Here is a 288,358-nt window from a genome sequence, read left to right on the forward strand (position 1 = left end):
TATGTTGCGAAAAGACCTTTCCAGTTAGCTCGCCAATTCCTTCTAGCTGTACCGTTTCTGTTATTTGTGTTACCTCTTCGGGGCCATCAAGTAAGCCTAGGGTTTCATCTGGGGATCATGCCCTTGTTCAATCAACGCGCTTGAGAAAACTATAACTTGAATGATTTTTGGCTAGAATCTTTCCAAGTCTTGTTGAGTTATTCGTGGACTCGATGAGTACGCAATGTTCTAGACAGAATTAAGGTTTTGAACTGCGTGTTCCCTGATGAAGGTTTCACACTCTTGAAAGTCACCTATTGCATATTATTTGTTGAATACCTTCATGAGATCCGGTCATAGATCGCAAAGGAAGAAATTCTTGCTCCTTTAAATTTGACAATCAGCTTTACTTGCTTCCCAAAAACTTCTTTCCAAAGCTCTTGCTCGGTCGTCCAGATTATTTGCAGATTGAATGGGTATCTGGTTTGTACCGAGCTTGTCACTGACTTTCCTGTTCAATAGACTCCAAGACGTTCGTTTTGGACTTCTATCTCGTAGTTTTGTTTCACTATCAAAGTCTTTAATAAATATAATAATGCGATGATCAAATATAGAGATCTTTTTCGAAACCTGGCAATTTCTTACTGAGAGATTCTTTGAATTAGTTGAGAATGAAGGATAATAAGTGTGTATAAATAAGTGACAATGTTCGTTATATAGCGAAATTATATATATTTATTTATTTTTACATAGGCTTGTGAGCGCTAAAATTATACATTAGGCCGGGTCGATTTGTGGGGAGGCAAAAAATCGCCCATTGCTCTGTGAAAATCATATTCTAGGGATCAAAATAAGAAACTTTGCCGAAGGAACCATAACCTCTAAAACGAATTCTGATGTCCCCCCCCCCCCCCCCCTTGGGTCGTAGGGGCAAATTTTGAAAAATCCCACTTTGAAAAGCCTATGTTTTTTCTTTTTGGAATTTATTTAGTCAGAACATATGTAAATGAAAAAATGAATTTAACTTAGTAAGAGAAAAGAAATTAAAAAAATTATTAGAAATTAGCGTTTTTACAACCACCTTTTAAAACCAAGGCATCACTGTGATGCATTTGCATGTCGTAAACATAGTTGTGTGGGTTTTTTATTCAACCGTTTTAAAAAATGAAGGTATCACTGTGACACAATTGCAGATCGTAAAATTGCTTGTGTTGTTTTTTTTTAAGCCACCACAAGACACAGCAGGTAGAATTGAAATTACCCCTAGCCGAAAGTTCGACCCAAAGGGGGGGACATCAGAATTCGTTTTAGAGGTATGGTTCCCTCGGCAAAGTTTCTTATTTTGATCCCTAGAATACGATTTTCACAGAGCAATGAGCGATTTTTAAATCGACCCGCCCTATTATACATGCATATATAAATACCAAAAAAATGTATTAATATTACTTTCATAGCACTGTAAGTGGTATTTCAAATCATTATACACCCTCTTGGCAAGAGAGGAGCGGAAGCATGTACATATGTAAGTACGTAGGCACTTCCGCAACATACAACTTTGGCACGTGTCATCCGACTCATGTGGAATGTTGACTTTCATTCATGCAGTGCGCATCCCCCCCCCCCCTGCTACAGCATTTGGCTTAATCTGTGTATTGAAAACAAGTCAACAGCGCAAAAACACGTTCACAATTTGCTGTTGACACAAAATTGCACGTTGTGAGTCTGCCATCTTAATTTTTAGTTAAATCATGGAGTTCAAATAGGAAAGGTCGAGATTACAAGCATTTGCATATGGGGTATTCCATCCCATTTCGACCAATTTTGAACCCGACCCCTTTAGAATTGGCTGAAAGTTTTTCTTCTTTTTCTAGCTTACGAAAGACGTTTTCCGGAATTTTTTCAAATTTTTTCATCCAACTCAAAAAAAGTTATGAATTTTAAAAAAAACACCGTTTTTGTTTTCAAAATGCTATAACTTTTTCAAAAATTGACCGTTTGGGATCTTTTTTTTCCAAAAAATTTGTTTTTAAATGTACTTTTCGGAAAAAATACAAAAAAATTTTTAAAGTTTTTTTTTAAATTTTTCAGTTTTTCGAGATTTTTCGAATTTCGCCATTTTTTTTTTTCTCATAAAAAACTTCAATCAATTCTGCAATCATCCCCACTAATCCCGGAGTGGACCGATTTTTTTATATTTTTTTTATTTAATTGAAAAAAAAATTTTCAAAAATAAAAATTTTTTTTTATCAATTTTATTTATATAACAAAAAAATGTAAGAAAATGATTTTTAAGTATTCTTTTCTTTATATATTATGGTAATCCACGGAAAAAAAAATGGCGAAATTCGAAAAATCTCGAAAAACTGAAAAATTAAAAAAAAAAAAACTTTAAACATTTTTTTGTATTTTTTCCGAAAAGTACATATAAAAACAAATTAAAAAAAAAGATCCCAAACGGTCAATTTTTGAAAAAGTTATAGCATTTTGAAAACAAAAACGGTGTTTTTTTAAAAATTCATAATTTTTTTTGAGTTGGATGAAAAAATTTGAAAAAAAATCTGGAAAACGTCTTTCGTAAGCTAGAAAAAGAAGAAAAACTTTCAGCCAATTCTAAAGGGGTCGGGTTCAAAATTGGTCGAAATGGGAAGGAATACCCCATATAGAAAATGTAATTTGAGACTTACATGTGTTCTCTATATGCACGTATGTATTGATGTGAATATGTGTTTCGCTTCAGTTGATTTTCTTAAAAGTTAATGATTGACTGCTTTGTAATTGATTGATGCATAATATGAGCTGAATACGAAAAGTTTTATAAAATTTATATATAAATGGCGGCCGTCGTATTGTGGTGTTAGCATGTGCCGCCGAAGATCCTGGGTTCAACTCTCGGGCAAAGTAACATCAAAAATTTAGAAACAAATTGTTTCACTTAAAAAAAGGGTTTCCAAAGCGGGGTCTCCCCTCGGCAGTTATTTAACAAAGTATGCGTGTATTTCTGCCATGAAAAGTTTCTATGTGAAAACCCATTCGCCTTTTAGGTGCCGTTCGGAGTTGGCTCAAAACAGGCAGGCCCCTTCCGGCCAATTTGTAGGAAAAATTAGGGGAGCACCATGCAAATAGGAAGGGAAGCTCGGTCTTAACTCTTTTGGAGGATATCGCGCGTTGTCTTTTTCTTATATGTATGTATAAATATACGCACATTAATAACATTGTTGGAAAATTTAGCAACATATCAAGAGGTTATGAAAAAAAAAAAACATTTAGGGGAAAAGTAGAAGAAAAAAACGACAAATTATAAAAAATGTAAGAAAAACACTTCTCTAACATACTCCAACAGCCATGTCACAATCTCTATACATGATTCATGCTTTCGAGCAATTCGAAATTCGTTTGCGAGATACGGTTTAATTTTTCAACTACCTACTTACTCCTGAGAGGTATTCATTCACAAGAGTGCTTCACGGCTTGATTTCTAGGCTTACAATGTTTACGCTGTCAGTCGTGACTCACGAAAAATAATTAAAAACAAAAAAATGTTAAATGGTTTTATTGAAAACAATACTTACATTAAGTAATAATAATACTAAAAGCTAGAAAATAATTTCACACTCCTTATCAATCTAGGGCGTTGATCATTGGGCGCGTGAAACTTCTAAAAACTTGAGGCGTAGCATAACCTGATTAAGGTTCAGTTGGTCTTACTTATACATATATGAAAATGTGATTTGCAAAGATATGAGCGGTTGGCTATCAATAATCATAGCTTTAAGTATTGTTATCACTTAATATAAGTATTGTTTTCAATAAAACCGTTTAACTAAATATTATTTTATTTTCAAGTTTTTAGTCTTTATTTAATTGCCTATTATTTCTCATTCTATTTAGTCCACGTAGTGACTCATTATCACAAGGACTTTTTTCTGACAATTTGCTACAATCTAAGTCTTCAATATATAATCCTTCCAAAGATTTTACTCGACTCAGCGCCACGTATCCTTGTCCCTTCTCTAACTCCAAAGTATTTTGATATCACTTCTACCGGACTGTATGTAATATTTGTTTCAAATGTGAGCCACATCGGATCACAAATAGGTTTTTTTTTTTTGAATAACTCGATCCTTGCACCACCTAAAAATAAAATTAAATGTAAGGCGCGATAACCTCCGAAGATATCTAAGGCCGAGCTTCTCTTTCAATTTGCGTCGTGCTCCTCTTGATTTTCCCTACAAATTGGCCGGACGGGACCTATATGTTTTTTACCGACTCCGAACGGTATCTGCAAGCTATATGAGTTTTCACTGAGAGCTCTTCATGGTAGAAATATACTTGGAGCGCTTGCCAAATACTGCCCAGGGGCGAATCCGCTTAGAAAAATTTTATTCTAATTGCAAAACCTTATTTCTAAAATTTTGATGTTGCTTTGCCTGTGGTATGAACCCAGGGCATACGGTGTCGTAGGCGCAGCACGCTACCATCACACCACGCCAACTTGTGCCACCTAGCGGGAGTATTTTTCACAAAGCGATTTCTATTTCGGTATGTAATATGTGTTCCGAATATGAACCAAATCGGACTACAAATAAGTTTTTTTTTTTAATATCTTGATCCTTGCGCCACCTGGCGACGATTTTTTTCATGTGTCGCTTTCTATTCATGTTTTCAATATGTGTTCCAAATATGACCCAAATCGGACCACAAATAAGTTTTTTTTTAATATCTCGATCCTTACACCACCCGGCGGCGATTTTTGTCATATGTCGCTTTGTTTTCATGTATTCAATATGCTTACCAAATATGAGCCTAATCGGAGCACAAATACGATTTTTTTGAATATCTCGATCCTTGTGCCACCTATCGGATTTTTTTTTTCGTATTATTGCATTGTCATCGGGTTTTGAACTATATTCCAAATTTCATGCTTGTAGCTTATTGGGAAGTTACTTTATTTTCCATTACAAAATTCTGTTCGCTACACGAGTCAATCTAAAGAAAACCATTTAAAAAAATGAGGTTCATCCCTGCAAAAATCGTTGGATCATGTGATCCACTGGAGTAATTACCATTATACTCCACTGTAATGCAGCGATGGACCAACTCATGTTCCTACACGAACACATTGTAAGTCGATCATTGCTCGTTTTTAACGATTTTAATCACTACACGATGTTTATTGGACTGTGGGTACTCCATGGATTACTCTGATGTAATGCGGAGCTGGAGTATATGGTCCCGTCCTAGGACATCGCAATGTTAATTGGACCATATTTTTTGTATGAATTGTGGTTAATTTTGGAGCACTCGGTTGGTCCATAGCGAGTACTCCATACACGCATGCATGGAGTACTCGCGATTTTTTTAGGGCACGCCCACTTTTTATATATATAACATTTTGAAAAACACAAAAAAACCTTATTATTTAGTAAATAATACACCTAGAATGTTGAAATTTGACGTGTGGACTGATATTGAGACTCTTGATAAAAATTTGAAAAAAAAATGTTAAAATGGGCGCGGCACCGCCCACTTGTGATAAAATCAATTTTACAAATATTATTAATCATAAATCAAAAATCGTTATTCGGCAGAGAGGTTGCCTTTACTATACGGAATGATTTGAAGAAAAATTAACGAAATCGGTTAAGGACCACGCCCACTTTTATACAAACGATTTTTAAAATGGTCGTGGACGAATAAAATAAGATATATCTTTGCAAAAAAAAGTTTTATATCAATGGAATTTCATTTCCCAAGTGGATTTATAACAATAAATAGCAAAAACTTCAAATTTAAAAAAATGGGCGTGGCACCGCCCCTTTTATGACTAAGCAATTTTCTATGTTTCGGGAGGCATAACTCGAAAAAAGTTAACGGATCGTAATGAAATTGGGTACACAAAATTTCCCTATAGTAGAAAATATTTCCAGAAAAAATGGACGGGATTGCTTAAAGACAACGCCAGCTTTTATATCAAAGATTTTTAAAAGGATCGTAGACGAAAATAATAAGCTATATCTTAGCGAAAAGAGCTTTGTATCAACAGTTACTGGCGTATGCTGACGATATTGACATCATTGGCCTAAACACCCGCGTCGTAAGTTTTACTTACTCGAAACTGGAAAAAGAAGCGGAAAAATTGGTTTGATGGTGAATGAAGAAAAAACTAAGTACCTGCTGTCATCAAGAAAAGCGTCCGCACATTTGCGCATTGGCAATAACATCATTGTTGGTAGCCATAATTTCAAAATTGCCAAAGACTTCATTCATTTTGAATTTAACACCAATAACAACGTCTGTCTAGAAATCTAGCGAAGAAACACTGTTGCTGCCAAATGCTTGTTTGGACTGAGTAGGCAATGGTAGAATAAAACCTTTCTCGACAAACGAAGATCATGCTATGCAAGTCACTTATATTTATCAGAAATGGCGGTTCTAGGAGTATTCGGGAGAAAAGTTCTTCGAAAGATTTATGGGCATCTACGCGTTGGCGATGGCGATTACCCAAGAAGATTTAATAATGAGCTGTACGGTCTTTATGCAGACACCAACACAGTCCACCTGCTACGCCGACAAGGTCATGTTATGCGATGATGCTCCGACGAAGAAAGTATTTTTTCGGAGCCAGCTGACGGAAGCAAAGATAGTGGACAGCCGCCACTCCACGCTTCCCAAGGCAGTCGGTTCTATGTTCCAGAGCGACTTGGGATTTTTCCCGGCAAAGGACTGTCATTTCAGTGTAACTCCATTTAATTTGTTGTGTCCCTCCATCAAATTGTCATCCTCCCACCAGCTCCTCGCAGCGGGACTGCGCCATACTCTCCTACTCCGGGAAGGTATGGAACCCAATCCGGGCCCGTCTTCGCACACCGGTCCTGAGAAATGGTTTTGCCCAGTCTACCGGAAAAGAATCTCTATAGGGCGGTCATACTCTTCTCAGTGTGTCACGTGCAAGGGATGGTTGCATCGAATAGGTTGTTCGGGGCTAGACCCCAAAACCAGACATCCTCGGAAACAGACTCTTAGTCCCTACCACCTTTTGCACCATTTGCCAGCACAGAATATATATGTTTTCGACATCCGCCCAATGCAGCTCCTGCCTTAGACGGTGCCCCTTTCTGCAGTTAAAGTGGAATGGATTAACTAGTAAGATTACGAAGATATTCGATTTCATGAAGCAGCGCAACTTCCGCATTGCTGCTATTCAAGAGACTAAACTAACAGCACGATCTGATCTTCAGACCTGTTCTGGGTAAAATGTCCACAGAAAAGATCGCGGGAGCGGAAATGGAGGCGGTCTCACTTTTATTATACACCACTCAGTGCAATATCATATATTTGATCCCGACATTGGCCGCAGGGACAATGTCCTGGAACGTCACGTCTGTCCGGTCAGGCGATGCAAATCTAGAAATAATCAACATCTACATCCCTCCTGCCACCTGCTGCCCCAGTGGATACCGCCCTATTATTAGCGCCTTACTCACTGGCGATAATCGCATTATCTCAGGGGATTTCAATGCCAAACAATACATATGGCATTTAAAATTGCGGGCGGACAGCAGGGGTGAGATGTTGGCGGATCAAATAGAAGAAACGACGTTCTGCACAACAAACGGAGACGCCACCACTCGTATGGCAGGAAGCTGTCACAGCTATCCAGATATATCAATCGTGAGCGTGGGGCTCGTAAACTGCGTCAACTGGCTGCCGATGGTAACATTGGCATCAGACCACCTGCCAATACTTATTTCGCTCGAGCGTACCGCCGACTTCATCGTCACGCACTTTCATAAATTTTAAAAAGGAATGCTCGCCAAGGGGAGGGCGTTTTCCGCAAGGTCATTGAATCTGTCTCGGCTCCCGTTATTCCCGCCTGAAGAATTCACCCTCATTTTCCGGCGGAGGCCGCAAATTTAGCGAGAGAACGTGACCTTATAAGATAGCTCAATCCTGGCGACCGCCAAATAAGGGATATAAACCAACGCATCATATTGCTTGTGGATGAACACAAGCGGGCAAAATTGGAGAAGCATCTAAGCCGTTGTAACCTCTCTGTCGGTGTGGGTAAGCTTTTGTCCACCGTAAAGTCCCTATCGAATCCATCCAAGCACAACGACAAAATTCCTATCGCCTTTGGCGATAAATTGCTGTCGGATGCGAAAAAATGCGCGAGCGCGTTTTGCCGACAATATATAATGCATCCTACGGTTGACAAAGTTAGACGGAGGGCCAACAGACACGCACATAAACATAAATTCAGCGCATCCCCAATTACCATCACCGCTAGAGAGGTTGAGGATGCCATCGGTCAAGCCATCTAAAGTAGTGAGCCCAGACGGCATCGCCATGCTGATGCTTAAAAGTCTAAAAAAAAAGGTTTTCAAATATTTAGCACATGTTTTCAACCTGTCTCTGTCCACCTTTGTCATCGCCGAAAAATGGAAATTGGCCAAGGTGGGCCCGCTACTAGATCCCGGGAAACCAGCACATAGGAGAGTCACATCTCTCCTATCGTCAGTCGCCAAGATGCTTGAAGCCACTTTGGTCCCCTATTTTAAAGCAAATTTGCAACTAGCCTGTCACATCTTTAGAAAACTTCACATCACAACCACCGCGCTAAATGCCATTAGCACCCAGATAAATTGCGGTTTAAATCAAAACCCACACCACAGAACAGTATTCGTTGTGCTAGACCTATCAAAAGCTTTTGATACGGTCAATCATGGCACATTACTGCAAGACCTGGAAGGATTTATCCTTCCCCCATGTCTTAAAAGGTGGTCCGCAAATTATCTGGGTGGCCGGCAGGCATCGATGCAATTTAGAAATGCAACATCAAACCCAAAAAAGAATTTAACAAGGGGTGCCACAGAAGACACCACCCCACTTTTGTTTAACTTCTACATATCAAAGCTACCTTCGCCACCAGAAGGAATTACTATCGTTTCCTATGCCGAAGACTGCACAATAATGGCCACAAGCCCAGGCCCACTGAGCGATGAGCTTTGCAACAAAATAAACGGCTACCTCACTGATCTCTCCAGTTCTTTCACGTCGCCAAACCTGACGTTTTCACTGACTAAATCATCGGCGACCTTATTTACAACATGGACGTCACAAATTTCGAACATTTTGAACATCCGCGTCAATGGTACTACGCTACCGACTGTCTTACAACCCAAGATCTTGGGTATGATGTTCGATCAGGATCTACATTTTGGTAAGCATTCAGCCGCAGTTATACCGAAAATCCAGAGTCGTAATAAAATCTTCAAATCTCTTGCTGGCAGTACTTGGGGAAAAGATAAAGAAACGCTCATTACCACTTACAAAGCATTTGGCCAGCTGATTACATGCTACGCGTCCCCGATATGGTCGCCAAGCCTAAAGACTACTCACTGGAAGAAGCTACAGGCCTGCCAAAATACTTCCCTCAGAACCGCCAGGGGTTGCCTTCTTATGTTCCCAGAACACCATCTACATAATGAGGCGAGAATACTCGCCATCAGAGAGAGAAATGAAATGCTAACCAAACAATTCCTGTTGAATACCCAGAAACATGGGCATCCCAACAGACATCTGATTGATGAGCCAACACCGCCAAGGGGCTTAAGGAGTTATTTCCGTAAGCATTATGAGGAAATACGACACCTGAGGACACAGCCGTATGAAGCCAAAAAACACAAGCAAGTCCTCAGTGAACTCCAAAAACAGATGTCGCTTAGGTTTTGAAGCATTCCCTTCAGCTTTGAAGCTATCTCTTTAGCTTCAAAGCTTTAATTATAGCTTATATTTAACTTTTAAATCTTTCCCTTCAGCTTTAAAGCTTTCACCTGAGCTTTTAAACAAAAAAGCACAGCGTCACTGCTTGCACACTTTTCAGTCATAACAGAAACTCTAAAAACTAATTATTAAATAAGAAAAGTCTTAATTGCTACAAGTTATGCTGAAACCTTTGTATACAGGCTGTTTTTTGAACCACTAAAACTCTCCGCTTATTCATCCTTCTTTTTTCTTCGTTTCGGTTACCGCATCAAAACAATCCGCAATCGTTGGTTCTGAACCATCTGCGCTATAATCATGACCAGCCATGCAACTCAGCGTTAGTATGTAGGAACAAGTGGTACGTAGCACTGAGAGCTTTGAAAGCTTTTGTGCATGGGATATGAGGGCACTGCAAGACGCAACGTCTCATAAGCCGCTGAGATTGTATGCACACGTCAGGCATTATCCGGTGAATCCTGTACTCAAAGAACAATACCATAAACTTGCAGAAGTGGAAGGCACACTCCCTAAGGAAACGCGAGTCACTCTAGCTCAACTTCGATCTAGATACTGTAACAGGTTAAACTCTTACCTATCCAGAATCAACCCCGACTTACAAAATGTATGCCCTGCTTGCAATGTGTCCCCACATGACACCAACCATCTCTTCAACTGTAATGTGGAACCAACGCCTCTAACAGTCCTCTCATTATGGTCCACCCCTGTTGAACCATCAAGTTACCTTAGAGGATATTGATGACAATTTGTGATCGGTCACACCTATTGGATGGGGCGAAGCACTGCTACAACAACAACAACAACATCCGCCACTCCACAGAAATAATTAAGTGAAAAACGAGTTATCTTCACTTTTTGTTACCAATTGAAGTCAGTTAGCGTAGCGAAGAAGCAACTGGCGCGCCCTCATGAACGACCATAACTGTTTAAACAGTTAAGCGTCAATTAAGTAAGTGACCATAATGTTGAAATATAAAAATACACTTTTGGTGCGCCCCATTTCCGCTTGGGTATTTACTTATGACTATCTTTTTTCGTTAATTTTCGGCTTTTATTTTCACGATTCCTGTGATGTTACATTTATGTAGGAGTGTGTGACGTAAATTCGGAAGTTAAGTGTTATTACTTATACTCACCGCTCCGTATTAAACAAGAACAAAAATAAAGAAAGCTGCAAATAAGGCTTAATAGCCTTGATCCTTTTTTTGCTGGGTTGAAAAAGATCACCTGCAGGATGTTACTAAACTATCAATACCCGCCTAGGAAAGTTTGTCCTTTGGCAGCAAGGTACGTCAGTCCTTTGGGATTGCCAAGAAGGGTCAAGTCATTCAACATCTGGGTATTCCAACTCGGCAAAGTTTGTCTCCCTCATTTAAGGACGTCCCTACTTCTTTCGACTCTATCCGTGATTCCGAGCCATTAGCTAGCAACAGGATGATTAATAGCTACAGAGTAAGGTCTTTGTCGTTCAAAGATAATCTTTCTTATTAATTGTTTACTAAACACAAAGAAGAAATTTATTCTTCGCTTACTTTGTGTGTGGTTCCCAAAGGTATCAAGTCCATACAATTTCCGAATCTATATAAATTCCAATTCTCATAAAGCGGTTGCTCTAGGCCAAAATCTTGATTCTTGTTCGTCGAGAGTGGATTATACTTTTCAATTGCCTTCTCAGCTCTAATTTGAGCTTACAGATATTGCCTGGTTACTTGCCAAGGAGTTGCATGACAAAGCTCCATTAGACTCCTGACGAGCTACCCATACAGCAATAATGCTCGCAGAGGACTGTGCCTGTGAAAATGTTATCAAAGTGATCACTGCGATACTGAAATGATCCTATTCACCAGTCGCTACATAATATAAGCTCATATACCACTGCTACTAAAAAGCTTTGGGCTCGAAGTTTGCTCACCTAAATGGTTCCCTGTAAGCTTCACGTTTGAAATTAGAACCGAACTAGGTTCTTTATAAATCTTAATCATCACTCACGGTAATTGATTGGGATATTAAAGAAACACTGTATGTGCGGAGTACGCTGCGAATTACTGCAAAGGTCCAGCGAATGACTTTTATTGGAGCTATAAGGATGAGGAATAGTTAGAAAGTTTTGAACATTCCTTCTGAAGATACCCTGCTCTAGCCAGAAATTGTATGGAAGAAACGTACTTTTGATGAGTAAGCAAGAACCGCCCTGATTTGAATTACCAAGGCTAAACGATCAGCAATTAATTTTATCAAGTAGTACCAAATATCTGGGACTGACAAAAGTCGACATAAAAACGCTATGGCTGTATGAGAAATTGGTGCAACAAGTACTGACGTATGGCTCGTAGTGTGGTGGGAAGCTCTTCGTAAGAATTATAATCTCACCAGTGTATAGAAGCTCACTGATTGTATCTGAGCCACCGCAGCCTGCCTCACGGCGACTTAAACTCTCTTCCGATAGACATACACATAATATATACGTTGACACTAACCGCACTGAGACTTGGGGAATTTGGGTGTTTGAAGGATACTCAGAAAAGGAATAGCGGTAATCTTAATTTACTTCCGCGGGAATGAGTTCTGAAATAGATTATTAGTATTAATTATCAGTAGAAGTAGAACAGATGGAAAGAAAGGCAGGGTTCTAGCTAATAACCGTGTACTAACACACACATATATATAGCTCCAAAATGGCCTCAGGTGTGGGGGTTGGGGTCTATTCTCATTTCTTTGAGATTTTTATGGTATTTAATTTGCAGTTATACCTTAGTGTGTTACAAGCAAGAGTCTCCGTGATGTAGCAAGCCTGCTCACCACTCGAGGTTCGGAACGTAACTGGCAAAGTATCTTTCTTTTCTGACACCCAAGTAGAAATAAAGGCGCTAGCTGCACCGTACACTAGCTCAAAGCTAGTAGAGGTATATAAGCAACTTTAGCTGCCTTAACCTACACATCCTTTACCTGGTTTCCGGAACATAGTGAATCGAAGAAAATGACTTGGCTGATGATATCCTACGCAAATCTCAGCACAAGGGGGTAAGCGAATAACCAGTGTTAAAGTAGATACACCCCTGGCGGTATCCAAGGCGGAAATTTTTTAACACCGCTCTGAAAAACTGCAAAATCAATACGGCCTGTGCAATTTCAAGAACTTAATAGCCAGACTATAATGAAAGAAGGACCAGAAGTATACTGCGTAGGGCTAGCGCAGACACTCATATAGTTTTAGCGGTTTGCATCAGTAGGCGTGCATGCGGAATATATGAATAACGCGCATAATGACCACCGTAGAAGTTATAAAGAGGAAACTGAAAAAAAAATACTATGAAGCATTTTCTGTGTAAACCCTCAGTTCTAGCTAGAACACGCTTATGATCCTTCGGAAGCCCCTTTTCGGAAATTCTGGGTAGATTATGGCAAGTAGGGATTCCAAATATTCTTGATTTTTTAAACAACTCGGGCTGGTTGAAGCACATATCCAATGTGGTACTCAGTAGGCTTAAACGAGTTTTATTGTCATCAAAGCGACTCTTAAAGAGCAAATCACACCACCAGCAGTCGGTTAGTTCAATACTGATGCAACAACAACAACAGTTTTTATAACTCGCCTTAAAAAAAAAATATTTTATACCTGAATTCATAAATACATTACAACCACGAAAGCAGCCACATAAAGCTATGAGTTCGAGTATTTAAACAATAATCCGAAAAAGGTTAACAAAAGCGGCTATGTTGCCGTTATAGAAAATATATTGTGGGCGTTACCAAAGCAATAGAAAATATGTGGACAATAGAAGAGCTGAGTGTTTCTGTTAAATTCGCGTACGCTTAGCGCATGCAAAAAGCAGAAGCGATCTACAAAACGACAGGATGGTGGTATATAAAGAAACAAGCGGCTTAACTTTAGCACCAGTTCAAAAGAAATGTTTTAATAGAACACACATAGCTGTTTAAATATTTAAGAAAACAAAATATATTAAAATGACAACATATGATTACTGCATTTTCAATCATGAAAGTCCCGAATACTCCGAATGTGATGATGTTGATGTAGAACCCTGTCGTCTATCGTGGTTTATAATTAAAAACAACAACGACACGGCAGCACAAAATAATACAACAAACGAATTCAAAATTGTACACGCAATGGATATAACAAAACCCGCTTATGCGAATATATTTTTAAATAACAATACCGTATTATATAATACAAAAAAAGAAAAATTAATTGGTAAAGTAGTTGCAGCAGCTGATAATATAGAAATTATAAGAGAAAATTTAAAAGCATTGGAGAGCGCCGTCGAAACACCGTCAACAGTCAATCGATATTGCTTAGTACAATATTGTCAAACGCCACAGCGTTTGGTACATAGAATTTTGCAACAAAATGAATTGATCGAATTTCAAACATCGTATAACAATTATAAGGAAATATTCATTAGGGATGGTCGTAAATTATATCGCGGTTATATGCTGTTGTGTGATGAGAACAAAGACAATTTGCAATATGAATTGGCTAAATTGAAAGAGAAATGCAGTAATGTTATACGTAGCAGTTTGAAAGAGAATGTAAGTTGTGTAGTTAACAGTAAAAATATGTGTGTGATGTAATAAAAAGTTTTTTCTTACAGCTGAATGTGGAAGAAGATGCCAGATTGGAGCCTGAAGCAAATACTTGGTTGCTACTACAACACAGTGAAAATATTTTTGATGCTATTTATAGCATCATGCGCTATGACAACACATATATGTTGAAAGGAAATATGTATCCTGGCTTACAAGCATATTTTGGTAATGGCAATATTACATATCAAGCGGTTATACTGCACAAATCGCATGATGAAGCACAATTAGTGAGTGCGTTGCAAACTATAATTAACTCATGTTGTATGCCAATAGCGCACACATGAGAAATTTTTATATATGTATTTTCGTTGAAAAGGTTTATTGAATTTGCGTTACGTTATTTGTAGATGTGAGCTGTAGAAGATTTATGTAGATGCATCAATACCCTGCAAAAAATGAGATTAGTCTAGGATGAATCCGGGATGGGTCGCAAAGGAGCATGCGACTATAGCCAGTTCTGTCCCTTTTGTTTGAGCATGGCCTATGGAGATACCAATTGTGTCGGACAGATCCTTTTTGTAATGTTCTACACTTTCTCTTTGTACCCCTTTGGATACTGTTCGTCAGGCATTTTTGTATACATGCGGGTAGTGTCCGACATATTCTCTTCGTATCTCTACAGCCAAAGTCACAAAAGCCGCTTTTGTTCGGCTATGCGTACTGTCGGACAAGTCGTCTTGCTAACTATACGGAATTTCTTACGGAGTTTATATTTTTTTAAACTCGAATACAATATTCTTAATTTTTTTCGTATGGGTGTTGCAGAATAATAAAAACAAAACGAATATGACGATAATGGAACATATAGTCCTAGTATTTTAGGTTAGGTATAGAGCTCCGCATTTTTCTTAAATAATGCTATTCAATCACATTTAATCCTTTTATTTTATTCATTTCGTTTCTGTCATTTTTTGTTGTTTTTTTTTTCAATTACCTACATAAATTTAACACTGAATGATGCCAAATATACCCAAAACGGACTAGAGGGGACCAATTATACCCCATAAATCGCACGATTTTTTGCAGGGTATGTATAGTCACATCCATCTCTCTATTTGTCAATTACAACGCAAACCCCTGGGAGGTGAAGATATCTGAATAATATTTGATACCGACTCGCTCTCTACAATATATAGATAATTATTACTATAATTTGTAAAAAAGTGAAAGATTGTAACACTTTCTAACCCAATAGTATAGCTCATATATAAGTAATATCAAATTTAAAAAAAAATATGTATGCAATTTCGCATACTTGCTTGACTATCAGGATTTATTGACATAGGTCAAGTTGATACACAAAAAAAAAATAAATAAAATGCAGTGAGAACACTTTTCGGAGTAGTATTCAAACAAATTTTGGCGTCTGTTGCTCGTTATATTGTGTAGTAGCAGAAGTAAACAGCAAACCACAGTAGTGTAGAGGCAGCGTGATCCGCCTTTCACACCGAATTCAAACATTTTTTGTAGTATTATTACAGCTTACGTTCTATTCCATCCGATCGTTATAGTGGTTAAGCAAAAACAAAATTCTCCACGTGCGTAGGCAAAAAAAAGAAACTAAAAAAAATTTACAATCTCTTTGTTCCTGCCCATGGCTGTTCAAAATTTTTAAATTGGAGTGCAAATACCAATACATATAAAAACCTTAATGTACACTGAAAATTTTTTAAATTGAAAAAAAAAAAAAAACAAATTTATTTTAAATATATAAAGAATGGTTAACGAATCAATTTTAAAGCAAATTTTTCTCAGTGCACCTCTAATTTTAAAAAAATTTTTGTTTTTAATTTGTTCGTGTAAATTTGAGTAGCATACCGAAGTGACTTGCCTTCATATGGAAATGCTTTTTTTTGCACGATTTCTGTTCGTCGAGAGAGGACTTCACTTTTTAGTTGCCACCTCAGTTCCAAGTAGCATTTGTTGGCAAGGGTTATTCTCCGTTTTATTTCTGAGCAAACATATGTTTTCGGTGTTAAATAATCTTACAATCTTGTATTAATATCCGGCAAGAGTGGCGTAGCTGCGCCATTTCATTTTGGATGACAGCAAGTCTTTCGTTTTGTTTTCACTTACCACTTCATTTGCCTTTTTATCTAATCCAAAAAAGCAGAACTCACGGCGAGCTTATTAAGGCGAATAATATCAATATCATAAGCCAACAGTTGTACGCTCTTTTTAAGGCTTTTAACATCAAGGCTTAGTTCTACTGCAGGAAGTATCGTCTTCAGCGTAATGTTAGTGGAATCGCATGAATGTGAGTCGCCCTCTTCTGAAGCCTCCTTGGCTCTTTGGGCTTCGAATGGGTTGGAGACGTCGTTCCCAATCCTTACGGATTTGTCAGTGTCTTATAAACTTTGCAGGGAACTTAAATTCAGATATAGCAGCATACAAACTATCTTTTCTGCTCTGTCAAAAGCTGCTTTGAAATTGAAAAAAACAGAAGATTGTTAGCAGATTTACCAGGTTTGAAGCCGCAGTGCTAAGGTTAAAACTTATTGGCGCATAGTCATAGTCAAAATAAAATAGGTTTTAAATTTAGTTGCAGCTTTTTGACGTAATTTTCTATGAGCTATCTGCCAAAAAAGCTGTACCTTAGTTTAAAACCTATTTTATTTTGACTATGACTATGAGCCATTTTGTTTTCATTTCAAGCATTAGGCAACATAATTTACTCCCCGCTTAGCAACAGCAACTAACAATATGTTGGGCCTAGAAGTTCGAACAATGTTGTGCATCACTGCTCTTAGTACATGCGTGATTTTTTATAATTATATATATATCGGCCTGAGTGAGTTTCCGGCTAATATTTTATGTCATCGTGTTAATGGCGAAGCAATGTATGTAATTACTACCGATGTATGTATGTAACTAAAGCAAATGCTTACCTGGAAGTGAGTTTGTATGTATTTAAATGTACATACCACCAAGCTACCAATTAACAGCCACAAGTGAATTACTTACATGCTCTTTGCGCCCTTAGTGACCTACAACGTTCAACTTTGCTGCATAAATATGTAGCAAAGATATTCACAAGTTTGAGAAAGTTTGCCTTTTTCATACCTCACAATTCATTTCAATTTACTTGCGTCTTAACTCTGCACGCGTATATACTCGTAAATGTAATAAAGAAACTTCATTTGTGATTCGTTTTTATTTCTACTCTTTCATACATGTGTATGTATGTATGTATGTATTTATATTTATTGCTCTTTTGCATTTTGCGTTGATCATTAATTTAGATTTTTAGTTACTCTTTTGGTTTTCAAATACACATCACATCTACTATATCCCCGAAATTATATGAATATCATATAAATTTGTGTTTGAATTTATTTACAAGGTGTATACATTCATTAACCTATTAGCTATGTAATAATAATTATTAATAAAATAGTTTTAAATATACATACTCAGTAATTTTTTGATTTTTGAATGTATGTGCAGTAGCGAAAATAAACAAAGCAGTGAACATTTTTATTATATTTTGTCAATCAAATTATTTTTGTTTATTTTCGACGTTTTGAAAAAGAAACACTGTAAATGTTGTAACTTAAACTATGCGAGCCAAACTCACAGACGCTTCTAAAAAGATTCGAAAACTCGAAAAAGTTTTACGAAAATTTCGATCTTTTTATTTGGATTTCTTTGCATTTTTTTTAATATGTAGTTTTGTATTTTCAAGATTTTAGTATAAACCTCTCAAAAAATGTTTAACTGAAATTATGTAAACCAAACTTAAAAAGTGTTCGAAAAAAATCGAAAGTTTTCGAAAATTCGGACCTTTTTTTTTGGAGTTCGAGAAATTTTTACTGAAACTATGCGCGACAACCCCAAAAAAAAATTCAAAAATGTGAGAAAATTTCTCCGAAAATTTCGAAATCCTTACTTGGCATTTGAAACTGTGCAAGTCAACCGCAACAAAATTTCTAAAATTCGATAAAATTTCGATCTTTTTGTAGTTTGAGGAACTTTTACGAAAATTCCGAAATTTTTATTTGTAGTTATCTTAATTTTTTTCAGTAAGCAGATTCGTGGCCAAATCAATTTTAGTCTAACAAAGTATAAGTTATAGGTCTCCCTGATTTTCCTCCATAGAAAGTGTGAAAAATTTTTTTATATAAAAAAAAGTATTTGAAACACCTTCGGAAAGAAAAGTTGTCAAAAATTAATGCGAATTTCGAGAATTTCCCAACTTTTACTTTGTAAGTCTAAAATTTTTTGGGCAGCAAATCGGCATACTGAAAAAATTCAGAGAGCTCCATATCAAAGTTTCAAGTTTTCGAATATATACGATTTTTTTTTGCGGTTGGTTTCGATGGTTTTATTAAATTTTTTCGAATTTCAAATAAAATTTTTGTCAGACTTTCGAATTTTTGTTTAGGTTTGTTTGCATAGTTTCAATAAAATTTTCCGAAACTACAAATAAAAAGTTGTGGCAAACTTTTCTCGAATTGCAAATAAAAATTACTAAACTTTAAAGAAAAGATTTCGAAAAAACTCGACATTTTTTTTAAGGTTGAATTGCATAGTTTCAGTAAAATTTTCCCGAACTGCAAATAAAAATTTGTCAAATTTGCGTAAACTTTTATGAGATTGGTTGGCACAGTTTCAATAAAATTTTCTCAAACTACAAATAAAAATTTTGGAAAACTTTTCTCGAACTGCAAATAAAACTTTCCAAACTTTTAACAAAAATGTTGTGAAAAGTTCGTTTTTTTTTTGAGGTTAAATTTCGAAATTATCTAAAAACTGTCTCAAATTTTCGAAAACTTTTATTAGGTTTATTTACATACTTTTAGTTAAATTTTCTTAAATTCCAATTAAAAAATCGACATTTTCAAATTTTATAATTTCAGTAAAGCTTTCTCGAACCCCAAATAAAAAGTTTAAGTAAACTTTTGTCGATTTGCCAATAAAAATCTTGAAAGTTTTAAGAAAAAGTTTTTCCAAATTTTCTTAATTTTTCTTTTGAGCTTAGTTTGCATTGTTTGAGTGAACTTTACTCGAACTTCAAATAAAAAGGTCGCAATTTTCTTAAGTCTTTGAACATTTTTAAAAACTTTTTTGGTATGATTTGCATAGTTTTAGTAAAATTTTCTCGAACTACAAATAAAAACTTTGAAATCTTCGAATTTGTTCCAAAATCTTTCTAAATTTCTCAAATTTTCGAAACTTTTTTTGAGCATAGGTTCAGTGAACATTTCTTGAAATTAAAAAAAAAATTTGTAAATTTTTCGAAATTTCTTTGAGGTTTTTTGCATGGTTTTAGTAAATTTTTCTTGAATTGCAATTACACATTTTTTCAAGTTTTAAATAAGGCTATTTTGCATAGTTTAAGTAAAGTTTTCTCGAATTACAATTAAAAGTTTTTGCTAACTTTTCGCGAACCGCAAATAAAAATTGCAAAACTTTAAGCGAAAATTCTTCTTATATTTTAAAATTTTTTTAAGGTTGGTTGGCATAGTTTTAGAAAACTTTTTTCGAACTCCTAATAGAAAATTCGAAATTTGCTCAAATCTTCGAATTTTTCGAAAATTTTTTTGGGGTGGTTTACATAGTTTCTGTTTTCTTGAACTCCAAATAAAAAATTTAGTTTTAAATTTTCTTTGATAACTTTTTTGAGGGTGTTTGAATTGTTTCAGGTAAATTTTTTTCAAACTCTAAATAAAAAGTACGAAATTTTGGAAAACTTCTTAAATTTTTTCAACCTTTTTTTTTATTAAAATCTTGAAAATGAAATAAAAGATCCTGAAAAACGAAATTGTATAAAATTTTCCACTGTTATTATTCTTTTTGCTTATGTATATCTGTATATACGCTTTCATTCATTATTTACTATAATTTTTTGCTTAGTTTTGAACAAAGTAATTGAATAATTTTTTTTTGTGAATTTGGTGTTGAAAATTTTAATTGCAGGCTTAGTTTACTTAAAATATGTTTAATATTAATAACTTGCTGAATTTTTTTATGTTTCTTTTAATGTCATTGGTTCATATCTAAATTACGATATAAACTTAATAAACTAGTTGCATGATAAAATTGTGTTTGTGTTTCACTTTAGTTTTGGTTTAAATACATAAATAATTTCATATTTCAATGCTTGTTTTAGTGATTTTTCTTACAATGCTTATGCAATGATAAAAATAAAATAATTAGAAAAGAAATTTAAGTTAAACGGTTTTATTGAAAACAATACTTATTTCCTGGTGATCCACTTCTGACTCAATGATACTAGTTTCCTTCCTTTCATGGTTATCAATTTCAGATTCAAAGTCACTAATTTGAAAATCAGGATGGATTCGCGATCATCATTATCAAACGCAAACACTTCGAATTCGGCGAATCCATTTTTTATTGATTTGCGTATTGAATAAAATAATTAAAAACAATTTTTAGTTAAGCGGTTTTATTGAAAAAAATACTTACATGAAGTAATAATAATACTAGTCATCACACTCCTTATCAATCTAGGGCGTCGATCAGACAATTAAAAAAAAGCGTTGGGCGCGTGAAATTTCTGAAAATGTGAGGCGTAGCATGACCTTATTAGGTTCAGTTGGTTTTATATATGACTATCAATGGAAACTTGACGCGTCCAACGATTTTATTTAATTGTCTGATCAACGCCCTAGATTTATGAGTAGTGCTATGACTAGTATCTAGGACCTACCTAAATATTTTCCAGGTTTAGCATTACTAATATTACTTCATGTAAGTATTATGTTCAATAAAACCGCTTAACTTAAAAGTTTTTTTTATAAATTTTTTTTATTTTCAAGTTTTTAGTCTTTATTTAATTGCCTATTATTTCTCATTCTATTTAGTTCATTTAGTGACTCATTATTACAAGGACTCTTTCCTGACAATTTGTTATAATCTAAGTCCTCAATACATAATCCTTCCAAAGACTTTACTCGACTCTGCGCCACGTATGCTTGCCCTCCTCCAACTCCGAAATATTTGGATCTCACTCCTACCGGACTGTATGTAATATTTGTTCCAAATATGAGCCAAATCGGACATCATAGGCCGCTTTCTATTCATATGTGTATTATGTGTTCCAAATATGGACCAAATCGGACCAGAAATACGATTTTTTTTAATATGTCGAATCTTGCGCCACCTAGCGGAGATTTTTTTCATAGGTCGCTTTCTATTCTTGTATGTATATGTGTTCCAAATATGAGGCAATTCGGACCACAAATACGATTTTTTGAATATCTCGATCCCTGCGCCATCTAGCGGCGATTTTTTTCATAGGCCGCTTTCTATTCTTGTATGTATATGTGTTCCAAATATGAGCCAAATCGGACCCCAAATACGATTTTTGTGAATATCTCGATCCTTGCGCCACCTAGTGGCGATTTTTTGTCTTATTATTGCATTGTCATCGGGTTCTGAACTATATTCCAAGCTTCAAGCTTGTAGCTTATCGGGAAGTTACTTAAATTTCAATTACAAAATTCCTTCACAACGGCCTTGCATGCGGCCGTGCGGCCTGCCTGTCAAGTCAAGCTAAATAAAACCAGAGAAATAAAACCGTTTAAAAACACAGTCATTGTACAGATATCAATTTGATAATACAGTTCACCTGTGCAAATAAACGTATATATAAACAAACAATTACTAGGAAATTTTCTTTTGAAAAAGTATAGCGAAATATTTTGTCAAAGCCACGTTCATTTCATTTCGCTGCTATATGCCTCAATTAATTTTGTTTGTTTACCTAATTAAAAAATTTCATTATATTTTGATAAGAATTAATAGCCTTTATATTAAATAATATATTGTTAAATTTTCGAACATATTTATATGATCCCGAAGATGGCTTTAGAATAAAGCCGAAATATCGACAAGAATAAATTATATAACTATAATACAAAAAGTGTTTTTATTTAAATTGGCTTTCAGCTCAAAAATTTAACAATAAATTTCATTATAGTTATTAATTAAATATGCTTATTAGGCTCCTATAACAGAAAATTTAAATGGAAATATGATTATAAACACTTAATAACCGTTTTGTATTTGCCGAGCGGCCGCCGTGGTGTGATGGTAGCGTGCTCCGCCTACCACACCGAAGTTCCTGGGTTCGCGCCCCGGGCAAAGCAACATCAATAATTTTAGAAACTAGGTTTTTCAGTTAGAAGAAAATCTTTCTAAGCGGAGTCGTTCCTCCGCAGTTTTTGGCAAGCACTCCTAGTGTATTTCTGCTATGTAAAGCTCCTCAGTGAAAACTCATCTGCCTTGCAGATGCCGTTCTGAGTCGGCGGGAAGACATGTAGGTGTTATCCCGCCAAATTGTAGGAAAAATTAAAAGAAGCATGTGAAAATTGGAAGTTAAGCTTGGCCTAAAATTTCTTCGGAGATTATCGCGTCTTACATTTATTTATTTACTTAATTTATAATGGAACGAGTGAAACAAACAAAATTTTTTATTGTGTACCCTTGACTTTAATTGGGATGTATTGTTGTTATTTAAAATTCCGGAAATTTTGACTGCAAGGTGTTTGTTTATTTTTTATTCACAGTGCTCAATTAGATATAAATAGCGCCCACAGAATTAATCTCGGTATACTTTATAGTTAAAAAGTGTTGCAAAAGTTCTTAAATAAAATGGATTCACTCAATATTTTCTCGATCCTTTTCGTCGTTCTACGCTGGCTTTTATATACGAATGCACAATTTCGCATTGAAAATGGATTAGATATACCATTACCGCCGCCCACAGCTTATTTGGTATCAATCTTTTACTGTTCCTCGTATCGCTGCGCCGGTTCTCTAATCTCTATGAATTCGGTGGTTACAGATGCGGCTTGCGTACCCGAGGCAGAAAAGGGACATCTCCGCGTTTATGCTGGTGTAGCCTCTATAAAAAATTTAAATACAATAAAAATCCAAGATCGCGGAGTGAAGAGAATAATTATTGATACTGAATGTGAACGAGTACCACTCTTTATGAAAATAGCTGTGGTTAAAGTGGATAAAGCTTTTAGATGGGAGCCTAATGTGGTAATGTCTGCAAGCCTTTGCAACGTATTAGCAGCGCACATGGATTTGGAAGTTATTGGATGGGGTTCGGGTTATCGTACAACTGCTATAATGGGTATAGTACAAAAGGATCACTGTCAGAACGCCTTTACAAATATACGGTCATCTTTTATTCTACCAGACACAATCATTTGTGCTAGAAGTAGTGTAAGTACACTAGAATATGGAGATTCTGGGGCAGGGGCACTTGTGAATGACCAACTTTGTGCGGTGGCACACTGTACTAATAAAATGTCAGGTATTCCGGATTTATTTACAAACTTAGCAAATGAAGGAGTTAGAGACTTTTTAAGACGCCATGCATCTTAAATGGTGTTGCTATAAATTCAATGTTGAGCGGAATATCACCCTTACTCGACAGAACACCGAAATTCGAAACAAATTTTAAATAGGGCGTTTCGAAACAGTAGTTGAGATATGGTGACATTCCACTCAACAGTCGAACTGGCGATGTTTGTTTTATATATCATATATAAATAAAATATTATGATTGGGAGTAAATAAATATATGTGATTTTATGCAATGAAAGTGGTAAGTATGTAAATGCCTTATGAGACGAAGGTTGATCAATACCGTAAAGCTCCCTCGTGAAAGGAAAAGGAAATTGCGGAACAGCTACTTTGAGTCCCGCGTAAAACGGCTGATCAAACCAACTCAATGGAAGTCGACTTAATGGGTTATTGAAATCATAAAATAATGCCTTAGTCATAACGTTACCATAGCCAACCAACTAGTTTTTGGTTTTCACCCATACCCATAATCTATAAATTTTTGCGCTGCGAATTTAATACATGTTGGAGATTATGTTTTCGTTTAGAAATTTTTTACATTTTCTATTTGATGAAGTCAACACATATTTTAGGTTAAGGCACCAATTACCGATGCCAGTATACATATATTTAAGGTTAAGTCAAAATAGCTACAAGTGTTTTTCTAAACTTTTCTCATGCAATTAAATAAAAAGTTATATCATTGTGCATTTGCCATTTCTTACGTTACTCTATGTGCGATCGGCTGTTTATTTCAATTTCATATCGAGTGCTAACAGTTTGTTATCGGCGTGCAATCCGTCCATTACAAGTCAGTAGGAAACTAATATGAAGCTGATGAATTGGTCATACGAAGCCTATAATAAGCCGATGACTCGATGTAAATAATTGGCTATCGATAATAAGCCCAAAAATAAAAAATTAACTTGCCGGACTGAAGCTCTTTAAAACGACGGAGATTGTTTGCGGAAAATCTGGAGGACAGGGTTATTCAGCGAATTGGCGAGATAGCCGGCGAATTAGCGAATGCAAAGGAACGTACTGGGAAAATTGAAGAAAGAGTGGAAGTCGTGGAAAACGTATAAATGGAATTGGATTTTTTAAAACGCAAAACATATGATATGGGTGAAGAGATTCAAAAGCTTGAAAAAAATGTGGCCTCCAGTGATATTATCTTGATAGGAATACCGCCTACTAGGGATGAAAATATCAGCGATATATTTTCAAAGCTGTGTCGTGTCATAAATATTGTGCCTCCTATGTTGCGGCAATTCTTTCGTATGCGCGCAAACAACAATAACAACAGATCCAGTCCCGCTTCCATTCTAATTAAACCAAATACTGATCGAAGAATAAAGATGTTGCAGGGACGAAAAATAGTGTGAAGCAAGCTTCACAAAACATCTAGTAGGTCACATTCTCCACTTACCACAGCAGAATTTGTTAAACTACCACTGTCTGTATTTGTTATTTAAAAATTATTTGTACTCTTTTTATTCAGCTAATGTGTTCAGAATTTTAACTTTTACTCTCTAAAACTCCAATCACTGTATTTGTGTGCTTAAATTATGTTAAAAATTGTGTTAAAACTTTTGGTGTGGTGGAAGTGACCTAATAGAATTTTGTGAAGCTCCGCTGCTTTCCACTGAAGTTCGCTCATGCAACATCTTCATTTTGGATTATCTTTGATAAAATTAGATAGAGATCATAGATATTAATACATACATACATCTGTGAGAGAGGAAGATAGGTACATTGAATTAGAATTAAAAAGAAATTAAAAATTGTAAACATGTTATTGTTGATATTGCTGTATGAGTGATCAAGGTTGCCACTTTGGGTCCATTTGGACCAAATTTGGTCCGCTCTAACCCCGTTTGGTCCGCTGGTTCGTTTTTTTTTAATTGTGGTCCTTTTTGGGCAAGCCGTCACGATTTCGGTACTTTGATTAGAATTTTTAAATTTTTTTACTTTCATAACAATACGCAACACTGATTAAAATTTGCTTGTTTGAACCAGGCATGCTTAACGAACGAAACAATATCATTTCGTTACGATAATCAACGCTAATAAACGAAACGAAGTCACTTCGTTTCGTTTATTAACGTTAAGATCGTCAAATTAACGTTAATTTGACGTTCTTAACGTTAATAAACGAAACGAAGTGATATTGTTTCGTTCGTTAAGCATGCCTGGTTTGAACACACTGTGAACGGCAATCGATTTTTAGTAACTATCACCAGCAGAGCCGATAACTATTGGCCTGTTTTACATAGAACGCTTTGCAGTGCAACATTGTGCGTGTCTCGAAGTAAGTGGCGTTAGTGCAATACAGTCATTTATTGTCAGATCCCGAAATAAAAGCGTATATGCTGTTTCTCGCTTATATTCTCGTTATATTCTTAAAGTTATAAATACCTTAAATAAAGAGTTCCAATCAGAAATGATTCGTCTGCCATTCCTATACCATCAAATTGAAACACACTTCAAGCTTATCTCGAACAACTTCATACATAATGAGTACATAAAAAATATTTCGTTATTTTATAGCTCTTAAACGTAAGTAAGTAAGTAGTAGTGAACAGCGGAGGCACTGTTAAATAAAGCGCTTCTAAAAATCCAATGTAACTAGGCTCTGTTGATGCGCTCTTGTAAATATACCACACAATTTGGATCAAAAAACATGCTTTGTGGAATGCATTCAAAAGCAATAGATATTTAGCACTGCATTCTCCAAAAAATTATATACGGCTTTGCATTTGCTACGTCATGGCAAATACGCAACCTCAAAAACCGTAGTTTATTTTTATTGATGCGTTGAAAGTGATATAGATTATATATATGACCGATCTCTACGATTTTTTTAGACAACATTTTTTGTAATATATGTAAGCATTGTTTGAAATTAGAAGCTTCTGTCTGTTAAAATGGAGCAGAAATTACGAAAAGTACCAAAAAGTACCCTTATACTCCCTACTTTGGGGAGTTCAGAATTTCGTGTGTTTGGTGTTGGAAAGGTTGATACAGCAAATGAAGGCTACGGATACTGAACAACTTTTTTTCATTTTAAATGTTTTTTGCATATTTTGTTTTGTTTTGACAGTTTATAATTTGCTATTCAAAATTGAAAAAATAAACTAAGGGTTTTCATGTTGCATATTTGCCATGACGTAGCAAATGAAAAGCCGTATAATTTTTTGGCGTTTTGTGTAAAACTATTACACTCCCCTATTGCATGCTTGAAAAATTTTGATTTAAGTGATAAAACTTGCTACCTTGAATTATAAAATATTTTTGTTTAAAGTAAAGCTGAAGTATTCCTTGAAATCGATAACTTCACAGATGTACAACGACTTGCGGTAAAAGAAAAAATCATATTTTAGATTTTTATATTGAACTCTTAAAGCAAATGAAAACGCTTTGTTTTCTCTATATGTGATATACAAGTTTTATGTACAATTACTCCCGACAAGGTATTACCAGAAACTGAAACTTCTATAATACTGTTAATAAATAACTTTTCGTCCTTGATAAAGTGCGATCAAGATACCATTGTTCCTCTATTGAAGCTTTTAAGACTGTTAAATTGTGAGTTTAAGCCTGATGTAGACGTTTTAGCTTTTTGGGAAAAAGTAAGCTTTTATAGAAATGGTATGAATGAAAAGTGATTTGAAGAATTACTTGATTTTAAACAGGATTTACTGAGTCTGCCACATAGTTCGGCGGCAGCAGAGCGAAAATTTTTTGAATTGTCTGTTATTAAAACCAAATTACGCAACAAATTTGAGTTTATTTCTATCAACTGCATAATGTTAGCCAAAGAACTTTGTACGCAAAACCCAGGTCCTCATTACGTTTGGTCGGTGAAAGACAGAGGCTGGTCCTACAAAAGTTATACAATGAACGATATAAAACTGTTTTTATTATACGTTTTTTCTATGTAGCCCAGAAAATATTATAAGCATATATGCTTTAAGTTTTTAAATTTATACACATTAGGCCGGGTCGATTTATGGGGAGGTAAAAAAATCGCCATTGCTCTGTGAAAATCATATTCTAGGGATCAAAATAAGAAACTTTGCCGAAGGAACCATACCTCTAAAACGAATTCTGATGTCCTCCCTTTGGGTCGTAGGGGCAAATTTTGAAATACCCACTTTGAAATGCCTATGCTTTTTTCTTTTAGGGGTTTATTTTTCTCTTTAGAAATTTATTTAGTGAGAATATGTGTAAATGAAAAAATGAATTTAACTTAGTAATAGAAAAGAAATAAAAAAAAATTATTCGAAATTAGCGTTTTTGCAACCCCCTTTTTAAACCAAAGCATCACTGTGATGCATTTGCATGTCCTAAACATAGTTGTGTGGGTGTTTTATTGAACCGTTGAACTGTGACAAAATTGCGGATCGTAAAATTGCTTGTGTTGTTTTTTTTAAGCCACCACAAGACACAGCAATTAGAATTGAAATTGCCCCTACCCAAAAGTTCGACCCAAAGGAGGGGGGCATCAGAATTCGTTTTAGAGGTATGGTTCCTTCGGCAAAGTTTCTTATTTTATATCCCCAAAATACGATTTTCATAGAGCAATGAGCGATTTTTAAATCGACCCGCCCTAATACACATACATATATGTATAAGACTGAAAAATATGCCCATATGTAATAAAATGTATTATCATCAATTTTAATTGAAGCACTTTTTGTTTGATTGTAACGTCGTGTTGTTTTGTACTTTTTAAGTTGTTGATTATTAAATTGTTTTTATACCAATAAATGAAATCATATTTCGGTCCTTTTTTTAAATTTGGTCCTTTTTTTACACAAATTTTGGTCCCAAATGAAAACAGGCTGTGGTTTCTAAGTACTATCTTTTTGGTGCTTCTCTTTTGTGCACAATCAAGTACGTAGGTATACTAAATATTTTTCCAGCACAAAATGTATGGAATATTTTAAGGCGCGTTAAACACAGAACATTGACTAGTAGCATTGGATTTTCATTAGTGCGTTATTTGCAATGCTTCCACTATTCAACATTATATCAATATTATTTATATATATTTAATTGGAGGTTAAAGGCTCACATTGCTTTATACAAACTTTTTGTTATTGATATTAGAGAAAAGCTAAAAAATTTGCTCACGGCGATGGTTACTAAGACATGTATCTGAATATCACTTCTGAAGCAGTTAGCTGAATGTCAGGTCACTTCTTCATCAGCCCTTCTAAAATTTCAATTTTGCCAATATAATTCCGTTGAACGCGCCTCAAAATAAAACATCCATTCCATCCACATATTCTCAGAACTTTTTCCGTTTTTGAGACAAAGAGAATGGAACTTTCAATTGCGGTATTTCCCGATTTTTTTTAAATGCCGTTCAAATTTGTTTGCATAGTTTCAATTGCAAAATTCATTGTAGTTTTTTCGAAAACAATAAACTGACGTAATTTCATAGAAACTGGTGTCCGCTATTTTTCTGTTTTCTCTTTTTTTGTTTTAGCGATAAAAAACACTTCCCGATGGGGAGTGCTACCGACGTTGATGGTCTTTTCAAGGATATAGAACCGGTACGCTCGGGTAACAAGCACCAGTAAGGTACAAGCCTGACCCTTTCGGGAGCGTATTCATATGACCACATTGAACGTTCGACCTCATTTCACCTCCCACCCCCCAATTACAAGACAAACTTGGAATCGCCGGGGCCTCGCCTGCTAAAGAACCAGAATTTTCCGCTGGTAGGTGAGGTTAACAATTGGGTTGAATAATCTATAAGTTGCGCCGGAAAACCCTTAGAAAGGGCGCTACACAACCCCTTGAATCATGTGGATATATCAGGGGAGTGCCTCTAAATCCAAAAAAAAAAAAAAAATCCCCAAAAACAGAATCCTCAGCTAAAAAAAAAATCCCAAATACATAATCCCAAAATTTAAAATCCCATAACCAAAATCCCCAACACAAAATCGTCGCACTTTTTTTGGGGCTAAATGCCCAAACCTTTTTTGAGGAAATATCAAAAAACTTCGAACGCAAAATCACAAAAATTTTAATTAAATCATAAAGTAAAGTTCTGACGCGTATAAACATAATTACGCATTATATATATTAAGTATGATAAAATATATAAGCATAAAGTAAATTGATGGGGAATAACCTAATGTTACACGTTCTATTTGCATTCTGTTTTCATATCTTCTTTCTGTTCTAACCATGTCAATGTTATATTGCGAATTTGACAACAACTGACTTAAATTTTATTTTCTATTTATTTAATTTTGGTTTATAAATTTATTATTAAAAATACTGTGAAAAAATATTAAAAATTTAAATGAAAAACCTAGATCTGGTATTCAAGCTATGATGAGAAAATATCGCAAAAATAGCATAATATCATTAGTATAGATATTGAATAGAAGGAAACTACGAAATATTGAAAAAAGGAAAATTCAAAACGTTACAGATCTCCATCGCCTAAATATCTTCTTGGAGAAAAAATTCCGTTAAAGTATAAGTTTTGTTTGTCAAATGAATTTCTATCGCCTTATTAACCGCAAAATGTATCGAATTAGTTACTTCTTGGCGATAGACGATAAAATTATCAGAAAACTGCTGGCAGGGTTTTGTAATGTAATTTATACATAAAAATATATGTATGTGAATAAGTATTTATAATTTGTAAAAACAAAAGAAAATGTTCCGGTGTTTATTTGCAATGCAATGAATTTTGAATTTTTTTGTTATGTAAATACTATATTAATTGTATTTATAAGTTATTGCGTTGCACTGTATTTTCTTCAATGTGCCCATTAAATATTTGTGAAATCATCAATATTGAAGTGTTAATTTGGAAATAGAATAAACATAACTATTCTTTTTCTGTGTAAAAAAACATTCAAATTAGGTTTGAAATCGCGGCGATTTTAATGTTTTTCACACAGAAAATAGGGATTTCGTGTTGGAGATTTTGATTTTGGGGATTTTCATTGTGGGATTTTGATTTTGGGGATTTTGATTTGGGGATTTTAATTTGAGGATTTAGATTTTGGGGATAAAGGGGGTAACCCTATTTAAGTAGCCTCTCACTGACGAGAGTATATATTCTAAATCCCTTAACCCGATGTAGAAGATATTTTTGTACTCGCTGATGTATGTAGATTATTTTCCATGAAACCATTTAAATTAAACCATTTTCTTAACAAACGACACATTACGTAAAAAAGAGAATAGAAGAAACCAACGAGTAAATTCGATTTTCTTTTCCAGTGCATAAAATTTAACATCCTGGCTCACTCATACAAACAGAGTCTTGAATACGTAGTAAGTACATACTTCAACGCTAATTGTAAATGTCAATAGGGAATAATGATTAAAGACTTCCAATTACTTGATGCTCATTTAGTGATTCTTAAATACTTGTACTAGTTTTTATATTATGATGTAGTTGAGACAAAAGGAAGAAATGCCCACACAAAACCAAGCAAAATGGTAATGGTCAGATGGCCACGAAAATGCTTCAAATACTTAATTTCCTTTTGACACCTTCCGCTTTCTACAAGAGTAATTATGCTGTCACAAGTACGATTTAATTACTCAACAAACACTAAGCACTTTTAGTTTAGTGAAGAGTAAATAACAGTAATTAAGTGATTAATAAGTGAATGTGAATACAGTTTTGAGGAAAATGTCATTTGGCGATGATGTAGGCATGATGGGAACTTATAATGAAGTAGAATTGCTTTTAAAGCTTTCGATATGACTGCTATTCTAGAATCAAGCTGGTAAAGAGGATTATAGACAGTTCTGGAAACAATATGTCTATCCCTGAAACTGTTTTATATATCAACGGTAGTTTTGTAATCGGCGGCCGCCGTGGTGTCATGGTAGTGTGCTCCGCCTACCACACCGAAGATCCTGGGTTCACCCCCGGGCAAAGCAACATCAAAATTTTAGAAACAAGTTTTTTCAATTTGAAGAAAATTTTTCTAACGGGGTCGCCCCTCGGCAGTGTTTGGCAAGCACTCCAAATGTACTTCTGCCATGAAAAGCTCTCAGTGAAAGCTTATCTGCCTTGCAGATGCCGTTATGAGTCGGCATATAACAAGTAGGTGTCCCGACTATTTGTAAGACAAATTTAAAGGAGCACGACGCAAATTGGAAGAGAAGCTCGGCCTAAAATCTCTATGGAGGTTATCACGCTTTATTTATTTTATTTATTTTTATTGTTTTGTAATCCGAATGCTTTGAGAGACAGTGAATTAATACACAAAACTTAATACATAGATCTTAATTAAAATTGCTTGATGGTAAAATTTTAGTACCAATCCATGCGCCGAACTTCAGGATATCAAACCAAGTTTGATTTAAGGATGCGTTTAAGAAGATTAGTCAGATCGCATTATGATCTGTAAGACATTAGACCACCATCCTGAAGATGCCAACAAAAGCGTGAGTTCGCAAAGAATAGTAAGGTGGCCAGACCGGTGAGAAAATGGCCCTTAAAGTTATCATGCGACTGATCCACGTTGGAATGGAGTGCAGAGAAATGCGCATGCGAAGAAGTGGCAATGAAATCGCTTTTCCTCTCCGTGAAGTTATGCCTAACGGCGATTCCCTGGCGGTGTGGGCACATGAACTGGATTTGTCTGGTCTCACTTGGCCACTTGAGGGCAATCCGCTGCCCCGACGCACGGTGGGGTATTTGAACAATCTAGCTGGCCAAAACTACAACAGCAGTTATTTCTGTTAAAAAAGTGGTCGTCTCACTTCATTGTTATGAAAGGAAATATTTGTAAGTAAATTCATGGTGTTCCGCGAAGAATTACTATGGATCAAGCCCCCGGTTTGGGAGGGACCCAGGGTATTTTTTTGGCATTACATGAGATATGTATGTCAATATGGGTATCAAACAAAAGCTATTTTACTCCGTATTTCAACTGACTCCTTTAGGTAGGGTTGCCACCTCACCTCCTTTTTTATATTTCTTTGTATATCCCCTACCATCTCGGAAACGGCTTAACCGATGTGAATCAAATTTGGTACATCGATATAGTATTACATTTTAGGACTTTTCACCTAGGTGTTGACACTGCGGATGTTTTCACAAGGTTGCCGTCTTTTGCGAATAAGGGTATCAGTCTCTTACAAAACTGATCACCCCTCAAAAAATCGCGGGTATGCGCAGCCGTTCTTGTTATTAAACTTTGATACAAACACAAGCTTATGTATTGCCAAAAAATTACTGACATGATACGCCATGAAAAAAAGATATATCTTTTTGTTTGCGCCATAGTTCTATAGGTGGACGCCTTTTCGAGAAATCGTCATAAAGGTGGGCCAGGGGTGACTCTAGAATGTGTGTGTACGATACGGGTATCAAATGAAAGGTATTAATTAGCATTTTAAAAGCGAGTGAACCTTAGTTGTATATGTGAAGGCGTTTTCGAGATTTCGGCCCAGGGTGACCCAGAACATCATCTGTCGGGTACCGCTAATTTATTTATATATGTAATAACACCAACAGTATTCCTGTCATGATTCCAAGGGCTTTGGATTTCGCCCTGCAGGAATTTTTAATTTTCTTCTACTTAATATGACAGGTGTCACAACCATTTTACAAAGTTTTTTCTAAAGTTATATTTTGCGTCAAAAAACCAATCCAGTCACCGTATTTGGTATAGAATTATTTCATTTTTCGAAACTTTCGAAATTTTCGATATCGAAAAAGTGGGCGTGGTCATAGTCGGATTTCGCCCACTTTTAATACCAAGATAAAGTGAGTTCAGATAAGTACGTGAACTAAGTTTAGTAAAGATATATCGATTTTTGGTCAAGTTATCGTGCTAGGGGCCGAGCGGAAGGACAGACGGTCGACTGTGTGTAAAAACTGGGCGTGGCTTCAACCGATTTCGCCCATTTTCACAGAAAACAGTTATCGCCATAGAAGCTATGCCCTTACCAAATTTCACAAGGATTGGTAGATTTTTGTTCGACTTATGGCGTTAAAAGTATTCTAGACAAATTAAATAAAAAAGGGTGGAGCCACGCATATTTTGAAACTTTCCTTTATTTTTGTATTTTGTTGCACTATATCATTTCTGGAGTTGAATGTTGGCATAATTTACTTATATACTGTAAAGATATTAACCTTTTTTTTAAATTTGACTTAAAAAAAAAAACTTTTTTTTTAAGTGGGCGTGGTCGTTCTCCGATTTTGCTAATTTGTGTTAAGCATACATATAAAAATAGGAAAGACGTTCCTGCCAAATTTCATCATGATATCTTCAACGACTGCCAAATTACAGTTTGCAAAACTTTTAAATTACCTTCTTTTAAAAGTGGGCGGTGCCACGCCCATTGTCCAAAATTTTGGTAATGAATTATCGCAGTTTTTCGGGTTTTCAAAATATTCGATATCGAAAAAGTGGGCGTGGTTATAGTCCGATTTCGTTCATTTTAAATAGCGATCTGAAATGAGTGCCCAGGAACGTACGTACCAAATTTCATCGAAATATCTCAAAATTTATTTTTTTATTAATGTTAGTTTTTTAATAAGCTGATGCGGTCTGATGTGCGCTAGTGCAAGAAAAAAAGATATACTTTTTCTCCACTTAACTCCCTACGTTTCGCCAATCTCCTTGGCATCCGCAGGGGCAGGATCTTTATTTTATAAGACACAAACAAAGATAATACATAAGAGACAATATCATAAAAAACATGTATAAGTGTCGCTTACATTGAAAAGTTGGAAAAAATATATAATATAAAAACATTAAACAATACAACATTTTTTTTAAATTTGAGTCACATAACATAATTTATCTGTACCATCAATGTCAGGTACATTTATCAGACTGATTTGTTATCATAAACATAACAAATATGCTGCCGCGATTTCGTCGCTATCTTCCCTTTTGTTCATTGTTTTTTCTCTGTTTTTCAAAATATGTAGGCTCTCCAGTGTATATCTTGTTCTCTCTCTTTTCTCTGTGTCTAAAATTTTGCCGTTTTGATCAGCTGTATGCGAATGTGTCAGTATATGTTGCTTTAAAGCTGTACCGCTTTTGTTTCTTCTTATAACCGATTCGTGTTCTTGTAATGGCACTCCTAGTGGTCTTTTTGTCGTTCCAATGTATATTTTGTTGCATTCGTTGTTCTCTCCTCCGTTGCATTTAATTTCGTATATGACATTGTTTCTATGTTGTGATTCTATTTTGCTTTTGGTTTTGGTGTATACAGTTGAGAGTGTGCAATTTGATTTGTACGCCAGAGATATGTCTTGTTTGTGTTCTTTTAAGTTTTTGTTTAGCTCTTCTGAGAATTTTGGAATGTATGTGATGCTGTGGTATGGTTTTGTCTCATTTGTTGTTTGTGAAAGGGTTATTTGTTTGGACTTATTATTAATTTCTTTGGTTTTTTGTTCAATGAGGGTATTTACTAAATGACGCGGGTAGTTGTTATTTATAAGCACTTTGCAAGTTTTTTCCTTGTTCGATTCCGTAAATTGTTCAGGGCTAAGGGTTAAAACTTTACTTATCATATTTTTAGCTGTATTGATTTTGTATTTTTTCGGCTGGGCTGAGAGAAAATTGATTATTCTGCCTGACGCTATAGGTTTCGTGTACCAATTGAGAAAAATTTCATTGTCGTTTCTGTGTATAAGGACATCCAAAAACGGGATCTTTTGGTTTTCTTCTTTTTCCATAGTAAACTGTAATTTGTTATGATGCTGGTTGAAAGTGTTCAGAATAACCTCAACGTCGTTTTGTTTTACAATAGCAAAAATGTCGTCTACATATTTTACTATAAACTTTATATTTATGTTGTGAAGTTTCTTTAATTGTAAAATGGTGGCATCGAGTAAATCGTCCATGATTACGTCCGCTATTGTCGTAGATAGGGGGTTGCCCATGGGCATTCCAAAGCTTTGCGTATAAATTTTGTTATCGTACATGAAATAGTTATTGTCCTTCAGACAGAAGTTCAGTATTTCCAGAAACTTATTTCTCGGTATGTTTGTTTGGATCTGATGAAACTTACTCATTATGATTTTGATAGCAAGATATGTGGGTATGCTAGTGAATAATGACACCACAACGAAGGATACCAATAAGTCGTCTTCGCATATTTCAACCTTCTCCAACCTACATTTGAGTCTAAAAGAGTTTTTTATATTGTACTCGTCCGAAAATAAGTCTTTCAGCAATTTTCCAACAAATTTGGACAAACCATAGCGGGGAACATTGACCGAGGATGCTATTTGACGTAGAGGTAGATCCGGCTTATGAGTTTTCGGTAAGCCGTACAGTCGTGGCGCATTAGGTGCTGTGCATGTGAGTTGCTGTTTGTCTTTAAAGTTAATTAGTTTGATTTTGTTGAGTTCGTCGACGATGTTGTTGTTCTGTTTCTGTAGCTTGTTAGTTGGCTCACTTCGGGCTACTCTATAAGTGCTTTTGTCTCCAACTTATTCATTTTCTCCCTGTAATCAGCTTTGTACATGACCAATGTCTCTCTTCTTTCTTGCACTAGCGCACATCAGACCGCATCAGCTTATTAAAAAACTAACATTAATAAAAAAATTTATAAAGCGGTCATCAAATAAATATCATCTCAAAATTTACTCAAGTTATCGGGTTTACGGACGGACGGACATGGCTAAATGAATTTCTTTCTACGCCCAGATCATTTTGATATACAGAAGTCTATTTAATTTATGCCGTTACAGGGTACCGTTATGCGAACAAAATTAATATACTCTGTGAGCTCTGCTCAGCTGTAAAGTAGCAAACTCTGTAAGCAAGCTTACCTTCCTACAGTTCGATCCATGGAGACGTCGAGATATCTGCAACTAAGATGTGTTGTTCAAACCAAAACGCAATATTTCACTAATGCAGCCATAACTTATAAAACAAATTAACTTAAATAATAATATTCTTTTATATAATTCTCAGAATTAGTTCGAAATGTAAACGGTAAACTAATTGACTACTTAGTATGTTCTTCATAAAGGATACTAGTCACTAAAACGTTTTAAAATATTCATGCCTATAACCCAATAAACCGTAAATAAAGCTCTCGCACTAATAGCGTTTTCTTTTCTGGAAAAAGTGTTACGCTTTTTGTACGCCGCGCAAGAGTTGTAAATATTGTAACGAATTTAGGGAATTTCCGCTTATTCAAACCTTTTGCTAACGTTCGAATCGCTAAACTGTTGAATAAATCACTCCAATATTCAGTATTGCAATATGGTCTTTATTTAGTCTATTTGGGGTTGGACGATTATATTTCAATATCACGTACTTCACAACAGCGTGTTTAAATCAAACTGATTACTGAATACTCAGCTTGCGCTACTCTTATATTCTCTGTTGCTTGGTCTGTATATTTCTGCAAAGGTCTGGACCTTCTAGAATTGTCTGCTTAGTTACCAGCTAAAAACGTGTATATTTGTAGTTTATAGCCATATGCGTGTGTATGTGTTATTACATGTCTGTGTGTGTGTGAGATATCTCTTCGTCGCTTTCTACAAAAGTGTTGCTAGCTTTAATGTGGACATGTATAAAGGAGTGGCTGCTTTCTTTTTTTTTGTTGTTACGTGATTATTTACTGACAGCCTAGTGATGTCAACATTCGCAACAATATATTTTGTTCTATTCTAAAAAGCAGGTAACGCCTTTACGGGGTATTTCGTTCTTTTGTGAAAATGGTTGCCTCCTCGCAACCCAAAAGCGTTACACTTTTACCCTGCATAAAATGGCGATGTGGCAGTGCTACTCTGCCAAACCAGCTGAACGTGACCATTTATTTTCGTAACTTCACAAATTTTAGCGAAGAAAATTGAAATTAAGGAAGTAATTCCTAATGAATATTTACTATCTTTGACTGCGCATTTGTGAAAATCAGCTAATACATGGGGTAGCCGTTCATGTTCTTTGCATGCACTATAAATGTTCAAAATTTTCTGGGGTAGGGGTAACTCTATTAAGGCTTTATCATTTACTAAGGCAACAATTTATTTCAGAAAAAAAACGCTATGAGGATTTCAAAAGCGTTCAGTAACCTGTACCTTAAAAGTAACATGCACATAAAAAGTGAAATGTACTGAAGAAGTAGTCTGTATCGAAAAATGGCCAGTACCGAAAGACAACCTCTGCCAAAAATGTGACCTGCAGCGAAAAAGTAGCCGATAACGAAATTCTAAGGCGATTTAGAAAAACTAACCTGTGCTGAAAAAGTATCTAGCTTCTACCGAAAAAAGGATTTGTACTGAAAAATGGGCCTGTGATAGAAAATTTACGTATATCAAAAAAGTTAAAACTTGGTTTCCTCGTGGTGCCGTTATATAGTGGTAGAGAAGGTTGTCAAAGAGGTAGCAATGTAAAAGTAATTATGTGGAAACTAAGAAGACGGTGAGAGGGCAATAAATATTGTGGCCGCCATGGCGGTACGAACTCGTTCATCAATGTTTTTTCCCACCGCTATACTCAAATCGGCTAATATTTTTTTCCAAATATTTCAAAAGTAAAAAAATTCCGACTTCAAATATATTTTTGAAAATCTTTTAACAGCAAACATATCGAACAACATGAAGAATAAATTAAGAAGTCTGGCCTTCTCGCGAGATTGTCGAATCTCGAATTACTCGTAAGGCTCGCGAGATTCTCGACTCTTGAATTACTCGCAAGGCTCGCGAGCTTCTCGACATTCAACTTAATTGATTCAATGGCTGTTTTATATAGAGCTTACGATTTCTTCTGGAGCACAAACCAAAATGTCCAGAAAACCACAAGTAAAAAACCCTGAAATGTATAGAATATTGCCAATGCAGCGACTGAATTGAAAGTCGAGAATTTCGCGAGCCTTACGAGTAATTCGAGATTCGAGAATCTCGCGAGCCTTACGAGTAATTCGAGATTCAAGAATCTCGCGAGAAGCCGTGTTCTTGATGTCTCGTTGAAAAATAAAATATTGCGAACAAAATTATATGTATAATAAATATGTTTTGAGGTAAATGTCATTAAAGCAATATAATCAATAAAAAAGTCACTTGTAAAAAAAACAAGTGAATAAATACTGTCCATACAGCGAATGTCGAGAAGCTGGCTAGATTTACGAGTATTTCGAGGCACGAGAATCACGCGAGAATTCGAGTTCTCGATTTCTCGTGTCTCGAAAATCTCGCTTGTGTTCGAGAAGAAATCGTAGTCTTTAATAAAAAGAAATCTGTACCGAAAAAAGGCTGTATACAGAAAAAGCGCCTTTACGGAAAAAAAATCTGTACCGAAAAGTTAATATTTACCGAAAAAGTGACCTGTACTACCAAAAAATTGGAAGATACCGAAAAATTTTGAAAATGTGCAATTTACCGATAAAATATCTTCTACCGAACATGTGACCGATACCGAAAAAGCAACCGTTGTCGATGTCCTTAACTCATACTCTTTCCAGAATTAACGTTTGAATGGGGGCATTCTTCAAATGCCTCTTAAATTGAAATTGCGCAAAAATGTTAATTGCGGAATGTTACAAATTTATCAAACCCATAATGCACACAAACACATACATACAGTTATATGGGAAATGGGCATATATGTATGTAAATTACTACAAAATAACATAAATACATATTTGTGTAGTGGTGCACGTTTGACTAATCGATTTATCAGTTCAATAATTACTGACTTTTGTTTGCTATATTTGTTTGTATAATTGTAATGTTATTTAATGACTAATTGTTTGTCTGTTTGTTTATTTGTTTACTCTTTTTTGTGTTTGTTTAGTTTCGGTGCAAACTTAGTCACATACATACATATTTGGGAATACTTAATGCGATTTAATTGGTATGCTAGTCAAATACTAATATAAATAATACTCATCCATACTCTCTGCCACGCATACATACATAATTATATTGTTTACCTACTATGTATTGTAATTATTTGCATTTTTAGTTCGGCACAATTGACATAGTGAATCCACCCATTTGCTTAATGTAGTGTTTCCGTTATTTGTTGTTGTTGTTGTTGTTCTTGTTTCTACTGTTGATGTTATTGTTGTTGCTGTTATTGTTATTGCTGGTACTGATGTTGCTGTTAATTTTGTTGTTGCAGTTGTTGTTATTGTAGATTTAGGGCGCTGCCCACACGTCAGGCCCTATGTTTCCTCTCAAAGATAATTTGGACGTGACATGCAACATAATAAACGAATATTCTTGCAAAGATGGCTGCTCTTCCAAGGACTCGTACTTTCGAGAGCTGCACTGCGTTCTGTGCATAAATAAAAGGAATAAATGTAAAATTAATATATAAGTTGCAGGCAATGCAATAAAATCGTCTATATGTCCTCAAATTCGAAATCAATTGCTTTCCCAGTGCGGAATATTTTTCGAAGACAAAATAGGCATCTTCACTAAAACCGGAGCAAACTCGAAAACGGAATCCAGTTCGAAACCGAAACCGGAGTCATAATATAGATAGAAATTGGAATATTCAACTCGTAACCTGGGACGGAATAGGAACTGATAAAAAATTAAAACAGGTGGAGTCAAAATCGGAATTGAAATCAGTCTCGGTACAGGTACAAAAACCGAAACTTAAATCAAGCATTTGATGAAGTCGTCAACGAAATTTTATTGAAAATCAAAAATCGAAATGAAATCGGATTGTGTATTGAAATCGAACATATACTAGACTCCTAAATCGGACCGTGCCCGGATTGAAGATAGGAATAATCGAAATAGGATTAAAATTGGCCCAAGCAACCGGTGGTTAATGGAATCAATACCCAGTGAGGGTGATGGTAGCGTGCTCCGCCTACCACACCGTATGCCCTGGGTTCGCACCCCGGGCAAAGCAACATCAAAATTTTAGAAATAAGGTTTTTAAATTAGAAGAAAATTTTTCTAAGCGGGGTCGCCCCTCGGCAGTGTTTGGCAAGCGCTCCGGGTGTATTTCTGCCATGAAAAGCTCTCAGTGAAAGCTCATCTGCATTGCAAATGCCGTTCGGAGTCGGCATAAAACATGTAGGTCCCGTCCGACCAATTTGTAGGGAAAATCAAGAGGAGCACGACGCACATTGGAAGAGAAGCTCGGCCTTAGATCTCTTCGGAGGTTATCGCGCCTTACATTTATTTTTTTATTTACCCAGTGAGTCGTAATTGACAAATCGTTGGATGTTTACCCATGTTTTCTATATGGTGGCCTGACCTCGTAGGTACGGGGGTGATGAATGTAACTTTGTCTGGGGGAAGGAGATGGTAGGATCTGGGTTCATTCACGCCCAATATTCGTACACATCAAGTTATAGTGGGCGACCGAGGTCACCTCTTGATCAAAAGTGGCGGGCACGTGCAAGATAATGCAATTACATCTATTCATTCAAAGTGCTTGCGGTATAGACTACCCTTAAATTAAGTTGCGCTTTCAATGGCCTATCAATTGCCAAAGGCCTCTGCTCATTAATAAGTTGTTGGTGTTGTTGTAGCGATCAGGACACTCCTCGAAGGCCTTGGGGAATGTTGTCGAGTTGATGGTCCTTTGCCGGATGCAGATCCGGTACGTTCCGGTACCAAGCCCGACCATCTCGTTATTGACAGTTGAAAAAATAGGTGAATAATATCGATTGCATTTTATGGAACTCAATTGCCGGTAAATCCGAAAAAATTTGTATGAGGCAAAAACAAAAAAACACGTGTTTCATTATTTTGACCCAAGAGCAACATATTAAAATTTCATCAAAATCAAAAATCATGCCCTACGCTTACCGGGTGTCTTGAAATGTAATGAGCCTTTTATAAAATTTCGTCACTAAACTCTTCTTTCTTATACCGCTTTATTTTGGGAAAAAACTTCTATGAGTTTTGAAACTAAAACTGTGGAAAATAATCTCAAACATTTTTTCGAAGAAATTTTTTTCGACGGATGTCTTAGATATTCCTCCATACAAAGTATGTATTTTTGTTTTTTTATATGGAGGAAAATCTAAAACACCCTTTGGAAAAAGCATTTTCAAAAATAAATGCGAAATTTGAGGGAGCTATAACTTTTACCCTACCCGAATAAAATTGAATGGCTGCAAAACTGGATTCTCCAAAATACTCAGAGAGCTCTATGTTTATGTCCAAATTTTTTTCATACTTTTGATCTTCGAAATTTTTTTAAATTTTCGAAATTATTCGAAAGAGTACTTTGTTGGAATAAAACTGATTTAGCAACAAAAATATTTAGAGAGCTCAAAAAAAGTTCGAAATTTTTCGGATTTTCGAAAATGTTTTTGATTTTCATAGTTTTACTTCCAGAAATTCATAGAAAATTTTAGCTCAAAATATCGAAATCCAAATATAAAAATAAATGCAAAACTCACTGACGAAATTTTAAAAGAAATCCAATTGCTCTTTTTCTGTTCGCAGCTGTAAGTAATTACATACTAATGCACAATGGTGATTATAGTCGCACACCCCTTTCGATTTTGGTCTAAGAGCTCGCCACATGCAGAGCATACTACGTATTGACCCACTACAAACATTCATATCTATGCAAAGATTAGCTTTCCTCATTGCCCATCCTGCTGGAAGAGCTTCCACTTACTGTGGTACATTTAAGTATCCCTACGTTTATAATATCTAAATGCTTTCGACAACCGCTGTGCCAAATGATGTCCCCTACTTAATTATTCCAGCAATTTTCACAATTAACCGCATCCATCATTGTCAAAAAGTACGTCCGGTAAGCGTTTGAGCACGTTCTAAGTTAAATACATTTTGAGTAATGTTTATGGTGAAGAGTGCTGAGATACGTCTCGCTTTCTAACAATATGAATCTTTATTGAATCACTTCGCAGGACCAGAAAAATATTAGAGTATGCAAAGGAACAGAAACTCTGGGTGTTCAGTATTGTTTTGGCTACAAATATTTCTTTAATACAACAAATTCATTAGGAGTCAGTTTGTAAAAATTTGAATGTTATTTTCATTATGACTCAACGTTTAAATAGAGGCCATCTGCAGAGCACTTACGCGACTCTATATTTGCATGCCTTTCTTTGAAAACTGGAAAAGGAACCTTGAGGTAAGCCTAGACAGTGGCAAGGGCATTACAATCTACACAGAAAGTGCCAAAATGTAAGAGGTAGCTAGAGCTGGAATGTACTCAAAACATTTGTAGGTAAGTTAATCATACCGACTCTCTGACTTTGACAATATCTTCCAGGCGGAGGTCTTTTCCATAGAGATACCGAGCGCAGTAAGACTGCTCCAGGATAATACGGTCGCAGACATCAATGTAGCAATATTTGTCAAACATTCAGGCTGCCTTAAAGACAGCCGAATCCAATGGGATGAAGTCGAATGTAGTGCAAAGGTTTCCAACCTCGCTGCATTCATGAGACACCTTAATGTCTTCCCTCGCTATGTCCCAGGGAACAGTGATACTCAGGGGAATAAATTTGAAGATGAAATGGTCACAAAAGTACCGAAGCGGACATAAGCGCAGCGAGCAGCTTTATACGGCCACCGCTAGGTAATCTCCTGAGAAAAATCGAGCAAGATGAGATTAGTAAAACAGATACCCTGTGGATAAGCCGGAATGATTGCGAGGTCTCAAGGTTCGAATGGTCACGTTTGTATAGCAAGGCAACTAGCTTCCTTCTCAAGCTAAATAATTCAGCAGTGCGAATACTTACGGGTGTTATCACAGGTCATTGCGCTTATGCATCAATGCATGTCAACAAGCTCCCTCTGTAGAAACTGTTAGAACGAGGAGTCAATTCATTACTTTCTCTGGCTTACTCCAGGACTGCAAGCAAGATTACTCAGATTTCTGGGCACACGGTTTTCTCGATAGTTTTGCAGAGGTTGGGACGATAGTTCTTTCACGCACGCTTAAGTTCATCCGAAAAAGCAAATGGTTCTTTAAGAACCACACGGAAGTAATTTGGTTGGACGAATGTGCCGCCAGCTGGCGGTTTCTAAGCGCGCTCAAAGTGGAAAAAATAAGTCTAGTGGAAACGTGGGAAATTCCCACGCACGTCCTCTTAGCATAACCTAACCCAACCTTAGGAGTTGCTTCTATTGAATAAAAAAAATATTAGAGCTTGTGTTTCTTTGCAAACTCTGGAGATATTTATATGTATATGAAAACATTTACATCAGCAAGTAGTAAAATTGCTTACATATCAAAAATTTGTGCACAATACTGACTTTGGACCAATATTTCTGCTCTATCAAGTTTGAGTAATTTCTCTAAAATTGTACCATTGATAACTTGAACTATGAACAATCCAATTATAAAGCAAAATGCTTCACCGTCATTTACACACATATGCACATAACCGCAAAAACAATTGCAACAATAGTTCTGCTCTGTCAGCTAAGTATTTTGTACGTACATGGTCGTTATACACGAATAAGTTTTTCTTCTTCTTCAACTTGATCTTATGAAATCTACATCCTTTTACAGTCACAGCAAAGTTATTGTGCCATACAAAATACTCACCGAGATATGTGTCATGTTGTGGGATATATTCTTGCATTTCGGATAATAGTACCGCTATTTCTTGTGAGTCTTTTGTTATGCTGCATAATTCTTCTTGATTGAAATCGGGCGTTATTTGTTTACAAAGCAATATTTGACTGATGACATTGCCAAGATTTGAAGGCCCAGCACGATTTTCTGTTAAAAGGATATTGTATGTATGTATATTAATTGGGAATTTGATTTTATATTTAAATCTGTTGTTATGTCTACTTATATTTTCGCTTAAACTCATATGAAATGAAGTTAGAAATATATGTTAGATTAGGCTGAACTGGCTGGTCAATATTTCATATTTCATATATATTTATTAAGTCAAATGGTAACAATCTTACTGACTAGATTACATGTTAACTTAGTACTAGTTTAACAATTTTAAAGTAAGATTTACCGAGATAAGTACTAAGACTCCTTGCCTGCCTTCAGACCTTGACATAGCAAAGTCCAAGTCAAGGCTTCTGGATAGGCCATTAAATTCTACAAGGCCTCTTAGAAGATATATGCGAAACCGAAGTAATTCGAACGCAGCACTTCAACCCGGAATGTGCTGTGAGACCTCACATAGACTGAATTTTTCCATAATGTTATCAGAATTTGTTCAGGTAACAATCGTAGACGCCGCAATCAAGTGCCTTAACTGATGTTGCAGAATAACTTCGTCCTCTTGGCGAATAATAGCTGAAGCCTTGACCAGGCGATCGCAAGACATGAACATAAAACGTGCACAACCGTTTCTTCCTACAACTAGAACTTCTTACATCTGCTGTTACTGACGAGGCCTAAGTTACATGCATGTGACGCCAGAAGGAAACGTCCAAACAGTGTGCCCATCGTGAACCTTAAGTCTTCTCCCTTCAGAGATATAAGCCCCTTTATGAATCCAATATTGTAGTATTAACAGATGATCTTAGACAATTTACAGCACCGCGCTTCAGTTCACGCCTATCCTGCTTGATGAATAATATGCAATTGATGGCTCCTTTTGATTTCTCCCAAACGGATTGTGACATTTACTGTCGATTCAGCGAGTGCTGCTCTCTCCTTTTCAAACTCATCGGCTTTCTCGTTTCCTTTATGACCGGGATTCCAGTACAGATGTATTGCGCGATATAAGCGAAGTTTTTCCATTGCTTCTTTGAATTCCATGACCGCGGGCCCGACCTCTTCCTTTAAATTGGAATTATCGGTATAAATGTGAATAGTATGTTCTGCCATATTTGCACCCTCGCCGTCAACCCTCTATCCCAATTGTGACCCCCAGATCTCATTCGAATATCGGAAACCGGATCACATGTTCCGTTTTCCCAATATAAGTTGGCGCTATACTGCTATGGCTATTCGGTATGCACTCAAGTTGCGGCGAGACTTAAAGCCTAGTTGCAGTGGCTGACGCTATATCTTTGGCCATTCGGTTTGCAAGCGTGATGTGATTGGCATGCAATGCTGCTATGTGGATAGTTTTCAGGTCTCCTGCTATGCTAATTATTGATAATGTGCATATCCCCCTTTTTTTGGTATACACACTTTTATGTGTGGCTTTCCAAAAAACTAGGACCCCTTAGAAAATAATGGGCTTGACAATTTCCGTAAAAGCAGAATTAGTGAGTTGGGCGACAGGTTCTACGTTCTTTATCTACCGTTTCCATGAAAACTGACTATCTGATATAATTCCTTAATATTTTTTGCTGCATTTTTTTTCTTTTTGGATAAGTAAATCACTAGATTGATTTTGCCACGTTAATGGTTAACCCAACTTCAGATGCCCAGTCATGAACATGCCGAAGCGAATCAATTATCAGAGACCTGACTTTTGGTAGACATCTGCCGCTTATAATAACGGAAACGTCGTTTGCACACGCCGTGAGTTTGAAGCCGCCTAAGCCTATTGGTTAATAACCAACATCCACATCATTGGTTGTAATACCCCACGCTGCGGCGTTCTTCTGTTTACAAATTTTGTAACCTTGCATAGACCCCCTTGAGACTCAATTATTCTGCAGCTTAACATGCAGCCAATCCAATTTGTACTTCAATCGATTTGAGACTACCCATGATTGCTCCATTAGAGACATTGTTGAAAGCCCCTGTAATATCCGGAAAAGCACCAAGGGCATATTCCTGATGCTACGGACCTATGTAATGTAAGATCGTCTGACTTGCCTCAAGCATGTTGTGAGAGAGTAATGCTTCATTCATATTCGATTTTATATATACATCTATTGGCGTCTCTTGAGTTTTGTGCATAAAATATGGCAAACTATTTTATGAGTGCAAACTGGATGTAGTGATGGTTGCACACGTCGTATGTGTATGACGTTCAGGCACTATTGCATGATTACACCTCATGATGGGTATTCCAACTAGCTAGGGAGAGGAAAGGAAAGAAGGGAAAGGAAAAGAAAGGAAAGTGGAAGAAATAAAAGGAAATGAAATGAAACGAAAAGAATGAAAAGAAAAGAATTGAAAGAAAAGAAAAGAAAGGAAAAGAAAAGAAAATGACGGTAAAGGGAAGAAAAGGAAAGGAAATGAAAGGAAAGGAAAGGAAATGAAAGGAAAGGAAACGAAAGGAAATGAAAGTAAAGGAAAGGAAATGAAATGAAATGAAAAGAATGGAAAGAAAAGAAAATAAAAGTAAAGACGAGAAAAGAAAAGAAAAGAAAAGAAAAAAAGAAAGGGAAAGAAAAGAAAAGAAAATGAAGGGTTCTTCCCTAAAGGAAAGAAAAGAAAAGGAAAAGAAAGGAAAGGAAATGAAAAGAATGGAAAGAAAAGAAATGAAATGAAACGAAAAGAAAAGAAAAGAAAAGGAAAGAAAAGAAAAGAAAAGAAAAGTAAAGAAAAGAAAAGAAAAGAAAAGAAAAGAAAAGAAAAGAAAAGAAAAGAAAAGACCCGAAAAGAAAAGGAAAGGAAAGGACATGCAAGCAAAGGAAAAGAAAGCAAAAGAAAGGAAAGGACGGCAAAGCAAAGGAAAAGAAAGGAAAGTAAGGAGAGGAGAGGAAATCAAGGGAGGGAAAGAGTAAAAGGATAAAGAGGGGAGAGGAAAAAAGAGAAAAAAGTCAAAACCAAAGCGAGAAATTAAACCAGACTGCGTGTTATCAATTTGTCGAAGTATTATAAACTTAAATCGATAACAAACGATTGAATTTCAGTGCTTGATATATTATAGATGCGTTATCAGCTTGTTTCCGAAAAAATAAAAAAAAAAATAAAATTAGTAAATTTGTTAACGAAATAGTATCGATGTTTTATCAAAAATTTATCGAAAAGGTTTCAATTTGTTATAAAATTTTTATCGATATGTTATCAGAAACTTATCGATTAATTATCGAAGAGTTATCGATTCGTTATCCAACCAATTTGTTCTTTAAACCAAAGGCATTTCTTGAATATACAAAGTTAAAATCTGCTGAAGGATATCTTTGATCAAACATGTGTTTTCATATACGAAAGTTTCATAACATTTACCATTAATTCATACACATACATATGTTGATATGTGTAATTACCAGACCTGTAAAGTACTGAGTATATACTTGTACTAGTAACAAATAAGTACAAGTACTCAAGTACTTCACATCTAAGTACGAAGTATTAGTACTACAGTACTTGTACTTCGAATCCGAAAGTACAAGTAGATATACTTTCGAAATACTTGCAAGTACACGAAAGTACTTTTTCTGATAAAATATGTCAGTTTGATTCAAAAATGGAAAATTAAAATATGAGTAAAATTTATATTAGAAAGCAACAAGAAGTAAAACAAAATATCAAATAAGTATAAATTGTACAACAGCTAACATTATTTAAGTAGTTTTATGTTTTCCTTCATTAGTACTAGCTTTTCAAATGAAAAGTCCGTGATTGATTGCCTTCTAGGACTATAAATAATGCCTGCTAAGGAAAATAAACGCTCTACTGGGTCGGAGGAAGCTGAGGGCGTATTCATTTTGAGTGATAGGTCCTTCACAAGAGGATAACTCTGAAGCATATTGAAATCTGTTGATGTATCATTAAAATACCTGTAAAACTCTTCTTTAACCATTTTGTCAAAGTTAGGTCATCGTAAGGGTGCTGGTTGATACGCTTCAAAACCGCTCAATACTTATCAAAGTACTTCGAAAGTACTTACAAGTATTTTACTTGTACTTCAACAATTCAAGTACAAGTACCTCGATACTTATACTTCTACTCATTTTTCGAAGTACCGAGGTACTGATACTTGTACTTGTAATGGTACTTTTTCTTTACAGGTCTGGTAATTACATACATAAACATGCAGCTACTTGGAATATATATATATGGCATAGCTTCCCTCATTGCAGCAAAGCATCATTTAAAACTTCTTCAAGTTCATTGCGTATTTCGTACGCTTTTCTTTTGTCGTTGATTTTTACAGCAAAATTTAGTAAACAACTCCCAACAATTTCACTACAACAATGCATTTACTTTAAATGCTTTTCACGCATTCTGATTGCATTCGCTCAAATTTATTCTGCTACATTAATGTGGAAACACTAGCAAAATTACTACACGTATTGTTATGGTGCGTGCAAGGAAAGCTTACTTTTATACAGTTTCTTACATGACGATTATGCGGCAGTAACTCACGAACGTACGTACCAAAAACGTGTCAGCTGACACGACCTATCTTATGAGTGTGCAATGTAAACGAAAACTCACCGACGTGCAACGCCCGTACGTACGTAGCCCGGAACGAAGAAATCAAAACAATTTTGATTTTTTCCGTAAGAACGTGTCAGCTGATCGCTCTCTCACTAGACAGAGTTGCCTAGTAAACTTGTATGCGCTAATTTTTGACCGTTTGAAGTTTTATGCAAAAATACCATAGTCGGATTTCGTTAATTTTTTATACCAAGATAAAGTGCGTTCAGATAAGTACGTGAGCTAAGTTCAGAAAGATATGTCGATTTTTGCTGTAGTTATCGTGTTAACGGCCATGCGGAAGGACAGACGGACGACCGTGTATAAAAACTGGCGTGGCTTCAACCGATTTCGCCCATTTTCACAGAAAACAGTTATCGTCATAAAATCTATGCCCCTACCAAATTTCAAAAGTATTGGTAAATTCTTGTTCGACTTATGGCATTAAAAGTATCCTAGACAAATTAAATTAAAAAGGGCTGAGCCACGCCCATTTTGAAATTTTCTTTTATTTTTGTATTTTGTTGCACCATATCATTACTGGAGTTGAATGTTGATATAATTTACTTATATACTTTAAAGATATTAAATTTTTTGTTAAAATTTTAGTTAAAAAAATTTTTTTTAAAAGTGGGCGTGGTCCCTCTCCAATTTTTCTAATTTTTATTCAGCGTACATATAGCAATAGGAGTAACGTTCCTGCCAAATTTCATCGTGAGACCTTCAACGACTGCCAAATTACATCTTGCAAAATTTTAAATTACCTTCCTTTAAAAGTGGGCGCTGCCACGCCCATTGTCCAACATTTTACTGACTTTCAATTCTGCGTCATAAGATAAACTCACCTACCAAATTTCATCGCTTTATCTGTCTTTGGTAATGAATTATTGCACTTTTTCGGTTTTTCGAAATTTTCGATTTCGAAAAAGTGGGCGTGGTTATAGTCCGATATCGTTCATTTTAAATAGCGATCTGAGATGAGTGCTCAAGAATCTACATACCAAACTTCATCAAGATACCTCAAAAGCTACTTAAGTTATCGTGTTAACGGACGGAAGGACGGACGGACGGACGGACGGACATGGCTCAATCAAATTTTTTTTGGATCCTGATGATTTTGATATATGGAAGTCTATATCTATCTCGATTCCTTTATACCTGTACAACCAACCGTTATGCAATCAAAGTTAATATACTCTGTGGGCTCTGCTCAACTGAGTATAAACAAGTAAGGAAGGCTAAGTTCGGGTGTAACCGAACATTACATACTCAGTTGACAGCTGTGGAGACAACGTAAGGGAAAATCACCATGTTGTAAAAAGAACCTAGGGTAACCCTGGAATGTGTTTGTATGGCATGTGTATCAAATGGAAGGTATTAAAGAGTATTTTAAGAAGAAGTGGGCCATAGTTCTATAGATGGACGCCATTTAGGGATATCGCCATAAAGGTGGACCAGGCCTGACTCTAGAATTTGTTTGTACGATATGGGTATCAAATGAAATGTGTTAATGATAATTTTAAAAGGGAGTGGTCCTAAGTTCTACAGGTGGACGCCTTTTCGAGATATCGCCATAAAGATGGACCGGGGGTGACTCTAGAATTTATTTTGTACGATATGGGTATCAAATGAAAGGTATTAATGAGTATTTTAAAAGGGCGTGGGCCTAAGTTCTATAGATGGACGCCTTTTCGAGATATCGCCATAATGATGGACTAGGGGTGACTCTAGAATTTGTTTGTACGATATGAGTATAAAACAAGTAAGGAAGGCTAAGTTCGGGTGTAACCGAACATAACATACTCAGTTGAGAGCTATGGAGACAAAATAAGGAAAATCAATCTGGGGTAACCCTGGAATGTGGTTGTATAACATGTGTATCAAATGAAAGGTATTAAAGAGTATTTTAAGAGAGAGTAGGCCATAGTTCTATGGATGAACGCCATTTAGGGATATCGCCATAAAGGTAGACCAGGGCTGACTCTAGAATTTGTTTGTACGATATGGGTATCAAATGAAAGGTGTTACTGAGCATTTTAAGAGGGAGTGGGCCTTAGGTCTATCGGTGGACGCCTTTTCGAGATGTCCCCATTAAGGTGGACCAGGGGTGATTCTATAATGTGTTTGTACGATATGGGTATCAAATGAAAGCTGTTAATGAGTATTTTGAAAAGGAGTGATCCTTAGTTCCATAGGTGGACGCCGTTTCGAGATATCGCCATAAAGGTGGACCAGGGGTGTCTCTAGAATGTGTTTGTACGATATGGGAATCAAATGAAAGGTGTTACTGAGCATTTTAAGAGGGAGTGGGCATTAGGTCTATAGGTGGACGCCTTTTCGAGATATCGCCATTAGAGTGGGCCAGGGGTGACTCTAGAATGTTTGTACGGTATGGGTATCAAACGAAAGGTGTTACTGAGCATTTTAAGAGGGAGTGGGCATGAGGTCTATAGGTGGACGCCTTTTCGAGATATCGTCATTAGGGTGGGCCAGGGGTGACTCTAGAATGTGTTTGTACGATATGTGCATCAAACGAAAGGTGTTACTGAGCATTTTAAGAGGGAGTGGGCATTAGGTCTATAGGTGGACGCCCTTTCGAGATATCGCCATTAGGGTGGGCCAGGGGTGACTCTAGAATGTTTGTACGATATGGGTATCAAACGAAAGGTGTTACTGAGCATTTTAAGAGGGAGTGGGCATTAGGTCTATAGGTGGACGCCTTTTCGAGATATCGCCATTAGGGTGGGCCAGGGGTGACTCTAGAATGTGTTTGTACGATATGGGTATCAAATGAAAGGTGGTAAGGAGTATTTTAAAAGGGAGTAATCCTTAGTTCTATAGGTGGACGCCTTTTTGAGATATCGCCATAAAGGTGGACCAAGGGTGACTCTAGAATGTTTGTACGATATGGGTATCAAACGAAAGGTGTTACTGAGCATTTTAAGAGGGAGTGGGCATTAGGTCTATAGGTGGACGCCTTTTCGAGATATCGCCATTAGGGTGGGCCAGGGTGACTCTAGAATGTGTTTGTACGATATGGGTATCAAATGAAAGGTGGTAATGAGTATTTTAAAAGGGAGTAATCCTTAGTTCTATAGGTGGACGCCTTTTCGAGATATCGCCATAAAGCTGGACCAAGGGTGACTCTAGAATGTTTGTACGGTATGGGTATCAAACGAAAGGTGTTACTGAGCATTTTAAGAGGGAGTGGGCATTAGGTCTATATGTGGACGCCTTTTCGAGATATCGCCATTAGGGTGGGCCAGGGTGACTCTAGAATGTGTTTGTACGATACGGGTATCAAATGAAAGGTGGTAATGAGTATTTTAAAAGGGAGTAATCCTTAGTTCTATAGGTGGACGCCTTTTCGAGATATCGCCATTAGGGTGGGCCAGGTGTGACTCTAGAATGTTTGTACGATATGGGTATCAAACGAAAGGTGTTACTGAGCATTTTAAGAGGGAGTGGGCATTAGGTCTATAGGTGGACGCCTTTTCGAGATATCGCCATTAGGGTGGGACAGGGGTGACTCTAGAATGTTTGTACGATATGGGTATCAAACGAAAGGTGTTACTGAGCATTTTAAGAAGGAGTGGACATTAGGTCTATAGGTGGACGCCTTTTCGAGATATCGCCATTAGGGTGGGCCAGGGGTGACTCTAGAATGTTTGTACGATATGGGTATCAAACGAAAGGTGTTACTGAGCATTTTAAGAGGGAGTGGACATTAGGTCTATAGGTGGACGCCTTTTCGAGATATCGCCATTAGGGTGGGCCAGGGTGACTCTAGAATGTGTTTGTACGATATGGGTATCAAATGAAAGGTGGTAATGAGTATTTTAAAAGGGAGTAATCCTTAGTTCTATAGGTGGACGCCTTTTCGAAATATCGCCATTAGGGTGGGCCAGGTATGACTCTAGAATGTTTGTACGATATGGGTATCAAACGAAAGCTGTTACTGAGCATTTTAAGAAGGAGTGGGCGTTAGGTCTATAGGTGGACGCCTTTTCGAGATATCGCCATTAGGGTGGGCCAGGGGTGACTCTAGAATGTTTGTACGATATGGGTATCAAACGAAAGGTGTTACTGAGCATTTTAAGAGGGAGTGGACACTAGGTCTATAGGTGGACGCCTTTTCGAGATATCGCCATTAGGGTGGGCCAGGGGTGACTCTAGAATGTTTGTACGATATGGGTATCAAACGAAAGGTGTTACTGAGCATTTTAAGAGGGAGGGGGCATTAGGTCTATAGGTGGACGCCTTTTCGAGATATCGCCATTAGGGTGGGACAGGGGTGACTCTGGTATGTTTTTGTACGATATGGATATCAAATTAAAGGTATTAATGAGTGTTTTAAAAGCGAGTGGCCCTTAGATGTATATGTGAAGGCGTTCTCGCGATATCGACCAAAATGTGGACCAGGTGATCCAGAAAATCATCTGTCGGGTACTGCTAATTTATTTATATATGCAATACCACTAACAGTATTCCTGCCAAGATTCCAAGGGCTGTTGATTTCGCCTTGTAGAACTTTTTCATTTTCTTCTACTTAATATGGTAGGTGTCACACCCATTTTACAAAGTTTTTTCTAAAGTTATATTTTGCGTCAATAAACTAATCCAGTTACCATGTTTCATCACTTTTTTCGTATTTGGTATAGAATTATGGCATTTTTTTCATTTGTCGTAATTTTCGATATCGATAAAGTGGGCGTGGTTATGGTCAGATTTCGCCCATTTTTTATACCAAGAAAAAGTGAGCTCAGGTAAGTACGTGGGCTAAGTTTAGTAAAGATATATAGGATTTTGCTCAAGTTATTGTGTTAATGGCCGAGCGGAAGGACAGACGGTGGAGTGTGTATAAAAACTGGGCGTGGCTTCCACCGATTTCGCCCATTTTCACAGAGAACAGTAACCGTCATAGAATCTATGCTCTTACCAAATTTGAGAAGGATTGGTAAATTTTTGTTCGACTTATGGCAATAAAAGTATTCTAGACAAACTAAATGAAAATGGGCGGAGCCACGCCCATTTTGAAATTTTCTTTTATTTTTGTATTTTGTTGCATCATATCATTACTGGAGTTGAATTTTGACTTAATTTACTTATATACAGTAAAGATATTAAATTTTTTGTTAAAATTTGAATTTAAAAAAATTTTTTTTAAAAAGTGGGCGTGTTCTTCATCCAATTTTGCTAATTTTTATTTAGCGCATATAGAGTAATAGTAGCAACGTTCCTGCCAAATTTCATCATGATATCTTCAACGACTGCCAAATTACAGCTTGCAAAACTTTTAAATTACCTTCTTGTAAAAGTGGGCGGTGCCACGCCCATTGTCCAAAATCTTACTAATTTTCTATTCTGCGTCATAACGTCAACCCATCTACCAAGTTTCGTCGCTTTATCTGTCTTTTGTAATGAGTTATCGCACTTTTTCGGTTTTTCGAAATTTTCGATATCGAAAAAGTGGGCGTGGTTATAGTCCGATATCGTTCATTTTAAATAGCGATCTGAGATGAGTGCTCAGAAACCTACGTACCAAATTTCATCAAGATACCTCAAAATTTACTCAAGTTATCGTGTTAACGGACGGACGGACGGACGGACGGACGGACGGACGGACGGACGGACGGACGGACGGACGGACATGGCTCAATCAAATTTTTTTCGATCCTGATTATTTTGATATATGGAAGTCTATATCTATCTCGATTCCTTTATATATGTACAACCAACCGTTATCCAATCAAACTTAATATACTCTGTGAGCTCTGCTCAACTGAGTATAATGAAAGGTGTTAATAAGTGTTTTAAAAGGGCGTTGGCCTTAGTTCTATATGTGGACGCCTTTTCGATATATCGCCATAAAGGTGGACCAGGGGTGACTCTAGAATGCGTTTATACAATATGAGTATCAAATGAAAGGTGTTAATGAGTATTTTAAAAGGGCGTGGGCCTTAGTTCTATAGGTGGACGCCTTTTCGAGATATCGCCATAAACGTGGACCAGGGGTGACTCTATAATGTGTTTGTACGATATGGGTATCAAATGAAAGGTGTTAATGAGTATTTTAAAAGGGAGTGGGCCTTAGTTATATAGGTGATAGATATCGCCATAAAGGTGGACGAGGGGTGACTCTATAATTTGTTTGTACGATATGGGTATCAAAAGAAAGGTGTTAATGAGTATTTTAAAAGGGCCTGGGCCTTAGTTATATAGGTGATAGATATCGCCATAAAGGTGGACTAGGGGTGACTCTATAATATGTTTGTACGATATGGGTATCAAAAGAAAGGTGTTAATGAGTATTTTAAAAAGGAGTGGGCCTTAGTTCTATATGTGGACGCCTTTTCGAGATATCACCATAAACGTGGACCAGGGGTGACTCTAGAATTTGTTTGTACGATATGGGTATCAAACGAAAGGTGTTAATGAGTATTTTAAAAGGCCCTGGGCCTTAGTTATATAGGTGATAGATATCGCCATAAAGGTGGACCAGGGGTGACTCCATAATTTGTTTGTACGAAATGGGTATCAAAACAAAGGTGTTAATGAGTATTTTAAAAAGGAGTGGGCGTTAGTTCTATATGCCGCCTTTTCGAGATATCGACATAAAGGTGGACCAGGGGTGACTCTAGAATTTGTTTGTACGATAAGGGTATCAAACGAAAGGTGTTAATGAGTATTTTAAAAGGGCCTGGGCCTTAGTTATATAGGTGATAGATATCGCCACAAAGGTGGGCCAGGGGTGACTCTATAATTTTTTGTACGACATGGGTATCAAAAGAAAGGTGTTAATGAGTATTTTAAAAGCAGTGGGCCTTAGTTCTATATGTGGACGCCTTTTCGGGATATCGCCGTAAACGTGGACCAGAGGTGACTCTAGAATGCGTTTGTACAATATGGGTATCAAATGAAAGGTGTTAATGAGTATTTTAAAAGGGCGTGGGTCTTAGTTCTATAGGTGGACGCCTTTTCGAGATATCGCCATAAAGGTGGACCAGGGGTGACTCTAGAATTTGTTTGTACGATATGGGTATCAAATGAAAGGTGTTAATGAGTATTTTAAAAAGGAGTGGGCCTTAGTTCTATATGTGGACGCTTTTTCGAGATATCGCCATAAACGTGGACCAGGGGTGACTCTAGAATGTGTTTGTACGATATGGGTATCAAATTAAAGGTATTAATGAGGGTTTTAAAAGGGAGTGGCCCATAGTTGTATATGTGAAGACGTTTTCCAGATATCGACCAAAATGGGGACCAGGGTGATCCAGAACATCATCTGTCGGATACCGTTAATTTATTTATATATGTAATACCACGAACAGTATTCCTTCCAAGATTCCAAGGGCTTTTGATTTCGCCCTGCAAAACTTTTTCATTTTCTTCTACTTAATATGGTAGGTTTCACACCCATTTTACCAAGTTTTTTTCTAAAGTTATATTTTGCATCAATAGACCAATACAATTACCATGTTTCATCCCTTTTTTCGTATTTGGTATATAATTATGGCATTTTTTTCATTTTTCGTAATTTTCGATATCGAAAAAGTGGGCGTGGTCTTAGTCGGATTCCGGCCATTTTTTACACTAATACAAAGTGAGTTCAGATAAGTACGTGAACTGAGTTTAGTAAAGATATATCGATTTTTGCTCAAGTTATCGTGTTAACGGCCGAGCCCTTTTTCCCAGAAAACAGTTATCATCCTAGAATCTAAGCCTCTACCAAATTTCACAAGGATTGGTAGTTTTTTGTTCGACTTATGGCATTAAAAGTATCCTATACAAATTAAATGAAAAAGGGCGGAGCCATGCCCATTTTGAAATTTTCTTTTATTTTTGTATTTTGTTGCACAATATCATTACTATAGTTGTATGTTGACGTAATTTACTTATATACTGTAAAGATATTAACTTTTCTTTTAAAATTTGAATTAAAAAATTTTTTTTTTAAAAAGTGGGCGTGGTCGTTCTCCGATTTTGCTAATTTTTATTAAGCAGACGTATAGTGATACAAGTAACGTTCCTGCCAAATTTCATCATGATATCTTCAACGACTGCCAAATTACAGCTTGCAAAACTTCTAAATTACCTTCTTTTAAAAGTGGGCGGTACCACGTCCATTGTCCAAAATTTTCCTAGTATTCAGTTCTGCGTCATAAGTTCAACTCACCTACAAATTTTCATCGCTTAATCCGTATTTGGTAATGAATTATCGCACTTTTTAAATTTTTCGAAATTTTCGATATCGAAAAAGTAGGTGTGGTTATTGTCCGATATCGTTCATTTTAAATAGCGATCTGAGATGAGTGCCCAGGCACCTACATCCCAAATTTCATCAAGATACCTCAAAAGTTACTCAAGTTATCGTCTTAACGGACAGACGGACGGACGGACGGACATGGCTCAATCGAATTTTTTTCGATACTGACGATTTTGATATATGGAAGTCTACATCTATCTCGATTCCTTTATACCTGTGCAACCAACCGTTATCCAATTAAACTTAATATACTCTGTGAGCTCTGCTCAACTGAGTATAAAAAGTATGCATTAAAATGGAGATTGAACATAATGATCCAAATAATTTTTACCACAGCTTCTTCCTCAGTTTTGGCAATATTAATCGCCTGTTGCATTTCCGCTACTGAATAATTTGGCAAAACATCAAGAGAAAACCTCGACGGGGGGGCTCAACTTTTTTAAAATTTCCTCCAATATTTTTTTGTAATTTCTATGTTTATATTTCACTTGTTTACCTTTATAGAAACATTTAAATTAGACCACGTAACTCTTTCTCTGACTACATAAGAATGACAAATTCTATTATTTTGAGAAAATCAATCAGTTATTTTAAAAAACAGTTATTTTCGATGGATTTATTATATTTGACGCAAATATCCCACTTTGCTCCAAAAAAAACAGAAAGGGAACACATATAACGGTTTAAAAGGCAAGGATCGCATTCTGCTCCCAGAAATATGATAGGAGATCACACACTAATGTGCTGCTCTATAGTTGATCCCCTGTTGTTAAAAAGATCGCTTTATTCCTGTTCATCAAGGGAGCGCTCTAGATATTTTCTACTGGGAATATGCGCTGATTATTGCTGTGAACACATAAGTATATGCGCTTCGCTCACAACTCCCATCTATAAACATTTATTTGTTTTCTTTGCTGTTTTTATTGTTATTACTGGCGTCCGCCGTGATGGTATCGTGCTCCGTCATCCTCACCGAAGTTCCAGGGTTCACGCCCCGGACAAAAAAACATCAAAATTTTGGAAAACAAGTTTTTTAAATTATACTTAAGAAACTTTTCCTAAGCGGAGTCGCCCCTCGGCAGTGTTTGGCAAGCACTCCGGGTATATTTCTGCCATGAAACGCTCTCAGTGCTTTGCAGATGCCGTTCGGAGTAGGCATGAAGCAGATAGGTTTCGTCCCGCCAATTTGTAGGAAAAATTAAAACAAGCACGTTGCAAATTGCAAGAGAAGCTCGACCCAAAATCTCTTCGTAGGTTATCGCATCTTACATTTTTTTTTTATTTCCTAGCGGCATTTAATTCAAGAGGGTTAAAATAGCCTATAGAACGGTTTCACAATTTCAAAAAAAAAAATAATTCATAAGTACTGCAAATAACTACGAGGCTGGAAATCCGGACGAGGTATCGCATAATGAGTTATAAAGAACTTCTTCAACACTTAACGTATTTTGCGCAGATCCGGAAGTTAACAAATACTAAAAACTGCCAGGTCAATGTAATATTTTTCAGATGGAAGTAGTGGCTGATTTAAACGGCCGTTGTAGTGTGGTGGTAGCTTGCTACGCTTATACCGAAGGGCTTCACCTCCCGAGCAAAGCCAAATCGAAAATTTAAAAAAAGTCGTCCCACCTTCTTCGTTGATTTGGCAAACATTCATGTTGTAAGAAATGTCAGATACCATACGGTTTTGTATTGCACACATGTTTTTAAATGATAAAATAATACTCTCTCTTCATTGTCACTATCGTGCGACATGATCGTCATTTTCCTAATAAATATATGCATCAGAAATAAAAAATAACCTGGCGATAAATGACGCCAATTGGGTCCACCAAGGGGATCAAATCTTTCTCCACCTGGCTCTCCCAAACAGTGGAGCCCTTTTCATTCTCTGCTTTCGAATACGACTGTCAATAGAACCCCAAGCGGGTAAGGGGGTTAGAATATACCCGCAGTAGGTATGCCTGTGGTAAGAGGTGATTAAAATACAAAATATATTCAAGTGGTTGTGTAGCGCAATAATTTCAGGTTGCCATAGGTTCTCCAAACCCAATTGTCAACCTCGCCTATGATTAACAGCCGAGGCTTTGGCGAACCCGAACTCCTCATGGATGTAGGGGTGGGAGGGCGGTATGGCTTAGAAGGTCGCATGTGGTCATACCAAATCGTTTCTGAGATGGTTGGGCTTTGTACCATAACATACCGGATCTGCAAAGGACCATCAACATCCATAATTGTCACCAAAGCCTTCGGGGAGTGTCCTTATCGCTACAACAACAACTGTCAATAGAAACGTATGCATGTTTTTTTGTAAAAACTCCAGAAATGGCAAGCCGTAAGGAAAGTGAAAATACCACATTGCACTTAACCTATTTTCGCTACGAAACTAAGGTAATAACAATTCTACGAAGCAATTGCACTTTAGTGTTCATCTAATATTTATGTGCATACAAGCATATGACAGCTTTTACAAAAGCAAACTTCAAATACTAAGATTAAACTTAACTTGATGACTCAACTTTTATACTTCTTACTGCAATAAAACTAATCATACTCAATGAACTCTTATTATTTTGTCTCCTCTAAATCTTTCTTTATTGGGACCAGATTTCACTCAAATATTTCGTTATGTGTCAACTTCAACTCTGCATATGCGTATATACATACATCAGCGAGCGCTAACATCGTAGTGACAATTTTTATCGAATTTCGTAAAATAAATTCTTATTTTTTGATTTTCCATAATTTAAGAAAAAACCTCTACTAAGCTTATAACTGAAACTATGCAAACAAAACTCAAAAATTGAGTACTCAGCTCCCGAGAAGCTAGCTGATGAAGATGTGAAATTCAGAAACAAGTCCTAGTAACCATCGCCATTCGCAAGCTTTGTAATTTTTCTCTAATATCAATAACAAACAATTGTATGAGGCAATATGAAAATGTCTCGCTAATTAAATACAGATAATAATATTGATATAATAGTGAACAGCGGACGTAATGCTTATAAAAGCAATGATATTAACCCAAGCTAAGCTACGAAGCTCTTGGAGCACGCCTATTTGAGGCCAATGGACTCCTAAACTGCTTAACCGATTTTTAATTTCTTTTGCATCCCCGGGTGGAGTGATCTAACTTGAAATATAGGATAGGTTATATCTCAGTTTATAGCCGCAATATTATTTTATTGCAATTTTTTTAAATGTTTATATGTATTAATAAAATCTTACGTATACGCACCGGCACTCACATTTTCACGTGGTGTGGATATACTTCCGTGTAATTGGTTGGTGTTTAATTAAACAACGTGCTTATCAATAAAAAATATTATAGCGAATGATATCAAGTATAGCACATCACCAGGACCGGCGAGAGGGGGCCGGGGTTTTTGAGGGGGCCCGCGTATTAAGGTACTAAGACATTTTTTTTTAATTCAGGAGAGTCTTAATTGTTCCATGTGCAATTTTTAAGCCGAATTTCAAAAGCGACGAAAATCTGCATTTTGTTTTAATATTATAGTAAAGTGTGAAAAATAAAAATCTATATACATATATAGAAAGAAAGGCTAAATGTGTGTTAGTTGGTCGCCGGTGTTTGAAAAGATGCGTTGGTCGATTTTGTTCAAACTTTCACCCAAGTTGCGTAAACCTCACGCGGTGGTTACTACATAGGTTTGGTTGCGATCGACGTACAGGGTCTCGATATATAGGCCGAAACGTGGACCCGAGTACCCCTAGAATCTGTTTATAGAATATGGATAACAAATGAAAGCTGTTGATGAGTGCTTTAGTAGAGGGTAAGTTCATACTCCTGGGTGACTAGGGTCTCGAGATATAGGCCAAAACGTGGGCCAGTGAATGCCTGGACAGTGTTTATACAATATGGATATCAAATGAGAGCTGTTGATGAGTGCTTTAGTACAGAGTAATATATTATCCAGAGACGGACTGGGACTGGGATTAGGGCTAGGACTGGGACTGAGACTCGGAGTGGGACTGGGACTGGGACTGGAATAAAATACTTACCACCCTCTGGGACAGGCAATAAGGGATGCAGAAGAATGAGAAGGAATTGAGAGAATAGAAAAGAGAGAAAGAGATTGAGAAAGAGATAGAATGAGGCGAAAATGGAGATAGATGAAGCGAAAAATACGGAGGGAGGAGTGAATAAAAGGATTAGGAAAAAGTGAAGAGGGGGGAAGGGCAGAGTCAGACGGATGCAGATAGGCCATTTTTAGGGCAGGACAACGTCTGCTGGGTCTTCTAGTACTATTATAAAGTATGAATGTTTTATACTTCGAGTTCTATATTCAGCTCCCGAGAGGTTAGCTGATGACAAAGTAATATTCAGTCCTAGTAACCATCGCCGTTTGTAAATTTTATAAATTTGTCTAATATCAATAAATATCAAAAAGGTTTCGAAAATTAAAGAATTTTTAATTTATTTAATAATTTTGGAAAACCGTAAACAATATCACATCAGCATGCACAAGATGAGAGCTGTTTCGATTATATACCTAGTAAATCTTTTCAAAACTTCTTATCGAGCGAGTGTGATTTAGAGCGCGCACTTCCACGATTGTTGTTCTGCCACGTCATGCCTTTAAGAGTTCGAATCCCATTTCCATGAAAAAAGGCTTTGAAAAGATTAACTAGTTGTAATCAAAACAGCTGTCGCCTTGTCCGTCCTGATAACATGTTGTTTAAAGTTTTCCCATATTCTTAAATAGATTAAAATTTGCTTCAAACAAGTGCTTTCATACATTTAAATTATACAAATAAAATATGCTTCCTAAGGGTTTTTTGAGTAAATTGTTTTATCAACCAATGAATTTTAGTCTTACAATATACAAGTTACTAGCAGACCCGGCAGATGTTGTTCTGCTCTAAATTTGGCCTATCTGCATACATTTTAATAAGCTTTTTCCGTTTACCTCTGCTCTACCCCTCTACACTTTTTCTTAATCTTTTTATTCACTCCTCCCTCCGTCTTTTTCGCTTCATCTCCATCTTCGTCTCATTCTATCTCTTTCTCAGTCTCCTTCTCTATTTTCTCTCCTCTCAAGTTTTTCTCCTTCTTCTTCATCTCTTATTGCCAGTCCCAGAGGGTGGTATGTATTTTGCTCCAGTCCCATTCCGAGTCTCAGTCCAAGTCCCACTCCGAGTCTCAGTCTCAGTCCCAGTCCTAGTCCTAATCCCAGTCCAAGTCCGTCTCTGGTATACTTCCCGGAAAAAAGCATCATAAATAGTAATATAGGCAAATTTATATACGAAATGTCAGGCATATCGAAAAGGACGTATGTAAATAGGTATGTGGGTATTATTAATTCTTGTCTTTATTTCGGCTTCGCATGCATATTTATCAGTTTTGCCAGGTTGTTGCGACTAAATCGGATATCAGAATGAACTTTAGAGCTCTCAGCTTTCATTTGATATACATAATACACACACATTTTAGGGGTATCCGGGTCCATGTTTTGGCCTATATCTCGAGGCCGTAGTCACTCAGCGGTGTAAAACTTACTCTGTATTATAGCACACATCAACAGCTTCAATTTGATACCCATAATGTAAAAACACATTCTACGTGTATACGGGTCCACGTTTTGGGCTATATCTCGAGACCCTAGCCTCTCAGTTGTATGAAAATTATCCTGTACTATAGCACTCATCAACAGTTTTCATTTGATATCCATATTGTATAAACACATTCTAGGGGTACCCGGGTCCACGTTTTGGGCTATATCTCGAGACCCTAGCCTCCCAGTTGTATGGAAATTATCCTGTACTATAGCACTCATCAACAGCTTTCATTTGATATCCATATTGTATAAACACATTCTAGGGGTAACCGGTCCCACGTTTTGGGCTATATCTCGAGACCCTAGCCTCCCAGTTTTATGAAAATTATCCTGTACTATAGCACTCATCAACAGTTTTCATTTGATATCCATATTGTATAAACACATTCTAGGGGTGCCCGGGTCCACGTTTTGGGCTATATCTCGAGACCCTAGCCTCCCAGTTGTATGAAAATTATCCTGTACTATAGCACTCATCAGCAGTTTTCATTTGAAATCCATATTGTATAAACACATTCTAGGGGTAACCGGGTCCACGTTTTGGGCTATATCTCGAGACCCTAGCCTCCCAGTTGTATGAAAATTATCCTGTACTATAGCACTCATCAAGAGTTTTCATTTGATATCCATATTGTATAAACACATTCTAGGGGTAACCGGGTCCACGTTTTGGGCTATATCTCGAGACCCTAGCCTCCCAGTTGTATGAAAATTATCCTGTACTATAGCACTCATCAACAGTTTTCATTTGATATCCATATTGTATAAACACATTCTAGGGGTAACCGGGTCCACGTTTTGGGCTATATCTCGAGACCCTAGCCTCCCAGTTGTATGAAAATTATCCTGTACTATAGCACTCATCAACAGTTTTCATTTGATATCCATATTGTATAAACACATTCTAGGGGTACCCGGGTCCACGTTTTGGGCTACATCTCGAAACCCTAGCCTCCCAGTTGTATGAAAATTATCCTGTACTATAGCACTCATCAACAGTTTTCATTTGATATCCATATTGTATAAACACATTCTAGGGGTACCCGGGTCCACGTTTTGGGCTATATCTCGAGACCCTATCCTCCCAGTTGTATGAAAATTATCCTGTACTATAGCACTCATCAACTGTTTTCATTTGATATCCATATTGTATAAACATATTCTAGGGGTACCCGGGTCCACGTTTTGGGCTATATCTCGAGACCCTATCCTCCCAGTTGTATGAAAATTATCCTGTACTATAGCACTCATCAACTGTTTTCATTTGATATCCATATTGTATAAACATATTCTAGGGGTAACCGGGTCCACGTTTTGGGCTATATCTCGAGACCCTAGCCTCCCAGTTGTATGAAAATTATCCTGTACTATAGCACTCATCAACAGTTTTCATTTGATATCCGGGTCCATGTTTTGATCTCAAGACCCTAGACACATAGCGAAAAAAAGGTAGACGTTGGCCGATTTTCAGACTTACCCAATATGCTCACAAAATTTCATGAGAATCGGTTTAGCTGTTTCGGAGGAGTTCAGCCTCTAAAACCGTGACAGAAGGATTTTATATATTAGATCAGTCTATCAAAATTCTCATACCTTTTTAACAATTTTTTTTTCAGAAGCGTTTTTCAGATTGCCTTCCATACAAATAAAATAAAATATGCAAAGCCCATAAGAAACAAAAATTCAAAAGTCAATACGAATTTTGGGGGACTTATACGTAAGGCCAAAATTTATCGTGCTACCAAAATGCATTATCGAAAAGATTTAGAAAACCATTAATAAAAAATCGGAATTTTCGCAAATTTTCTCGAATTTTCAAATATTTTAGAACTTTTTTTTATTTAATAATTTGGGAAAAATTTAAACAACGTGACATCGGGACGTACAAGGCGACAGCTGTTTCGATTATACCTTGTAAAACTCTTCATATTTTCTCCCGTGAGTGGGATTTGAACCTGAACTCCTACGATGGTTGAAGTGTTACAAACGCATTCAGCCACGTTATGCATTAGTTGTTGTTTTGTTTGAAACGTTTCAGTTACTGTCTTAACATATTTTTTCTAAATCGTCATAGATATATAAAATACCCGAACTTTGAATTATCTTGCCACTGATATTTTCGTGACCGCTGCTGTAAATGTGCTTTACTTACATAGTTTGTATCAAAATTTTACTTCAATGGTCGTCAACGGTAATAAAAGTAAGCACCAAAGATGTTTACTACTTTTTGCTGACAACCACAGAATAGTGAAAAGGAAATCATTGAAAAAGTATGTGTACAACGACAAAGTTGAAATGCACTTTGAGACAATAACAGTTACTGTATGAGGTGTGAAATAAGTTTTAGTGCTTGCTAAGTGTAAATGATTGGAGATACGTACATATGTATGTGTGCACGTAACAACTTACCATAATAACCGGACATGTCCATTGGCACCACCTGTATGAGACGATAACTTTTTATTAGTTCGTGTAGGAAACGTTGGGCCAAATAGAAGAGCAGGACAAGATGCGGATTATCGGTGAGTACACCTTCACTGACAGCACTGAAATGAGAAAAGGGATTGTTAAATGTATGTGAGAGATTTTGCGGGAAAACAGAATTTTATGCGCATTTCTATGTGAAGTACGATCGAACGAGCTTAAAAATACAGAAAAAAGTTTACAAATCGATCGGAACCCAATATATATAAAAAAAAAAATAAATATTTTAATTAATAAGGAATTTTTATTGGTGGTATGAGATGTCTTACATAAAACTTCGCCTCATAGCTTCTATAGGTTAGGTTCGGTTAGGTTAGGGTGGCTGCCCGAGGGCACACTTAGGCCCGTTGCGGTACCACGAAAAACACCGTTACCTTTCCTCTTCGAACCATTTTGAGGACCTGATGAAAGCTACCAGGTCCTTGACGTCATGCTCCAAAACTTTGCATAGATTATCAAGAAATGGAGCTCCCAGAAAGCGCTGCCGTGCTCCGCTTAGTGCTGGGCAGTTGCAAATGAGGTGAACCACCGTTTCCTCCTCCTCATCCTCTTTACAGCTCCTACAGCAACTACGATAAGGAACACCTAACCTTTCTGCATGCCTACCTATGAGGTTAGTGCCCCCACAAGTATGGAAATTGTATCCATTCTTACGTTGTACACGTGACGGGATCTTTTAGGATCCCATTTAGGCCAGGTTTCTTTCGATGTTCGACACCCCGGTGTTTGTAGCCATCTTTTGTCGGCTTGACGGTAGATGTGCTCTTTTAGCATTAGCTTGCATGTGGACAGGGGCATACCTAAGCGCTCTTGTCCAGGAAGAACCTGCCTGGTTGTATCCTGCCTAGCGAGTTCATCTGCAATGCAGTTTCCCTAGATATCCCTATGTCCAGGGACCCATGTGAGGTGTACACGGTTCTGTTGAGCCATCTCTTGAAGAGATCGGCGCCAGTTTAGTGCTAGTTCAGAACTGAACGAGTGGGAGCCAAGAGACTTTATGGCAGCTTGGCTGTCGCTGAAGATAAAAATTTCTTTGCCGACATTGTATGTCCCTATCCGAAGCCTCAGCTAGCCATTATGGCTACAACCTCTGCCTGGAATACACTGCTGTGGTCGGGTAGTCTGAATGAGAGCTGGAGGTCAAGTTCCCTTGAGTATACTCTACCTCCAACTCTACCGTTTAGCTTGGAGCCGTCCGTTTATATGGAAATGCTGCTATCCATAGCAAGGCACTTATCTGACTCCGTCCAGGCATCCCTGCTGGGGATGTTTATCTTAAAGTTGGTTTCCGCAACTGTTGTGGTCGCACAGCGATCCGTGCTAGGAGGAAGAAAACTGTATTTGTTTAGTATACTTGAGTGTCCTGTGGTCTTGTTGTTCCAACACGACAACTCCCTTAGACGCGGGGCTGACGTTGCCGCTGCTCGATGACCAACTAGATCCAATGGAAGGATGTCAAGAATGACCTGAAGGGCTTCACTAGAAGTTGTTTTTAGAGCCCCGCTTATGCTTATGATGCTGGATCTGCGGACTTTACCTAACATGTTTAGGTTTGACGCCTTGCTCAAGGCTGGCCACCATACGATTAGCCCATACAGCAGTATGGGTCGGATAATCGCGGTATAAATCCATCTGCATATGTTGGGGGTGAGTCCCCATTTTTTGCCAATGGCTTTTTTACACGAATATAATGCAGTGTACGCTTTCTTTTGTCGCTGAATAACATTGTCCTTCCAGTTCAGCTTTTTGTCTAAAACTACGCCTAGAAATGTGGCCTTATCTGCCAGGCTTAGGCGCACCCCATTTAGTTCTGGTAGGTTTAACGATGGTATTTTGTATCGTTTGCTATATAAGACAAGCTCAACTTTATCGGAATTGACACTGAGTCCACATCGGGAAGCCCACAGGGAAACCTCTCACAATGCCACCTGCATCAAGTCGCATAAAGTTTGAGGGAACTTGGCTCTGTAGACAATCGCTAGGTCAGCTAAGTCAACTAGTATCTCTTAATAGCGAGTTTACCGTTAGGTTCCATAGTAGAGGGGAAATGACACCACCTTGGGGCGTGCCCCTTGCAACAAATCGTGTTATATCAACCTTGCCCAGTTAGGAAAGCACTTTCCTTCCCCCGAGCAGTAGCTATAAATTTATTAATACTTAGAAAATTTTTTCTTATTACTAAGCCCGTAAACCGATTTAAATCGAAAATCTATGGAGTATAACCAAAATAAAGTGTTTTTAGGATAAGTTGTCTGCATTAAATATTTTGCTAAATACCGATGAAGATAGTAAATGCTTAGCACAAAGCAATCTATGGAGTATCCTTTTAAATAACCTTTGGCAAAATTTATTGCAATGTTTTCAAATTAAAAACGCTGCGTAGAACAAGAAAAAAAGTTGAAGAAAGCGTAAGTAGCCAAATTGATTGCTTCATCAAAGCAAAGTGAGGAAATAATTAAGCATAAATAAATAAGAAGCACCTAAAGGAAAAAGCCAATTAGAAGACATAACGGAAAAGGGAGTAAAAATTGAAAAATGAATATAATTAGTGAACAACCATTCAAGCAACGCAATTGCCCTTCGGCCACAAGTAGAGCAGCGTAAAGGATCTAGTACAGCGGGAAAAGGAAATTAAACGCGTAAAGGAAATAATAATAACAAAAATCGACTAAGAAGTCTAAAATTAATGAATTTTAATATGTTCATGTTAAAGTATAAAAATCGATAACTTTTCTATAACAAATTGATCACTTTTTATAAACGATTCAATACTTTTGAAAAATTAATCGATAACTTTTTGATAACAATTCTGTTAAATCGGGGATGAACAAAAAAGTGCAAGGGTCAAAGCCCCTCTTGGATTCCGTAAACGTGGAACGAGGTGAGCTGGTCCTTAAAATCATCTATTTCACACATATCTACTCGTCCAACAACAATTAATTACACTGGAATCTTATGCAGGGATATGGACAGGACCGTATGAGTATGTTCATTCTTTTAAAAAAAAAATGTACATGGATATGAAAACACTCACCTGGATTGTCGGTGATAAAAAAAGTCCGATTGCACGGCGTACTATGGCGCCTTTTGAGTTTTTTATTTGCAAAAATCATAACTTTTGAACTAATGAGGATATTTTAAAGATGTATACTGCACCTAAAAGCTAATTATATAAACTTTGGACAATTTAAAATACAGGGTGCCAGAGTAACAGGGTGCTCCAAAATAATTCGTCAAAATTGAAAAATTGTAGAGAAACCAAAAAAAATTTTTTTTTGTTAAAAGCTGAAGGACTAACTTTGAAATGTTTTTATGAGGATGTATTTGAACATGAAATCAGATAAACTTGTGATTTGTATGAAGGAGTGTGGGTCTACCTACTTATGATTAAAAGTTTTGTCTTAGTGGCAAAGTTATCAATCTCCACCAAACTTGATGGACGCACTACTTCTTTTAAGATGTTATCTATATATATAAAATTCAAACTATGTATGTATGTATGTAGGTATAGATCGAGATGCGTCCTAAACGGATCGACCGATCTTGTACAACCCACTAGAAATCTTCCAGAGATGGTCATAGGCTAAAAATTATTTCGATATATAAAAGGGGCGTGGCACCTGCCACACAAATGGAATTTTTGATAATGGATAACTCTGGAGGTATTCATGCTAGAAGATTGAAATTCAGTAAGGAGTTATATGAGACCAATCCCTCACACCACCAAGAAAATGTGGAGTGAGGGAGAAGGGGGCGTTGCACCTCCCATACAAATGGAATATATCATACTGATTACCTCTGGATGTAATAATGGTATGATAGTGAAAATTGGTAAGGAGCTATATGAGGTTAAGTCCTAATACCTCCAGTAAAATGTGGAATTAGGGACAAGGGGACGTGGCACCTTCCCTACAAATGGGGTTTTTCAGAACTATGGCTGCCGTCCAAACTTAGGTTATTATAACAGCTAAAGTTTGACTACAGAGTTGTTTGGCTGTTATTCCTTTTCGATGTTTAGTAATCTTCCGCCGTTAAATTTTTTTGTTCATTTCAGTCTATCCGCATCTCCTATCTATATATATATAAAGTTAAAATTATGAATGTTTGTATGTAGGTATAAATCGGGTTGCGTCCTAAACGGATTGGCCGATCACAACTAAATTTGAATCACCCACTAGAAATCTTCCAAAGATGGGCATAGGCTAAACATATCTTCAATATAAAAAAAGGAGGTGGCACCTGTTTACTCTCTTTAGAAATGAGAGAGGGCATTTTGGCGGAAATACTTCAGCAGCAGCTTTTGCTAAACAACTTCTTGAAATTAATTATGGCAAAATTCCTATTTCTATACTAACAGATTTGATTTCTTTTCCTGCAAGTTTTTGAGAATTTATAACATCACGTGGAGCTTTAATATCTAATGTTTCTTCCAACTATTGAATCTATCTTTACAAACTATAAATTGCTTTGAGAAAAGGCATTTTAGGCACATTAAAATGAGGATGTTAATATCACTAGAATCAAGACAACTTATCACGCTATTAACAGAGTCGTGGAAGAGTCCCAAGCTGTGCATATCCGATTGAGTTTATTAGCTCTTTTGAACCATCAGAAATTGCTCCTCATTAAAAAAGGGCCCATAATATCATAATATTTATGCTTCGTTATTTCGATTCTCCACGCTTAAGTAGTGGGACAAGGCTTTTCATCACAAATCTTTTACGGATGTCATTGAAGCAATTCATTTTATCAGAGAATTTCGAAAACAACAAAGTTTAAAACCAAGTATTCCATTGATACAGATAGATTTGTCTTTTCAATTTTAAATGCCTCAAATTTCCTATCCCTATCAATGAAGCTCAACGACGATCATTAGATGCGAATCAAGAGATTGATGAGCGCAATACAAACCTTTATAGCTCCAAAACTTCTGCAACTCAATTGTCAACCTCACCTACGCGAGGGGAATCCTGTTACAAATCTAATTATATCATACTACAACAGTCATTATCTGAAGCAGAAATCAATCTTACTAACTCATGTTTTAGCCATGGCCGGTTACGCGTAGCTTGCAGAAACGTGTGGTTAAACCCACGGGCATAAGCTAGTACTCTTATAAAAGTGAAATATATACACTAGGGGATAAGTATGTAAACATTGCTTGAAAATTTATTGTATAAATGTACTTACATATTTTTGAAAAATTCAAAAACCAAATATTTTATTAATACTTAACTAAAAAAAAAATTATTAAAAGTTGCTCAATATTATTGTATTTGAGCCACAGATGAACAATAATAAATTTTTGAGCACTGCCCACTTATTATAAACAGTTTTATCTTAATAACCGCTTTACCAATTTTATTGATTTCTGTAAAAATTTTTTACTTTTCTGATAGCCAAAGCTTTACATAAAGGATGCTTCAAAACTCATATTAAAATTTAATAAATTTTTAAAAGACGTAAAAACGAAAATAACGAAATAACTGTATTATTTATAATAAATAATAAGATTGATTGCTATAATTGACTCCTTTTTTTTCAATAAAATAACAAAACTAAGTACTAAATAATTTTTTTTGTTGTGATAGAAAAAGGTGGATAATTTATTTAATCCTAACGTAGTCTTCGTCACTTGAAAATATGTCTAACAAGGAAACCATTTCTGAGCTATATGTGTCTGTAAGATCTTTTTGTGATCTTAAATCCCTCATTTATGATATGACTGGATCAGAAGAGAGGTCTTCTTTTTGTTAAACTCGTGAGATTTTGCAAGCATTAGTACTTCTATATCTTTTGTAGTCCTTGTTTTTAGATTTTTGAGCTTCTTCAGACAATTCTCCTAATGGTAAACACTGGTATTATATTAAATTTTTCCATAGGATAAAATTTTATGTACCGTTGGTGTGAGCTTTTTCTGAGGATACTTTTGAAGCAGCAGCTCTGCATTTTTCGATGCATATTCTCCAAATTTAGGTCCATTAGCTTTTTCATGGCAATTTCAAATATTTAGAATTACTCCCAGTTACTCGACTCCAGTAATCATTTTCAAAAAATCTTCTTGAGGAGTTACCATCATTTGTATTTCCGTATCCATACTTTGGACAGTCAAATCTAAGGCCAATCTCTTTATAGAATGCAATTTTTTGGATCCTGTTTTGTTTCTCCTTACATGTTGTATTGTCGTCGAAAACTTCTCCCTGTTGTGGTAGTGTATAAGCCAGTTTCAAAACGAATTCCATGTACCTTATCCTCGCATGCAAAGGAGATATTCCACACTCATAATTTAGTTCGTAAATAATTGAATCATCAAGATTTTCAAAGTCTTTTTGACTCTTCTTACAGATTGGACATTTCAATGTAGATGATGTGTGTGTTAGTAAGTTCAAAACTTTTCCATCGACCATTGTTAGAAGAAAATCATGCTTTATGGTAATAACATTCACGTCTTCATTTCAATTATTGTTGGTGCTAATTTTGCGATTTGCTTTTCTATATCACTCACTATAGCTTTTCTGAGCTCCGAAGACTCCTTCTCAGATTTAAATAATATCAGCCCGCACAATTTAACTGATGACGGCCGTGGATTATTCTGAAGCTTTACTTTTACTTTACTGCTGTCCACCCGGTCATGAAAAGCTTTAGCGACTTTTTAAGTTTAGAGGTGGTCTTTATAATAATTCCGAAATCGATATTTTTTTCTTTGTATTTTATCTGTAAGATATCCTATAGATCTCGTAGTTCGTAATCATTTCAAAATTTATCAACAAAAATTCAAACTTATTTCTGGGTAGTAGTGTGTGACGAGTTTCTTCAAAATTTTAGTAAAAATTCAAATATTTGTGGATTTTGTTTTATGTTTTTTTTTGTACCAAATTTGATTAGGTCACTTTTTAGCGTTGTCTTCTGGCTAGATGAACATATTTTTAAGCCTATAAAACTTCATAGATCGAATTCATTTCAAAATTTATCAATACAAATTCAAACTTATCACAGTGTGCGACGAGTTTTCTTCAAAATTTAAATAAAAATTCCAATATTTGTGGATAAAGCTTAAAGTGTAAAATTTCGTCTGGCCAGACGACAACGTTAAGATGTGTTGAATTTATACACCGCTAATCGGAGGGTTAAACGGAGGGGAACAATCGAAGCCATAAACATATTACCATCTGTAATTTTCCATCGTCTACATTTATTTTTTGTTTATATGCGCTTTGTCCTGATGATCCGCCACAGCCCCATTTATTTATCAATGTTAGGCTTTTTGGCAGTGATTTCAACTTTTCTTCAGAAACACTTTTGAAGAGTCGTATAGACGTATGATCCCTTAAGTTTTGGAGCTCAACTTCAGCTGATACTTCGGTCAATTTGGCTCTTGGAGGAATTGCTTCTTTCTTGGATTGAGATATTTGTTTGTATCCAGGGAAAAGATCGGCATTATGTTGCAATAATGACTCACGCAATATATTATATTTATCCTTCTATAACCCGAGATCTATAAACAGCGCCAAAGACTCTGCAGGAGTTTATCTCCTAGGTAGCGCATTTGGGGGTGTGGGAATGCTGTTTTTGATCCTTCTCAGTCGCACTGGACTTGCTAAACCAACTGCTCCTATGATATTAGACTTGGTGTTTTCTTCGCCCTTTTTATATTTAATAGCCAATGTTTCTGAAAGATGAGTCGTGGCGATAGTTCTGTATAATCTGACAGCTTCCATTTCCTTGTGTATGTCGAACATTCTTCTATGGGTTTTGTTTGTCTTCCTCTAATTCAATTGGTTGATGTGCTAGGCATTTCTTCGTACAAAAAACAGCTAGCCAGCTAACCAGCTTTCATGCTTACATAGAAACCTTGAAGTAGAATGACCGACTGCTTCCCATTTTCTTTGTATTGAAATGTAGAGGAAGCCAATTCTTTATTTCAAGTCTTCGTCTTCTTTGTTGCATGCTTCGTTTGGTATCTCTGTCATAATAGCCTCAACGAACTCCGCCTTTATCTTTGAAGCTTTGAACACCTCAAATAGAATGGAGTTTTCTAGAGACATATTAAAATTTGCCATCGAGTATATCTTACTAAAAAAATATGTGATCTATATTTATGTTTATTTAAATAAAAAGAATACTTTATTCTTCTAATGGAAATTGGTCGATAAAGAACCGATAACTCAACAATGTTGTTGTTGCTGTATGTCCTTTTGATGATGTTGATGGTCCTTTGCCGGATATATAACCGGTATGTCCCGGTAACAAATAACTCAACAATAAATCTATAATTCGTATAGATATCGTCGATAACACACCTATAGCAACTCAGCGACAACTCGTCGATATGAAATTAAAATCCGTAACTCGTCTTCAACAATCCTATTACTCATCAATAACAAATTAATAACATGCCGTCCGGTTTCGTTTCCGGCTTCAGTTTTTCTTCTTATTTATCCTTTACTTTTACTACAATGTTTTAATCATAAAAGCTTTATAAACCTAATATCTTATTTTTAAGAATATGGGAATAAACCTCCCTCTCCCCATTCTCAGAAAAATATAAATTTCTGAATTTTTTACACCAAACATTGCACTAATTAAGGTGAGGCACTGCGTGAATTTATGTAAATACTGATCTTATTAATAGTGCCTTAATATAAGGGGCGGATTGAAAGAATCCAAAATGTAAGCCTAAACGTAGCCTCTGCAAGTTGCATGCTAAAATGGGAAATATAGAATGTAAGCGTAAGAATTGATATGCGCGAAATCAGACGGCACATTAAGTTTAAAGCAAGGTATGTTATCAAAAAGTTATCGATTTTTTTAAACAATTTATAGAGTTGTTATGTATTCATTTATCATCAAAAAATCATCAAAAAATTGTCAATATGTTATCGAAAAAATTCGGATTATTTAGAATATTTTGATCGAAAATTTATCGATATATTGGTAAAAAGTTATATATTGGTAAAAAGTTGCCGGTTTTGGTATTGGAGTGCTATCAATTTGTGCTAGCGGTGTGTTACAGAATTGTTATTTATCGATATAATATTGAAAAATTATCAGATATTAAAGTATATCGATTTGTTGTCGATGACTCGATAGTTTGTTATGAAACAGACACTCATAAAACATTAAAAAATCAATGACACTTCGATAACACGTATATAGCAAGCCGATAAGAAACCAAAACCACCCTGTGACTGGGCGATAACAAGCCGTAAACAAGTCTATAACCCGGCTATAATAATTGAATAAGACGTATATAGGACTAACTTTTCGGCATCGGTTTCAACCAATTCGAAGCTGACGAAGCTCTTCTCAAAGAGCGCAAGATTATTTGATTCTGGTAAAGTTACCTCTGCTGCAAGGTAAACAATTTTAGTTTATTTTTTAAACCTAGCAAAATTTACTGCAAATTTAAAGTTTTTTTTTACATCGTTTAAAAACACTAAATAGTCTTAAGTAATTTTTTAGATATCTTGGTTTTAGTTTTAGTTTAAAATTAAAAACAAAAAGTTTTACCCCGTACGACTTTTTCTAACTTTTTTTTCTATATTATTTACTAAGCCAAAATTTTTAATAATTTGGGTTTAAATTTTAGTGCAGAAGTTTGAAAAATGGAAATTTTCTGGACTAAAACTTAAACCAAAATTTCAGTCTGCATTTAAAACCAAAAAAACGTTGGTCATATATGTAGGCGTTTTATATAGCTGTCTCCATTTAAGACAGCAGAGAAGTTTTCCCCTCTATATTCATAAGAGAGCTCAATAAACATATTATAAAGTATTTATTTCATCATTGAGCTTATTTTTTTTAGTCACATTTTGTTTCCGTATACATTTTTAAGTGTCCTTGCAACTTACTTTTCTTACATTTTCATGCAGCCTTTTTCAAGCATACAAATTACAAATTAATTTCTTATACTCCGCAGTGCAACACAATCTTTGTGGGATTCTGAAATCGCCATCAACATTGAACAACTGGAAACAGATTAAACTTTAAATGTTATACCGTCTTTTTCACTTACTACTTATCCGGCTTCCTTTTTAGTTTTTTTTCTGCATGGGCCATAGTGCATGCGAAACGCTAAAAGCACAGGGATTCCACTGTAGCATATACCATAAAATCAGATGAAATCGTACAATTTTTATCAAGGTCATTTATATTTTGTATGTGCTTTACTGCTGGGAGTTAAGACACAATATCGTACAAACTGAAGTGCTTCGTAACGGATATGTCTTAAAAACGGATATGTTTTAATTTTTTGTTTGTTTGTTAGTGTACGTTAAATGTAAAGTAGAAATGGGATATACATAAGACTGTTGTCAAGTAATGGTTTAGTTAACCCATCACCAATGAGAGTACAGTATATAATTATTATTATTACTAGGCCTGGAAGCACTGCGATCGTTGTGCATATCTATTGTGAGAGTACAGTGTAAAAGTGACTCGAATTTAAAACTACATAAATTTAGATTTCGCCAACATGTTACACACCATATTCCATTATTGTGTTCATGTGTTTCTCATTCTCGTCCATCGGTTGTAACTGGAACTTCTAGATGATGCACGAGAGGACTAAAGTCATGTAATATCAAAAGACTCGCACGGGCACTCTCCCGCTGCTTGACTGTCTCTTATATAACATTTACCTAAACAAATATTATAATAACAAGTAAGGAAGGCTAAGTTCGGGTGTAACCGAACAGTACATTCTCAGCTGAGAGCTTTGGAGACAAATGTTGGAGTTGAATGTTGACACAATTTACTTATATACTGTAAAGATATTAAATTTTTTGTTAAAATTTGACTTAAAAAATTTTTTTTTAAAGTGGGCGTGCTCGTCATCCGAATTTGCTAATTTTTATTTAGATCACATATAGTAGTAGGAAAACCGTTCCTGCCAAATTCCATCATGATATCTTCAACGACTGCCAAATTATAGCTTAAAAAATAAATAAATGTAATGCGCGATAACCTTCGAAGAGACCTAAGGCCGAGCTTTTCTTCCAATTTGCGTCGTGCTCCTCTTGATTTTCCCTACAAATTGGCCGGACGGGACCTACATGTTTTATGCCGACTCCGAACGCCATCTGCAAGGCAGATGAGTTTTCACTGAGAGCTTTTCATGGCAGATATACACCCGGAGCGCTTGCCAAACACCGCCGAGGGGCGACCCCGCTTAGAAAAATTTTCTTCTAATTGAAAAATCTTATTTCTAAAATTTTGATGTTGCTTTGTCCGGGGGTTGAACCCGGGGCATACGGTGTGGTTGGCGGAGCACGCTACCATCACACCACGGTGGTCGCTTTATCCCTCTTTGGTAATGAATTTTTCAGTTTCTCGAAATTTTCGATATCGAAAAAGTGGGCGTGGTTATAGTCCGATTTCGTTCATTTTAAAAAAATATCTGAGATGAGTGCCCAGAAACTTACATAACAAATTTCATTAAGATATCTCAAAATTTACTCAAGTTATCGTGCTTACGGACGTACGAACGAACGGACATGGCTAAATGGATTTCTTTTTTCGCCCAGATCATTTTGATGTATAGAAGTCTATATCTATCTCGATTAGTTTATGCCGTTACGGGGTACCGTTATGCGAACGAAATTAATATAGTATGTGAGCTCTGCTCAGCTGAGTTTAAAAACTAGAGTTGCCCGCATACTTTGTTGTGCACGAAAATTGGTTTTCCTAATCTAAATATTTAACCTCGCTTCCTGTCTTTACTATTCCCATTATCTTCTATTCCATTTTCCATTTTTCTTATAATTCTTTTCCATCCCTTATTCCATCTGTCTACCTCTCATTTTCCAAACCACACCTCAAATCCAATTTCTACTTCCCCACTCACTCCTAATTTCGCTTAACTTCACTTCACCCACTACAACTCTCACTCCCATTCCCTCTCTCACCTGAGTTTAATCATATATGGACTTTTTTTTACTAAATATCGAATACCTCTCCGTAATATACCTCCCTGCGATGTTTTTACTCTATCCTCTAGCCTCTCTCTCCTTCTATTCATATTTCATCCCTGTCTCTCCTCCATATCTCCTCGATTTATCTCTCGCCTACTTCTACTTTCTTTCCTCTCCCTCAACCTTATTATATTTTTTTTCTTCTCCTTACTTTGCTACACGTGCAGAAAGTTTTCGATGTATAAAGCTTCGTACAGAGTAAACTTGCTCGAATAGGGCTAAGGAATTTTATGATCCATATATTACCAAAACACTTTGGATCTCGTGGGTTAGACCAATTTTGGGACATGCCTTAGTAGCATGCAGTCAGCGCTATCAAGTTCACCACGATGAATTTTAATTGGCGCAATATTTACATTTCGCCCTGAGAGGCTTACCATGGCATCCACAACGAAATCGTTCTGCCTATGGCAGCCGGTAAAAGCTTACTCAGCCGTTCACACTGCAAAGTACGCAGAAATAAAAGTTTCATTATGAGAATTAAAACTATTTAAGAAACTCAACTTCTTTAAAAACTACTTCATACTAATATAATAATGAGCGCGAAGCAATTCGATCCCGTGACATTGGAATCCCGCTCAGTGTATGGGCATCAATTCACATAACTCCAATTTCCAAAATAAATCAGATTACATTATTTGTGGTGTCATATTTATATTTCGCATTTAAATAAAGTGGAGTCATGTTTCTTAACTCAGTGAGTTGCTTGGTGTCTTATTTGTAGTAAAACTGAGGGGAGTGGTGATAAATAGCATATTTTTGTTTAGCGAGACTTTGTGCGTCCTGCCTTTTAGGCCTTGGGTGTACTTTCAGCCGTAAACACTTTAAAATCTAGTTTTGAACTGCATGAGTCTTTTTGTTGTCTACGTCAGAGTTTCAAAAAGCATTGTAATAATTTTGATACCTCTGACTAGATCTTCTAGCTGAAAAAAATAGTATTGTTATCTTAAATAATGAACAAATATTCGGACAGGGAGCTTGGGCCACATCCGTTCCAACTCCCAAGCATTTGCTGCTCTTAGTCGCGTCCGATCTGACAGCATTATAAACATAGAAAACTTTAAAAGCATCATAAGGTCATCACTTTTACTGCCTACTCATCACTCAAGTCGTATGAAACTTGCAGTCAAAAAAAAAGTAATTAGCAAACATTCTAGTTCATTGACTACAATTTTGTGGTGTTATTCATACTAGTTAGGATTTAACCCTCCGATAGATTGTGTCGCCTGGCCAGACGAGAAGGCTTTATTTTCGTGAATATCTTCACTGCTACCCACCGGATCATGAAAAGCTTTAGTGACTTTTTAAGTTTAGAGGCAGTCTTTATAATAATTCCGAAATCGATATTTTTATACTCAGTTGAGCAGAGCTCACAGAGTATATTAAGTTTGATTGGATAACGGTTGGTTGTACATATATAAAGGAATCGAGATAGATATAGACTTCCATATATCAAAATAATCAGGATCGAAAAAAAATTTGATTGATCCATGTCCGTCCGTCCGTCCGTCCGTCCGTCCGTCCGTTAACACGATAACTTGAGTAAATTTCGAGGTATCTTGATAAAATTTGGTATGTAGATTCCTGAGCACTCATCTCAGATCGCTATTTAAAATGAACGATATCGGACTATAACCACGCCCACTTTTTCGATATCGAAAATTTCGAAAAACCGAAAAAGTGCGATAATTCATTACAAAAGACAGATAAAGCGACGAAACTTGATAGGTGAGTTGCACATATGACGCAGAATAGAAAACTAGTAAAAGTTTCGACAATGGGCGTGGCACCGCCCACTTTTAAAAGAAGGTAATTTAGAAGTTTTGCAAGCTGTAATTTGGCAGTCGTTGAAGATATCATGATGAACTTTGGCAGGAACGTTACTGCTATTACTATATGTACGCTTAATAAAAATTAGCAAAATCGTAGAAGGACCACGCCTACTTTTAAAAAAAAACTTTTTTTAAAGTAAAATTTTAACAAAAAATTTAATATCTTTACAGTATATAAGTAAATTATGTCAACATTCAACTCCAGTAATGATGTGGTGCAACAAAACACAAAAATAAAAGAAAATTTTAAAATGAGCGTGGCTCCGCCCTTTTTCATTTAATTTGTCTAGGATACTTTAACGCCATAATTCGAACAAAAATTAACCAATCCTTTTGAAATTTGGTAGGGGCATAGATTTTATGACGTTAACTGTTTTCTGTGAAAATGGGCGAAATTCGTTGATGCCACGCCCAGTTTTTATACACAGTCGTCCGTCTGTCCTTCCGCATGGCCGTTAACACGATAACTTGAGCAAAAATCGGCATATTTTTAATGAACTTAGTTCACATGCTTACTTGAACTCACTTTATCTTGGTATGAAAAATGAACGAAATCCGACTATGACCACGCCCACTTTTTCGATATCGAAAATTACGAGAAATGAAAAAAATACCATAATTCTATACCAAATACGAAAAAAGGGATGAAACATGGTAAGGTAATTGGATTGTTTTATTGACGCGAAATATAACTTTAGAAAAAACTTTATAAAATGGTTGTGACACCTACCATATTAAGTAGAAGAAAATGAAAAAGTTCTGCAGGGCGAAATAAAAAACCCTTAAAATCTTGGCAGGTACTACATATATAAATAAATTAGCGGTATCCAACAGATGATGTTCTGGGTCACCCTGGTCCACATTTTGGTTGATATCTGGAAAATGCCTTCACATATACAACTACCACCACTCCCTTTTTAAACTCTCATTAATACCTTTAATTTTATATCCATATCGTACAAACTTATTCTAGAGTCACCCCTGGTCCACCTTTATGGCGATATCTCGAAAAGGCGTCCCCCTATAGAACTAAGTCCCACTCCCTTTTAAAATACTCGTTAACACCTTTCTTTTGATACCCATATTGTACAAACAAATTCTCGGGTCACCCCTGGTCCACCTTTATGGCGATATCTCGAAACGGCGTCCACCTATGGAACTAAGGATTACTCCCTTTTAAAATAATCATTAACACCTTTCATTTGATACCCATATCGTACAAACGCATTCTAGAGTCAACCCTGATCCACCTTTATGGCTATATCCCTAAATGGCGTCCACCTATAAAACTATGGCCCACTCCCTCATAAAATACTCTTTAATGCCTTTCATTTGATACACATGTCATACAAACATATTCCAGGGGTTCCCTCGGTTCATTTTCCTACATGGTTATTTTCCCTTATGTTGTCACCATAGCTCTCAACTGAGTATGTAATGTTCGGTTACACCCGAACTTAACCTTCCTTACTTGTTTTCTTTTTATTTAATCTGTTTTTTTGTACCAAAGTTGATTATGTCACATTTTAGCGTTGTCGTCTGGCTAGACGAACATAGCCTATAAGACCTCATAGTTCGTATTCATTTCAAAATTTATCAATAAAAATAACAATTTTTGTTGTTATATCGGCCTACTGATTTCAAGATCGCGGGTTCGAATCGAGCTCAAGGCCTAACAATAATTTTTTATCATTATTATTGCTATGACAAATTTTTTTTTAATTGAAAGAATTTTTAAATTAGAATAGAAGAAAGAAAAAATTTGGATCTATACAACGAGCTTTGGCAGTTGTCTAAATTTTATCTTTCTTCTATTCTAATTTAAAAATTTTTTCAATTAAGAAAAAATTTATCATAACAATAATAATGAAAAAATATTATTGTTAGGCCTTGAGCTCGATTCGAACCAGCGATCAATAAAAATACAAACTTATTTCTGGTTAGTCACAGCGTGCGACGAGTTTCTTCAAAATTTTAGTAAAAATTCAAATATTTGTGGATTTTGGTTTATCTTTTTTTGTACCAAATTCGATTATGTCACTTTTTAGTGTTATCGTCTGGCTAGACGAACATATTTTTAAGCCTATAAAACCTCATAGGTCGAACTCATTTCAAAATTTATCAATAAAAATTAAAAATTTTCACAGTGTGCGACGAGTTTTCTTCAAAATTTAAATAAAAATATTTGTGGATAAAGTTCGAAGTGTAAAATTTCGTCTTGCCAGACAACAACGCTAAAATATGTTCAATTTATTCACCGCTAATCGTATGGCCACCGTGGTGTGATGGTAGCGTGCTCCGCCTATCACACCGTATGCCCTGGGTTCAACTCCCGGGCAAAGCAACATCAAAATTTTAGAAATAAGATTTTTCAATTAGAAGAAAATTTTTCTAAGCAGGGTCGCCCCTCGGCAGTGTCTGGCAAGCGCTCCGATTGTATTTCTGCCATGAAAAGCTCTCAGTGAAAACTCATCTGCCTTGCAGATGCCGTTCGGAGTCGGCATAAAACATGTAGGTCCCGTCCGGCCAATTTGTAGGGAAAAATCAAGAGGAGCATGACGCAAATTGGAAGAGAAGCTCGGCCTTAGATCTCTTCGGAGGTTATCGCGCCTTACATTTATTTATTTTTATTTATTAATCGTATGGTTAAATAATTTATTCGACTAGAATTTCATTCGTTGGACTCAAGAAAACACGCGAGTGCTTTCTGTAGCTTATTTGCAATGCATCTTCCAAATAAATGGGCATATAAAGACAAGCATGACGAGTCGACCCTCACCGTTACCTCAGCAGAGGTTAAAGAAGCCATTGAAAAGGTCAAACCTTCCATATCAATAGTCCCATATGGAAAACCTATACCGATGCCAAAACACCTTGGCCATGAGAGCATCAGCAGCCTAGCACATTTTTTCTACTTGTCATTAAAAGCCTTTGCCATTCCAGAACAACAAAAAGACCGGAAACCCAGCCAGTATCTATCCAAGCCATTATGATTGCCTCAATTAAATGAAATTCTTTGGTTATCCAGCCATCAGCATGACTTCCGTAAAGTGCATATAACTACCACCGTTCTGAACTCCATTAACAGTCATCATAGGACAGTGCTAGTGCAGCTTGACCTGTTTTGACCCAGTCAACCACTACAGGTTCGTTCCTTCTCCGTTAGATATATAGATAATTTAGTGAGGATTTCACTGCAAGCATTGGTCAGCACCTCATCCCAGTCGACTTCCATGATGAACCCTAGCAGTTCTCTTGGATTGAGGGATTTAATTTTTATTTAATTTAATTTAATTTAAATTTAGCCCTGCCTCTTGAGATTGCATCACGTAACAGGAGGATATGGTCCGCCGTCTCCGCAGATCGATCACTAAATCGGCATGTGTTATTCCGTTACTCTTTAGCTTTTATATATATTTACGTTTTTTTATTAAAATTTATTCCATAGTATAATGTATTGAAGCGATAAATTTTAAAGTTGTATATGTAAAATAAATACTTTTTGTGTATATGAAATATAATTAATAAAATGAATTTGAGCTAATTTATCAATTTTCAAGTAATTTTTCAACCCGACTGGGATGTATGTTACTATGGATGTAGGTTGCTGATGCAAATATCGACTACTATGTCAACTGGTGTTACAATGATGCATAGACTGAGTAGTATGCCAACTGGTATGTTGATATTGAATACACTAACTAGTTTGTGAATTGGTACGATATTGATGGGTATGCTGAATATTATAGCATTTGGTACGATGTTGGTGTATATAATGACTAGTTTGTCAATTGGTATGATGCTAATGCATACACTGGCAATTGATATTTCGTAGAAAATCGCCATGTTAAAAATACCAGTTGCTAATATGGAAAAATTACAGAACACATACTAGTTGGAATTTTTGGCAAACTAGTATTCTTCTAGTATACAACTAGATGATTTGACTGCAGGGAAACTAGTATTCTTCTAGTATACAACTATAGTATACAACTATAGTATACAACTGTACTAATTTCTATTCGCTGCGGCCTGCACTTCAATAAAAAACCCAACACTATGATATTCTGGATCTCGTCCTTTCTGACATCATCAATGAAGTAGTTCCATTCTGATTGAAATTTATAGTATGTTAGATAAATAATGTTCATGAATATCCGTATAAAGAGTATCTTGAAACATACTTTAATACGTATATAGTATGTAAGATTTACCAATCTGTAGATTAAATACTTAAGTAAAAAAGCAAATGATGTAAATAGTTTTACGTGGAAAAACTAACAGGAATGCTATGCTATATAAATTGCAAAAGATATTGTCCTTTATTTTATCTCTCTCTTTTTCTCTATCTCCTTTATCTCTCTCTCTCTATCTTTAATATCGAATAACAACATCTTGCACGCTTTTACAATTGATTTCGTAATATCATCTAAACCAGCATTAAAATTAAATGAAAAATAAATGTTTAAACATTTAATAAATGACAACCCAAAGCGAAATAAAAACTTTTTAAGAGCGAAAAAATTATTGTCAGCTGGTGCCAAAATCTTAATACAAGGGTCAGTCAAGCATGTGGTGGTAGTAAAACATTTGACAAAACACTTTATCACTATTTGCACAATTTTTGTTTTTATTATTGCTCAATATTGCTTCGTATTTATTTTATGACGTTGCGTCATAACTCAGAAACAAAAAAAGAATACTTAGATAAAGTAGATATTAGGGCAAATAGAAAGCTGTTGAGACGTTGCGACTTGGCTTTTAAATTTCGTCATTGACTTTGGCATTGACATTTTGCAGACAAAAAAATTTACGCTAACATAGAAAGACGTAGCTAAGATTTCAGAGATTAAGCGAAGGTCGAATAACTAAGGGGTGAATATACATTTAAATTGTAAAAGAAAACAGTTCTTGAAAAAGGTTAATGGGTCAAATAAAAGAAGGATACCAACGGCAAGTTAGAATAAAAAAATATTATTGCTAAAGGTTGTCCAATATTTTAAAATAATAAAATTCTCTTCATCTACACATTACAGTGTCCGTTATTTAAGTTGCTTTCTTTTTAACACGCTTATATTAGCTCCACTTGTATGTGCGCTTGTTTGTAACTCTTTAGGCTCGCGGCAGTGGTTAAATAACTAGCTACAAAACGAGTTGTGCTTAATAGCGGAGATAAAAATCTCTGCGTTACGTTGCTATCAGCATTAAATATATAAGTGAATTCTAGGTACTAAAACGGCACCATATTTTCGCTTTTTTTATTTTTTTAAACTTTATTTATATTATCTTAAATTATATATATTACTATTTAGCGGTATGCTCCATCAAAGTCAATATGCAACAATGAGTCATAATAAAAGCTATCTTAAGTTAAAGATTCACTATTTACACGAGCGCGCTCAAGCAAAATAGGTACAAAAGCGAACATAAAAAACTCCATTTTTTTTAAACTTCGTCCTCATTTTCATTTTTTTTTTTCTTTTTTGATTTTCAATATTTTAAGAAAAAAACTCAATGCATTTTGTAAATAAAACTATGCCAAACAGGCACAAAAACTTATTCGAAAACATTTAAATAGAAAATTAAACGAAAATTTAAATACTTTTATTTGGAATTCTCTGATATTTTTTGGGTATGCAGTATTGTTGCCCACTCACATTCTAGTCCAATACATTACAAGTTATTCGTCTTTCAAAACACGTATTCAATTTTGACAATTTTTTACTGAAGGGTATTTTACTTCATGGTATAAAAAAAGAGGGTAGTTCCACTCAAAATTTTTTGACGTATTTGGGGACTTTTGAAGTTTCGTAATGTTGGTTATTTTGCTAAAAGCGTTGCCATACCGTTACTGTTCAAGGCGAAATTGTGGTTTTTCGGGATGGAAATTTCCTTCAGGATGAAAACGCAATGATCTTCTGAGACAATAATAATATGCTTTAGCACAATTTATGTGCATACATATCTATTGAGAATTCAGTAAACATGCAAATTTATTGAAAAATAGTGGATAAAGACTTATACCTTTATGGCAGCTTGACCCCTAGATAGATAAAAAAAACACGAAAATTCATTTTGTTCAAACATGTCCCTATTATCATGCCTCTACAGTGGATATTTCTCAAGGCATGCTGAGAAAAAGTGTACCTCCAAAGTCTGCAGTGAGTGGTAGGTATTTAATTTGTTACTTTTGTGGGACGCCACATCCATGTCAATGCTGAAAGGGCCCAGAATATGTATAGGCGGGGCTTGCCCCAAGATGACCCCTCGTACAATGGACAAAAGAACTCTCATAACTAGTGGTAATCTGCAAAGCTACAGGGCATGTTGACTTGTAGCCAATTTATCACCATGCAATTTCATAAAAATAGCGTTTGAGTATGCTTAACTCATTAGAAATTGCGGATTCGGTTTATAAGGACCTCCTTAGGGCAATCAATTGACAAATGTGTATGTTTTGTCAACAAGTTCTGAGCAAACGTACGGACACTTAAGAAGGCTTATTCCCTTGCTTTGTATATTTCGACCAATGTTCCTTCCACCAAAGCAATTTTCGGGAGCACGAAAAACTTATTAAAACCTTTCTTTTCTAGGCTAATATTTCGTATTAAAATATTTCCAACGCATACTCTTCATTTTTTCTTTTTTATTTAAAATAACTATGAAAGTAATTTAGTCATATCCGTTAATATGAAGTCCATCAAAATTAAAAAAATTCCTAACATCTTTCACTCTGGTATAATGTTTTTGGTGAAATTGTCATTGTCCAGAGACGCCCAAAAGTTGACACGAATCTATTGGATAAATGTTTTTAATGGTGCTTTACTATTTTTTTCAACTTTAAAAATATTAAAATATTCCCTTCGGTCACTAAATCCGAAAAATTTGAACGTTTTCGGGATAATATTTGAATGATTTAGGAATAAGTATGGTATTATTTTCAGGATCACATCGGAAGCTATCTCTGTATTATTTTGTACGGTTTTAAGGTATGATTCCGGGATCAGTTTGTGATTACTAGGATACCGTACCGTAGCAATTAGGGACCGATTTGAAATAATTTCTTCACTGTGACTATTATTTTGGGACTATAAAGGAATATTACGGAATTGTTTTCGAACACCAGTTTAAGGTTGTTTCTTATCAATTCAGGACAGTTTCGCAATCATTTGGGGTGTATCACTAAATCGCTTCAAGACTGTTTTCAGGATAATTTCGAGATTTATTTTTGGATCAATTTGGAGACTTTTCGCGACGAATGAAAAACACTTTGAGCATCACTTCGCTATGATTTTCATATTGTGCTCGTCATAATTTTCGAATAAATTACTGTCCATATCAAACTAATTGTGGAATCCTTTACAGGATCAGTTTGAAATATTTTAATTAATTTCCGAATATTTCGGCAAACTGTAGTGAAAATTACAGGGAGCACGACGAAAATTGGAAGAGAAAATTTCTTCGGCGTCATCGCGCTCTCCATTTATTTATTTGTTTTCTCTAAAATAATCGGAACTATTGTCAGTATCGTTTTACGATTAACCTGTGAACCGTTTGGAACTGCTTTCTGCAAAATTTCGGGGCTATTTCGAAACTGTTTTTGGGGTCATGTGGGGAATATCCCCGAATGAGTTTTTCTAAAGGAACCAATGCACATCCCAAATATAAAGTTTGGAATTTTAATCAAACCAAATCTTTGGCATTACTATCAACGTACAAACGGAGAAACGAATAAAAGCCAGTTTCTAATAAAATATAAGAGCGTAGCTAATAAAAATTTAGAAAAACTAAGTTTTAAATTTTTATTGAAATATTTTGGATGGACATTGTTTTAACTAAACATAAAATTTATTGCTGGACATTAGAAAATCTTACTGAATTTGGCTGCAGCCAATTAATTTTAATGCGATGTCATTTGCGCACGATAATATTACTCATACGTAATATAGGCCGGATACTGTCCATGTCAGGGATGCCACAATAAATATCAAATGCTGGGACAAAAATGTTTACCAAAACTACCAAAATATTCAATGCAGAGTACTAAAGTAATGAAGCATTTAAAGAAATTAAAAAACCTACGGCTTCACATACAGCTGCTTTCTTAATGTTCTAACAGAATTTTACCTTTTTGGAATTTAACACTAACATAGGAAATCGGAATTCGCTTTCCACTGTGCGACGAGGGCATTTGTAGGGAGTATGCTTTTATCTTCGAAATTCGCGTGTTTTCTTGTTGACAGTTTACATTTATTGAGAAAAGTATACAATCCTAAAATTTTTCCAATGCACTAAATTTGCGCCAAAATTAAACGACTTGGAAACCGTGTATGAAATTTAAATCCGGGTGAAACATTTTGCGGTTTAATTTTGTGCTCAATTGCAAAGTTGCGTTTAAAATTTACTACACCAGCTCAAATTTTCTTTTGTTGTTAATTTATCATTTTCTTGATACTTATGAAATTTTTGGAATTGAATTTCCGCTTTTTAAAGAGATATGTATGTATTTAAATTACTAGTATTATATTTAGCCGGCAGAAGAAACTAAAGAAAACAATTTTTAAAGTTAGAGTGTGTATACATAAAGAGGACTGTGCTGTCCGACTTGACTGATTAACGCTAGCGCAATAGTCGCAAAATTACCCTCACGGAAATCGTATTGGCACAAGGATTTTGTGCAGGTTTTATCTAGTTTTTCTTTAGCAAAATAGTTTTCACAAATACATTTAAAATTCGATACCGACTTAAGCTCAAAATTTTACGCGAAATTCGTTAAAATTCGAACTGGAATCATGATATCTGTTAAGCGATGATATTAGCCCAAATACAAATACTTAGAACCCAAGTGAGAAACTTGGAACAATGCAACTCTGGAATATGTCACGGTAGGATCTTTAAACGATTTGCAAACCAAGTGAAAAAATATTTCTAATTAATTCGAAGTGATTCCAAAAATATTTCTAGCTACTTGCATATAAAACCTTTACTAATGACGATAGACAAACATTCTAAAAACTTCAACGAGCACGAATGTATTGTTGCTGTTGTTGTTGTCGTATTAACGTTAAAGACACTCCCCGTGGGCTTTGGGAAGTTTTATCGATGTCGATGGTCCTTTGCCGGATATAGATCCGGTACGTTCCGGTAACAAAACACCATTAAGGTACTAGCCCGACCATCTCGGGAATGACTTATATGACCACATTAAACCTTCTAGGCCATAACGCCCTCCTACTCCCTAGTTCCATGAGGAACTTAGTGTCGCCAGAGCTTCGGCTGTCAATGAAACAGGTTTCGCCACGGGTAGGTGAGGTTGAAAATTGGGTTGGAGAAGCTATATATTGCGCTGGCAACCCCTTGAGAGGGTTGCGCTATACAACCCTTGAATCAATTTGGTATTTTGGTCGCCTCTTACGATGTGTCGTCCCATTAATTTGCATACCCTGATTTGTGAAGAGTTCATAGCCAGCATTTAACATATTAGACTCTGTGAAAAACGAATACTAAATTATATTGTATCAAACCAAATTATTTACTTCTTCTATTCATCATCTCTTAAAGGAACCATTTTTCATTCTCATTCTTACTTAAAAGAGTTCATACGAGTGCAAATTTTTAAATGCATATTTTTCGCTTCATTAAATATCACGTTAACATATAAGTATGTCTGTACCATTTTACTACACATCTGCTACAAATATACCTTACACTAAGTTACGGTAATTTGGCACAAATTTCAGTTTCAAATTCAAAAACAAAAATATTAAAATTACAGCCACACTTTCGTGTGTGTTGGTGTGGCTTGCCGCAAATTATTGCCTCCTTTACTCCCAATAAAAGTTTTGGTGTGATTTATGGCGTGTTCTCACCAAATGTTTTGCCTTAGGCAATACACAGAAATATATTCATAATGACAACTTAAATAATATGTAAATTTTAAGAACGATTTAATAAGCTTTGAATGTTTGAATGAATTTTTGTGTAATGATTAGTTGATTGACCTTTGTATAGGTGCCAGATGTTGTTGTCTTTTTTTTTTTAAACATTGAATTTGTATAGCTGCAATTCACTTTTTTCTTTATCAAACAGAAAAAAGATACTTCCAGGGGGCTTTTCGCAAAGCTATTGGAGAGCCTTTCATCGAATTGGGATTTAATATACTCAATTACATGTTAAAATTCCGAAACCCTAAAGCTGGTACTTTTATACGCTCCTTCAAATTTTTTCTTTTCAAACCGTTAAGTTGAGGTTAGGTTAAACTGGTCGATCAATTAGACGTCACATAGTCTGAACGTGTCTATAAAGATACCAGAATGTGTTTTACGACCAAATGTAAGAATCTGATCAGGTACCAGGACTTGTGTTATAGAATAACTATGTAAAAGCATGGTTAATACTAAAATAGGCAAATTTATATACCAAATTTCAGGCAAATCGAATAGGACTTATGTAATTGGGTATGTGGGTATTATTAATTTATGACTTTGTTTCGGCTTCGCATACATATTTATCAGCTTTGCCAGGTTGATGCGATCGAAATTACTTTAAGGCTATCAGCAACAGCTTCCATTTGATATCCATAATACACACACATTCTGAGGGTATCCGGGTCCATGTTTTGGCCTATATCTCGAGACCCTAGTCACTCAGCGGTGTAAAACTTACTCTGTACTAAAGCACACATCAACATTTTCAATTTGATACCCATAATGTAAAAACACATTCTAGGTGTATCCGGGTCCATGTTTTGGCCTATATCTCGAGACCGTAGTCACCCAGCGGTATAAAACTTACTCTGTACTAAAGCACACATCAACATCTTCAATTTGATACCCATAATGTAAAAACACATTCTAGGTGTATCCGCGTCCACATTTTGGGCTATATCTCGAGACCCTAGCATCCCAGTTGTATGAAAATTATCTTGTAATATAGCACTCATCAACAGCTTTCATTTGATATTCATACTACACACACATTCAGGGTTATCCGCGTCCACGTTTCGGCCTATATTTCGACACCCTAGTCACCCAGAGGTATACAAATTACTCTGTACTAAATCACTCATCAACAGCTTCAATTAGATACCCGTAATGTAAAAACACTAGGATACCCTGATTCACGTTTTGGCCTATATCTCGAGACCCTAGTCACAAATAGGTATGAAAATTACCCTGTACTAAAAAACTCATCAACATCTTTCATTTGTTATCCATATTGTATAAACACATTATAGGGGTACTCGGGTCCACGCTTTGGACTATATGTCGAGATCCTCGTCACCCAGTGGAACGAAAAATACCCCGTATCAAAGTACTTATAAACAGCTTCCATTTGATACCTATATTGTACAAACACGTGCCAGGATTACTTAGGTGCACGTTTTGATCTCAAGACCTTAGCCAGAACGAGATATGAAGTATCCTATGTCCGTCTCCTGCTTCTAGGCTACCTCTGCACAATTTTTCAGCCAAATTGGTTCATCCGTTATTGAGTTATAAATAGTGTAACTAACACCACTTTCTTTTATATATATAGATATCAGAGTAAAGATAAAACTTTTAAAAATTTAAACAATCATTTTGCATTGAAACAAGTAAGGAAATCTAAGATCGGGTGAAACCGAACATTACTTACTCAACGTTACACTTGAAATGCTGTTGTTGTTTCTTTTGTGTGCTTAAAAGTGTTACAAGGCTGCGGAATAATATATATACATATGGTTCTATTCTGGACTAATTCTTCGAGTTATGGCTCCCGAAACATATAAAATTGCTTAGTCATAAAAGTGGCGGTGCCACTCCCATTTTTTTAAATTTGAAGTTTTTCCTATTCATTGTTATAAATCAACTTGGGAAATGAAATACCATTGATTAAAGCTCTTTTTTCAAAGATATAGCTTATTTTATCCGTCCACGACTCTTTTAAAAATATTTTATATAAAAGTGGGCGGGGTCCTTAACCGATTTCGTAAATTTTTCTTCAAAGCATTGCTTATAGTAAAGGTAACCTCTGACGAATTTACGATAGGTTTAACGATTTTTGATTTATGATTAATAATATTTGTAAAAACAATTTTATCAGAAGAGGGCGGTGCCACGCCAATTTTAAAAATGTTTTTAAAATTTTTATCAAGAGTCTCAATATCAGCTCACACGTCAAATTTCAACATTCTAGGTATATTATTTACTAAATAATCAGGTTTTTTGTGTGTTTCCAAAATGTTGTACATATCAAAAGTGGGCGTGGTTATCATCCGACTTCACTCATTTTCAATACCAATCTAGTCGGGGTCTAGATAAGCTCGTGTACCAAATTTGGTGAAGATATCTCAATATTTACTCAAGTTATCTTGTTAACGGACAAACAGACGGGCGGACAGACGGACATGGCTCAATCAATTTTTTTTTTCGACACTGATGATTTTGATATATGGAAGTCTATATCTATCTCGATTCCTTTATACCTGTACAACTAACCGTTATCCAATTAAAGTTATAATACCCTGTGTACAAGTACAGCTGGGTATAAAAACAAAAGTTGTATAACCCAAGATGAAGACATATGTAGATAAGTCATACCGAAGAAAAAATGCTACCGCTTCAAAAGCGCCAATAAGTCTAGAAACATAAGGCGTTGCTATGTGTAACTGTTCAAAAATAGGAAACCTTACTGCATAGCTATATGTTTGAACTTAGCTGAAGTGAGCTGAGATAATAAGCGTTATGCCAAGGTAGGCGCATAATTATGATATAACAAATTTATGAACTTGAATTGCAAATGAACTTTAGCAAATTGTTTTATAAAACTATTCGCCAAGCTCGCGTTCTAGAACATGAATCTAGTCGTTTATATATATATTTGTGTGGAACGCACTTACATATATATCTATATTTGTGAATTCACTCAAGCGCATATTTATTTTAATGAGTACATATACAAGTATAACAAGTAATTTTAAAATGTACTTAAGTGTTTGAGTCCTCAGCTTTCGTGAAAGTGTGTGTTTTGATCCTTGAAAATGTTATATATGTATATAGGCCACAAAGTAACAGCGATTTTAAAATAAAACACATTCCCTAGTGTAACATTACAACAGCCTGCATTCATCTAGTGAACAAAATTCATTAGCCGTAAATTCACACAAGAGTAATTAAATTGTGATTTATGAAATTTTTGTAAGCAGGTATATGTATTGTACTTAATATTTTCAAGAATAAAAGTATGTGTTGGTCTTTGCAATAAAGTTTTTATATATAAACAGTAGGCACTCTAACATATTTTTGATTTAGTTGCAGCTGCCCTTAAAAAAGGAAGAAATTCGCATTTACGGCAGAGTTAATATAAAAAAAGTTAAAAAATGCAAGGTGCGATAGCCTGAAAGTGATTTTAGGCCGAGCTTCTCTTGCAATTTGCGCCGTGCTCATTAAAATTTTTCCCACAAACTTGCTGGACGTGACCTAGACATTTTATGCCGATTTTGAAAAGCATCTGCAAGAAATGGCAGAAATACACCGAGGTGTTTGGCGAGCTCCTCTCTTATAAAACATTTATTTCATATTGAAGCAACTTTTCTCTTTATGCTTTTGCGACCTTTCTTTACTAATATCTCCCAGTATTGTTGGCTCGAGGTCAAAATTTTTGTTAGTTCCGCAAAAAATAATATAACGCTAAAGTTTTTGTTTTTGCTAATATATTTCGATTACCTTCGGTAATCGTCTTCAGGGCAACTAAACCACATAAAAGCATACAATTTATTTATAAGTTGTATATCTTATATCTTATATTTTATATCTTATATATTATATCTTATATTTAATATCTTATATCTTATATATTATAATATATATCTTATATCTTATACCTTATATCCTATATCCTATATCTTATATCTTATAATATATATATTATATCTTATATTTATTTGACATAGTGGTTGTATCTGTAAGACAAAGTCTTTTTAAGTACATCAGCAAGTTTTACAAACCAAATAAATAATTTAAAATTGAAGTTGTTATAACAACTTTAATGCTTAACCTAGAATACACGTTTGATAAGAACATGAAAGTGCTTAAGTATATTAAGAAAGAAAGAATAGAATATAAATGAAATTATGTTGTAACCACATTAATCACACTGAATTGAAGTAACTATGAATTAGCTTCCTGTAGTTGCTCCTACCAATATCAGCCTTGAGAGAGTCAGGAATGGAGTTCCAGAGCCTTACAGCATTAACAAAAAACAGCCTCGATGAAGACAAATATAAATATCGTGGTATTATTAGCTTGCGGTGTCTAGAAGACTTGGAAAATTTTAGTTTTTCATAAAGATAATTTGGCGTTTTGAATTCAATAAGTCTGAACATAAATATACAGTTTCGTGCAGCAATATAATCAAAAATACTGCATCCTAGAACTTTGCACCTCCATGTGAAGATGTGGTCATACTTTTTAAGGCCATAGACATAACGCGTTATATTATTAAATGCAACATCAATTTTATGGCTCGAAGCAGAATCTAATCGACTGTAGACAAGCTCAGAGTATGTTATGTGCGGCACAATCATTTGTATAGCTAACTTTTTTCTGGTCTCCAAAGGTGTAAAAGAAGCAGAAGCTCCTAAACGGCGCAAAATATAATAAACATTGCTTAGAATTTTATTAACGTGGTCAATACAGGTCAACTTGGAGTTTATCACAAAACCCAAATTTCGAATCTTTTCACTAAACGAGGGGGCACTATTTCCAACAAAGAGCTTTGGAATATCCTCACCATGTACAACGCTACTACTTATGGGTAACACGTATGACTTTTCACCATTTAAGCATAGACAGTTTTCACAAGCCCATTTCCAGATTGCAGACAAGTCACTATTTGTTTTATAACATAAATCTTCGACAAGGCCAACACGACTAGATAGGTATAACTGGATGTCATCAGCATATGCGTGGATATTTACGTGCTGACACACTGAGAAAACATCATTGACAAAAAGACTAAACAGAAGAGGACCAAGCACAGAGCATTGTGGCACACCAGTAGGGACAACACGAGATTTGGATGCAGAGTTTTTGCAAACTACCTTCTGGGTTCTTCCCTCCAGGTAATTGGCCATAACCTCAACAGATGTAGTGGAGAACCCGAAGTAGAATTCGAGTTTTTTGCAGAGGAGGTTGTGATGCACTTATCTTATATTGTATATCTTATATCTTATATCTTGTGTCTCATATCTAATGTCTCATATCTCATATGTTATATTTTATATCTTACATTTCATACCTTATACCTTTTGGCGGAGGAGATGTGTATAGCAAACGATAGATAAAAGAGCAGGACGAAAGGAATAGGATATCGAAAGGGATAGGAACGGAAGAAGCGACACGTAAAGGCAGAGGCAGAACCACATGGAGGTGGGAAGTTTGAGTGAGATAGTGCGAAGAAAGAAAGTGAATAACATAGCGAGTGAGGGGAAGAAAAAAATTTTCTATTTTGGGTTACCCCGCTAAAGCTTCTGGTTGTCCATGCTTCAATATCTGTAATTAGTTTGGCTATCTGTCTGCCTCGTTAGTCATTTTCCCACCGTTTTTACTTGTTGTAAACTTCTTCCCTGGGGGCCACCGTGGTGTGATGGTAGCGTGCTCCGCCTACCACACCGTATGCCCTGTATGCCCTGGGTTCACACCCCGGGCAAAGCAACATCAACATTTTAGAAATAAGGTTTTTCAATTAGAAGAAAATTTTTCTAAGCGGGGTCGCCCCTCGGCAGTGTTTTGCAAGCGCTCCGGGTGTATTTCTGCCATGAAGAGCTCTCACTGAAAACTCATCTGCCTTGCAGATGCCGTTCGGAGTCGGCCAATTTGTAGGGAAACTCAAGAGGAGCACGACGCAAATTGGAGAAAAGCTCGGCCTTAGATCTCTTCGGAGGTTATCGCGCCTTACATTTATTCTTTTTTTTTAAACTTTCTTCCCTGCTCTCTTTGCTAACGACTTTCACGCACTCTCAACTCGTCTGCTTTTTGTTGTTTTCCATAAACTTCTTATTTCCAGCGCTAAAAGGTCGACGAAGAACGATACACGGAGGCAATTCACAGAGGTGATATTCGTCGTACTAGTCCTAACGGTTGTTCTAAGACGTCTTCTATATATATGTAGTTTTAGGAGTTTTTCTAGCACCCATATATTAAAAATCACTATTTGTTGTTTTTAAAATAAAACCTGATTAAATTGTAAATAGTTTCGAGCGGCGCACTTCTCAGTAAACACAAAATACACATAACCAGACTATTGACTATCCGCGTACCAAATTTCACCTAGATCCAGTAATCTATTCTAGCTTGACTTTGCCACAAAGCCAAACGTCTGGACATCCCGACATCCAAACTTTCACATTTATAGTACAGTATAAAGAACATATAAATTTTCACTTATTTACTTACTTAATTGGCGCTTAATCGTCTAAACGGTTATGGCTGTCCAACAAGGCGCGCCAGTCGCTCTTTCACTCCGCCAACCGGCGCCAATTAGTCACACCAAGGGAGTTTAAATCGTTTTCCACCTGGTCCTTCTAACGGAGTGGGGGCCGCCCTCTACCTCTGCTTCCATAAGCGGGTTCCGATAGAAAAACTTTCTTGGCCGGAGCGTCATCATTAATTCGCATAACATGGCCTATCCAGCGCAGCCGCTGCGTTTTAATTCGCTGGATTATGTTGATGTCTGCGTATAGCTCGTACAGCTCATCATTAAATCTTCTTCGGTACTCGCCATCGCCAACGCGTAGAGGTCCATACATCTTTTCTCTCGAACACTCCCAAAGCCGCTTCATCTGCTGCTGTCATGGTCTATGCTTCTGCCCCATATAGCAGGACGGGTACGATAAGTGACTTGTAGATTATGATTTTCGTTCGCCGAGAGAGGACTTTACTTTTCAATTGCCTACCTAGTCCAAAGTAGCATTTATTGGCAAGATTGATTCTTCGCTGGATTTCAGTGCTGATGTTGTTGCTAACGTTGATGCTGGTTCCCAAATAAACGAAGTCTTTTACTATTTCGAAATTATGGCTGCCAACAGTAGCGTGGTTGCCAAGGCGCATATGCGCTGACTCTTTGCTGGATGACAGCAGGTACTTCGTTTTGTCCTCACTCACCATCAAACCTATCTTTACCGCTTCTTTTTCCAGTATTATACCTTTGTCGGAATTTTATATTTACATACATACTTTAAAGTTACTTAATAACTTTAAACCTATTTACTATTACACAATTTTTCTTTTGCATTCTCTCCTTATGCTCTGCCAGCCGCCTTTGTGACTTTTTCCATTTCAGTTTCTTCAGTTTTTCTTGTTGGAGTAGCCTTGAAATTTTCTGGTTAGTTTGCAATTTCGCTTTTTCACAACACTAAATTTACATATATCTAACTACATCAGTTGTGTACTCGAGAGCGTCGTAGAGCATTGCAAAGCAAGCAGTCAATCAGTTTTGGCTTGTACTTCAAGCAGTATCTAAACATCTCAAGCGAAATTCTATGATCAAATGTTTTCCATGAAAACGCATACTACTATAAAAAAATTGCGTTTGTATTTTAGCAACCGGTGCTGGCGTTGTGCACTACTGAACTACATATATACTTTAACCTCAACAAGCAATGCAATAACTGCCTCGCAACTTATTATCCTTTTAACTTTCATCTATGCATGTATGTGTGTGCTTCGCGCGCTGCGAAAGCGTCATTTTGACATTGCGATGGCGGTAAAAACTTTTTCCGCATCCATGCCAACAAATTGCATTGCGCTGTAACGCTTTAGCGGCCTTTTTGGTATTGACTTTATATTTTCAACGTCCAACGCATGCCAAATTATTTAGAGTCTGATAAATTAAGTTGGTATCTTTGTAATTATATCGGTAAATTGGGGTTGAGTGGTCATATTAAAAAAAAATTGACTTAGAGTTTTGTATGTTTGTTGAATTAAAGCTTTGTGTGCAACTGAAAAGGAAAAGAAGCAAGGGTATTCTTTTTGAAGTTAAATTATGATAAAATGGTTTTTGGGAGGCAAGTTTATAGCTAACACCCAAGTATTGTCACTAAAGCATTTGATAAATGTACTCCTTTGAATAAAGTTAGGTTGAACCAGTTGACCTCACATAGTCTGAATGTATTCATAGTGTTACCAAAATTTGCTACCTCGAGCCCTGGCTACTCTACCGCAAGAGCAGGACTCGAACACAGAACGTGCTCAACAAGTTCTTCCTGCGGCTCACACTTTCTACATCTGCTTTTACTGACGAGGCCTAACTTATTAGCATGTGACGCCAGAAGACAGTTCCTAGTCAGTCCTGAACGACTTGATCACTTGATTAAAATATATTCAATACTAATTATAAAGATTATATTAGTGAACTTTGATATACAACCTGCCTTCAGATTTTCAATTCAATTCAATTCAATTCAATTCAATTTATTTAACACATTTTTACAAGTGGGACTATTGTCTCTTAAAGTACATCGATATTTAGATATGTGTACAATATAATAATGTGAATATAACAATATTTATATTAATATAAAAGCAATAACAGAAATAGACAATGTAGATTCGAGAAAATAGCTAGAATAGTGTTTTTCGTATATCAAAAAATTCAGACAAAGCCAATTTGAAGCGCGATGCATTGGGCTTATTTTTAATAAAATTAGGTAATGAGTTCAATACTTTGATAGTACTGACCAGGCATGCTTAACCAACGAACCGATATCATTTCGTTACGATAATCAACGTTAATAAACGAAACAAAGTCAAACGTGGGCGTATTTGCAAGCCTATTCTTTTAGTTTTGGGGAAAAGAACGTATAATGGTAAGGACAACTTGCTTTCCAACTTCAAACATGATATCTTCAACGGCTTAAGATTTTAGGCTTAGAATAATTTTAAATTTTGTATTGCAAAATGTAGGCGGAGCTACGCCTTTTTCTATTTTCGATTTCTTATTAAGTTCAACCCACTTGTCACGTTTCAGTTTATCGATTTTTGGTAATGAATAATTACAGTTTTGAATTCTGGTGGCAAATTTATGTTCTGTGAAGTGATAAAATGAAAACGAATTTATACACATTTGAACAGATTTTTGTATGGGTTTGTTTTTCATTTTACCCAGCCAGCATTTTTTGAAAATTTTGATCAAAAAATATTCAAATATCATACCCCAAGATGATTAAAAACTTTCAAATTTAAAAGCATTTTCTGTTCGAAAATTAACGTATCGTCGGGAGAAAAATGTACCATAAATGTGATTATTCTTGAATAATCATTTAGGATTCATATTTCGAAACGGGGGCTAAGATACTTGGCTTGGATATCATAAGTGGTTTCAGGCTCTGGATCAGGGACTGATATCAGTCTTAGACCGGCCATAGTGACGAATGTCACGCGTGATTAGTTATCACGTCCTGCACGAGGTGCCCCTGCTTCTACTGATAATGGCGGATCTAGAGAGGACAACTCGATAAAAGCCGCACCCCTTGAGTCACTGTGCCGAGCTCAGGGGAGGGAGAGTCAAGATCGGTACACAACGGTGACGAACTGGACTGTTTAGGGACTTTGATTTCACTTTACATTTTGACTTGATGACATTGGGCTGGTAGGTGCGGTATTCTGCCACTTTAGTAGGTCGGGGTGAAACCCTACCAAAATGGCTGGTAGGCTAATGCTGCACCTGCCCACGTCCCGTTAAAACCGTGGCGGGCCTCAAGGTACGTTCCGGCTCCGTCGCCGTTAAGTTGGTGGTGTAGGTGCGGTTGAAGATTTTCCCGCTTCGCGTCCGGTCTGGCTCTGAACGCATTACTCATAAGGTAATGCGTCAACCCTCGCGTGGCCTCCCTGCGTAGCATAGATAACCACGAGATCGTTAAAGGGCGACTACACAATCGGCTCCGGATAGCGGCCTTGAGGGGGGACTTTTTTAGAATGGACAATACTAATACGAATCCGCCAAGGATGGGGTGCGGCAGAAGAGCGCTTTTGATGGAAATCCGTCAAATCAATCTTCAGCACTCTAAGGCGGCTTCCGCAAATTTGTTGCTCTGCCTTGAAAAAGGCGGAGTGGATATAGTCCTTGTCCAGGAGCCGTGGCTGAGTAGTAACGGCAGTAAGATTTCTGGATTAAGGACTGGAAAATTCAACACCTTGGTGCATGCGGAGGCAAGTAGGCCTAGATCCTGTGTGCTTGTTAAAAAAGAGATTAAAGCTTTTATTCTCTCTAATTTCAGCAATGCTGACGTAACCACGGTCTGCCTCGATCGAGGAAGTAATGAAATGTGGGTGGTCTCAGCGTACATGCCCCACGGGGACGTAGTGGGACCACCACCTGCGATACTGGGTGAAATCACCGCTGAAGCAAGGCGGAGAGGTGTTGGCGTGATCATCGGTGCCGATGCAAATGCCCATCATAGCATTTGGGGAAGCTCGGATACCAACACTAGAGGTGAGTCTTTATTTACTTTTATTGTAGATGAGGGACTTTGTATATGTAATAGGGGGAATGACCCGACTTTTATTACTGCGTTAAGGGAGGAGGTCCTGGACCTCACCCTGGTTAGTAGAGAACTGGAAGGTCGGATATCTGGATGGAGGGTTCTCAACGAGCACTCCTTCTCTGATCACCGATATATTCAGTTCTCAGTGAACGAAGAACGTCCCGGTAAAATATCTTTTAGGAACCCTAAAAGTACTAACTGGGACTTGTATTGTAGGAAGCTGGGAGAGCTACTGCCTGCGGTGCCTATCATTAGTTCGGGCCTGTCCGAATCTGAGATAGACGTTCTGGTGGAAAACTTCACCTCGGCAAGCAATAGCGCCTTTCAGCTGTCCTGCCCATTGAAAACTTACAGGGGGAAGGGCAAGCCGCCCTGGTGGTCGGATTCTCTTGACGACCTAAGAGCGTCCAGTCGGAGGCTCTTCAACAGAGCCAGGAGGAGTAAATTACCCTCGGACTGAGAGCTCTATAAGGTGAGTCTGGGGATTTATAAATATGAAATAAGGATAGCCAAGCGAGATGCATGGCGAAGCTTCTGCGAAAACGTAGAAGGCTGCAATGAATCCGCGAGATTTAGAAAAATACTCTCTAGGAACCCCGCTCCTCTGGGGTATCTGAGAGATGATGGTGGGGACTGGTCGATGAGTAGCGAGGAGTCCCTAAGGCTTTTACTGGACAATCATTTTCCCGATGTCCCAGTTGCGCAGGGATCTTCGCCTGCATGGTCGGCGGTCGTTGGCCATGCAGAAGTGCCTGCCATTCCAATACGGGAAAGTCAGATAACCTGGGCTATAGGGTCGTTCAAGCCCTATAAGTCTCCGGGCCCGGATGGAATCATTCCTGCGCAGCTTCAAAGGTCTTTGGGGATTTCCTGCCGCTGGTTGGCCATCATATATACTAACTGCCTCAGGCTTAACTATATCCCGAAGTCTTGGCACACGGTTAGGGTTATTTTCATTCCGAAGGCCGGCAGAAGCTCTGATGTATCACCTAAGGATTTCAGGCCAATCAGTCTCTCGTCGTTTCTTCTTAAGACGTTTGAGCGGTTGATTGACCTGTACCTACGGGAAAGGATACCTCGGGGGTTACTGTCGGCTTCACAACATGCGTACTGCAAGGGCAGATCGACGGAAACGGCTCTCCATTCGATTGTAAAGCAAATAGAGGGGTCCCTAGAACCCAAAGAGTATGCTCTGGGTGCCTTTCTAGACATCGAGGGAGCTTTTAACAATGTCTTACCGGGGTCAATCGAAAGAGCTCTGGTGGGTTTAGGAGTCGAGGCGGCTCTGGTTGAATTTATTAGCAAACTTCTATGCGGCAGAATTGTCGCAGCGGAGTGGGGAGGGGCCATAATTAAGAGGAAGGTGTGCAGGGGCACGCCACAGGGGGGTGTCCTATCTCCTCTCCTCTGGGTTGTGGTAGTCAACGAGCTTCTTGTGGAGCTGGAAGCCAATGGTTGTCGGGTGGTTGCCTATGCAGATGACCTCGCTATCCTAGTCAGAGGCAAATTTCTGGGCGCCCTGCGCGATGTTCTTCAGGGCTACCTGGATACTGTGGCTAGGTGGGCTGAATCATGTGGATTGGCGGTCAACCCAGGAAAAACGGAATTGGTCCTTTTCACAAGAAGATATAAGGTGCCCGATTTCAGAACTCCCTCGATTGGAGGGGTACCGTTGGTACTTTCTGATAGGGTTAAATATTTGGGGATTGTTTTGGACAAGAAACTGTCCTGGAGACCCAATGTGGAAGATCGGGCCAGGAAGGCCGCCATTGCCTTGTACTGCTGCAGAGGAGCTATCGGAAAGAGATGGGGACTCTCGCCAAGGATAGTACACTGGCTTTATGAGATGGTGGTCAAACCGATTCTGCTATATGGGGTGCTGGTCTGGTGGAAAGCACTGGACACGGCGAGCACCTCCAAAATGTTAGTGTCAGTGCAACGGACGGCGCTGATCGGTATCAGTGGCGCTCTCAGAACAACGCCTACCTTGGCACTGAACGTCATGCTGAACATATACCCAGTAGATATTGCGGGAAAGGCGGCCGCGGCAAGGTCGTTGGTCAGGCTTCGTGATATGGGATATAGACTTTCTGACCGCGGACACTCTAGCCTTCTTACCAGTTTCGACTTCATCCCGGACAGAACGGACTACTGTATGCCGATAACAGCTCCCTATACAACCTTCACCCCAGTTATTCCAGAGAGAGAGGATTGGGGAAGAGGAATTATCTGGGGCATGGGACCGGTTAACTTGTTCACGGATGGGTCAAAGCTGGATGGAAAGGTTGGTGGGGGGGTCTTTTGTCAAGAGCTAAATTTAAGCCGCAAGTTTAAGTTGGCTGATCACTGCAGTGTATTCCAAGCGGAAATTGCTGCGATTAAGGATGCGGTGGATGGAATGCTATCCAGTGCTACCACGGTTAGGGAATTTAACATCTACTCTGATAGCCAATCGGCTATCAAGGCCTTGAGCTCAACTACAGTGCGATCGAGGGTGGTCTGGGAGTGCCTGACCTCGCTTGCGATTGCATCGAATTATTTTACAATTAAGATTATCTGGGTCCCGGGTCATAGTGATATCCCGGGTAACTGTCAAGCGGATCTCTTAGCCCGCATCGGTACAACTGAACCGGATGAAGATGGCTGTAGGGACTTCGGGATCCCGCTGGCCACCTGTGGATTGCTCCTCCATAGCTGGGCCTCGAATCAGCTCAGCAAACGTTGGGCGGATACCACGTCTTGCAGGGTAGCAAGATCTTTCTGGCCGAAAGTGGATGGCAGGAGGTCTGCTGAAATAATTGGGTTCACTAAGGCTCACCTATCAATGGTCATTGGGGTTTTGACAGGGCACTGTCCCATGGGTATCCATGCGGTACGTCTCAATATACTGGAAACTCCATCCTGCTGCAGCTGTATGGAGGATGATGAGGTGGAATCACCAAATCACTTTATGCTTGATTGTCCAGCTTTTGCCAGAATTAGGCGAAAGTACTTCGGTCGCGACTCACTTGGATCTCCCGAGGATATATCCAAAGCTGAGATCGGTATCATTCGGAGCTTTATCGTTGCTACCCAACGATTCTCTAAGTAGCTGGATCTAGGTCACCGTTATTTTTGGTGTATGTGGTATCACAACGGACCTTCGTGTCGTCCAAGTGAGCTATCCTTATCAGGGCAGCTACCACCTAACCTATCCTATCCTATATTTCGAAACGCTTTTTGTTCATATTTGATTTTAAAATAGGGCTTTAATTGTTCTAGAGTAATATTTGAATGCTTTTCACAGTCATTTTTGATCATATTCGTGAACATATTTCAATCATTTTGGTTGAGATTTTTAAATAATTTTTGAAATGCGATTATCATACATTTATTCTTCATATCTCATACAAAATAAGATAGTACATAGTAATCTCATTTCATCAGGGGAAGAAAGCATGCGGAAGTGAGCTATTGAACAAAAGGTAATTCGCAAACAAACTAGGCCAATATACACCTGCGACTACAACATCCAGCATAAGGTATGATCGTTAACATCTTAAAATACGATATGGTACGGGATGTTGAAGCCATATCCAGGTACATATGTCAAGAGAGATTCGCTTACCTGGGGTTCAAATAGTTCACAACCTTTGTATTGTCTAATGGTATAATTCCTATTTTCTGGGAAGCCGATGGTGGAGAAATGGTTAGGGACATCTTTTGTTAGGAGAAGTATTTACATTATTTCTTGTCTTGAAGAATAAAATTTTAATATATTTTTTCTGAACTTCATGATTGAAAAAATGTGTGTGTGTGAAAAAAAAAGATCTTCAATGAAAAGTAAAATTTTAACAGGTATAAAATTCATTATTCAGCTAACAAAGGTTGTCAGAAAAGATTCAGAAAGCTGAATGAAAAATGATTAAAATTATTGATCACCTAAAGTAAACACATTTGATTCAAATATGATTCCAAAATGTGATTGAAAAACTATATTCAGTTTTTGATCATCAAAAGTATTCATATTTGATAATTTCTTTTGTAGAATTGTATGATAACTCATTATTTAGTCAGAAAGAGTAATCAAATTTTATTGATATGTAGGGAAATTCAAAATTGAATCACCTAAATGCTGAGTGGGTATCACTTCACAGAACGTGAATTGCCCCCCAGTTCTAAGCGGCCCAGATAAACGAGTATACAAAGTGAAGCAAATTTGTCTCGAGTTATTGTGTTCAGGGACGGACGGACGGGCATGTATAAATCATTATTTTTTTCGATTTTCATAATTTTGAAATATGGAGGTCTATATCTATCTCAATTCCATGATTTCAATTTCCTATTTCAATTTATTTAAAACGATGTATTAGTGCAGTAAGATCAATAAATGATCTTTTTTAGCACAACAGTTAAATATACAAGAAATATATAAGTTACTCATGAGCAAGCTTAAAACTAAATATTAATAGTAATGGTAAAACATTGAAATAAAATACAAAAATTTAACATTTGCAACACAATAAAACAAGTAAGGAAGGCTAAGTTCGGGTGTAACCGAACATTACATACTCAGTTGAGAGCTGTGGAGACAAAGTAAGGAAAAATCACCATGTTGTAAAAAGAACCTAGGGTAACCCTGGAATGTGTTTGTATGACATGTGTATCAAATGGAAGGTATTAAAAAGTATTTTAAGAGGAAGTGGGCCATAGTTCTATAGATGTGCGCCATTTAGGGATATCGCCATAAAGGTGGACCAGGCCTGACTCTAGAATTTGTTTGTACGATATGGGTATCAAATGAAATGTGTTAATGATAATTTTAAAAGGGAGGGGCCTAAGTTCTATAGATGGACGCCTTTTCGAGATATCGCCATAAAGATGGACCAGGGGTGACTCTAGAATTTGTTTGTACGATATGAGTATCAAATGAAAGGTGTTAATGAGTATTTTAAAAGGGAGTGGACCTTAGTTCTATATGTGGACGCGTTTTCGAGATATGGCCATAAAGGTGGACCAGGGGTGGCTCTAGGATGTGTTTGTACGATATGAATATCAAATTAAAGGTATTAATGAGGGTTTTAAAAGGGAGTGGCCCTTAGTTGTATATGTGAAGGCGTTTTCGAGATATCGACCAAAATGTGGACCAGGGTGATCCAGACCGTCATCGGTCGGGTACCGCTAATTTATTTATATATGTAATACCACGAACAGTATTCCTTCCAAGATTCCAAGGGCTTTTGATTTCGCCCTGCAAAACTTTTTCATTTTCTTCTACTTAATATGGTAGGTGTCACACCCATTTTACCAAGTTTTTTTCTAAAGTTATATTTTGCGTCAATAGACCAATACAATTACTATGTTTCATCCCTTTTTTTCGTAGTTGGTATATAATTATGGCATTTTTTTGTATTTTTCGTAATTTTCGATATCGAAAAAGTGGGCGTGGTCATAGTTGGATTTCGGTCATTTTTTACACCAATACAAAGTGAGTTCAGATAAGTACGTGAACTGAGTTTAGTAAAGATATATCGGTTTTTGCTCAAGTTATTGTGTTAACGGCCGAGCGGAAGGGCAGACGGTCGACTGCGTATAAAAACTGGGCATGGCTTCAACCGCTTTCGCCCTTTTTCACAGAAAACAGTTATCGTCCTAGAATCTAAGCCTCTACCAAATTTCACAAGGATTGGTAAATTTTTGTTCGACTTATGGCATTAAGAGTATCCTAGGCAAATTAAATGAAAAAGGGCGGAACCACGCCCATTTTGAAATTTTCTCTTATTTTTGTATTTTGTTGCACCATATCATTACTGGAGTTGAATGTTGACAAAATTTACTTATATACTGTAAAGATATTAACTTTTCTTTTAAAATTTGAATTTAAAAAAAGTTTTTTTAAAAAGTGGGCGTGGTCGTTCTCCGATTTTGCTATTTTTTATTAAGCAGACATACAGTAATAAGAGTAACGTTCCTGATATCTTCAACGACTGCCAAATTACAGCTTGCAAAACTTCTAAATTACCTTCTTTTAAAAGTGGGTGGTGCCACGCCCATTGTCCAAAATTTTACTAGTTTTCTATTCTGCGTCATAAGATCAACTCGCCTACCAAGCTTCATCCCTTAATCCGTATTTGGTAATGAATTATCGCACTTTTCCGATTTTTCGAAATTTTCGATATCGAAAAAGTGGGCGCGGTTATTGTCCGATATCGTTCATTTTAAATAGGAATCTGAGATGAGCGCTCAGGAACCTGCATACCAAATTTCATCAAGATACCTCAAAATTTACTCAAGTTATCGTGTTAACGGACGGACGTACGGAACTGGCTCACTCAAATTTTTTTTCAATACTGATGATTTTGATATATGGAAGCCTATATCTATCTCAATTCCTTTATACCTGTACAACCAACCGTTATCCAATCAAAGTTAATACACTCTGTGAGCTCTGCTCAACTGAGTATAAAAATTATATATCTGTATATATGCAATTAAAAAATTTAACTAACTATATGATAAATATTATATAAATGAAAACATAGATAGCAAATCTCATCGTTGTACATATATATATCAGTGAAAGTATGAATATAAAGTTTTCTTAAAGTTAGTTTTATTTAGACCATTCTTAATAGAAGCTGGAATGGAATTCCAAACTCGAACAGCGTAGACAAAAAATAGTCTTGCAGAGGGTAGGAGAGAAAAGTTGAGAACATTCAAGTAATTTAGTCGGCCAGACCTTGGAAATATCAATTTCTCATATAGGTAATTAGGCTTTTTCTCCGCCATCAGACGATAAAGAAAGATATAATTTCTTGCCTTTAAATACTCCAAAATTTCATAGCCCAAGAGACTAGATTTCCATGCAGAAATATGATCGAACCTTGATAGTCCGTATACATATCTCATAACATTATTGAACACCACTTCAATTTTATGAGCAGACTGAGAGTCCATATTGCTATAGATGAGTTCAGGATAACAAATGATAGGTAGTATAATTTGTATAGCGAACTTTCTCCTAATGGCAACCGGAGTATATGAGGCAGAAAATCGTAGGTTACGTAAAACATAATAAATTTTACTTATGATAGAGTTGACATGATCGGTACATGTTAGGCTAGAATTAATGATAAAACTTAGATTAGTAACCTTTGACACAAATAGTACACTCTCATCTCCTAAAAATAGCGGTGGAATGGTTAAGGAGTCCACGCGTCTGTTACATATATGGAGAAAATAGGACTTAGAACAGTTCCAGCGGAGGCTGTTTTGCAAAGCTCAAGATGCGATAAATGATAGGTCTTTGCTGAAATCAGAAAATATGTAATTCATTAGTCTCCTAGAGAGGGCGTGACATGTAAAGCTGTATATCATCACACGTCATTGACAAACATGCTAAACAGAAGCAGTATAGAAACTTGTGAAACACCACCTAAAAGAGTTCGCAGCTCAGAGACTTCAAAGGCAACTTTTACACGCTGTTATCGACCTTCCAAATAACTTTTCAACAGCCGCACAGCAGATTCTCTAAACCCAAAATATCTTACTAGCTTTGAAAACAGTAGTTCATGATTGACGTAATCAAACACCTTAGAAAAGTCTAGCAAGCACAGCAGTGTCATATGATTCTTGTCAAGTGGTATGCGGATGTCATCAAGTATTTTCATCATAGCCGTGGTACAGCTGTGCTTGGCCCTAAATCCAAACTGGAACAGAGATAACAAGCCAAAACAATTAACATGTATATGGATTTGCTCAGACATACTGGACTCAATTACTTTAGACAGTGCAGGCAAGATACTTATAGGACGAAAATCACTGGGCCTACATGCAGATTTAGCTTTAGGAATCACATTTGCAATCTTCCGTATATTAGGAAAGCATTATGATATTACGTACGCCCTTTCTATTCATAACGTGTAGTGCATAAAAATCACATGTCAATCCCTGTCATTGAAAAAACTTTAATGAAGCATTTGTATCAATTCGTTAATTGAAGTATCGTTCATTTTCTTTTGAAAAAAAGTATCAAGGATTGAAAACAACAAAACATTAACTTGTATGTATACAATAAAGAGATACATATGTGTGTAATGTAATGTAACATACACATATACAATAAACATTAGGTTGATCCTTATAAATCAAATAAATGAGTTTTTGAAGCCTTAGATGGTAGGTCACATATATCAGATACAAATTTTGATTGTTGTTTTTGTGTTAATAATATTTTGTACCTTAAATAGGTACGACCACTCACAAATCGTCTTCAAAGTCCTCTAACGGGAGTGCCAGGAAACGAGCAATCTCAAAAGGGTTGGACCGTACGAATGTTGCTGTTAGAGGCGTAGGTGCCACATTACAATTTAAAAGATAGAGTGACTCGTTTCTCACTTGGTAGTTGTTTTCTTTTTCTGCAAGGGTTAGATATTGTTTATTGATAACGCGGTTTACAGGGCGTGACCTAGTAAAGAATTTTACCGATTCAATGTGGATTGGGCTTAGGTTCTCTTTATTCTTATCTGGATCAAACGGCTGTGTAGACAGGGACAAATTTCTTTATATTCCCTACAAATATGTTTCGTTATCCCTTTTGGAAGCGGGGATAGATCAATCAGATGTTTGGTAGGGTGTCCAGGTTTGTGACACTTTAACAAAAATGTTTTGGAAAATTAAAACCAAAGCACCATTTTATGGTGCATTATGCAAGTATTGTTAAAATGGCGGGGCCATTAAAAAAAATGTCGTGTATGCGATATGAAGCAAAAGATAAATCACTAAAAAAGTATATGAGTAATACTACCTCAAGACGTATTGGCGCATTCTCACTCGCCAAAAAAGCTTTTCAATTTTCTAATTTTATAATTAAGTGTAGCATTCCGCTTGAATTTAAATATAATATATCTATAAGTTATGAAGAAATTTCAAAACGTGAATTAATTTTCATAAAACTGCATTTTGATGTCAAAACCCTTTTATATTTTTAAAACAAATTGTATACAAAGGAACTTCATATAAAGGAATTTCTATATGTGCTTGTTTTTCAATGATAAGTTGTATGTACATAAAATTGAATACATAGTTATTGATTTAAATAAAAAAGTATATATTATTTCATCTGAACTAGAAGTTCAAAGTTTTGATGAACACTATCAAGCTTTCCTTATCAGAAAAAATACTAAAGTACTTGCTGTAAATGAAATTGAAATTTTTGTTAGTTTTTCTCATATTATTCATACAATGTCTAATGGTTCATCATTCAACCATTATAAATTTTATAATTAGAATAGAATAAAACAAAGTTATAGTAAATTGAAATATAAAATAAAATAAAAAACAAAGGTTTATAAAATAAAATATGATAAAATAAATTAACTGAAATACAATAGAATAAATTAGAATAACATAAATAAAAGAAAATCAAATATATAATGTAATAAATAAAAATATAACATAAAATAAAATAAATAATATAAAAACAAATAAAATAATTAAATAACACAAAGCGAAATGTAATACTTGTACTTTATAATAAAATAAAACAAAATAAAATACAGTCAAATCAAATTAAAAACATAATAATATAAAACAAAATGAAATGAATAAAATAAAATACAAATAAAAAAAAAAGCAAAAAGGAATGAAATGCAACAAAATAAATAGCAATAAAATAAACCAAATTAAAATAACATAAGAGAAGATAAAATAAATTATAATTATAACATAAAATAAAATAATAAAATAAAATAAAACAAAACAAAATACAATACTTGTACTTTGTAATAATATTAAATTAAATAAAATACAGTAAAACAAAATGCAATAAAAAAAGAACCACAAAAACAAAATAAAATAAAACAAACCGAAATACAATAAAACAAATAATAGGTTTATAAACAAAATAATAAAAAATAAAAAAAAAAAAACAGTAAATTAAAACATAATGAAATAACATAAAATTAGTTGAAACAAAATAAAATTAATTAAAGTAAAATCAAAATAAAATAAAATAAAATATAAACAGCAAAATTAAATAAAATACAATAAAACAAAATTGCAATTTTTTCCCATAGCGTCATTGCTCATTTGGGCATTTTTTCATATAAAACTCAAAACAGTATTTAACTGCGTTTTGTTCAGTCAACTGGTATTATGGTTGATTAGAAATTAAAAGATATGGCTGTTATTTCAACAGCATTCACAGGTGTTTTACAGCTAACAGACTATCTGTTATTTCAACAGTGAGAACTTTTATTTTCAAGTCGACAGGAATCTCTTTTAATTTAACACAAATACTGTTGTTTTTAGGACAACAGAAATTACTGTTGTTCAAGCTGTCAATTTCAAAATGACGAAAATATGTTAATTTAACAGGGTCACTGTTAATATGAAGACAACAGATGTTTCGTTGTTTTAACTGCCAAACACTGTTGATTTAGGATTAACAATTTTGATGCTGTAGAATTAACAGCTTCGAGTAATGGCTAAGAATTGAAATTGATTTTGGTTGATTCTACCGATATTTTGGTTGATTTTACCAGCTTTTTTTCTCTGTGTATGGAGAGACAAATTGTGTCTATTTATGCCTGAATAGGTCGTGTTGGGGGGCCCTTTTTTTTGTTGAACAGATCCTCTTTTTACTCTCCTATATACAATTACCGCTACTGTTTAACATATTTTCTTTGTAACTTTACGGAAGCTGCCGGACAGATCTTCTTTGCACACAAACGGAGCTATCGGACAAACCCTCTTTTTCCGATACGATTTTATCATTTTTGTAAACTCCAGTAGAGGAGGTCAATTATGCCACCGGTTAGACAAATAACAGCAATCGTAAATCACTTTCTTAATGGATTAATTACATATTTTTTGCAGGGGTGTTACCGTTTAAGGTGGTGAGACGGAAAAAATCGTTTATATCGTTTATAAGGACTACCTTAATAGTCATATATTGAAAAAGCACTTTAGACAACTCATTGTTATTGTGCAGTGATAAATCATATCGAACGTTGAACATGTCAGTTGGGCTTCAGCGCGAGGTGCGAAAACTTGTGAAGTGAAAAAACCGTTCACTATGAAACAGCAGTTTATGATTTTCTCTCGTCACTGCGCGTACATATTTAGCTGTGAATTCATACGAAATCGCTTTGAAGCTGTACCAATGCACACAGCAAACGTAGTAGCACAAGTACTGTGTATGCATGTGTGTGTGTGTAAGCTTGTTGAAAGGAATGATGGCGGCGTGAGCGATAATGTTGCCAGCTAATGGTGATGGGTTTTTGTGTTGATTTCACCTTTGGCGTACTACCAAATCCACGTACATGTGAAATGCAAGTCATGAGTATTACGTGTAAACATGAGTACTTTCAATTAAAAAAAGTAGGATAATTGAAGTCGATTACATCGATACTTTTATGAAATTCTCAATTTTCTTTTCAAGCATTAGAGCAAAATTAATTAAAAGATTTATGTTGAGCAATGCTTGATCAAACAGAATTGAAAACAAAATTTCAAAAGCCTTTTTGGAAAAGATTAATAAATTGTTTAGAAATATAAGTAAAAATACAAGTAAAAGTTGGTAATAATACACCAGAAACAAGTATTCCTGACTAAAGCAGCGATCGGCTTCGCGAATGAACTGCCACTCCTTGTCAAATTTCTGGACATTATACGAGATATTTTGCAGGGTAATTGCTGACTATATGATCTGAGTCATGTGATCTGTTATTCACACCTGGTTCCTCTTACGAAGAGATACAAGGTCCCCGCTTTCAGAATACCCTCCGTTGGGGCAATTCCATATGTGCATTTTGAAAGAGATTATATTTGAAAGGATACTGTAGTGAATGGCCATGTGGACTCTTGACAAAGTCCGTACACTGGCTTTATGCAATGACAGTCAAGCCTATCTTGCTAAATGCCGTCCGGGAGGCATTCAACACGACGAGTATTACCAAAATGATAGTGTCAATACGACGAACAGAACCAGTTGGTATCATCGGTGCTTTTAGAACAAAACCAACCATGGCATTGAGTAACAAGCTGAAAACACTTCCGCTGGATATTTATTTCGCACGGCCGCATACGTTTTGCGGGAAAATCAAATTCAGAACCGACATAAGCAGCCTTGAGAGAGAAAGCGTGAACTGGTTTACTGGTTTACTGTTCTGTCAGAACCTCACTGTAAGCAACAAGTTAAAATTTCTTGTTCCCTAAATTGTCTTTTAATCGTAAGTTACAACGATTAAAGTTGCGGTGGATAGGATCTTTTTCAGTGCTACTCGTACAATAGTTGAAGATTTCAACATCCACTGGGATAGCCAAGGGGCTATTAAAGCCCCAAGTTCCACGGTGGTGCAACCAAAGGTTGCATGGGAGTGGTGGCGTGATGGTAGCTTTGTCCGAAGATCCTGGGTTCATGCCCTGGGAAAAGCAACATCGAAGTATTAGAAAACAAGTTTTTTTCAATTACTAACTTACTTAATTGGCGCTTCACCATTTAAACGGTTATGGCCGTCCAACAAGGCGCGCCAGTCGGTCCTTCTCTCGACCAACCGGTGCCAGTTGGTTACACCAAGGGAGTTTAAATTGTTTTCCACCTTTTCTTTCAGATAGAAACACTTTCCGCTTTGCCGCTGCGTTTTAATTCGATGGACTATATTGACACCTGCGTAAAGCTCAATTAGAATACAATTTTTCTAAGCGCAGTCACCCCTCGGCAGTGTTTGGTAAGTACTCCGAGTGTATTTCTGCCATGAAAAGATCTCAGTGCTGATTGCACACTATACCTTGCATCTTTCGAGCCGAAAATGGAAAACAGACTGTGTGCTGAAATTATTGAATTCGCCAAGACTAAGCTCTCAATTGCGTTTTCAAGGGTCACTGTCCAATGGGTGTCCATGCGGTGCCACTTAACACACTGAAGTACCACGGGTCCCTGCAGGAGCGCGGAGCACACACTACATGCTTAACAGTCCAGCTTTTGCACATGTCGAAAATATCGCGTTTTCGACTCACCATGATTTATGAAAGACTTATTGTAAGCTATATCATAGGTTTCGTCAGCGTTTTTTTATGTGACATAAGAATGGATTTTCTGACTTTTAACTTTAACTTATCCTTCAAGAATTTTTAGATCTGAACTCATAGACTAAAATTTAAAAAAAAATTTTGAAATGGTTCCCACCTTTTGAAAATGTTGGTTGGCTGATCGATGTGCTGCCCGGCTGAAGGAATCGGTCCCAAATAGCACTCTAGGTGACATTGTGTTTCATATTCTCCTGGAACTAATTGCTTAATGTACCCTGTCTGTTTACCAAAACCATTTGGTTTGATCAATACACCTTCTTATGTCTAATATGGGCCGACCTGATACCGCTCCTAGTTTAGGCAGTACAAAACTGCCTAGAGGTCAGGGCTGGGGACTTGCAGAGGAAATTAGTAAACGTCTCCTTACAACCGTTCACCCTATAGCTCCAGCAGTTATCCCTGTTGGGAATTCTTATACTCTATGCGTATCCGAAAATGGTGGATGCGATCCTCTGTATCTCTTTTCTAGATATTTTCAGTAGATAATATGTTCTTCTACGGTTGTAGTCAAGCCATTTTTGCTTGGTAATTTTGCAGGTATCCGTAGAGTACGCATTGAAATTTTCAGTTTTCTAAAGATTGAAAAGAATTTCAGTCTTTATTGTTGGAAATAGCTGGGCATCGTGGCTGCCCCAGAGGTTTCAAGCGATGCACAGGACTTTGCCAGTTCATCCGCTTTTTCATTGCCGTCAAAGCTCATATAATACCCAAGTGAGGATGACAGGCGCAAGCTTAATGTTTTGCGTCACAACCGCTTAAAGTTTTCGAAGCCCTCAGAGAAAAATGTTACGCAAAATGTTACTCATGCAACGAACGAAGAACACGTAAATTGTGGTAAATTGGCTTCATTGTTTATGAGTGGACAAAGGTAGTAACTAACCTTGGTTATTCACCAAATACTCTTTTTTAAACGGTTTTATTAAATTTGACTTGACAGGCCGCCGGCACGAATTTGTAATTAAAATTTAAGTAACTTCCCGATAAGCTACAAGCTTCTAACTTGGAATATAGTTCAGGACCCGATGACAATGCAATAATAGGAAAAAACTCCGATAGGTGACGCATGGATCGAAATATTTCAAAAAATCGTATTTGTGGTCCGATTTGGCTCATATTTGGCACACATAATACCTAAAGGAATAGAAAGCGAACTATGAAAAAAATCGCCGCTAGGTGACGCAAGGATCGAGATATTCAAAACAATCGTATTTGTGGTTCATATTTGGAACACATAATACATATATGAATAGAAAATGGCCTGTAAAAAAATCGCCGCTAGGTGGCGCAAGGATCGAGATATTCCAAAAAATCGTTTTTTGGTTCGATTTGGTCAATATTTGGACCACATAATACATACATGAATAAAAAGCGACCTATGGTGCCCGATTTGGCTCATATTTGGAACGAATATTACAGACAGTCCGATAGAAGCATACGTGGCGCAGAGTCGAGTAAAGTCTTTAGAAGGATTATGTATTGAGGACTTATATTGTAACAAATTGTCAGGAAAGAGTCCTTGTAATAATGAGTCACAAAATGAGCTTAATAAAATGAGAAATAATATGCATTAAATAAAGATTAAAAACTTGAAAATATAATAATTAAAAAAATTTTAAGTGAAATGGTTTTATTGAAAAAAATACTTACATTAAGTAATAATAATACTAAAAGCTAGAAAATATTTATGTAGGTCCTAGGTACTAGTCACTCGTCATCCATCTAGGGCGTTGATCAGACAATTAAATAAAAGTTTTGGACGCATAAAATTTCTATTGATAGTTATAAGTAAGACCATCTTCACCTTAATCAGGTTATGCCTCACATTTTAAGAAATTTTACGCGTCCAACGCTTTTATTTAATTGTCTGATCACCGCCCTAGATTGACGAGGAGTGTGCTGATTAGTACCTAGGACCTACCTAAATATTTTCTAGCTTTTAGTATTATTATTACTTAATGTAAGTATTGTTGTCAATAAACCCGTTTAATTTAAATTTTTTTAATCATTTAATTTAAATTTTTAATTTGTTTTTCAGCAGTGTGCAATCCTTAATTAAATCAATTACAGTAAGCTAGAGTACTCTTAAATTAATTAAATTTGAATACTAACATTCCTTGTATGTTGAATACTAAGTACTCCCTGCCCCGCAAACATAAATAACAAATTATGGCACTACACTACAATGTCCAATAGGGCAAATAAGTTTTGTTTGTGGTTATTTTAACATATTTATTGCTAAAACCAATTAGCTGTAACGATTTCAACAAATTTACATTTGAAATGTTTTACGGTGCCACATCTGCTGCAGAGCAATTTTTAATGCTTTTATGTAGTTGTTTGTTGTGAGTTTTTATATTATTTTATTACATTCAATTAAAAAAACAAAGGAGTAAGGGTTTCAGCTTTCGTTGTTTGAAGTGGTGTGATAGTCTAATTTTATAATCGATAATGGCTTTTTATAATTACCTATTTACTAGAGTACGCGATATTGCAATTTGCCGCGAAGTAACAATCATCATAGAATTTTTACTAGACGAACATTTTAACATTGTTAAACATATTTTCACACTCCTCTTTCTGCTTTTTTGTCTTACAGACTAATGAACTTAGAAGGAATATAATTCATGGTCAACGAAAGTGTTCGGAGAGAGGAGGTATCTTGATGAAATTTGGCACGTAGGTTGCTGGACACTCATCTCAGATCACTATTTAAAATGAACGAAATCGGACTACAACCACGCCCACTTTTTCGATATCGAAAATTTCGAAAAACAGAAAAAGTGCGATATTTCATTACCAAAGACGGATACAGCGATGAAACTTGGTAGGTACGTTGACCTCATGACGCAAAATAGAAAATAAGAAAAATTTTGGACAATGGGCGTAGCACCGCCCACTTTTTAAAGAAGGTAATTTAAAAGTTTTGCAAGCTGTAATTTGGCAGTCGCTGAAGATATCATGATGAAATTTGGTAGGCACGTTACTCCTATTACTATATGTGTGCTAAATAAAAATTAGCGAATTGGAAGACGAGCATGCCCACTTTTAAAAAAAATTTTATTTTAAGTCAAATTTTAACAAAACATTTAATATCTTTACAGTATAAAAGTAAATTATGTCAACATTCGCTTCCAGTAATGATATGGTGCAACAAAATACAAAGATAAAGAAAATTTCAAAATGGGCGTAACTCCGCCCTGTTTCATTTAATTTGTCTAGAATACTTTTAATGCCATAAGTCGAACAAAAGTTAAAAAATCCTTGTGAAATTTGGTATGGACATAGACTGTATGACGGTAACTGTTTTCTGTGAAAATGGGCGAAATCGGTTGAAGCCGCGCCCAGTTTTTATACACAGTCGACCGTCTGTCCTTCCGCTCGGCCATTAACACGATAACTTGCGCAGATATATCGTTATCTTAACTAAACTTCGTTCACGTACTTATCTAAAGTCACTTAATCTTGGTATAAAATATGGCTGAAATCCGACTATGACCACGCCCACTTTTCCGAAAATGAAAAAAATGCCATAATTCTGTACCAAATAAGAAAAAAGAGATGAAACATGGTAATTGGATTGGTTTATTGACGCAAAATATAACTTTAGAAAAAACTTTGTAAAATGGATGTGACACCAACCATATTAAGTAGAAGAAAATGAAAAAGTTCTCCAGGGCGAAATCAAAAGCCCTTGGAATCTTGGCAGGAATACTGTTCGTGGTATTCCATATATAAATAAATTAGCGGTACCCGACAGATGATGTTCTGGGTCACCCTGGTCCACATTTTGGTCGATATCTTGAAAACGCCTTCATATATACAACTAAGGGCTACTCCCTTTTAAAACCCTCATTAATACTTTTAATTTGATACCCATATCGTACAAACACATTCTAGAGTCACCCCTGGTCCGCACTTATTGCGATATCTCGAAAAGGCGTCCACCCATAGAACTAAGGCACACCACGTTATAAATAATCATTAACACCTTTCATTTGATACACAAGTCATACAAACACATTCCAGGTTTACCCTAGGTTCATTTTGCTAAATGTTGATTTTCCCTTATTTTGTCTCCAAAGCTCTCAGCTGAGTATGTAATGTTGGGTTACACCCGAACTTAGCCTTCCTTACTTGTTTTTAATACAAATTATTTATTAAGAAATGAAAAGTGGCTATCAGCATATAAAGTTAGGGTAGGTCACGAACAATAGCTAGCTTACAAGAACGATAGGAAATCGAGGAAGTGACGCTGGACCTCCACGTTAGTTCGCAGTATAAACGAATGGTATGAGCTGAAGCACAGCGAACTAAATTATCACTTCACGCAGATATGGAGAAGGTACCGTGGTTTCGAGTAGTATTAACGTAATCGTAGGATAAAAGAGGATCACATCTGTACACACTTTCAAACAGAATTGAAAAAGGCAGAACACTTAATGTTTCATTGGCATTGGTTTCTGGGAAAAAGACATTTTGTACACAGAGTTTCTGAAAAGGAATTTCTCATAACGAATTAAGTTCCCCTAATGTGCAGTCACTTAGATTGTTGGACTACCTCTCCCCCTTGCAACGTTATGCCTAACGACAGGCGCACGGGATGTGGCCACATGAACGGAATAAGCCTGGTTTTACTGGACAACTTCAGGGCACTGCGTATCTTCAACGTCCAAGATAAAACAATATTTGGTTAGGTAAGCCTGGTTTAGTTTAATATAGGTTAGGCCAGGTTAGGTTAGATTAGGTAATGTAAGGTTAGATTAGTTATGTAAGATAAGTTGTGGTTAGGTAAAGTTTGGTTAGGCTGAGTGGTAGCCCACCGGGAAGTGGACGCTAACTTGGACAACGTGAAGGTCCATTTAAGTACCATATAAGATAACGATGATGAAAACTATAGATGTATAGAGTACGGTTTGTTAGCAAACTATATAGCATAAGACTGATAACTTGCCTATATTAATTCTTCGGTGTTTCAACAGAACCGAAATCAAAATAGCTTTGCCTATTTTGGGCAGAAGCTGTTAACTTTCACTTCATAGTTCTCAATGCAGTAATCTATTATAATTTATTTAATAATTTGGGAAAAATTTAAACAACGTGACATCAGGACGGACAAGGCGACAGCTGTTTCGATTATACCTTGTAAATCTCTTCAAAGCCTTTTCTCCCGGGAGTGGGAGTCGAACCCGCACCCCTACGATAGTTGAAATGGTTGTAAACGCATTCAGCTACGTCATGCCTGTTGTGAAGTCTTTCCCAATTGCCTTCTTTTTGCATATTTTAATCTTTTACACATTGCATACTTCGTATGCAATTATGTGTTAAAGCTATGCTTGGTACGGCGGTTTTCAAAGAAACTTTGGTTTTGTTGCTGCTTTCGTTCTATTTATAGAACTACAACGAATTAACCAATTTTGTCTGTTTGTATGATTTTTAATAATCGGGGATTGCCCATATTGCTTTTTTTTAAATGTATGAAAACATTTATTTGAAGCAATTTTTTATTTTATAATTTATTTAATAATTTGGGAAAAATTTAAACAACGTGACATCAGGACGGACAAGGCGACAGCTGTTTCGATTATACCTTGTAAATCTCTTCAAAGCCTTTTCTCCCGGGAGTGGGAGTCGAACCCGCACCCCTACGATAGTTGAAATGGTTGTAAACGCATTCAGCTACGTCATGCCTGTTGTGAAGTCTTTCCCAATTGCCTTCTTTTTGCATATTTTAATCTTTTACACATTGCATACTTCGTATGCAATTATGTGTTAAAGCTATGCTTGGTACGGCGGTTTTCAAAGAAACTTTGGTTTTGTTGCTGCTTTCGTTCTATTTATAGAACTACAACGAATTAACCAATTTTGTCTGTTTGTATGATTTTTAATAATCGGGGATTGCCCATATTGCTTTTTTTTAAATGTATGAAAACATTTATTTGAAGCAATTTTTTATTTTATAATTTATTTAATAATTTGGGAAAAATTTAAACAACGTGACATCAGGACGGACAAGGCGACAGCTGTTTCGATTATACCTTGTAAATCTCTTCAAAGCCTTTTCTCCCGGGAGTGGGAGTCGAACCCGCACCCCTACGATAGTTGAAATGGTTGTAAACGCATTCAGCTACGTCATGCCTGTTGTGAAGTCTTTCCCAATTGCCTTCTTTTTGCATATTTTAATCTTTTACACATTGCATACTTCGTATGCAATTATGTGTTAAAGCTATGCTTGGTACGGCGGTTTTCAAAGAAACTTTGGTTTTGTTGCTGCTTTCGTTCTATTTATAGAACTACAACGAATTAACCAATTTTGTCTGTTTGTATGATTTTTAATAATCGGGGATTGCCCATATTGCTTTTTTTTAAATGTATGAAAACATTTATTTGAAGCAATTTTTTATTTTATAATTTATTTAATAATTTGGGAAAAATTTAAACGTAATCTATTATATTTAGAGGTTTCACATAGAGTCAGCCGAATGTCCTGGGTTTAAGTCCCAGGCGAAAGAAAACCAGAAATTTTGGAAAAAAAAAATTCTAAGCGGGGTTGCCCCTTGGAAAGGTTTGGGAACACTCTGAGTGTGTTTCTGCCATGAAAGGGCTTCTCAGTGAAAAGTCATCTGCTTTGTAGCTGCTGTTCGGAGTCAGCTTAAAACATGTAGATGCCGTCCCACAAATTTGTGGGAAAAATTTAAATGGATATTGGGGGAGAAGATCGATTAAATTCTCCTTGGAGGTAAATCGCACCAAGTATTTTGTTTGTTTTAATTTCTTAACTTATGGGCCACCAATAAACCGTGACTCGCCTATACAACAATAACTCGTATTAAATGAGCCTATGTGAAGCCATAATTATTGATAGGCTGACTGATATTCACTTTTGGATAAAAGGAATATTGATACTCTGCACGATCTAGTGTCCGCCAAGCCTTTACTAAGCTAGCTCGAGGGCCATCTATACAGGCGCAGACTGCTGGTTGCCAGCAGATCACCAAATTTCTTACAGCTATCTACATCTAGTACAGTAGCGGATTAGAAAATCGGCTTATCTATAGTTCGGAATGCTGCTTTGACCTGAGTCCCGGATGATCGTACTTTTAAAAAGAATTTATGTAATAACTAGTTGGGTAAGGTTCTTTCATACCATCCTCGATCGAATCACAGCAGAACTCGTCGCCCTGATAGATTATATCAATAGAGTATGACCTAAGGCCTAGAGGTCCCCAGTTTAAAAAAGTTGATGTAATAAGTAGTAAGATGAGGCCCTTCCGTCGGTCTGATAGTTGTTAGTATATCAGAGTAGATGTTAAAATCTCTTGCCGTAGTAGCGCCAGATAGCGTCCTATTAACCACAACCTTGATCGCGGTAACTTCCATATAAATGGAATAAACTGCAATGTTCGGAGAGGTTGGCTGAATTACATCGAGCTTCTAGTTGATAACACTGCACCAACTCTCACATCAAACTGCACCCATCCGTGAATTTATTAATCATTCTGTGCCGTATGAGCCGGTTAACATAGCCTTCTGATGTGTAGTTTTCACAGAGGACAGTTTTCGGTCTCTCCTGAGATAGGGTCGAAATTGTGAAATACTAAAACCTTATCAAAGACCAGACAGCAGTTACCTTGCATGCAATTCAAATCAACGGTACGTGTTGTGTTCTAAGAGCGCCGCTTATACCCAGCTGCTCATTGCACTTACAATAAAATGTAAATAAAATAATTAATAATAAAATTTTAACAATTTTTGTTGTTATATCGGCCTACTGATTTTAAGATCGCGGGTTCGAATCGAGCTCAAGGCCTAACAATAATTTTTTATCATTATTATTGTTATGATAAATTTTTTCTTAATTGAAAAAATTTTTAAATTAGAATAGAAGAAAGAAAAAATTTAGACAACTGCCAAAGCTCGTTGTATAGATCCATTTCGGGAACTGCTAAATTCCTTCATCGGCAACGTTTAGGCGCCGCTGCTATAACCATTCAGCCATCACAGCGGTTTTTTGTTTGTCTTCATTAATCCTACTTCTATTCTGGTTCGTGCCAATTGATATTCACAACACTGCGACATCTGTTGCAGAATGGCTGTGAAAATTGGACTTGTTTGTTGGCAATGCTGCCATAGTGTCATATTTTATTGACACTTTTTTCCCCGTGCTCTGGGATGTATTAACAATTTTTGTTGTTCTATCGGCCTACTGATTTTAAGATCGCGGGTTCGAATAGAGCTCAAGGCCTAACAATATTTTTTATCATTATTATTGTTATGATAGATTTTTTCTTAATTGAAAAAATTTTTAAATTAGAATAGAAGAAAGAAAAAATTTAGACAACTGCCAAAGCTCGTTGTATAGATCCATTTCGGGAACTGCTAAATTCCTTCATCGGCAACGTTTAGGCGCCGCTGCTATAACCATTCAGCCATCACAGTGGTTTTTTGTTTGTTTTCATTAATCCTACTTCTATTCTGGTTCGTGCCAATTGATATTCACAACACTGCGACATCTGTTGCAGAATGGCTGTGAAAATTGGACTTGTTTGTTGGCAATGCTGCCATAGTGTCATATTTTATTGACACTTTTTTCCCCGTGCTCTGGGATGTATTAACAATTTTTGTTGTTATATCGGCCTACTGATTTTAAGATCGCGGGTTCGAATCGAGCTCAAGGCCTAACAATATTTTTTATCATTATTATTGTTATGATAGATTTTTTCTTAATTGAAAAAATTTTTAAATTAGAATAGAAGAAAGAAAAAATTTAGACAACTGCCAAAGCTCGTTGTATAGATCCATTTCGAGAACTGCTAAATTCCTTCATCGGCAACGTTTAGGCGCCGCTGCTATAACCATTCAGCCATCACAGCGGTTTTTTGTTTGTTTTCATTAATCCTACTTCTATTCTGGTTCGTGCCAATTGATATTCACAACACTGCGACATCTGTTGCAGAATGGCTGTGAAAATTGGACTTGTTTGTTGGCAATGCTGCCATAGTGTCATATTTTATTGACACTTTTTTCCCCGTGCTCTGGGATGTATTAACAATTTTTGTTGTTATATCGGCCTACTGATTTTAAGATCGCGGGTTCGAATCGAGCTCAAGGCCTAACAATATTTTTTATCATTATTATTGTTATGATAAATTTTTTCTTAATTGAAAAAATTTTTAAATTAGAATAGAAGAAAGAAAAAATTTAGACAACTGCCAAAGCTCGTTGTATAGATCCATTTCGGGAACTGCTAAATTCCTTCATCGGCAGCCTTGAGCTCGATTCGAACCCGCGATCAATAAAATTTTAAGTTAAACGGTTTTATTAAAAACAATATTTGCATGAAGTATTAATAATACTAAAAGCTAGAAAATATTTAGGTAGGTCCTAGGTACTAGTCATAACACTCCTCAATCTAGGGCGTTTATCAGACAATTAAATAAAAGCACTGCGTGAAATTTCTAAAAATCTGAGGCGTAGCATAACCTGATTAAAGTTCAGTAGGCCTTATATATGAAAATCAATAGAAATTTGACGCCTCCAATGCTTTTATTTAATTGTTGTGATGACTAGTACCTAGGACCTACCTAAATATTTTCTAGCTTTTAGTATTATTAATACTTCATGCAAATATTGTTTTTAATAAAACCGTTTAACTTAAAATTTTTTTTTAATTATTTTATTTTCAAGTTTTTAGTATTTATTTAATTCCCTATAATTTCTGTTTCTATTTAGTTCATTTAGTGACTCATTATTACAAGGACTCTTTTCTGACAATTTGTTACAATCTAAGTCCTCAATACATAATCCTTCCAAAGACTTTACTCGACTTTGCGCCACGTATGCTTGTCCCTCCTCCAACCCCAAAATATTTTGACACCACTTCTACCGGACCGTATGTAATATTTGTTCCAAATATGAGCCAAATCGAACATCATAGGTCACTCTTTATTCATGTATGTATTATGTGTTCCAAATATGGAACAAATCGGACCATAAATACGATTTTTGGAACATATCGTTCCTTGCGCCACATAGCGTCGATTTTTTTTTTCATAGGTCGCTTTCTATTCTTGTATGTATTATGTGTTCCAAATATGAGCCAAATTGGATCACAAATACGATTTTTGTTAATATCTCGATCCTTGCGCCCATGCGAACTCTTTCCAAGTTTGAAGCTTGTAGCTTATCGGGAAGTTACTTAAATTTCAATTACAAAATTCGTTCACAACGTCCGTGCATGCGGCCGTGGGCCTGCCTGTCAAGGTAAGCTAAATAAAACCGTTTAATAAAAATACTCGCCGTTTTCAGTGTGTTCCACCAAACCAGCACCCCATAGAGCGGAATTGGTTAATTAGAAAAATTATAATAATAAGCGCCATTTACAGATGAAACAGGCTATCTATATTTGGAATAAATATGTCATATATGTGGAAGCTGAAGTGATAGAGGTAGATAGAGGGGATGTGGAAGTGTGACCTAGAGTGTAATTGAGAGTGTAATTTGGAGTGGATGTGGGAGTAGAAATGGGAGTGGAATTGAAATTGGGAATGGGAGTGTAAATGTGAGTAGGTGTGGTAGTAGGAATGGGATTGGAAATGGAAGTAGGAGTGCCAGTGGGTTTGGGAGTGAAAGTGAGAGAAGGATTGGGATTGGGAGTGAAGGGGTGGGTGGGTATGGCTTTAACAGTAGAAGGAAGGTTAATGGAATAAAGGATGGATAAAAATAAGAAGAAAAATGATAAAAAAACAAATCGTAAAAAGAGTGAACAGGGGAAGCGAAACTGACTTTTAATATGTAGGCAACCCAATTTCCCGGCAAAGCATGGTCTGACGGCTACTCTAGTGCCTAAAAAAAATTCGAAAATTATTTTGCTTGACCAAAACTGATGAAAACTTCAAACATTTCTTTTCCCAATTATTTTTCTAGGAGTATACATTTTAAATATTTTGGGGAATTCCGCTTCTTTATACACATTCTGCTAACGTTCGAATCGCTAAACTGTTGAATAAATCACTCCAATATTCAGTATTGCAAGCTGGTCTTTATTTAGATTACTTTGAGAGTAGTACTTCACAATTATACTTCACAACCAATAGCGTGCTTAAATCTAAACTGATTACTGATTACTCAGCTTGCGCTGCTTTTCTACTCTCCGTTGCTTCGTTCGCCCATTTCTCCTAAAAGCCTCATCACATAAGCAGTTTTTCATATAGATGAGTTTAACACAAGCTTATGCATTATGAGTAGATTACACGTATTTTTATGGAGAACGGTAGAATGAGCGACACTGTCGCCATCTCGTATTGAAAAGTAGCCAACTTCCAACTTTTGTTCCAAGCAAGGCGGCCACCGTGGTGTGATGGTAGCGTGCTCCGCCTACCACCCCGAATGCTCCGGGTTTACACCTCGGGCAAAGCAACATCAAAATTTTAGAAATAAGGTTTTTCAATTAGAAGAAAATTTTTCTAAGCGGGAAGTCTGTCGGCAGTGTTCTGCAAGCACTTCGAGTGTATTTCTGCCATGAAAAGCTCTCAGTTAAAGCTCATCTGCCTCGCAGATGCCGTTCGGAGTCGGCATAACACAAGTAAGTCCCGTCCCGCCAATTTGTAGGAAAAATGAAAAAGAAGCACGACGCAAATTGGAAGAGAAGCTCGGCCTAAAACCCTTTCGGAAGTTATCGTGCCTTACATTTATTTTTTTTAAACAATAAGAAGAAGAATTTGACATTTGCTTTGGCTAAGGGTGTTTGCAAATTTTGCAGGTGAAATTATCTTTCCCACTGGTTGGTAAATTTTCTAACATTTTTCGGAATTAAAGACTACAATGTAACAATCGAATCCGACACAAATTATATTAGTAAGTATTTTTGTTTTATAAGGAGAATGTTTATAACAATGCTTCGCGAAATTTTATATGTGAATGGGCAAGGCGTAATAAACTCCAATTGCCAAGTCTGAAGTTCCTTCATATGTACAAACGCAACAACTTGGTTGATTGTGGCGATGTTGTTGGAATGCGTAAGCTTGTGTTAAACGCATCTATATGAAAAATGTCATTGTGCCGCGTCCTTAAGTTCTAGTAATTTTACGAACAGTTGCTTAGTTACCAGCTATGTACATGTATATCTGTAGTCCACGCATCTCCCATAGCCATATGCGTGTGTATGTGTGAGTAGCTACTTCCGCTGATGACCACATATGTGTGTGTGAGATATCTCTTCGTTACATCGAGTTATCGGCTTGTTATTAGTTTCCTACTGACTTGTGATAGACGGATTGCATGCCGATAACAAACTGCTAGCACTCGATAAGAAGTGGAAATAAACATCCGATCGCACACAGAGTAACGCTAGATACGGCAAATGCACCATGATATAACTTTTTATTTTATTACATGAAAAAACTCTGAAAAAACATTTGTGGTTATTTTGACTTAACCATGGATACATATAGGAATACTGGCTGGTTATTGGCGCCTTAACCTAAAATATGTGATGCCTTCATCAAGTAGAAAATGTTTAAAATTTCTAAACGAAAATATAATCTTCAACATGTGAATACTTAAATTCGGCAGCGCAAAAATTTATAGATTATGGGTATGGGTGAAACCCAAAAAATAATTGGTTGGCTATGGTAACCTTATGACTAAGGCGTTATTCTATGATTTCAATAACCGACTAAGTTGACTTCCATAGAGTTGGTTGGATCAGCCATGTAACACAGAGTTTTCCAGGCCCCCAAAGTAGTTTTTCCGCAATTTTCTCAATATTTCACGAGGGAGCTTTACAGTAGTGATCAACCTTGGCCTCACAATTTAAGGCATTTACGAACTTACCACTTTCATGGCATACAATCAAAAATATTTATTTACTCGCAATCATAACATTTTATTTATACATGATATATAAAACAAATATGGCCAGTTCGACTGTTGAGTGGAATGTCACCATACCTCAATTGCTATTTCGAAAACGACCTATCTCAAAATGTTTCAAATTTCGGCGTTCTGTCGAATAAGGGTGGTATTCCACTCAACAATGAATTTACAACTAAACCCTTTAAGATGTATGGGATTCTAAAAAGTCTCTAATTCTTTCATTTGTTAAGTTTGTAAATAAATACGGAATGCCTGACATTTTATTAGTATAGTGTGCCACCGCACAAAGTTGGTTATTCACAAGTGCCCCTGCTCCAGAATCTCCATATTCCAGTGTACTTACACTACTTCTAGCACAAATGATTGTGTCTGGTAGAATAAACGATGGCAGTATATTTGTAAAGGCGTTCTGGCATTGATCCTTTTGTACTATACCCATTCTAGCAGTTTTGGGATAACCAGAACCCCATCCAATAAATTCCATATTCATGCGCGGTGCTAATACCGCACAAAGAGTTACAGGCATTACTACATTACGCTCCCATGTAAAAGCTTGCTCCACTTTAACCACGGCTAAATACATAAATAGTGCTCCTCGTTCATATTCAGGATCGACAATTATTCTCTCGACTCTGCGATGTTGAACATGTATTGTATTTAATACTCTTATATTGGCTACACCAGCATAAACGAAGAGATGTCCCTTTTGTGCCTCGGGTACGCAAGCCGCAGCTGTAACTACCGATTCCATAGAGATAAGAGAACCAGCGCAGCGATACAAGGAACATTGAAAGATTGATACCAAATGTGCGCTGTCCTTTAATTGTATATCTCTTCCGTTTTCAATGCGAAATTGCGCATTCGTATATAAAAGGCAGCGTAGAACGACAAAAAGGATCGCGAAAATATTGAGTGAATTCATCTTAATTTAAGAACCGTTGCAACACTTTTTAACTATAAATTATACCGAGATTAATTCTGTGGGCGCTATTTATACCTAATTTGGCAGTGTGAATAAAAAATAAACAAACACCTTTCAGTCAAAATTTCACGAATTTCAAATAACAACAATACATCTTAATTAAAGTCAAGGTAACACAATGAAAATTCTTGTTTGTTCTCACTCGGTTCATTTCAAATAAAATAAATAAATAAATGTAAGGCGCGATAACCTCCGAAGAGATTTTAGGCCAAGCTTATCTTCAAATTTGCACATGCTTCTTTTTTTCCTACAAATTGGCAGGACGACACATACATGTTTTTACGCCAACTCCGAATGGCATCTGCAAGACAGATGAATTTTCACTGAGGAGCTTTTCATGGCAGAAATACATTCGGATTGGTTGCCAAAAACTGCCCAGGAGCGACTCCGCTTAGAAAAAATGTCTTCTAACTGAAAATCCTAGTTTCTAAAATTATTGATATAGCTTTTCCCGGGGCGTGAACTCAGGAACTTCGGTGTGGTAGGCTGAGCACGCTATCATCACACCACGGCGGCCGACCGGCAAATACAAAATTATTAAGCGTTTATAATGACACTTCCGTATAAATTTTCTGTTATAGGAGCCTAATAAGCCTATTTAATTAATAACTATTATCGAAATTTTTTATTAGCTAAACAAACGGAATAGTTTGCTATACTTTTTCAAAAGAAAATTTCCTATTTATTGTTTGTTTATTTATATTTGCACACGTGAATGGTATTATCAAATTGATATCTGTACAATGGCTGTATTTTTAGTGAGTAAATACAGAAAGGTACACAGCGACCCTTAATTAGTTTCAACTGTTTCCAAGCGGCTAATAGTTCTATTGTATACTGCCAAAAAAACAGAGTTGGGAGAAGTGCACGACATTTTGAGCAACAACTCTGCTCGAACTTAAATGGGCTGACATAATCAATATCTTTCGTTAGGTGTTAATAAGGCGGTAATTTGTTGTGGATTTAAACGTCTGTTCATTTTTCACATATTCCTAAAAAGTAAACCAAGATATGATGAAAAACTAAATAACCAGATCGTCCAGAAAATAATATTTAAATAGTACCAACAAATCGCGAAATACCCGCAGTCGCGAGCACACAGACAAGCACACGGTGATAAACAGAAGGTAGGATATAGTGGAGTTCTAAAAAATTAGGATCCAACACTTTTTTTATACCCAGCGTGCTTTCCACACAGAGTATATTAACTTTGATTGGATAGCGGTCGGTTGTACAGGTATAAAAGAATCGAGATAGATATAGACTTCCATATATCAAAATCATCAGTATCGAAAAAAAATTGATTGAACCATGTCCGTCCGTCCGTCTGTCCGTTAACACGATAACTTGAGTAAATTTTGAGGTATGTTAATGAAATTTGGTACGTAGGTTCCTGGGCACTCATCTCAGATCGCTATTTAAAATGAACGATGTCGGACTATAACCACGCCCACTTTTTCGATATCGAAAATTTCCAAAGACAGAAAAAGTGCGATAATTCATTACCGAAGACGAATAAGCGATGAAACTTGGTAGGTGAGTTGAACTTATGACGCGGAATAGAAAACTAGTAAAATTTTGGACAATGGGCGTGGCACTGCCCACTTTTAAAAGAAGGTAATTTAAAAGTTTTGAAAGCTGTAATTTGGCAGCTGTTGAAGATATCATGATGAAATTTGGCAGGAACGTTACTCCTATTACTGTATATGTGCTAAATAATAATTAGCAAAATCGGATGAAGAACACGCCCACTTAAAAAAAATTTTTTTTTTAAGTCAAATTTTAACAAAAAATTTAATATTTTTACAGTATATAAGCAAATTATGTCAACATTCAACTCCAGTAATGATATGGTGCAACAAAATACAAAAATAAAAGAAAATTTCAAAATGGGCGTGGCTCCGCCCTTTTTAATTTAATTTGTCTAGAATACTTTTAAGTCTATAAGTCGAACAAAAATTTACAAATCCTTGGGGCTTAGCTTCTATGACGATAACTGTTTTCTGTGAAAATGGGCGAAATCAGTTGAAGCCACGCCCAGTTTTTATACACAGTCGACCGTCTGTCCCTCCGCTCGGCCGTTAACACCATAACTTGAGCAAAAATCGATATATCTTTACTAAACTCAGTTCACGTAATTATCTGAACTCACCTTGTATTGGTATAAAAAATGGCCGAAATTCGACTATGTCCGCACCCAATTTTTCGATATCGAAAATTACGAAAAATGAAAAAAATGACATAATTCTATACCAAATAAGAAAAAAGGGATTGGATTGGTTTATTGACGCAAAATATAACTTTAGAAAAAAACTTTGTAAAACTGTTTGTGGTATTACATCTAATATATCTAATATATATCTAATATCTAATATATATATTATAAATGGGAAAGTTTGGATGTTAAGATGTTTGGATGTTTGGATGTTTAGATGTTTGGATGTTTGGATGTTTGGATGTTTGGATGTTTGGATGTTTGGATGTTTGTCCAGACGTTTGTCTTTGTGACTCAATAACGCAAGAACGGCTGGACCGATTTGGATGAAATTTTGCACACATATAGCCAATAGTCTAGAAGGATCTACTAGCTATATATTTTTCAAAAGGGGCGTGGTCCCCGCCCCTAGGAACAGTTATAATTTAATTATTATATATTTTCGTCTTTGCGACTGAATCACGCCAGAATGGCTACACGGATTTTGATGAAATTTGGGACACAGACAGTAGTCTACTAGCGAAATTTTTTTCGAACATGGAAAGAGCGGTGGGGGTCCCACGACCCTTCGAGAAATTATTTTTCATAATTTTTACACATTATAACTTTACGTATACTGGCCTTCACCAATATCACAGACTCAAGGGGTCAAATAAGTCGAGGGCTTACAAAGTAAGCAGTGACACCCTCCGCCCGCCCCCCTTTATCTCCCCCTCTGGTGTAAAATCCATAAATTGTTATAACTCAATCTAAATTTTCTCCTAAATCAATAGTTTTTGGTATCTGGTACATACAGAACGAGATCTAGACAATTTTGGAGGAACGATCAGTGGTCCTGTCCTCTACTCCCGCCATCCGCCCTCCATCAATTGTTTTTATTAGCACGCTTTTATTAGCTTTACCTGTATGTTTCTATCTAACTTTTTATTCGCTCCAATGCGCCTGCTGCCTTATTAACATGGTTTTATAATTAGCTTCACCTTATTTGTAATCCCGTAAGGGTCATATCGAGACCCTTCCGGGATCATTTCTGGATGGTTTTCGGGATCGGTCCGGGATTACGCCGGGGTAATTTCGGGACTTTTTCGGGACTATTTCGGGATCATTTTGGGACCCTTCCGGGATCATTTCTGTATAGTTTACGGGATCCGTCCGGGATCCCGTCGGGGTTATTTTGGAACATTTTCGGGACTATTCCGGAATCATTTCGGGACTATTTCGCGATCATTTGGGGACCCTTCCGGCATCATTTCTGGATGGTTTTCGGGATCCGTGCGGGATCTCGTCGGGGTCATATGGGGACTTTTTCGGGATCATTTGAGGGCTCTTCCGGCATCATTTCTGGATGGTTTTCGGGATCCGTCCGGGATATCGTCGGGGTCATTTGGGGACTTTTTCGGGATCATTTTGGGGCTCATCCGGCATCATTTCTGGATGGTTTTCGGGATCCGTCCGGGATCCCGTTGGGTCATTTCGGGACTTTTTCGCGACTAATACGGGATCATTTGGGAACCCTTTCGGCATCATTTCTGGATGGTTTTCGGGATCCGTCCGGGATCCCGTCGGGGTCATTTCGGGACTTTTTCGCGACTAATACGGGATCATTTGGGAACCCTTTCGGCATCATTTCTGGATAATTTTCGGGATCCGTCCGGGATGTCGACGAGGTCATTTCGGGACTATTTCGGGATCATTTGGGATACCTACCGGCATCATTTCTGGATGGTTTTTGGGATTCGTCCGGGATCCCGTCGTGGTCCTTTCGGGACTTTTTTCGACTAATACGGGATCATTTGCGGACCCTTTCGGCATCATTTCTGGATAGTTGTCGGGATCCCGTCACGGTCATTTCGGGACTATTAGGGGATCATTTGAGGACCTTTCCGGCATCATTTCTGTATTGTTTTCGGAATCCTTTCGGGATCCCGTCAGGGTCATTTTGGGACTTTTTTGGGGCTAATACGGGATCATTTGGGGATCCTCTAGGGGTCGTTTCGTGACTTTTTCTGTTTTATTTCGGGATCATTTGGGGACCCTTCCGGCATAATTTCTTGATGGTTTGCCGGATCCATCAGGGTCATTTCGGGACCATTTTGGGATCATTTGGGGACCCTTCCGAGATCATTTCTGGATCCGTCCGGGATGCCGTAGGAGCCATTTCGGGATTTTTTGTTACTTTTCCGGGATAGTTTTTGGACCCTTCCGGGATCATTTCTGGATCTGTGCGGGATCCCATCTGGGTCATTTCCTGACTATTTCGGGATCATTTTGGGATCCTTCCGGAATCATTTCTGTTTCGCGATCCGCCGTTGATTCCCTCGGAGCCATTTCGGAACCTTTTCTGGAGTATGTCGGGGTCATTTGGGGACTTTTTCGGGATCATTTGGGGCTCTTCCGGCATCATTTCTGGATGGTTTTCGGGATCCGTGCGGGATCTCGTCGGGGTCATTTGGGGACTTTTTCGGGATCATTTGGGGGCTCTTCCGGCATCATTTCTGGATGGTTTTCGGGATCCGTCCGGGATATCGTCGGGGTCATTTGGGGACTTTTTCGGGATCATTTGGGGGCTCTTCCGGAATCATTTCTGAATGGTTTTCGGGATCCGTCCGGGATCCCATCAGGGTAATTTCGGGACTATTAGGGGATCATTTGTGGATCTTTCCGGCATCATTTCTGGATAATTTTCGGTATCCGTCCAAGATGCCGACGAGGTCATTTCGGGATTATTTCGGGATCATTTGGGATACCTACCGGCATCATTTCTGGATGGTTTTTGGGATTCGTCCGGGATCCCGTCGGGGTCATTTCGGGACTTTTTCTCGACTAATACGGGATCATTTGCGGACCCTTTCGGCATAATTTCTGGATAGTTGTCGGGATCCGTTCGGGATCCCGTCACGGTCATTTCGGAACTATTAGGGGATCAATTGAGGACCTTTCCGGCATCATTTCTGGATAGTTTTTGGAATCCTTTCGGGATCCCGTCAGGGTCATTTCGGGGCTTTTTCGGGATCATTTAAGGATGGCTTTCAGGATTCGTCCGGGAACCCGTCAGGGTAATTTCTGAACTTTTCCGAGACTATTTCGGGATCATTTTGGGACCTTCCCAAGATCATTTCTGGATGGATTTCGGGATTTGTCCGGGATGCCCTCAGGGTCATTTTGGGACTATTAGGTGAGCATTTGAGGACCGTTCCGGCATCACTTCTGGATGGTTTTCGGTATCCGTTCAGATTCCCGTCGGAATAATTGCGGGACTTTTTCGGGATCATTGGGGTCCCTTCCAAAATCATTTCTGGATGGTTTTTGGGATTCGTCCGGCATCCCGTCGGGGTCATTTCGGGACTTTTTCTCGACTAATACGGGATCATTTGCGGGCCCTTTCGGTATCATTTCTGGATAGTTGTCGGGATCCGTTCGGGATCCCGTCAGGGTCTTTTCGGAAATATTGGGAGATCATTTGAGGACCTTTCCGGCATCATTTCTGGTTAGTTTTCGGGATCCTTTCCGGGTCCCTTCAGGGTCATTTCGGGACTTTTTCGGCATCATTTAAGATTGGTTTTCAGGATTCGTCCGGTATCCGTCAGGGTAATTTCTGGACTTTTCCCAGACTATTTCGGGATAATTTTGGGACCCTCCCAAGATCATTTCTGGATGGATTTCGGGATCTGTCCGGGATGCCGTCAGGGTCATTTTGGAACTATTAGGTGATCATTTGAGGACCTTTTCGGCATCACTTCTGGATGGTTTTCGGTATCCGCTCAGGATCCCGTCGGAATTATTTCGGGACTTTTTCGGGATCATTTGGTGTCCCTTCCGGCATCATTTCTGGCTGGTTTTTGGGATTCGTCCGGCATCCCGTCGGGTTCATTTCGGGACTTTTTCTCAACTAATACGGGATCATTTGCGTGCCCTTTCGGCATCATTTCTAGATAGTTGTCGGGATCCGTTCGGGATCCCGTCAGGGTCTTTTCGGAACTATTAGGTGATCATTTGAGGACATTTCAGGCATCATTTCTGGATAGTTTTCGGGATTCTTTCGTGGTCCAGTCAGGGTCATTTCGGGACTTTTTCGGGATCATTTAGAGATGGCTTTCAGGATTCGTCCGGGAACCCGTCAGGGTAATTTCTGAACTTTTCCGAGACTATTTCGGGATAATTTTGGAACCTTCCCAAGATCATTTCTGGATGGATTTCGGGATCTGTCCGGGATCCCGTCAGGGTCATTTAGGGGTGCGTTCGAGATCCCGTCAGGGTCATTTCGGGACTTCTTCGGGAATATATCGGGATCATTTCTGGATGGTTTATGGGATCCGTCCATGACCCCTTAAGGGTCATTTCGGGACTATTAGGTGATCATTTGAGGACCTTTCCGGCGTCACTTCTGGATGATTTTCGGTATCCGTTCGGGATCCCGTCGGAATCAATGCGGGACTTTTACGGAATCATTTGGGATTCCTTCCGGCATCATTTCTGGATGGTTTTCGGGATTTGTCCGGGATCCCGTCGGGGTTATTTCGGGACCTTTTCGGGGCTAATACGGGATCATTTGGGGATCCTCTAGGGGTCGTTTCGTGACTTTTTCTGTATTATTTCGGGATCATTTTGGGACCCTTTCGGCATAATTTCTTGATGGTTTGCCGGATCCATCAGGGTCATTTCGGGACCATTTTGGGATCATTTGGGGACCCTTCCGAGATCATTTCTGGATCCGTCCGGGATGCCGTAGGAGCCATTTCGGGATTTTTTGTTACTTTTCCGGGATAGTTTTTGCACCCTTCCGGGATCATTTTTGGATCTGTGCGGGATCCCATCTGGGTCAATTCCGGACTATTTCGGGATCATTTTGGAATCCTTCCGGAATCATTTCTGTATGGTTTTCGCGATCCATCGTGGATCCCCTCGGAGCCATTTCGGAACTTTTTCTGGAGTTAGTCGGGATAATTTAGGGACCCTTCCTGGATATTTTCTGGATGGTTTCTGAGATCCGTCCGGGAGCCCGTCAGGGTAATTTCGGAACTTTTTCGGGACTATTTCGGGATCAATTTGGTACCCTTCAGGCATCATTTCTGTGTGGTTATCTGGATAAGTCTAGAATCGTGTCGTTGTCATTTCGGGTTTTTTTGGGACTACTTCGGGAACTTTTGGAAACACTTCCGGGGCGTTTCTGGATGGTTTTCGGGATCCGTCCGCGATAGCGTCGGGGTCATTTCGTGGCTTTTTCTGGATAATTTCGTTATCATTTTGGGATCCTATCAGGTTATCAGCTCATAAAGTTCTTTTTTTTACTCAATTACAAAAATAAAATGCATTAGACAGAAAAAAAATTTTAAACAGATAACTTTATAAGCAGGCTAACGTGAATAGCCCACATATTTCATTTTCTCCTTGCGGACGGGGCCGCGGGTAAAGGCTAGTATATTATAAATGGCAAAGTTTGGATGTTAAGATGTTTGGATGTTTGGATGTTAAGATGTTTGGATGTTTGGATGTTTGGATGTTTGTCCAGACGTTTGTTTTTGTGACTCAATAACGCAAGAACGGCTGGACCGATTTGGATGAAATTTTGCACACATATAGCCAATAGTCTAGAAGGATCTACTAGCTATATATTTTTCAAACGGGGCGTGGTCCCCGCCCCCTAGGAACAGTTATAATTTAATTATTATATTTTTTCGTCTTTGCGACTGAATCACGCCAGAATGGCTACACGGATTTTGATGAAATTTGGGACACAGACAGTAGTCTACTAGCGAAATTTTTTTCGAACATGGAAAGAGGGGTGGGCGTCCCACGACCAATTCGAGAAATTATTTTTTATAATTTTTACACATTATAACTTTACGTATACTGGCCTTCACCAATATCACAGACTCAAGGGGTCAAATTAGTCGAGGGCTTACAAAGTAAGCAGTGACACCCTCCGCCCACCCCCCCCCCCCCCCCCCTTAATCTCCCCCTCTGGTGTAAAATCTATAAATTGTTATAACTCAATATAAATTTTCTCCTAAATCAATAGTTTTTGGTATCTGGTACATACAGAACGAGATCTAGACAATTTTGGAGGAACGATCAGTGGTCCTCTCCTCTACTCCCGCCATCCGCCCTCCATCAATTGTTTTTATTAGCACGCTTTTATTAGCTTTACCTGTATGTTTCTATGTAACTTTTTATTCGCTCCAACGCGCCTGCTGCCTTATTAACATGGTTTTATAATTAGCTTCACCTTATTTGTAATCCCGTAAGGGTCATATCGAGACCCTCCGGGATCATTTCTGGATGGTTTTCGGGATCGGTCCGGGATTACGCCGGGGTAATTTCGGGACTTTTTCGGGACTATTTCGCGATCATTTGGGGACCCTTCCGGCATCATTTCTTGATGGTTTTCGGGATCCGTCCGGGATCCCGTCGGGTACTTTCGGGGTCATTTGCGTACCTTCGAGAGATAAATTCTTGATGGTTTCCGGGATCATTACGGGACTTTTTCGGGGTCAGTTTGGGTCCTTTCCGGCATCATTTCTAGATGGTTTTCGGGATCCATCCGGGATCCCGTCGGGGTCATTTCGGGACTTTTTCGGGACTATTTCGCGATCATTTGGGGACCCTTCCGGCATCATTTCTGGATGGTTTTCGGGATCGGTCCGGGATTACGCCGGGGTAATTTCGGGACTTTTTCGGGACTATTTCGCGATCATTTGGGGACCCTTCCGGCATCATTTCTGGATGGTTTTCGGGATCCGTCCGGGATCCCGTCGGTGTCATTTCGGGACCATTTGGGGTCCATTCCGGCATCATTTCTGGATGGTTTTCGGGATCCGTCCGGGAAACTGTCGGGGTTATTTTGGGACTTTTGCGGGATCATTTGTGGTCTCATCCGGCATCATTTCTGGATGGTTTTCGGGATCCGTCCGGGATTCCGTCGATGTCATTTCGGGACTATTACGGCGTCATTTGGGGTACCTTCCGGCATCATTTCTAGATGGTTTTCGGGATCCATCCGGGATCCCGTCGGGGTCATTTCGGAACTTTTTCTCGACTAATACAGGATCATTTGGGGAAACTTTCGGCATCATTTCTGGATGGTTTACGGGATCCGTCCGGGATCCCGTCGGCGTCATTTTGGGACTTTTGCGGGATCATTTGGGGTCTCTTCCGGAATCATTTCTGGATGGTTTACGGGATCCGTCCGGGACCCTGTCGGGGTCATTTTGGGACTTTAGCGGCATCATTTGGGGTCTCCTCCGGCATCATTTCTGGATGGCTTACGGGATCCGTCCGGGATCCTGTCGGGGTCATTTTGGGACTTTTGCGGGATCATTTGGGGTCTCTCCCGGCATCATTTCTGGATGGTTTTCGGGATCCGTCCGGGATCCTGTCGGGGTCATTTTGGGACTTTTGCGGGATCATTTGGGGTCTCTTCCGACATCATTTCTGGATGGTTTACGGGATCCGTCCGGGATCCTGTCGGGGTCATTTTGGGACTTTTGCGGGATCATTTGGGGTCTCTTCCGGCATCATTTCTGGATGGTTTACGGGATCCGTCCGGGACCCTGTCGGGGTCATTTTGGGACTTTAGCGGGATCATTTGGGGTCTCCTCCGGCATCATTTCTGGATGGTTTTCGGGATCCGTCCGGGATCCCGTCGATGTCATTTCGGGATTATTTCGGCATCATTTGGGGTACCTTCCGGTATCAATTCTAGATGGTTTTCGGGATCCGTCCGGGATCCCGTCGGAGTCATTTCGGAATTTTTTCTCGACTAATGCAGGATCATTTGGGAACCCTATCGGCATCATTTCTGGATGGTTTTCGGAATCCGTCCGCGATCCCGTCAGGGTCATTTCGGGACTATTTCGTGATAATTTGGGGTACCTGCCGGCATCATTTCTGGATGGTTTTCGGTATCCGTCCGGGATCCCGTCGGTGTCATTTTGGGATCATTTGGGGTCCCTTCCGGCATCATTTCTGGATCGTTTTCGGGATCCGTCCGAGATCCCGTCGGGTTTATTTTTTTACTTTTTCGGGAAAATGTCAGCGAATTTCGAGACTGTTCTTGGATCATTTGGGGATCCTTCAGGGATAATTTCTGGATGGTTTTCGGGATCCCGTCGGGGTAATTTCGGGACTTTCACGACTATTTCGGGGTCAGTTGCCCTTAAAGATCATTTCTGGGTGGTTATCGGGATCCGTCCGGGATCCCGTCAGGGTTATTTCGCGCCTTTTCGGGACTATTTCGGGATCATTTTGGGACCCTTCCGGGATAATTTCTCTATGATTTTCGGGATCTGTTCGGGATTCCTTCGTAGTTTTTTCGCGACTTTATCTGGGATAAATTGCGGACCCTTTAGAGATCAATTCTGGATGGTTTTCGGTATCGGTCTGGGATCCCCTCAAGGTCATTTCGGGACTTTTTCGGGACTATTTCGGAATCATTTTGGGACCCCTCCGGCAAAATTTCTGGGGGATTTTCGGGATCTGTCCGGGATCCCGACGGAGTTTTTTCGGGACTTTTTCCGGACTATTTCTGGATTATTTGCGGACGTTTCAGAGCTCAGTTCTGGATGATTTTCGGGATCTGTCCGGGATCCCGTCGGAGTTATTTCGGGGTAATTTTGGGACCCTTCCAGGATAATTTCTTCATGATTTTCGGGATGGGTCTGAGTTTTTCGTGACTTTCGGGACTATTTCGGGATCATTTGCGGAACCTTCAGAGATCAATTCTGGATGGTTTGTGGACTTTTCCGGGATCATTTGGGGATCCCTCCAGAGTCATTTCTGGATGGTTTTCGGGATCCCGTCAGGGTCATTTCGGGCCTTTTTCGTGACTACTATTTCGGAATCATTTTGGGACTCCTCCGGGATAATTTCTGGGCGATTTTCGGGATTTGTCCGGGATCCCGTCAGAGTTTTTTCGGGACTTTTTCGGACTATATCGGGATCATTTGCGGACCGTTCAGGAATCAAATCTGGATGGTTTTCGGGATCCGTCCGGGATCCCGTCAGGGTCATTTCGGGACTTTTCGTGACTACTTCGGGATTATTTTGGGACCCTTCCGGCATCATTTCTGGATAGTTTTCGAGATTTGTAAAGGATCCCGTCGGCATCATTTCGTGACTATTTGGTGTCATTTAGGGACACTTCCGGAATCATTTTAGGTCTCTTCGAAACCGCTAATTCAGCACACGTGGCCGTGGATTTACGGCAAATTATTCGTAATTAAAATTCGGTATGTTTTATCTTTAATATATCACAGCTTTTTCGTTCTATTTTTAAATGAATCCTGTAACGAACTATTACAACTATAATTAAAATTTTTTAAATATTTTAACCAACTAAATACCCGAAAAAGCAACACTGCTTTTATTTAAAAACTTCTTTTTGGTTTTAGCTAATTGTAGTTTCACTCCTTTGTTCTATGAGTAGTAATTCTTTCACCCCTGTCATATCAATTAATTTAACTTAGAAACAAAATGTATTTTTTTTAATTCGAAAAAAGTGTATTGTACTATTCATGTAATCGTGCCCATCAGCTCAGTTAGTTCTTTTTTTTTTTACTGTATTAAAAAATAAAATACATTGACAGAAAAAATTTTTAAACAGGCAACTTGATAAACAGGCTAACGTGAATAGCACATATATTTTATTTTCTCCTTGCGGACGGGGCCGCGGGTAAAGGCTAGTATATTATAAATGGCAAAGTTTGGATGTCTGGATGTTTAGATGTTTGGATGTTTGGATGTTTGGATGTTTGTCCAGACGTTTGTCTTTGTGACTCAATCACGCAAGAACGGCCGGACCGATTTGGATGAAATTTTGCACACATATAGCCAATAGTCTAGAAGGATCTACTAGCTATATATTTTTCAAAAGGGGCGTGGTCTCCGCCCCCTAGGAAACAGTTATAATTTAATTATTATATTTCTTCGTCTTTGCGACTAAATCACGCCAGAATGGCTACAACGGATTTTGATGAAATTTGGGACACAGACAGTAGTCTACTAGCGAAATTTTTTTCGAACATGGAAAGGGGTGTGGGGGTCCCATGACCCCTTCAAACAATAACTTTTTAATAATTTTTACACATTATAACTTTACGTATACTGGCCTTCACCAATATCACAGACTCAAGGGGTCAAATAAGTCGAGGGCTTACAAAGTAAGCAGTGACACCCTCCGCCCGCACCCTTTATATCTCCCTCTGGTGTAAAATCTATAAATTGTTATAACTCAATATAAATTTTCTCCTAAATCAATAGTTTTTGGTATCTGGTACATACAGAACGAGATCTAGACAATTTTTGAGGAACGATCAGTGGTCCTCTCCTCTACTCCCGCCATCTGCCCACTAGCAATTGTTTTTATTAGCACGCTTTTATTAGCTTTACCTGTATGTTTCTATGTAACTTTTTATTCGCTCCAATGCGCCTGCTGCCTTATTAACATGGTTTTATAATTAGCTTCACCTTATTTGTAATCCCGTAAGGGTCATATCGAGACCCTTCCGGGATCATTTCTGGATGGTTTTCGGGATCGGTCCGGGATTACGCCGGGGTAATTTCGGGACTTTTCCGGGACTATTTCGGGATCATTTTGGGACCCTTCCGGGATCATTTCTGTATAGTTTTCGGGATCCGTCCGGGATCCCGTCGGGGTAATTTCGGGACTTTTAGCGACTAATACGGGATCATTTGGGAACCATTTCGGCATCATTTCTGGATAGTTATCGGGATCCCGTCACGGTCATTTCGGGGCTAATACGGGATCATTTGGGGATCCTCTGGGGGTCGTTTCGTGACTTTTTCTGTTTTATTTCGGGATCATTTGGGACCCTTCCGGCATAATTTCTTGATGGTTTGCCGGATCCATCAGGGTCATTTCGGGACCATTTTGGGATCATTTGGGGACCCTTCCGAGGTCATTTCTGGATCCGTCCGGGATGCCGTAGGAGTCATTCTGAATTTTTTGTTACTTTTCCGCGATAGTTTTTGGATCCTTCCGGGATCATTTCTGGATCTGTGCGGGATCTCATCTGGGTCATTTCCGGACTATTTCGGGATCATTTTGGGATCCTTCCGGAATCATTTCTGTATGGTTTTCGCGATCCGTCGTTGATTCCCTCGGATCCATTTCGGAACTTTTTATGGAGTATGTCGGGGTCATTTGGGGACTTTTTCGGGATCATTTGGGGGCTCTTCCGGCATCATTCCTGTATGGTTTTCGGGATCCGTCCGGGATCCCTTCGGGGTAATTTCGGAACTTTTTCTCGACTAACACGGGATCATTTGGGGACCCTTTCGACATCATTTCTGGATAGTTTTTGGGATCCGTCCGGGATCCGGACGGGGTCATTTCGGGACTATTTCGGGATCATTTGGGGTACCTAAAGGCATCATTTCTGGATGGTTTTCGGTATCCGTCCGGGATCTCGTCGTGGTCATTTGGGACCTTTTCGGGATCATTTGGGGCTCTTCCGGCATCATTTCTGGATGGTTTTCGGGATCCGTCCGGGATGCCGTCGGGGTCATTTCGGTACTTTTTCGCGACTAATACGGGATCATTTGGGAACCCTTTCGGCATCATTTCTGGATGGTTTTCGGAATCCGTCCGGGATCCCATCAGGGTAATTTCGGGACTATTAGGGGATCATTTGTGGACCTTTCCGGCATCATTTCTGGATAATTTTCGGTATCCGTCCGGGATGCCGACGAGGTCATTTCGGGATTATTTCGGGATCATTTGGTATACCTACCGGCATCATTTCTGGATGGTTTTTGGGATTCGTGCGGGATCCCGTCAGGGTTATTTCGGGACTTTTTCTCGACTAATACGGGATCATTTGCGGACCCTTTCGGCATAATTTCTGGATAGTTGTCGGGATCCGTTCGGGACTTTTTCGGGATCATTGGGGCCCCTTCCGACATCATTTCTGGATGGTTTTTGGGATTCGTCCGGCATCCCGTCGGGGTCATTTCGGGACTTTTTCTCGACTAATACGGGATCATTTGCGGGCCCTTTCGGTATCATTTCTGGATAGTTGTCGGCATCCGTTCGGGATCCCGTCAGGGTCTTTTCGGAACTATTGGGAGATCATTTGAGGACCTTTCCGGCATCATTTCTGGTTAGTTTTCGGGATCCTTTCCGGGTCTCATCAGGGTCATTTCGGGACTTTTTCGGCATCATTTAAGATTGGTTTTCAGGATTCGTCCGGAATCCCGTCAGGGTAATTTCTGGACTTTTCCGAGATTATTTCGGGACAATTTTGGGACCCTCCCAAGATCATTTCTGGATGGATTTCGGGATCTGTTCGGGATGCCGTCAGGGTCATTTTGGGACTATTAGGTGATCATTTGAGGACCTTTCCGGCATCACTTCTGGATGGTTTTCGCTATTCGTTCAGGAACCCGTCGGAATAATTGCGGGACTTTTTCGGGATCATTTGGTGTCCCTTCCGGCATCATTTCTGGATGGTTTTCGAGATCCGTCCGGGATCCCGTCGGGGTCATTTCGGGACTTTTTCGCGACTAATACGGGATCATTTGGGAACCCTTTCGGCATCATTTCTGGATGGTTTTCGGGATCCGTCCGGGATCCCGTCGGGGTCTTTTCGGGACTTTTTCGCGACTAATACGGGATCATTTGGGAACCCTTTCGGCATCATTTCTGGATGGTTTTCGGGATCCGTCCGGGATCCCATTAGGGTAATTTCGGGACTATTAGGGGATCATTTGGGAACCTTTCCGGCATCATTTCTGGATAATTTTCGGGATCCGTCCGGGATGCCGACGAGGCCATTTCGGGACTATTTCGGGATCATTTGGGTACCTACCGGCATCATTTCTGGATGGTTTTTGGGATTCGCCCGGGATCCCGTCGTGGTCCTTTCGGGACTTTTTTTCGACTAATACGGAATCATTTGCGGACCCTTTCGGCATCATTTCTGGATAGTTGTCGGGATCCCGTCACGGTCATTTCGGGACTATTAGGGGATCATTTGAGGACCTTTCCGGCATCATTTCTGTATTGTTTTCGGAATCCTTTCAGGATCCCGTCAGGGTCATTTTGGGACTTTTTTGGGGCTTATACGGAACATTTGGGGATCCTCTAGGGGTCGTTTCGTGACTTTTTCTGTTTTATTTCGGGATCATTTGGGGACCCTTCCGGCATAATTTCTTGATGGTTTGCCGGATCCATCAGGGTCATTTCGGGACCATTTTGGGATCATTTGGGGACTCTTCCGAGATTATTTCTGGATCCGTCCGGGATGCCGTAGGAGCCATTTCGGGATTTTTTGTTACTTTTCCGGGATAGTTTTTGGACTCTTCCGGGATCATTTCTGGATCTGTGCGGGATCCCATCTGGGTCATTTCCGGACTATTTCGGGATCATTTTGGGATCCTTCCGGAATCATTTCTGTATGGTTTTCGCGATCCGTCGTTGATTCCCTCAGAGCCATTTCGGAACCTTTTCTGGAGTATGTCGGGGTCATTTGGGGACTTTTTCGGGATCATTTGGGGCTCTTCCGGCATCATTTCTGGATGGTTTTCGGGATCCGTGCGGGATCTCGTCGGGGTCATTTGGGACTTTTTCGAGATCATTTGGGGGCTCTTCCGGCATCATTTCTGGATGGTTTTCGGGATCCGTCCGGGATATCGTCGGGGTCATTTGGGGACTTTTTCGGGATCATTTGGGGGCTCTTCCGGCATCATTTCTGGATGGTTTTCGGGATCCGTCCGGGATCCCATCAGGGTAATTTCGGGACTATTAGGGGATCATTTGTGGACCTTTCCGGCATCATTTCTGGATAATTTTCGGTATCCGTCCGGGATGCCGACGAGGTCATTTCGGGATTATTTCGGGATCATTTGGGATACCTACCGGCATCATTTCTGGATGGTTTTTTGGGATTCGTCCGGGATCCCGTCGGGGTCATTTCGGGACTTTTTCTCGACTAATACGGGATCATTTGCGGACCCTTTCGTCATAATTTCTGGATAGTTGTCGGGATCCGTTCGGGATCCCGTCACGGTCATTTCGGAACTATTAGGGGATCATTTGAGGACCTTTCCGGCATCATTTCTGGATAGTTTTTGGAATCCTTTCGGGATCCCGTCAGGGTCATTTCGGGGCTTTTTCGGAATCATTTCAGGATTCGTCCGGGAACCCGTCAGGGTAATTTCTGGACTTTTCCGAGACTATTTCGGGATCATTTTGGGACCTTCCCAAGATCATTTCTGGATGGATTTCGGGATTTGTCCGGGATGCCCTCAGGGTCATTTTGGGACTATTGGGTGAGCATTTGAGGACCGTTCCGGCATCACTTCTGGATGGTTTTCGGTATCCGTTCAGATTCCCGTCGGAATAATTGCGGGACTTTTTCGGGATCATTGGGGTCCCTTCCAAAATCATTTCTGGATGGTTTTTGGGATTCGTCCGGCATCCCGTCGGGGTCATTTCGGTATCATTTCTGGATAGTTGTCGGGATCCGTTCGGGATCCCGTCAGGGTCTTTTCGGAACTATTGGGAGATCATTTGAGGACCTTTCCGGCATCATTTCTGGTTAGTTTTCGGGATCCTTTCCGGGTCCCATCAGGGTCATTTCGGGACTTTTTCGGCATCATTTAAGATTAGTTTTCAGGATTCGTCGGGTATCCGTCAGGGTAATTTCTGGACTTTTCCCAGACTATTTCGGGATAATTTTGGGACCCTCCCAAGATCATTTCTGGATGGATTTCGGGATCTGTCCGGGATGCCGTCAGGGTCATTTTGGGACTATTAGGTGATCATTTGAGGACCTTTTCGGCATCACTTCTGGATGGTTTTCGGTATCCGCTCAGGATCCCGTCGGAATTATTGCGGGACTTTTTCGGGATCATTTGGTGTCCCTTCCGGCATCATTTCTGGCTGGTTTTTGGGATTCGTCCGGCATTCCGTCGGGTTCATTTCGGGACTTTTTCTCGACTAATACGGGATCATTTGCGGGCCCTTTCGGCATCATTTCTAGATAGTTGTCGGGATCCGTTCGGGATCCCGTCAGGGTCTTTTCGGAACTATTAGGTGATCATTTGAGGACATTTCCGGCATCATTTCTGGATAGTTTTCGGGATCCTTTCGGGGTCCAGTCAGGGTCATTTCGGGACTTTTTCGGGATCATTTAGAGATGGCTTTCAGGATTCGTCCGGGAACCCGTCAGGGTAATTTCTGAACTTTTCCGAGACTATTTCGGGATAATTTTGGGACCTTCCCAAGATCATTTCTGGATGGATTTTGGGATCAGTCCGGGATGCCGTCAGGGTCATTTTGGTATTAGGTGATCATTTGAGGACCTTTCCGGCATCACTTCTGGATGGTTATCGGTATCCGATCAGGATCCCCTCGGAATCATTGCGGGACTTTTTCGGGATCATTTGGGGTCCCTCCCAAGGTCATTTCTGGATGGATTTCGGGTTCTGTCCGGGATCCCGTCAGGGTCATTTAGGGGTGCGTTCGAGATACCGTCAGGGTCATTTCGGGACTCCTTCGGGAATATATCGGGATCATTTCTGGATGGTTTATGGGATCCGTCCATGACCCCTTAAGGGTCATTTCGGGACTATTAGGTGATCATTTGAGGACCTTTCCGGCGTCACTTCTGGATGATTTTCGGTATCCGTTCGGGATCCCGTCGGAATCAATGCGGGACTTTTACGGAATCATTTGGGATTCCTTCCGGCATCATTTCTGGATGGTTTTCGGGATTTGTCCGGGATCCCGTCGGGGTTATTTCGGGACCTTTTCGGGGCTAATACGGGATCATTTGGGGATCCTCTAGGGGTCGTTTCGTGACTTTTTCTATATTATTTCGGGATCATTTTGGGACCCTTTCGGCATAATTTCTTGATGGTTTGCCGGATCCATCAGAGTCATTTGGGGACCATTTTGGGATCATTTGGGGACCCTTCCGAGATCATTTCTGGATCCGTCCGGGATGCCGTAGGAGCCATTTCGGGATGTTTTGTTACTTTTCCGGGATAGTTTTTGCACCCTTCCGGGATCATTTCTGGATCTGTGCGGGATCCCATCTGGGTCAATTCCGGACTATTTCGGGATCATTTTGGAATCCTTCCGGAATCATTTCTGTATGGTTTTCGCGATCCATCGTGGATCCCCTCGGAGCCATTTCGGAACTTTTTCTGGAGTTAGTCGGGATAATTTAGGGACCCTTCCTGGATATTTTCTGGATGGTTTCTGAGATCCGTCCGGGAGCCCGTCAGGGTAATTTCGGAACTTTTTCGGGACTATTTCCGGATCAATTTGGTACCCTTCAGGCATCATTTCTGTGTGGTTATCTGGATAAGTCTAGAATCGTGTCGTTGTCATTTCGGGTTTTTTGGGACTACTTCGGGAACTTTTGGAAACACTTCCGGGGCGTTTCTGGATGGTTTTCGGGATCCGTCCGCGATAGCGTCGGGGTCATTTCGTGGCCTTTTCTGGATAATTTCGTTATCATTTTGGGATCCTATCAGGTTATCAGCTCATAAAGTTCTTTTTTTTACTCAATTACAAAAATAAAATGCATTAGACAGAAAAAAATTTTAAACAGATAACTTTATAAGCAGGCTAACGTGAATAGCCCACATATTTCATTTTCTCCTTGCGGACGGGGCAGCGGGTAAAGGCAAGTATATTATAAATGGCAAAGTTTGGATGTTTAGATGTTTGGATGTTTGTCCAGACGTTTGTCTTTGTGACTCAATCACGCAAGAACGGCTGGACGGATTTGGATGAGGTTTTGCACACATATAGCCAGTAGTCTAGAAGGATCTACTAGCTATATATTTTTCAAAAGGGGGGAGGTCCCCGGCCCCTAGAAACAGCTATAATTTAATTATTATATTTTTTCGTCTTTGTGACTGAATCACGCCAGAACGGCTACACGGATTTTGATGAAATTTGGGACTCAGACAATAGTCTACTAGCGAAATTTTTTTCGAGCATGGAAAGGGGTGTGGGGGTCCCATGACCCCTTCAAACAATTACTTTTTAATAATTTTTACACATTATAACTTTACGTATACTGGCCTTCACCAATATTACAGACTCAATGGGTGCAATAAGTCGAGGGCTTACAAAGCGAGCAGTGAAACCCTCCGCCTCCTCACCCCCCTTCTCTACCGCTCTGGTGTAAAATCTATAAACTGTTACAACTCAATTTAAATTTTCTCCTGAATCAATAGTTTTTGGTATCTGGCACATACAGATCGAGATCTAAACAATTTGGAAAAACGATCAGTGGTCCTCTCCTTCTCCTCTCGCCATCCTCCCTCCTTCAATTGTATTGATTAGCATGCGTTTATTAGCTTTACCTGTATGTTTCTATGTAGCTCTTCATTCGCTCCAACGCGCCTGCTGCCTTATTAACCTGGTTTTATAATTAGCTTCACCTTAGTTGTAATCCCGTTAGGGTCATATCGAGACCCTTCCCGGATCATTTCTCGATGGTTTTCGGGATCCGTCCGGGATCCCGCCGGGGTTATTTTGGGACTATCTCGGGATCATTTTGGGGCCCTTCCGGAATAACTTCTGTATAGTTTTCGGGCAATTTCGGGGCTATTTCGGGATCATTACGGGGTATCTTCCTGCATCATTTCTGAATGGTTTTCGGGATCCGTCCGGGATCCCTTCGGGGCCATTTTGGGACTTTTTCTCGACTAATACGGTATGATTTGGGGACCCTTTCGGCATCATTTCTGGATGGTTTTCGGGATCCGTCCGGGATCCCGTCAGGGTCATTTCGGGATCATTTGGGGTACTTACCGGCATCATTTCTGGATGGGTTTCGGTATCCGTCCGGGATCCCGTCGGGGTAATTTCGGGACCATTTGGGTTCCTTCCGGCATCATTTCTGGATGGTTTTCGGGATCCGTCCGGAATGCTGTCGGGGTAATTTCGGAACTTATTCGGGACTATTTCGGGATCATTTTCGGATGGTTTTCGGGATCCGTCCGGGATCCCTTCGGGGTCATTTTGGGACTTTTTCTCGACTAATACGGTATGATTTGGGGACCCTTCCGTAATCATTACTGGATGGTTTTAGGGATCCGTCCGGAATCACGTCGGGCAATTTCGGGGCTATTTCGGGATCATTAGGGGTATCTTCCTGCATCATTTCTGAATGGTTTTCGGGATCCGTCCGGGATCCCTTCGGGGTCATTTTGGGACTTTTTCTCGACTAATACGGTATGATTTGGGGACCCTTTCGGCATCATTTTTGGATGGTTTTCGGGATCCGTCCGGGATCCCGCCGTTGTCATTTTGGGACTATCTCGGGATCATTTTGGGACCCTTCCGGGATAATTTCTGTATAGTTTTCGGGATCCGTCCGGGATCTCGTCGGGGTTATTTTGGGATATTTTCGGGGCTATTCCGGGATCATTTCGGGACTATTTCGCGATCATTTGGGTACCCTTTCGGCATCATTTCTGGATGGGTTTCGCGATCATTAGGGGTATCTTCCTGCATAATTTATTGATGGTTTTCGGGATCCGCCCGGGATCCCATCGGGTTCATTTCGGGACATTTTCGAGGCTAATATGGGATCATTTGGGGACCATTCCGGCATCATTTGTGGATAGCTTTCGGGATCCGTCCGGGATCCCGTCGCGGTTATTTGGGAACTTTATTGGAACTTTTTCGGGAAAATTTGAGGCCCTTCAGGAATCCTTTCTGGAGGGTTTTCGGAATACCGTCTGGTTTATTTCGTGACTTTTTCTGGATTATTTCGGGATCATTTGAAGAGTTTGCCGGCATCAGTTCTGCAGGGCATTCGGGATCAATCTGGAATCTTGTCAGGGTCATTTCGGAATCATTTGGGGACTATTTAAGGGTCACATCTGGATGATTTCTGGGATTCGTAAGTGATTTTTTCGGGATAATTTGAGGATCCTTTCGGGATCATTTCGGGATGGTTTTCGGAATCCGTCCGGGATCCCGACGGGGTAATTTCGTGACTTTTTCTTCACTATTACAACATCATTTGGGGACACTTCTGAGATCATTTCAGCATCCGTCCGGGATCCCATCACGGCCATTTCGGAACATTTTTGGCACTATTCCGGGATCATTTGGGGATCCTTCCTGATTCATTTCTGGATGGTTTTCGGGATCGCGTCAGGGTTATTTCGGGACTATTCAGGGATAATTTGGGAACCCTTCCGACATCATTTCTGGATAGCTCTCGGGATGGTTTTCGAGATCAGTCTGAGATCATGTCATGGTCACTTCGGGACTTTTGTGGGGACTATTTTGGATCTTTTCTTGACCCTGCCGGGACCATTACTGTATGGTTTTCGGGACCCCGTCAGGTAATTTCGGGACTTTTTCGGGATTATTACTGTATGTTTTTCGGGGCCCCGTCAGGGTAATTTCGGGACTTTTCGGAGTAATTTGGGGACCCTTCCGGCATCATTTCTGGATGGTTTTCGGGATACGTCCTGTATTCCGTTAGGGTCATTTCGGAACTTTCTCGGTATAATTTCGGGATCATTGGAACCCTTGCGGCATCATTTTTGGATAGTTTTCGGGATCCGTTCGGTATCCCGTCAGGGTCGTTTCGGAACTATTTCGGGATTATTTGGAGATCCCTAAAGGATCATATCTGGATGGTTTTCGAGATTTATTCGGACTCTTCGAAACCTGTAGTTCAACACACATGCCTTTTTAAATTATGAGCTTTTATGGCCATGGATTCGCTGCAAATTATTCGTAATTAAAATTCGGTATGTTTTATCTTTAAAATCTAACACAACTTTTTCGTTCTATGTTTTTTGGTTTTTTTAAATGAATCCTGTAATGAACTGTAATAACTATAATTATACTTTTTATAATATTTTAACCAACTAAATACCCAAAAAGCAACATTATTTTCCTCTATTCTTCTCTTTGGTTTTAGCTAATTGTAGTTTCGCTTCTTTGTTATATGAATAGTAATTCCTTCACCCCTGTCATATCAATTAATTAATTTAACTTAAAAACAAAATTTATTTTTTTGTTTAATTCGCAAAAACTGTATTGTACTGTTCAAGTAAGCGTGCCTTTCAGTTTATCAGCTCATTTAATTATTTTTTTTTACTCTATTACAAAAATAAAATACATTGACAAAAATAATTTTTAAACAGATAACTTGATAAGCAGGCTAACGTGAATAGCCGATATATTTTATTTTCTCCTTGCGGACGGGGCCGCGGGTAAAGGCTAGTATATAAATAAATTAGCGGTACCCGACAGATGATGTTCTGGGTCAGCCTGGACCACATTTTGGTCGATATCTCGAAAACTCCTTCACATATACAACTAAGGGCTACTCCCTTTTAGAACCCTCATTAATACATTTAATTTGATACCCATATCGTAAAAACAAATTCTAGCGTCACCCCTGGTCCATCTTTATGGCGATATCACTAAATGGCATCCACCTATAGAAATATGGCCCACTCCCTCTTAAAACACTCTTTAATACCTTCCATTTGATACACATGTCATACAAACACATTCCAGGGTTACCCTAGGTTCATTTTCCTACCTGGTGATTTTCCCTTATTTTGTCTCTATAGCTCTCAGCTGAGTCTGTAACGTTCGGTTACACCCGAACTTAACCTTCCTAACTTGCTTTTGCTTTTAATTTTGGTTTTTTTAATTTGAATATACTGTGTTTGGTTACAATGTTATTCTTCTAGAGCACTCACCTTTTTACCTGCGGCAGTATTATTTGTCCTGTATGTTTACACGCCTCCACACATGTTCTACGTAACTTGCGAATTTTCTCCCGCAATTCGGGACAGTCTTTTGCCTGGCCAACATGTATTAACATATCACGAAAGAGCGCCACATGGCTGTTGATATCCACAATAAGCTGTAACGTAAACAAAGTAGAAGGGAGAGTGAGAATGAGCGCATAAAGTAGTACGAAAATTATTTATGTAGATGTAACAGGCACTGCAGCCTGCCAAATGAAAATAACGCCGCAGCACTAAACATTAATTCTTAAACAAAACTCAAATGAAACTCATAAATTTACGAGCTTGAGTCCATTCACATAAGAGCCATTTAAATATTAATTAAATTGGCTTTTGGAATTGCTAAAGCACATAGTATGACTAACCTACTAAATTTAAATTATCACATATAGTTGTTTACTAAAAGAGTACTGAAAAACAACAACAACAGCATCATGTAGAATACTTGCATACTTTAAGCCAACAAAATTGATACATTTGAGTGTCGCACATAAATATCTAAAGCAGTTTTAATATTCTAGCACACATAAATTCACAAAATGTATTCTATGCGTGTGGACCTAAAAGGACAAATGATAGTAACAAAAAAACAAGTAAGGAAGGCTAAGTTCGGATGTAACCGAACATTACATACTCAGTTGAGAGCTGTGGAGACAAAGTAAAGGAAATCACCATGTTGTAAAAGGAACCTAGGGTAACCCTGGAATGTGTTTGTATGACATGTCTATCAAATGGAAGGTATTAAAGAGTATTTTAAGAGGAAGTGGGCCATAGATCTATAGATGGACGCCATTTAGGGATATCGCCATAAAGGTGGACCAGGCCTGACTCGAGAATTTGTTTGTACGATATGGGTATCAAATGAAATGTGTTAATGATAATTTTAAAAGGGCGTAGGCCTTAGTTCTATAGGTGGATGCCTTTTCGAGATATCGCCTTAAACGTGGATTAGGGGTGACTCTAGAATGCGTTTGTACAATATGGGTATCAAGTGAAAGGTGTTAATGAGTATTTTAAAAGGACGTGGGTCTTAGTTCTATAGGTGGATGCCTTTTCGAGATATCGCCATAAACGTGGACCAGGGGTGACTCTAGAATTTGTTTGTACGATATGGGTATCAAATGAAAGGTGTTAATGAGTTTTTTAAAAGGGCGCAGGCCTTAGTTCTATAGGTGGATGCCTTTTCGAGATATCGCCATAAACGTGGACCAGGGGTGACTCTAGAATTTGTTTGTACGATATGGGTATCAAATGAAAGGTGTTAATGAGTATCTTAAAAGGACGTGTGCCTTAGTTCTATAGGTGGACGCCTTTTCGAAATATCGCCATAAACGTGGACCAGGGGTGACTCTAGAATTTGTTTGTACGATATGGGTATCAAATGAAAGGTTTTAATGATTATTTTAAAAAGGAGTGAGCCTTAGTTTTATAGGTGGATGCCTTTTCGAGATATCGCCATAAACGTGGACCAGGGGTGACTCTAGAATGCGTTTGTACAATATGGGTATCAAGTGAAAGGTGTTAATGAGTATTTTAAAAGGGCGTGGGTCTTAGTTCTATAGGTGGATGCCTTTTCGAGATATCGCCATAAACGTGGACCAGGGGTGACTCTAGAATTTGTTTGTACGATATGGGTATCAAATGAAAGGTGTTAATGAGTATCTTAAAAGGACGTGGACCTTAGTTCTATAGGTGGACGCCTTTTCGAAATATCGCCATAAAGGTGGACCAGGGGCGACTCTAGAATTTGTTTGTACGATATGGGTATCAAATGAAAGGTGTTAATGAGTATCTTAAAAGGACGTGGGCCTTAGTTCTATAGGTGGACTCCTTTTCGAAATATCGCCATAAAGGTGGAACAGGGGTGACTCTAGAATTTGTTTGTACGATATGGGTATCAAATGAAAGGTGTTAATGAGTATCTTAAAATGCAATCAAAGTTAATATACTCTGTGAGCTCTGCTCAACTGAGTATAAAAATACTTAAATTTAAATGTGGGTATGCGGAAATTGCGAAATAAGGTGGTCTATGAAGGTAGGTCAGTGTTATTTCAATGTTTGAATGTGGTTTGCAAATGGTTGTGTTGGGGTCGTTGGGGAAAAACTTAATTTAAATTCAAGCAAGGTACGTTTAATTAATGACGAGTTAGCAATATAGGCAAATGTATATTTATTATGCTTAAATTCGGCAAGGAAACCACAGTTGACTTTGGGTTGTATTTAAGACTGAGCAGGAAAAAGTTGTATCAATTTATTTCTGTTCTAATTGGTTAAAACTTATCAGTATGAAGGAGAAATCTTTTGTACCATAACCAATACCAAAACAATAACCAAAACCATCACCCTATCAATAATGGTAAACATGAGTGTAGCCAAACCTGTAACAACAAATATAAACATAACCATAACCATTATCAAAAACATTATCAGAAACATAAATAAAAACATAGCTATAACCATAACCATAAACATAGCCATAACCATAGCCATAAACATAACCATGATCGTAACCATAACCATAACCATGACCAGAACCATAACCTTAGCCATAACCATAACCATTATCATAACCATAGCCATAACCATGACCACTACCGTGACCATAAATATAACAATAAACAAAGCCATAACCATAATTGCAAACATAACCATTACCATAACCAAAACCATAACCATAGCCGTAAATATAACCATAATCAAAACCACGAAACACCACTATTTGCAGAAATTTATGTGTTAAAATATCCGATTAATATTTATTTGCTACCTCAATAGAGAACTAGACTACCTTTGGTTAAATGAAAAAGCTACCAATGTTGAGTTACGAAAGTAATAAATGTTTGTAATTTATGTGTCTAAGGGTAGGTTGTACGAACGTATCAATAGTAAGAGCTTAACAGTGATATATTGGTTAGTGTATTAGGGTGATAAAATAGGATAGCGATACGTTTTACTACAGATAACCAGTTACAGTTGTTTAGTAAACGATTGTATTATGATGTTTTAGAAAAAAAGCTTCGAATCCATTTGCGACTTCTTTTAAATTAATAATCAAAACCTTTGAAATAATTTATAATTATCTTCTCAGGTCTTTGAAATCCTATGTTCAATTCTTGCCCAACCCTTCAGTTCTTGGCCCACCCTAGTTATCATTAAGCTTGTTTATTGCTTTGCTCAAAACTGCGTAAGCACTCAAATCTTTTCATCAAAAGTCAAACCTTTTTGAGTGGCGGCAACGGGCATCGTTTTGTACTTTTGAAGCAAATGAAAAATTAAAATGTTACATTTTTACTGTGTAGTTATAAATGCATGAATTTTAGTTGATTGCGACTTGAAGGCGGCTAATAAAACGATACAGAAACTTTAAGCTCGTAGCTATGTGCTAGACACATCAATGTCGGGTAGCTCATGTACTTTAAATTACAATAGTTTTATTTATATTAAAGGTTTTATCATTTTTTTTTTTAACTTTGAAAAATCTCCGAACACCATTCCTTCATTATATGACATTCGACTGCCTAGTCCACTGCCTTCCACTCTATTCGCAACATAACCTCTACTTAAGCTGCCAAACTATATAGTAAACAATGGCCAAAGCTATGGACACCATTATGGCAACTTAGCAGCAGATAAACAAAAATGCATTGATGATTATGTGTATGTGTATTTAGGCACGAATGAAGTTATATAAGCAGAGCACATAAAAGGTGAGCCATAAGGCAAACAAAGATATAGAACAATGTCAGGGCGTATGTGTGATATGTGTTAATTTGCATGTGTTAATTTGCATGTGTTGATATAACATAGGATGTAACATATATGTATATGTACGTTTGTAAATAAACAAACATAAAGCGAAATGTGAAAAATAACGCGAATGCAAACTGATTTTGTGACTGCATCTTGGAGCGAGTGTGTTAGTGAGCAGATGAGTGACATCCTGATGGAAATACGAAGTTAGAGGGTATGTGAGTGACTTCTCATGTACTCGTATGTTGGTGTTGAATTTGGTGCGCAGTTTGGGTTAAAATATGCAAAAATAAAGTGCAGCTGTAAAGCAACGCACACCAATGCCCATTTGAATACACAAAAAATGTATGCATATATTAGTATTCGCATAGCTTAATAGCGTAATGGGTTTGCTTTCAAAAACCCGTTTTGTTGAAAGATTAATAGTTTATACTATTTTTGCTCGCTTTCCACTTTGTCCACTAAATTTTTTGTTAGGTTTGTTTTTCTCAACAAAAAAAAAAAAAAAAAAAAAAAAAAGAAAAAGAAAAATCCGCCCTAACCTAACCTACTTTCAATGTCACGGGAAACTTAAAAAGTATTTAACAAGTATTACGAAATAAAAATCATAATAACAGCGTGCGAATGTAAAACATACCCTGCAAAAAAACTCATAAGTTTGTGGCAAATATTTTTGGTTTATAGTTAGAGCTGATATTAGAACAGAAACCTTGATGCTGAAAAGAACTGATGAGATAGCTTTGGGAGTTTTCGAGAGAAAACCCATATGAAATATGTATCTGCCACTTCACCTTGCCAATAAGAAATACATGCGGACGAATATTTAGGATTGACCTGTGAGCCTAATGCAGACTTTGTCTTAGTTCCCCAAATAATACGCCACCGGCTTCATTTGCTCTGGTATGAAGGAATGGCTGAAAAAACTCTTGTTCAGAACGAATTCACATAGGAGTCCCCTTTTTCTGGGAAGGATTAAGGGAATCTTGGGAACTATTTTAAAATTATGTAAAAATAGTCCAAAATTAATCACAAAAAAATAATTTTGCGAATCTCTGAAAGTAATCACTGAAGATATCCTGGAAGTATTCCGTTCTGTTAGTGTGGGAAACACTATACTAAAAAGTTTTAATATAGTTACGAAGTGATTCTAAAAAATTACTTGGATTTGATTACGCCAAGAATCCCAGGACCCCTACTTTTATAAAAGGATATAACAGGAGAACATTCCAGTTCATTGGATATTTGCACGCCAAGTGACATTAAAATTATTCCAGACGGTTTAGTGCTATTTAGTATCAAACAAACATTTGTACATCCAGACATCCAAAGCTCCAAACATTCAAACCACTTCTTACATTCATTTTTTTTTTCTTTCTGAGTGAACCTTTATTCTGAGTATACCTTTCTCTACTAAGTCCAGCTTATGGACGTTATCACCTTACAACTTCGCACTTATATATCAATAGGGCCCATTACCCTCGATAGTGTAGAGGTAGCGCGACAGAAGAACAAGGGTTCCACCAGGGCATATTCCTTTCTTCACGAAACAGCAATCTAAGTGGGAGAAAAATACTTATTAGACAATTCGAAAATTCGAGAAAATCTTACAACAGTTTCCAACTTTTTATTAAGAATTTACGTAAATTTTTTGAGCATGTAGTAATATACCCCAATCAGTTATAGCCAAAAAAGGTATAGTAAAGTTACCGGTCTTCTAAAATACGCATTTATTTCTGAATTTTTTTTTTTAAGTTTTCTTCCTTAAAAAATAAATTTATGCGTGCTTCATACTTTGGCGAATGATGGCAATTCCGAAACATTACTATGTCGGTAGTACAAAAATGCCGGACAACCATAAAAGAAATGTTAGCAGAAGGTCAGCAAATAGCTAAGGACACACGTACACAGCAGCTTAGAGCGTAGACGACATTACACGCACATGAACATAGACGGCAACAGCGAATATGAGATGCAGCAGATAAGGGAAGTCAATAACCAAATAATCGAGAAGGCTATACGCAAAAATTCTAGACACTGGGAAAATAGGCGAACAAGCCAAATGAAAGTGTAAAAGCGGCGAAGTTCAGGTGATGGTCATTCAGTTTGATGAACGACGTAAGTGAAGTACACGAACAACTTGATCTGTGAAATTAGTGCTGTAAATAAAGAACATATTAGCATACTGAATTAATTTATTAATTATTCTACAGTTGATTTATTCGACAGTTGAGGGAGTTGAACTTAAACAAATGACAAAGGAAGAGCCGCGAATCTTGTGATACACTACAATTGGTATCAGAAGAGGAATAATTGAATAAATTCCGGAGTTGCAGAGGACAACAAAGACATTGCGAAGTTAAATGAGTTGAAGCTCAAAATAGAGTTGGAGAACAGTAGGTTGAACACATCCGCCAATAAATCCAAACTACAAACACTACTGAAAAGTAAAGTCCTCTCTCGGCAAACGAAAACCATACTCTACAAGTTAATTATCGTACCCATCCTGCTATACGGGGCAGAAGCATGGACCATGACAACAGCAGATGTAGCGGCTTTGGGAGTGTTCGAGAGAAAAGTTCTTCGAAAGATTTATGGACATCTACGCGTTGGCGATGGCGAGTACCGAAGAAGATTTAACGATGAGCTGTACGAGCCTACGCAGACATCAACGTAGTTCAGCGAATTAAAACGCGGCGGCTGAGCTGGCTAGGCCATGTTATGCGAATGAAAGATGACGCTGCAGCCAAGAAAATGTTTCTATCGGAACCCGCCAATGGAAGCAAAGGTAGAGGGCGGCCAAAAATTCCGCTGGAAGGGCCAGGTGGAAAAAGATTTAAACTCGCTTGGTGTGACCAGTTGGTGCCGGTTGGCAGAGAAAAGGAGCGCCTTGTTGGACGGCCGTAACCGTTTACGCGGTTAAGTAAGTAAGTACAAACACGACTACGAGAGGCAATGGAATCAATGTCATAAGCACATCTTTCATCCATATGTGGATGCGGCAGGTACTAAAATGGAAGAGAGAACAGAGACTCAAAATCCGGCGGCAATTTTAGACACAAGCGCGATACTACCAATCCGAAGAAAATGTCGTCTATGCGTTGATGTGCTGTGTACAAGTGTGCGTAGATATTTGTTGTCACATATGCTTGCATTTCTGTTTTGGCTGCGCAGTGTTTACAGTCCAGTACACTCCAAATTTTCGTAAGTTTTTCAAAAATTTTCAAAAATTTTTTCGAAATGTTTTAGAAATAGGTTTGTATACAAATTTTACGAAGTTTTTTTCCTAAACGATCATAAACTAAAACAAGGAGGATTGAACTGAGGAAAATATTCAATTTTTTTATACTCAGCGTGTTTTGCACACAGAGTATATTAACTTTGATTGTATAACGGTTGGTTGTACAGGTATAAAGGAATCGAGATGGATATAGACTTCCATATATCAAAATTGTCAGTATCGAAAAAAATGTGATTGAGACATGTCTGTCCGTCCGTCCGTGCGTTAGCACGATAACTTGAGTAAATATTGAGATATCTTCACCAAATTTGGTACACTAGCTTATCTGTACCCAGAATAGATTGGTGTTGAAAATGAGTGAAATCGGATTATAACCACCCCCACTTTTTATATATTTATAATTTTGGAAAACACAAAAAAAACCTGATAATTTAGTAAATAATGCACCTAGAATGTTGAAATTTGACATGTGGACTGGTATTGAGAATCTTGATAAAAATTTGGAAAAATTTTTCAAAATGGGCGTGGCACCGCCCACTTATCAATTTTACAAATATTATTAATCATAAATCAAAAATCGTTAAACCTATTGTAACAAAATACGGAAGAGAGGTTGCCTTTACTATAAGGAATGATTTGGGGAAAAATTAACGAAATCGGTTAAGGACCACGCCCACTTTTATATAAAAGATTTTAGAAAGGGCCGTGGAAAAATAAAATAAGCTATATCATTGCAAAAAAGAGCTTTATATCAATGGTATTTCATTTCCCAAGTGGATTTATAACAATAAATAGGAAAAACTGCAAATTTAAAAAAATGGGCGTGGCACCGCCCCTTTTATAACTAAGAAATTTTCTATGTTTCGGGAGCCTTAACTCGAAGAAAAATTAACGGATCGTAATAAAATTGGCACAAATTTTCTCTATGGCAGGAAATATTTCTAGGAAAAATGGACGAGATCGGTCAAAGACCACGTCCACTTTTGTATAAAAGATTTTTGAAAGAGTCGCATACGAAAATAATAACCTATATCTTAGCGAAAAAGAGCTTTGTGTCAATAGAATTTTACTTTATAAATTGAATTATAACATTAAATTGGAAAACACTAAAATTTTTGAAAATGGGTGTGACACCGCCCATTTTATGACTGAACAATTTTCTATGTTTCGGGAGCCATAACTCGAAGAAAAATTTACATATCGTAATTGTGTACACATATTTTCCTTATAGCCGAAGATATTTCTAATAAAAATGGACGGGATCTGTTAAAGTCCACGGCAACTTAGATATAAAACAAGCTTAAAATGGTCGTAGACTAGAATAATAAGATATAACTTAGCAAAAAATAGTTTTGAATCAATGATATTTCACTTATAAAGTTTTATTGTAAGAGGAAATGTGCAGACTTTTTTTTTAAACGGGCGATGCTACGTGTTATGTAGAAAAGTAATTTATATGAAATGAAATGTACAATTGAAGCTCACGCTGAGTATATAATGTTCGGTTACAGCGGAACTTAGACACCTTTAAATGTTAAGCTTTTCTTTGATTTTCAATTTTGTTGCCTAAAATGTTTTTTGTTTATGTTGTTATATGTTCGGGTACGCATATCAACTCACCGCCAATATCATATGACACAAATCCACATTTTCTCAAGGTTGTATCAGCTAAGGAATATAAATTTGTTTTTGTTTTCAAGAAAATGAAAAAGACGCAAATTATTATTCTGAAATTTCTGAAATAAACTTTTAAGGACTTAAATCTCTTAAAATCCTCAACAAGATGCAATTGAAATTTGCGTATGTATTTTTTTTATAATTTGTTTGTACCCATATACGAATATTATATTTGTTATTGTTTGTTTAACGCGGACTTTTTTGCCTGCGCATGTATTTTTCCAAAGTGAAGAAAAATTTTAGAAGAAAACAAATTATTGAATTTTTGTTCATGTGCACTTAAATTTACTTAAAGCTGCTACAGACGAATATGACGCACACAGAAAACGTTTACAAAAAATATTCAGGAAAGCTCCTAAAAGCGTGTAAGAAACATTTTGAAGACGACAAATGGATTAGCTTTGTTAACTGCAACGCAGTCTTGTCATATTTCAGTTAGGTTAATTTGAGCTGGCCGGTCAACAAAGGCTTCTCATGAGCTGAATGTGTGAATTGATTCGACGACCCAGCGTTGAAAACCCCAAATAGGTAGTAGGACTTATTTATTACATACATTATCTTGGAAAATACTGAAAGTTTTCTAGGACCTAGCTTAATTGCTGACTCGAGAACTGCCATCCACGCCACCCCTAGTAGTAACGGTTGGTTGTACAGGTATAACGAAATAGAGATAGATATAGACTTCCATATATCAAAATCATCAGTATCGAAAAAAAAATTTGATTGAGCCATGTCCGTCCCTCCGTCCGACCGTTAGCACGATAACTTGAGTAAATATTGAGATATCTGCACCAAACTTGGTACACTAGCTTATCTGGACCCAGAATAGATTGGTATTGAAAATGAGCAAAATTCGGATGATAACCACGCCCACTTTTTATATATATATAATTTTGGAAAACACAAAAACCTGATAATTTAGTAAATAATACACCTAGAATGTTAAAATTTGACATGTGGACTGGTATCGAGACTCTTGATAAAAATTTGGGAAAAATATTTTAAAATGGGCGTGGCACCGCCCGCTTGTGATAAAATTAATTTTACAAATATTATTAATCATAAATCAAAAACCGTTAAACCTATCGTAACAAAATACGGCAGAGAGGTTGCCTTTACTATATGGAATTCTTTGAAGAAAAATTAACGAAATCGGTTAAGAACCACGCCCACTTCTATATAAAAGATCTTTAAAAGGGTCGTGGACGAATAAAATAAGCTATGTGTTTGCAAAAAAGGGCTTTATATCAATGGTAATTCATTTCCCAAGTAGATTTATAACAATAAATAGGAAAAACTTCAAATTTTAAAACATGGGCATGGCAACGCCCCTTTTATAAATAAGCAATTTTCTATGTTTCGGGAGCCATAACTCGAAGAAAAATTAACGGATCTTAATAAAATTGGGTACACAAATTTTCCCTATAGCAAGAAATATTTCTAGAGAAAATGGACGGAATCGGTTAAAGACCACGGCAACTTAGATATAAAACAAATTTAAGGTCGTAGACTAGAATAATAAGCTATAACATAGCAAAAAGTAGTTTTGAATCAATGATATTTCACTTATCAAGTTTTATTGTAAGAGGGAATGGGAAACGGACGGTGCCACGTGTTATGTAGAAAAGTAATTTATCTGAAATGAAATGGACAATTGAAGCTCACACTGAGTATATAATATTCGGTTACACCCGAACTTAGACACCTTTACTTGTTTCACACTTTTTCGATATTGGAAGATAGAAGAAATTTGAAAGTTCATTACCAAAGACGGTAAAGTGATGAAACTTGAGAGGTGGGATGACTATACGACACAAAATTGTAATATCTTTCACCGCCAACATTTAGAACACAAAATTTAGAAGTTTTTCGCAAGCCGATAATTCATGTTAAAATTTGGCAGGAGTGATGTCTTACCATTATGTAAACACTTTGTGAAGATTAAAAAATTCGGATTTGCGAACAAGCCAATTAAAAAAAATCGATAAATATGGAAAACCCGCAATAATTCTTTACCAGAGACCAATATGGTGATAAAATTCTATCTACAAAATATATTACATTAACAAGATCTTGAAAATTGGGCGTGACACAGCCCACATGTAAAGGAGGGAAATTTTAAAGTTTTGAAAGCCATCGATAAGAATCCGTTAATATCACATTGCAACTATGGTTCTTGGAATTATAGTTAGATTTGAAGAAAATTCCTTTTAGATATCTAAACATGTTAAATAAATTTATGACACACAAAGAAACGTAATTGATAATAAAATAAATGAAAGGCGCGATAACCTTCGAAAGATTTAGAGCCGATCTTCTCTTGCAATTTGAAAATTTCTTCTAATTGAAAAACCTGTTTCTACGTAATTGATATGCAGGCTACAAATACGAAAATTAAAAAAAATTTTAAATGGTTTTGGTCAGTTCCTTTTAATTAAGCTCTTCAAAAAGCTTTTAATATCGAAGTAGAACACAATAACACAATTAACGAAAACTTAACCCCTTTTATATATCGAAATTATTTTAAGCCTATGACCATCCTTGGAAGGTTTCTAGTGGGTGATTCAAATTTTGTTGTGTTCTGTCGATCCGTTTAGGACGCAACCCGATCTATACCTACATACATAATATATATAGTATGGAAGTTCTTTGTATTCCAAAAACTGTTTCACAGCTGCTTACGGAGGATGATATTTGCATCTGTGTTAGTACTGTGTTGCAGCTTTTATATCATTTAATGTTCGCGATATATAATTTTAAACCAAATATGAGCAAAGTATTCCACGCGTGTTAAGCTCTAGCAAGCTTTCTGATATACATTTGCACATAGAATAACAAAAGCTCGCTTACGCGTAAACAAATTATCCTCGCTCATACCATATTTCACTGGACGTTCAGCGTCTGAGCCAGAAGAGTGTTTCTGCTGGCTTAGGCCCGGTTTTTCAGTAGTTGGTTAAGCTAAGCTTAAACTAAGATTGCTTAAATTCTAGTCAAATTTAAACACCAGTTAAACTACTGAGCAATTTTTTCAGTCACTGTTTAAAGCCGCATTTGGGGTATGCTTTTTTGTGCGGAAACATTGTTTTTTTTTTAATATCTAGATAATTTGTAGATACGGCAACAGCTGGATTTTGTTTACCCAACAAACATGGAAAAAAAGTTCTTCAACAAAATATATATCTAGTTCCGGAAGTGATATCCAACATCATTATTTAATTATTCTGGAACCAGATAGTTCTCGAGTTGATATTCAACTTCATTCTCCAATTACTATCCAACCTTTGAGTAATATTGTAAAATTAAAAGTTTTCGAGTTAATTTCCAACGTCATTATTTCCAATTATTATCCTAATTTCTAGAGATTTTGAGAAATGTACAGTTCTCAAATGAATATTCAACACATTTCAACATTCATTCCTACATTGCATATCGAGTTTAGGTGGAGTTGAACAAATATCCAAGGTGGAACCACCACAACCAACAGCTGTTTATTGTGAGAAATAAACACCTGGTTGATAGCAATAATTAAGGGTAATTAAACAAAAATAAATTATATAGGTGGCCGCCGTGGTGTGATGGTAGCGTGCTCCGTCTACCACAACGAAGATCCTGGGTTTACGACCAGGGCAAAGCAATATCAAAGTTGTAGAAACATGCCTTTTCAATTAGTAGAAAATTTGTCTAAGCAGGGTCGCTCCTCGGCAGTGTTTGGCAAGCACTGCCATCGAAAGCTCACAGTGAAAACTAATCTGCCTCGCAGTGTTATTCGGGATCGGAATAAAACAAGTAGGTCGCGTTCCGCCACTGTGTAGGACAAATTAAAAGGAGCACGACGGAAATTGGTAGAGATGCCCGACCTATAATCACTTCGGAGGTTATCGTGCCTCAAATTTATTATTTTTTAAATTATATATATGTATTTCATTTTAGTTTCGTGAAAACACTGTAATATGGAATCTTACATTTGAGTCCAATTAGAGAACCACAAGTTAGGAATGAAATTTTTACACCTTATGTAAAAGCATTTGTTGCTTAATAAAGAATTCCCTATTTTGCTGAGTACGATATGATTCTCGAGTTGAACCACTGTTTCGAAACAACTCTTGGGATTTTAGAAGTATGCCTAGTTATAAACATGAGCTCTAATAAGCCCAAATGCTTTGTTGGGTATATTCGACGCCATTTCGAACGAACGCAAATCACCTATAGATTAACTAGGGTTTAACTCTGCCAGATCGGCCGCTTAAGCTCAGCTTACACTTCAGTTAAAATGGACTGAAAAACTGCAGAATAACTTTAAGTGTAGTTTAACTGACAAATTGAGTTGAACTTGTACTGAAAAACCGGACACTTATATGTGTTCGCGAAGGGATGTTTTTGTTCATTCTGTTTTCAACTTTCGTATAAAATCTAAATTTGTAATCGTGATTTGTTTTATTTAATTGATTGTAACACGTTTCATATATTTATACTAAAATACTTAGTTCAGTGACTGCTACTATTTCCCCCTCTAGTGCTAAAGTCGTTATTTCGAAACACAAAACTACTTGATGTTAAGCATTCTTAACTTTTTCGGATGTAGCGAAGCATTTACCACTTTCGCTCATCACTGTATCCTTTATATATATACTTAAAGGTAAAGCACACAACTGGGTATAGTATGCTCGCATTCGCCCCAACTTAGACTTCCCAACCTTTTATTTAATATATCTGCCTAATTTTTCAGGCAGCAAGTTTAAAGTATTTGTTGTTAACCTTATCGTGAATTCCTTTACAAATATTTTTTTTTTTTTTTTGCAAAGAAATGCGTACTATGTACATATATACGGGCATATGCGCATGTTTTTGACAAAACGTTAGAAGTCGTACAAATGTGTGTATGTTATTATTTGGGAAATTCAATCAAAACCCGCATGCAACAACGCCAAAGTTCAAACAAATACAAAATCGTCATTGTAGCGCACCACTTGCTCCAAAAAGTATTGCAAGTTTACAAAAAACACATAGCACACATATATACCTAAACTTGTATACCCCAAACAGTTTACGTGTCTTTGTATGGCATATAATCGTAGTTTGTTTTACCTACAAAGAATATGTATACCTTACGGAGCATGCTTTTCCTTAAACGTGCTGCGTGCTCCTTGATTTTGAGCTCAGCTTGTTTCTATCGAGTATGTGGTATTACAGCACGCGCATTCAAAGCTGTAGGCATAAGGAACCAATCCTTTGTGTATTGGCAATGTGACAAAGTTCACGTTCTTTGTTGTGGCAACTATCATTTCTCTTTATACAAAATAAATAACCTAAACTCAATTAAGTAGAATTTAATCCTAAAAGCTTACTTAATAAATTGTCCGAACATTTTGTTGTTTTCATAACTATCGTTAAAATGTCTTATGTAAATTAATAGTTAACTGGTTACTTTGTTTATTCACAATCACGTTTACATTATTTAAAAATAGTGATAATTCCATTTATTTTTGAAATTAATTTATTATGGTTAAAATTATTCAGTTTTTGGAAATAATTTCTAATAGCCTTCTTGGAAGGATCCTTTAAGTCATAGGAAATAATTTTTTATTAAATTGCACTGTAATGAACATCAATTTCACCAGTACATATATGAAATTATTATATTATCAAATAAGTTAAAACCACTATTTAAAAATGTATCGATAACCTTACGATAGCAAATAGATAACTTTTCGATAACAAATCGAAAATTATTTTATTAAGTATCGATAAAGAAATCGACAATTAATCTATAAAGAAATCGATAATTTTATTGAAGAAAAATTCGAAAACGTCTCATTAACAAATCAATAACACACCCATTACAAATCGATAGCTTTTCGATAGATAAGCGATAACTTTTTATAACACATGAATAATTTTTCCCGAAATCCGATAATTTATCAATAAAATATCCATAACGCATTAAAAAATCCGATAACAATTCGATAACTCTATACCTTGTTCATAATGCATTCAAAACTAAGCGATGGCTTGCCGATAAGGTATTTCATCCTTAAAGCTTATTTAAAACATTTTTCCATATATTTTGTTATTTACTTATGAAATAAATTTATTATGGTCAAACATGTTCAGTTTTAGAAGACAATTTCTAAAAGCCTTCTCGGAAGGATCCTTTAAGTCATAGCAAGTTATTTAGCTTTTGATTAAACTGCACTATGATGAACATCAATATCACGCAATATATATTTGAAATTATAATATTATCCTATAATGTAACTTTACAAAAAAATAGATAACTTTTCGATAACAAATTGAAAATTATTTGATTACGTATCGATAACGTATTGATAAACAATCGTTAACTTTTCGAAAACAAGCCGAACAAGTTACATTACTGTAACACGAACACGTTACATTACAGTAAAGCAAGTAAAAGAGCATGAAAAGTCTCTGAAATTTTGATAGCATAACGGAGCTTCGTTTCGTCGATACCTCGACAGTAAATCTATTAAAAATCGACAGCTTTTTGAAAACAAATAGATAGCATTTCAATAGCGTCTTGATAACTTTTAAATAAATAATGGCGTAACTTTCGATAATTAGCCGTTCAATTTTCGAAAGAAGGCCGATAAATTGTCTTGACCTTTGTTATCGTTTGCAAGTTTGAAACGATTCGATAAAAAATCGAAAACTCGTCTATAATATACCGAAAACAAACCGATATCTCGTCGTTATGAAATGGGTAGAAATACCATATCCCGTCAGTAACAAGCCAATATCTCAACATTAACAATCTTTTAACACTTCGATAGGATAGGAAATCGATAATGTATCGATAACCATAAGGTTCATTATTATCATCCACATCATTATCAACATTGTTATTATATTGCTCTTCGTCGTCCTCCCATTGCTCTGCTTCATCTTCTTTTCTTTTTTGGTTTCACTTTCTTTTTTTCATATCGTCGTCTTATTTTTCTTTCTTCGCTTCTTTCCATTGTCTTACTTATTTGCTGTCCTATTTCGCGTATATAAAATCCATCACGTACATCAACGGTTGCCACACCATGTTTTCATTTGGGACCAAAATTCATCGAAAAAAGGACCAAAGCCAAATTTCCTAAAGGTACACTTGCATTTGGGAAAATTTTTCTTAACTCAACTAGTCAGTGAAGTTTAGACCTTTGGAGAAACATGCAGACGAGACTACTTTCTGTTGCCTAAAAGCAGCGCAAGCTGAGTAGTCAGTAATCAGTTTGATTTAAACACGCAATTAGTTTTGAAATATCGTACTGCTACAAAAATTGTCGTGTTTGTATTCGAAGCTCCGCTGGCTTTCGGTTAAGTCTACTTGATTCTAAGTTTTGTTGAGTTTAGCGTGGGTTAGTGGACATGCTTTTTCCATCTCGCTCCGCTCATGTACCACAAAAAATGTTTATCTTTAGCCGTAAATCCTTAAATCACTTTTATTTTGCTTCACAAAAAAGCGTAATGAAGCGTATGCAAGTGCTTACCAAAAGGTATTAGTGAAGCTCTAACAAAAACAGTTCTTGAAGTGGAGAAGAAATTATATATATTTTTATGTAGAGAAATGATATAACTGTCAGTTGTGTATATAAATGTATGTTAAAGCACCACAATCTCTGTAGAGCATCACTTAACTCCCTCATTCAATTTTATCGTCCTTAGCGTCGAAATTTGTGTCCGTGCTCATTTGTTGGCCATAACTCATTTCATTACAAGATTTGTTTTTGTACTCAAAAATTACAGCTGCATATAGGGCTGATTACATTCACGACGGCGGTGTAGCCGCCACATCTGTCATATTATTTTTACACATGTTTTTATGAGTGTCGCTATTTTCGGCGCGACAGAGCAGCATGACATTCAATCACGAAAGCTGTTGTAGCCAGATTAAACCTAGTTCTAATTTTGGGAAGCGAAAGTGAGTGGTGTCCTTTTTAGTTTGTCAATAAAAACTAAATTGGAAATGGGCATTGTTTAAACATAATTAATATTTTTTTTCTAAATTTTTCGCTACTATTTGCGGTAATTAATGTTGGTGGCTGCCGCTTTCAAAGTAATCACGAAGCCAATGCTTGGCTGTGGTTGTCGTCAAGCTTTGCTTTATAATGGTTGTGGTTTGTAGACGCCGTGTTGAATTTGATCAGCCCTAATGTTGTGAGATTTATGGTCATATTTGTCTTTTTGCTCCTAATTTTTTGCAAACTTTGTTTTTTTACAAAGCTGGCTTGGTACTGCTTTATTTATAAGCAAAGCTTTATGAAAATGTTGTGCACAGGCTGAATGGATTTTGCAGGTTTCAATTTTAAGCAGATTAAATGTTTTTATTTAGAAGGATAGCGCGAAAAATCCGAAACATTTAGTTACGGTATGAAATTATTTCATTTTAGCTATTGCTACAAAGACTTTTTGCCATCGTTTGGCGTTGAACTTCCTGGACATTTTGTGGAGTAAAATTAACCACCTTTGAAGAAGGATTAGGGTTTCCATTGCTTTTCTCTAGGAACATATTACGGACAATGGGTGAAGTTGTTCGTGGTACGTAATGCGACTCAGATATGCTACAAATAAAGTTACCCACAAAGATGAGTACGCAATTCTTTTTCATTTTAACACAATAATAATCTGAGATAAGTTAGCCTTAAGAAGTGAGTACAAAGAGCACGGCTAAGCACACGGTATAAGCGTATTATGTGTTCACCGTTCATCATGGATAAATTATGTATAAGGCGGGACGCAACGAGTCATTCTTTCACGTGTGAACCAAAATTTGCATGATACAAAAGCATTCACTTCAATGAGGGACAGTAGACCTGAGTAAAAATCAGAAATGCAAGTCGCGGTAAGCTCCGAAGATATCTCAGGCCGAGCTCCTGTTCCGATTTGCGCAGTGCTCCTTTTAGTTTTTTCAACGAATTGGCGCGACGGATGTTTTACGCCAACTACATTTTCAATAGAAAATCATGCCAATTCTAAATATTCCCTCGGAATTTTGTTCTCGCGGCTTTTTTTATTCCCGCGGAAAAATTCCTCCAATTCTTTTCTCCTAGGGAGAACAATAATTGGGGAATAGGAATTTCGAATTTTCGAAGTCAGCTGTTTTGCAATGGCAATTTCGCTGCCCATTTCTTATTTTGTTTAAAACATTTAAATTTTAATTATTGTTGCAAATTTGTTTGAAATTAAGAAAACAATGCACAGTATTGCATTTCATGTGGTATTCACTGAAATGAGTAATAAATTGGTGCCACAGCAACATCAACAGAGGAGCATAAGAAGAAGAAGACGGCGGGGTAACACAAATCAGCTGGAGTTGGCTGCTTTAATAATAATAATTTAATATTGTGGTAGAATGTACATATTTTAGCACAAATTTTTACAAATAAATGTTCTTTCTCAAAAAAACCAATTTCCTTTAACTATTTCGATGCATTCCCTTTAATTTGACAAGTGAAAAAACTCCTAAGTAAGGGCAGAGATATATATATGTAATACTCCTATATTGCTAATAGAGAATGCTCGAAATGTGTTTTGAATTGGAAATCAAAACAAGACAGCCTATAAAATTTTTGTGATTGTAGCAGCAGAAGTGTGACAAGAAAAAATTGAAATTTAGGTACATTCGATTATTGAATACAAAAACAAAAGCGTTTAAACAGCAATATATCGGCACTCTGATGTTTGCGAATATACCTAGCTTTTTGTAGCAATATAGGACTACTACATATAGGGCAGAGAAATCTCCCTCTCACTCACATTCATAATACCTACTTTTCTCCCATACCGGTTTCCGCTTTGTCGAACATTGTTCAGAATAGGAGGAAAGGGAGAAGTGAAAAAACTCACAAGGAATTTTTATTTAGAATACGAGGAATGGGAAAAGGGAAAAAACTCGCGCGGAATTTTTGTTTAGAATTGGGTTGAATAATTTTTTTAAGCGGTGTCGGCACGCGGCAGTGATTTGGCAAGCACTCCGTGTGTTTTTCTGACACGAAAAGCCCCTCAGTGAAAACTCATCTGCCTTGCAGATGCCCTTTGGAGTCCCCATATAGCAAGTAGGTCTCGTCCCACAAATTTGTATTAAACATTTAAAAGAAACACGACGCAAATGGGAAGAGAAGCTCAGCCTAATATCTCTTCGTAGGTTATAGCGCCTTATATTTATTTTCTTTATTGAAAAAACTTCTTTCCAATTTTTTCAAGTTGCGTTGCTCGGGGATTGAACCTAGGATCTTCGGTATGGTAGGAGGAGCCCGCTACCACCTCATCACGGCGAGCCTTTGTGATATCACTGTTATTGTATAGTGCTAAACGTGAATGTGAGTAACTGCGACGCAAAGTAGGCAGAACGTTCCATTAGCACGTTCCTGGTTCACAAGTCATAATATCCTAAGTTGAGGTAGGATGATTCACAAAACTTATATTTGATAGCATTCTATACTCAATAAACAAAGCTCAACTAATTAAAATGGTTAAAATATTCTTCATTCTATAGTGAAGCGTAGGATTTTTTATTCGACTCTAACTAAAACTTTAAGTAATTTCCTTTTCGAAAAAACCGAAATTTTCACAATATTCAAACATTTGAGAAAATGTTATTCAAAAATTTCAAGTTTATTTATTTGGAGTTCTCTAAATTTGTTTTGGTACGCAGTTGTGCAGTCCAAAAAATTCAAGTCTTACAAAATACAAAGTATTGGACTGACAAAACTCGTGTTAATTAAACATTTTTTTTTCGGAAGGGTGTTTCTTGTTTTTATACGGAAAAAAATCTGAGACAGCCTTTGGAAAAAATTTCAAAAATCAATATAAATAACTCGTTCTGTGTTAGAAGAATATTCAAAGGTAATGCAAAAAAATTAGAGAACTCCAAATGAAGAGTTCGAAATTTTCGTTAAATTTGCCCGAATTTTTCGAAAACGTTTAGAAGATTGGCTGGCAAATTTTAAGTTACAAAAATATTATTGAAGTTTTTATCGAAAATATCCAAAGTAAATAACACTGACGAAATTTGAAAAAAAAAAAAATTGCTATTGCTATCTTCTTCTTCTTCTTTAAATTATTTTTCTACCGAAAACCAACGCCTCAGCTGCTTCAAACTTTGTTATATTTCGAATTTGAAGCTTATATCATAGCCGTTTTTTGATCTGGAAAAAAATTACGTTTAATTTATGAGGTTTCTTCCCAATACACAGATGACTGCTCGCCCTCCTCTCTTGAAGTCTTGCAGCTCTCCTCTACTTGTGCACGTACGTGAGAAAAGGAGTGTACATGCCAATGGTAATAAATTTCAAGAGCAGAGATAATGTAATAAAGATAACGATATTTTTTTAACGTTCAAAAGAAGCCATATAGCACGTACTGAAGGAGCGCCATCAAAAAAAAAAAAAAAAAAATGATGCACAAATAATAATGGTAACAAAAAAACAAAAAAGAAAATAAATAAAAAGCATTCAACCTAACTTGATAGGGAAACAAACAAATGAAAAGACATTATCAATGAAATAACATTTTACTTTTACTAAGCACAAAATAAAACCCTTAGCCTACATAGCCAATATTTTAGCAAACTAACTCATCAAAACATACGTTCAAACAAACAAGCATAACTACTTTTTGATATTCTGCAAGCGAACAATTTACCAGAAAGCTTTTATATTTGTTAGCCTACTTTTGTATTGTTTTTCTCTCCATTTGCTCCTATTGTTTTTGTTTCATTTTCTGCTTGGCACGCCTTTTGCCTCTTCAGTTACGCTTATTGACATGAAATTTTCGAAATGCTGCCAGCTACAGCAACATTTAACTGACCACAACATTGTTCATGTCTTTGTAGCATACCCAAAAGGCGCAAAACACCCACTTTCTCCTGCTGTTACCGACATTGCTTTATGATGCTCAGCATGAGCGTATAATTGAATGGAAAATATTATTAACCAGTACATACAAACTAATATAATGTTAGTAGACATTTTGAATTATTTTCAACTTTTATTTATTATATTAATATTATTAAACGGATTTAGATTTGCTTTGATAACTTGATTGAAACGATAATAGCCTTTCAGGTAAATTTAATATTGAAGCAGAAGAAAATTTTATTGTGAGTATTAGTGAATTGCTATAAAATAGAAATTCGAAATTCAAAAGACGGGAAAAATTTACAATCAAATAGATAGACAATATCATGTTTTCTAAACGGTTTTATTTAGCTTGACTCTGTGTAGAGAGCGTTACGAATTTTGTTACTGAAATTTAAGTAACTTAAAAGCTACAATCAACGCTGGAAACTTTGGAATATAGTTCAGAACCCACTGACAATGCAATAATAAGAAAAAAACTCCGATAGGCGGTGCATGGATCGAAATATTCAAAAAAATTTTATTTGTGCTCCGATTAGGCTCATATTTGGAACACACATTACATACATGAACAGAAAGCGACATAGGAAAAAAATTGTCGCCAGGTGGCGCAACGATCGAGATAGTCCAAAATTCGGATTTGGCTAATATTTGGAACCCATGTTACATACATGAATAGAAAGCCACATTTGAAACAAATAGCCGCTAGGTGGCGCAAGGATCGGGATATTAAAAAAAATCGTATTGGTGGGCCTATTTGGAACACATATTACATATATGAATAGAAAGCGACATATGAAAAAATTCGCCGCCAGATGGCGCAAAGATCGAGATAGTCAAAAAATCGTATTTGGGGTCCGATTTGGTTCATATTTGGAAAACATATATTATGACATACAGAAATAGAAACCGCTTTAGTACAAAAATTCCCGCTAGGTGCCGCAATCATTGAGATATTCAAATAAATTAATTTAAAACAAATTTTTAAGTTCAACGGATTTATTGAAAACAATACTTAAATTAAGTAATAATAATACTAAAAGATAGATTTGCTAAGATCCAAAAAAAATTTTGTGAAGCTACAAAAAGAAAATACCTTGTTCGATTTACACAAGTGTACATCTAGAAACCCAATGTTTTCAAATTAACCAAACCTCGCCCAGGAGTTGAATATGTTTGGTTTTTTTGAGAATAGCTTCGGCGCACGGTATGGTATTTGATCAATCTAGCTGGCCAAAAGTCGATTTTTCAAAATATACTCCCTGACGTTCCTAGATGTCCACTGGATAGTATACATACCCCAAAACCCATCTCCAACGACAATGGAGCTAACCGCGCACATTTTAAGTTGTATTAAAATTGTGTGCAGTTCGATGTATTTTTGAATTAAAAAGAAATATACCCTTCTAACCTAAATACTTGTTCACTTCTTTAGCCTTAATCAAATCTAGTTACATTTCTTCTAGGACAGGTAAATGTGTTTTTAATTCATAAGTTATATTTTGTATACCGCATGTTTTAACTGAGTTATTCTACTCGTAATACTACTACTTTTTAATATTAAATTTTTTAAAAACCTTGAAAACAAAAAATATATCTTTTTTCATGGCATATCATGTCAGTTATTTTTTGGAAATAAATAAGCTTGTGTTTGTTTCAAAGTGGTGATCCATTTTGTAAAAGACTGATACCCTTATTGGCAAAAGGTGGCAACCTTGTGAAAGCATCCTCAGAAGCAACACCTACGTGAAAAGTCTTAAAATTTAATAATATATCGATGTACCAAATTTTAGTCAAATCGGTTAAGCCGTTGCAGAGATGGTAGTGGATATACAAAGAAATATAAAAAAGAAGGTGAGGTGGCAACACTAAGTGGCAGCCCTTCTTAAAAATTTCAATAGAAATGCGGAGTAAAATACCTTTCGTTTGATACCCATATTGACATATCTCATGTAATGCCAAAAAAATTACCCCTGGTCCATCCGAAGCTGGGGTCCCGATCCACAGTAATTCTGCGCGGAACACCATATCAAATATTTCCTTTTATAACAATGAAGTGACACAACCTCTTTTTGAACAGAAATAACTGATATTTTAATTTTGGCCAGCTAGATTGATCAAATACCCTACCTTGCCGCGGCTTCTTATCCAAACCTACCGATTAGATATGTTCTGTTATTGGCCTATTATCGAACGCGAATTATTATTGCCGATGTATTGGTTTCTTATCGACTTGCTATCGGTCGGATACAGATACATATGTTATCGATTTTATGCTGAAGTTTTATCGGCATATGTTTCATAACAAACCAATGAGTCATATGCTGAAGTTTTATCGGCATATGTTTCATAACAAACCAATGAGTCATCGTTGGCAAATCGACAATACGCCGATAACAAATTTATCTTTCCGATAAAAATCGATAACTTTTCTTTTGGGTAACAAATAAATAGCAAAATTAGAACTTTTTGATAGCAAATCGCTAACAAAATTTTTTACTAAATAATCGAAAACTTTTCTATAGCAAACCTTTATACTTATGATAGCAAATAATAAGCAAATCGATTACGTTTTGAGAACGTATCTGAGAACGTATCGATATTTTTTCTAATAATTCATTACAGAGTCGCAAAACTTGATAACTTTTCGTTTATAAATGGATAAAAAGCCGATATCTAATTGCTAACACTCCGATAAAAACTCGATAACAATTTGATATTGTTTTGCTAACATATCAACAACATTTCGATAAATATTTAATAACTGTTCGATAATAAATCGTTAACAAGCGATTAACTTATTGAAAAAAAAAAATAATAATAATTATCTCATTGATATCTTTTGTTATCCATTGCAAATTTAAAACACCTCGATCACAAATCAATAACTCGTAAATAAATACTTGTCGATAACACGCCTAATAAAAATTCCCTCCCCTTTACCTTTCCCTTCCCTCAGAAGGAATTACAACACAAAATACGTAACGAATGAAAAAACATAGCTGTGCCTTGAACAAATATGTAAAAAATTTAGGAAATCCCGTTACATTAGATTGGCTTTCCTAAATGTGATACACGAACACCCCCGAGATGAGTAGAATTATGCAGGCCTTGAGATTCCCATTTTTATCAGATTATAAAAGAAAACGACAAACAAGATATGTCAATCACATTTGACCTTAAATCGCTGCTAGTTATCTAAGGCAAGTTCGTGTATATTTTTCTTCTCTTTCGAAGGTTTTTGGGAAGTTTTATAGATTGAGAAGGTCCTTTGCCGGATATTGATTCAGTACACTCTGGAAAATAGCAACAATTAAGTAATAGCCCTGCCATTTCGGTAACGGCTTGATAAGACCACGTTATGCCCTTAAGGTCATCCTATGCCCCCTTTCGTGAGGAGCATTGGGTACCCAGAGCCTCGTCTGTTAAGTAAAAAGCATTCGCCACGGTAAGGCAAGGTTGTCATTTGCGTTGGAGAGGCCCTGGGGCTTGCGTTACATAACCCGTTGAATGCCGCTAATTGATGTATGTTTTCGAGTAACTTTGTAGATTGTGTTGAATAAAGCTTAGTATTTGAACCAGCATTATTATTATATTTACTTGATAATAGACTGGAATCTATAGAAGATAATAAATTTTGAGGATCAAAGCATACGTCACAACATTATATCTGTTTAAAAATGTCTACGACATCTTTGGGTAATTTTATTGTCGACATTTTCCATTATAAGCCATTTCAATCTCTTAACATATGACGCATTCCAAATTTCTATTCCTTGGACATGCGTACTGCTTACTCGCAGGCTCAACTTTCAGCTTTTTCATCAAGTAAATATTTCAGTGAAATAAAATATGGGGTGTTATGTGTTGGATACTACTTTTCAAATGTTCGAAAATCAAAAAACTAAAAATTTACACAGCTATAATTCAAAAGCTAGGAAATCTATTAAATAATTTTTTTCTATTAAGTTTTAGGAATCTTTTTGTTGTTCTGCATCAAATGAATTCTTGATTTCTTATAATATAGCTAAATTTATTTACCAAAAAAAAAACAGTTTGTGCATTTGTTCGATGCGAACCAAACGTTCTAGTACGCGTTCGTTGACTCGCTTCATGTAAATTAAATGAATTGGTGACAAATGCAAGTTTTCACTTCCTGTGTGTATGCACCCAGCAGGAGGGAGAAGAAATTAGTTTCCAATAAACTAACATGGACTATTGCTTGTTCGCTGTGAGTCAAACGTTCAAACAACCATTAATTTTTAACACCTGTTAAATTTGATAAAATGGTGAAAAATGCCAAAAATTGTTTTCATAGCTATCTATGTTTTAAGAAACCCGGGAAGAAGGAAGTAAGCTTCAAGCTTACTAGACGTTGGTTTCCAATAAAGAATAGTGACAAGTAGTTCCGAATTTCTTCGCAAATAGTTATTGGTCGAAGTAGTTCAGACAAAATTAGTTAGCCCAAGCATCGCAGATCATGTGCAGTTCTACAACTTCAGAATAACAAAGTTACTATTCTTATTGAAAAGAGGAGACTGTAGGCTAATGATGGGTATCCTGACTGGAAACTGCTTCTGGCTTCATATGCTTTTAAATAAGGACTTGTCAGTGATATGAGATGCAAGAAGTGCAGGATAAAAAAAATTAATAATAAATGTAAAGCGCGATAACCTCCGAAGGGATTTTAGGCCGAGCTTCTCTTCCAATTTGCGTCGTGCTCCTTTTTTAATTTATCTTACAAATTTGCGGGACAGGACCTACTTGTTTTATGCCGACTCCGAACAGCATCTGGAAGGCAGACGGGTTTTCACTGAGAGATTTTCATGGCCGAAATACACTCGGAGTGTTTGCCAAACACTACCAAGGGCCGACCCCGCTTAGAAAAAATGTCTTCTAATCGAAAAATCTTGTTTCTAAAATTTTTAGTGTTGCTTCGCCCGGGGCGTGAACCCAGGAACTTCGTTGTTGCAGGCGGAGCATGCTACCATCACACCACGGCGGCTGCCATGCAGGATAAAGGAGGAAATAATCGGGGACGTTTTATGCTCGTGCCCTGCGTTCGCAAAGCTAAAACACCAGCTATAAAGAGTGGCACAGTTAACAGATCCAGAAACAGCAGGAAACATAGGTCCTGGATAGCTTCTAGTATTTTTCAAGGGAATGGAGTTACTTTGAAACATAGGTCCTTGTTTCCGAAAAGGGTTTTAGGACCTGTGTTATAATAAAACTCATTTGGCTTATGTCAGATCCTCATAGACCAGCCAGTTTAACCTAATCCAAACCTTAGTAAAGCAGCCATGGTCAATCATCGTCGTTAAATTTGTTTTATACCTACAATAGAGCGGGTCAAATTGTATGGATGGATTTTTTTTTTTTCATCAGGAGTATAGCAAAAACGTAATCTACAGACAATTCTAAGAAAAATTGCTGAAGACAGTATAGCTCTAAGCCCGATTTCTTGTCCCCCACTTTTGCAAAATAGATATTTTGCTATATGAATGTAGGGTTTGGCCAAAAAATTTCCATAACTTCTGATAGAATTATAGGAAAGATATCATATTGGGCCTACTTTAACCCTAGAACTAGCGTTGTGGTCTGACAGACCATTTTAAAAAATTTTTATAAAAATTTTTGGATTCCCCAACATTTTTCGACAAACTGTCTTATGAATTTATGAAGTTCCATTGGGAGTTTCTATTTCAGTATAGAACAATATCGTTTGTCTCATTTTTTGTGTAAAAAACATGGTTTTGTGTTATATGTGCGTTTTTGCAGGTCTTGGTCTGCCAAACCACAGCGTAGAAACTGTGCCTTTAACGGTTGACGAGCAGCTGTTTGCTTATCGTGGAAGAACCAAATTCATACACTATATTCCATCGAGGCCTGCAAAGTATAGTATCAACGTTTGGTGGGCTTGTGACTCACCATAGAATTATCCATTGAAGGACCAAATTTATACTGGTAAACAAAGCAAACTAAGGGAAATAAACCAAGGTCACCGGGTTGTGATGGAATTAGTTCAAAAATATTTCCGCACGGGACGAACAATATACGCTGACAACTTTTTTCATCACTAGAATTAGCTAGCGGTCCAATGTCGAAAAACTTAGCTTTCTTTGGAACTGTTCGTAAGAATAAAAGATTCATTCCACCAGAATTGCCTGCATCTTCCACTCGTCCACTGAACAGCAGCATCTTCTGTTTCTACGAAAGTTACTTTTCTTTATGCTCGTACGTGCCAAAGAAAAACGAGTCTGTCATTCTTATTTCAACTGAATATTACACTTCCAACGTTAATGGGCCTGTCTTTTACAACATTCTGGACGTTTCAGCGCTCACCTCTTTCATCACATTTGATGAATTATCCCCAAACAGGGGAACTGATAAACAACGAGAATTTGTGATTGAATTAGCACATAAATTGGTTAAACCCCACATGAAGTTACGAGCAGCCAAGCCGAATATATCACGATTCCAGTATATCAAAGATGCCATGAAATTTTTCAATTTTTTCGTAAGTTTTTATTATTTTTTTAAACCTTATTAGTATTTTTGTAAACAATTTCTCTTCGGCCTCCATCTTCTTCAGTGCCAATAAAAAATAATTTGCCTATATATGTCCCATCTGCCTTTAACCGGCCTGTGTGTCGTATTTGCTTTAAGTAGGATAAAAGAAAGACGAAAACGCGTTTCCATTGCATGAAATGTAAATCCCCGGTTTGTGATTCGCACTCAAGTAAAGTGTGTTTCAAATGCATTGTTGAAGAAACACCAAGAGACTCCTCGATTCAAACTGGCATATTAATTACAAAAAAAAATAACATCTATACATTGTTGGAACAATTTTTGACTACATTTTTAAATTAAATAAACATTGTAACATATTTGGTTTGTTCAATTAGTTTTTTTTGGTTAGTGGCACGTATGTATTACCCTGTGGTCTGTCAGACCACAACATAGCGTTAACGACAATTTAAGTCACCAGTAGTCTAAGGGTTAAAGGTGTTTTTGAATTTTAGTAGAGATATCAGGCTTAAATTATGAGAAATTAGCCTAAAATGAACTTTTAACTACTATAAATTTCTTATGGAAACATTTTTTTCTTTACAGCTAAAATAAGTTCAAAACATTTCCAACAACTTTCATTCACACAGTTTTTCGAATTCGTTTTAGTAGAAAAAAATAAAAAAAAAGCTATATTTTCAAGTAATAAGCAAAAAAACACAATTTTTAAAATTTTAAAGGAATTTATTTAAAAAAATATTTTTTTCCTTAGAATTGACCACTTTAACGTATTTTTCAAAATAAAAGTAATGTTATGTTAAAATTTTTTTAAATATTTTGTGCTCTCCATTCGTTTCACGTCTTTCTGCTATAATAGCCATAACACCTTCACGTTTTTTTTTCTATAACACGTTTGGAAACAGATGTTAACAACTGTACATATCTTTCTGTTCCTTATATATGCATTGCATTAGAATCATCTAGTGTTGGCTCATCATAATCTAAGAATTGTACCAAGTGATCGTATGGAATATTTCTTGTGAATGCTGGTTCAGATAATAAATTATTGTCATTCAGATCAATCATATCAGTATAATCTGAAGCATTAAAATTGATATTATATTTTTGGTAAACTCTGAGTTTAGTTGGATCAAGTATTTTTTCTCGATAGTATACAATTTTTTGATAGCTCTATCACGTATGGCTTTTCTATCATCAAATAACATTGTTATTAAAATGTTTTCTGGATAAGCGTAATATGAATTATCTTGGATTAAACAATCTACAATATTAAGTAAGTTACGTGATAGGTATCGTGTTCAACGAATAAACTTTGATAAAGGTACACTGCTGTATACAACAAAGGTACACTGCCGTATTTTACATTGAAATACATTGACACATAAATTGGCACATAAATTCTAAATTCTAATAATATAAAGTGCTAGAGTTTGCAAATTTTCAGATGGTGTATTAGTTGTTGTATATAGACGTAGTACCCTGCTTGCTTTGGTTAGCCATCGAGAATGTATATCTGGTCCTGGTTTTATGTTAGCTGAATCAACTGAAACAGCACCATTTGAAATTGCTTTGGCCATTTGATATAAATATTTCACATCTGTAGATAGTTTTCGTTTTTGTTCATCACTGATCATACAAGGCATATTTTCCAATGCTATTGTTCCAAAATCACTCACAGCCTGAAAAATAAATTTTTAAGGAAATGCAGTTATGTTGGAATCTATGTATCGTAAACGAAGCACTTCCTCTCTAGCTTTAATTTTTTCTCTTGCAACTTTACATTTTCCATTATGACAAGTTCACCACGAACATCTCGAAAATGTATATCTTCGAAAAGGGCTGTTGCTAAACACGAAGCAACTCTATCTGAAACACTGAATCTGTCACACATCATAGCAAAATTTATAGCATCGTATCGTTGAGTATAATGTCCTCGTTTCATTGTAACATTGCTTAATTTGCCATTTGTGCTTCACCTGTTTCCATATCTGTTCCAAGTGGTTTGTATGTTGGATCATCACTAACTGTTAGCATTGTTGGTATTGTTGTAGGTGTTTGTTCTACAATGTCGTCCATATATTCAGGTATTGTGAATTCTCTGTCATTATGTTGGTCAATCATAAATTCTTTTAAATGTTTTGGTATTAAGCCACATGAGTATTCTGTTGTTTTTAACTTTCATTTACATTTTCCAATGTAAAATAATTCACTTGTTGATTGTACGAATGCTGTAAATTCCTGAACTTTTCTTCTGTGTTTAATACTTTCGTTATATTTTTCAAATTAAAATATTTAGTTTTCTTAGAATACTACATCTATCAATTAGTTGAATATCCAATTTACCCTAAATTTCAACCAATTTATCAATTACATGAGGAGTTAAATTTTTATGCGAAAACATTTTACTTTTAATTTTAGCACGATCACTTAAAAAAATCTTAAAATGTCATGACTAGACGGTAAATTCCGATTATTTAATTCACTTGATAACCCAAATGCATTAATATCGTGTTCGTGATAAAGTGGATTCAGATGATTTAGAAGGATTTGTTTGGTTCGTCCATTTTAAATTTAAATACAAAAAGCTGTAAAGAAAAAAATTTCCATAAGAAATTTGTTAAAAATGATAATATAGTAGTTAAAAGTTCATTTTAGGCTAATTTTGGGTAATATAAGCCTGATGTCTCTTCACGGATCACAATAGATATTAATACGGATTCTGAAATGTACGTAAAATACCTTTAAAGTAAGCCAAATATGATATTTTTCCTATAATTTTATCAGAAGATATCTATTTTACAATAGTGGGGGACTCGAAGTCGAACTTAGAGCTATGATGTCTTCAGCAATTTTTCTTCGAATCATCTGTGGATTACGTTTTTGCTATACTCCTATTGGAAAAAAAATTTGACCCGCTCTAACCTACATAAATTTATTTTAATTATGTACTTATGAAGTGCTTCCAATATTTCTGTTTATCTGCCCTTTATAGTGCGCTCAACATTTTTCAAATAAACGAAAGGCCGTAAACTGTTTATCAGCTCATTATAGAGATATTCAATGATTGAAGAGCCATCAACTGCATGACCATTGTGTGCTCATCAATTGGTCTAAACAAGGTTAGGAATAATTCTATACAAACAGATAGAACAACAGTTTCAACGGCACGCACATTTATCCCTATTTATGTGAACAATGCAGGCTATAGTTATAAGAAATAGAAAAAAGGGAAATGTCTCTAATCTTTGAGAGGGTACTTATTGAAAGTGAGATTGCGAGTGTGTGTGTGCGGGTTTGCGTATAATAAAAGGTTGGTACATGCTTCAAAGATACTTCATGTCGGGCAGGATATTAAAATATGTGAACTTGTGTGTCAGTGTGTGTGTGTGCGGTTTCACGCAGATGATTAATAATGGATGCGGTGAAGAAAAGCTGCTCGCAACCTGCTGAAAGACACACGCATACAAACATACGAGTACAAAATAATATTTCAATGCCCAGCACGATACAATCTTAACGCTGCTCATTATGTATTTACTGTTATTGAAAGCATACTTATAAGCAAATCGGAAGTGTAGTATCAATGTATATGTAGTATTTTCGGAAATTTGTATGACAAGCAGGCAGAGTATGCAAGAAACCCAAAAAATTCAAATGTTTCACTTCCCACCAACCTACGAATCGTCTGTTTGATATATCGTAACTGCCCCTGGGAATCTACTAGTATGACATAGCAAAACATTAACCTCTCATCTCACCGTCTTGTTATCGGTATATACTCCGTTGTCTTCCTAACGCTGTACGTGTCCCCACACATGCCGCCCGCTACCAAATCGCCGCCAGGCTATTTCCGTGCAGATACTCCCGCTGTTACGACTCTTGTTCGAAATCTTTTCAAAAAAATAAAAACTTATCCATATGTATCCTTTATAACTCAACAGCTTACTCAGGCAAGGTTTCTTCGACGACTTATCGGTGTCTGTTTCATAACAAATGGAGAAGTCGTCGTAAACAAATCGACAACAAGCCGTCAGCAATTCGATTACAAACTGATACATTTTTGATAACAAGTCTATAACTTTTCGATAACAAATCGATAATTTTCGACAAGAAATCGTTATAATTTAGAAAAAAAAAATCGAAAACCCATCTTTAAAATTTCAATAAATGGTCGATAAGAAATCGATAACGCGCCGACAACGCAATAAGATGCCGATAACGTATCGATAATATCCGACAACAAATTGTTAATATTCCGTTATCAATTTGGTAACACGCCGTTAAGAAATAGTTAGTTTTAGATAGTAAATCGATAACGGCTTTATAACAAATCTATAGCTAAATCGATGCATTTAAGACAGGAAGTTGATAACACGTCGAAAAATTTTCTATAAATAGTCTATAACTTTTCGTATAAAACCGATAACTGTTTGATAACATATCGATAAATTTTCAATAAATAATCTTTAACTCTTCGATAATGGATCGATAAATTTTTGATAACAAATTGATATTTCATCTTTAATAAATGTATATTTCTTCGATAACCTTTGGTATTAACCTTTGGTAATAATAACATTCTAATTTATGTCTACGCTTGTGTTTTGAACGCACCAATACCGCGAGCATGTAAAAAATTGTGACGAAAAGCCACAGAATGTTTTCTCAAAACCTTTTGAAATTAAGTGAAGATTAGCAAGTGGTCCCGAGCTGAGCCTGCAATTAACCCGCACTATTCGGAGAAGAGCATCTCAAGGAGAAACAATTGCTTTAGCTTTTGTGCATGCTCTGAACACGTTTACAGGCACCGCTATGCACACATACAATAAATACGATATCCAGAGACCAAATAAGCGAGCAAACGAACCAGATCAAAGTGGGGGAAAAATAATGATACAGGCGAAAGCGATAAGCTTTAATAATACAACATACAATATATCTACTGCCCCAAAGTACTTTTCTGAACTTCAACAATAACAACTACAACAGTTGAAAGCGTTCGTAATATATTTATTATGGCTACTACAGGCTTTGTCTGCTTTTCACTTAAACAGAGCGAATAAGGTCGCAACCAGTCACGCGATTGGGTTGATGAATACACACGCAATAGTGCAACGCTTAACTACGCACATAGATGTGTATGGGTGTGTGTTAGTGAATATTCGCATTCACAAAACTGAAACTAATATAATTGTAGAATTACGTGCACGTCATTGTATGTGTATGTGAATGTGTTGGTGTTTCTAGAAAATTTAATGCGAATAGAAATGTTCGAAAAAAACTTTGATGGAAATAAATCCACATGTTGTATGAATTCATCGTCATTCATTGCAGTTAGGTCAGATTCATTGAAATCGTAACTTGTTTGAACTTTTCAACAATCTTTTTTTTTCAATTCCAATACAATTTTGTTGGATTTATGTTCGAATATTAAATGTGTTAGCAATTATTGCACATAACTTAGACTAGAAATATTTCATAAAATCGTTGATGTGTATGTTTTTGGTAATGTAATTTTCTATTTCTAAAATTATTATTCTTTTGTCGAAGTGTTATCGGGTTTTTATCAATGGGTTAATTATCACTGAGTTATCGGTTTGTTACCGAACTGCGATCGAAGTTTTATAAGTTTCCTGTCCATAAAAAGTCATCGAACATCTATCGATTTATAGACGTTCTATCGAATTGGGATTGAAGATTTTTAAATTTGTTATCGATAAAAAAGTCATCGACGAGTTATGGGGTTGTTAAGGAATTGTGATCGAAGCCTTCTAAGTTGCCTACGCATACAAAAGTCATTGACGAGTTAGACATTTTTATCCAAAATTTATCTATTTATATACGTGTTACCGAATTGTGATCGCCACTTTTTAAATTTGCTATCGATAAAAAGGCCACCGACGAGATATCGATTTGCTATAGAAAAGTTTTCGATATGTTAACACAAATATTCGCGTCCTTATCGAAAAATTATCGAAATTTATCGATTTCTTATCGTAGTTCTACCAATTTGTTATAGAATCATTATGGATTTATTTACAAAAATTTATCATCGAAATTTTATCGATTTATTCTCTAAAAGCTATAAATTTTTTTTTTTTCAAAAAACTATCTATCTGTTATCGTTGTGTCATTGATTTATTATCGACGGATCATCGGTTTGTTATGAAAGAACTACGGTAAAACTTCATTACAAAATCGATGATAAATAGGTTCCTCGTCGATAACTAGCCAAAAAATCGCCAATGACTCGGCGACAACAAGCAGATATTAAATCGATAACTCGACAATAATAATTCGCCATCGATAATGAATAAATAACTAAAAAATAATTTATCAGTACCGATTACTTCCGATAAGAAGCCGATGAAGGTCGTCTCAAAATGCTTGAAATTATTTGTTCCTGTTAAAATTACCTCTGTTTTGACTTAACTTCATCCCCTAGGCGAGCCCTAGAAATATAGAGTCGAAAAAGCCTACAAAGTCTTCTACTTTTGTATAAGAATCTTCAGCAGAATCTGAGGTCTAAGCTCCAAGCTTGTAATGTGGGTATGAACGGTCGCCGTCAGACTCATACTAACATGTGGAGCTAAGTATAGCATGGTGGCCGGCTACGGATACAATATGAATGAGAGTAAAGCGGACAGCCTTCAAAATGGTAACTTATGCACTACGGTCTTACCCAACAGATGCACGAAATGTGTTCCTAAACCAACTACGTGAAACTTCAACTAGTTTGGTAGTCTGACTTCATGAGTTTGCCTTCTGGAAATCGAAGAATATGGCCAAAGAAATATCTTCAGAGACTTTTCGGTGTGGATCCGTCATCATATAATCACACGTCATCAAAAAGTTTTCAATTGTCATAAGGTAAAGTTCTTTTCAACACTGGACTGAAGCGGGGATGGATTGCAAAGGAAGGAGGCCATCACACTCCACACCGACGTTTACAAAACTAACTGTAGTCTAGGAGCAGGTGTCCTCTGTAAGCATCTAAAGGTGTTGCTGTCATATAGTCTTCCGAAGCTTGCCAATATTTTCCAAGCGGAAGTTCTGCGGATAGAGAGGTCGGAGGACTTGTTCCGGAAACGTGAGGTGTGCATTGACGCAGTTAGCCAACCAGGGCTCACTTTGTTTAAGGCCAGCAGAAGCTGCAAGAGTTTTTCAAGCCACAGACAACTATACAAATTTACAATATTAAGGGAAACGAGAAAGCAGACGAGCATGCAATAGCAGGGGATGCATCATTCACTTACATCAATCTAAATAAACGGAGATGACAGATTCGAGGAGTTGGCGGCCTCCAACTGGTACTCCTGATAATCCTGCAATATAACTAAACAAGCCTGTCCGAATAGCGAAATCGGAAACAGAGAACCTGTTAAATGGGTCGAGAAAAGAAATATTCAGGGACACTGTTACACTCGCGGAACATTGACCACTCAGTCGGCCCGCTGGAAAAATGGAAATCCCTACCATCAGCATTTGCAGTAGCTGTTGCAAGGAAGGCAACAAAAAAATTAGCACGCACCACATTTTCGAATGCACAGCCCCAGCTGACTCTAGGTTTACGGGCAGAGCTTCAGGAAATAGTTAATTATCGTTTAAAGTTATCGGAAATTTTTTTGAACAGAACACCGATCATCGGTAATAAAACCGCAAAAATTGGATGCAGGTGAATGGGTATCGAAATGGTGCCCCGTGCGCTTACTTCCTACGATGACCAGTTCAAAAATTATTTGCATCTTAAAAACTAAAAAATTGAATAAGGCCTCGCAGTTTGCGAACAAAAGTACATACAGAAATAAAACGTAAACGCTTAGACGGTATGCATTAGAAATATTTTAAGACAAAAGAAAATTGCGAAAAAAATTTGCTGTGCTCAAGAATGTCGTAAAAATGCCAGAAAACTGTACAACTTAAAAACGAAATAAATCAAAATAAAGAGAAAACAAGCAACAGAAAATAATAACAAATACTAAGCACAAGCTGCTTGACATAGCCAAAATCAACCAACCAGTCAGTCTCCAGACATTACGCTTTGCATCAGCTTCCATAGTTTAACAAAATTTCGCCAGCGGGGCAACAACGCTACAGCAATGCTGCAACGCCCACAATGCGGCCACAAAATTGTAGAGTTGAAAAATTGCTGCAGTCTATGAAAAATATTCAATAAAAGCTTTTTATTGTATTTTATTTTGTAGTATTTTTCTTGTTTTTTAGTATTTACTTTATTCATTTTTTTGTTACATGCATTTTGTTAAACAAATATTTCCACAGGGCGAATATGAAATCGTTGAACATGGCTTGGGTGAAAGTGAGCAATGCGAGGTGTGGACATGAGAAAAAATTATTGTATTATTGTTAAATTTATTTCTGCAGGCCTTTAGTTGGCAGACGTTTAGAAATATTTTTAAGCTTTTTAGAATTTATATTATTTTTCACTAAAGTTAAAGCATATATTTTAATTGGTCGGTAGGTTGCTGTGCCGCCAGGATGCCAAATGCCCGTGCTCAATTAGCGCATGGGGCGCCCTTTTCATGCACATTTGTCTTTTTCGGTACTCCTTTCGAATCATTTGGTGTGGACAATAACCAACTGATATCTTTTGCAGAGTATTAGCTACTTTCTCTAGTATATAACTGTCCATCCTATGTAAGCTAGAGCTAAGCATTCATACAGGTAGCGCGCGACTGTTTCTTTGCTGGGATCCACGTTCTACCAGCGTGCAAGACAAGTGTTCGTTGTCCCGTGATTATGCCAGTGGTGCTCTGTTATCCTACTACAGTTATTCGGCCAGGTTTGATGAAGCTGCACGAATAGTACCAGTAGCCCTCACTCAAGCATAATTGGTATTTCGAAATCACTTCTTTGTATTAAAAAATCTATTTTTCCTCTCTTAATAATTAGCAATTCACTTATCCTACCAACCCGATTATTATTCTTTTCTAACAATTTATATGTTAGTAGTACTTAACCTACCTTTCTAGTGTTTTACTTAGCTGATGAGTTTAACAATACTCTTTAGCTAACAAGTTAGAGATTTCGACGCTTAAAAAATCCCTACCTTTCATCGACTCGGCAAACAAAAAAAAAAAAAAAAGACCGCTAACTCTGTGAATCTGTAATGCATGTTTATTTAGATTCATGTAAGTGGATGATGCATCTTGACCGCCTCCGCAGCATTAAGTAGCGCCCCTGCCTTTGCAAGTTCATCTGCCTTCTTATTGTTTCCAATGTTTCTATGAATAGGTAGGGGAGTTAGTCGCCATGAGCGCTGCTTGGCTGTTTGGATTAAATGTACATTTCACCGAGTCTTCGGACAGGAGCGTAAATTCCTTCTCCATATACAGAACTTCCTCTAGGAAAGTTCTTGCAAATTTGAGAAGATAGAATGCCAGCAACTACTTTGGATGCTCTCAGAACACACCTGCTCGTACCTGGCGGTTAATTTTGGAACAGTTGATGTAGCGTTAAATTGCGTCCTTTCTTTTCACCCCGTCCTCCCTCCAGTACCATCTTGAGGATAACTGAACCTTGTGACACTTGTCAAACCTAACTGGTAACGTGTGATAATCTGACATTAGTTCCAACAGTCAAAATTACGAAGTCTTACTGCCGAAAAAGTTGCAGTTTTACGTGTGTGGCTTGGGAGCACAATTTTTGCATTAGTTGTACAGGACCTTGGTGAACCAGTTACCCCATTGAAGGCCCATCGTACTATATTCACCTCCTTAATATTTTACTGTTTGTCCATGGCCAACCATGCTGCTATAGCACCATATCATCGATGCAAAACCATAAATCGACCAACTGCAAAACCTTCTATCTAACAGCAGTCAAACTTATTTACATTTTTTCCACGTCCTCGTAATGTAAAATGTTTAAAATAAGAAAATTATTGTTGTAAAATTATTATTTTTTCTATTGAAAATACATACTTAATTCTAGATCCACGAAATAATAAACAAATTAAGTTACATAAAACATTTATCTTAACAAAATTTTATTTAACAAATACATATCAGCAAAATACATTATATTTTCGGTATCTCAGGAATCGCTACACTTAAAATTATTTAAAACGCACTAAAAAATGGTTTTTAAAATTCTTTTTATTCTTTTTATTTCGGAAAACACAATCCATGCTATAAAATTTAAATTTCAAATAGTAAATTTTGAGGTATCTTTATGAAATTTGGTATGTAGGTTTCTGGGCGTTCATCTAAGATCGCTATTTAAAACTAACGAAATCGGACTACAACCACGCCCACTTTTTCGATATCGAAAATTTCGAAAAACGGAAAAAGTGCGATGATTCATTACCAAAGACGACTAAAGAGATGAAACTTGGTAGGTGCGTTGACCTTATGACGCAAAATAGAAAGTTAGTAAAATTTTGGATAATGGGCGTGGCACCGCCCACTTTTAAAAGAAGGTAATTTAAAAGTTTTTCAAGTTGTAATTTCGCAGTCGTTGAAGATATCAGGATGAAATTTGGCTGGAAGGTTACTCCTATTACTATATGTATGCTAAATAAAAATTAGCAAAATCGGAATGCGAACACGCCCACTTTAAAAAATTTTTTTTCTAATTAAAATTTTAACAAAAAATTTAATATTTTTACAGTATATAAGTAAATTATATCAACATTCAACTCCATTAATGGTATGGTGCAACAAAATACAAAAATAAAAGAAAATTTCATAATGGGCGTGGCTCCGCTCTTTTTCGTTTAATTCGTATATAATACTTTTAATGCCATAAGTTGAACAAAAATTTGCCAATCCCTGTGATATTTGGTAGGGGCATAGATTCTATGAAGATAACTCTTTTCCGTGAAAATGGGTGAAATCGGTTGAAGCCACGCCCAGTTTTTATACATAGTCAACCGTCTGTCCTTCCGCTCGGCCGTTAACATGATTACTTGAGCAAAAGTCGATATATCTTTACTAAACTTAGTTCACGTTCTGAACTCACTTTATCTTGGTATAAAAAATGGCCGAAATCCGGCTATGACCACGCCCACTTTTTCGAAAAATGAAAAAATGCCAAAATTCTACACCAAATATGAAAAAAGAGATGAAACATGGTAATTGGATTGGTTTATTGACGTAAAATATAACTTTAGAAAAAACTTCGTTTAATGGGTATGACACCTACCATATTAAGTAGAAGAAAATGACAAAAGTTCTGCTGGGCGAAATCAAACGCCCTTGGAATTTTGGCAGGAATACTGTTCGTGGTATTACATATATAAATAAACTAGCCTTTACCCGCGGCCCCGTCCGCAAGGAGAAATTTAAATATATGGGCTATTCGCGTTAGCCTGCTTATTATCTGTTTAAAATTTAGTTTTCTGTCTAATGCATTTTATTTTTGTAATTGAGTAAAAAAAAGAACTAAATGAGCTGATAACCTGATAGGATCCCAAATGATCCCGAAATTATCCAGAAAAAGCTACGAAATGACGCCAACGCTATCGCGGACGGATCCCGAAAACCATCCAGAAATGCCCCGAAAGGGTCTCCAAAAGTCCCCGAATAGTCCCAAAAAAACCCGAAATGATAGCGACACGATTCTAGACGTATCCAGAGAACCACACAGAAATGATCCCTGAATGTGTTCCAAAATGATCCCGAAAAGGTTCCGAAATGACCCTGACGGGCTCCCGGGCGGATCTCAAAAACCATCCAGAAAATATCCAGGAAGGGTCCCTAAATTATCCCGACTAACTCCAGAAAAAGTTCCGAAATGGCTCCGAGGGGATCCACGATGGATCGCGAAAACCATACAGAAATGATTCCGGAAGGATTCCAAAATGATCCCGAGATAGTCCGGAATTGACCCAGATGGGATCCCGCACAGATCCAGAAATGATCCCGGAAGGGTGCAAAAACTATCCCGGAAAAGTAACAAAAAATACCGAAATGGCTCCTACGGCATCCCGGACGGATCCAGAAATGATCTCGGAAGGGTCCCCAAATGATCCCAAAATGGTCCCGAAATGACCCTGATGGATCCGGCAAACCATCAAGAAATTATGCCGAAAGGGTCCCAAAATGATCCCGAAATAATACAGAAAAAGTCACGAAACGACCCCTAGAGGATCCCCAAATGATCCCGTATTAGCCCCGAAAAGGTCCCGAAATAACCCCGACGGGATCCCGGACAAATCCCGAAAACCATCCAGAAATGATGCCGGAAGGAATCCCAAATGATTCCGTAAAAGTCCCGCATTGATTCCGACGGGATCCCGAACGGATACCGAAAATCATCCAGAAGTGATGCCGGAAAGGTCCTCAAATGATCACCTAATAGTCCCGAAATGACCCTTAAGGGGTCATGGACGGATCCCATAAACCATCCAGAAATGATCCCGATATAGTCCCGAAGAAGTCCCGAAATGACCCTGACGGGATCTCGAACGCACCCCTAAATGACCCTGACGGGATCCCGGACAGATCCCGAAATCCATCCAGAAATGATCTTGGGAGGGACCCCAAATGATCCCGAAAAAGTCCCGCAATGATTCCGAGGGGATCCTGATCGGATACCGAAAACCATCCAGAAGTGATGCCGGAAAGGTCCTCAAATGATCACCTAATAGCAAAATGACCCTGACTGCATCCCGGACTGATCCCAAAATCCATCCAGAAATGATCTTGGGAAGGTCCCAAAATTATCCCGAAATAGTCTCTGAAAAGTTCAGAAATTACCCTGACGGGTTCCCGGAGGAATCCTGAAAGCCATCTCTAAATGATCCCGAAAAAGTCCCGAAATTACCCTGACTGGACCCCGAAAGGATCCCGAAAACTATCCAGAAATGATGCCGGAAATGTCCTCAAATGATCACCTAATAGTTCCGAAAAGACCCTGACGGGATCCCGAACGGATCCCGACAACTATCTAGAAATGATGCCGAAAGGGCCCGCAAATGATCCCGTATTAGTCGAGAAAAAGTCCCGAAATGAACCCGACGGGATGCCGGACGAATCCCAAAAACCATCCAGAAATGATGCTGGAAGGGACACCAAATGATCCCGAAAAAGTCCCGCAATAATTCCGACGGGATCCTGAGCGGATACCGAAAACCATCCAGAAGTGATGCCGAAAAGGTCCTCAAATGATCACCTAATAGTTCCAAAATGACCCTGACGGCATCCCGGACAGATCCCGAAATCCATCCAGAAATGATCTTGGGAAGGTCCCAAAATTATCCCGAAATAGTCTGGGAAAAGTCCAGAAATTACCCTGACGGATCCCGGACGAATCCTGAAAACCAATCTTAAATGATGCCGAAAGTCCCGAAATGACCCTGATGGGACCCGGAAAGGATCCCGAAAACTAACCAGAAATGATGCCGGAAAGGTCCTCAAATGATCTCCCAATAGTTCCGAAAAGACCCTGACGGGATCCCGAACGGATCCCGAGAACTATCCAGAAATGATACAGAACGGGCCCGCAAATGATCCCGTATTAGTCGAGAAAAAGTCCCGAAATGACCGCGAAGGGATGCCGGACGAATCCCAAAAACCATCCAGAAATGATGTCGGAAGGGACCCCAATGATCCCGAAAAAGTCCCGTAATTATTCCGACGGGAATCTGAACGGATACCGAAAACCATCCAGAAGTGATGCCGGAACGGTCCTCAAATGCTCAACTAATAGTCCCAAAATGACCCTGAGGGCATCCCGGACAAATCCCGAAATCCATCCAGAAATGATCTTGGGAAGGTCCCAAAATGATCCCGAAATAGTCTCGGAAAAGTCCAGAAATTACCCTGACGGGTTCCCGGACGAATCCTGAAAGCCATCCTTAAATGATACCGAAAAAGCCCCGAAATGACCCTGACGGGATCCCGAAAGGATTCCAAAAACAATCCAGAAATGATGCCGGAAAGGTCCTCAAATGATCCCCTAATAATTTCGAAATGACCGTGACGGGATCCCGAACGGATCCCGACAACTATCCAGAAATTATGCCGGAAGGGTCCGCAAATGATCCCGTATTAGTCGAGAAAAAGTCCCGAAATGACCCCGACGGGATCCCGGACGAATCCCAAAAACCATCCAGAAATGATGCCGGCAGGTATCCCAAATGATCCCGAAATAATCCCGAAATGACCTCGTCGGCATCCCGGACGGATACCGAAAATTATCCAGAAATGATGCCGGAAAGGTCCACAAATGATCCCCTAATAGTCCCGAAATTACCCTGATGGGATCCCGGACGGATCCCGAAAACCATCCAGAAATGATGCCCCCAAATGATCCCGAAAAAGTCCCCAAATGACCCCGACGATATCCCTGACGGATCCCGAAAACCATCCAGAAATGATGCCGGAAGATGGGATCCCGCACAGATCCAGAAATGATCCCGGAAAAGTAACAAAAAATCCCGAAATGGCTCCTACGGCATCCCGGACGGATCCAGAAATGATCTCGGAAGGGTCCCCAAATGATCCCAAAATGGTCCCGAAATAACCCGGCAAACCATCAAGAAATTATGCCGGAAGGGTCCCCAAATGATCCCGAAATAAAACAGAAAAATCACGAAACGACCCCTAGAGGATCCCCAAATGATCCCGTATTAGCCCCGAAAAAGTCCCAAAATGACCCTGACGGGATCCCGAAAGGATTCCGAAGACAATACAGAAATGATGCCGGAAAGGTCCTCAAATGATCCCCTAATAGTCCCGAAATGGCCGTGACGGGATCCCGACAACTATCCAGAAATGATGCCGAAAGGGTCCGCAAATGATCCCGTATTAGTCGAAAAAAAAGTCCCGAAAGGACCACGACGGGATCCCGGACGAATCCCAAAAACCATCCAGAAATGATGCCGGTAGGTATCCCAAATGATCCCGAAATAGTCCCGGAATGACCTCGTCGGCATCCCGGACGGATCCCGAAAATTATCCAGAAATGATGCCGGAAAGGTTCCCAAATTATCCCCTAATAGTCCCGAAATTACCCTAATGGGATCCCGGACGGATCCCGAAAACCATCCAGAAATGATGCCGAAAGGGTTCCCAAATGATCCCGTATTAGTCGCGAAAAAGTCCCGAAATGACCCCGACGGGATCCCGGACGGATCCCGAAAACCATCCAGAAATGATGCCGAAAGGGTTCCCAAATGATCCCGTATTAGTCGCGAAAAAGTCGCGAAATGACCCCGACGGGATCCAGGACGGATCCCGAAAACCATCCAGAAATGATGCCGGATGAGCCCCAAAATGATCCCGAAAAAGTCCCCAAATGACCCCGACGAGATCCCGGACGGATCCCGAAAACCATCCAGAAATGATGCCGGAAGAGCCCCCAAATGATCCCGAAAAAGTCCCCAAATGACCCCGACGCTATCCCGGACGGATCCCGAAAACCATCCAGAAATGATGCCGGAAGAGCCCCCAAATGATCCCGAAAAGTCCTCATATGACCCCGACGAGATCCCGCACGGATCCCGAAAACCATCCAGAAATGATGCCGGAAGGGTCCCCAAATGATCGCGAAATAGTCCCGAAATGATTCCGGAATAGTCCCGAAAATGTTCCAAAATAACCCCGACGGGATCCCGGACGGATCCCGTAAACCCAGGGTCCCAAAATGATCCCGAAATAGTCCCGAAAAAGTCCCAAATTACCCCGGCGTAATCCCGGACCGATCCCGAAAACCATCCAGAAATGATCCCGGAAGGGTCTCGATATGACCCTTACGGGATTACAAATAAGGTGAAGCTAATTATAAAACCATGTTAATAAGGCAGCAGGCGCATTGGAGCGAATAAAAAGTTAGATAGAAACATACAGGTAAAGCTAATAAAAGCGTGCTAATAAAAACAATTGATGGAGGGCGGATGGCGGAAGTAGAGGAGAGGACCACTGATCGTTCCTCCAAAATTGTCTAGAGCTCCTTCTGTATGTACCAGATACCAAAAACTATTGACTTAGGAGAAAATTTAGATTGAGTTATAACAATTTATGGATTTTACACCAGAGGGGGAGATAAAGGGGCGCGGGCGGAGGGTGTCACTGCTTACTTTGTAAGCCCTCGACTTATTTGACCCCTTGAGTCTGTGATATTGGTGGAGGCCAGTATACGTAAAGTTATAATGTGTAAAAATTATGAAAAATAATTTCTCGAAGGGGTCGTGGGACCCCCACCCCTCTTTCCATGTTCGAAAAAAATTTCGCTAGTAGACTACTGTTTGTGTCCCAAATTTCATCAAAATCCGTGTAGCCATTCTGGCGTGATTCAGTCGCAAAGACGAAAAAATATAATAATTAAATTATAACTGTTCCTAGGGGGCGGGGACCACGCCCCGTTTGAAAAATATATAGCTAGTAGATCCTTCTAGACTATTGGCTATATGTGTGCAAAATTTCATCCAAATCGGTCCAGCCGTTCTTGCGTTATTGAGTCACAAAGACAAACGTCTGGACAAACATCCAAACATCCAAACATCCAAACATCTTAACATCCAAACTTTCCCATTTATAATATACTAGCCTTTACCCGCGGCCCCGTCCGCATGGAAAATTTTAAATATATGGGCTATTCGCGTTAGCCTGCTTATTATCTGTTTAAAATTTTGTTTTCTGTCTAATGCATTTTATTTTTGTAATTGAGTAAAAAAAGAACTAAATGAGCTGATAACCTGATAGGATCCCAAATGATCCCGAAATTATCCAGAAAAAGCTATGACCCCAACGCTATCGCGGACGGATCCCGTAAACCATCCAGAAATGCCCCGAAAGGGTCTCCAAAAGTTCCCCGAATAGTCCCAAAAAAACCCGAAATGAGAGCGACACGATTCTAGACGTATCCAGAGAACCCACAGAAATGATCCCTGAAGGTGTTCCAAAATGATCCCGAAAAGGTTCCGAAATGACCCTGACGGGCTCCCGGGCGGATCTCAAAAACCATACAGAAAATATCCAGGAAGGGTCCCTAAATTATCCCGACTAACTCCAGAAAAAGTTCCGAAATGGCTCCGAGGGGATCCACGATGGATCGCGAAAACCATACAGAAATGATTCCGGAAGGATTCCAAAATGATCCCGAAATAGTCCGGAATTGACCCAGATGGGTTCCTGCACAGATCCAGAAATGATCCCGGAAGGGTGCAAAAACTATCCCGGAAAAGTAACAAAAAATCCCGAAATGGCTCCTACGGCATCCCGGACGGATCCAGAAATGATCTCGGAAGGTTACCCAAATGATCCCAAAATGGTCCCGAAATGACCCTGATGGATCCAGCAAACCATCAAGAAATTATGCCGAAAGGGTCCCAAAATGATCCCGAAATAATACAGAAAAAGTCACGAAACGACCCCTAGAGGATCCCCAAATGATCCCGTATTAGCCCCGAAAAGGTCCCGAAATAACCCCGACGGGATCCAGGACAAATCCCGAAAACCATCCAGAAATGATGCTGGAAGGGATCCCAAATGATTCCGTAAAAGTCCCTCATTGATTCCGACGGGATCCCGAACGGATACCGAAAATCATCCAGAAGTGATGCCGGAAAGGTCCTCAAATGATCACCTAATAGTCCCGAAATGACCCTTAAGGGGTCATGGACGGATCCCATAAACCATCCAGAAATTATCGCGATATAGTCCCGAAGAAGTCCCGAAATGACCCTGACGGGATCTCGATCGCACCCCTAAATGACCCTGACGGGATCCCGGACAGATCCCGAAATCCATCCAGAAATTATCTTGGGAGGGACCCCAAATGATCCCGAAAAAGTCCCGCAGTGATTCCGAGGGGATCCTGATCGGATACCGAAAACCATCCAGAAGTGATGCCGGAAAGGTCCTCAAATGATCACCTAATACCAAAATGACCCTGACGGCATCCCGGACTGATCCCAAAATCCATCTAGAAATGATCTTGGGAAGGTCCCAAAATTATACCGAAATAGTCTCGGAAAAGTTCAGAAATTACCCTGACGGGTTCCCGGACGAATCCTGAAAGCCATCTCTAAATGATCCCGAAAAAGTCCCGAAATGACCCTGACTGGACCCCGAAAGGATCCCGAAAACTATCCAGAAATGATGCCGGAAATGTCCTCAAATGATCTCCCAATAGTTCCGAAAAGACCTTGACGGGATCCCGAACGGATCCCGACAACTATCCAGAGATGATACCGAAAGGGCCGCAAATGATCCCGTATTAGTCGAGAAAAAGTCCCGAAATGACCCCGACGGGATCCCGGACGAATCCCAAAAACCATCCAGAAATGATGCCGGTAGGTATCCCAAATGATCCCGAAATAATCCCGAAACGACCTCGTCGGCATCCCGGGCGGATACCGAAAATTATCCAGAAATGATGCCGGAAAGGTCCACAAATGATCTCCTAATAGTCCCGAAATTACCCTGATGGGATCCCGGCCGGATCCCGAAAACCATCCAGAAATGATGCAGGAAGAGCCCCCAAATGATCCCGAAAAAGTCCCCAAATGACCCCGACGATATCCCGGACGGATCCCGAAAACCATCCAGAAATGATGCCGGAAAAGCCCCCAAATGATCCCGAAAAAGTCCCCAAATGACCCCGACGAGATCCCGCACGGATCCCGAAAACCATCCAGAAATGATGCCGGAAGAGCCCCAAATGATCCCGAAAAAGTCCCCAAATGACCCCGACATACTCCAGAAAAGGTTCCGAAATGGCTCCGAGGGAATCAACGACGGATCGCGAAAACCATACAGAAATGATTCCGGAAGGATCCCAAAATGATCCCGAAATAGTCCGGAAATGACCCAGATGGGATCCCGCACAGATCCAGAAATGATCCCGGAAGGATCCAAAAACTATCCCCGAAAAGTAACAAAAAATCCCGAAATGGCTCCTACGGCATCCCGGACGGATCCAGAAATGATCTCGGAAGGGTCCCCAAATGATCCCAAAATGGTCCCGAAATGACCCTGATGGATCCGGCAAACCATCAAGAAATTATGCCGGAAGGGTCCCCAAATGATCCCGAAATAAAACAGAAAAAGTCACGAAACGACCCCTAGAGGATCCCCAAATGATCCCGTATTAGCCCCGAAAAAGTCCCAAAATGACCCTGACGGGATCCCGAAAGGATTCCGAAAACAATACAGAAATGATGCCGGACAGGTCCTCAAATGATCCTCTAATAGTCCCGAAATGACCGTGACGGGATCCCGACAACTATCCAGAAATGATGCCGAAAGGGTCCGCAAATGATCCCGTATTAGTCGAAAAAAGTCCCGAAAGGACCACGACGGGATCCCGGACGAATCCCAAAAACCATCCAGAAATGATGCCGGTAGGTATCCCAAATGATCCCGAAATAGCCCCGAAATGACCTCGTCGGCATCCCGGACGGATCCCGAAAATTATCCAGAAATGATGCCGGAGAGGTTCCCAAATGATCCCCTAATAGTCCCAAAATTACCCTAATGGGATCCCGGACGGATCCCGAAAACCATCCAGAAATGATGCCGAAAGGGTTCCCAAATGATCCCGTATTAGTCGCGAAAAAGTCCCGAAATGACCCCGACGGGATCCCGGACGGATCCCGAAAACCATCCAGAAATGTTGCCGAAAGGGTTCCCAAATGATCCCGTATTAGTCGCGAAAAAGGCCCGAAAGGACCCCGACGGGATCCCGGACGGATCCCGAAAACCATCCAGAAATGATGCCGGATGAGCCCCAAAATGATCCCGAAAAAGTCCCCAAATGACCCCGACGAGATCCCGGACGGATCCCGAAAACCATCCAGAAATGATCCCGAAATAGTCCCGAAAAAGTCCCGAAATTACCCCGGCGTAATCCCGGACCGATCCCGAAAACCATCCAGAAATGATCCCCGAAGGGTCTCGATATGACCCTTACGGGATTACAAATAAGGTGAAGCTAATTATAAAACCATGTTAATAAGGCAGCAGGCGCATTGGAGCGAATAAAAAGTTAGATAGAAACATACAGGTAAAGCTAATAAAAGCGTGCTAATAAAAACAATTGATGGATGGCGGATGGCGGGAGTAGAGGAGAGGACCACTGATCGTTCCTTCAAAATTGTCTAGATCTCGTTCTGTATGTACCAGATACCAAAAACTATTGATTTAGGAGAAAATTTAGATTGAGTTATAACAATTTATGGATTTTACACCAGAGGGGGAGATAAAGGGGGGCGGGCGGAGGGTGTCACTGCTTACTTTGTAAGCCCTCGACTTATTTGACCCCTTGAGTCTGTGATATTGGTGGAGGCCAGTATACGTAAAGTTATAATGTGTAAAAATTATGAAAAATAATTTCTCGTGGGGGTCGTGGGACCCCCACCCCTCTTTCCATGTTCGAAAAAAATTTCGCTAGTAGACTACTGTCTGTGTCCCAAATTTCATCAAAATCCGTGTAGCCATTCTGGCGTGATTCAGTCGCAAAGGCGAAAAAATATAATAATTAAATTATAACTGTTCCTAGGGGGCGGGGACCACGCCCCTTTTGAAAAATATATAGCCAGTAGATCCTTCTAGACTATTGGCTATATGTGTGCAAAATTTCATCCAAATCGGTCCAGCCGTTCTTGCGTTATTGAGTCACAAAGACAAACGTCTGGACAAACATCCAAACATCCAAACATCCAAACATCCAAACATCTTAACATCCAAACTTTCCCATTTATAATATATATTAGATATTAGATTAGCGGTACCCGACAGATGATGTTCTGGGTCACCCTGGTCCACATTTTGTTCGATATCTCGAAAACGCCCTCACATATACAACTAAGGCCCACTCCCTTTTAAAATACTCATTAAAACCTTTCATTTGATACCCATATCGTACAAACGCATTCTAGTCAGCCTTGGTGCACCTTTATGGCGATATCCCTAAATGGCGTCCACCTATAGAACTGTGGCCTACTCCCTCTTAAAATACTCTTTAATACCTTCCATTTGAAACCCATGCCATAAAAACACATTCCAGGGTTACCCTAGGTTCATTTTGCTAAATGGTAATTTTCCCTTATTTTGTCTCCAAAGCTCTCAGCTGAGTATGTAATGTTCGGTTACACCCGAACTTAGCCTTCCTTACTTGTTTTATTTAAATTTAAATTTAAAAAATTTTAATTTTCCCAAAATTAAAAAAAACAATAAAACATTATGTTTTTTATTTCTTTTTTGTAATTTCTGTTTATTTGATTTTCTCGTTAAAATTTTTTTTAGTTTGCATTAAAATATTTGTCTTAAAAATTTTTTTTATAAATTTCATATCAACAATATACAAAAAACTTTCAGTATCTCGGCTCTTGGAGTCTTACAAATCCAATTTCCAAAAATGTTTGAAGCGCTTAAAAAACCTCGTTTTTCTTAAAAAAAAAACTTTGTCTTGGGAAAAAAGTTATAAAACCACTATTCTTACACATCGAAATTATGAAAATTGAAATATTGTAAAAGTAGGAAAAAAAATTTTATTATTATTTTTTTATAACCTTTCAATTTATATTTTTTCTCTAAGAAATACTTATTATTTTTCTGCAAGCCGCCGCTTTTCATTAATTTACATACATTACAACTTCTACAGACCTTTTATTATATGTTAAATTAGATAACTTATTTAAAACTATAGATATAAATTACTTAATAAATCAAATTATGAAAGAAAATAACTAAACAACTAAGATCAAAACTGAATTTAAGGAAACCTTGAACTTGTGCACCAAATATCTTTTTTAAAGTACGGCATTTGCTGTATTGATAACAGTTCTTCCTGCTGATGTGTCTTAATATGCAGCTAATATATGAGCAAACTAATTACAAAATATAACGTTTGAGCTTGTGTTCAAGAGCGTTGAAGCGATTAACAGCAGCTATTCAAGAATGCATAAAAACAACAAAAGACAGTTTGAAGCAAAAGAAAAATGAACACAAACCAAAGAGGCAACTAAAATACTTGAAATATTGAGTAATATTTCAAATTAAACTATAAATTTATGGCAGTTTGCCTTTGCTTTCTTCCTTCGTCTGTAAAAACGTTAATTTTCACGCTGCCTTGTGCTGATATTGAGGGATGACAGCTTTCATACTTGAGAGTCTTCTTGATAATGGTGTACGCGTTGCTTGTATGCCACTAAGACTATTCATTGAGTGGGAGTCTCGACCAAAAACACTTTCGCATGAAAATTCAAGAATTTTTGTCTTTTTTGAACAATTTTCCGATTTCGATGAAAGTGTTTTTCCGAAAAAGCATTCTTTTGCGGGAATTCAATCAATACGAAGTTTCACCATTTAGCTTGGCACATCGACTATGCGCTTTAGTATAGTGTTACGCTTACTTGAACATACATAAAACATGCATTTACCAATCTCACTTAGGAATACATTGAAAATAATTTATCAATTGTGTCAAATCCATGAAAAAAGTATGCCAAAAAAATTCCGCTTTACGTCGATTTCAGCACTAACAGAAAAACTGTATTTCAAACAATGAATACGTTTGTTTTCCGATGTTACAGAACTTTATATAGCCTATTGCAAGCGCCTCTGTGATGGATCTGTTAGAGGCCAATAGTTGTTTTGGCATAAAAGGTGTGATGAACTTATTGCACTAATTTCCTCAGCTATACTGAAAGAGAAATGGACCAAGCTTTGTGCGGATATGGTTCAATTTCGGCTCAAGAGCCAATTTCACACAACATCAATCCAGTCTTTTTTGGTGTCCTCCCGCTTCCATGGACGGTGACAAGCCAGGAATCCTAGTGGAAAGCATCAACATATAAGGTAAAAACGGTTCGTGAAAGTAGCGTAGTTCCCAGGTAAATATATTTTTTTCTACCGAAATTTATTTAAAATTCTTTTCCTAACATAAGAAAATAAGATTAATTCAATTGGTTTTTTACTAGAAATTCAGATAAAATCTAAGATTTAGTGAAATGTTTTTAGAAAAATACTTTTGTTTAAATTTTTTTTTTCTTAATATAATGCTCAGAACAAATTGATATGGACAAAAATTTTCAGTATCTGAGAAATTTAACAATTTTTCTTTTTTTTTTTTGCTAGGAAATATTTTTATTTTTAAAATAACTTATTTTTTCAATTTTTACACGTAAATACGCTATATTAATTTTTTTTTTTGTTTAAGTTCGGATAACATTTTGGATTTAATGAAATTGTTTCAGAAAAAATTAATATGAACAAAAATTATTAGGTGTCTGAAAAATCAAAATTCCCCATTTTTATATACAAGTATTTCTATCTGTATATTTTTATACTCAGCCTGCTTTGCACACAGAGTATATTAACTTTAATTGGATAACGGTTTGTTGTACAGGTATAAAGGAAACGATATAGATATAGACTTCCATATATCAAAATCATCAGTATCGAAAAAAAATTTGATTGTGCCATGTCCGTGCGTCCGTCCGTCCATCCGTCCATCCGTCTCCGTTAACACGATAACTTGAGTAAATTTTGAGATATCTTGATGAAATTTGGTATGTGGGTTCCTGGGCACTCGTTTCAGATCGCTATTTAAAATGAACGATATCGGAATATAACTACGCCCACTTTTTCGATATCGAATATTTCGAAAAACCAAAAATGCGATAATTCATTACCAAAGTCGGATATCTTTACTATGAAACTTGGTAGGTGGGTTAACCTTATGACGCAGAATAGAAAACTAGTAAGACTTTGGACAATGTGCGTGGCACCGCCCACTTTTAAAAGATGGTAATTTAAAAGTTTTGCAAGCTGTAATTTTGCAGTCGCTGAAGATATCATGATGAAATTTGGCAGGAACGTTTTTCCTATTACTATATGTGTTCTAAATAAAAATTAGCAAAATCGATTGAAGAACACGTCCATTTAAAAAAAAAAAAAAATTTTAAGTCAAATTTTAACAGTATATTAGTAAATTATGTCAACATTCAACTCTATTAATGATATGATGCAACCAATACAAAAATAAAAGAAAATTTCAGAATGGGTGTGGCTGCGCCCTTTTTCATTTAATTTGTCTAGAGCACTTTTAATGCCATAAGTTGAACAAAAATTTACCAGTCCTTGTGAAATTTGGTAGGGGCATAGACTCTATAACGATAAGAGTTTTCTGTGAAAATGGGCGAAATCGGTTGAAACAACGCCCAGTTTTTATACACAGTCGAGCGGAAGGACAGACCGCTAACACGATATCTTGAGCAAAAATCGATATATCTTTACTTAGCTTAGTTCACGTACTTATCTGAACTCACTTTACCTTGGTATAAAAAATTACCGAAATCCGACTATGACCACGCCCACTTTTTCGATATCAAAAATTACGCAAAATGAAAAAAATGCCATAATTCTATACCAAATACGGAAAAATGGATGAAACATGGCAATTGGATTGGTTTATTGACGCAAAATATAACTTTAGAAAAAAATTTGTAAAATGGGTGTGACACCTACCATATTAAGTAGACGAAAATGAAAAAGATCTACAGGGCAGGAATACTGTTCGTGGTATTACGTATATAAATAAATTAGCGGTACCCGACAGATGATGTTCTGGGTCACCCTGGTCCACATTTTGTTCGATATCCCGAAAACACCTTCACATATACAACTAAGGGCCACTCCCTTTTAAAACCCTGATTAATATCTTTAATTTGATACCCAAATCGTACAAACGCATTCTAGAGTCACCCCTCGTCCACCTTTATGGCGATATCTCGAAAAGGTGTCCACCTATAGAACTAAGGCCCACTCTCTTTTAAAATACTCTTTAATACCTTCCATTTGATACCCATGTCATGCAAACACAGTCCAGGATTACCCTAGGTTCATTTTCCTACATGGTGATTTCCCTTATTTTGTCTCCAAAGCTCACAATTGAGTATGTAATGTTCGGTTACACCCGAACTTAGCCTTCCCTACTTGGTTTTCCTAATAATAATTTGTTTAAATTTTTTCTTGAAATAAGTTAAAAAAGATATATGCAATTGTTTTCTTTTGGAAAATCGGATAAAATCTAAGATTTAACAAAATGTTTACAAGATAAAATTTTTTTCCCCACTAAAAATCCAAAATCTCCATTTTTGTTTAAAATAAATTATTTTCAAAGAAACGTTTATTTCTTTAAAATCTTTTATAACAAAATAAGCTAAATAAAAAATTGGCAAAAGTACAACATCTAATAAGAAAAAAAAATAATTTTTTTTTAGTTTTTTTTCCTTAAAATATTTATCTTAAAAAATTTGATGTCAACAGTCCTTTTGTTTTAAAATTTTTTTTTCGCTTTTTCGAAATTCGGAAAAATTTAGGGAGCAATTACTATTTATAAAAAATGCACAAAATTTTTATATATGTATTTTTAATATATTTAATTTTTTTTTCTTAAACATTTTTTTTGCATTAGAATTTTTTTTTTATATTTTTTTAACAAACTGATATCAACAGTTTAAACAAAAGTATTCAATTACAATGAACATTTTTTTTTTATTAAAATATTTTTTATAAAAAACTTTTCAAATTTATATTACCACATATCAAAATTATGCAAATCTTAAAAAAAAGTCGTTATTTTTAAGTTTCTTTTTCTAATACATTTTTTTTTGGAATAACAAGAAAATTGCAATTTTTTCGCAAAACATGACCTCTTTGCGTTTTATTCGCTGCACTATCTTCATATCAGAGTAAAACTCAAAAGGCACGTCATCATACTTCCTTAGCTGTTGGCATTACGGATAATCTTACGAACACTCCAAAAGTCAACGCATCTTCTCCCCACACAGTTCATTATTCTGAATCAGAGATCAAAACAGGTATGATGAGCGACTTGTAGAGGGCGCGTTTTTTTTGTCTATAGAGGATTTAAATTTTAAATTGCCTGCTCACTTCAAAGTAACACTTGTTGGCAAGATCTATTCTCTGCTTTATTTCTAAGCTGAAGTGCTTATGCTGCTAAGGGTGTTCCAAGATAGACGAAACCCAGTCTCGGATTCATATCCATCAACAGTGACGTTCCCAAGGCGTGAATGCGCTGATTATTTTATGGATCACTTCGCCTTGTCCCCTCATTTACCACAATACCCGACTTTTTGCATTTTATCTAAGACAGAGAACCCAGAGCTCACGGCGCGTTTTTAAAAGCCAGTTTTATCACTGTAAAGGATTTTCTACATTTAATATATTTTTCTAAAACCATCTTAGTTATAAATTAACAACAGATATAACATTCAGTGTATTGACGCCACTGGGTATAATTGAAAATTGACACAACCATGGAATGCTGCATAATCAAAGCACACCATTCCACAGCTTTATTGCTGACTTATCATTCATCTCTGGGGTGGGCGTGCTACCTTTCACTATATGTGTACATATGTATACCCTTCTCTCTCATTCTATTACACGTTTCATCTGACAATCTGAAAAAGCTCATCAATGCCACTGCCAATGTCAACACTACCTTCTTTGCACTTCACCTACTTACGCGTACTTCCTGTGACATTTTTTCTATCCTTTTTCGTATTTGACATCCTGTAGGCATCTTCAAGCAGCATATCCTCCTCTAGATTGACAATGGGATTTGCTATTTTGCTGCGCTATGTCGGGTGACAAGAGTTTGTGTGGATTTTAAATGAATTTTGAATGCGCCGTGTCGGTAGCACGCACTCAATAATTTTTTATTTTTCTATTTTTCTTTGTTCTCAGCTCACTGTGAAACGTGCGGCATGTTTGCTGGCTACACAATTTTTTAAGCGATGTTAAGCTGAGAAAAAATGAAAAGTTTTAAAAACTCACGAACTTATTTGCATAAATTTGGTTGGGGTGGTAACTTTGAATTAAAATTAAAGATTTTACAAATTCTTTATTCGTTGTAAGAAGAAAATAAAGTGCGCACTTCATATTTCATTGATGATAAATTTATGTATGTATGTGGTGAAATATTTATGTATGTATTTTTGTATACAGATTTTATCATATTTTTAATACTCACAAAGCAAGCACAGATCATGTTAAGTTTTTTTTTCAGAAAATTTGGTTTTGAGCAGAATAATTTATGCACAGCAGCGCACGGCTAAAGATGAAAAATATAGCGATAAAATTAATTTTTGTCGTGATGTCAGTTTGAAGTTTAAGTGTATTGCCCTAAACACTTACAGCAATTTGTTGAGTGCGAATTTGACATTTATGACGTCACTACAGTACAAGCCAGGTACAACTAGGTTAAGGTAACCGACACGTGAGGAACTCACATAAACTGAATGAATCCAGAAGTTTGCTCTACGACCAAGATTAAAAACCTTATCAGAAACTAAGGCTGATGCTAAAAAATTCATGGCAAATACTAGAAACTTTCTAGAACCAATGCTAATTGCTGCTCCGGGATCTAGTAGCTGTGCCATTCCGATCGCCTTAAATCTTAACTTGGCGATTTTATGACACTATGCAGCTCCACGTTTGGTTCAATGCCTTTCCTGCTTTCTTTTAAACTTGCCCTGATTGGGACGTCGACGGTGTAAGCTCTAAAGGATGCACCCTGGTTTGGTAGCCAAATCATCGATTACCATAAGACCAGGGACTCAATCTAAGTTTATATATTTCCAAATCCTATTCATTCTCAGGGATTTTTTATGATTGGGACGTCGACGGTGTAAGCTCTAAGGGATGAACCCTGGTTCGGTAGCTAAATCATCTATTACCATAAGACCAGGGACTCAATTTAAATGTATAAATTTCCAAATCCTATTCCTTTTCAGGGATTTTTTACACTGTTACACACTTTCGTATTGTGGCGAATATTAGCATCACTATCCTAGGCACTATGTTAGTAAATAATTACAACAACAACAAAATACTAAAGCAATCCACACTTGTGTACATAAACACATCAATCATCATTTACACACATACATACAAGGCAACAAAGAGATATCTCACACACACACATGTAGTCTGAACACAAACACAGCCAAAGTAGTTACTCACACATACACGCATATGGCTGTAAGAAAAGCATAAACTACAAATATACATGTATATAGCTGGTAACCAAGCATGAGATACAACTGTTCTCGAACAGACTTTCACGAAACGACTAGACCTTAGGAGAATTGGGTGAACGAGAAAACCGAGAGTATAAAAGAAGCACAGTGACAGTTCAGTGACATGAACGTTAGCAGAAGGTGCATAATAACCAGGATTTCCCCAGAATTCGTTACAATATGTTGTGCTTTAAAAAATTTTGCCTTAGTTGCTGCATTGTCAGTATACGAATTGACGAGCCACAATTTAAGCTACTTTCCTCCAGTGCTTCTACTGCCATCTAAATTATCATTAAAGCTATTAGGTAGCTTGCAGGATCTATTTATTTCCGGATCAGCGTAGTATACCGCATACCCTACTTCTTCCAGTTCCTTGAAACTATCGTCGTATACATAACAAAATGGCGTCTGCCATTTAAGCGCCCTTTCTCCAACCTTTCACCTCTAAGAGGGCTCTAAGAGATCCACTAAAGCTCATGTAGTGAACGAGGTTATCTATTTGTCCATTTTTTATGACCCTATACTACTATGTCCCAATTTTCTCGTTGTTAATGCAATCTCGTTGTTTACGCAATGTTCTTTAGCACCAGGTCTACATTTAATTCTAGGATCGGATTAGTTTTCAGAGCTGCCGTTATTCTAGTTATTGGTAATCTACCTACTTCCTCAAGTTTTTTTGTATATGCACTTGTTTGTGTTTCTGTCCACCCAACTAGGACCTCGTACAGTATTACAGTATGGACTTGACAGTTGCCGTAAGTTCTCAAATAGAGAGTTCCGGCAATAGGTCCGATAGGCAACATTTCTTGTAGGGTAACACCTCCGAGCTTAGGCTTAGTCCAAAAAGGGACCTTTTACCAATAGCATATGAGCGGTTTTTTCTGCGCTGGTGTTAACCCTACTCCAGATGACCATTAACCCACATTCCGGAACGCGTGCTCCTTCGGAGAGATGATTGCTGCTAGGCCTCTGCCACTTATGTTGACTGAAATGTCATCTGCATAGGCCGTTTGACTCTGTTCATTTTTAAACCACCTACATAAAAAATTGGTTGATAATCAGCTTCCACAGCATTGAAGGTAATACCCAACCTAGCAGCATTCTTCTATTTAGAGATGTTGTGGCCTCTTATAGACCCCCTTGCGAGGGGAACATTCTGCAGCTTAACATGGAGCCAATCCAACTTGTTAAGGTCTGCAGTTAATAAGCGCAATATAAAGCTTAATAGATTCAAACCATCCGCAACCCAATTGTTAACCTCACCTGGGTGAGGGGAATACTGTTACGAATGTGAAAGTATCATACAAATATTTAGCAGGAGAGGCTCTGGCGACCCCAAGCTCCTCATGGAACTAGAGGGTGGAAGAGCGGCATGGCATAGAAGGTTTAATGTGGTCATATCAATCGTTCCCGGGATGGTCGGGCTACTACTTCAATTGTATTTTATTACCGAAACGTACCGGATCTATATCCTGTAAAGGGCCATCAACATCGATAACACTCTCCAAAACCTTCGCACAGTGTCTTTATCTTTAGACTAAAAACAACAGCATTATTATTAGCTATTTACAATCGTTCCTCCGGCCATTCGCAATATAGTAGTAAATATCTTGTCTGAACCCGTCGATTTAAACCAAGTAAAAATTCTAATCGCCCATTCATTTTTGGCATTTATCACCACTGCAGCTTCAACTCTGCTTCCAGTCTTTGTGTAATAAACGGTGAGCTGCTCACATGAGTGGAGAATTCTCTCTGCCAGATGAGAGCCATGGCTCCTGCATCAATTTAATTACTTCGAAATACGGGGTGCGTTCAAAAAGTATTGCGAATTTTGTGTTTTTTCATATATCATTTATTTGTTAATGAATATTTCTTTTGTCGCCTTTAATGTAATCTCTATGAGATATTATATACTTCTGGCAACGGGTTTTCCAATCTTCGAAGCACTTCAAAAAATCGTTTTTTTTTTTACCTTGTTCGGTTCCTCTTCGATGCCGTCTTTATCTCGTAAACCGTAGCATGACGTCGTCCTTTCATGGGCCTCTTCAGTTCAGGGAACAAGAAAAAGTCAGGGAGCTAGATCTGGGGAACACGGTGGCTGCGTTATCATTAGTGTGTTGTTTTTGGCCAAAAGGTCGCGTCGAAATTGAGCAATTTTGGTACGAATTTCGCGGCGACCCGTTTCATGCCCAAATCATTGATAAAAATCGAATGGTACGAGCCATTCGATGATTGACCAATACCATTTTCTACACTTCATCAATTTTTTCTTCTCGGGCGTCCGGCACGCTCTTCGTCGTTCCTATCTTCTCGGCCTTCTGTGAACATTTTGTACCAACGATAAACGTTTCTTCGGTCCAAGGTAGCTTTTCCGTATGCCACAGTCAATATTCGGAACGCATCCGCGTACTTAATATCGTTTTTTACACAAAGTTGGATACAGGATCTTTGATCCATTTTTTTTAATAGGTAAAAATCGAAGACTTTTGGTTCGACACGTGCAAGCAAAGCAGCTGTCAACAATTAAGTGAACATTCAAAATGGCCGAGCTTGTCGGTATAAATGAAAGACATGAGTACCAACATAACGCCACAAAAGAATCAAAATTCGAATATACGTAACCCGCAAATTCAAAATTCGTGATACTTTTTTAACACACCTCGTATTAAAAACTGAGCCCGATCAGGCAGCATTTTACATAAATAAAATGTAAAATACACCCATCAACAAATCCATACACATGAATACTAATAAGGGTATCAGCAATTTAAGAGCCGAATCTATATAGATTAATTTAAAATAATGTAAATTTAATGGTTTCGCTGTCAAGCTCAGTAACTCACTCTACACTTGCACTTCAACAGGTTTTAATTTAAAATTTATTTTTTTTGATTCATTTCTTTACTTCCTTTTATTTGCTTTTCTTAGCGCTACAATTACTTACTGCTTGCTTTTATTTGATATTGACAAATATTACATTTTGCTACATGATTGTTTTACTGCCATTTCTCTCATAGTAAAAAATTCGCATATTGCTTTACAAATAAAATTGCTTACTTCTTCATATTTTTTACAGCCACGCATCATGTTGTCGCTGAAAACTCTTCCGTCAGCAGCAAGATTGTGTACGAAGAAAAATTAATGTATGTTAAGTGTATGACATATCGATAATTGAATGTCCGCCTGCCTGCCCGTTTCCCTGACATCATGCATCATACTTTTGCAAAGCCGCTGAATTTTTATGATGACAAATATGTGGCGTAAGGCTTTAACACAAGAATTTATGTAAGTGTACACAATGCACATACGTACCCACTCACGCATGTATATTGTAATCTATTTGTATGTATGCAGATAATCCAGGCGACATTCATTGACTGCTTGCTGAATTGAGCGGCGACGAAAATGACTTCTTTATTTGACTTGAAAATTGGTTTTTTGCTGCCCTGCCAAAGGAAGCAACAGTCACGGGAAGCTCTCGTCGTAAAAGTGACAACGAATGTGGTAGTGGTAGGTGTGTGTGTTTGTGCTGTAGTGTAACAACTATGCATGACGTGCATATGCTGTAACTTTGTGATATATTTTATGATGACTTTAATAGGCGTTGAATTTGAGACTGTGTGTGTGTGCTCATTTGACGAATGCTTTTAGCGAAATTGTGCGCGAGAATAATTCTGCGATATGCCATTAATATTGTAAAGTCATTTCAATGTATATGTGAAAAGTTACGAATAGGAGAAATTGTCTCTTCAATTTCTTTTTAAATATTTTTGCTAGATGTTTATTACAAAAATCCTTTCCAAGGAATTATGACTTCAACAAATCTTTTTATGAATTTCTTGATGAAAAAATTGAATAGCTGTAATTCTTAAAATATTTCTAAAAGCATATCTACCTTAAGAAGGCGGGCTAGAATAGACTGGTATTGAAAATATGAGAAACCGAACGATTAACACGTTAATTTTTTCGATATCGAAATTCCGAAAATAGGTAAAAAGTGTTAACTCATTACCAAAGACACATTTAAAGATGAAATGTGGCTAATATTTCGTGAAATTTTGGAAAATGAGCGTGGCATCGCGCACATGTTAAAGCAGAAAAGTTAGATTTTTGCGAGTCGTTGGAGATATCATGTGAAAATTTGTAAAAATTTACAAATTCTTTGCCGACAACGCCCACTTAAAAAAAAATCGATATCGAAATTTTGAAAAATTGAGAAAATGCGACAGTTCATTATCGAATGCGACAAAACTTGATATGGGAATTTGTCACGTAAAAATATAAATTTGGTTAAAGTTTTTAAAATGGGCGTGACACTGCCCACATTTAGAAGAAGAGCATTGTAATTGAAAATTTTGCAAATCGTAAATCATTTTAGAAATTGGCTCGAAAATTATCCTTTTTTATTATGCTTTTATATATACACCATAAGAAAATTTACAGAATTAATTTGGCAACCACGCCCACTTTAAAGAGCTCAATACCGAAATTTTCCAAAATGTAATATTGCGTCATCAAAGATCGATATAGTAATAAGATTTGATATGTGGGTTGAAATTATGACGGAATATCTAATATTTTGTAGAGTTTGGAAAATGGGCGTGGCGCCGCCTACATAGTAGAAGAAAACTTAAGAATTTTGCATGCAGTTGAAGACTTCAGATTGAAATTTGGTAAGACGATTGTCACTGCAACTTTAAAAACGACAAAACAAATTGGCTCGGTAACTACGCCCACATAAAGAAAGTCGAAATTTCGAAAAATGTAGAAACCCCAAAAATTTATTACAAAATACGGATAAAGTTAAGGAACTTGATATGTTGGTTGAATATATTGAATAAGAAATTTTGTAAAATTTTGGAAAATGGGCGTGACAACGCTCACATTAAGAACAAGTAAGGAAGGTTAAGTTCGGGTGTAACCGAACATTACATATTCAGTTGAGAGCTATGGTGACAACATAAGGGAAAATAACCATTTAGGAAAATGATCCGGGGGTTATCCTGAAATGTGTTTGTATGACATGTGTATCAAATGAAAGGTATTAAAGAGTATTTTTGAGGGAGTGGGCCATAGTTCTATAGGTGGACGCCATTTAGGGATATCGCCATAAAGGTGGACCAGGCCTGACTCTAGAATTTGTTTGTACGATATGAGTATCAAACGAAAGGTGTTAATGAGTATTTCAAAAGGGCGTGGGGCTTAGTTTTTAGTGGACGCCTTTTCGATACATCGCCATAAAAGTGGAGCAGGGGTGACTCTAGAATGTGTTAGTACGATACCCGTATCAAATTAAAGGTATTAATGTGGGTTTCAAAAGTGAGTCGTGGTAGTTGTATAGGTGGTCGCCTTTTCGAGATATCGCCATAAAGGTGGACCAGGGGTGACTCTAGAATGTGTTAGTACGATACTCGTATCAAATTAAAGGTATTAATGTGGGTTTTAAAAGTGAGTGGTGGTAGTTGTATAGGTGGTCGCCTTTTCGAGATATCGCCATAAAGGTGGACCAGGGGTGACTCTAGAATGTGTGTGTAAGATACTTGTATCAAATTAAAAGTATTAATGAGGCTTTTAAAAGGGAGTGGTGGTAGTTGTATATGTGAAGGCGTTTCCAGATATCGACCAAAATGTGGACCAAGGTGACCCAGAACATCATCTGTTGGATACCGCTAATTTATTTATATATATAATACCACGAACAGTATTCCTGCCAATATTTCAAGGGTTTTTTATATCGCCCTGCAGCACTTTTTCATTTTCTTCTGCTTAATATGGTAGGTGTGACACACATTTTACAAAGTTTTTTTCTAAAGTTATGTTTTGCGTCAATAAACCAATCCAAATACAATGTTTCATCCCTTTTTCATATTTGATATAGAATTATAGCATTTTTTTCGTTTTTGGTAATTTTCGATACCGCAAAAGTGGGCGTGGTCATAGTCGGATTTCGGCCTTTTTTTATACCAATACAAAGTGAGTTCAGATAAGAACGTGAACTGAGTTTAGTAAAGATATATTGATTTTTGCTCAAGTTATCATGTTAACGGCCGAGCGGAAGGACAGACGGTTGACTGTGTATAAAAACTGGGCGTGGCTTCAACCGATTTCACCGTTTTTCACAGAAATAAGTTATTGTCCCAGAAGCTAAGCCCCTACCAAATTTTACAAGGATTGGTAAATTGTTGTTCGACTTATGACATTAAAAGTATCCTAGACAAATTAAATAAAAAAGGGCGGAGCCACGCCCATTTTGAAATTTTCTTTTATTTTTGCATTTGGTTGCACCATATCATTACTAGAGTTGAATGTTATTAAATTATTAAGATATTAAATTTTTTGTTAAAATTTGACTTAAAAAAAATTTTTTTTTTAAAAGTGGGCGTGGTTGTTCTCCGATTTTGCTAATTTTTATTAAGCATACATATAGTAATAGGAGTAACGTTCCTGCCAAATTTCATCATGATATCTTCAACGGCTGCCAAATTACAGCTTGCAAAAGTTTTAAATTACCTTCTTTTAAAAGTGGGCGGTGCCACGCCCATTGTCCAAAGTTTTACTAGTTTTCTATTGAGCGTCAACAGTTCAACTCACCTACCAAGTTTTATTGCTTTATCCGTCTTTGGTAATTAATTATCGCACTTTTCCGGTTTTTCGAAATTTTCGATATCGAAAAAGTGGGCGTGGTTATAGTCCGATATTGTTCATTTTAAATAGCGATCTGGGATGAATGCTCAGGAGCCTACATACCAAATTGCATCAAGATACCTTAAAATTTATTCAAGTTATCGTGTTAACGGACGGACGGACGGACATGGCTCAATCAAATTTTTTTTCGATCCTGATGATTTTGATATATGGAAGTCTATATCTATCTCGACTCCTTTATACTTGTACAACCAACCGTTATCCAATCAAAGTTAATATACTCTGTGAGCTCTGCTCAACTGAGTATAAAAAGAAAACTTCAAAGTTTTGCAAACCATTGAGGATATCGTGTTGAAATTCGGTTTGAAGGCTGTCGTTGCTAATATATGTTGGCAACTGATGTGTGAAAATCAACCGAATCGGTAGGCGACGTCGCCCACTTAAAACCTGAACTCTAAGAATAGAGAAATTGAGATAATTCATTACCTGAGACGGCTGAAGTGATGAAGCTTCATCCGTTGGTTGACCCTATTATGAAAAATATAAATTTGATAAAATTTTGGAAAATGGGCGTGGCAATGCCCACATTAAGAAGAAGAAAATTGTTAAGTTTTGGAAGCCTTTAACCAAAAGCCGTTAATTATATCATATTGAATTTTGTCGATTATAGGCACGGTTACAACTATGCGGCGGTAAGATGCTATACGGTCAACGGATGTAGTAGCAACGGTGAATACGCTAAATGCAATAACGATTATTTGGACGACTGAAACCATTTAACCGATTAATCAGCAATTACAGAAAGAAGAGCGATTGGGCAGCGATATGCTAGCGGGAGGAGGCAGTTTAATAGCATGGTGAAAGCAGCAGTTGGCTAACGGTTTGCAATGAAAGTTTGTCTCTGCAGCTGGAAGTTTCTTCGGATGTGTGTTGATCACACTTCCTTCGGCGGAGATACCTCTTTCAGATCATCATTGGTACTTATGCAATCGCCCTTATGCTGGTTCTCTCTTACTGGATAGGAGCGCTTTTATACTCGTAATTTACTGTTAGGTGGGGAAATTGTACCGGATAGATACCGTAAGTCGATACTTGAACTTAGGCAATAAGTTTCGCTCAGGATATCTCTGTATTCCATTACAGTATTGGCCTTTGTTGGAAATTTCAGCCTCCGCCGTTCTTCTAGTCTAATATTTTACCTGTCAATGCGCGTGCGGTTGACTTACAACTTTGTTGTGAAGATCGGTTTTAAGACGTGGAGGAGATATTAACCAAAAACGCTTTCCTGTCACCGTACGCACGCAAATCGTCTAGTAGGCAAAGTCAGTGCAGAGTGAAGATAATCTGTTATACTGAAGTAATTATCCCGCTTCACTTGGCCAGTCGGCATATTAGGAACGGCTCGTAAGTCTCCCAGGTTCCGTTAGAGTACTGGCTATTCATTGCATATCTCCGCCCTCTTGGTAAGGCGCGGGAAGTGGTGCTGTAAAATATGGCTTAGGAGGTGCAAGTCGTTATGCCTAGAGCAGCTTTGCTCCCCAAATAGTCATCCAAAAGGGCAGTTGGCTGTGTAGTTACTCCCGATAATTATTCACCTAAGAAGAAGCTTCCAAGCTTCGCCAATCTGCCTCCTCAACAGCGAGGCATAAAAAAGAGTATATGGCGTATTCCATCCCATTTCGACCAATTTTGAACCCGACCCTTTAGAATTGGCTGAAAGTTTTTCTTCTTTTTCTAGCTTACGAAAGACGTTTTTCAGAAGTTTTTCCAATTTTTTCATCCAACTCAAAAAAAAGTTATGAAATTTTAAAAAAACACCGTTTTTATATTCAAAATGCTATAACTTTTTCAAAAATTGACCGTTTGGGATCTTTTTTTTTTTTAATTTGTTTTTAAATGTACTTTTCGGAAAAAATTCTAAACAATTTTTAAAGTTTTTTTTTTGTAATTTTTCAGTTTTTTGAGATTTTTCGAATTTCGCCCTTTTTTTCTCATAAAAACTTCAATCAATTCTGCAATCATCCCCACTAATCCCGGAGTGGGCCAAGAATTTTTATTTTTTTTTATTTACTTGAATTTATTTTTCCGAAAAGTACATTTAAAAACAAATTAAAAAAATAAAATGAATCCAAACGGTCAATTTTTGAAAAAGTTATAGCATTTTGAAAACAAAAACGGTGTTTTTTTAAAAATTCATAACTTTTTTTGAGTTGGTTGAAAAAATTTGAAAAACTTCTGAAAAACGTCTTTCGCTAGAAAAAGAAGAAAAACTTTCAGCCAATTCTAAAGGAGTCGGGTTCAAAATTGGCCGAAATGGGATGGAATACCACATATATAGTAATATACTGCTGCTGTTATAATTTACATGTACATATACCACTTGATGAAATTGATATTGGCTGTTGACAATCAGCCGTTAATTGATCAGCGGTATCTCAGCTGGTCAATATTTGCTGTGCCCTTTTGTTGAATATTTTTATATACTTTGCTTGCTTTTTGACACATATGAATCTAATGTGGCAGGCGAGAGCTCTACATCTCCTCCGCTCTCAGTGGTCGCATAGACCATCAAAACGGAATATATAATTACTATTTCCTTATAAGAAATCCTTTGATATCTGAGAAAAGAGGAAAATGCAATAAAGCGGCCATTATACTGACAGTAACTCCTATGCATGCGCTTTAATGTAGGTTGTTATTGATACTTGCTCTCCTCGTAGTCTTGTTTTATATACAGAGCAATCGTTACTAAATACGAGAGAAAATATCTAGGTCGATATTGTTGTGGTACAAGTTGAAAAATCAGCAATCACATTCAGTTGCTCTTTAACAGGCATATGTGAAATAAGCCATCCAAAAGTTTATTCTTTTGGGGTTCTCGCTTCAAGTTCTCTACGACCCTTGTGGAATTGAGACTAGAGCCTCCTTTATGCATACATTTTTTTTTTAACCGTTTACCTTAAGCTACACAAAGAGGGGGTTGTGGTTAATATAGCTTTTTATGAAGCTCTATTTCTATGACGTGTAATTGAGCAAATTTCTTGAGCATAAAAGCGCACGATCTGGGAATATTTTCAGGAATGAGGCCGTAGATGATTCACAAGTTTGCATTACTTTAACACAAAAACAAATACGGGCGACTACTTATTGGAATGGTTTTTTTTTTTATTCAAAGTAGAGCGGATTAAATGCTCAGAGCACATCTTACCATACGAAAATTCACATATAATACAGAAATAATGGAAGAAAATCATGAGTCATATTTGATACATTTATGATTCAATTAATGAGTCATTATTCACATGGATATCTAAAGCTTATGAAGTTTGTTCCAAAGTTTAAATTTAAAAAATAAACATGATCATATGTGAATCAAGAATTTTAAACATGAGTCACAAATGACTTCCGATAAGAATTTTTAGTGATTGCCGGTGAAATTATTGAAACATATTTCTTGGGTAAAAATGAGCTTTAAAATGTTTTCATGAGTTAATGAAGGCCATTAAAGCTGTAAATTACTATAAAAGTATGAAAAAACAACAAAAAAAATGCACACAGGTTAAAACATAGGATTTTTATGAGCTCAAAAGAAGTCTTTTAAGACTTAAGTTTATTATTATCTCATGTCTAGGCTATAGGACACATAAGGATCAGTTATTTGAAGTTAAACACATTTTAAGAACTCAAATAATAGATAATTCACAAAAAATATGCAAAGATATGCGTATCTATAATTTCGTTTCACAATTATTACAAGTATTTCCTTTACTAAGACCAACATTTATCACAAAATATTTCTGCCTAGCTCAACTAAATTCACTTACCGTATTTAGATTTGTAATTTTTTCCAATTCCACCGCTGTACTGCCACGATGATGATGCAAGTGTGGCAAATGATGTGTTGTCAACATGTTGGTGAGTACTCCTTTTATTATAGTTATTTGGTTGCTTGCCTTGGTGTTTGCCTCTTAGTAGTACTTCAGCAGCCAGCACAAGTATTTTCGTTTTATTTACACAAAAATTCACTTCACTTTACTCTCACTTTTATTTGATCTGCTCTCATGGAATAAAATCTAATATACTATGTATGAGTATAAGTAAATACATTAGTACAAATACATTTATATACTTTTTTATTATCACAATACATATTTTAGGGCTTATTGGTGCACAAATAGAACATTTTTATATTTCATTGTAAACATAAATTATATTGCATTTTCCATTTGTATGTAGAGTCGTGTCACGCACGCACACACACATCCTGTTTAGTAGTAGTAGTACTCGTTCACACTGTAAGAAAGAGAAAATTGGAAATAAATGTCTACATTGAAGTTAAATACAATAAATATATATATTGAAGTATTTGCGCTCAAATTTTCTATTCAATTTAGCAACAACTTAACCTTTGTATGTTCTTTGGGTCGGAATGGACACGCAAGGAAGTAGTTAAGTTGTTTTTACTTTGGAGAAAAAGTGCAACGAAGCAAAACTTTTTGTGGGAACAACATATAGTTTAGCGTAAAAATGATTATTGTTTGTATGTGTACTAGCTTTTACCCCTCGCGTTGTTGTCACAGAAAAAATATTTTCAGAAATACTTATTTTTTTGACGAGCTATTTTTTTTAATTGTTACTTATGAACAGAAACCCAGGTGAGGCCACAAAATTTGTAAACAGAGGAACGCCCCAGGATGGGGTACTATCACCAACGCTGTGGACGTTGGTCATCAGCCAATTGCAAAGGCCGTTCAACTGAGGACCAATCAAATTCACGGCGCACTATGGGGTGACCTGGAAAAAGTTGTCTCAAAATCAAATTTCTCCACAAGGATTAAGGCTAGACTTATCAAAAAAAATGCTTGAAGAGCCAATTTTTAGGGGTGTGAGAAAAATTGGATATTGTGGAAATATGAAAAAAATGAATTTGCATTTTTTTAACGTTTTTTTTCTTACAAAAGAAAATTTTAATGGTTTTGCTAAAAATCAAACCTTTCATAAATTTTGATATGATTAACTCGCATATGTAAAAGCGAGTTATCGCTTATCATAAAAATATTCACTTAAAGTATGAATAAAGTTTAAAATATTGGTTTGCGATACAACTGTATTTTTATATCGTTACAAATTAGCTATTAAATATGAAGAATTTTTAAATACTGTCTTAAAGTTCATATATTTTCCAATATGACACAATAGAGCAAGAGCCCGCGACGGCCAGGCCTTAGTTCGAGAATAAAATCTAAAAGTTTCTCTCTTTATGTCCACTACACAGGAAAGAACGATCCACGGCTATGAAACTTGGGTCGCGGTGGCTTTGGCAGTTAACAGGTATGTTAAGTATAGTATAGAGCTCAGTTTTCACATATTTTATTAGTGATAACCTTACAAATCGCCTCGTCCACAGCCAGACACCTAGTACAATTCCAATCCCCTGCCAGACACCCTTAATGTAGGGTTAATTTTAATTGTACTTTAGTTATAGTATTGTAACAAATATTAGCAACACTAAGGGTACTGTCATCTCTAAGCCGAGGCTAAGCAGTGACGTGAATGCACATCAATAATTCAAAAATTATGTCTACACATATGTACGTATACACAGCTGAGAAGCAACGCACAACCACATGCATATATCTGAGATACTCCCGAAAGTATGCAATGAGAGAAGCTATAAAATCGTGCAATTGTAGTTACAGCTGAGAAATTTGATAGCTGATGGTCAACTAGTAGATTCTGGAAATGGAAGCACCTAGAAGATGCGAACGAGGAAATCAAAGAGTATAAAAGGCAGGGACAGATAGAGGCGCTAGAATCAGTTTTGATTAAGCACGCAAGCTGTCGTGCAATAGTAGAGTTAGTTTCAGTTAAACAAGTTATCAGTAAGCGAAATATGAGTGTTATTTTGAAGTACTTTAATAAAGGCCATTTTGCATTATTGAAGAGTGGAGTTATTTATTCAACAATTTAGTGATTTGAGCTTAGCAGAAGGTTGCAAATAAGAGGATTTGCAGTAAGTTCGTTACAGTATAAAACCTGAATTTTATATATGTTACGTGGATAATTATAAAATGATGTTTCCCCAGTAGCCAGGCAGTTTTGATAGATTCCCTATATTGCCAGACACATTAAAAATCTAGTATAAGTGCGCGCGCGAGTGATATATGCATAAGTGGGTGCGAGTGAGATAGTGCGTTTCGTGAATTAATCTTTAAATCAGCAATCCATAAATGTAATAAATTACGATTTAGAGTTTTGTAAGCTTCATTTAAATATTTAATTTTGCAAACAATATTTTATACAATAATGATTTATGCAATAATGATTGTGATAGTAAAACATTCAATGAAAAAAAGTTTAATTATAATTATGGCTACTGAATACAAAGTAAACAAGTAAAGGTGTCTAAGTTCGGGTGTAATCGAACACTATATACTCAGCGTGAACTTCAGTTGTACATTTCATTTCAGATAAACTACTTTTCTACATAACACGTGGCACCGCCCGTTTAAAAATAAATGACTCCCCATTTCCTCTTAAAATAAAACTTGATAAAACAAATCTCATTGATCCAAAACTATTTTTTGCTAAGTTATAGCTAATTATTTTAGTCTACGACCCTTTTGAACTTGGTTTGTATCTAAGATGACGTGGTCTTTAACCGATCTCGTCCATTTTTTCTAGAAATATTTCCTGCTATAAGGGAAATATGTGTACCCAATTTTATTAAGATCCGTTAATATTTCTTCGAGTTATGGCTCCCGAAACAGAGAAAATTGCTTAGTCATAAAAGGGGCAGTGCCCCGCGCAAACTCCTGCAAAGTCTCATTCGCTTTTTGGTAACGGTTTTGCAACTCAATTTGGTATATCTGTTTTCTATGCTCGCTTCCATAATGTCTCTCGACAGCGGCCATCAATTCTTCATACCTGTTCCGTTCGTACTCTGGAATAATCTGTAAGGTTTCAGCTGCAGGAGCTTTCAATGACACGAACAGTGCAGTAACTTTATCTTCAGCATTCCAGTTGTTCACTGCTGATGTCTTCTCTAATTGGAGCTTGAATACCTGGAAAGGTACAGAGCCGTCAACAGATGGAGTTTTTACCTTCGGATTGATCGCTGGAATAGCTGGGCGATTTAATTGTAACTGCTGCATAAGACCTTTCAACGCTTCTACCTGGCATTAATTTTGTCCTCGAGTTGTAAAATTTTTGCATCCTGCTCCTCCAGTTTAACAAAGAGCTGCGATGATAATTGTTCTTAAATTTGTATCGACATTCCAGATATACGTGCCTCGTGCGCTTCCAGTTGAGATGACATATATGTCTTCTGTTCTTCCAATTGAGATGACATTTGCGACGCCATTTGTGAAATGCGTGCCTCCTGTGACTCCAGCTGAAATGCCATTGCCGATGTTTGTGCAGATCTTGTGCTCGTCTCTGTCTGCAGTGTTTCGTCTTTTTCATCCATTTTTGTTGTTGTTTTGTCGCTGTCAGAATGAAAGACATACTCGTCAGCATTGATTCCTTAAAATACCATATCTACACTTAGTCGTCTTTGCAGCTGGGAGTTATTACCAGTAGTAGCCAATCCACGGACTTCCAACTCCTCTTTCAGTTGCTGGATCGTCAATCCACTCAACTTTGGAATGTCCACGTCGTATTCCCAATCTTCGGAATTTATTCAACAATTCCTCTTTTGACACCTTCTAACGAAAATAGGGAAGTTCCACCTATTTGCAAGCTTCTGTTTACGTTCGTATCGCTAAACTGTTGAATAAAACACTCCAATATTCATTAATACAAAATTTTTTTAACTACTTTGAAAGTACTTCGCAATTAAACTTCACTTCGCGTGCTCAAATCAAAATGATTACGGACTACTCAGCTTCTGCTGCTTTTATACTCTCTGCCCAAATGTCTAGACGTTTCTCCTCCGATAATCCTCTACCTGGTCACCAGCTATATGCGTGTGTATTTGTAGTGCGTAACCATATGCATGTGTATATGTGAGCGTAGTAGTAGCTAATGATGACATGCGTTTGTGAGTATCTCTCTGATGCTTGTATGTATGTGTGTACATGATGATTAATTTTTTTACGTACATACAAGTATGGCAGCTTGCTTTATTGTTGTTGTGGCTTTATTTACTTAGTATCAGATTAGTGATGTGAGTATAACTTAGTGTTACTAATATTCGTCACAATATGTTTATATTTAATATAGTGAGCTAAGTTTCATTATAACCTTTTCATTAAGCTATGGAATTTTTTAAATAAATTGTATTTGATCCTCTATTTAAAATATTTATTGAAAAGCAATTTCATTACGACTAGTTTTATAGTATATTTTAGCGAAATTCCTTTTTTATATCGTACCCTTTGAACAGTTTTCCAAAGAAATATTTTTGATTACTAAGTCTCCATTTATATTTTGATTTTAGTAGCGTGTAAAATATATAGCAATTAACTGTATCTCTATAACATTAAAAACGTTTCTTTCAATACGCTCGTGATCTACGCCGCAATCGATGTGGGTGTGGCCTGGTTCCATGAACTTGTGGTCGATAATATAAATAGTATTGGGAAAGTGATTTGCTGATTCGAACACAAATCTGATTTTCACCCCGCCTTGATATTCCTTCTTGCCACATGTAGCAATATGGAGATCTTGTTGTGTAATCGTTGACTGTTAAATTAAAAGACCACAATTGTCTTTTATAAAAACTTAAGGATTTGCACAGGAAAGGAGTTGGCAAACATTGTTGTATGTCGAAGGTAAAACTTCTTATGCCAGTAGTTCCTTTATCTACCCGTTTGGAGTTACAAGTCAACTCCGCTGTTTCCTGATCTTGATTGTTCTCTTGATTATCAACAACTATTTTTGCCTCCAATTTATAGTATGTTTTACAAGTATCTAGTTTAATTTTCTTTGCTAAAAATAAACGTACCGAGTTAAGAATAAATATAATATTTTCTGTACATTTAAAAGCCTGCCAATATGAAAACAAGCTCACTGATTGGGATGAATATTTGTCACAAAATAGTGCATACATTTTCGAAAGCGATAACTCTGCTTAAAAGTATTTGCAACTTAGGTCACTCCTTGTGTAGTGCTCCTCATACCTTGGAAATCTGTTAATATGTTCTTTAATTTTGCTTATTCTATCTTTAGAGAGCCTGTTCCATCCAACTACGGAGCCCGCCTATCAAGAAAATTTGAATTTGGACTACTGATTTTTTTCACAACGCTTTTGAAGAACCTTTTTGACATACTTGGATATTTGTTCCGCCCTCATTCACATTATACACACGTGACCATATCACGTTGACGGAGCGTTTATTGTGGTAATATAATTTAGCCAATTTCTCGCCATCAATATTTATAAGGGTCTCAATAAATAAAACTCGTTCATTGTGAGAACCAAGTGCGCAAAAGCTATCAAATACTTTTTTGTGGAGAGAAGGTGATACTTTAGTCTTACATTTTCTGCGGCATTCGTAATTTATAAGGTGGAAAACTCTTTCTGTTACAACGTTTCCTTTGGAGTATACGTTACTTTTACCACTATTCCCGTTAATTTGGAGTGTTAGAGTGAGAAGGAACCTTCTTCCGTGCTTGAAATAGTTTCATCGATTTCCTGGTGATCCACTTCTGACACAATGATACTAGTTTGATTATTTTCATGGTTATTAATTTCAGATTCAAAGTCACTAACTTGAAAATCAGGATGGATTCGCGATCATCATTATCAAACGCAAACAGTTTGAATTCGGCGAATCCATTTTTTATTGATTTGCGTATTGAATAAAATAATTAAAAAAAAAATTTTAGTTAAACAGTTTTATTGAAATCAATACATGCATGAAGTAATAATAATACTAAAAGATAGAAAATAATTAGGTAGGTCCTAGGTAATAGTCATCACACTTCTCTTCAATCTAGGGCGTTGTTGAGACAATTAACTAAAAGCGTTGGGCGCGTGAAATTTCTAAAAATGTGAGGCGTAGCATAACCGGATTAAGGTTCAGTTGGTCTTATATATTACTATCAATAGAAATTTGACGCGCCCAACGCTTTTATATAATTGTCTCATCATCATTGAAGAGAAGTGTGATGACTATTTCCTAGGACCTACCTATTTATTTTCTAGCTTTTAATATTACTATTACTTCATGTAAGTATTGTTTTAAATAAAACCGTTTAACTTAAAATTTTTTTTTAATTATTTTATTTTCAAGTTTTTAGTCTTTATTTAATTCCCTATTATTTCTCATTCTATTTAGTCCATTTAGTGACTCATTATTACAAGGACTCTTTCCTGACAATTTGTTACAATCTAAGTCCTCAATACATAATCCTTCCAAAGACTTTACTCACGCCACGTATGCTTGTCCCTCCTCGAACTCCCAAGTATTTTGATGTCACTTCTACAGGACTGTATGTAATATTTGTTCCAAATATGAGCCAAATCGGACCGCATATACGAGTATTTTTAATATGTCAATCCTTGCGCCACCTGGTGGAAATTTTTTCATATTTCGCTTTCTAATCATGTATGTATTATGTGTTCCAAATATGAACCAAATCGGAAAACAAATACGAGTTTTTTGAATATCTCGAGCCTTGCGCCACCTATCGCCGATTTTTTTATAGGTCGCTTTCTATTCATGTATGTATTATATGTTACAAATATTAACCAAATGGGACCACAAATACGATTTTTTGAAATATTTCTATACATGCGCCACCTATCGGATTTTTTCTTATTATTGCATTGTTATCGGGTTCTGCACTATATTCCAAGTTTCAAGCTTGTAGCTTATCTGAAAGTTACTTAAATTTCAATTATAAAATTCTTGCCAGCCAGCCAGCCAGTCAAGTCAAGCTAAAACCGTTTAAAAATACACAACTGTTTAGATCTCTTCAGATATTTAAGGATCTCGCCAAATTAAAAACAGTTGATTGCTGCAACTTTTCACTCAAATGGAACACTTTTATATGTAATTTACTAATGCGTTCATACTTAGTGCGTAACTTTTACATTTATCATTCTCTCGCTGCGTACGGTCGTGTTTTTAATCGCTCTCATATTTTCACGTATTCTTATATTTTCCTTTACTTTAAATTGCCAAAATGGATGAATTTTGTGGAAAGTGTAATAAACAATTTTCTAGAACTGGTGACAATAGTCTAGTGCCGTGTAATAGGTTCTGCAAGAGGAATTTCCACAGAGCCTGTAGTGAGGGTATATCGGACTATGAAGTAAAGCTAATCAAGGCTAACCCTCATTGCTAACCCTCATTTTCTTTACTTGTGTGAAAAGTGTGTGAATATGCCGGACAAGCTATCTAATAATTTGAACGCTATTCTTGTGGCTCAAAAACAAGGTTTCGATATAATTTCTAATGCTGTGTCTAAAAAATTCGATGATTTAAAAAATCATATAATGGACTCTTTGAAGTCATCCAATAACAATTTAAATGTTGCTGAGTCATATGGTTGTCCGAATGTCAGAAATAGTGCGCTATTTATTTCTGCTCTCCCCATGGCATCCAATAACAACAACTTAACGCAAAGCAATCTAATGGATTTTCCCGCTACCCCGCTTGGCACGGAGTTCTCTAATTCCCCTATCGATAATCTGAGAGCTAATGCTTCATCACCTGCACCTACTACTACTCTTACATCTATACCTGCTGCTATTATTATTCAGCCGCAAACATCGAATATTCTCTCTACTAGTGCTACTACAAAGACAACTTCTACTTCGCTTGCATCTACATCTACAACTACATCTAAAAACGCCTCATCTTCTAAAGTCTCTCTTTCGTCTAAAACTACATCTACATCTGGAAATACATCAACATCAATTAGTTCCAATTCTACATCTAAAAATAAATATACTGCATCCACATCTAAATCAACTAAAGCTAACAATTATAAAAATAATTCAAATGTGCCTTCTGATAATTCCAATAAGTCTGATGCTCAAATGGTTGTCAACAATGTGACAAATACTAGTGCAGTGTCGCGCTCTGCTGACACTGTTGATGTTTCTGACAGACAACGAAAGAGTGCATTAAAAGAAATTACGCAAAAATCGCGTGTTGTTAGTGGCAGCAATGACAATGCTGGGATCCATCAAGGAATCTACCGCCCTATTGCAGCCGGTTAAAACTTTTACAGCTGCCTTCACTACAGAGCCGGCGTTTTATTTATGGTAAAACTTGGCGTTTTATTTATGGTAAAACTATTAAGGGGGATGATAAACAGTCCATTTCTGCTTGGCGAGGTGATGTTTAATGTCCCTTTTAGGCCCTCTCGGTATTTCCAACCGCTATATTTAAATACATGTAGATCGAATTTCCAAATGCATGAACCTCTTCGTTGTCTGTGTCAAGATTTCAATAATCACTGCAATAGTATTGATACTTGCGACACACTTTACAGTATAAAAAAATATATACTCACTGCCTTGAACTCATAACTGTTTCAAAATCACATGTTAAACTAAATCGGTTACCTGCTCCAGTTACTTTGGGCGGGTGGCTTGGAATCACGTCCTTTCCAACTTCCCACACATCGCAGCCCTACTCATTGTGTGTTAAATATACATCAGCTGCTCGAAATCACGTCCATTCCGACAGCACTAATAATCAATAGTTACTTTGGGCGGGTGGCTTGGAATCACGTCCTTTCCAACCTCCCACACATCACTGCCCTACTCATTGTGTGTTAATATACATCAGCTGCTGGAAATCACGTCCATTCCGACAGCACTAATAATCAATAGTTACTTTGGGCGGGTGGCTTGGAATCACGTCCTTTCCAACCTTCCACACATCGCAGCCCTTCTATTGTGTGTTAAATATACATCAGCTGCTCGAAATCACGTCCATTCCGACAGCACTGATAATCAATTCCGTTGCTCGGCATCACAGTCCATCCCGACAACTGATTCAATAATATATGTATATACATATTTTATAATATAATTTTGCTCACTATGTATGCTTGTTAATTTTACACTGTAATCCGCATTTATGTTCATTCATTAATTCATATTTAGTCTGATTGATTGTAAAATTTGTAGACTAACAAATAAATAAATAAATAAAAAGAGATTATAAGCAGGTGAATTACTTCAACTCCAGCCAACGAAGTTAAAGCTCCTAATCTTATTTTAAATGCCCTCCCAATAAGCATTGTAGAAAGCCATGATGAAAAACTTCAAGGTAGAATCGTTTACCCGTTATGAAAAAAGTGTAACGTTTCTCAAAACTACACATACATTTTTACATTCCGTCTAAACAAAAACCAATTTGCCTAATGAATAAGTATTTTGCTACAAATTTAAAGATTTTATGTTCGAATACCGACAGTTTTAAAGCTACGCTACATACTATGCAAATTGTCGTCGTAGCTCGAGAACAGCCTTTGGCGGACGAGTAAAGTGACTAGCTTGCGATCGGAAGGTTGTAAAATCAAATCAAATCAAAAATCACAAACGTGTTACACAATGGGTGCAATAATCGGTTATCTCGATAGAGGTCCGTTGTTTGCGACATAACAAATTTACAATAAAAACCGAACCAAGTTTTCCATTTTGCAATAATCGCTTACTACGACATAAGCTGTTTCTTTGTACTAAAATGAGCCGCTTTGTTAAGGAAATATGTTTGCAATAATCACTTATCTCGAGATAAATGTTTACAATTCTTCTTAAGAACACATAAGCTACTTACGCAAATGCAAATTAGTACAGTTTCGAGTTCGGCGATTATGCACTTGCTATTAACTTCTCTATTAGTTTACTTGTGTGGATACTGGTTGGGCACAAATATGTAGCTTTAATTCACGAACACCATACCACTAATAACTCAAATTCTTCTTAAGTCGACATAAGCGGTTATGGCATAATACCACAGATTTATTTTTTCTCAAACAAAACCCAATTTGAATATTTTGCTTTGTTTACTTTTTGATTTTCCTTATTCTGACATTGATTTTAAAATTTTATTATGCGCAAAAACTTCAAAAAAAAAAAAAAATAAAATAAAAAAAATAGTCACGGCCGACCAGAAGAGGGAACGGTACACTTTGTTAGTATTTTATTATGATAGCAACATTTATAAAAATTGTTTTAATTAAAACTTTCAATATTTGCGGTAAGTTTTGTTAACTCACAGACATGGAAGCGCTTGTTTCTTAACACAGTTTGATTTTGTAGATCTTATGAAGGTTAACATGTTGGCATAACCAACACATGCTTAAAAAAGGACATGCACATGAACACAAATATATTACGACACAGCCACGACTGCATAAACGATGATGCAGTGACGTACTCTGACAGTTCTTATGCATTCAATGATAAATGGTCGCTTGTCAACCGCAGCTTTGCTCGTTATCGTAACTAACAAGCCACTCATACACTTGCATAACTATACACATAAGAGTATTTGTGTGTGTATACATGAATGTACATTAGGGCGGGTCGATTTGTGGGGAGGCAAAAAAATCGCCCATTGCTCTGTGAAAACCATATTCTAGGGATCAAAATAAGAAACTTTGCCGAAGGAACCGACCCACCGATGCCAGTGGCACACCCCCTGGAACACCCCCTGGGGGTTCACCATACAAACATTTCAAAAAATCGCCGGTTTTACATTTTACATGCACTTTACCCCCAGGGGGGTTCCAGGGGATGTGCCAATGGCCTCCAAAGTTACTGGGGGTCGGTCATACATTTGGACTCGATTGGAGCACTCTAAATGGGTCAAATTGGGAGCGATTTTTAAATCGACTCGCCTTAATGTGCATATATGCTGGATGCAATTCGTTCGTCATTTTAGTTATTTGAAGAGCTGCCAAAGTGCCCTTTGCTCATTTGATGAGCACTAAATAATTGAATTGCTTTTGCCACCGATCTTGTTTGTGTGTTTGGTTAGATTTTTTCTTTCTTTTGTTAAGTTTTTTGTTACTTGAAGTTTTTGTTTAGCTGTTTTCTCTATCTTATTCGTATTATAGCGCTGCAGTTGAAACAAAAAAAACCTAAATAGAGTTTAATGCATTTTCTTTGGTTAATAATATATGAAATACCTTTTTTAGGTTTATGGCAACGTACTGCTGGCTATTACGAAATTTGCCAATTTGCACATGTGGGTGTATGAATATTTGCATATTAGGGTAGTTCAAAACAAATTATTGGAGTTTTCATGTATATAAGAAACTTCTTATTTGGAAATTTTATTGGGGTTTTTGATAAAGAAATGTATAGTTTGTTAGGTTAGGTAAGGGTAGATTGAACTGCCCGGTCAATAAAGACATCATATGTACTGAATTTGTCCATACTATACAAAAATCAGAAAACCTCAAATCAGGTACCAGGACATGTGTTATTGAATAATCCGTCCTTTTGGCCCATACAAAAATTTTCTTGGACCTAGCCTAACGGTTTCCTGCTTGTAAGCATGTGATGCTAGAATGCAGCGTCAAGATATTATGCCCATTGTTAGGCTTTAGTCTTCCTTTTAAGCGAAATGAGCAAATTTGTGAGTCTAACGTCGTGGATCTGCTTGGTACGTCTACCATCGATTTATCATGTTCTCAACCCTCTTTTTTCAACTCATCCGGAATCCAGGAATACACTACAGATGTATTATCCGACCCTAGAAAAGCATCTCCAAAGCTTCTTTGTATTTTAGAACACCTGTTTTTGTTGTTGTTGTAGCGATAAACCCTCTTTAAAAGTTTTGGGGATTTTTATCCTTGCTGACGATCCTTTGCCGTATATAGATCCTGTACGTTTCTGTAACAAGTTCCATAAAGTCATTATCCCTACCATCTCAGGAATATTTTAATATGACCACCTTCAACCTTTTAGGCTATTCCACCTCCTGGTTCCCTGAGTAATTTGGGCTCACTAGAGCCTCGGCTGCTAAAGAAAGAGTGCTCGGTTCTGGTAGGTGAGATTGACAATTGAGTTGCAGAAACTATGAATTGCGCTAGCATCCCCTTGAAATTGTTGCGCTTCATAGCCCTTGGAACCTTTTGGGTACTTCAGTCGCACCTTACGACAGGCATACCTGATGCGGGTATATTCTAAGTCCCCTTACCCACCGAAGGTGTCCAGATCACTTCTTTATGAAGGACCTTTTGAAACCATCGGTATGCACGTGTATATTATGGCTTTCGAAGTTTAGGCACGGCACCATGTAGCTCGTTGACCCTATTTTAATAGCGCTATACTGCTGTGGCCATACGGCCTGCATTCAAGCTGCCCGTAGACCTCGTAGACCTGAAGAATTGTTGCAGTTGCTAGCACTTTATTTTCGATCGTTATGTCTGCCAATGCGATTAGCAGAAGGGCGTACAACGCTGATGTTTTTTTGTACTTTTGCGTGTGTCTGTCAACCAAACAAGGAACCCATAGCAAAGCATGAGCTTACTCCAGCATCCTCTTGCATGAATACAGCGCAAAAGAGGTTTTTTTCACCATCTCTTCGCAAGAAGTATCAAAAACGGACTACTACATAGTACAATTCCTAGGTATTTTTTGCTGTAATTTTCTTGTAATTTTACCCCTCTAAGCTTAACCTTAGTCAAGTTAGGGATTTATTACACCCTGGTAAGTAATACTAGATCAGGTATTTCAAGTTTGACGGTTTACTAGACTTCAGGTGTCCTGGCATGTACATCCCGAAGCTCCTGATCCATCAGGTGTTGGTAGACATCTGCGGCGTATGATGAATGAAACTTTATCTGCTTATACCGTGAATTTTACGGGCTCTCCATCGAACCGCCTTAACAAGTGGTTTAATAACAACAGCATTGGTAATAATACCCTACACTGCGGCCTTTCTATGTTTGCAGATTTTGTGGCCTCGCACATGATCATTCGGTAGCTCAAAATAAAGCCAAACCCATTTTGTAATGCCCATAAACATACAAAGTACATATTCCTCGTCTTCAAGGGTTTATTCTTTATTCAGGACCCACCTACACAATGCAGTAGCAACTTACTTGTCTTTGGTTTGAACACATTATGCTGAAGAGAATAATGCTTAATCATATTTGTTTATATATACATCTACATATATTAATCTCACTACAGTTTTTTGGGAGAAAATATGTCAAACCAATAGCTCTATATTCTATCGGGTTTCAATGACTGATTCTGCCCGCTTTTGGTACGAAGACTACTCGTACCGCTTTGCAAGATTGCGGACGTGGTTCAGTTTTGTGCAACCCTCAAAAATTTTTCTAAGCCATTATACAACTGTTCCACTTGCCATCTCCTCCTACACAGCAGGGAATATCCCATATGAACTGGGCGATTTGAAGTTGGCAAACATTTTTCTAGCTAATTCAATTTTAATATTTCCCACTAATACTGGAACTTCTCATTCCGTATTTGCAGTGTATATGTTGTTACACAACTCTTCCGTATCAACTCCTTATTAGGGGTGTGTGTTAAGTAGCATCTCAAGGGACTCTTCACTGCTGTGTGACCGTTCTCCTTTGATATTAATTAAGTATGGTTATTTTATATGATACAAAAACTTTTGGGAAAATAAGACGAGAAAAAACAATTACATAATAAAATATTTGAGCGAGGTATACAAAATATATCTAAGCATAAGTCCAGCATTTTCTTTTAAACCATATAAATTTATTATAAGCTTACGATAGTACTCCATATACATATACATATTTACGTATGTAACCAGGCACAAAACGTAGTTCCTCACTCCTTTGATCATAATTACATAGAGAAGTGTGCATAGCGGCGTAAATGCATATTCCAATTATATATTCATACATAAGCATTTGCATAAGCAAAAACAAATGTGAAATTGACATTTATATGAAAATTAGCTCATTATAATTTGCAGCGTATGCGTGTGGTTAAGTTGTGTTTGGGTGTGTGTCAATGTGAATGAAAAAAGCAAAAGTAAAATAATGCTGGCTGTTATTCGTTATCGTGCAACCACAGTTTCCATTGTTCTGCACATGAAAGGACAGTTATTACATATGCACTCTTAGTTGTATATAGTTAATGTTTATGTAAATATTAATTTTAATTAAATCAAATTTAAAGAACTTAATTTTAGACATTAAATGCAGTTAGTATTATGCAAATTGTTTTCATACTTGTACAAGTGCAATTATTTCATTAACCCTTTACGGCGCCAGGTTTTAAATTTTATTAAATTTATATCTACTAGCTAGTAAGTATGCTGTTATTAATAAAATCAACAATAAAAATAATTTTTTTTTTAATTTTTTATTAATTTTTCACAAAAAACTGTTTGTTGCAGAAATGCAACATGGCATCACAAGTGCTACATGAATAAAATCTAACTCAAGATGTGTGGAAATTTTTAAAACATTTATTTTGTTTATTATAACACAAACCTACTCCGCATTTTTCACAGCTTGTTTGTGTAAAACCTTTACAGCCAGGAAATTTGCACCTCATTCGCTTATCCATCAAAACCTGCCAGTGTCCGTATTGGTCCAACTTCACATCTTTCGGGGGAACGTGTTGAGCCGGGCCTTTCTTCCTTTTATTTTCGATAGACATTCAACATCACTTTTACGTTTCAAACGGTTAACTGTCTGATATTTGCATAGTGTCTCTGCTATAGCTACTCTGAATTCCGCAGAGTTGAGGACTTTACTGGTACTAGGTTTTTCAGCAATAATTCTCCGGTATAAAAACCAAGACATTGCAACGTCCAGGAAGTGGTAAAAGACTCATATATACCAATGCTTACTACGTAGTTTAATTTTGTAGTGACCCATAACAGAGGCTAAAAGGTCAACACCCCCATATGCGGATTATATTCTGCTACGACAAAAGGACGTTCAATAGACACATATTGATTTGCTGACTTATCCCACCTTCGTACTACAGATGTTGAGTGCTCTCCAGCAAAATTTGATGCCAGAGTAACGATTTTATTATCTCTCCAAGCTACAACAGCTACGCCAACTACATTGCAGTTTCCCATGTATTCTATTGACGTTCTGCGGGGTTCTTTTTTTAAAACTTTATCATCAGGTAGCTTGCAGTTGGGAATACGGGTTTTCTTATTGTTCCTAGAGCCAAAACTCCTCGCTTCGACAAATATTCAATAAGCGGAATAGAGGTGTAATAATTATCGAAAAATAACTAATAGTTCTCATTGATGGGCACATCACGGACAAGGCGGACAACTACATTTGATGATGCTCCTAAATCAGGCTCGCCGGATGCGCATATGTTTTCCTTTCCACTATACATTTCGAACTTATATCCATACCCAGATACACCACATATAACAAACAGTTTAAATCCCCATTTATGGGGCTTATCGGGTAAATACTGTTTCAAAGCATTGCGCGCTTTTGTTGAACAAATTTGTTCATCTACAGACAAATGCTCTTCAAATGGAACCTTTTTGAAGTTATTATTGAGTGCATATATCAATGGCTGGATTTTGTACAATAGATCAGAACCCATTTGTTCATATGGAACCATTTTACTATTGTCGCTGAAGTGTAATAACTGTCGAAGCAATTCAAATCGTTTTGAATTCATTGTCTCTCTTATCGGCTCGAAGCTAATATTTTCAGACCAATACATTTTTACATTTGGCATACTTACAATCAACATATAATATGCAATGCCAATAAATTGACGTATTTCTTGAGCAGTTACATTTGCCGGTTTACTAGAATCTCTCTGCCCGGAGTACAAATTAGTCTGATTCTTGATTAGATTGATAAAATCCTCAGTAAAAGAAGAGGAAAAAACCTCAAATGGAATATCCAAGCAAAGTATCTGCGGCGGTAGCTTATCGGATCCGCGAAAACATAGTTGGTCGGCATTCAACTTCAGGTGTTTGGATTTCTATGTAATATTGCTCCTGGGTATTCGATTAGAGGTCCACTGAGGTGCTTCGGGTATATCGGTTAGCACAGCGGAGGCCGAATTTAAATGTGTTGCATATGAAATGGTTTCAGCGGATTTTGCTAGAGTGGTAGTATCCGGAACATCATTTTCCAAATCAAGTGGTAAGTTTAGTTCTTCCTCAGAAGTGTCATGATAGTTAGGCTCGATATTATACGTCGGATCAGTAATATTGTCATCATCAGAAAAATCAAGGCCATCCTCACTGTCTTCCCATTCATCTAATATCTTTTCCAGTTCCTTGGTAGTCAAATTATGCTGACCACGTTTCATTTTGATCCTCAACGAGAACCTTTGAATTTGAATATAGCAATAAAAACTGTCAACCACAAAGCGCGGTGTTGCATATATGCAACAAAGAAAAATAAGTAGAGAAATATATAAAAAACACGACTTTGCTAAGAAAATGTTACTGATTGTTAAAATATATTCTCTTACCTTTTTCTGGAACTACTTTTAACTGCAAAATATTATTTTTTTCACAAATAAATCACCTAACGTAAATGTATTATAGGAGCTCGAAACTGATTTATACACGCTCGTCACTTAAATGCAAAAAAAATGAAAACAATTCCATGTGGTCAACCATTCTGTCATTTTATCGTTAGAATGCTTTGTTGCTAAACTACAACACAGAGCAAATGTGATCTACCGTCGTGTCATATATTTTGATTTGGATTTAAATGGTATGTTGCAGAAATGCAACAAGGCGCCGTAAAGGGTTAAGGTTACGTATACGCAGATGCGCACCCATGTCAGCACTGGGTTCAACGACGGTATTGCTTATGTGGTTGCAGTTGTATGAGGTTTACCCGTTTTTATGGAAAGTAAGAGTTTTAATTAAAAGATTAACCTATATTTATGAGATAATATTCAGTGGCTTTAATATAACTGCAATTTCAGGACAAATGCAGTGTTTTACGCTTACATGTAATGTCTGTGATCTCATGCAATAACCGCTTAAGTCGACTTAAGAATAATTTGAGTTATTAGTGGTATGGTGTTCGCGATTTAAAGCTATATATTTGTGTTCAACCCGTATTCGTCCAAGTAAACTAATTGAGAAATTATTGGCAAGTGCATAATCGCCGAACTCGAAACTGTACTAATTTACATTTGCATAAGTAGCTTATGTGTTCTTAAGAAGAATTGTAAACATTTATTTGTGTGGCATAATACGTATATCTCGAGATAAGCGGTTATTGCAAGCCTTTTTTTTTAACAAAGCGGCACATTTTAGTGTAAAGTAGAAATAGCTTAAGTCATAGTAAGCGCTTATTGCAAAACGGAAAACTTACAAAGTGGCGCGATAACTAGAATTAGGTTTTTATTATAAATTTGTTATGTCGCGAACAACGGACCTCTATCGAGATAAGCGGTTATTGCACCCATTGTGTAATACGTTTGAGTTCTTAAGTCTACTTAAGTTTTTTTAGTACAAAAAATAGCACACATCCTGAGTGCTTATCACAAACTTTCATAGCAGATGTTTCGTTAAACAACATAAAAATGAATGAAAATGAATAAACAACCTTTTCTCTCTCTCGATTTGATCTCATAACCTTCCGATCGCAAGCTAGTCACTTTACTCGTCCGCCAAAGGCTGTTATCTCAGCTTTGAAACTAATAGAGAAATTATGCCGGTATTCGAACATGAAATCTTTAAATTTGTGGCAATTTGATTTCTTTAATGTTAAAGTTACGCATTAAATACGAACGCATTACTAAATTACATTTAAAAGTGTTCCATTGTTTTTAATTTGGCGATATCCTTAAATTTCCGAAGAGATGTAAACAGATTTAAATATTGGATTCGCCTTACTCGAACTCTTTGCGTTTGACAACGAGGATCGGGAACCCATCTTGATTATCAAGTTACTGACTTTGAAACTGGAATTGATAACCATGAAAATAATCAAATTAGTATCATTGAGTCAGAAGTGGATCACCAAGAAATCGATGAAACTATTTCAAGCACTGAAAAAGGTTCCTTCTCGCGCTAAAACTCTAAGTGAAACGGAATAGTGGTAAAAGTTACGTAAACTCCAAAGGAGTAGTAGCAGGAAGAGTTTTCCACCTTATACATTACGAATGCCGCAAAAAATGTAAGACTAAAATATCACCTCTCCACAAAAAATATTTGATAGCGCACTTGGTTCTCACAATGAACGAGTTTTCATTATTGGAACCCTTAAAAATATTAATAAAAAAAAATTGCCTAAATTATATTACCATTCTAAAAAGCCCCGTCAACGTGACCATACCATTGTGAATGAAAGTGGAACAAATATTCAAGTAGGTCCAAAAAGTTTTTAAAAAGCCTTGTTAAAAAAATCGATAGTCCAAACAAAAGTAGTTGGATGAAACATACTCTCTAAAGATAGAATAAGCAAAATTAAAGAACACATTAACAGCTTTTCAAGCTATGAGAGGCACTACACAAGGAGAGGCCTACGCTGCAAATACTTTCAATCCGAGTTATCGTTTTCGAAAATGTATTCACTATTTTGTGACAAATATCCATCTCCAGCCACTGCTCGTGTTTCATATCGGACGGTATTTAAATGTACAGAATTTATTATATTTATTCCTAACTCGGTACGTTAATTTTTAGCAAAGAAAATTAAAATATATAATTGCAAATATGTAATAAATTGGAGATAAATTGGAAACAAAAATAGTTGCTGCTAATCAAGGCAACAGTCAATATCTAATTCAATAATTGCAGAAAGAGCGGTGCACCAAGAAACAGCGGAGTTGGCTTGTAACTCCAAATGGGTAGATAAGGGAACTACTACTACTAACTTCGGCCTACAACAATATTTGCTCCTTTCCTGCGCATCTCTTTAAGTTTTTATAAAAGGCAATTGTGGACTTTTAATTTAACAATTGCACAACAATATCTCCATATTGCTACATGTGGCACGAAGGAATATGAGGGCGCGATGAAAATCAGATCACTTCTTGTTCATTCGAATATTTTAAGAACCTTCAGGGAGTGAACCATGTTGTGTCCCACTGTGATAATTTCGCTCATTTGTGTCCGCAAAGTTCACATCAGCAAATCACATTCCCAATACTATTTATATTATCAACCACAAATTAATGGAACCAGGCGACACCCACATGGAGTACGGCATAGATCACGCGCTTGTTGAAAGAAAGAAAAAAATCACAAATGCTACAATACACCATCCCCATGATTGGTATTATTTTGTTGGGTGTACAGTAGGGCGGGTCGATTTAAAAATCGTTCATTGCTCTGTGAAAATCGTATTCTAGGGATCAAAATAAGAAACTTTGGCGAAGGAACCATACCTCTAAAACGAATTCTGATGTCCCCCAATTTGGGTCGAACTTTTGGGTAGGGGAAAGGTTTGAAAAATCCCACTTTGACCCATTTAGAGAGCTCCAATCGAGTCCAAATGTATGACCGACCCTCACTAACTTTGGAGGCCCGACCCAACGATGCTAGTGGCACACCCCCTGGAACCCCCTGGGGGTTCACCCTACAAACATTTCAAAAAATCGCCGGTTTTGCACTTTGCATGAAAAAATCAGCGAAATACCTATGTTTTTTCTTTTTGGAGTTTATTTTTCTCTTTAGAAATTTATATAGTCAGAATATTTGTAAATGAAAAAATGAATTTAACTTAGTAATAGAAAAGAAATTAAAAAAAATTATTTGAAATTAGCGTTTTTACAACCCCCTTTTAAAACCAAGGCATCACTGTGATGCATTTGCATGTCCTAAACATAGTTGTGTGGGTGTTTTATTTAACCGTTTTAAAAAATGAAGGTATTACTGTGACACAATTGCAGATCGTAAAATTGCTTGTGTTGTTTTTTTAAGCCACCACAAGACACAGCAGATAGAATTGAAATTACCATTTCGTTCTTATTACCTCGTCTCGTAGGCCATATATAACGCAACAGTTTTTGTGAATGCATTAAGTCGTTGTGAAGAACTCAAAGTGTGAAGTGCTAATTTTAGATAAAAAAATATTTTAAAAAAAATAATAAGTGAAGTGACCATTCCAAATCAAAAAGTTTACAATGAATCCACCATCCTCTACACCGCAAGATGAAGCAACTACATCAACAACTATCGAAAACCCAATAAGTCATATACCCAAGCATGATGTTACTGTTTTTGGTGTGCTAAAATAGAACAAAAAAAGTTTTCCCATAAATCATTCACTATTCAAGTACAAGATAAGTTGATTGGAACTTCGGAAAAATTTGGTATGGAAATAATGCTGAAAAAAAGTGTATTTAATAAATTGAATAAATTGCTTGACAAGTATCAAGACCAAATCAAGAGAAGAAACAACATCCAACAATTTACAGAGTATGTAAAATCTCTGGAAACAATTTTTTACTTGTGAAGCTCTTCCGGTAAGTTATTGCTATCACTCATTTATTATAATTGTCAACCATTTTTAATTATTTTATTATTATATATTTTCAGGTGGTGGACGGTGGCTTCCAGAAAATTGAGTTGCAAAATATGCCCCCTGCTCCAGAAAAAATTGAATTTTCCACCGATTCGAAGTACTTATACGACATGGCCCATGCAATTTCTAGCGGCGTGGTTCCGGTGGATCTGGCTAACATCAAACGAGGGAAAATTGTACATACTCGGTGGCTCACCAAGGCCGCTAGATTATTGCGATTATATGTGACAACGGAAAATCCAGATGCAAATTTAAGAATTCTGGTTGAATTTATAATTAAATGTTATGTGTCAATGTACTTCAATATCAAGTATTACAGCTCTGTCGTGTACGGCAGTGCATTATTTTTCAAGTTCATTGATTGGTCACGATTTCTAGAACCTCGTTTACGCAAAATTGTCAATCAAGTAATTAAAGATAATTCATATTATGCGCATTCGGAAAATATCTTGTTATCAATGTTGTTTGATGATAGCAAAGAAAAGCGCGACTGTGCCATCAAGAAAATTCTACGCTGTCGAACCGATGTTGACGAGCCAATGGAACATAGAGTTTATAAAAACCAGATATAAACTTTAATTGCACAAGTTATACGGAAATGATCAATTTGAATGATATAAATATCGTATTTGAACCACCATTCACGCGAAGCATTCCGTACGATACATTGAAAGAATATCTAAATCAAGATGATCCACCGTTTAATGATCCAAAAATTCCATCACACATACAAGGAACGGAACGACATGTTCAATTGCTAGCTAGCGTTTCCAAACGGGTTATACCGGAAAATGTAGAGGCTGTTATGGCGACGACATTAGAGAGCCGTGCGAAATTGCCCAGACTTGAAAGTAAAAAAGAATTCAAACAATAATTTTTTTTAGTTTCTTTTCTATAACTCACTTAAATTAATTTTTTCATTTACATATGTTCTGACTAAATAAATTTCTTAAGAGAAAAAATAGACATTATTATAAATAACTAATAAATATTATTTAAAATAAATAAACAATTGTTTTTGTTTTTATCGGCCTATTGATAAACCATTCAAAGTTCGAATCGAGCTCAAGGCCAGAACAATAATTATCATTAGAAAAATATTATTGTTCTGGCCTTGAGCTCGATTCGAACCTTGAATGATAAATAAATAAATAAAAATAAAGAAAAAACATAGCCATTTAGCTGATTTTTTCATGTAAAGTGCAAAACCGGCGATTTTTTGAAATATTTGTATGGTGAACCCCCAGAGGGGTTCCAGGAGGTGTGCCACTGACATCGGTGGGTCGGGCCTCCAAAGTTAGTGGGGGTCGGTCATACATTTGGATTCGATTGGAGCACTCTAAATGGGTCAAAGTGGGATTTTTCAAAATTTGCCCCTACCCAAAAGTACGACCCAAATTGGGGGACATCAGAATTCATTTTAGAGGTATGGTTCCTTCGGCAAAGTTTCTTATTTTGATCCTTAGAATATGATTTTCACAGAGCAATGGGGGATTTTTTTGCCTCCCCACAAATCGACCCGGCCTAGTGTACAGGTTCAAAAAATGGTTTTAATATTATAGAAACGAATACAGTTAATTTCTATAGATTTTCCAATATACTAAAATCAAAATATAATTCGAGGCTTAGTAATGAAAATAGCGAAAGATTTCCTTGGAAAATTGTTAAGTGGTTACGACATAAAAGAGCAATTTCGCCAAAATTTACTATAAACTAGTCTTAATGAAATTGAGTCTTTCAAAGTTTTACATATACTAAATATCCAATGGTTTAATGAAAGGGTTATAATGAAATTTAGCTCACTATATTAAATATAAACATAGATATGAATGCAATGACCCCGAATTTTTCCGTTTACTTTTTCTAATTTATGGAGTGAGTTTTTATGTTAAAAATTTTATTTATTGTTAAATAAAACTAACAAATGAAATATCTTACTCCCGACTGTATATTTGAATTAAGTCGCTAAGTTTGTAAATTTATTGTTTGCAATAAAAACCTGTGTAGATATAAGTTAGGCTGATATTTAAATCAAAATATACAATAAACGCTTAAGTCGATGTAAGATGTAAGTGTACATATTTCAAAATTTGCAAGTACCCTCTAAGTTATTTAAGTGCAAAAATTTCTTGTAATACACATACGTTTTAAAAAGGATTTAGTGGCCTTTATTAACCTTACTTTAGGCTATCTGATTCACGAATTTTTGATTGAGTACCTGTTTTAAATATATGCATTTATACTTTAAATATCAATTTGCGGCAAACTAAAATATAAGACTTAAGCGGTTACTGTACAGATTTGTACTGAGCTAAAAAATCAAAAGAGAGTAGAGTATTGTTCTGCCAACATATGTGGTTCTGTTCTGAACTCATTTCGTTCAAAAGAAGCAAAAAGGATACAGAAGCTACCACTAATGGATTTGAGCGGGTAAAAATGCAGTTTAATAGTAACGGCTATGAAAAAAATATGTATGCCAAATTTCATTAGGATTGGGAGATGTTTGTTCCACTTATGGCTTAAGAAGTATTTTGGAAAGAATAACAAAAAAAGGGGCGGGTCAGTCCTATTTTCAAAATTTGTTTAAGCTTTGTTCTTGGCTCAACCATAACACTAATTAGGTAGAATACCAAATGTAATTAAATACCGTAGAGTTACTGCAAACTTTGTTAAGGTTAGACCTTTAGGAAAGTTGGATATGATCTTTAATAGATTTTAATTATCTTCACTCAGTCAATATAATTTGTGCCAAATTTCAATTTAATAGCTTCAACTGCTTTAGATTTACGGCTTAATAAACTTGCAAATTTATTTTTAATTTATGTTTTGTATCACAAGTTGAAGACTGGACCGAACAAATGTAATGTACAACGTTTTCTGTATATAAAGGGCTGAAAACCAAGTGCAACTACGACGAACAAAACTTAACACTGAGAAAGCTTTTGCAATTATGGTGTCATTTTTATTGTTGACAGAAAGATTCTTTTCAAAAATTACACCTTGGTCCTTCACTTCAAATATTCCTTTATTCATTAAAATTCTGGCTTTCGGAAAGTCTGCGTAAACACAGTTAACCTGCAGTCCTGGTGAAAAGGCAGTGTTGCAATAGTCTGTAGTAACCGCCCAGGTGCAAACCCAGTTGGTTGTGACAAATGAGTTCTTGTTTGCAAGGAACAGTTCATTCTGTATGATACACTGAAAGAGTTAAGAAACTGTCGAGAAACTAGAGATGGACCTATAGCTTCGGACATCATTTTTGTATTTTTTCTACTTTGACACTTCCCAATCATTGACGAGAGAGTTATAACTACATAGTGGTGTGATGGTAGCGTGCTCCGCCTATCACACCGTATGCCCTGGGTTTGCACCCCGGGCAAAGCAACATCAAAATTTTTGAAATAAGGTTTTTCAATTAGAAGAAAATTTTTCTAAGCGGGGTCGCCCCTGGGCAGTGTTTGGCAAGCGCTCCGGGCTCTCAGTGAAAACTCATCTGCCTCGCAGATGCCGTTCGGAGTCGGCATAAAACATGTAGGTCCCGTCCGGCCAATTTGCAGGGAAAATCAAGTGGAGCACGACGCAAATTGGAAGAGAAGCCCGGCCTTAGATCTCTTCGGAGGTTATCGCGCCTTACATTTATTTTTTTTTTTATAAAACAAAGTCGCTCTTTTCTAACGTTATGTCTCTTTGAATGCTTGAACCTTTAAAACTACGCAACGGATTTTAATGCGGTTTTTTTAAATAGATAGAGTGATTCAAGGCGAAGATTTGTATGTATAACTAGATCCATTAAATAGTGGAGAAATACTCTTATTTATGAAGATTCTAATGTGATGTCGTAAATAACTCAAATGTGTGTGTAATATGGATATCAAATGAAAGCTGTCGCTAAGAGCTTTAAATCAGGTTTCGTTGTGATACTCGATTTAGGCACATCAACCTGGCAAAACTAAGAAATATGCATGCGAAGCCTAAATTAAGACATGAGTTAATAATACCCACATACCTATTCACATACGTCCTATTCGATTTTCCTGACATTTGTCATATAAATTTGCCTACATTAGTATTTACGATGCTTTTTTCTGGGAAGTAGACCAGAGACAGACTGGGACTGGGATTACGACTAGGACTGGGACTGAGACTCGTAGTGGGACTGGGACTCGGAATGGGATTGGAACAAAATACATACTACCCTCTGGGCTGGCAATAAAGGATGAAGTAGAATGAGAAGAACTTGAGAGAAGAGAAAAGAGGGAAGGAGAAGGAGACTGAGAAATAGATAGAGTGAGACGAAGAGAGAGATAGATGAAGCGAAAAAGACAGAGGGAGAAGTGAATAAAAGGATTAAGAAAAAGTGAAGAGGGGGGAGGGTAGAGTTAGACTGGAAAAACTTATTAAATGTATGCAGATAGACCAAATTTTAGGGTAGAACAACGTCTGCCGGGTCTGCTAGTAAAACATGATTTTTAGTGGTCCAATGTGAATAGGAATTTTTTTTTTTATAAGGAAGGCGAAAAAGTTGTCAACATCGGTTATAGACGTGGGCTTTATCGAGGTCATTATAGTTATGTAAAGAGGGACAAAATTGAAGTGAGATTTGTAGCTTGAATAAAGGTCTACCTAAGAAGCATCCTTAACAGTAGCAAATTTTAATTAAAAATTTAAGCAAAGAGATTAACTACATCGCTACAATCAAAAATCAAACTAATTACATTTAGACCGTATCAAGCCAATGACCCAGCCTACAAGCGTTCAGATCACTGCGGTGTCTTTTACGAGGAAATTACAACCGTGAAGGAAGCAGAGCAAATATTTTAGGAGGCATGCTTAAGTTGCAGTCGCGTTAATATATATATTGATTAGAAGACCCGGCAGACGTTGTCCTGCCCTAAATTTGGCTCATCTGCATACATTTTAATAAGCTTTTTCCGTCTGACTCCGCTCTCCCCCCTCTTCTCTTTTTCCTAATCCTCTTATTCACTCCTCCCTCCGTCTTTTTCGCTCTATCTCCATCTTCGTCTCATTCTATCTCTTTCTCAATGTCCTTCTCCTTCTCTCTTTTCTCTTCTCTCAATTCCTTCTCATTTTTCTGCATCCCTTATTGCCTGTCCCAGAGGGTGGTATGTATTTTATTCAAGTCCCAGTCCAGTCCCACTCCGAGTCTCGGTCCCAGTCCTAGTCCTAATCCCAGTCCCAGTCCGTCCCTGGATAATATATTACTCTGTACCAAAGCACTCATCAAAAGCTTTCATTTGATATCCATATTGTATAAACACTGTCTAGGCATTCACTGGCCTATGTTTTGGCCTATATCTCGAGACCCTGTACCTGTAATAACCACCGCGTGAGGTTTACGCAACTTGTGTCAAAATTTGAACAAAATCGACAGAAACATCTCTTCAAACACCGGCGACCAACTAACACACATTTTAGCCTTTCTTTTATATATATGTGGTATTCCATCCCATTTCGACCAATTTTGAACCCGACTCCTTTAGAATTGGTTGAAAGTTTTTATTCTTTTTCTAGCTTACGAAAGACGTTTTTCAGAATTTTTTCAAATTTTTTCATCCAACTCAAAAAAAGTTATGAATTTAAAAAAAAAAAACACCGTTTTTGTTTTCAAAATGCTATAACTTTTTCAAAAATTAACCATTTGGGATCTTTTTTTTTTAATTTGTTTTTAAATATACTTTTCGGAAAAAATACAAAAAAATTTTTAAAGTTTTTTTTTGTAATTTTTTAGTTTTTCGATTTTTTTCGAACTTCGCCATTTTTTTTTTTTTCATGAAAACTTCAATCAATTCTGCAATCATTCCCACTAATCCCGGAGTGGGCCGATTTTTTTTTTTATTTAATTGAAGTTTTTTATGAGAAAAAAAAATGGCGAAATTCGAAAAATCTCGAAAAACTGAAAAATTAAAAAAAAACTTTAAAAATTTAGTGTATTTTTTCCGAAAATTACATTTAAAAACAAATTTAAAAAAAAAGGATCCCAAATGGTCAATTTTTGAAAAAGTTATAGCATTTTGAAAACAAAAACGGTGTTTTTTTTTTTTAATTCATAACTTTTTTTGAGTGGGATGAAAAAATTCTGAAAAACGTCTTTCGTAAGCTAGAAAAGAAGAAAAACTTTTAGCCAATTCTAAAGGGGTCGGGTTCAAAATTGGTAGAAATAGGATGGAATACCCCATATAGATTTTTATTTTTCACACTTTAATATAATATTAAAATGAAATGCAGATTTTCGTTGCTTTTGAAATTCGGCTTATGCTATACTTGATATCATTCCCTATAATATTTTTTATTGATGAGCATGTTGTTTAATTAAACACCAACCAGTTACACTTAAGTATATCCATGCCAACTGAAAAGAGGTGCACCACTGCGTATACGTAACATTTTATTATTACGTATAAACAAATAAAAAATTTGCAATAAAATAATATTGCGACTATAAACAGCGATATAACCTATCATATATTTCAAGTGAGATCAAACTACACACGGGGTGCAAAGCAAATTCAAAATGGGTTCAGTAGTTTAGGAGTCCATTGGCCTCAACTATGTGACACTTGCTTTTTATATATTAAGATAGTCAAGCGGTGATCAAGGCAATGTTCCCAAGCAGTACTTTATCAAGAATTGTCCTGGAATGCAAAGAAACGTTGGAAGCAGGCTTAGAGTATACGCTCGACAGGTATGCCTGCCGTAAAATTCGCCTAAAATACCTAAATGATTCAAGCGGTTGTCTAGCGCACAGGGTTGCCAGCGCAATTTATAGCTTCTCTAACCCAATGGTCAACCTAATATATCCGTGCGAATCCTGTTTCTTAACAGCCGAGGCTCTTGCAACCCCAATTCCCTCCTGGAACTAGGAGGAGGGGGGGTGGTCTAGAAGGTTCAATATGGTCATGCTCAATCACTCCCTAAATCGATTACCGGAAAAGACCATCAACATCGATAACACTCCTCAAAACCCTCAGGGAGTACCTTTATCGCTACAAAATCAACAAAAAGAGACTTCGCTAAGGCCGCACTAATCGCCTATACTGGGGTCCAGTTCATAAAGGGATAGAAGGATAATTAAAAAGCCGACGAAAAGGAAGGGAGAATACAGCACTTGATGAATTGGGGGTAAATGTACCAATCCATTCGGGAAAAAATTAAAAGGAGGTAGGATTTGCATATGATCGGTTAATCAAAAAAGAGTGGACAGAAGCGCGGGGCTGCAAAATTTTCCAGTCAAATCAAATGCTATAACAAATAAAATGCTATAACATAAGCCCCGTTAGTAACAACAAATGTAAGAAAAGCGAGCTACAAGAAGGCTCCATCTACTCAGGGCGGCAAAGTTGCAAGGTCTCGAAGAAGAAATTAAGCTAGGTCCCAAAAAACTTATAGGATTTGCTTAGAGGTAGGACTTATTCTATAACATGGCTCCTGCTTTCTAGCTGGGGGTTTTCCACTGGCTCGTCAACTGAATTCTGGTATAACTTTGTATATTATTTGATATCTTTATTGACCAGCTAACTCAACCCAACCTAACCTGAACCGTATACATTTTTTGGTAATCTCATTAGGGTGGGTAGGTTTGTATGGACGAAAGTTAACCCATATCGCGCCATCTATTTTTCGATAGGATTTGGGCTCAGGAAAAAAAGTTCCGCTACGCATACCCAAAAATAATAATTTTCGAGCCTGCGAAATTTCATTTTTTTTGACTTTGATTTTTAAGGTTTTTATACTCAGTTGAGCAGAGCTCACAGATTATATTAAGTTAAGTGGTTGTACATATATAAAGGAATCGAGATAGATATAGACTTCCATATATCAAAATAATCAGGATCGAAAAAAAATTTGATTGAGCCATGTCCGTCCGTCCGTCCGTCCGTCCGTTAACACGATAACTTGAGTAAATTTTGAGGTATCTTGATGAAATTTGGTATGTAGATTCCTGGGCACTCATCTCAGATCGCTATTTAAAATGAACGATATCGGACTATAACCACGCCCACTTTTTCGATATCGAAAATTTCGAAAAACCGAAAAAATGCGATAATTCATTGCCAAAGGCGGCTAAAGCGATGAAACTTGGTAGATGGGTTGACGTTATGACGCAGAATAGAAAATTAGTAAGATTTTGGACAATGGGCGTGGCACCGCCCACTTTTACAAGAAGGTAATTTAAAAGTTTTGCAAGCTGTAATTTGGCAGTCGTTGAAGATATCATGATGAAATTTGGCAGGAACGTTACCACTATTATTATATATGCGCTAAATAAAAATTAGCAAAATTGGATGAAGAACACGCCCACTTTTTAAAAAAAAATTTTTTTTAATTCAAATTTTAACAAAAAATTTAATATCTTTACTGTATATAAGTAAATTAAGTCAAAATTTAATTCCTGTAATGATATGATGCAACAAAATACAAAAATAAAAGAAAATTTCAAAAGGGTGTGGCTCCGCCCATTTTCATTTAGTTTGTCTAGAATACTTTTAATGCCATAAGTCGAACAAAAATTTACCAATCCTTCTCAAATTTGGTAGGGGCATAGATTCTATGACGGTAACTGTTCTCTGTGGAAATGGGCGAAATCGGTGGAAGCCAAGCCCAGTTTTTATACACAGTCCACCGTCTGTCCTTCCACTCGGCCGTTAACACAATAACTTGAGCAAAAATCGATATATCTTTACTAAACTTAGCCCACCTACTTATCTGAACTCACTTTATCTTGGTATAAAAAATGGCCGAAATCCGACCATAACCACGCCCACTTTATCGATATCGAAAATTACGAAAAATGAAAAAAAAAACCATATTTCTATACCAAATACGAAAAAAGGGATGAAACATGGTAACTGGATTGGTTTATTGACACAAAATATAACTTTGGAGAAAACTTTGTAACATGGGTGTGCCACCTACCATATTAAGTAGAAGAAAATGAAAAAGTTCTACAAGGCGAAATCAACAGCCCTTGGAATCTTGGCAGGAATACTGTTAGTGGTATTGCATATATAAATAAATTAGCAGTACCCGACAGATGATTTTCTGGATCACCTGGTCCACATTTTGGTCGATATCGCGAGAACACCTTCACATATATATCTAAGGGCCACTCGCTTTTAAAACCCTAATTAATACCTTTAATTTGATATCCATATCGTACAAACACATTCTAGAGTCACCCCTGGCCCACCCTAATGGCGATATCTCGAAAAGGCGTCCACCTATAGACCTAATGCCCACTCCCTCTTAAAATGCTCAGTAACACCTTTCTTTTGATACCCATATCGTACAAACATTCTAGAGTCACCTCTGGCCCACCCTAATGGCGATATCTCGAAAAGGCGTCCACCTATAGACCTAATGTCCACTCCCTCTTAAAATGCTCAGTAACACCTTTCGTTTGATACCCATATCGTACAAACATTCTAGAGTCACCCCTGGCCCACACTAATGGCGATATCTCTAAAAGGCGTCCACCTATAGACCTAATGCCCACTCCCTCTTAAAATGCTCATTACCACCTTTCATTTGATACCCATATCGTACAAACACATTCTAGAGTCGCCCCTGGCCCACCCTAATGGCGATATCTCGAAAAGGCGTCCACCTATAGACCTAATGCCCACTCCCTCTTAAAATGCTCAGTAACACCTTTCGTTTGATACCCATATCGTACAAACATTCTAGAGTCACCCCTGGCCCACACTAATGGCGATATCTCTAAAAGGCGTCCACCTATAGACCTAATGCCCACTCCCTCTTAAAATGCTCAGTAACACCTTTCGTTTGACACCCATATCATACAAACACATTCTAGAGTCAGCCCTGGTCCACCTTTATGGCGATATCCCTAAATGGCGTCCATCCATAGAACTATGGCCTACTCTCTCTTAAAATACTCTTTAATACCATCCATTTGATACACATGTCATACAACCACATTCCAGGGTTACCCTAGGTTCATTTTCCTACATGGTGATTTTCCTTATTTTGTCTCCATAGCTCTCAACTGAGTATGTAATGTTCGGTTACACCCGAACTTAGCCTTCCTTACTTGTTTTCATTGACCTACAATCAAATGAAAATTTTTTCGTAGGTCACGAAAAAAACCTTAAAAATCGAAGTTGTAAAAAAGTCCAAAGAATTAAGTTTCGCAGGCTCGGAAATTATTGTTTTGGGTATGCGTAGTGGAACTTTTTTTTCTGATCCCAAATTCAATTTAGTTGACGCTATCAAGGAAAAGATTTCCTTTGTTGATATTTAAATCCAAGTGTCACAGAATAGACTTTAGTTTTCTTAAGCTACTTGAAATTAATCAAGCGACTTTAAAGGGTAGACCACAAAATGTTAATGAAAAAAAAGTATTATGCTTTTAACAAAAATAGTTAAAATGGGTAGTAGCCGTTTCCTCTTGTATGGTAACTTAAATTTTTACTAAACTATTGGTACACTGATAATAAAATCCGAAACACCAACAACTGACTAGATTTTTCACTCCATTGGGCATTCAGTGAAGCAATAATGGCATATTTAAGAATTTGTGTTTTGTATGGAAATTGAGTTTAATCGGAGTTTTAAGGTAAACTATTTGACTAATTATTTCATTAAGCCTCTGTCTGAAATCGGCATAAGACTTCCTTTACATCAATACACATAATGAAACACCCTGTACATTGAGTAAATTTATAATCTAAATTCATATGTATATATAAAATTGTTTGGTTATTCTAAAAATAAAAAAAATATCTGCTTAAATTTTTTTATGTCTCACATATGCGTGTGTATCCTGTACGAAAATGAATGCTCGCATATTGTGTTGAAGGACCGCAAATTTTCAAATTCGCCAAACTCAATGTGTCAAGTGGGTATTACCACAAGAGATTTAGTGAAATTTATTTCACTTGTGCTGAAAGTGGCAAAATGAATGTTCACTAGTATGTGAAAGGCGTCTATAAGAACAGTGAATCACTGGCACACAAACATACGTGCACTCATACACTTACATATGTACAAGCATGTCTAATATGCCCATAAATTTATATGGCTGTATTGGATATGTCTGCTAGGGCGTATGAGAACATACAAGTACCGCTTAGGCGCTAACACTTGAGAACGTTGTCTTAATACCTACAGGCGTGTGCACAACGCACACATATATGCACACATGAACAATGACTGCCTAAAATGCATGCGCTTAGAGTTACAATTTCAGCCGTTGATTTGTGGTGTGGGTTCTAAGGCGTAACAAAAAATTTACATGGTTTAATTTGAAGCAAAGCAGCATAATGACATTTTGGGTACAAAAGAGAGAGAGAGAGAGAAAGAAATACACAAAAAATTTGTTTGAGAATGAGATAGCAATGAAGTACAGTATTGAATACGTTCCGTTGTAGTCGTGTAAATCCCACAATAATAAGCTCTCGAGTATGCTTTTAGATATATCACAAGTGAAGGCATGATATTCTAGTTTGGGCAAAAGTCAAAGCCTTAAATATAGTAGAGAACACAATTTGAAGCTAAAGTATTGTCAAATTTATTAAAAGCTTAATGCAGATGCATATACGTATGTATGTATGAGTACGAACATTATATGTATTAATGCCAGAGAAACTCATACTTCAGCAGTTGAGTTGTGCAATAAACGACAATAAATCATGCAAAATGTGCTACCAAAATAAAATCAAGCGATAAATATGTGTGGCTTAAGATATTAAACATGCAAATTTACAAATATGGGAAAAGTTTTAGAAGGCGAACAGCTGTAAAAGAAACTGGATATATTTTGTTCACATTTTTATTTGTATTTATTTAATTTAGCCTTATATTCAGGCGTATGGATTTAGTTATCCCTTAATTTTTGTTTGTATATTAAAGTGTTAACGAATATGATAGCTGTCATTTATACGCCATACAATGGGATTTATTTGAAAAGGGTTTTAAAAAATGTACGCAACATCAGAGTCAGATAGGTCCGGAACAAAACTGATAAGATATCAATCTCTTCTTACACCGAAGCAGCGACTAAGGCGCTAGCTGCACCATACACTAGCTCAAAGCTAGTAGGACATGCAAGCAACTTAAATCCTGTCAAATTCATCGAATTGTACTTTATGTAGGGGACATTATCCAGCACGCAATTTTATTTATTTATTTGTATGTCTAATATACAGCAGATACCAAAAAATATAGTACAACTAATGAAAATTAAGCATTACTTAAAAAATAGGTTTTTAGTTTGAACTGTATAACCGATTTAGTAAACGTTAAATCTAAATCCAGAAAATTTGAGAAATAGTTGTAATCAGACATAGTTCTATTCAAGGGAGCGTTAGCGCCATAGACTGTTCTGTTAACTCCACCATGAAAAACAACTAAATTCCGTAAATTTCTGCAGGGCAAAATTAAACTTAACTAGCTGAAGTAAGGAGGAACAATCTATCTTGCGAGAGACAAAATCAATATAAAAAGGTAACCGATAACAGCATTTTCCTATCGCATAACGATACCAAACTAATCAGTCGACAACGAGCAACATACGACGGAATCGGTTGAGTAAAGTTAAGAGAGCGTATTGCAAAAGGAACAAAGCACTTTTGGATTTTCTCCAGACGATTTATATGGGCTAAATGGTATGGTCTCCAAATGACAGCTGCGTATTCCAGCTTGGAACGGACAAAGGCCGAATACAAAAGCGTTTCACGAAAGCTAGTGAAATTTAGTTTACTATCAAAATACACTCCTAAATCTTTAATATCATTAACCTCAGAAAGGCACGGGACCACCAAAAAATAGCAAGTATCCAAAAGCTTAACCATTTTGGAGTAAGTCATTTTGAAACACTTTTTAATAGTTATATAAAGCCTGTTCATAGAACAATAAACAAAGAATTTGTTAAATTTGACTTTGAAGCTCCGATGAATCATACGAGTCTCTTATTTCAGAATATATTTTAAAATCATCGACTTATAAGAGAAATCTAGACGAATTGAAACAAAAAGAAATAACGTTAATAAACAAGATGAATAATAAAGGCCCTAATATGTTACCTTGTGGCACACCTAGTGTAGCAATGAATGGATCCAAGAATTCACCATATATAGCAACCATGCAACTCCTGTTATGTAAATATGATTTGATCCATTTGAGGATACTGGAATGAAAACCCATGAATGCAAGTTTCTAAATTAGGATTAAGGGAGAAATTTTTACGAACACCTTAAAAAAATCAGTATAAATCATATCAAGTTGAAGCCCATTACGAAAGCAAGAATGGCAATCCCCAGTAAAGACTGAAAGATTCGTAACTTTTGAGAGTGCTGCCGCAAATCAATGCTGGTTTGCACAAATAAGATGTTTCACGCGAAAATAAAGTTTCTCTTTTACAATGCATTCAAACAGCTTGACAACAGGCGATAACTTGAATATAGGACTATAATTTAAAATATCATTTTTATTCCCACTTTTAAAAATAGGGGTAACAGAAGTGATTTTCCAATCATCTATGAAGACCCCCGAAGCTAGGGAGAGATTAAAAATAAGCATGAGATGCTTTACCAGCGAGGTGTAGTTTTTCAAAAGCTTCATGGAAAGCCCATCAACATCAGTATGAGAAGAGTCTTTGAAATTCTTTAAACCTTCGATGACAACCACTTCAGATAATACCAAAGATCCCAAATCAATAGATGAACTCGGTTTGCGTTGAGGCTAACGCGTAAAGCAGCTAGGAAAATAGGGTAAACACGAATTTATAATAGGTGGAGAATTTAATACATGGTCAACTATAGGGAGTTGTAGTCTTACTAATGAAAGACGTAGATTTCTTCCCGAATGCCTTACACCCCTGAGGCTAGAACTTCTAAATAAATCGAAGATATATACATTCGACACTGGCAATAGATGCTACATTATAGATTTCACATTTGCTAGTAGTGAAGAAGCGATAAAAAAAGTGATCTATTAGCTTACAGCCAATGGGAACTTCGACAATGATTACCCCAGCCATCTGAAAAGATGGTTTCCATCTCCAAAATCTATTTAGAACACAACCATTTGATGTTGTATGGAACAATTCCACAATACGAAGGACACATGCGAATATGACTTGTGATGGTACCATGCTCAGAACTCACGTCAAGGTAAATCGAACTCGTGGAACACCGAAACAGCGTAAGAGCTTTAAAAATTTCACAAAATACAACAATACATGCCCGTCCATCGCCGCGATATGATAAGCTATATAGCACCTACATAGCCCAAAAAACAGCGCTTAAAAGTGCTATAAAAAAGAACAAGAAAGCGTGCATCAAGGAACTAACGGATTGTGCCGATTTTGATCCCTGGAGGTTGTGCTACGGAGTAGTGATGGCTACTATTAACCATAGCAACCTACGTCTCCGATACTAATCCAACACAAGATTACTGGTCCTCTCAAAGCAAGGCCCTTGAAGGTATGCAAATCCTACGAAAAGCAGAGCAGAAGGTATTGGATGCAACATATAGAGTTGCAAATAATAAGTCCTCAGGGCCAGATGGAGTGCCAGATATAGCCCTTAAATCAACGATAAGATCTATAACAGCAGAATGCAATGATTCGTTGTTGTTGTTGTATTAACGATAAAGACACTTACCGAAGGTTTTGGGGAGTGTTATCGGTGTTGATGGTCCTTTGCCGGATAGTGATCCGGTACATTCCGGTAACAAAGCACCATTAAGTTATTAGCCCGATCATCTCGGGAACGATTTATATGACCACATTAAACCTTCTAGGCCTTCCCGCCCTCCCCAGCCCCTAGTTCAATGAGGATCTTGGGGTCACCAGAGGCTCGGCTGTTAATGAAATATGATTCACCAAGGGTAGGGAGGTTGACAATTGGGTTGGAGAAGCTATATATTGCGCTGGAAACCACTTGAGAGTGTTGCGCTACATAATCCTTTGAATCAATTTGGTATTTGGTACAAAGCACCATTAATGTATTAGCCCGATCATCTCGGGAACGATTTATATGACCACATTAAACCTTCTAGGCCTTCCCGCCCTCCCCAGCCCCTAGTTCAATGAGGATCTTGGGGTCACCAGAGGCTCGGCTGTTAATGAAACATGATCCACCACGGGTAGGGAGGTTGACAATTGGGTTGGAGAAGCTATATATTGCGCTGGAAACCACTTGAGAGGGTTGCGCTACAAAATCCTTTGAATCAATTTGGTATTTGGTACAAAGCACCATTAAGGTATTAGCCCGATCATCTCGGGAACGATTAAATGACCACATTAAACCTTCTAGGCCTTCCCGCCCTCCCCAGCCCCTAGTTCAATGAGGATCTTGGGGTCACCAGAGGCTCGGCTGTTAATGAAACATGATTCACCACGGGTAGGGAGGTTGACAATTGGGTTGGAGAAGCTATATATTGCGCTGGAAACCACTTGAAAGGGTTGCGCTACACAATTCTTTGAATCAATTTGGTATTTAATCGCCTCTTATGATAGGCATACCTACAGCGGGTATATTCTAAGCTCCATAACCCGATGGTGTGATTCTTGGATCTCTTCAACGCCTGTACCCAAGAAGGAAACTACTGTGCACTCTTCGGTTCATTGAGTTCCTAGGTTCAACCTTTACTTTATATGAAAAGCAAATAATAGTACCGTAAAAGAATCAAAGCTATTATTCTGCAACTGGGAGCCACTATAGGTACTATAGACAAAGTTTGTTCAGCTTGTTTGTGGTACTCGCGAGGTGTAACTTACTTTATGGTTTGTCATATTTATCCACGAGTTTCAGTACAAAATGGTCGGATCGATTAATAAGTAACTTCCCATAGTAAAAAATATTTCAGAACCCGATGACAATGTAACGTGAGGGAAAACAACTTTCGCTAAGTAGCGCAAGTATGGTAATACACAAAACAGTTATCCGAATTTCCCATAGCCCAGAGTGCTGAAATTTTTAACATAACTTAGGGCTATATTAGGTTGCAATATAAAGGTTAAACAAATTTTACTAGATGAGGTCGGAATCGATATATAAAGAGTTAAATGAAATAAAGAAAATGTAATGATTAGGGCCGTTTGCAGCTGCAAGAGGACGCTTCAACCCACAGCTAACTTCGCAAAGATAACCTTTATGAGGGTACCTGGTCATAGGAACATCGTGGAAAACGAGAAGGTAGAAAAACTTGCAAAGGTAGGGGTACTGCAAGAGGCGGTCGCGATGCATCCTTCACTTACATAAATCAAAAGAAACATACATAGCAGGTTTAAGAAATTGGCTGTACTAATTACACCTACAGGATAACCAAGGGAACCTTGCAGAATTATGATAGTAGAAGACCTACAGGTGAAGCAAAGAAATTATTAGGATTACTTCCACAATCACAAAGTATTCGCCGCTTGGCATATTAACTGGAGAAATAGGGATACCTTTTAGCAGTATTCGCGAGAGCTTCGGCTAGAAGGGCAGCAAAGAAACAGTCGCGCACTACCTTTGTGAGTATTCAGCTTTAGCTCAAACTATATTTATTATTATGTGTAGTTATATGCTGCCAGAACTCAAGGAAGTAGCTAGTTGCTCTGTAAAATATATCAGTAGCCTCTTTGTTCGTACCAAATGGCTCAAAGGAAGTATCGACTACTTTTACCTAAACAACAGCAATTGGTTCCAGGCGAAATGCGCATCAAAATGGTGCCCGGTGCGCTACTTGGGCGCACATATTTTGTATCCGGGCGGCACAGTTATCAACCAAACAGGTCTCAACTTATTTGAAATTTGTTTGGCTTGTATAATTAAAAAAGGGTTATTATTATTAGCTCAGCGAACGGAGCGAGTATTTTGATACAATAATTTGAGTATTTATGTTTAATTTACTTGAATGTGTATTTTCGGCTAACATAATTAGCTCCTAATGAAAACATTAATTGGCGGTCACCGTGGTGTGATTGTAGCGTGCCCCGCCTACCACACCGTATGCCCTGTGTTCACACCACGGGCAAAGCAACATCAAAAATTTTAGAAATACGGTTTTTCAATTAGAAGAAAATTTTTCTAAGCGTGGTCGCCCATCGGCAGTGTTTGGCAAGCGCTCCGGGTGTATTTCTGCCATGAGAAGCTCTCAGTGAAAACTCATCTGCCTCGCAAATGCCGTTCGGAACCGGCATAAAACAAGTAGGTATCGTCCCGCCAATTTGTAGAAAAAATTAAGAAGGAGCACGACGCAAATATTGGAAGAGAAGCTCGGCCTAAAATCTCTTCGGAGGTTATCGCGCCTTAAATTTATTATTTTATTTAATGAAAACATCGCTAATGGGTGGTTAATAGCGAATTTAACAAGATTACAGTACATAAATATATTTACTATATCGAACGAGGCAATAATAGCAAAAACATAATAATTACAAGTTCGATTGCTTTTAATTTGATTGTTAACCAATGACTTTATGACTTATTTTGTAGAAAAAATAACTTCAAATAATAAAAACAAATTACATAAATTTATGCGTACACATGTAGTCACTTACTTATTGCTTACTCAGAATACTAATTCCCTCTTTATGGTAGTATGAGTCTGATATGAGCCTAAAGCAAAAAGTAATAATATTATTGATGTAAGTTAGTCAGACAATTTCCGACAGCATTATTAAATATGACTCGAACATTATGATATTCAGATACAATGCAGAGTTTAATATTAAATGAGATACAAGTGCTGATATTTATATGTATATGTAAGTATGTGTGCGTGTGTTGCATATTTCCTATAAATATACCATTGGTATTTCTACAACAGAAGGACTTTCGAATTCACTCACGCAATAAATTCTATAAATAAATACTTGCCTCTACAATGCGTATTTGAGGAAAATCTACTTAATAAATGAAATTCCACTGCGCAATAAATTTGTGTTACCAATAAACTTGTAAAATAAACAGGAAGTTAAAATAGAGTGTAAACGTTTCGAGTAAATTCATTACATGTTAAGTATAATTACTAATATACATCCTTCCCAATATATAAATATGTACATACGTACAAAGACAAATACTTAAAGCTCTTAACTTACCAGCGATTTTATGTTAATCTGTGTTCATATTGTCATTTTTGATATAAATAAGTGAAATATTTGAAATGAGTATGAACTTGAGGTAATCAAACCAAATACTTGTTTTTTAATCTATGAATTTACTTATCTAAATAACCTGAAACATGACTTTGTTTGTATCTTCTACTAAAGTACACATACATACAATACATATAATAATAAATTGTTAGCACAGCCATCTAGAAATATAGCATTCACTATTAAAACGTAATGATAGTCGAGCTATAGATCAGGTACTTTAAAACCCACTGAGCACTTCAGGTCAACACCCTACTGGACATACAGTCCCTTATATCATTTTTATAAAACACTGCTATCTTCTAGTAGATTACATTTGTATAAACGTCTTTGTTTACGATATGGGGAAATCCTAAATGTAAGCGAAAGAGTGGTTTTCGTATGTAAAATGTAAATGCAGGCACAGTGTGGTGTACTGGTATATGTATTGTATGAAGAATTGGAGAATGTAAGCGTAAGTTTAGTCACTGCATTGTAGCTTTTTATGGTAGAACAAGGGTCATCGTACTGTTGATGTGAACGAAATCACACAGCAAGTGAAGCCAAACACGTCAACTACATATATATTATAGTCTCTGAATATATACACAATTTTATGCATGTAAGTGCCCAAAGAGATGTATACACTGCCATTTCGTTGGAAAAAAGTACAATCATGAGCAAATGTGTGATTTCCATTACTGATACACAAAATGTTTACAAAAACAAAACGCATGTTAAGGAACTCAGGTTTAAGTTGAAATTTGAATCTCTTTGGGGTATTGTAAAAAGTGAAAGCAAAAAACAAAATTAAATAATTTAAATGAAACGAAACTCAATTAAAAAAATATTTTAAAAATAATATAAAAGTAAAGAAAATAAAAAAATATTATAAAATAAAATAAAGTGAATTAAATTAATGATGAATTCGTTGGCGGTTTTCGAAATGGTACCATCGCAATATGCCAGTAAATGTTTTTTCTTTCTTTTCAGTTTCTCTCAGAAAAATATAATAATTGAATATTCAATTATTATAAGCGGTTGTTAAGCTCATGAATTATTAATAATAAGAATTAAACTAAATTTAATTAAATTAAACTAACTTAAAAAAAATAAAAATATAATAAAATATTGTTGAAGTAATGGCACACTTAGAAACAAAATCCATATTCATGCAACACTGTTTTTCGTTAATCTATGTTCTTTGTACACATTCAACTTGTCAAATATAATCGTTAGTGACTTGCTTTTTAACTGCGGATGAGTAAACATCTCAATAAATATATTATAACTGAAGTAACTTGTTTTTCTCCCTTGGGTACCAGAAGCAAGTGTGGTATAGAAAGTGTTCTTGTAAATCCAAAGGTATCTCTTAAAGATAACAATATTATATCACAAGAGATATAAGTATAATTTCAAGAGTTTATGGGACCAGGTGCAAATTCATTGGTACCTATAAGATAGCAAGTGCGAGATACTTACTAAACACAAAAATAAGTGGTGAAACCCAATATATACGTGTCCAATAAGTTTGTATAGCAAAGATGAGTTCGTCTCTGTTCAATATTGCGAAATTGGATGAGTACAATTATGACTCTTGGAGCACCCAGCTCAAGAGTGTACTAATACATCAAGAATTGTGGGCAGTAACTTCTGGTAGTGAAGCTTATCCAGAGCCTGCGGAAAATGGCGACAATAAAGTAGGTTTAAAATGGAAAGCTAAAGATGAAAAAGCATCTGCTACAATTATTTTAAGCATTGGCGTTATGCAAATCATTGTGGATAAGTACAAGTGTGTTGACTTCTCTCTGACAGGCATTCGCTTAAGTTAGCTACTCTACGCTTAAAGGCAATTTGGTATTTAACTCACCTCCTACAACTGCCGTACTTGCAGTGAGTATAATCTAAGCCCCCTAATTCGTTGCGATGCGCTGACTCTGCTTGATGACAGAAGTTATTTCGTTTTGTTTATCGCTAAACCTTGCTTGGAATAAACAAAACTTACAGCGCTGGTATTTCGGCTTATGTTTCTTTCCCCAGCATTAAATTAAAGAAATCTCAGGATACCTCATTTTATTTCGATTTACTCGTAAATATCCTTCCAAATTCTGTCTGAGCTTAAGTTGTTGCGCAACTTCATATTGCACAATCGTATAAGCTTTGCGGGGAACCTAATTCAGACATAGCGGCATATAGGCAGCTCCTTTTCGAAGATGGCTTAAAAATCAACGATTTGGTGCATTGTAACTATCTGTACGATGGTAGATTTACCAAGCCTTCCAACTCCTCATCGCCGAATAGCTCCACAGGCAATCAATCAGCGCCCGCGGCGAACATTTTTATACTCTGCTGAGCAGAGCTCACAGAGTATATTAATTTTGTCCGCATAACGGTAATCCGTAATGGCATAAACCAGGCATGCTTAAACAACGAACCGATATCATTTCGTTACGATAATTAACGATAAACGAAACAAAGTTATTTCGTTTCATTTATTAACGTTAAGAACGACAGTACGAACATTTCTCAGAGTATCTTTGACTTTACCACCAACGAATTACACAAACAAATTACATGGAGTTTGTGTGTGTATTTCCGCTTGCTATTGCCACCTTACGGCTTCACCATGGCTATAGCATTGCCAGCACAATTCAAGCATAAATTATCACGTTTTTGTTAACGTTTTTAACGTTAACGAAAGCTTTTTGTTTCGGTTAAAAACGAGATACAATTTATCTTGATAATTCCTTTATCGATAATATTTCGAAGTGTTTTTCAACGGAAACGGTGGAAATTTTTTGATAAACGATTAGCTTAACGTTAAGGTGCATCCCTAGCATAAACTAATCGAGATAGATATAGACTTCTATATATCAAATTGATCTGGGCGAAAAAAGAAATTCATTTAGCCATATCCGTCCGTCCGTCTGCCCTTTAACACTACAACTTGAGTAAAGTTTGAGATATCTTGATGAAATTTGTAGGTTTCTAGGCACTCATACCAGACCGTTATTTAAAATGAACGAAATCAGCCTATAAACACGCCCCTTTTTCGATATCGAAAATTTCGCAAAACCGAAAAAGTGCGATAATTCATTACCAAAGACGGATAAAGCGATGAAACTTGGTAGGTGGGTTAACCATATGACGCAGAATAGAAAACTAGTAAAATTTTTGGCAATAGGCGTGGCACCGCCCACTTTTAAAAGAAGGTAATTTAAAAGTTTTGCAAGCTGTAATTTGGCAGTCGATTGAAGATATCATGATGAAATTTGGCAAGAACGTTATGTGTATGTGTGCTAAATAAAAATTAGTTAAATCGGATGACGAACGTGCCCAATTTTAAAAATAAAAATTTTTTAAGTGAAATTTTAACAAAAAATTGAATATATTTTCAGTATATAAGTAAATTCAACATTCAACTCAAGTAATGATATGGTGCAACCAAATACAAAAATAAAAGAATATTTCAAAATGGGCGTGGCGCCGCCCTTTTTTATTTAATTTGTTTAGAATACTTTTAATGCCTTAAGTTGAACAAAAGTTTACCAATCCTTGTGAAAGGACATAGATTCTATGACGATAAACGTGTATAAAAAAGAGCAGTATCACACTATACTCCAACGCCATGCAAAACCATCTGTCATTCATAGGATTGGTCTTGGATTCATTTACCAACAAGATAACTATCCGAAACATACACGAGAACATTGTACTTCTTATTCAAACGAAATTCCATCCAGCTATTGTGGGATGAATTGGTTCGACGTGTGAGAGATCTAAAACCAACAGCCTTCCTGACCTCTGCGGTAGTTTGAACGAAGCGCAGAATATTATTCCACATCAAACACTTGAAAAACTCACCAAATGAATGCCGAAATTTTGCGCTGCAGTCATCAAGGCAAAAGGTGGCCATTTTCAAGAAAAACGCTTAAAGTAACGTACTCACTGTTTTCTTATAAACTTTGATGGAACTTTTAGTAAAATTCATTAAAAAGTCTTCGGATCATAGAACTGCGTTGAATATACAAAACTATTGAGAATATGTATATATTTTAATAAATGATACGATAAACTGACAAAAACAACTTTTTTCATCTTGTTCTAATACTTTCCGATTTTACTGTACATATATACATATACGGCCTCTATTGATTGTTCCACACCTTATAATAATACAAATAAAATGAGTAATATTTTTTCAACCGTTACTTTAACATAAATAATTAATTTTGTTTTGATTTGATTCGCAGTCAATGGTACCAACGCCAACACAGAAATTGAGATTTTATTAAAACAAATCGAACCACAATAAATAGAAACAAATTCAATGCATTTCAAATGTAAATCAAATATTCATAACTGCACATAAAAACAATACATCAAATTTATATCAATGCGCAAGGAAATATGTATTGTGCATTAGGGATGAAGACTCCGAAATCGCCGGCTTTTGTAACCTTGTAGGGAAGTCAGTAACTATTTGCAAAAAAAAACTAGTTCTAGTTTAAAGTAGCTTCGACTATGAGTACGCCTTCTATGTCTAGACTCTAAAGCCTTTCCCTGTATTAGACCGATAGGGATATTCGTTTAAAGAGCAGCCGAAGGCCGGCAATACCTGCATACCAACAAAAATATAATACCAACAAAAGAAATTTTTATACTCAGTTGAGCAGAGCTCACAGAGTATATTAACTTTGATTGGATAACAGTTGGTTGTACAGGTATAAAGGAATCGAGATAGATATAGACTTCCATATATCAAAATCATAAGTATCGAAAAAAAATTTGATTGAGCCATGTCCGTCCGTCCGTCCGTCTGTCCGTTAACACGATAACTTGAGTAAATTTTGAGGTATCTTGATGAAATTTGGTATGTAGATTCCTGGGCACTCATCTCAGATCGCTATTTAAAATGAACGATATCGGACTATAACCACGCCCACTTTTTCGATATCGAAAATTTCGAAAAACCGAAAAAATGCGATAATTCATTGCCAAAAGCGATTAAAGCGATGAAACTTGGTAGATGGGTTGACGTTATGACGCAGAATATAAAATTAGTAAGATTTTGGATAATGGGCGTGGCAGCGCCCACTTTTACAAGAAGGTAATTTAAAAGTTTTGCAAGCTGTAATTTGGCAGTCGTTGAAGATATCATGATGAAATTTGGCAGAAACGTTACTACTATTACTGTATATGTGCTAAATAAAAAATAGCAAAATTGGATGAAGAACACGCCCACTTTTTAAAAAAACATTTTTTAAATTCAAATTTTAACAAAAAATTTAATATCTTTACTGTATATAGGTAAATTAAGTCAAAATTCAACTCCAGTAATGATATGATACAACAAAATACAAAAATAAAACAAAATTTCAAAATGGGCGTGGCTCCGCCCATTTTCATTTAGTTTGTCTAGAATACTTTTAATGCCATAAGTCGAACAAAAGTTTACCAATCCTTCTCAAATTTGGTAGGGGCATAGATTCTACGACGTTAACTGTTCTCTGTGAAAATGGGCGAAATCGTTTGGAAGCCACGCCCAGTTTTTATACACATTCCACCGTCTGTCCTTCCGCTCGGCCGTTAACACAATAACTTGAGCAAATACCGATATATCTTTACTAAACTTAGCCAACGTACTTATCTGAACTCACTTTATCTTGGTATAAAAAATGGCCGAAATCCGACAATAGCCACGCCCACTTTATCGATATCGAAAATTACGAAAAATGAAAAAAATGCCATAATACTATACCAAATACGAAAAAAGGTATGAAACATGGTAACTGGATTGGTTTATTGGCGCAAAATATAACTTTGGAAAAAACTTTGTAAAATGGGTGTGACACCTACCATATTAAGTAGGATAAAATGAAAAAGTTCTACAAGGCGAAATCAACAGCCCTTGGAATCTTGGCAGGAATACTGTTAGTGGTATTGCATATATAAATAAATTAGCAGTACCGGGCAGATGATTTTCTGGATCACCTGGTCCACATTTTGGTCGATATCGCGAGAACGCTTTCACATATAAATCTATGGGACACTCGCTTTTAAAACCCTCATTAATACCTTTAATTTGATATCCATATCGTACAAACACATTCTAGAGTCATCCTGGTCCACCCTAATGGCGATATCTCGAAAAGGCATCCACCTATAGACCTAATGCCCACTCCCTCTTAAAATGCTCGGTAACACCTTTCGTTTGATACCCATATCGTACAAACATTCTAGAGTCACCCCTGGCCCACCCTAATGGCGATATCTCGAAAAGGCGTCCACCTATAGACCTAATGTCCACTCCCTCTTAAAATGCTCAGTAACACCTTTCGTTTGATACCCATATCGTACAAACATTCTAGAGTCACCCCTGGCCCACCCTAATGGCGATATCTCGAAAAGGCGTCCACCTATAGACCTAATGCCCACTCCCTCTTAAAATGCTCGGTAACACCTTTCGTTTGATACCCATATCGTACAAACACATTCTAGAGTCACCCCTGGCCCACCCTAATGACGAAAACTCGAAAAGGCGTCCACCTATAGACCTAATGCCCACTCCCTCTTAAAATGCTCAGCAACACCTTTCATTTGATTCCCATATCGTACAAACACATTCTAGAGACAGCCCTGGTCCACCTTTATGACGATATCTCGAAACGGCGTCCACCTATGGAACTAAGGATCACTCCTTTTCAAAATACTCATTAACAGCTTTCATTTGATACCCATATCGTACAAACAAATTCTAGAGTCAGCCCTGGTCCACCTTTACGGCGATATCCCTAAATGGCGTCCATCCATAGAAATATGGCCTACTCTCTCTTAAAATACTCTTTAATACAACAACCACATTCCAGGGTTACCCTAGGTTCATTTTCCTACATGGTGATTTTCCTTATTTTGTCTCCATATCTCTCAACTGAGTATGTAATGTTCGGTTACACCCGAACTTAGCCTTCCTTACTTGTTAAATGTAAATTTATGCACTAGTTTGGTACCATCCAAAAAGTACCAATAAACCGACTAGCTTTAAAATGGAACTTTTAACTAGCTCGGAGCTATAGAAGAAGCAATAAAGCGGCGAAAACTTCCACCGCCTAAGATATCGCCATGTTAAATTTGTCAGTAGAAAGCATGTAAAAGATATAGGAGGCAAACTAGTGGGCTACAAGGGGTTGATAAGCACAATTCCTAGCTTCCGCAACCCAATTGTCAACCTATTCATGCAAGCCAAATCCTATTACAAATATGCATGTATCACACGTATTTAGCAGGCGAGGCTCTGGTGACCCCAAGTTTCTTATGGAATTGGCGAGTGGGGGGAGCGTGATGGCCTAGAAGTTTCAATGTGGTTACATTAAATCGTTTCCGAGATGGTCGGACTAGTACTAAGCGGTTCGTTCATTCGAGAGTTTGAAGTAGTTTGTCTAAAAGCATGATCTATGAAGAGAATACAGGACACTCACTCTTAGCTACGCCTTTTTACTCTTTTGGGGGTTACTACGCCTCTCTTCCACTCCACTATGACAGCACTACGTCCACACAGTCTGGTATTGAAAGCTTGTACATATACATACATAATATGACACATAAGTCACTCAGTACGAAATCATCGCATTCAATTGTTCCTTTTCAGTTTGTCAATCATGTTGAGAGCTATTTAGTAGATCTCTCCTTACTTTAGGCATGCTGAACTGGCAACAACCGCTCCTGAGGAAATTTGCTCCGTATGTGTAGAACGATTAGGTGCTTCAATGTTTTTTCACCGCCTTGCTCCGGTGACTTATCGGCTTTAATTTTTTATTTTATTTTATCGAATCCACCAATTACTTTATTTTAACATCCGAAATACGGATTTTAAATCTGCTCATATGTGAGACTCCTAGATATGTAGGTCCCATCCCGCCAAAATGTAGGGAAAATTAAAAAGAGTAGGATGCAAATTGGAATAGGTGCTCGTAAGGTAGGAGGTAAATCGCGTTAAGTTTTTTTTTACTCAAAGTTTTAAGGGTGTCCGGGCTATTTGTAGATAGCTGGGAACAAGTGTCTTTCCACGAATCTTGTTTAGATTTTTATAGTCAGCGTGCTTTGGACACAGAGTATATTACCATTGATTGGATAACGGTTGGTTGTACAGGTATAAAGGAATCGAGATAGATATAGACTTCCATATATCAAAATCATCAGTATCGAAAAAAAATTTGATTGAGCCATGTCCGTCCGTTAGCACGATAACTTGAGTAAATATTGAGATATCTTCACCAAATTTGGTACACTAGCTTATCTGGACCCAGAATAGAGAGGTGTTAAAAATTAGCGAAATCGGATGATAACCATGCAAAAAACCTAACAATTCAATAAATAATACAGCTAGAATGTTGAAATTTGACATGTGGACTGATATTGAGACTCTTGAAAAAAGTTTGGAAAAATTTTTCAAAACGGGCGGGGCACCGCCCACTTATGATAAAATCACTTTTACAAATATTTTTAATCATAAATCAAAAATCGTCCAACCTATCGTAACAAAATTCGGCAGAGAGGTTGCCTTTACTACAAGGAATGATTTAAAGAAAAATTAACGAAATAGGTTAAAGACCACACCCACTTGTATATAAAAGAGGGTCGTGGACGAATAAGATAAGCTATATCTTTGCAAAAAAGGGCTTTTTATCAACGGTATTTCATTTCCCAATTGGATGTATAACAGTAAATAGGAAAAACTTCAAATTTAAAAAAATGGGCGTGGCATCGCCCCTTTTATGACTAAGAAATTTTCAATTTTTCGAAGAAAAATTAACGGATCGTAATAAAATTGGGTACACAAATTTTCCTTATAGCAGGAAATATTTCTAGGGAAAAAGGACGAGATCGGTTAAAGACCACGCCCACTTTTATATAAAAGATTTTTCAAAGGGTCGTAGCCTAGAATAATAAGCCAAAACTTAGCAAAAAATAGTTTTGAATCAATAATATTTCACTTATCAAGTTTTATTGTAAGAGCAAATGGGGAGGAATTTTTTTTAAACGGGCGGTGCCACTTGTTATGTAGAAAAGTAATTTATCTGAAATGAAATGTACAATTGAAGCTCACGCTGCGTATATAATGTTCGGTTTCACCCGAACTTAGACTCCTTTACTTGTTGTTATTTGGCTTTGAAATTACCTTTTCAATACGACTATATTAATTTATCTGTATGTATGTTATTATACTCTTTTATGCCAAATAATACAAAAAATTATGGTTTACGTGCCGGTGCCTATATTTTCAGGTGGTATGAATGCGTTTGTCTGTAACTGGTTTTTGTTTTTAAAAAAGAGAAAGCTTTTATTTAATGTATGGATTTTGAGACACCCTAATGTACATGTAGGTGCTAGTATTAGTACGAATAATTTATTTATTCAAATATATGCAAACACGGAATATGTGAATTGGTGTAAATAAAAAAAACCTTTTTGGAATTGAAATAAGCTGCTAAGTCTACAATATACTCTGCACAACTGAAAGCTAGAATTTTAGATTTAAATATTTTTTCACAAGCAATTCAACTAAACAAAGTAATTTATTTATAACGCTCTCTTCAAATGAAAAATATACAAAAAAAAAACTCGTACCAATTTCTAGTAACGAAAAAGTTCGTAAAAAATGTTTACTCGCAGCAGTTTTTTTCATATCAGATGCTCATCCAGCCAATCAGAAACTCACCTGATTTCACAAAATAATAAATAAATATGAAATAAGAGCCACAGTCTCATTCACGAACACTACCGTAAAAGCTCACAAAAGTGTAGAAGAAATTCAGATATTTTTATTGCGGTTTTTATGCATTTCACTGATTGGCCATTTTTTATCGGCTCATGCATAACGGCGTTTTCTGATTGAATGCTATGCAAGTGGCGTAAGCTAAGCGGATTTTTTCTAACTATGGCAGTTGATAAAAGCATTAATTGAGAATTTTTTTGCGGTTAAGGAATTGCGGCCTGGGTGAATTTTCATTTAAAAATTTTGTAGCTACTGAAATATGCATATTAGATAATAGTTGTAAATTATATGACAGTCCGTTTTTGCGATTCTATAAGAAAAACAACAACTTTTTGGTTTATTAAGCAGTTATTAAGTAACTAACGTGCCTAAAGGTAGATTTTAAATTCGTAAAAAAACAAGCAATGAAGGCTAAGTTCGGATGTAACAGAACATTACATACTCAGCTGAGAGCTTTGGAGACAAAATAAGGGAAAATTGCCAGGTAGGAAAATGGAACTAGGGTAATCTTGGAATATTTTGTATGGCATATGTATCAAATGGAAGGTATTATGGAGTATTTGAGAAGGGACCATAGTCCATAGTCCTATAGGTGGACGCCTTTTCGAGAAGTCACCTTAAAGGTGGACCAGGGGTGACTCTAGAATGTGTTTGTACGATATGTGTATCAAATGAAAGGTGTTAATAAGTATTTTAAAGGGAAGTGGGCCGTAGTTTTATATGTGGACGCCGTTTCGCTATATTGTAATAAAGGTGGACCAGGGGTGACTCTGTATTATGTTTGTACGATATTGGTATCAAATCAGGGTTTTAAAAGGGAGTGGCCCTTAGTTGTTTATGTGAAATATAGACCAAAATGTGGACCAGGGTGACCCAGAACGTCATCTGTCGGGTACCGCAATACCACTAACAGTATTCCTGCCATGATTCAAAGGGTTTTTGGTTTCGCCCTGCAGAACTTTTTCATTTTCTTCTACTTAATATGGTGGGTGTTACACCCATTTTACAAAGTTTTTTCCAAAGTAATATTTTGCGTAAAAAAACAAATCCAATCACCATGTCTCATTCCTTTTTAACACGCTTTTATTAGCTTGGCCTGTATGTAACGGAATCTTTGAGACTAATTTTCACCGGTTTCTAGAAGCCTGATTAATTTGAAACTTTGCATACGTATCAAGTACCGATTACAATGCATTAATGTGATGGTGTGGTGACATAAGGTCAACGGCTATAAGGTCAATTGGCCTTATTACTACTTTGAATGGCCATAAGTTTGATTGAAACTTTGCATACGTATCAAGGGTCGATGACAACGCATTAATGTGATGGTGTGGTGACATAAGGTCAACGGCCATAAGGTCAATTAGCCTTATTACCACTTTGAATGGCCATAAGTTTGATTGAAACTTTGCACACGTATCAAGGGTGATGGTGGGGTGACATAAGGTTAACGGATATAAGGTCAATTGAACTTATGACCACCCCAAATGGCCACAGATTTGAAAACTTGCACATAATGCGAAAAACACATTCCTTTATTAATGATAGAAGTGGATGCATGGCACATATACGAAATAGCATACCGGAGCCCTTCTTATTAACACGCTTTTATTAGCTTAGCCTGTATCTTTGAGTTTAATTTTCACCGATTTCTAGAAGTCTGATTAATTTGAAACTTTGCATACGTATCAAGGACCGATGACAATGCATTAATGTGATGGTGTGGTGACATAAGGTCAACGGCTATAAGGTCAATTGGCCTTATTACCACTTTGAATGGCCATAAGTTTGATTAAAACTTTGCACACGTATCAAGGGTCGATGACAACGCATTAATGTGATGGTGCGGTGACATAAGGTCAACGGCCATAAGGTCAATTGGCCTTATTACCACTTTGAATGGCCATAAGTTTTATTGAAACTTTGCACTCATATCAAGGCTCGATGAAAATGGATTAATGTGATGGTGTGGTGACATATGGTCAACGGCCATAAGGTCAATTGGCCTTATTACCACTTTGAATGGCCATAAGTTTGATTGAAACTTTGCACACGTATCAAGGCTCGATGACAATGCAATAATGTGATGGTGGGGTGACATAAGGTTAACGGACATAAGGTCAATTGAACTTATGACCACCCCAAATGGCCATAGATTTGAAACCTTGCACATAATGCGAAAAATGCATTCCTTTATTAATGATAGAAGTGGATGTATGGCACATCTACGAAATAGCATACTGGAGCCCTTCTTATTAACACGCTTTTAATAGCTTAGCCTGTATCTTTGAGTTTAATTTTCACCGATTTCTAGAAGTCTGATTAATTTGAAACTTTGCACTCGTATCAAGGGTCGATGACAATGCATTAATGTGATGGTGTGGTGACATAAGGTCAATGGCCATAAGGTCAATTGGCCTTATTACCACTTTGAATGGCCATAAGTTTGATTGAAACTTTGCACACGTATCCAAGCTCGATGACAATGCAATAATGTGATGGTGGGGTGACATAAGGTTAACGGACATAAGGTCAATTGAACTTATGACCACCCCAAATGGCCATAGATTTGAAACCTTGCACATAATGCGAAAAACGCATTCCTTTATTAATGATAGAAGTGGATGCATGGCACATCTACGAAAGAGTATACTGGAGCCCTTTTTAGCACGTCTTTATTATCTTGGCCTGTGTGTAACGGAATCTTTGAGCTTAATTTTCACCGGTTTCTAGAAATCTGATTAATTTGAACACGATTTTGGCTACAATATCTGCAAAAACCTCGACAGTAACATCCAAGATGGAAGCACAGGAGAACCGCATTTCAGAAATGTTGTCGCAAATGTCATCTAAACTGGAACAAGAGAAGACATTTATGGCATCCCAACTGGAATCGCAGGAAATACGTAGAACAGAAATGTCGTCACAAATATCAACCAACATGTCATCTCAACTGGAAGAACAGAAGACATATATGATATCTCAGTTGGCTGAGGAGTTGAAAGCCCAGGAGGCCCGCATATCCTCGCAGCTGGAGGCACAGGAGATAAGGGCATCTTTGAAACTGCAGGTCCAGGATACAAAAATTTTACAGTTTGAAAAAAAAAAATCGAGGCCGAAGTGGATATTTTGAGAGGACGTATCGAGCAGTTACAACTAAATCGTTCAGCAGTTTCAGCGAGTAATCCAAAGGTAAAAACAACATCCTTTGATGGTTCTGTTTCTTTCAACGTTTTCAAGCTTCAATTTGAGAAGACGTCAGCAGTGAACAACTGGAATGATGAAGATAAAGTTGTTGCGTTTTTAGTGGCTTTAAAAGGGCCAGCTGCTGAGATCTTACAGACCATCCCAGAGCACGAATGTAACAGTTATGAAGCGTTGATGGCTGCTGTAGAACGACGGTACAAAAGCGAATATAAGAAACAGATCTACCAAATAGAATTGCAAAACCGTAACCAAAAAGCTAATGAGACTTCACAGCAGTTTGCTTCGGATGTTGAAAGGTTGGCTCATTTGGCAAATGCGGACGCACCCGTGGAATACACCGAAAGGGTAAAAATTCAGTGCTTTATCAATGAAATACGAGATGTTGAAACGAAGCGAGCGACATATGCAAACCCAAAACCCACATTCGCAGAAATGGTATCACATGCATTGACTCAGGAAACTGCCTCCTTCTTGAGTAAACCAGCATACAAGGCTTATCGTGGGAAAGTAGAAGGACCAGAGTGGGTAGATAAAATTATGGAAGCAATGAAGGGTACGCAGCAGAAGAATAATGATGCAGTCAATTGCTTTAAATGTAGAAAGCTAGGGCACATTGCACGTCATTGCAGCACCGGTCCTTGTAGATCCAACTTGGCTGCTCGTAAACGTAAAGCTGGAGTAGATAAGCATGAGCGAGTCAGATGTAAAGATCGAAAACTTGACCCAGCTATTGAATATCCTGTGATATCTATCTCGCAAATTGGAAGAAACTCGAGCAGTCTTACCGTCAGAGGAAATGTGAATGGCAAAGAACGTGGACTGACTGTAGATACGGGCACATCTCATTCCTTGATCCGATTTGATTTGGTCAACAGGAGAGTAAAGCCATCAAGGCAAGGGTTCAGCAGTAAGCAAGTGCTGGTGGAGGCGATCGGACAAAGACCACCAAAGTCAAAGGCAGTAGATCGGGCAAAGGTTGATGGATCGAATGGACTAAATAAAGCGAAATCAAAGGTACATGCGAGAGAAACACTGGCATTGACAAAACCAAATGGACGCACAAGAACGAAGGAAAGAATTTCCCAGGAAGAATGTGAGGGTGGTTTCAAGACAGGGCGTACTACTCTTGTGAAACGTGGGAACGATACTGATTATGCGAAGCCAGTCCGTCAAGCGCAAGCTCTACGAAATAGTTCATTGGCCAAAAAACAGGGTGTGGGGTAACGAATCAGGATAACGAGTACAAGGATAAAACACAGGGTACGACGAGAACAATAATTCGGAAGGTTTCCGATAGGGAGATTTGGTACTGCTATACAACTCTCACCGGAGGAAAAGTGTTCCATCCAAATTTTTGGTGCAGTTGGAAAGGCCCGTACAAAGTTGTCAGGAAGATCAGTGATACCATCTACCGCATACAAACCTTTGCGAAACCACGAAATAGAAAGGTATTTCATTTGGAGATGCTTGCAGTGGTTAGATCGAGAGATTTGTCTGATCGGGACGATCAGACTTAGGTGGAGGGCAGTGTGACGAATATTAGCAACACTAAGGGATACTATCATCTCTAAGCCGATACCAAGTAGTCACTTGTATGTACATAAAAAAATCAATCACTACACATATGTAAATACAAGCAGCGGAGAGATACACACAAATACATGCATATATCTGAGATACTCACAAAAGTATGCAATCATCGGCAGAGTAATACTCACATATACACACGCATATGGTTATGCGGGAGACTATAAACTACAAATTTACATGCATATATGTGTCTGGTAACTAAGTTGTAAATTCTAGAAGAAGAAACACCTAGAAGTATGCGAACAAGACAGTAGGGAGTATAAAAGGAGCGAAAGTTGAGTAAGCAGCAATCAGTTTGATTTAAACACGCAAACAGTTGCGAAGTGAAGTTAATTACACTACTCCCAAAGTTGTATAATAAAGACCATTTTGCAATATAGAATATTGGAGTATTTTATTCAACAGTTTAGCGATACGAACATTAGCAGAAGGTTGCAAATAAGCGGAATTTCCCTAAATTCGTTACAATACGTAGGATGCCGGCCTACAATACCGAATGTCCTTAGTTCAGCCAATGGAAGAATTAATATCAAAACACTTTCAAAAAAGTTTTTTAAGCGGGGTCGCTACTTGGAAGTGATCTGGCATACCTTCCGAGTGTATTCTGCAATGAAATGCTTTCCATATTATAATACCACTCCTTAAGCAGTCGTCATTTGAAATTGGCATAGAAAAAATAGTTTTCCATAAATCTTTAGGAAGAAAAATATCCCCGTATCACTAATTGGGAAAAATTTTTTCTAAAAGATCTATGGTATCCAATTCTATTAGTTTTATTACTTTTTATCCGATAATTTCTTTTTATTATCGGAATACGCTAAATCTTACTCTTTAGAAGTTTCGCCTAATACACAAAATCATGAAAGAAAATTCCAAAATGTTTCTCCTGTCAAGAGATATCACAAAAACAAAGCTAAAAAGTCAACAAATGACCTTAACGTAACAGAAAGGTTAAAAAAGAACATTTCAAATCCCAAATTGAGCCTTCCGAAAAAGCAACATCATTTACAAATAAAATAGTATATTATATGTAGTTTTGTTATAACAGGAAGCTCGCGTGCCGGAAAAGCAAAATTCATTGCGAGGAGAAAAGGCTTTGAAGAGATTTACAAGGTGTAATCGAATCAGCTATCCCCTTACCGGTCAAGCGGGCAAACTCCAACCATCGCTAACGCCAAACCAATGCCTAAAATCTCGAAAATAGTATCAAGTCCGCAGAATTGCATTATTTTGTACCATGTGGTCATAAGTAATAGCCTCCCGGTCCTATCTAAAATTATGGCAGTTAAACTGTTATTTCTTGTGACCAAATGGCACTAAACGTTGCATACTTTTCTGCGCATCTGATATTGTTTTAGATATATTTGGCGATGGTTTTTCAGCGTCAGTGAAGTTTGGAATTTGGGGGTTCATTTTGTTCAAGTTTTTTAGATTTTTCCTGAATTATTAAGTATAGCTAATATGGCATCAAAATGTAACACTTTCAGGTGCAAAATTCTCGAAAACAAGAGAAATTTCAAAAGCGTATCGAGGGATTTTCTAAAAGCATAAGCTGTTGTAGTTGTTGTTTTTGTAGCGTTAAGCGTGAGCAAAACTTTTGGGGGGTGTTATCGACTCTAATGTTCCTTTCCAGACATAGATCCGGTACGTTCCGGTAACAAGCAGCCCAGCGTCTCGGAAACGATTTATTATGACCACATTGAACCTTATAGGCCATACTGCCCACACTTCCTGGTAAAATGAGGAGCTTGGAGTCAGCAGAGCCTCACTTTCTATTGAAACAGGATCCGCTATGGGTAGATGAAGTTGAAAATTGCTTTGGAGAATCTACAAATTGCGCTGTCGTCCCCTTGAAGGGATTGCGCTACACAACCCTTGGCTATTTTAGTAGTCTCTTATGACAGGCACAGCTGCCGCAGATATATTCAATGCCCGCTGGTATGCAAAATGAAAAAGATATGCAAACAATTAAAATTGTGTACATATTTCGTAAGATTTCTGTAACATTTCCGAATTGCAGACTAAACAGAAATAAAGTTAATTTGTAAGAATACATTAAAAAAGGAGCTCGACGTAAATTAGAAGAGAAGCCCGGTCTAAAAACGCTTCGGAGGCTGCCGCGTCTTGTATATATTTATACTCAGTTAGTTAATCTGAGCTCACAGAGTATATTAACTTTGATTGGATAACGGTTGGTTGTACAGGTATGAAGGAATCGAGATAGATATAGACTTCCATATATCAAAATCATCAGTATCGAAAAAAAAAAAAAATGGATTGAGCCATGTCCGTCCGTCCGTCCGTCCATTAACATGATAACTTGAGTAAATTTTGAGGTATCTTGATGAAATTTGGTATGTAGGTTCCTGGGCAGTCATCTGAGATCGCTATTTAAAATGAAGAATATCGGACTATAACCACGCCCACTTTTTCGATATCGACCATTTCGAAAAACCGAAAAAGTGCGATAATTTATTACCAAAGACCGATAAAGCGATGAAGCTTGGTAGGCGAGTTGAACTTATGACGCAGAATAGAAAATTAATAAAATTTTGGACAAAGGGCGTGGCACCGCCCACTTTTAAAAGAAGGTAATTTAAAAGTTTTGCAAGCTTTATTTTGCCAGTCGTTGAAGATATCATAATGAAATTTGGCAGTAACGTTACTACTATTACTATATGTATGCTCAATAAAAATTAGGAAAATCGGAAAACGACCACGCCGAATTTAAAAAAAAAAATTTTTTAAAAGCCAAATTTTAACAAAAAATTGAATAACTTTACAGTATATAAGTAAATAATCTCAACATTCAACTCCAGTAATGATATGGTGCAACAAAATACAAAAATAAAAGAAAATTTCTAAATGGGCGTGGCTCCACCCTTTTTCATTTAATTTGTCATTTGCCATAAGTCGAACAAAAATTAACAATCCCTGTGATAGTTTCTAGGACGATAACTGAAAAAGGGCGAAATCGGTTGAAGCCACGCCCAGTTTTTATACACAGTCAACCGTCTGTCCTTCCGCTCGGCCGTTAACACGATAACTTGAGCAAAAATCGATATATCTTTACTAAACTCAGTTCACGTAATTAACTGAACTCAGTTTGTATTGGTATAAAAAATGGCCGAAATCCGACTATGACCACGCCTACTTTTTGGATATCGAAAATTTCGAAAAATGAAAAAAATGCCATAATTCTATACCAAATACGAAAAAAGGGATGAAACATGGTAATTGGATTGGTTTATTGACGCAAAATATAACTTTAGAAAAAAACTTTGTGAAATGGGTGTGACACTTACCATATTTAGTAGAAGAAAATGAAAAAGTTCTGCAGGGCGAAATCAAAAGCGCTCGGAATCTTGGCAGGAATACTGTTCGTGGTATTACATATATAAATAAATTAGCGGTACCCTACAGATGATGGTTTGGGTCACCCTGGTCCACATTTTGGTCGATATCTCGAAAACGCCTTCACATATACAACTACCACCACTCCCTTTTAAAACCCTTGTTAATACCTTTAATTTGATACCCATATCGTACAAACAAATTCTGGAGTCAACCCTGGTCCACCTTTATGGCGATATCCTTAAATGGCGTCCACCTATAGAACTATGGCCCACTCCCTCTTAAAATACTCTTTAATACCTTCCATTCTAGTCATAGTCATAGTCTAGTCATACAAACACATTCTAGGTTCATTTTCCTACATAGTGATTTTCCCTTATATTGTCTCCATAGCTCTCAACTGATTATGTAATGTTAGGTTGTGTATTAGAACTATTTTCTTTTTTTGTAGTTTTTTGGGTAACGGACGCGGCGCAATGACAAGAATAGGACCAATTTATAAAAACTTCGTTTTCAAAAGCTCATGATCAAAGCCTAAACAAATTGAAATAAGAACGAATATATAGATCTTGGTTTAACAGCGCAATTTGTTGTCAAACGACCAGGATAAAGGTAAGAAATAAACCCTTAAATTTCCACATCATATACATATTTAACCTTTAACGCGAAATGATATCAAAAAAATAATTAAAAAAATTGTTTAAGTTAAACGGTTTTATTGACGGGACTTAAATTTTTATACCGAAATTTCACTAGAAAAATTTGAACTTATGTGCTCCGAAGTATTCTGACGTCAATTCTGCCGGGAAATGAATTTTTTTAATGAAATTTCACTAACAAAATTTGAACTTATGTGCTCCAAAGTATTTTGACGTCACATCTACCGGGAAATGAATTTTTTTACTGAAATTGCACTAACGAAATTTGAACTTATGTGCTCCAAAGTATTTTGACGCCTCTTCTAACGGAAATTGAATTTTTTATTGAAATTTCACTAACAAAATTTGAAATTATGTGCTCCAAAGTAGTTTGACGTCACTTCTACCACGAAATTAATTTTTTTACTGAAATTGCACTAACGAAATTTGAACTTATGTGCTCCAAAGTATTTTGACGCCTCTTCTAACGGAACTTGAATTTTTTATTGAAATTTCACTAACAAAATTTGAACTTATGTGCTCCAAAGTATTTTGACGTCACATCTACCGGGAAATGAATTTTTATACTGAAATTTCACTAGAAAAATTTGAACTTATGTGCTCCGAAGTATTCTGGCGTCACTTCTGCCGGGAAATGAATTTTTTAATGAAATTTCACTAACAAAATTTGAACATATGTGCTCCAAAGTACTTTGCCATCTCTTCTAACGGGACTTGAATTTTTATACTGAAATTTCACTAGAAAAATTTGAACTTATGTGCTCCGAAGTATTCTGACGTCACTTCTGCCGGGAAATCAATGAAATTTCACTAACAAAATTTGAAATTATGTGCTCCAAAGTAGTTTGACGTCACTTCTACCGGGAAATGAATTTTTTTACTGAAATTGCACTAACGAAATTTGAACTTATGTGCTCCAAAGTATTTTGATGTCACTTCTACCGGGAAATGAATTTTTTTGCTGAAATTGCACTAATGAAATTTGAACTTATGTGATCCAAAGTACTTTGACATCTCTTCTAACGGGACTTGAATTTTTATACTGAAATTTCACTAGAAAAATTTGAACTTATGTGCTCCGAAGTATTCTGACGTCACTTCTGCTGGGAAATCAATTTATTTCAGAAATTTCACTAGCAAAATTTGAACTTATGTGCTCCAAAGTATTTTGACGTCTCTTCTAACGGGACCTGAATTTTTTATACTGAAATTTCACTAGTTTTTAGTCTTTATTTAATTGCCTATTATTTCTCATTCTATTTAGTTCATTTAGTGATTCATTATTACAAGGACTCTTTCCTGACAATTTGTTACAACCTAAGTCCTCAATACATAATCCTTCCAGAGACCTTACTTGACTCTGCGCCACGTATGCTTGTTCCTCCTCCAACTCCAAAATATTTTGATGTCACATCTACCGGACTGTATGCAATATTTGTTCCAAATATGAGCTAAATCGGGCCACAAATACGATTTTTGTGAATATCTCTATCCTTCCGCCACCTAGCGGCGATTTTTTTTGATAGGTCGCTTCCTATTCTTGTATGTATTATGTGTTCCAAACATGAGCCAAATGGGACCACAAATACGATTTTTGTGAATATCTCGATCCTTGCGCCACCTAGCGGCGATTTTTTTGATAGGTCGCCTTCTATTCTTGTATGTATTATGTGTTCCAAACATGAGCCAAATGGGACCACAAATACCATTTTTGTGAATATCTCGATCCTTGCGCCACCTAGCGGCGATTTTTTTCATAGGCCGCTTTCTATTCTTGTATGTATTATGTGTTCCAAATATGAGCCAAATCGGACTACAAATACGATTTTTGTGAATATCTCGATCCTTGCGCCAAATAGCGGCGATTTTTTTTGATAGGTCGCTTCCTATTCTTGTATGTATTATGTGTTCCAAACATCAGCCAAATGGGACCACAAATACCATTTTTGTGAATATCTCGTTCCTTGCGCCACCTAGCGGCGATTTTTTTCATAGGTCGCTTTCTATTCTTGTATGTATTATGTGTTCCAAATATGGACAAAATCGGACCACAAATACGATTTTTGTGAATATCTCGATCCTTCCGCCACCTAGCGGCGATTTTTTTCTTATTATTGCATTGTCATCGGGTTCTGAAGTATATTCCAAGTTTCATGCTTGTAGCTTATTGGGAAGTTACTTAAATTTCAATTACAAGATTCGTTCACAACGGCCGTGCAGCCTGCCTGTCAACTCAAGCTAAATAAAACCGTTTAATTAAAAAGTATTTGCGCTTTTAATTTTTGGTTCGCGATGGACCTGATTTGGGTCTCGTCCATGTGACGTTTGCTGTTACGATGCCCAACATACATACGTCCCTCGATCTAGTAGTTGTAGATAGTATCCTAGAAGAAGTCCGCTTAAACCGCCGACATATGCACATATCTTGCAGTCTTATACACTAGCTACATACACATGTCCATACATGCATACATACATACATACATACATACACATAAATATTTAAGCACAGAAGCACTTTAAGTATATTTGTTTGTTTGTACGCTCATATTTAGGTATTTACATCCTTATGTGTCTTCGCATTTACTTTTTATTATTATTTCATTCGTTTTTATACTCAGTTGAGCAGAGCTCACAGAGTATATTAACTTTGATTGAATAACGGTTGGTTGTACAGGTATAAAGGAATCGAGATAGATATAGACTTCCATATATCAAAATCATCAGGATCGAAAAAAAATTTGATTGAGCCATGTCCGTCCGTCCGTTAACATGATAACTTGAGTAAATTTTGAGGTATCTTGATAAAATTTGGTACGATGGTTCCTGGGCACTCATTTCAGATCGCTATTTAAAATGAACAAAATCGGACTATAACCACGCCCACTTTTTCGATATCGAAAATTTCGGAAAACCGAAAAAGTGCTATAATTCATTACCAAAGATGGATAAAGCGATGAAACTTGGTTGGTGGGTTGACCTTATGACGCCAAATAGAAAATTAGTAAAATTTGGAAAATGGGCGCGGCACCGCCCACTTTTAAAAGAAGGTAATTTAAAAGTTTTGCAAGCTGTAATTTGGCAGTCGTTGAAGATATCATGATGAAATTTGGTAGGAACGTTACTCCTATTACTATATGTATGCTTAATAAAAATTAGCAAAATCGGAGAACGACCACGCATTTAATATCTTCACAGTATATAAGTAAATTATGTCAACATTCAACTCCAGTAATGATATGTTGCAACAAAATACAAAAATAAAAGAAAATTTCTAAATGGGTGTGGCTTCGCCCTTTTTCATTTAATTTGTCTAGAATACTTTTAATGCCATAAGTCGAACAAAAATTTACCAATCCTTGTGAAATTTGGTAGGGGCTTAGATTCTAGGACGATGACCTTTTTCTGTGAAAAAGGGCGAAATTGGCTGAAGCCACGCCCAGTTTTTATACACAGTCGACCGTCTGTTCTTCCGATCGGCCGTTAGTACGATAACTTGAGCAAAAATCGATATATCTTTACTAAACTCAGTTCACGTACTTATCTGAACTCACTTTGTATTGGTATAAAAAATGGCCGAAATCCGACAATGACCACGCCCACTTTTTCGATATCGAAAATTACGAAAAATGAAAAAATGCCATAATTCTATACCAAATATGAAAAAAGGGATAAAACATAGCAATTAGATTGGTTTATTGTCGCAAAATATAACTTTAGGAAAAAACTTTGTAAAATGGGTGTGGCACCTACCATATTAAGTAGAAGAAAATGAAAAAGTTCTGCAGGGCGAAATAAAAAACCCTTGAAATATTGGCAGGAATACTCTTCGTGGTATTACATATATAAATAAATTAGCGGTATCCAACAGATGATCCACATTTTGGTCGATATCCGGAAAACTCCTTGACATATAAAACTACCACCACTCCCTATTAAAACCTTCATTAATACCTTTAATTTGATACCCATATCGTACAAACCCATTCTAGAGTCACCCCTGGTCCACGTTTATGGCGTTATCTCGAAAAGGCGTCCGCCTATAGAACTAAGGCCCACTCCCTTTTAAAATACCCATTAACCCCTTTCATTTGATACCCAAATCGTTCAAACAAATTCTAGGGTCACCCCTGGTCCACCTTTATGGCAATATCTCGAAACGGCGTCCACCTATAGAACTAAGGCCCACTCCCTTTTAAAATACCCAGTAACCCCCCTTTCATTTGATACCCATATCTTATAAACAAATTCTAGAGTCAACTCTGATCCAACTTTATGGCGATATCCCTCAATGGCGTCCACCTATAGAACTATGGCCCACTCCCTCATAAAATACTCTTTAATACCTTTCATTTGATACACATGTCATACAAACACATTCCAGGGTTACCCTCGGTTCATTTTCCTACATGGTTATTTTCCCTTATGTTGTCACCATAGCTCTCAACTGAGTATGTAATGTTCGGTTACACCTGAACTTAACCTTCCTTACTTGTTCTTTCAGAATTTTTTATTTACATGCCGTCTAATTTTTTGTCGACATTGTGTTGGCTAATATTGTCATAGACGTTAGTTTTTACGTTTCTGTGTGTTTTTATTTTCACTTTCCTTTATTCACGGTCACCCAAAGAACACTCGTTTATTTGCATTTCATTCATGCTCATAATTGCAGACCCACACTTGTATTAACATATATATATATATATATATATACATATTTAATGTGCATGCGCATTGTAATTCACTTTTCCTCCACGCTAGGCTGCGTTGTTATTATGCGGACAACTCCTTCAGTTCCGTCATTTTTGTCATTTAACGCTTTCCCACTGTTTAATTAGCTTGCACCTGAACAATAATTTTCAATGTCCCCGACGTTTAATTACTACATAGCCCTGGTTGCTTGCCAAACTGACAGTCTACAAATATTTCCCCTCTCCTTTCTATGTATTTGCTATGACGCCCTGTTGTGTCCTATCTGTCTAAGTCACTCGGGTTCGTCTCCTGTAGCGCCTGGTTGGTGTCTTCTAGTCTTCTTTTGTTTTTATTTCTTTGTAACTAAAGCTAATTGAATCATTTCATTGTTTATTCTAGTGCATTATATGATTTGCTCGGTTCACATTTTTATTTCTTTCTACTTTTGCACTCTTTCGTAGTCATTCTATTGATAGCTAATTATGGCAATACAGCCATGTCTGTTAAGGCTGCAAATTGCGTTGGCAATAAAAAGAAACATTTATCGTTAGATACCATTATTTGGATGTGTAAGTAAAATGGGGTGTGAATAAGGAAAATAGCGTCACACTCGTCTAGGTTTTTATTGTTAATCTTTCTTGAATACAAATGACAATGTATGCTTTGGCAGGAGAATAATATCTAGTAGAAAGCTCGTTAGTTGGAATATTTGCTAACGCACCATCACATTCATTATATTTATTCACTTCAAATGTCTTATTAGTAAAAGTAAGGGCCTATAAGTATGCAAAAATATTTTTGCTAATAAAGGCCTTAAGTTATTGCCGTCAAGTATGCAATGAAATATTACTGAAGTATGCTTAGGCGCCTCAAAGTATGCAATTAATTTTATTGGGCACAATTTAAGGAGTGACAGTCGCAGCTTCCAATAAGAGGTAACAAATATCAACTAAACTGGTTCTTGGTATCTCATCTTCAATGTTTAATTTACATACCGGTTTAATTATGTCTGAACTCAACTAATATGAAACCCAATGGAGGGGCTCTAAAGGGACAACGCTTAAAAGCTGCTTTCTGTATAATAAAGTACCTCTCAAATCACAAAAAGTAAGATGATAATTCCGTCAAATATATTCGAGTAAATGTTCAATAACCATAATTAGTCGACCAAGGTGGTATCTTGATGATATAGCAAACACCTGCCTCTCTGCCTTTCGTGGCTTGTGCAAGATGAAGTTCATACTCTCATCAAAGTACGAATATCACGTCGAAACCGTGGAGGAATTTCTTCTGTATAAGCATAATTATTATCTCCGACAGCAATGTCGATGTGGAAATTCAACAAAAAGTCTTTCTTTCCAACAAGTCCCACTTTGAACTGAGCGAAAATAAAAGGCGTGAGTACCAAGTACCCTACAGGGGTTAAATTTAAACTACAACTAGCGAACTTTATCCAAATAATTTTTGACTGTTTGAGATTAGCTTTGTTGAAACTATCTGTTTGCTATAGGCTTGTTATCGTCGAGTCATCGGCTTGTGTATCGCCACGTCATCAAATTCAAGTTTTATCGCTATCTGTTTCAACAAAAAAACCCATGAGTCATCGCTAACAAATCGATAAGATGTCGATAAACAATTTTGATATTCCGATAGCATATTGATAATTTTTGCATACATATTCGTTAAAAAATCTATAACTTTTAGATAGAAAATTATAAACACACCGATAATGAACCGATAGCAAATTAAAAACTTTATCGTAATATATTGATAACTATTTTACTAATAATCGATAACCCTTTGATAGTAAATCTATCACTTTACGTTAACAAATCTATAACTTTTTCTTAAATAATCGATAAAAAATCTGTAACTTTTCTATAGCAAATCGATAACAAGCCGATAACAAATTGGTTACACACCAATAATAAATCTATAATAAGTCTTTGGTTTTAGAAAGCAAGGAGATAACTTTTCTATTGCAAATCGAAAAATTTTTGATTACAAATCCATAAAATCTAAATCGACAACACCCCAGTAATAAATTGGTAACACTTTGGTAAGAAATCGATAAATTTGCGGTAAAAAAATTGTGAAATATTCGAAAACCGATCGCTGCTTTTCAAAATAGTCAGTTAATTTTCGATAATAAATAGGTAAAAATGGACGAAGACTAGAGTATTTATATAGAAATCCGTATTCGGAAACAGAGAAGAGGGCACTTTCACTAAGTTGTAAGAGGCAGGTGGAAGCATACTTACTCCTCCTTTGTGCCCCCAATTGGTGTCATTATCAATTATTATTTATATGTTATGAAACGGCCAAGATCGCTCAGGCGGTTAAGCGCGAATTATAAAAACTTTAATAGGTTTCAGGGAAAAACTTACAGATTTTCCTTTCCGAAAATTTTGTACATCAAGTCTTTTGACTTATTTATTATGAACAAGTAAGGAAGGTTGAGTTCGGGTGTAACCGAACATTACATACTCTGTTGAGAGCTATGGTGACAACATAAGGGAAAATAACCATGTAGGAAAATGAGCCGAGGGAAACCCTGGAATATGTTTGTATGACATGCGTATCAAATGAAAGGCATTAAAGAGTATTTTATGAGGGAGTGGGCCATAGTTCTATAGGTGGACGCCATTTAGGGATATAGCCATAAAGGTGGATCAGGGTTGACTCTAGAATGCGTTTGTATGATATGGGTATCAAATGAAGGGTGTTAATGAGTATTTAAAAAGGGAGTAATCCTTAGTTCCATAGGTGGAATCCATTACGAGATATCGCCATAAAGATGGACCAGGGGTGACCCTAGAATTTGTTTGTACAATATGGGCATCAAACGAAAGGTGTTAATGAGTATTTTAAAACGGAATGGGCCTTAGTTCTATAGGAGGACGCCGTTTCGAAATATCGCCACAAAGGTGGACCAGGGGTAACTCTAGAATGTGTTTGTACGATATGGGTATCAAATTAAAGGTATTAATGAGGGTTTGAAAAGGGAGTGGTGGTTGTTGTATAGGTGGTCGCATTTTCGAGATATCGCGATAAAGGTGGACCAGGGGTGACCCTAGAATTTGTTTGTACAATATGGGTATCAAAAGAAAGGTGTTAATGAGTATTTTAAAAGGGAGTAATCCTTAGTTCCACAGGTGGACGCCGTTTCGAGATATCGCCATAAAGGTGGAGCAGGGGTGACCCTAGAATTTGTTTGTACAATATGGGTATCAAAAGAAAGGTGTTAATGAGTTTTTTAAAAGGGAGTAATCCTTAGTTCCATAGGTGGACGCCGTTTCGAGATATCGCCATAAAGGTGGGCCAGGGATGACTCTAGAATTCATTTGTGCAATATGGGTATCAAACGAAAGGAGTTAATGAGTATTTCAAAAGGGAGTGGGCCTTAGTTCTATAGGTGGACGCCTTTTCGAGGTATCGCAATAAAGGTGGACCAGGGGTGACTCTAGACTTTGTTTGTGCGATATGGGTATCAAATGAATGTTTTAATGAGTATTTTTAAAAGGGAGTGGGCCTTCGTTCTATAGGTGTTCGCCTTTTCGAGATATCGTCGTAAAGGTGGACCAGGGGTGACTTTAGAATATGTTTGTATGATATGGGTATCAAATGAAAGGTGTTAATGATTATTTTAAAAGGGCGTGGGGCTTAGTTCTATAGGTGGACGCCTTTTCGAGATATCGCCATAAAGGTGGACCAGGGGAGACTCTAGAATGAGTTTGTAAGATATGGGTATCAAATTAAAGGCATTAATGAGAGTTTTAAAAGGGAGTGGTGGTAGTTGTATATGGGAAGGCGTTTTCCAGATATCGACCAAAATGTGGACCAGGGTGGCCCAGAACATTATCTGTTGGATACCGCTAATTTATTTATATATGTAATACCTGCCAAGATTTTGAGGGTTTTTTATTTCGCCCTGCAGAAATTTTTCATTTTCTTCTACATAATATGGTAGGTGTCACAACCATTTTATAAAGTTTTTTCTAAAGTTATATTTCGCGTCAATAAAACAATCCAAAATACCTTACCATGTTTCATCCCTTTTTCGTATTTGGTATAGAATTATGGCATTTTTTTAAATTTTCGTAATTTTCGATATCGAAAAATTGGGCGTGGTCATAGTCGGATTTCGTTCATTTTTCATACCAAGATAAAGTGAGTTCAAGTAAGCACGTGAACTAAGTTCATTTAGATATGTCGATTTTTGCTCAAGTTATCGTGTTAACGGCCATGCGGAAGGACAGTCGGACGACTGTGTATAAAAACTGGGCGTGGCATCAACCGATTCCGCCCATCTTCACAGAAAACAGTTAGCGTCATAAAATCTATGCCCCTACCAAATTTCAAAAGGATTGGTTAATTTTTGTTCGACTTATGGCGTTAAAAGTATCCTAGACAAATTAAATGGAAAAGGGCGGAGCCACGCCCATTTTGAAATTTTCTTTTATTTTTGTATTTTGTTGTACCACATCATTACTGGAGTTGAATGTTGACATAATTTACTTATATACTGTAAAGATATTAAATTTTTTGTTAAAATTTTACTTTAAAAAAATTTTTTTTTAAAGTGGGCGTGGTCCTTCTCCGATTTTGCTAATTTTTATTAAGCGTACATATAGTAATAGGAGTAACGTTCCTGCCAAATTTCATCATGATATCTTCAACGACTGCCAAATTACAGCTTGCAAAAGTTTTAAATTACCTTCTTTTAAAAGTGGGCCGTGCCACGCCCATTGTCTAAAATTTTACAAATTTTCTATTCTGCGTCATAAGCTCAACTCATCTACCAAGTTTCGTCGCTTTATCTGTCGATATCGAAAAAGTGGGCGTGGTTATAGTCCGATATCGTTCATTTTAAATAGCGATCTGAGATGAGTGCTCAGGAACCTACATACCAAATTTCATCAAGATACCTCAAAATTTACTCAAGTTATCGTGTTAACGGACGGACGGACGGACATGGCTCAATCAAATTTTTTTTCGATCCTGATTATTTTGATATATGGAAGTCTATATCTATCTCGATTCCTTTATATATGTACAACCAACCGTTATCCAATCAAACTTAATATACTCTGTGAGCTCTGCTCAACTGAGTATAAAAATCTCGAAATGTTTTGGGGTATGTTGAACTGGTGGGGACCTCAAATAAACTAAACAAGTCCATAGGGTTACCAAAAGTCTGCCCAACAAGCAAACTGAGAAACCTTATCAGAAACCAGGACCTTTGTTATAAAATAACTTCGTCCTCCTGGCAAACACTCGAAGCTTCCTAGGACCTACGGCATTTGCTGCTTCTAGATCTGACTGCAGTATCACTCTTAGTAACTAGAGTCTTAACCTGAAAAGGGAAGGGCATGAGCATAAAACATGCGGAATCGTTTCCTCTTCCAACTAGACCTCCTACATCTGCTATCACTGAGCAAGCCTAATTCAAAAGCATGTTACGCCGAAAAGCAGTGTTCAGTCAGAATACCCAACATGAGTCTGCAGTCTCTTTTTCAATGATAAGAGTAACTTTTTTAGTCTAAAGTTGTACGAATTGCACATAATATTTGACCCTTTGTAGCCGCGCACTTCGTTTTAGGCCTCTCCTGCTTGGTCGAAAATGCGCAGCACTTGCCTATTTTTAATATCGCCCAGGCTGATTGGTACGTCTATGGAGCAAGCTTCGAGTGGTGTGCCCTTTTTAGCCAGCCCATCTGCTTTCCCATTTTCATCTATTCACATAAACCCAGATACATCAATCCAGAGATCGTTTACACTCGCTTACACTTTTAGATGTTGTGCTGTGAGAGATAATAGCTTAATTGCTGCTTGGTACTTAATTTGCTGCAGCAATTCATGTTTTTTTTTCTCATTTCCCCTTAAATGCTTATGCACATACCACAAATATTGAATGTGTTTACATAAAACAGAAAATGCAAAAATAACAGTGGCAACTTTGAGAAAATTTTATTAAGCAAATTATTTTTACGCCCACCTGCCAGTTAAACATGGGAGAAAAAACCGTTCTCCAAAACAGAGCCCCCTTCTGTGGTAAGGCTTTTATTATTTCCCGGCCCGGTATCGGAAAGTCTCCGTTAATATACAGCCGCAAATACCGCCTGGCGGTAAATCTTCCAATAGGCATGGTCCGCATAACACCATGGACGTAAAAGTTGGCAGCTCTTGGTTACCGCCGCCGTCCTATCCCAGCAAACACAGTTTCTAACGTTAGAGAAATATTGTAATTTTACATTAGATTCCTAACGTAGTTCTCTAGTGCATTTCGAATGGAAAACTAGGTTAGAGAACTAGGTTAGAATTGGACTGCGAAACGATTCGAATACCACTAGAAATGCGATGTTATGATTGTTGTCACAGTTATCGATTATTTGCACGATATGATCAATCATTCTTAGTGTTATACAAACAAAATAAAAATAGTGGAAATATTACAAGTTGCGAAATAAGTTTGTTTATTTAAAATAATAAATACTAGTAAGTGAAAATGAATCACAAAAAGTTAAAAAAGGAAAGTGAGCAGATTATTGAAGTGCTAACAGACCAACGCTGAGCTCAATCTTTAAGTACGGTTTAAGCTTTTGGAATATGTTCATTCTTAATACATAATACATACTAACCCAACAAACATTTAAGTTACAAAACGATTAGAAGACGAATCGAATTCTAATGTATTTCTCTAAGGTAGAAGGTTATAGGACGATTTGCGAAACTGTCGCGAATTAAAGCAATCTTGAGAAAAAGGGGAATTCGTTCTCGATATCGAGAAAAGGGTTAGAATTTTAATCGAATTCTAACGTCAAATTCTAATGAGTTTCTAATGATAATTTTGAAGTGATGCGCACTTAAATTCAATTATTTAAAATCAGCGAAATTTTCATTGTTTAATTATATCAAATACGTTTATTTGGTTATAATCTTATGTATTAATAATGAACAAATTTCAAAGGCTTTTTCTATTATAATAAATTAAAACCGTACCTAAAGATTGAGGTCAGCGTTGGTTTGAGATACTGACGATGAAGCGTTTTCTTCATGCCATTCAAAGCACTTCAATAATCTGCTCGCTTTCCTTTTTTAACCTTTTTTCAATCATTTTCCCTTACTAGTATTTATTATTATAAATAAAAAAACTTATTGCGCAACTTGTAATATTTCCACTATTTTTATTTTGTTTGTATAACACTGACGACATAATGTGCAAATAATCGATAACTGTGACAATAATCATAACATCGCATTTCTAGTGTTATTCGAATCGTTTCACAGTCGAATTCTAAGCTAGTTCTCTAACTTAATTTTCGATTCGAATTGCATTAGAGAACTACATTAGAATTCTAATGTAAAATTACAATATTTCTCTAACGTTAGAAACTGTGTTTGCTGGGAAACGTATCTGATATAATGAAACAATGAAAATTTCGGTGATTTTAAATAATTGAATTTAATTGCGCATTACTTCGAAATTCTCTTTAGAAACTCATTAGAATTTGAAGTTAGAATTCGAATAGAATTCTAACCCTTTTCTCGATATCGAGAACGAAGTCCCCTTTTTGTTGCTATAATTCGCGACAGTTTCGCAAATCGTCCTCTAACCTTCTACCTTAGAGAAATACATTAGAATTCGATTCGTCTTCTAATCGTTTTCTAACCTAAATGTTTGTTGGGATGAGGTAATACGGCGTAGATGCAAGCCCTTAACCGCACATCCCCATAGTCGGCCCTTTGGAGGGTGACTAAGCTCTCACACCAACGACAAGGTGCCTGCTATAGTGAGGGAAGTAAGTTCTATTTTTCTTTTTTTATAGATTCTATACAAGGTGATGGCAAAGCGAATTCAACCCAATTCGCCGTACAGAAAAATGTTAGCTCAAAACCAAATTTACATTGATTTCCATTAACTGACATATTATTATACCAAGGCGTTGTATGGAAAATAATCAAAAACAAGCAATCAGTTGTTGGGATAACAACGCCTGGTACTGCATTCGTCTTTGAACATTTTCAAACAAATTCCAAAATTCTACAAAAAATTTTTGAAAACTTCGAACTTTTTATTTAGAGATTTTTCTGAATTTTTCGAATATGCTGCCATGATATGTTTCTTTACGTAGCACTCATACACTTGATAATAAATATGCAAAGTGTTATTTTCTTATACGATTTTAATTTTTTAGCAGTTCAGCTTGTTACCACGTTTGTGTGTATTAAAATACATACATATGTATATACAAATGTTCAAACGCTTTAGTAATGCAGTGAGCAAAGTGAAAAGCTACAATTCATTTTCAAAAGCAACTTTAAGTTCCGGAAAGTTTTTAATGACATTTAATTTGCTTACTTAAAATAGCAACAGCAATTAAAATTCATACATAAATTATCAAGAAATATTCTTTAAAGAGTACGTGTGTGTGTTTCAAACATGTAGATTTCTACTCTGAACGTGCATTTAAAATTAAATTCAGGGTTAGTCCTTATAGTATGGTATTCTGGGTAGCTTTACTTTTAGAAAGATCAAAGTAAATATAACGTTGTGCCTACAATTATACATATGGGCGAACTCCAAATAAGATCCACCACGAACCGAGGTTTAAACAAGTAAGGAACTCTCAGTTCAGTTGATACCGAACACTACAAACCCAGCTGTACTCTTGAAATGCTGTTGTTGTTTGTTTTGTATGCTTAATGGTGTTAAAAGGCTGCGCAATAATACATATACATATGGTTCTATTCTGAACTAATTTTCGTTTAATAGAAGCAAAAAGAATACAGAGCCTAATACCAATGACCGTGAGCGGGTAATAATGCAGTTTTCTTTCAGATATAGGGATTTCCCTACTGTTTATTTTAAAATAAAAGATATAACAGAACAATAAACATAAACACACAATTGCCATTGTACTAAAAAGCGTTATTACAAAAATAAGGTTATTAACCCTAGAAAGATAACGTTATTTTCTTACCCTGGAAAGATAACGTACGTCTGACAGACGTGTTCAAGTTTAAGGACCCTAAATATAGAAAAAAAACTTACATGTTTTTTGTTTTTTTTTTAATCATTTATTTGATATATATTCACTCATTTTAAATGTATTTTAAAGAAAAATATTGTTTTTTTAATACATTAAAAATTAAGTTTAACTTATCTTAGACTTGTCCTTACAAAAATCAATCTTTTTCGAAGGACCTCAGTTTATAGCCAAAAAATTAAAATAAGATACACTTTTTTGTACTTCAATTGAATTAATTAACTGTTTTAACTATAATTAACCCTCTGCGACTGACATGATAGTCTGACAGACACCAATAAACGAAAAAATAGATTTTGCGCCGTTATTTTATACACTTCTCCCCACGATCACTCTTTACTTTCCTGTTGCATACTCATGCGTATGTTAGTGCTTTGAAAGCGATTGAAGGGAGCACATGAGTTGTTTTGAGCGGGAAAGTGTCAACGAGTAAACCACATCAGTTTCAAAGTAAGTGTCTGGGAGACAACCATCTCAGTATTTAAGTCATAATTTTTTAGAGTCCGCGTCAGTGAAGTTGTTTCGATATCTTATATTCCTAGTTTATTTTGTTCTGATGGATTTCTCAGGTATTAATGATCGCCCTCACTGTTCTAAGAGAACTTCATCCGGGACGTTTAAAAGCCGCATATAAGCTTTGGAAAGCCTAACTATAAAATGCATATCGGCATGTTTGACATGAAATATCTTTTTATTTAACCATTGAATTTTTCCCTTTTTTGAGAGATTGATGAACTTTAATGTACACTAAAATAAGTTAAAGCTTTTGTTGAAAAAAAATATAATATGGAATATATTGTTGTTGTTTTTTTATAGATATACATTTTTCAGGGTCAATTTGAGCAATGTAAATAAATACCGTTTAAAATTAATTGACTTTTTGAATTATAAAAAAATACAATAAATAAAAACGTTCACCATGGAACTTAAAACAGGAACGCTTTCAAAACGTTTGCATAATTAGACGAGAAAATATAAGCTATCGTAATGGTGTCTGGTGGATTATCACGTCAGTGGAATAGGGAAACTTAATTCACGTCAGTCGCAGAGGGTTAAAAAATATTAGCAAAAATTACCATTTTAGGCAAAAATTACATATAAAATTTGCAGTCACGTAAAAGATAACGATACGTCTTTTAGACGTATTTTTAAAAAACAATCGTATATATTTCAGCGAACAAAAAAGTTACTATTGAAAAACAACCCCACTGACAAGCTGGTAACAGTAGCTGAGAAAACTGAGATTGAGAATGTTCTCTCTTTACGTTTGTGGGAGATTGAGAGCAAAATTAAAATGACGTACGTCACACGGACTTACGTTATCTCACTATGGTTAACTGAATTTTCCAACTTTTACTAGAAATAGCTTATTACCTGCATCTACGCACTTTTACAAAATCTTTTATATAAAAGAAGGCGTTTAGTCCATTTTTTACTGAAAATATTTCCTGTTAAACACAGAAGCGCCACGCCCATTTTTCAATATTTGAATTTTTTCATATTTCTTGTTATAATGGCACAAAATACGATTGGTACAAAACTGTTTTTAGCTAATATTTAACTAATTATTTTTGCCTGCGACCCTTGTTAAAGTCATTTGTATAAAAGTGGGCGTGGTACTTAACCAATCTTATACATTTTTACTAGAAACAGTTCCTGCTATAAGGAAAATATATGTACCCAATTTTGTATAATGTATTTATTTATTACGGCTTTCCTAAGCCTAACTTAAATCTATTTTGCATGTTTATAATTGTCTTCTGGACTATGCAATCTAGAATAGTTACATCTATGTCCTACCTTGGAGTACTATGGATGGGAGACTTCCAGATCATGCGAACAAAGCGTTGTGATTATGCAGTATGTAGGCATTTTACGCATGTTAGTAAAGCGCGAAGGCAACATCTGCACGGCGATGCACTGAGTTAATCGAGTGATGCACTTCAGTATGTGCTTCGGCAACCTTTTTTGTATGCGCACAAGAGCTTGGAAGTCTTGGCGCTACACAGCAGTATAGTTTCGCTGCACTTCTATCGATGCTATGGAAGTCCGCCTGTCCAGCACTAAATTGGTAGTGTTCTGCAATAATGACACCTAGAATGACATGATTTAATATCAATCTGTAGTTCATTATATGATTTAAGACCTTTATAATACAGATTACATTTGTCTGCTTCAGTTTTATAAGCCGGCAGATTAAAATCATTTTTATTACGAGTATTTACAGAGTGCACATCTTTTACATATTTTATATTAGTCCTCAAATACGCAGGCAAAGTTCCTTCTATTATGTTTTTAATAAATTTTATGGTATAATAAAAAAGTTGCTGTCTAATGCTAAGCCAA

At 36.9% G+C, this 288,358-nt stretch overlaps 1 protein-coding gene across 3 annotated transcripts; it reads right to left on the minus strand.

The window, feature by feature from the left end:
• Window positions 1–457: 457 nt before the first annotated feature.
• Window positions 458–215,434, minus strand: dcma (decima). 3 transcript variants are annotated; one of them, XM_067768295.1, is made up of 6 exons: window positions 214,987–215,434; window positions 149,395–149,561; window positions 65,130–65,266; window positions 44,178–44,354; window positions 39,611–39,953; window positions 458–557 (listed from the first exon to the last, which is right to left on the minus strand). In XM_067768295.1, exons 1-5 carry the CDS (start codon window positions 215,071–215,073, stop codon window positions 39,853–39,855), a joined length of 669 nt encoding a protein of 222 aa, XP_067624396.1. In that variant the 5' UTR covers window positions 215,074–215,434; the 3' UTR covers window positions 458–557; window positions 39,611–39,852. The 3 variants fall into 3 exon arrangements, with proteins under 3 accessions (XP_067624396.1, XP_067624395.1, XP_067624393.1); XM_067768294.1 differs by lacking the exon at window positions 458–557 and adding an exon at window positions 17,513–21,891; XM_067768292.1 differs by lacking the exon at window positions 458–557 and adding an exon at window positions 17,513–21,891 and having other exon boundaries at window positions 39,607–39,953.
• Between the last annotated feature and the right edge of the window lie 72,924 nt (window positions 215,435–288,358).

The sequence above is a fragment of the Eurosta solidaginis genome, chromosome 2 (genome assembly GCF_040869045.1).
Source record: "Eurosta solidaginis isolate ZX-2024a chromosome 2, ASM4086904v1, whole genome shotgun sequence".
Classification (NCBI taxonomy): domain Eukaryota; kingdom Metazoa; phylum Arthropoda; class Insecta; order Diptera; family Tephritidae; genus Eurosta; species Eurosta solidaginis.

Excerpts from the sequence above, each read along its gene's own strand:
- dcma (XM_067768295.1), bottom strand. The coding sequence starts at position 215,073 with ATGTTGACAACACATCATTTGCCACACTTGCATCATCATCGTGGCAGT. Across the intron at positions 65,267-149,394 it reads ATACTGCCGCAGGTAAAAAG|TGCTGTCAGTGAAGGTGTAC; the intron begins GTGAGTGCTCTA and ends TTCTCATTTCAG. Across the intron at positions 44,355-65,129 it reads GGACATGTCCGGTTATTATG|AAAATCGTGCTGGGCCTTCA; the intron begins GTAAGTTGTTAC and ends TCCTTTTAACAG.